The sequence below is a fragment of the Aphidius gifuensis genome, linkage group LG2, assembly GCF_014905175.1.
Source record: "Aphidius gifuensis isolate YNYX2018 linkage group LG2, ASM1490517v1, whole genome shotgun sequence".
NCBI lineage: Eukaryota > Metazoa > Arthropoda > Insecta > Hymenoptera > Braconidae > Aphidius > Aphidius gifuensis.
The window spans coordinates 4,728,966-5,017,323 of NC_057789.1; the positions used below are offsets into that span (position 1 = coordinate 4,728,966).

Consider the following 288,358-nt stretch of genomic DNA (forward strand, 5'->3'; position numbering starts at 1 on the left):
TGGTTGATAAAAATAAAAAATAAAAAAAATAATAAAAAAATTCCCATTGAATAAATATGGTATATTGGTTGGCCACTTGTTCCCCACTACATGTGACCATCTGAATTTGTGTCAAGTTCGGAAAGAGGATTAACGATTAGGATGGTGGCATTTAAGAATGGGACAATCGTGCCAAACGGGAAAGGCCAAGAAAAATGAGAATTGTATCTGAATCTGGCAATTGAAGAGGAGAAAAATAAATGTGATGATGCTGATGATGATGATAGTGGTGGTGGACAAGTACAATAGTAAAATAAAATACCTATAAATGAATGAACATACATGTTGAGATAAATATATGAAAAAATATTGGTGGTACCACTCTCAAGTGAAATGAGAAGATATTTCAAAGAGGGGAGAGTATCAAAAATAATAATGAGTTGACTGGATGGTGGATATCTTTAAGTATATATACACGTGGGGGATGTATACACTCGTACTAAAGTTGTTCATGAAGGATATTGTGTGTATTTGCCGGTAACACGAGGGAAGACCTATATAACTGTACCATCGTGTCTGGGTCAGGGGGCGGGACACCACGACGTTATAGTATACACTGTATATCGGACAGGTGTATTTCATTCCAACTCGACGAGTTACCGTGTGCACGCATCATCATCATTATCATCATCAACATCATCAACAATATATATTATCATCAAAATTCATCGCTAAATCTAAATACAATTCAGTCTTCACACTACTGTCTTTGGATTAGTTGTATTTACATCAACATTTATCAACAAATTAATTTATTTTTTAAACGTGTTTAGTTTATTAATATATTTTAATGAATTAATAATTTTTTTTTATATTTAAATTTTATTAATTGTTTAAATAAAATTGTGTGGAACAATAGTGTGCACGTGAATATTTTTTTTAGTGAAGTGATTTGCCAAGTTCTACACGAGTTTCTGATCTTTTTTTTCAAAAAGGTATTTAAAAATTTTTTTTTATATATAATTTAAGTATTTTAATACATCAAGTGTCGCATATATATTTTTTTTTAATGATAAATTATTTAGATATTAATTTATTTATATAGAAATAAAAAAACGAAATAAAATAAAATGTTGTTTATTTGTTTAATATATACTGCGAGTAAAAAGGATAATTGCAAAAAGAGAGTAAATGATGAATAATAATTACGCACGTGTCCGGTCTATTAGCACACGTACTACACGCTCGATTGGATCGTTAAAAGCTCATCCCTATATATATGCAAGTAATCATTATCGTCATAGTTATATATACAAGTGTATGTTTATGCATTATTATTAAATTCATACGAAGCTTCTGCATTTCTGATGATTTAATGTTCCACACATGTTATATACATACAGTCAAGTTTAATTAGCCACGTACCAACGATTAAGTTATATTCTCTTTGAGTCGTTGGAAGGCTCGTTATCGCCTCATCTCTCACGTCCACACATACTTCCTTCCATAACTCAAAAATCCTTCTTCCGTTTCATCAACATCATTCAAAATATACAACTCACTTGTTTTTTCATTTTTTTTTCCATTTCATTTTGTAAATCAAGCTTTAATTTTTTCTCCTCTCTGATTTTCATTAACCTCGATTTAAATAAAAAAGGGATCATTATTGCTAAGGAATATATTTATCTTTTTTTTTTTTTCATTTTATTTTTTTACTCTTCATGTCCACGAGAATATTTGGAAGCAAATAAAAAGAGTATATATTATATCTTTAAAAATTCAGCTTCCCCCCCAGGGACAAACATGACCATCGACCAATAAAAACCGTTATTTGTATTTGGCAGTTACCCAATTCCATTCCCGCGTGCTCATTTTTCTGTATTATGCATGTATACCCAGTCTATATGATGACCGGTAAATGTCAGACCAAGTAAAAACAAAAAATTCATAAATAACAAAAAGGAATAATCACTGGCATCAATACCCAATTCAGTATACGCGCATCATTTGTAAAAAAAAAAAACACAAATAAATAAATGAGAATTTATTAAAATTAATCGAATAAAAATCATAAATAAATAAATGAATTTTATAGCCATAGTTTTGTGCGACAAAAAAAAAAAACTATAAGGAAAGAGAAATAAAAAAAATATAAAAAGTTGTATATTCCTAAAATGAAATTCAATGTTAAGGAATTTATATTTGTGTGTGAGATGAGTATGTTATGCTTATCTGGCACTGCCCTCCAGTCATGCTTGATCAATCCGATGACCCGTTGCTTCCAGGACAGGTTCGCACCATTCGTGAGTTCGTCTTCTTTTAGCTCTTCACCGACTCACTTATGGTACTCTTTCGTATCCTCAAGTGTGTCTGCGTCGAGGTCCCGTAAACTAAACCCGACTTGACAACTTCTGTTATCCCAATAAAGTAATTTATCGCTCTTTTAAATTCTATTTTTTTAAATTTATTTTTATTTATTTTAACTTGGTGTTATATTTATCAATAATTATTTTATAAATTTATTTTTATTTTTTGGCTATACGCTAGGCGAATCGCGTGAAAATAAATTATCTAAAAGTAGGTTCGACGAGAGTAAAGTTTGTTACTTTGTAGGCCGCATATTGTGCACGTGTTTTACCCGCAAGGCACATATCGTATTTATCATATTAGCTATTTCATGTTTAGCTTTTTATTTTTATTTTATTTTATTTTCATAGACATATGTATGTTTATGCAAAAGTATTTATAATCGCAAGTCCTACTTTCTTCTATTTTTCATTGTCGTATTTTAAACGTACACATTTAATGTCTAAAATAAATTTGAAAAATAATAGAAAAAAAAAAACAATAATAATAGTAAGATAATTTAGCTATTTTTTTGTACAAGTAAACAAGTTGCATGACTGTTAAAAAAAAAAGTTATAATAATAATTACAATATACTTGATGAAAAAAAATCAAATAATAATAATTTTTTTTTCCACTTTTATATCTTTTCGATATGTTATTTTTTTTTTTTTTTATTTTCAATACCTCGTGACGAAAAATAACGGCAATGCGGAATTTGGGACAGGGCAGTTTGCGTATAGAAACGAAAATCATCAAAAAAAAAAAAAAAAATAGGGGTCAGCCGCGCCCCTTCAAAAGCTTTCTCCCCACTCGAATAATAACGTTTTTTTTTTTTTTCCTCTATTTTAAAATACTATATCGATTCCAGTTTGTGAAGCGTGATAAACACTGATCAAACAAGTCTACATATTTTGTCGTATCTCTGCTAATCGTTGACGAGTACCCCGAAGAAGAGTTTTATGTTTTCAAGACATTTATGGTATTATCAAGTTTAAATATATTCCATACACAACCCTGTTATTTTTCTGTTTACAATTATAAGCATTACACATTATTCTGCTTAAGAATAAAATTTATTTACACATTTTTTTTTATATTTATTTAATCCATTTAACTTCATCAAGCTCACTGATTAAATGATGCATTATTAATTTTTTTTTTTCGCCATTCTTCAATTTTAAGATGATTTTTTTACTGCTTCTCTGGGATTTTTTTTAACAACCGTTAATGATCATATAAAAGAATAAAAAAATTGACCTGAAATGTGTTTTTTTTTTAGCTTGTTTTCTTCATTGGTTATATGGGCCTTTCAGTTTACTTTACCCTGAGAATTAAGCAAATGAAAATAAAGAGAGAATGTTATATATAAAATATAAAGATAGTTGATTTTTGGGTGCACTGAGTTGTAAAACGATTATCGTAAACAACAATTCGCTAACGATCTTTTTGGGTGCATCATCATATAAGAAATGAAGGCGACGACGACAACGTGCACAGTACAAAATAACATCCAAAGAGTGCTTTTACGTACGCCCCATTATTTCGAATACCACGTTTATACCGCAGTATTATATTGCGGTCCAACTATATACATATATATATAAACACAAGTGTATGGTTTTAAAAAGATGTGGCGGCAATTTCAGCAATAGTGTACTTTAAAGCGGCAGCAGCAGCAAATACAAACCCCAGAAGGAACATAATTATATACAGTCTTGAATATCGCGACTTGTGGCCAATTTTACAATATACATTCAAAAGTGCCCAATCAAAATCAATCGACCCGGCAACGCCTTTTTACTTGGCGCTTAACTGAAAATCATGTTATAAACATTCCCACGTGATTACAATTGTTTCAACAACTTATAATAAACCAAACGAAAAAAAACATAAAAAAAAATCCACTTAACCAATAATTGTTTTTTTTTTTTTAACACACTAACTTTTATTATTATTATTATTATAAACATTGTACTTATAAACCAATGTATTTAAGTTTATATTTATTTTTATAATACATTATTATTTTTTTTTTTCTTTACAGTTTAATTGGAAGAATATTTTTTTCGACTTTTTGGTCACCGTGGATGTCAACACGGAATGCGGTTAAATAGTGTGATTCTAGTATGTCTCCTACTCGGAGGGGTAAGTTTATCAAGATAAATTAAAAATAAAATTTAACATTATATTTATATGAAAATGAATTAATGATACCGGATATCCGTATGCTAAAAAAGGTTCTTTAGAATTAAAAATATAATGATGATAAAATGGTAATAATGAAAAAAAGGAAAAAAAAAAAATGGAGATGTATATCGATGAGAGTTGTGTGTTAAGGGGAAAGGGGCTGCACATGACCAGACGTAATTACAGCATTGTAACCCAGATATTGCAAGCGGCAAAGACGAGCCCAATGCCGTTATACCCCGGTGCCAAGTTGACCCAGAGCTAAGGGCGACACAGCCACATGAAATCAACAAACATATACAATAACGACAAGAAGAATTGCCAATGCACCGGTTAGTTGTACCTTGAAATAGGTGCTTGTCTCTCCCACCTCTCCATTTCTTTTTTCATCACAAATATCAACTGCCAAGTTAAGTCCCTGAGATTATATTTCTGCCTACTGCTTGTTGCACTTCATATGGAGAAATGGATTGCAATAAGACTCAAGTTCCACGAGTGAGCAGGGGCAGGGAGAAAGAAATAAAAAAAAAAAAAAAAGAGATACTAACGTCTTCCAGGGATCCCACGGGCCATTTCCTGTCTACCACCCTGCTCCCTTCTCCTTTTGGCAACCCGCGCACGAACGTGAAGAATTTTTTTTTCTTTTTTTTTTGCAAAAAGAAAATAATAAAATAATAAAGAAAGGGGATAAAAAAAAAAATCTAAAGATTCTCTCTTTTATCATTTAAAATCAAGAATATAATACGGTGGTATTTAAATTTTTTTTTTTTATTTTTCTTTTTAAGGTGAGCTGAACCCCTCACCTTCCGTTCGACCTCGACCTTTTCTCGTATATGTACTCTTGTAAGAGAGGTCGTCACACTACTACTTGTCGACACCATACACATCAATTTTATAGTAAAATAACTCCCGTTTTTTATTGTTATCTTTCTCTTTGTTTTATATATATTTTTTTTTTTTGATAAATATATAAACCATAAACCATAAACACAATTGTTTTAAAATAATTATAAACATACAAGATTTATATGGTTTCTAGGACATTTGCGATAAGAATCAATTTCAAGTTTCAAATTAATGTTAGAATGCTTAGAAAAAAAAACAAAAAAAAAAAAAAAAGATGAATAATGATGATGATACTAATACCAAGTTTTAGAAAAATGTCTTTAGAGGTAAACCGTTCGATAGCCACTTAAAAATTCCGGTGTCATGTTGTACCCGTTTCCCATCATTAAGAAATCAGTTATTTTTACGAGGTCGTACCACGTGTCTTCACAGTTGGCCAACGCCTTTTACTTCACCCCCGTAGTGACAAAAAAGATTTGCAAAAAATTTTAAACACGCAAATAGATTAAATTATATTAATCAAAATGATTTTAAATAAATAAATTCAACAAAATACATGTTTGTTAGTTTATTGGAGTGTATAGTCATTTGAATTGAGATAGCAGTGTGTGTTTAGTCACGAGTCATTGGAAGTTGACCGATTGACCCGCAGGGCAAAGTCATGGTGAAGAAAAAAAATTAAAAAAAAAACACATAGACACACACAGTTTAGTCCGTTATGCCCGAGGGTCACCTGTGACGTAATCCGCATTCAGAAGACAACTTGTGATCTTATTCCAGAGGGGGCTATAACCCCCCTTTCATATACAACGCCGCTTTTTTTTTTTTCATCTTCGTTCTACTCATTTTTCTTTTATTTTTTTTTTCTTTATTTTATATTTTTATTTTCCTCACATCCCGTCAACCTTGATTCGACTTCTTTTGCCATATATCATCAGGTTCCTCGTCTTCATGGAATACCGGGAGACAGGTTTATTCCTCGTCTGGGTAATGCTGATGCGAGAATTCCATGTGACCTTAAAAGCATCTAGGGCCATCAACATTTAATTGCTCTTAAAAATTACAAGCAATTTATTACATTTTACTTAATTTTCTATTTAAACATTTATCATTATTTTATTTTTTTGTTTCCAGGTGACAAGAGCTGAAGAAGTTGAAGTTGTCGAGGCAATATCCGGTGAAGAAAATCGAAATGATAATACGGGAATGAATCGACAAGATACTGATTCAAATACAGTTGATCAATTGGCTTTAGAATCATTAAATGATAAAGAAAATACTGGTACATCATCATCATCATCAAATCAATATAAAAATGTTGGTTTACGTGGTCATCCATTGTCATTACCACCATCACGAGGTAATATTGGCTTATCACAACATCAATCAGTAGCTTATCATGGACCACCACCACCACTTCCTGGTAAACAACAACAGCAACAGCAGCAACAACAACAACAACAACAACAACAACAGCAACAGCAACAAACTGAAGCTATGGATAAAATGTACAATACAGCAAGTGGTTCTGGTGGTGAGCCTTGGCCAGCAACAACACCTGATATGCCAAAAATAGTATCACTTGATGTTAAATGTGAAAAAAATTTAATGAAAGTATTTTTAGGTTTTGATAAACCATTTTATGGTATTGTATTTAGTAAAGGACACTATAGTAATTTAAATTGTGTACATTTACCAGCTGGGCTAGGAAGATCATCAGTTAATTTTGAAATTGGTATACATACATGTGGTACTGTTGGTAATACAGAAAATGGTTTATATGGTTATGGTATTGAATCTGGTTCTGGTACATATTTTGAAAATATAATTGTTGTACAATATGATCCACAAGTACAAGAAGTTTGGGATCAAGCAAGAAAATTACGTTGTACATGGCATGATTTATATGAAAAATCAGTAACATTTAGACCATTTCCAGTTGATATGTTGGATGTTGTAAGAGCTGATTTTGCTGGTGATAATGTTGGTTGTTGGATGCAAATACAAGTTGGTAAAGGACCATGGGCATCTGAAGTATCTGGTTTAGTTAAAATTGGTCAAACAATGACAATGGTTTTGGCAATAAAAGATGATGATTCGAAATTTGATATGTTAGTTAGAAATTGTATGGCACATGATGGTAAACGTGCACCAATACAATTAGTTGATCAAAAAGGATGTATAACAAGACCAAAATTAATGTCTCGATTTACTAAAATTAAAAATTTCGGTGCAAGTGCATCAGTATTATCATATGCACATTTTCAAGCATTTAAATTTCCAGATTCAATGGAAGTGCATTTTCAATGTACAATACAAATATGTAGATATCATTGTCCTGATCAATGCTCAGAACCTGGATCACTAGATTCAGCACCAGGTTTACTTGAAAATCATCATCCAGATGTCGGCTATGGTATTCCACCACCATTACCACTTGAGGCATACCTCCAAGCAGCTGCTGGTAGACCACGTGATGAAAGAAGAAGAAAATCTCGAGAAATAAGTGATAAAAGTAAAAAACAAACATCACCTAAAAACATTGGTGTTAATCGTATAATAAGAGTTGTATCAACTGGTGATTTAACATTTGCAATTGATGAATCATCTGACAATACAACAGCATCAGATGAAACAATGATTTTTCCAGTACGTGATAATGCACCAGGATCAACAATGATATGTATGACAACACCTGGATTTGTTATAACATTAATTATTTTACTTGGAATATTATTAGCATCATGTATATTATCAGCATATTTATGGATTCGTTTACGTCCATTTGCAAAAAAAAAATGCATCGTTGCTGCTGCATACAGTGTTAACAAAAAACAAATGCAGCCAAAAACATGTTTTTATTCTTAGTTAATTCATCATCAAAATATTATATCAAATAATTTATTTGTTACCGAATTGACGTCACATTTATCTAAGTCTCATGGTAATGTCATGGTACAATCACTAAAATATTTATAACAATAATCATCATCACCATCATCATCATCGTCATAAAAGGAACAAATGTTTTAGCGATGTCATATTATGACAATTTTTTTTTTTTTCAATATGCATATATTTATAGTAAATAAATAAAATGAAATAAAAAAAAAAAAAAGAAAAAAGTTGTGTCACATATATGTATGACATTTCCATGGGACATAATAATTTTGTGTCGCTGGGAACTTTCGTTCTACCTCTTTTGTCGCAGACCGTGCTTGGCTCGTGAATGTCGTGATGTACGTGGCGCACTAGAGGCTATCAAGTACCGTGACAAAAGCACGATTCCATATACATATGCTGATATAAATACACATATTCCTACAAGTATATGTGATACTTTTTCAGGATGGATAAAAAATAAAAAAAAAAAAAAAACCATTACAATAAAATGAAAAAGTAATAAAAAAGGTATTTAGAAAAAGGAAAAAAAAAAACATAGCAGTATTTACAAATAAATATATAAAAGACAGCAACCTGCATTCACATATCATTGAAATTGCTAAATGCACCGCCACATGACCCCGAAGAAGAATTCACTGACCTTAGAATTGTGAGAGGGTCAGTGAGTCAATGCAATTGTATGGATTCGTGCTTTCTAGAATTGAAAAATAAAACAAATTATATTAATAACAATAATAACATTATAATATTAATAATAAAACAAAAAAATTAATAATAATAAATATGTGTATGTTGACCTTGTCATGTAGACGCAATCAATTTGTATATTAAGCTAAAATGCACACGATTATAATCGTATACGATTCGTCGACTGATTAGTCAAAATTTTCATATTTTATTTAATACGCAGGGTTATTTAATATGGTGTCTATTATAAATATAATAATAACTATATTTAAATTATTTAGACTGTCAAGGACAGTTAAAAACTGATAGATGTATGTAGAAAATAAATAAATAAATAATTCATTTTTGGAGATTATTTTTCTCCAATCTTAGCCTCTGTGTATCTGTAATTTTTAAAAATATAAATTTATAAAAAAAACGGGTGGATACACAAGTGCCTGGTAAATAAAACTAATTATATATATATATAAATACACATTTAAAACAAAAAAGGAAAAAAAAAAAAAAAACATGTACAAGTTATTATTGTAATTAAATGGTATAATCGTATTGAGAATAACAATAATTAAAAGAAAAAAAAAAAACAAATTTATTTAAGGTGATTGTTTCAAACTGTGGTGGAAAAAAAAAGAAAAAAAAAAATTCATACAGGTTGTTGGTGTTTTTTTTTTTGTGTTCGTGGTGAAAAATAGCTAGAAGGGTTGAAAGAGATGAAAAAAAAAAAAAAAATGTAATAAAATTCGTGGTAGGACCGCCTTGAATCACCTGGGGATAACATCTCACCTTTAAATCGTTTTGTCTGCCGAAAAAGCTGTGTGTGCCACTTTCACCATAACGTCAATTATCCTGTTCCATCAGGGTGCGGTGTACTACAATGAATGTGTACACCAAAAGGGACCGCCCATAAAGAATCCGATCAATAAAAAATAAAAAAATAATAAAATAACCACGTGCCCCTATACACTTTTCGTTTATAAGACCGAATAATTTCTCACAATTCACTTGTACACGCACTTTATGAAAATTTTTTTTTTTCATATGATCTCTTGGTATCAGTTAAATTTTAACCTTCATATATATATACAACACACAACTACACCTAATTTGTGTTATTAACATACAAATTGCGGGATGAACAGATAAATCGTTTAAAGCCTGTCGGCAAAATATACCGTTATTCGTATGTTGAAAAGTAAAATAAAAAAAAAACGAAAAAACAAATTGTGAGAGACGAAAAATGCTAAATTATTTTTAAATATATGCAAAGTTAATTTTTTTTTTTTTTTTGATAAAATATTTGACAAGATATACGTTAATATATTTTGTATATTAATCTGATCATACTCGATGTGGTAATAATAATAAATATTTGCTCAAATTCATTAATTAATTCATAGTCAGTTATTACATTTAACGATTTACCATTTATGAAATATTCTGATGAAACACTGTTATTATTTTTAAAATAATCTTCAGCTACTTTTGATGTATACGCCAACTATGTACAATTAATTATTTATCTTAAGATATATATATTTTTTTTTTTCATACATTGTATTTATTTTCATTTTTTATATTCATGTACTTTTTTTTTTTTTTTCGTTTTTTTAAATATAAATAAAGTGATTTTTGATAAAGGTATTTTTTTGCATTTATTATTAACAAATATGTATTTAATTTTATACTTAACATCTAATTATATTTATGTTTAAATGTAGAGGTGATGAAAAGATGAAAAAAAATAAAAATAAAACAACAAAATTGAGCATTAGATAATTTTTAAAAACTAAATACTTAGTGAGTCATTTAAAAATATATAACATAAACAAAATAAAGGATAAAAAATGAGAAAAAAAAAAATATATAAGAATGAAATAAAAATAAAATTAAAAAAGCACCGAGTTGACAACAAGTGTAGCTTAAAAATATTTAATAATATAAATTTAATGTAGAGTTATTGATGAATAATATTAATTAATAGACAAATAATTATCAATATAAATTAATAATAGAATATAAATAGAACCAATCTTACAAAAAACCATTTATATCATTTATACGGATTGCCTTTGTTATGCGGACTACAGATCGATGAATAACTTGTTGCTGAATATGATCGATCCATCAGAGTCGGAATACTGACTAAAAACTCAAAATTGTTTTAAGTAGAATAAAAAAAACCATCAAATAAAACGCTCATCCTATTATAATAGAAAAATTAATAAGTATAACTTAATAATTAATATGAGAATTATTTTCTATTGAGAAATAATAATTTCTAGACTCGATCTTCTTTTTCTTTTTTTTTTTTTTCTTTTCATTTTAACGCGCTTAGGATACTTTGTACAGTATTATTGCACATTGTCGCTCTCGACGGCATTGGTTTGCTTATTTATTTATTTTTTTTTATATATCGACAAAGCAGGCACTCCTCTCGTCTCACAGTCTCGAGGATGATGATGATGATGATGATGATGCTTCCAAGATATTTCATTGTAAAAGAAAATGAGAAAATGAAAAAAAAAAAAAAAAGAAAGAACATCCTCAAGACACGTACTAAGTTGATTTGTTTAAAAAAAAAAAAATTAATATTTCTTTCTTTTTTTTTTCTATTTTTGATTATGTATTTTTTTTTTTTTTTCTTTATAATTTGACCTCACTCAACCGGATTTCCGGTGACTTCTTGTTTTTGAATTCTCTGTTCATGCTGTTGTGCACGAGGAGTGCATCTGACACGTAATAATCCGTATGGTAGCCAGCCATTAGCAACAACAGCTTGATTCTTTTGATTTCCTGCTTGTTCACGTCGTACCTGTAGTCTGTGAAGCATTGCACCAGCAACTAATGCCGATAGTACTGCTGATAATGCAACAATAATAAAAAGTGCACTAAAACCTGGCATTGGTAAACATATACCATAAACAACTTCTTCTCTAATACGTCCTTGAAATACAGTTACAGCTTCAGCATGTGTATCAGGACTAAATGCAAGATCAGCTTCAGATATAACTTCATAAATACCACTAACACCAACATCAGCTGATCTTGCTTTACGATCAGATATTTTAACTGATCGTCGTCTACGTCGACTACCATTTGATGATACTGTGCTTACTGTCACATCATCTTCCTCTAAATTTCTTGGTCCATGAGGAAATTGTTCTTCACCCTCGTAACGTGTTACTCTTGGTGGATCTTGCTATAATTATTAAAAAAAAAAAATACATATTAATATACTTGTTCTATTATTAAAAACAAAATAATAGAAAAATAATTACCAAAAATGGATGTGTTATTTCTGGTTCATCTGGTCTTGCTTCATCAGGTATTTCAATAATTGGAGCTGGATTATGATTATTACTTGTTTGTGCTTGTGCTTTTGGTGATGATTTTTCAACACGTAAAAATTGTCCACCAATTGAGGCCATCTCATCACCATTTTGTATAATATCATCGTACAGTGATGTGTCATCTTCATGTACTGTTGTGGTTTGAGTTGTTTGTGGATAAAGTGGTCTTCCAGGATGATCATTGCGGTCTTGTATATAATGACCAGGTGCTGAATTTTGTTGACAGTGATCCAGGCAACCGTGTCTACATATTTCAACCTGCATAAAAAAAATATAATATTATTTAAATTTTCATTTAAATATTAATATATACTTTTTTTTATTTCATTTAAAATTACAAATAAAAAATACAAAAGAATATAAAAACTTTTTTTTTTTTTTTTTTTTTTGCATCTTTATATAAGATGGAATTTTTTGTTTTGCATAAACTAATAAACTTGACAATGACAATGATCAAAAAATTATCATACAATGACTATTGAAAACTACTGTATTTTTTTGTAATTTAAATAATTTTTTTTTTATATTATTTAAATAAATATTTGTCACGCACCTTGCATTTAATATGTACACTAAGTGCATCAGGAAATTTAAATGCATGAAAGAAAGCATAAGTGATGACTGTCGCACGATCATCAGAACCACGTGCTTTTAAAAATCGACTGATCATCTTTGGTCTCAGCACGCAACCAAGTTCATCACTTAATTGTATTGTATGTCCACCACCATCTGATGCAACGCATGATTTAACACGCATGTCAAATTCACCTTTGAATAACAATAATAAAATTAAATAAAGTATAACAAAAATATAATATATAAATAAATAATAAATTGGTACTTGTGAAAAATAATAATTTAAAAAAACAATTACCTCTGTAGTCGTTTATGGCAACGACCAATGTAAGCGTTGAGCCAAGTGGTACAATACCGGATACGGGTGGTGCCCAAGGCCCTTTACCATGCTGAATTTCCATCCAGCAGTCAACATTATCACCTGCAAAAGATGACATAAGTATAGAGAAATAAAAGAAGAAGAAGAAGAAAAAGCCATTAAAATAACTGAATAAATGAGATGAAAAAAAAATTAAAAAAGTTAAATCTTTTTTCTAATTTTTTTGTTTCTTTTTTTTTTTTTTTTTAATAAAAATCTCGCTGCTGTAAAAAGTAAAATTACATTTGAATATTGAGATGTACATCATGAGTTGAATGATAAGTGGAAAGTTGAAGGTGATGGTAAAGAATAAAAGACCATGGGACGTAACTGCGGTCAAGTCTTTGCAACTTTGAAATACAACCACAACAGCACGCGTATTCAAGTTCTCTTTTTTCTTTACCCCACCAGTATATACAATAAGCTCTTGATGTTTCTCTTCTTCATCATGGTCACTTTTTTTTATTTTTATCTTTATTCACCTGTTATTTACATCACCCACCGCCCATTTTCACAACATATTTATTTCTCTTATTCAACATCGTTTTACCTTTCATCCATAAACAGACCAGCGAATCATTCATGCATACAACAAATATATATACAAGCTGAAGCATACGTAATGCACAACAGAAGTGCATCATCAAATTGTCATGACACACTAGTAAAATTAATTGCAATCTTGTTTCACACAATCATCATCATTATCATTACATTATGGTACAATAAATATACAACCAACTTCAAACCATTATATAAAATGATGATGAGATAACAAAAAAAAGTAATAATATCTCATTTAAAAAATAGAAGAAAAATATATTTGAATACTCACCACGAAAGTCAAGTTGAATGACATCAAGATCAGCAATGACCATTGGTGGTTTTGATGCTGTTTTTTCATAATCATTGAACCATTCACATCTTAATCTTTTAGCTTCATCCCATACTTCAAGTAAATCTTTGTCATATTGTACAACAACTGTATTTTCATAAAATTGACCATGCATATCTGGTTTAGTACCACATCTAAAAATAATAATAAATAAATTATAAATAAATTTATACAATGATTAATTATCAAATAAATTTTTTATCAACCTTGCATAAGCTATTCGGAATGTAAAAAATGTTTGACCAGTTGATGGTGGTACATAAACACATCTTGGATCAGCATGTTGTCCTTTTGATGAAACAATACCTTCAAATGGTTGAGAAAAGGATAAATGTACATCCATGTGATCTTTACCACACATCACCTCCAGTGATTGAATTGCAGGCATGCCCTCTGGCCTCTCCAGTGGCCAGATGTCACCGCCGTTTACAACGTATCTCAAACTAACCACCTGTTTTAATAGAAAAAAAAAATAAATAATAAATAACATATCAATCATTGATGATTATATTTAAACGTTTGTCTTATTTATAACATCAACATATTTATCGTTTATATACTACTTAGAAGAAAATAAAGAAAAAAAAAAAATGTTATAATTGAAATAGCCATTTGCTGGTTGTAAATTATAGGCGCCAGTTTATTAACGCATGTTTAAGTCATGAAAACTCGTTGAGACTGTTGCGATAATAATCTATGCAAGTGTATAATACGTATATCCGTTGATCATGCTGATCTTGTGAGGTGTGAGTGTTGTGTACGAGTCCCGCCCCGGCGTCAACTTGTCTCGATTCTCGTGTCTCGTGCCACCACCACCACCACCATATACCTTCTCTTTCATTATTATTTATTATTTATTATTAACAAAAAAAAAAAATGTAATTAATTAAATTTATAATTATTGGTATATGATAACTGTTATATCAATTGTTAATTATTTTTATATTTATTGAAATTTTAAATAAAAAAAAAAAAGGAAATGTTAGTTTTGAGAAATTGTAAATCATAGAGAAAATATTGAATATATTTTTTGATGTTACTTTAAAGGTGTTGTTCTGTGGGTCACACTTGGATTTGTCTTATTCTTCGTATTATATATACAAAACATTTAAACGTGTGCAATTCAGTAACGGGAGAGACGTCTTTACCGCTGCATTAACGGTCGACGTTTTTCACACAAGTGAAAACAAGTTTGTTTGGTATATAATATATATAATACTAAAATAACAGACAGATATGTGATGTGAAAGAATGAGATGTATATGGTATTGAGGGATAAACAGAAGGAGAAGGGCTACAATCATTTTTTTTTTTTTTTTTAAATGACAACGTTTCATTAGAAATGATTACGGGTAGGTGGATGTGAACTTGCATTTCTTAGTTTTTTTTTCTAGATTCTATACAACGGTGACTTTTTCCGGCATATTACTCATATGTTTTAGTTTTTACTTATGAAATTCATTGTGGCTTTTTTTTAATATATATATTATGAATGATAAATTGCATCCGCCAACGCAATAAATTTTAAAATTATAAAGAATTTCAATAAAAAAAAAATAAAATAAACCGTGAGAATTTTTTATCCTTTTTTTTTTTGAATTTTTGCCAAAGGTATTTAGACAATTTGGAGATAAAAATGCCATTACACCTTAATATATAAAAAAATTTTTTAAAATCCCAACACTTGTTTAATTTATACAGTTTTTGATTATTTTTTTTTTTTTTTCGTCACACGTTTGATAATTATGTTTACGAAACACTTTGCATACTAACAAAATCATAAATAAAATCATAAAGTATTTATCTTTTAAATGGCGATCAAAGAATGTACACACGATTGAAAATAAATAAATTTAAAATTGTCATTTGATATGGATTTTAAATCTTTTATAAAAAAAATATTTGTTTTTTTTTTTTTTTTTATGGCCAACATAAGAGTTGCGTCGTTGTCACCACACAGCGTTAAATTATATATATAGGTACATATAAGCACGGGAAACGCCTGGAATTTATGGAATGAAAATACTGTCCTTCAAGACTGACAGAGTTGAAATTTTTTTTTTTAAAAAAACAACAGCCCTCAGGACAAAATGGCAAAATGTGTGTGCATTGGCGAGTGGATTAAATGTATGTCTCTTTGTCGGTTTGCCATGTGAAATCATGACAGATAAAAGATAAATACCAAAGGGAGAGAAAACTTATATATATAAAGATAAGAATATAACGGTATTTCGAGTAGACATTGTGGCAATATTATACATATATAAATTTATATTATTTTATTATTATTTTTATTATTATACCGCTTGCAAGATGTTCATATACCCCGTGGCGAGTTTCATTGTCGTTATATAAAATAGCCGCAGAATTTAATATTTCAATCAAATCATATTTTCTATATATTTCAAAGCTTTTTTTTAAATATACTTTACAGATACATTACTAGTACAAAATAAAATATATTTTCGTTGTAATTTAATTTTATAATTTTTACTCACCGTGTAGATGATTAAACGTAGTAACTTCCACACCCCTGGCATCCTGGTGGTCTCAGCCTCTTGCTGAAACGCGTTTACCTAAAATAATTATGAAAATTTTATTAAATTTTTTTTTTTTTTTTTTTTTTGTATTTTAGACGTGTATATAATAACGAGACTTTTAATGAGATTCGAAAATAGGGATAAACCGGATACACGTTTAAAGCCATCAGTGCGAGATATATATAGTTTATAACACAACAATATATACATTTACAAAATAATATAAATATATTATATATATAGCGGTTAAATTAATTGAGCATCAAGTTTGCGTTTATAGTTTCGCTCGATGTATTAAGAAGGTCTTTTGGATAATATTTCTATACTAATAAATTAATGCATTTGTATTATCTTTCAATGCTCATATTTTTATCATATACATCAAGTCTAGGTACAAGATATTTTCAAGGGTTTTAATTGTTAATTTTTTCATCGAAAAAAAAATAAAATAAAATTAAAAAAATTCATTTAAAGTAGGACGAGGAATTCAAGTTGTACAAAGTATATAAAATACGTATAATAAAATAGAAATTGAAGAAGAATAAATTGTTGATACTGCAGTTATATATATAAAAACAAAATACAAAATGAATCGGTCGTTTGCATGATGATGGAGGTAAAGAGCACGCGTAGATCGTCCAACCGAGATGGATTTATATGTTCAAAGAGTTTATTTTATATAAACAAGATTTGAAATAAAATAAAAGGAATAACTTATATCATCATTTTATGAGTAGAAAAAAAAGGAAATAAATTTTTTATTCTGTGTCTATTCCCCTCACAAAGACGCAAACGATCCTAATTGCCGTTTCATCTCATGACTCTGCATTTCATTGTTCGTTTAATACTGCTTCCGGGTTTCGATTCAATGAAAAATATATGTACTTATAATAACATAGAAGTATATTTTAAAATACATATCGTAAAAATACTTAAATTGATGCACAGACATATGTATAATAATGATAAATTGAGTTGAATAAAAAAAAAGAAAAAAATTTATAAAAATTTAATTGTATATTTGCGTGGATGTGTATTTGTGTGACACAGATTTTGGTTGTGCAAGAATGTCCGTTAAAAAAAATATTAAATTCATACGTGCTAACCAATTACACTAAAGATTTTATCGCGTGTATATATCGTTGTATACATTTTAATACAGGAAAGATGAAAATTCGCTGAGCCAAATCCAGTGCATCGATATCAAATGAAAGGGACCGCCGGATGTATGAGTTTATTTGTCGGCTCATATAATTATCATAATCTTACATTATATTAGTCTTGGAAAGAGAGTAATAATGCAACAGAAAGTAGAGTACATAAACCAGTTTTTAAACTAATAAATAAATAAATAAAACAAAAAAATTATATTTCATCTTGTTTAATTTTTAATTTTTTTGTTCATTTAAAATTATGAAATATCAAAGATATCATCATCATCATCTTCATCATATAGTATGTGAAAAAAATTATGCAAAATAATATATTCAATTTAAATTTTATAATCAGACAAAAGACGTGACATAAATTATGTCAAAAATTATAAGCGTATTATCATTTTACTACTTTATCAACTTCATCTTTATGTTCGTGTGACTAAAAGTATTAAAAATATATAAAATTTAAAACATATGTACGGATTAAAATAATAATTATATTATTGAGTAAAATAAAAATGAAAAAATTAAATAAATAAAAACCGGATTTATCGTAAATGCAAATTGATGGGGCGTTTATAGTAGCGATGGATTAAGCGTGTCGAGTGGCAATCGACTGCTTATCCTCAGGTGTAATAAATCGCTTTTCTCTCGCACATTATTGTACATGGTATACATACTTGAACGTGTTGTATATATATATCAGAGTGTATTAATGTCACACACGGAGAGACCATTGCATCGTGTGATGTGACTAATTAACGCGGATAATATGCAATACACAAACCAATTTAAAATACATTGAGCCAATATACTTGTCTGCAGCTTCATAAGTTTTGCTTACTTGGCATGTCTATGTGTGTGTATACATATGTGTAATATTAATGATGATTATCGAGGGAAAACACATGTCTAATAAAGTCTTGATACGTCTCAAAGTTGTCAGAGATCAAATTGATATTCGCACAACAATAATACTTAATTGCATAAATAATATTGACAATGACAGTTATCCAGTTAATTTTTTTTTATATAGAAATTTCTTGCCTGTTAATGATCAAATTAAACAAATAATTTCCTCTTATTTTAATATAATTTAAATAATTAAATTTTAAATTTAACATCAAATTAACAGATAAATTATATATACTTGTTTTATTTTTATTTATTTATTTTTTTTTGAATAAAATTACATAAGGAATTAATTTTTTTTTTATTATAAAAAAAAAAAAAGATGATTTTTGTTTGATATTTAATGACAATGAGAGCATTATTAATTATTATATATATGTTATTTTCATTGTTTTTATTTTTTGTATTATTAAAAATAATTAAAATTAATTTTTGTTATTTTTTTCTGTAAATTTAATATGACGTATTATATTTTTGAATCGTGGGAATTTGAGAAGCTTCGACATGTACACCCTCGGGGAATAGGCAATACAAAAGAATTGAAATATGTATATATATATTATATTTATCATATATTTCATATATAACAAGCGTGAAAGTTGCGTGAGATCAAGTATGAGTACATCCTTTACGTGAAACATCCGTCTGACCTACCCCGGGCACTTACTACTAATAATTCAACTGGCATATTTATTCAAAAAAAAATTTATTGATAAAGCATTTTAACCGAAAAAAAAAAATAAATAAAAAAACAAATTATTAATACATAAAAACTAAATTAATTAAAAATACAAATATCAATTAAAAAAAAATATTAATAAAAAACAAATTAATTGATATTCAATTCTTGTTTGAATTAATTTTGATTTCAATTATAATTAGGTATATTTAATTTGAATTATAATTTGATTAAAAAAAAAAAACTGTATTATAAATGAATAATAATAATAGAAAATAAAAAAAATATTAAATGAATTGTATATATATAACGTTATAAAATTCATAAAGTATTGATGTTGACATGTCTCGGTCAAGTGGGCACGATCATGGAATAATAAAATGTGTTTGTGTCATCGCAGGTGAGCCCCGTATAATCTAATGTGTTTTAAAGATACCTTGATCATTTGGAGTTGGCACAATACATTCCAAGAATATTTTTCTTCCCCGATTACCGTGAGGCAGATGAAGAAAATATAAAAAAATAATAATAATCAAAGAAAGATAAAGAAAGATAAAGACATGAATGCGACGTGCATGAAGCCACACGTTGCAATGTAATAATGTATGTTGGTTTGTACGAGAAGTAACATATACGAATCAACTTCTATATGCGCTTTAAACGTGCACATGATAACGGGGTTTTTCTCAGTTTCTTCGTGTGCCATAGATATCCCACGTTAATAATTTTTCCTCCCTGGTAAAATGAGCGGCACCATTTCAAGCTTTAATGTGACACCCGTCGAGTTAGTCTATTGAATTTTTTAAATCACCATGGGGGGGAATAAATAAAATGAGGAAAATTTGTCTTTGCCTGACCTACCATCTTATTATTTCTATATAACTTATACATAATTTTAAAAGTAATAAAAAAATAAATAAAATATATTTCTAGCATCTGCAATGTACTGGATATCATTGCGGAAATAATTCGCAATATTACGTGCTGAATAAACCACCAATGATATTCCTGATGCAAATATTTTAAAAAAAAAAAAACAAAAAAAGCCATCTCGCAAATAGACGCGAATAAATAAAAATTTCTTAAAACTGTCAGTTGCAATAGCCATTAATTATCTAACAAGCTGCTAACAGAGATGCTAAAAAAAAAAGAAGATTAAATTAAATATAAACTAATAAATCCATAAATGAATAATAAATAAAAATAAAAAAAATACTGACTGGATAATTAAGAGCAATCACGCAGCGTTACGATTTAATTTTCATATATATTTTTTGTTTATATTTAATTTTATATTGCGTTTTTATGGAAGTTAAAAAAAAAAATAGAAAAAAATTCCGAGACATTATATCTGTGTGATTATCGAAAGGGATGAGTTTCCTTTTTGTATTTTTTTTTTTTACCTCTATCATATCGTTAATTTTTCTTTTTAATATCACGCTTTTGTGTGTGTGTATATAAATTGTTTTTTTTTTTTTTTTGGTTTTTATTAAATTTTATATACTTGTCTGATGGTCGTGAATCGAGGTGGAAAGGCTTGGCCTTTAACGGCTGTCCATGTATCGTAATTACGACTGGCCATTCGTAGACCGTGACTCGTTATAACTATAGTTGCAAACACGATTTGCAGACGACATGCCGCACACGGCCCTGTTGAGGTCTTTTCCATTCATGATATTCTCTCGCGTGCTTTTATCTTTTACTATTTTTATTAACTTCCTTTCAATCATCATATGACTATGTAATATATTATTTTTACAATTTCATGCCTTTGCATTAAAGAACAAAAAAAAAAAAAAAATGTTTACCATACAGTAATATGTTTTTAGAATTTTCTATACTATTAAATTTGCGAAAAAAAAAAACACACGTACAGATAATAATGCAAATAAAATATATAATTCTATAAAAGGTAAATTTAAAATTTCCACGAAATGAAATAATAAAATAAACAAATAAATTGTTGGTATAATTGATAATATAATACCACTTTGATAAAATATTAGAGATAAAAAATAAAATAAAATTATTGTCATTAATAATATTAAATGATAGAGTAAATAAAATATATATTATTATTTGAGTAGCTAGATACACCATACAGTGAATATTGTTAATCGAAAGAGATATAATCAAATAGATGTTTATAATGTTTATATAAATATCATCATGTATCTAATGTTTATGGCGATATAAACACAGGGTATTAATGATATATGTGGTGTTTATAATTTATAAGTATAGCTGTGTATATAAACACACCTCTATAAAATAGTCAGTGTATTTTTATGTTCAAAGATATTGCTTGAAATATATACGATATAAACTTTAAGAAAATAGCAAAATCATGAGAATTAAATACGTAAAATATAGTGATTATAACGTTTTCATATTTTTTTTGTATAAAATATAATAAACAAAATGGTTATCACTAAAACCCACACAACTTTTAATAATATAACACACACCTCGACGAGTTGAGGGTATAATATTGTGATGGAAAAACGTTTTTATTTTATTTTATCCCTTGGAGGTAATAGATACCTGAAACGGTTAGTCGCACGACTACGTTTAGGCAAATATCCGGAAGCAAAAGCCAGAGGCTGATATGATGGCGTGTATACACGCAAACCACGCGATTTTAATTTTTTACTTTTTTTTATTTCTATACTATATTTAAAGCTATGTTTTCTCTATTAAATCATCTAAAATGTATAATCAATGTCATGTCTAAATTAAGATTTTTTCTAAAAAAATTATAAATTTATATTATTATTTATTATCAGTAAATATATTTTGATTAATGGCGATATGTTTATTAGAGATAAAATTTATTTTGTTGCAAAAAGTAAATGTATATATATTTTACATATTAATATTTATATACATTTACACCGGTTTTATTTTTTACTTAAAAACTTGAGATTTTATGAATTTTAAAAAAAAATAAAAAATATGATTTATTGAGATATACATATATATATAATTTTTATTTTGTAAAATTAATTTTACAACTGAAAAAATATAAAAAATCTAAATGAAAATAATAAAAAATAAATTGAGGCTGTTTGAAAAATTTATGTGTTAATAATATATGCATGTGATGTATCATGTAAATGATGAATATGTTTGTTAAAGTTGACAGTTAGTCAAACACGGTAAATTATTAAAAAAAGTAGTAGTAATAGATACAGGCGAGACAGAAGGTGAGGTCGAATACCTGAGGATCAAGTGGCCACTTTGGCACGTGCAAGTGTGTGTATGTTTGTGTGTAAATTTGCGTTTGTATTGCAAACGTAATCGTGTGGTATACCTAGTGAATATTTTATGAAAAAAAAAAAAAACGGAAATACAAGATATGACACCTGTTCAAGAAGCCGTTATTACTGGATATATTTTTGGGTGGGGTACCAATAACTTCTTTCATCTTTAGCCGGTATTCACAAGGAATTTTTAATTTTTTAAAAAAATTTTTATATTTTTATGACTACTCATTGGATGCAAATCAGAAAAAAAAAAAAATATCCAAATATCGTGTTGATCAGTTGATGTTTTTTTTTTTTTTTTATTCATATGATTCTCGGTGGTTTAATTGTGTTTTTAACCGTTATAAAAACGTAAAAGACGATGTGATTTATGGCATTTATATGATTTTTTTTTTATTAAAATTTCTAGATAAATGATTCGGAATTAATTAAGACTTCCATTTTTAATTTTCGATTTGGTTTTTCAAGTGCGTCAAGGTAGGTATAAATCTAGGTAAATTAATATATTCGGTTATTCAACTGTGAATTGAAATGAGAATGTTGGTTAATGAGTTTCTTAAATATTATTTTCCAATTTTATAAAACATTGTATATTATAAAAAGCGTATAAAAAAAATATATATACAATGCTATTGAATTTTACAGTTAAAAAATTAATTTAAAAAAATTTTACCGTCAAAACAAATATGATATAACACTTGTGTAATAATAATGATAAAAAAAAGGTGTAAAATTATGTTGGTTTATATTTGTACATTGGCAAGTTTAAGGGTTAAAAGAGTTGAGACTTAATTTGACTTGTTTTACTGCTTAATGAGGGTAATAAAGATGTATGAGAAGAGATTTCATGGTATAGCAATTGACACCCAGTGCCAGCTAATTGAGGGCTAAACGTGACTCTCATATGAGAATCATTGAGAATGCATTTAACGAAACAAAAAAAAAACCCTGGTAAATGTAAGGAAACAAGAAAAGGAGAAAAGTGGAAAAATAAAAAATAAAATGTAAGGAAAAAAAAAAAAAAAAAAAGAAGCAATATAAAGCTGAGACAAGACGGCCCAGACGAAGGAGAGTGACCGTTATCATGGTACTCTTGAACAATTCAGACGTCTCACGACTGTCCTACATTCACATTTCCTCGGAATTGGTCGATAAAAATGTATAAAATAAAATGCTAAAATCAAACATAAACATTCATTTTTTTTCCCCAACAAACATTATAAAATAAAAATGTATATATTTATTTTATTTTACGTTTGAGTTGTTTGCAAAAAAAAAAAAATCAATATAGAATATATTATTGAAAAAAAAAAAAAAGAGTAAAAATTTACAACAGTGGTGGTCGACTGACGAGTGAAAAGACAGACCCCTGGAATTCAGTGGCATTGATTTTATAACTGAGAATAAAAATGTGCGTGTTGGACTGATGTTGTGTATACAGTGTAATGGATAAGTCCCACAAAGTTAAAGATGTTGAACGATGTCGAACGAGAGATTCAAAAAGACGACCAGTTTAAAGTCAGGTCAACATGCCTCCACGTATTTATATATATATATGTAATAAGTGCATATGTATACACATGAGCAAGTTTAAAAAAACAATTTTAAAAGGTAAAAAAAAAAAAAAACACCACCATGATGATCAAAAGAAGAAGCGAAAAGTATAAGTAAGCAATGAATGAAGAGAGAATAAAAAGCAAATAAGTTGAGGGTATATAGAGTGAACGATGTATATCTACAATGTAAGAAAAAAAATAATAAAAAAGAGGTCTTGTAAGACGTAAAAGACGAGATATATGAAAAAAAAAAAAAAAAAAAATACATATACCGGAGGCACGAATGAAAAGCACGTGGAAGTTATAACACGCGTGCGAGAATGTTTAAAACGTGTGTAACATTGCGCGCGCACCACCAATTCTTTCGTGGTAAAAATGAAAAATTTTTTCATCAAAGAGGGTAAAAATCTTTCTTGCTTTTAGTCTTCGATCTTTCTCACCAAAGTTTCAAAGGTATGTGTGTGTGTTTGTTCGACGGAAATCTTCCCGACTGACCACATTCTCTCCCCACTTTTGTATCAATATAATTCTCTTGCCATCAAGTTCCCCCCTTTTACCCACCCCCTTATCCATAAGTTTGAAAGATGAATTTCATGTACCCTAAAAAAAAAATATATAAAAAACCTGTCGTTATGATCACGGTCACGATATAGTTGACAATAACGGCAAATATTCATAATGGAATGTCATAATTCAACTAAATAAAAACCATGACGATATGACGTTTGATACATTTGATGCAACGTGCTAAAAACAGCTGATCCGCATTATATAATATACATTTATAAAGAATCAATGAAATTAATGTTTATCAATTTAAAAAAATAATTTATGTCAATGTGTATGTAAATTAATGTCAGTTATTTTAATTGAAGTCAATTTTATGCTTGAATGAATATAAAAAAAAATTTAAATTACCTAATGAGCGAGGAATGATACCACCACGTGTTACCTGGAACTCAGAGGCCCCGTGTGCCGCATCCCGACCGCCAAATTTTTTCTTCCACCTCACGCTTCGTTTTTTTTTTATTTCTTTTTGTTAAATTTTTTAAATTTTCAATATTTTATTATTTACTTTTTTTTTTTTTTTTAAATTATTAATTTTTGAATTTTTATATATGTATTTCTTCAATTTATTTAAATAATTAAATTTGGTGTTTTTTTAAAATTTTTTCCCACTTGCCTCACTGTTTTTTTTTTTTTATTTTGCACAATTTTATTATTATTTGGTTTTTTTTTATTGTCTCAAATCCAATTAGTCTGATGTAAATAAATATTTTCACTACACATCACTTTTCAGAAAAATTGCCAAAAAGAAAAGTAAAAAATAAATAAAAAATATTATTGAATCAAATGTAAATTCATTATCTGTCTTTTAGTCACATGTCACAAGCCACACGTGGACCCAACTTTGTCACTTTAAAAAGTCTTTATTCCCACATTAAAAAAGAAGAAAAAATAAATAAATAAAAAAGAAATGAATAATTTGATAGTAAATGAAAATAAAAAATAATGCAATTTATATTGAATAAATGAATAAGTAAATAATGTTGATTTAATGTAGCAATTGTTAAAAGTAATAACATTCAGTCTGTTCTCAACGAAGATGTCGTACCGACTGATAACCCGTCTACTTACGATCTTTCTGAGCCCCTAACGTTCAAACAAGTCCTCCTCCACTTTCAGCATTGACTTCAGGCCGCCCTCTCCCATTTTACAGTGGTTGTTGCAGTATGTGTATATATACAAACTTAACGAAGCGACAGGTGCTTATCTGGTGGGGATAAATGAAGAAGACTCCGGTGGGTGAAGTTTTACTAGGCGTATGTGGACATGGATGATGAAGAGAACGCAGTGACGAGAAAAGAAGAGGGGAAAATAAAATAAAAAAAATAAATAATAATAAATAAATAAAAAAAAAAAAAGAATTGTTAAAAAGAAAGAGAGAAAAGAGTTGAAGAGTCTTGAAGACGCGTTGTACCAAGTGGACGGTGGGTATAGAGCAGCCAGATCCAGGCAAGACTTGCTTGCGTTACACGAGGGCAACGACACCGTATACTTTAGACCGAAAGAAACCATCCAATTGCGAAATATTTATCCCCAAAAAAATTTTTTTTTTAAATACATATATTCATTTTTTTTTTTCCCTAAAAAAATTGTCTAAAAAAAAAAAATTATAATGATTTTATAAATTTGTAATATAAAAAATTTTAAAAAAATTAAAAGAAATTATAAGTGACTGTGATTCCCTCTTATTTTATACATATATAGATAATAATATTATTTAATTTTTTTTTTTTTTTTCTATTTTACAAATAGCTTTTTTTTTTTGTTGTTGATGATTGCACTAAAAACTGGGTTTGATGGCATTGCTTGTGTACATAATAAAATAGGGATGATGACAAAAAAATAAATAAATAAAATGATGTTGATGTTGATGATGATGATGATGATGATAATGACGATAATGATGATGAATATAGAAGAATTGAGAGAGGCTGTTTATGACAGAGAAATGAAGATAGAAGAGTGATGCAAGTCAGGACCGGTCATTGCTGCTATGAGTTTGTTGAGTAGGATCTATACCTTTCAAGATCGAGAATATATAGGTATGTGATGTTGTATCCCTGACAACACGTATCTCCTTGTCTCCATATGATGCGCCACATACTGCCCTAAAAGGCGGTCCTTCCTTTCTCATCGAGAGTCAATGTTCGACACGTCACTTTTACGCGATTCTTATAAGACTTGGAAATTTTCCTCAAGCTAAATAATTGAAAAAAAATATAAAAATAATAATAAAAAACAATCCAATATAAAATAAATAAACAATAAAAAAAAAATTTAAAGATTGACCCAGACTTAATGACCTGCCTAGCTATCAATGATTAATATCAAAGTGAGAAAAGCCAGACATTTGTTTAAGTTGATGTTATGAATTTAAAAATAATATTAAACATTCATGTGTGCATCACATATCACAGATAGGAAATTTTTGCGGTCATTTCAAAAGTAAACTTCTAAAATGTTCTATATTCAAACTTGAAGAATTGGATATTATCATGCGATGTGTATAAATCTGCAGATTGTTGTTGTTGTTGTTTTATTTTTTATATTTGTCTATGGTATATATTTTCATGGCTGTAGTGTGTGTGTGCATTCAGTGAGAAAAAGATAATACATATATATATATACTTGTACAAGTGTATATATGTGACTTGAATTGGGTAATGAGTGCGTGAGTGGGCCGAGGAATGTCGCCAAAATTTTGATCCAATCGTCATTGCTATGCGCTCTTGTCGTTGACTTTACAATGTGATCACTTTCACGAATAATATTGAAACAAAATTATCATCAATTTATAAAAAATTAATAAATATATACTTGATGAAAAAAAAAAAAAAAAAGTTTTAATAAAAACATGAGGCAATATATATTTTGGTCAATTTTATCATAATGTGCACATAATTTAACAAACTTTTGACCTCAAAAATATGATATTTAAGGGGGGTAAAAATGGCAATCACGTAGTGAGTATGTAACATAACATGGGTCTATTAGGGTAGGGACACTTCTGAATTCCGGTCGACGATCTCGAGGCGTGCACCAGTCAGAAAGATCCACCTTCTGCCCTCCCACTTTATATATATAACTTTGCAGTTGCGCTTGTTTTGAACGCGCCACGATATGAATAATTACCAAGAGGACTTTTGTACATATCTATGTAGAGTATACCTTAAATTTACTGGTACACTACCTGCATATCGAATTGTAAATCAAAAAAAAAAGATTAATTATTTAATTTGAGCCTAAAGAATAAAGATATATAATTATAAATTCTTTTTTTTTTTTTTTTTATATTTTATGACGATGTTAATGATGCGATTATAATCATCATTATAATTTTTTTTTTATATTTATTATTGTTTTGTTTTATTTGTATATTTATTTGCTTTTATGGAACAATAACACCGACAATTTTCATGACAATGGAGGTGACGAAAAACGTGGATTATGGATGAAAGGTGAGAATATAAATATTTCTTTTTCTATAACGTTTCTATTAATTAAAAGTTCCGTTATTTACGAGGGATTGGTATATGATGGCATTCACATCAAACTAAACGTTTTGTTTTTACGATGTAACTTTGTGCGGTTTATATATATTTTTATGTTCGACATGCGTCAAGGTCAAATGTTATTACACGCATATATTCAACTAAAATTGTATATGATTTTTTTCCAAGTCGATAGATGTGATACATAGATATTTCATGGATTGATGTCGATATTTTACAAGAGACAAGCTGGATGATTTGATCGAACACTCATGTATTGACTGGTTTTTTTTATTATTTTTTTATTTTTATTCCTGAAGGGGCCATTCTCCCAACAAACGTTAGATTAAAATGGACACGATCGAACTCGGATCAATTAGCCCGTGGGCGTCAATTATAAGAAAAAAAAAAAAATAATCATCTGAGGTGTAAGTATAAACTCAATCGATTTTTATTCCCACGAAAAAATACGAACGATAATAATTAGATGATAAAAGAAATAATATTAATAATTTTTCTTGATTTTTTTTTTTCTCGTGTAGATACATGACGTGTTGACTGAAAAAAACAAAATAAAAAAATAAAAATGATTTATGTTTTTTTAAGGATAAGACTCTTTTGTTAGTATTATTATTATTTTTTATTATTTTGATTTCTTTTTTTTTTTTTTTAAGTCTGTAAGAGAAGTACCTAGTCACTTTATAAACTCGTTGACTCTTTGAGTTTCTTGGTGTATGATGGCATTATGTATATATACCTCAAACACTTAAATACATGATTCTTTTAAATTAACACTAGAAGCTACGAGCAGACAAATATGTTCTTCTGTCTCCATGTCTACTACGTTGAATGAATTTTAAATATACTAATGTCTATTTACACGTAGATTTATATGCAGATATTAAGTCAATTCGTGGGATTTTTTGTCTTTTTGGAAAATGGTTTTTTAAAAATTAAAAATAAAAAAAAACTGGGGACAGCTGTCAATATCATACAATCTAATGGCATTTGGCAAGCACTTATGTGGAACGAGACACGATATAATCGAGTGTGCTTTGATGAACTATATTTATGCGTCGGGGCATCACTGACAAGTGTCCAGGTAGTTTGACAAAAAATAAAAATATACATGAAAATAAAACCACGAAAAAAAAGAAAAAAAAAAAATCAATGCAATAGTCAAAAACTCAAGACCGGATGTGTTGTGGTTCAGTGCACTTTCATGTGAGCAAATTTACGTATATAAATAAAGATCAGTATTTTTTTTTCTTTAATTATTTTATAATATGACACATAGATTAACATCAAAAGACAGTTACCGGGCTCATCGCCAAAATTCTCATATATAATTCAATTAAAATTTGGAACGATTCCATTCTTATGATAATGATAATAATATCTTCCTGAAAACAATTATACATGCCTTTAATTTACTTGAAAATACCACTTGATTTTAATTTATAAATAATTTTTATAAATTAAATTGTGTGTACAAACCGCATACACCTGAAATAATTATAAAAATACTTTTTATAATATTGCTACTCAATTTTTTTCTTCATAAAAAAAAAACTAATAAAATAATGAAATGAGTCTTGTAATTCATTATCACAGTTAATGTGAAAAAAAAAAAAAATTTATATATATATAATATCCAGCAACGTTTAAAAACCATCTTAATCTATCTTGATCTCCGTGTTGAGATAGAAAAAGAGAATGAAATAAAAAGAAAAAGAAAAAAAAAAACAATGTAAAAAAGTCGAATGAAATTTCGACGAAAAGTAAACAAGTAATAAAATGGAAATAAAATAAAATAGAATAAAATAAAAAAATGAAAAAAAAGGAGTAAAATAAGAGAGAAAAGTACCGAGGTCATCCGAATGAAACGGGCACCCCGTTATGTCGAAATGAGAGATATAGAAGATATTTCTAAGACATATACGAGTGAGCATACCGCACATGAACGGAATCATCATCATCATCATCATCATCGTCTATTCGTCTTCGTGATGATGGTCATTCGCTGTTGGCAAAGCTACATCTCCGGCTAGTGCGGCTTATCGTTTGTACACTTGGATGATACTCTTTAGCGTCGCATTAGTATCTTCTTCTACTACTTTATAATAATACTTGTATTGCCTTTCAATACACATAACACTCTCTCAAGTACCACACTCATTCAAACACATATTTTAAATTTTTATTAGTCTATCATTCTGTAAATTATATCCATCATCAAGATAGAAAAAAAATATATATTAAATATCTATATAAAAAAAAAATTGTAAACAAACGGTCAAGAGAAATTCTCTAAAGTCTAAACGATAATTATAAACTAACATAAAACAAACTCGTTCAAGCAATAACCCATCTAACTAATTATTAATATATATATTTTCAATAATCATTAGAATGGAACGATACAAATATATATAAGATAATTTTTTAATTAAAAAATAATGATAATCAATTAAATATTCATAGATTAACATCAGAGTTGTATTTAATCTTATTTGTTTAGTGATCATTGAAAATGTAAATAAAATTAAAATATATATTTATTTATATATTAATTATAAATTAAAAATATTAATTGGATCTTGTTAGGAGAAATTTGTGATTAAACTACATATTTTTAATAAACTATTATGCATATTAAATATATAGGTAAATGATGATGTTGAGGCCCCACGAGTTTTATCCGCATGTTCGTGCTATTAATTAAGTTCAATGGATACCGCGATTTTAACGGTAAAAACGTGCCACTACTATTATACATGCATACCAATCTGAGAGTGAGGATGACTCTTTGAAACATTTGTTAAGATGAGAAGACTTGGAAAATATATGTGCGGTTGTCTATAAAGTAGTTCTGTAGACATATAGATATATAAAGTATACTGTATACATAAGGAATAGTCATGAGTTTAAAACTCATGGGTGCAATGTATCCAAGACGAATGCCAAGTATAATGGTGTTTTAAATGTCCCCTGGAGCTTGTCGAACTAACATACGTGACGAGACATGGACTGTCGCCATCAGACAATTTTATACTCAACTAACTTTTAATTTATTTATTTTTTTAAATTGTACTTGTCAATTTTTTTTTTCTAGTATTTACCTTCTTAACGTTGTAAGTATAAAATCATTTTTTTATTTATTTATTTTCAATTTAAAAAAGAAAATAATATAAATTAAAAATGCAATAACTTGTTGCATAGAAAAAAAAAAAAAAATGTTGAAAAATACAAAAAGAATTTTTTTTATTTTTAATTTTTTTATGGATGTACTGGACTTATATAGACGTGTCGAGATGTTAGAACAAAAATCCCTTGATTTTTCACACGCGTGAGGTTGATGCAGTGGCAAGAACTTGGAAATTAAAAACGTTTAACGACTGTGAGAACGCCTCAGCAATAGAATGTCGACCTGTGGATAGTAGTCTCGAGGATGCAACCACTATATACAATATAAATATATATATACATCTAACAGGTGAGGAAAAGAGACAAGAATGAAGAGGGTCAAAAGAAATCCATTTTACTCAAGAAGCAAGACAAGATATTCTGAAGCACACACATATATTCAGTGAGGCACATAGAGAAGACAAAATAACAAATGAGATGAGAAGAGATGAAATGAGACATGCATGTGTATGTATTTATACAATATTTATATACATATATATAGATTTACCTTTTTATAAACATGTGGTATGATAAAAAAGTAAAAAATTTGTTAATAAAAAGAACAGACTTGACTGCATAGCATTGTGCCAAGCATAGCTGGCACCAAAGATTTCTTGTGACCATGGTGGCTTCTTGGAGACCAAGTTATACTTGACTCTTCAAATTTCCCCTCAATTCCCTCATCCAACGTCGCGACGTCGCACCTGCCAACTAACTAGTCGAACCTGATTAAACTCTGCCCTATGTGTCACTATAAACTTGTATATACCATATAACCCTCCTCCCACTGGTTTTTATATATATATATTTTTTTTCATTTTTTTTTTAAACATTTATCTTTGTTTATCTCATTGCACCATAATCAAGTAAATACACATTACTCATTTATACTTCAACTTCTTACTTCATGTTGTCACCCGATGGCCTTCTGTCATTTCCTACTATTTTCCAATACGAGATATACAACTCTCCGTGTTAGCCAAGTACTCAAAAAACATTTCCAAATACATTTGACAATGTCGAGTGTGGTATAAAAACATTTTACAATAAAATAAAATTTTTAATAGAGCTATCTTTATATATCAACAATTTTATATTTATATATGCAATTTTGTTGATAAAAATATTTAAATTTCCACTGTAAATTCCTTCTTATATGATTATTTAATTTCACCGAAAATTTCTAAAGATAAAACTGTTTTTTTTTAATTATTATTTGTTGTGGAGTAATATTTTATGTTTAGTGATCTTGTTCATTGGATTTTTGTCAATATATAGAATTTTAAAATTTCGATGTGAATGCTTTGGAGGCGCCTCATTGCGTGGTACACATCAACTCAACAGCTGCTTGATTTTATTTTTTGCGTCAGATGGCGTGCCGGGTTATAAAACTTTTTAATATTTTCTTTATTTTTTATTCGAGTTAATTGGTATTTTATTTATTGTTATATCTATTTTATTATGAATTAAAAATATTAAAATAAATTATTCTATAATAAATTTTTATAAATGTAGGAAAATTTTTGAGAAATTTTTCTTTGGATCGAAAAATGTATGAGATTGCTCTGCTCTATCAGCTCTATCCATCTACCACTACTTTTATTTACAGGGAAAAATAAAAATATATTATCAACAATCACTCACACAAACACAGAAAAAAAAAAAACAAAATTTTCTACTTTTCAGTGTTTTCTTGACAGTCATCCTGTGCACATTGTATTTTTTCTATTAATTTGTAATCTATCATTGTAATTTTCTATTACGCAAGTGAATAACTGAGTGTTTTGTTTAATCAAAAGTTTCTTCTGTTTTATGGTTTAAATCGGTAAGTAATCCATCATCAGACTTAACAATTATTTATTTTTAAAAAAATCAATAGTCAAGTCGTGCAAAAAAATAGTATTTTATTGACTTGTAAATATTTATAAATATTTACATGGCTCATTATTTTATAAACGTTGAATTCTTACTTTTATGGAATTAAAATATACGGTAGCAACCATGTAAATTCATTAATATATTGATTAAGAATAAAAGTTTATTTCTGAAGTATGATAATTTTTATTTATTTATTGAGAGTCTTGATTTTCGTTTTTTTTTTTTTTTTTTTTTTTGACTTCATTGGTGCTGGACGCAGCCAGGGTTTTACGAAATCGTTTGTTTACTAATATCAGTTCTTCGCTGAGCCCAACTCCATGACAATGTTAAACCGATTATTCACTTGATCGATTCAAATAATCTATTTTTTATTTTATAAAAAAATTAATTCTTATAAACTTTTTATTTGGAAATTTAAAATAGAGATAATTTTCAAGGGCTGTTTCTTCATAATAATAGAAATTAAAATTATTCTATTTGAAATAAAAAAATTTCAATTAAAAAAAATTATTCTCTATCACTTATCAAAATTGATTCTTATAATATTCAATTAATAATTACAAAAATATAAATACTACTAAATAAAAATTGTATTTTACATAATTATTTTTATATTTCAGATTGATTTATAAATAGTCCAAACTCCAAACATGCCTAGAAAAAAGAAAACAAGCAATCTTATGAAAGTCCAGTCGATTAGTCCTGATAAATTGGCTAAATTTTTAGAATCAGAATTTCCAACACATAGTTTTGATGAACTCAAAACATTGGCAGACTTAAAATCATATGCCAAAAAAAATTGTTATTGGGCGGAAAGCTGTAAAAAATTATTTCCCAATTTAGTTGATGAACGATCACGTATGAAGTGGTCAAAAGAATTATATCGTTGTTTCAACGACAAAACAATTGAAATTGAAACAATTTTCAATTCAATAAGATCAACTGCTTTACAAGAAGTTTTATTTCCGGCCGAAGATAAATTACCTTGTTACGAATCTTTTTCCCGGGTAATAAAAACCTTCGACGTAAATAGCAATGACATTCAAACACTGGAACCAAAAAAATTTTTAAATGATAATATTCTTAATGCATTCATAGCTATACAAGTAGATACAGCAAGACAACAAGGATTGAAAATTATGGCTTTTGAGACTATATTAACATCTCAAATAATGGAAGGAAATATCTCAGACGGAAACATGAACTGGCTAGTAAAAAATTCTTTGTTACCTTTTGATATCTGGCTTTTTCCAATCAACTTCCATCGTATTCATTGGACATTGGCTATTATTGACATAAAACGAAATGTAATTATGTACTTGGACTCAACGCACCATGATGCTCCTAGCTTTGTAATAGATGGAATAATCTCACTTATTGAGATACACCACGAAATCAACAAGATAAAATGTAACATAGAAAAATGGAAAATTTACTCGTCATTAGATGTACCACGACAAGATGATGGGTGGAATTCTGGTGTACATGTTGCCATTTATACTTTTATGATTTGCAATCGTGTAAAATTACAGTATACAGTATCAGATCCAAGAAATAAATCTCCAAAGAAATATTCAAGTGATTGTGACAGAGCACGAATTGGAATATGTCAGATTATTATGAATGAAAATACAGGTTGTCTAGAAAATATTGAAAGAAACGAACTTCGTAAAACACATTTCGAAACATTGGAACAAAATAAAGAAATAATAAAAAAAGCACAGAAAAAAAGACAAGATTCCCAAAGCAACAGAAAAATCACGGTAAAAAAACTGCTAGAAAATTCAGGTAAAACGTTTGAATATTGCACAAATTTGTTTAACGAAGACTATGTGTTTGTTAGTCAATGAAATTAAAAAAAATCATTAAAAAAATAAACTTATATTTGAGTTGGAGAAAAAAAAGTACAAAAAAAAAAAATACTATGATAAAAGTTCAGACAAAAATATCAAAAACAAAAAAAAAAAAAAAATACATTCATTCATAAATATAGAAAGATTAAAATAAACTTAATTTTTATGAGTGTTTATTAGTAATTATAATTTGAAAATAAAATAATAATAAACTTGTTGTTTTTTGGATAAAAAAATAAAGTCAATCCTCATAAGTGTTCATTGATAATTATAATTTAAAGATAAAATAAAAAAATCTACTTGCATAAGACTTATGAAAAAAATTCTAAAGTAAAAAAAAAAAAAGATTATGATTAAATAAGTAAATTAAATAAAAGATAATAGTCATATAAAAAAAAGTGAAAAAAAAAAAAATTATATATGCATTTATTTATTTAAAAGACAATATTCTCAACCTAAACTTTTAATATTAAATAAATGAATAATTAAAGAAGGTCAAATCATAGTATAGCCAATTGATGAGGATGAATATGAGGTACTTATTTTAGTTTCTTATTTAATATAAATTTTGTAGCATGAGCAAAAGTTTAAATTATTATGATCTAGAATAATGTAAAATGCTCATTAATATATTTTATTAAAGCAAGAAGTTTGCCACATATCTAGTCAAAAGATACAAGTTTTTGCTTAGATCATAAACTTTATCCAACAATTGTTTTACAGCACCTTTTCTCAGCTTTCTCCTTTACCTATATTAATATCAGTAAAATTTTTAAAAGCTCAAAAATATTTATTATCATTTTTATATTTCATTTATTTTTTTTATATTCATAAAGTCATGAGATATTTTAGCCAACAACAATAATAATTTTAAAATATATTCATGGATAATGTTTATATAAATATTTGGTAAGAATTGAATTTAAATTTTAGCATATTCATGAAGCAATGAGTTCATCAGGAAATCTAAAATTGAACGTCAAAGTAGGAGTCACTTACTTAAATCTCAAACCCTTGTATATTGAAAATACTGGTGGAAATTGTGGCTGGTCGTTCACCAGTCAACTTGTATTCATTTTTTAAGTCAAAGTTTTCTTATTTTTTTTTTTTTTGCTACCATTTACCATTCGCACAATCCAAACTAGAGTACATGAATATCTGTATCCCTTAGCAATTTAAATTCGTCGAGGACACGAAGTGGTGCTTTGTATTATAAATGAGAGTCTATTACCAAGATGTGCTTTCCATCGTTCAATATATTTTTTATTCTCTTTATTTTTTTCTACTTTTCAGTATATTTATTTATTGTTATTATTTATTTATTCAAAATAATCAAGTGAATTTTATATTCAAATTTTTATTTATTTTATTTTTTTTTTCAACACGTGCTTTTAAATTGTTTTAAATAAATAAAATATAATTAACATTAAAATCAGTGGATATGCAAATAATGCCATTTTAAAAATTATTTTATCTTTTGTATTTATTCTTTATGAATAAATCAAAAAGTCTTTTGTTGGTTTAAAAAAATAAATTTCAAATAAAGCTATCAGTTGATAGAATAATTTACGATGGAACTGTAGAAAAAAAAAAAATTCTTCAAATTAAAAATAGCTTTATTTATAATACAGTAAATTCAGTGATCCAAGCTTTGGATTACTTGATGATTTTAATGTCAAAATAATTGTTGCATGTAAGATTAGATTAAAAAATTTAACTGTGTCAAAGTGGGATTGCCTTATTGAGGCATCAAAAGTTTCATGGGTTTCTATCACAATCTCCAGACACAAAATCACTGAGACATTTATCCTATTTGCCAAGGCACTACCATCATCAAGACCTCAACATAAAGTTGCAGCCTCTTGTAAACTATTTACCAAAGAGATCATCATATATAATGAGATCTATGAAGGATGATACTTGGTGGTGGTGGTGGTGATGATGTAACAAACTCGTAGGCTGTTTGTTCCCTTTGAAAATTGTTGGTGTCATTAGACTGATGATAATATACAAACTTTTAAATTACATTTTAAAATTATATTTAAATTAAATAGACATAAAAAATATACCAACTGTTGTTTAATTGACTATTATACTCATCCTCCAGTGGATCTCATATACATCTATTTAAATTTGCCTCGTTGCTATTCGTGATAATTACTTTGACATTTTATTGACACTTTATCACACAAGTTTGAGAAAGTTTCTTGTAAATTACGGTTTAGATATTGATCAGCTGGTGCCATGAGATGCTCTACTTAATTCTTGTGAAAAAATAAAATCAACTAAACTCGTCTTTTCCATCTGTTGTCTTTCAATTTTTCTTCCAGATGATTCAACATGTTGAAAATAATTTTCTCAATCATCTGAAATTATTTATTTAAAGTTTTTAATATTTTCCAATTCATTAAAATTATAATAATTATTTCTTTAAAAATAAATTGCTTGTTAAAATTTCAAGTATAATTTATAAATATTTGACTTTTAAAATGTAATAATTTCAAGTATTTTCTATATTTTATCAATCCTTTTAACTTAACAAATTATTAGTTTATTTATCAGTTGATATAGATATATATAAACTTTATACATTCATATATCTGTACGTTGGTTGAATAGAGTGAAATAAAGCACATTTTGTGGTCATTCATTTCAATGAAACTGTTCGACTAATGGCTTTTACCCTGGACCACATAATTTTCCATGTATCGTGTGTCATGTGCTGGAAAATTTTTGACTGTAGGCTCCAAGTTAATAAACACGTTCGAGTGGTTTTGAACTTACTGTCATAAATTTTACTATTTTTTAAATTTATTTCTCAGCTCATATTTTAAATTATTTTTTCGCTTTTTTCCATGGCAATTAATTATACAACAATTTTTTCAATAATAATTGCCTGAAAAAAAAATGTAATTTAGTTTATTAGTTTAATAGTTTATTTATTTTTATTTTTTTGAACGTAGAATAAATAAAAATATATTTTGTGTTAAATATTCACCTTGGTACGCGCAGGCGTTTGATCATCGTGGCGGCAAGAGAACAACCACCTTCTGGGTAGTGTCGCGCAAACCATCGTTGGATAAGCGTGTTCGAGTCCAACAACCCTTTTTATATTTTTAATGCCATTTAAATCGCGTGTTCTATCTGAAATCAATTTATTTTTTAATTGCAAAAATTAAATAAACAAAAAAAATATATAAAATAGTTGAAAAAATAATTGTGTGTTTGTTTTGTGAAAAAAAAAATAATTTAAAATAAATAATAACAATGAAAAATATTAATTCATATAAATATTTTAATAAATAATAAAATTTCAAATATATAAATACGTTAATACAGGTTAATTATTAATTAAAAATTTTTTATTTTGATAAAGTTAAAATACATATAGTTAAAACATATTTATTGACAAATGAAAATTAATAATTGTTTATACAGTTTGACATATTGCCATTTATTTATTTATCGTTTAATTATTAACACATATTTTATTTTGAATAAATTTTACAAAATTTCATATATTTTCAGTGCAATACAATTGTGAAATTGTAATTGAACCATATCATAATAAATTTGTCCTTGTGTTGATTAATCAACTGAATAATTTTCCACCAGTGATATTATTATTTTTATAAATTTATATTTATAATAAAAATCACAGTGTTTATTTATTTTTTATTTTTCAATATACACACCTGAATAATTGTTTTTTTATTTTTATTTATTTTTTATTTTTGCTACCACAAAGGTTTTCTATTTTATGTAAAACAAAAAATATTAAATATAAAAATTTAAAAGTGTTTTTAAATGAATGACCGTATAGTTCCGATTTATGTTTTATGATGTTGCATGGTGCTATGGTGATATCCGGATCAGTTATTAACTGAAGCATTGTTTTTATTAAAGTTGGCTGGAGGTTTTGATTGGTGGTATTGCGATAAGGGTGTTTAACCAGAATGAATTGGCACGAGGCATCATTCAAATCGTGGTTTCCGTTGACGTCAATTGAATCGGGTGGATCACTCGTGTCGGTCCACGAGGCATGAGGAAAGACAAATTTTTAACGTAATGGTGAGAGATTAATTGTATTTTAAATTTGCTAATTTTAATTCATTTTAATTTATTCATTAAATCATTATAATTCATATCAATTGATTGGTACATACATACACAATGCAGTTTTAAAATCGAAATAATAATTAATATATTAAAAGCGGATTTATTGATTGAAAATTGACATGTCAAACGTTTATTTGAAAAGTGATTGTAAGATATGGATTTTTAATTTAACACTTGCTTTTATTTTTATGAAAAATCTAATTTAAAAATTGACTCTTCATCTGTTACTTGAACATTTGAATTTTGTTGTTTTATTTAAATTAGATCTTCATATTTATTTATTTATTTATGAATAAATAAAATACCAGATTGAATAAAATTATTGCTTGGTAATTTGTCAAGTAATTCTTCGAGTGTTTACCTGTTTTTTTTTTTAAATTTTTATCAAGTATCAATGATCTTGAATGAAATATATTATTTGAAGAGACAAGTCAATTCATTAAAGTCAAATGAAATATACTTGTCGATTGTACAGAAGCTCTGTTGACCTAGGTCAACATTGTTCTTGCATAGATAACAATCAGCTGACCATTTTGATCTATTTCCTTTTCTCAATTTTGGTATAATCTCATTGTACATGATGATTTCCTTGCTGAATAGATCAGCAGCTATTGCAAAATTTAATTGAGCACCTCGAAGTGCTAGTCCTATTTGACAAAGAACATTAATATTTCTGACATTTCATGACGATTAATTGTAACAGTAAGATGATAATATAAACCCAAAAAACCACCCATCAATTTACGTAATACAAATTTCTAATTAATTTTTTTCTCCAATTTTTCATTCAACAATTTTTATATTTCAATATAATTATCAATTATATTTTTCTTTTTATTTTTCTTTCAGTCTCAATAATTTTTCCAAGATTTACGTTTTTTCAATTAGTAATATATGACCATGATTTATTATTGCCCAAATTTTTTTTTCACTTAGTTGATATTATCAAGTAAAAAAAAAAAAAAGGGTACATTTCATTTCTCATTTAAATCTTAATTTGCATTCTTCTACCCGTTATTCGTATATACATATAGAAGAAGAAAAGTAAAAAATGGCAAAAAATAAAAAGTAAAAAAAAAATGGAAAACTAAGATAAAAAGTCAAAAGACCATTTCTCTTAAATTATCTGCTTTGACCTCGACCTTGTGCGCGCTGGACTATTAGTGTTGCTTTTGAACATCAGTAGACTTGTGAAGAAAAAAAAATTATAATAACAATAATAACGTATGAGGTGGATAAAATAAATAAGCCAAAGGGAATAAAGATTAAAAAAAAAAAATAATAAAAAGTATCACGTAATGAATTTCAACTGGTAGCAGCATCAGTTTGAATATATTTTTTATCATCATAATTTTTTTTTTTTGGTTTTTTCATTTATTCTTATCACTCTAATATGGCTTTATATCTTTTTTGACATGTTAATGCTTTCGCATATAGTCTCAGTTTCATTTTCAAATATTTGAAATAATATTTATGACTAAATTTAATCTATACAAAATATTCCTATAGACACAATTAAATTAAAATTTTCACGTGAGTAGTTGATACCAGCTGGTGTTGATACAAATAAGAATTTAACTTAGCCAATAATGCCAATAATAAATACAATCTTTTAGTCTTATATAAAACACCAATTCAATTTGTATTATCCTCATTTTAACCTCTACAATATTTATCTTATACCCTATAAGACAATTTTTCTTTTCTTCTATTTTCTGATAAAACAAAAAAAAAAATATACTTTATGTTGTAAATTAAATTGAATTTTTCATTTAATGATTTATAATATTCAATATAAAATGTGAATGTAAAAAAAAGAGCAAACAAAAAAGCACATTTTACGATGCAAAAAAAAAAAGGATTTAGGATTAGAGGGAGAAAAATAAATTTTGCTTGCGAGAATACAGAAGGTCATCAGCTATTAATGGCACATGCGGCTTGAGCACAATCTACATAGCTGAGTGGGTTGAGTAGACTGGAGCCTCCAGCCAGATGTGCATGGATATAAACTGTCATCTTGTATTATCTAGACCTTATTTTGGCTATTCATATATATGCACATCTCTTAAACAATTCTACTTCAGTGATATCAGCTTGTGTCTAAGTAGTTTTTTTCATTTTTTTTTTTTACTTCATTTATTTATCAACAATTTTATTTTTTATTTTTTATTTTTTATTCTCAGTATCTTGGTAGGCTTTATTATTTTTATCTAAGAGGTCGAGGATATATTGATTATCGTAAGACAATTTATAGTATTTTATTTTTTCAATCTAAATTTGTCACAGTGTGTCACATTTACAAACTTATTTGCTCTGATTTCAAATATACTTATAGCTAAATTTCTAAATAAAGATATTTAATTTATTGAATTTAATATTTTTTGTAATTATTTTTTTAATTTTGCTATTGCTATTTTTTTTTAATAAAATTAAATTTACAAAATGTTTATGTTGACATTGATTGAAATAAAAGTGAGTTTGTTACTAGTATATAAAAAAAATTATATATAAAAAAATTGCATACGTTCTATGTGCCATGAAATATGTATGCCCAAGAACTCAAAAAAAATATGAACTAGTAAAAAAATAAATAAATAAAAAATATACATATAAAAACCATAAAAATCGATTCGTCAAAAAATCGTCGTTTGACATATAAAAATGAATACATATAAAAAGGTATGGAAAAAAAAATAAAAAATAAAATAAGTCACGTCTCCAGGGTAAAACGTCGAGACTTTTCGAAAGGTGACGATGAAGTAAAAAAAAAATATATATATAAAAACAACAATAGTGTGTGTTAAGTTATTTATTTGATTCGATGCCAAGGTTTTTTTTTTTTTTTTCAGAGGCAAATATGTATCTATATCAAAAGTACTTAAGTGCATAAATAAAACCTCTGGAAAAAAAAAGAAAAAAAACTAGAAAACAATATTCAATTTAATACGCATATCGGTGTATGAGTATTTTTATTATTTTTTTTTTTAATATTAATTTTTTACTCGAGTTTCGAAGAATATGAAAAATCAATATCTGGGTACACATACACTGGGAGGTTGGCCAGTTGTATTGTATATCGATATGTGCGTTATTAATGACATTAAAACCGCCCAGTGTTGTATTGTTGCCCGATGCACATGCACTCATTATTTTATTCCATAAAAAAAAGGTCAATCTTTCAATCTACCCCGAGAAACTCGTCTTTATCTCTTTAAATTTTTTCTATCCACACAATCACTTACAAGCTTATAATATTTTTTTATTTTAAATTAAAAAATTAAAAATAAATATAAATACTTTTACATAATAATATATGAAACTTTTGTATAAATAAAAAATACAAATACAATTGCAGATATAATTTAAAAACTTATTCATTTTTTCTCTATGAATTCCTAACTGTTGTAAAATTTAAAAAATAGTTTTAGAAATTATAATATTAATACATTGCTATTTTGTAATTTAATAATCATTAAAATGTCAACTTTAAATTGGCTATTATTTATGAGAATATAAAACTATAGACTCGAGCATTATGACAAACAGTAAAATTTTACAACTTTAAATCATATGAATGTGTGGGTTATTTTATGGAGTTAGAGAGAAAATAGAAAATTCTTGGGGTTATATCCATTTTCCTGATCTTCATGTACCGTAATTTTTGTTATCTGGCAATTTACTATTTTCATAGATGTAATTAATGTACATTTATATGTACATGTGATTAAGTATTAAAACTATCTACGTGTTTATGAATACTTTATTGAATATGTCTATGTTTCAATCATACATTGCCATAATTAAATTATTCAAATTGTTTAATAATAAGTTTTATCGTTAATTAAAATCGTTAATTTATTTCTCTTATATTTTATTTTATGTGTCGATGGTTAATTAAAATTCTCCAACAAAAAACACATCATTAAATATTTTTTTACATAATTTCTTTAAATAATTAAATAATTAAATAATTCTTTATTACGAATGAAGGTAACAAAAGTTTTTTAATAAAAAAAAACTTAATAATGTTATATTACTCTGTTGATGACCCTAGCTTTTGAAGGTTTTATTATTTTTTTTTTCTTCATCGTTGCAAAAATCATTTAGGTCAAGGGTTCAAAAAAAATAATTTACCGTTAAAAAAAGGTGAAATTTCAAGGACAAGTAGTTAGTTAATAGTGTCGAAACAAGTGGATGTGGTATATCGAATAGACAAAAGTGCACTCTCTTCTCTCTATGCACTCTTCTCTCTTGATTTTGAATTTTTTTGCATTAATGACTTTTTATCATGGTAGTACAGTTTATCTACCCATCATACTAATCTTTGATAGACTCGGTTGATTATGCAAATTATCATGAGTTGAAAGGCGTGGTCTGAAAAAATACTACGCAAACGAGAATTTTTTTTTTTTATCTATTTTTTTTTTTCTTCTGCGGAAAAGTGATTTCAACATTCATATATAGCTAGTCTTTTATTACTTTTCTTTTATTTTTTAATTTCTTTATTTTTTCCAAGAAAGTTTAATTGATTTGCTTTGCAACTTGTGTAAGTTCAAGTTTATATATTTTCTATTTCATTTTTCATTGATTTTCAAAGTGTAAAAAAAAAAAAAAAATTTTTTTTCTCCATTTATCATTTATATATAAAAAACATGAATAAAGAAATCAAATTTAATTATCAAAAGTCAAGTAAAATGTAATAAAAAAAAATGAACAAAAGTTAAAAGAAAAAAATATGATTAATCTATTTATTTATTATTTTTTTAATATTTATATATTTTCTCACTTGATTGATGAATTACACAAAATAAAGAAAAAAAATTTTTTAAAAATAGAAAAATATCTTTTATTCTAAGTATACATCTGACAGACTATTTTATTTATGGTTAGTTTGGCGACATAAACCAACACCCAAAGAGATAGTAAAAAGAAAAAAAAAATCACAAAAAAAAGAGACAGAATGACTGAAGCTGTTGGTATAAAAAATAAAACGAGAATTTCTTCAATTTTTTTTATTCATCATTCTTATTATGTTTTTTTTTTATTCCACATTTTCATCTTTTGTTTTGTAAAAAAAGAAAATCTTGTATCATACTTGCCGTCTTCTTATCTAAATTATTATTTTTATTGTTATTTAACTTTTCTATAAAACTATCTATAATTTTAAAAATACTGATGGCTGTACTGATGGAAGAGTAGATGAAAAAAAAATAAAAAAAAATTGTGTGAATGTACACAACGTATGACTGATAATGATTGAACAGTGACGTGGCGAACTTCATTGTGATCCACGGATATAATATAAAAAAAAAAAAAAACATAATATAATAATAATAACATGAATAGACAAAAAAAAGCTTCTTTGGATATTTTTCGTTTTGTACATTGAGAAGCAAAGCATATCTAGCGTTCATGATAAATCGTATGATTTTTTGTCTGCAAATGTATTTGGCGTTTTTTATTTTTTAATCCTTAATCTTCCCATTGCATTACTTTTCTTGCAAGTTTTATACAACCAACCACAAACATTAAAAAAAAAAAACAAAACAAACACAAATACATTGAAGTTGCATTGGTCTATCTGGTTATATAATAAAACCCTCCTTTTTTGGCAACTTGCCATCAAGATGCTACCATATATTTTTTAAAAAATGACAAAATATGTCATGTTATTTGATGTCTTTTTTACCTCGTTTGACCATATACGTGTTCGTACTACTGATTATGGATGAAAATATTTTAAGCTTGTCTTATTTATACATGTATATGTGAGATAAAAAATTATATTTCTCTATACTAGATACACAATTTTATAATAGCTACTTTATCTCATAATCAATTATCCATTTTAATTTTTTCTTTTTTGTTTTTGATACTTTAATTGTACACTTTACTACCTGGTTTAATTGAAATGTCGTTCAAAAATACAGTAGACTAAAAGTCTTTATTATTATTTTATTTTTTCTCATTTTCTTTTTTTATTTTTGTAACAAAAAAAATCTCTCTAACAAGATATCTTTAGTCTTACATATAAACTTTTTTTTTTTATTTATCTTCACTAATTGTTTTATTGTTTTTTTTACTTTTTTATTTCGTTACATTATTTTGCCCTTGGGATTTGTACAATTTTCAACAAATAACATATCACTGTATTTATTTATAAATCCAATGTCATTGTTATTAAATCAATTTATTATTTCATTTGAAAAAAAAAAAAAAAAATTATTTATGTTTATATATTGAAAGAATATAATTTAGATAAATTTTATTTTGTCAAGTTGGAATTTAAACTGTAAAATTTTTTTATACCAGTGAGTAAATAAATTTGTATTTGTTTTTGTTGGTGTGATTTGTTTATCGAAACGATATTGGTGAACAATATACTTGTAGAAAATTCGAAAATGGTTTGACTTGTGTGTTGCTATGTTTGTTTTGTGGGGAATGAGGTATATCTTTAAACTTGTAAGGACTTTGAAAAGAATATGACCGAGAAATGAGAATACTTAAATCTTGATTTTTCCACTTCGAAAATTCAAGCTTAGTTGAGGTTTCAAAATAGTTGAAGCACAAAGTAATGCTTATAGTCATGGTTATAGTTGTCCATGTTGGTTATTTTTTTTTTGTAGTGGTAAAGTAGAAAAGTAGTTGAAGTAGAAAAAAAAAAATTGTCGGAAGAGATTGTATAACCTGAGATAGAATGAAGATACGATGAAACAGCTTTTTGAAAATGTCATGTTCTCGTTACTGTAGCTGATGGATGAAATGACGGTTAAGCGGTATTGGAGTATGATGGCAAGAGTTTGACTCGAACGTTTCTCTTGGGGTATATTTTGAAAAAAAATAAAAAAAAAAAACTTTCTGTAAAAAGTCAGAATTTTATTATATACAGAAGATTGTATTGATATTGAAATGTCAATTTTAGATGAGTTTAAATTGTTATAAATGAGTCCAGAATACAGAAAAAAAATTTCAAATTGAATTTCAATACTTTATTTATTTTTCATTCAGTGTAATTTATATATTTTATTGTTTCTCTTTTGTTTACTTTTTTTTTTTTTTCATCCACATGAGATAGTTTATTTTATTTTTTTTAAATAAAATATTTTATTGAATTCATTGGAATTTAAATTATCTCGTTGAATATTTTACACTATATTATATTTAAATGTATTTTACAAAATTCAATGAATTTTTTATTATGTAAATTTTTCAAGAAAAAACAAAATATCAAAAAACAAAAAAATGATAAAAATATTGAAGTATTTTAAAAATGCTATTTTTTTTTTTATATAAAAATCCCTTTTCAAGAATTTTACAAAATTCCATATAGCTGTTTATTTATATTTAAAAACTTTTTTATTCTTTTGATAATACAACACCGAAAAATTACATTGAAATATTTTTAATACAAAAACAAAAATCTATTCAATATAATGATAAATATTCTTTACAACTTGTTTTGTTCATTTTCTTTGTATATAATTTTATTTATTTTATGATCATTGGCATTATTCACTCAGAGCTATTTGTTTTTGTTTGTCGTTCTTTATTCAAGAACATTAATTTTTTTTCCACTACTTATTTTTATCATTTGCCTCAATAGACAAAAGTACATGTATCAATATACAAAATAAGGCGAGTTTTGTTTTATTCATACTGGTATTTGCTTGTATTATATTTAACTACACTTAATAACAATATATAACATGAACAAATAATTTATCTATGCTTTATTCAATCACCAATTTTATTCGGGTTAATGGCCTTTGTATTGTAGCTGACAAGTAAATAGTTAAATTACACGAACCGTGGTCTGCCACTATCGTTAATATATGCAAGTTGGTGGTATACAACCACTGGAATTTTCGATCTCGTTGATGCTTGTCAGATCTATGACCTCAGTATATATTCAATGAATTTATATATTGCATTATGTAATTGATATGATTTTAGATAGATAACAAGTAGCCTGAAAAACCAGGATCATGCTTTAATTTAATAATAAACAATAATGATCATGTTTAAAAGTGTGCTAATTTTTTTTTTTATAAAATCATTTATATATTTTATCCATATACGTGTATTGAATTTTTTTTTTAGAAAATAAAATAAAAATCTTGTAAATATATAGAGTAGGAAAACACCCCATAGGGGTTGGATTTGTCTAGTGAAAAGTATTGAAAATGCTTTTTGGCTCTTGATATTCTGTTGGTATAGTAGTATATATAAAGTATTTACTGACCGCACATATTATACCCTCAGGGGTTTCAATGATAGATCTACATAACGAAATCGTTTCGAACGTGTGCTAACTACCATCACCATCTTGTCTTTTATTCCCTTTTTTTTTACACCATGATATATGTAGACTATTTATTATCGATTCAATATAAAATACTCCCTTTGGGAATATCATCATTATTATTAATAGAATTATTATTGTTAATGTCGTTTTTTTTTTCGTATTAATATTATTTTGCGAAGTTGAAAACTTTATGATGAGTAAATAGCTTGTAAAATGTAACAGTTTTTTTTTTTTCATAGGCAAAAGCATCTCACGTTAAAACCATTTTTTTTTCTTATAACTAATCCTTTATTCTTTTGCGTTTTTCTCTATCAAATAACCACTCACATTTTCATTCGCACCAAGTGGCGAATTCCGAGTAAGGATTGGAAAAACTAAAAGGAAAAAAAATAAAAAAATCTTTGGATGAAAAGGTAAAAGAACAAAAGATGAAAAAAAAAAAAAAAACATTAACGAAGATTTCATTTCAGCAAGAATGAAATTCTTTGAGAATATCATACACTTTTTATTTTTTTATTTTTTTTTTCGATATGTGTATATTTGAAAAATGGAAATTGACTCTGAACAGTGAACCTGCTTTTCTTATCTCTGAAAAAGAATTTAGTCTGTGATTTTTTTTTAATTTAAAGTTTATTTTTTTTTTTTTTTCTATTTACATAAATCAAAAGTACGTTCAAAGTATTAAGCTTGCTTAATTGAGAAACATTTTTAACATTTTTCACTAAAAATTATTTTTTAAGTAGCTGAAATTTGTGAAAATTTGTTTTTCGTATAATTTATGGTCTTAAAGTTTTTTCTATATATAACTTTGCTATACATTGAGAAAGAAAAAAAAAAAAGGAAAGAAAAATGATCGTAAAGGTTTTGATGGAAAAAAATGTTCCATATTCAGTTACATCAGATGATCATACCATTTTAAATTGAATATTTTTCCAGTATAAAAAGTTTTTGAATCTCACTGATACCCGATTCAGTGATAATATATGCTCTCAATTGTCGGCTGTTTTTTTTCGCATTCTATTATGCTCTTTATTGGAAACGAGAGAAGCAAAGCTAGAATAACCTACAAGCTGGACCATTCGGTCAACATGTATCTTGCTTAATTTAATGGATCACCCTTATCAATTGATAAATCGGTCTCCAGTCGCGTAGATTTGGCCATTTCCCATTTTTCTCTGATTTTTTTAGTCATTTTTTTTTTCATTCCATTATGCTGGTGCATTTGTCACTCTATCCAATTTTTTGCCTGTCACTTTTTCTTTTAAATAACCACAAAATGAGAAAATACAATTTATAAAAAATTCATACAAATTTATCAAGCTTTAAATTACGTAAATTTATCAATTACACTCAACGCATAAAATTATCCAAAACTATACAAGCAAAATCTTTTCGCAGCGAAAAAAAAAATTACTTGTTATTTCCATTGGTATATTTTTTTCGATATATTTTATTATTATAATTAAATAAAAATAAAAATTCTCCAGGGATATCAATCGTCTTGATCAGTATCCTTGGGAAATCAGGTGCTATAAAAAAAAGATAGAAAGTGTTATTTTGTTGGGGTTTCGATTGATGAGTAATCATAGTAGCCCATTCATGCTATCTTCATAAAAAGAAAAAGAAAAAGAAAAAATATTGTGTTTGCTCGAAGATTAGTAGAGTGAGTTGAAATGGTTATACACATTGAGGGATGAAAGGTCGGAGTAGAAAAAAAGAAAAAAAAAAGAAAAGCTGAGCCCAGTTGAATATTTTTCCCAGCGGGCCTTTCTTCTTTTACGTCAGAGCGATAATGGGCTTGAGATTGTTTCCTTTCATTCTTAGGGATATAATAATTTTTGTTGGAAAGACTGAAAGTAAAGTCATCGTTGTCTTTGTCATCGTAGTGGTAAATGAGAAAATGCTGCAGTATGCCAAGCTTCGCAGCATAGCTATATATATATAAAGCTATTATTCATGATATGACCGGTAATTTTAATCCAAAACTTTCATACTCTCTACATATATATGTATATAACTATAAAGGTAATAAAACGACAAGGGGATTTCATTCTTAAGGGATTATGAATACTTTATATAACAATGATTATTCATATTAAAAAAATTTTGTGACTTTTTTTTTAAAACCATTGTTGATTTTCATTTTGAAAATTATTATTATTATTTTTCTTTCGATGAAAAGAATATTAAATGATGAGTTTGCTTATCAGAATTATTAAACTTATGTTCCTTAAGAAAATGATAATTTTACAACGTTGCAAGAAAGATATTCTCGAGCTTTTCGTTATCGTAAGTCTTTGGGGTGTGCTGTAGGACAAAGTCCAATAATGTTCAAACTAAAATGAAGATTTTCAGTTGGGGCGTATTAATTAATTACACTAGAAAATAAAGACGATAAATATATATGTTAAATTAAGTTTGCTTCTTGATTTTGAGATGAATAAATTATGGTAAATTACGTAGCATTATTTTTAGCCTTGAAAAATTGGAATTAATTGGTAAATTTAGGTGATTATTATTTAAAAAAAAAAATACATTTAATATATTTTGATTTTATTAAATTTTAATTATACAAATGATGAGTGATTTCAATGGAAAACTTAATAATCTATATACTTTTTAAAGAAAAAAATTACTCAAATCCTCAGAGGACTGAGGAGGTTAGAAATATATAAAAAAAAAAAAAAAGCAAATGGTCGCTAGATAAAGTAAAGAATGCCGATCATTAAATTCTAAAGAAAGTTGGTAAACTTTTGGCTGCATCACTCCAATTCTGGATTTCTACTAACATTCGATTCTTGCTTTTTGTTCTGGTTTTCTAGTCTTTGATAAGTTATCCAAATAAAAAATCGAGTTTAACAGTAAATGCACAAAAGTTTACAAGAAGCTTTAGAGCTTTTATATACAAGTTAGTTTGGTTTGTCAAATATGTGTGTTACTTAATTTGTACATCTTTAATTGACAAATGGTTTTTGCGTTAAATCGAGGAGAATACCCTCGATTAAACTAAGAGAAGAATAAATAAAGGCATAAAAGTTTTTAGATGGCTGAAATAGATGGAAGTAGTTGAAGAATTTATTATTGCTTTGTTGAAGCGTATGTGTTTTGGTTTTGTTATATGTAGTAGTATATAAAATACAAGAGGTGAGAATACGTTTACAAACGTTTATAACTCAAATTCCGTTGGTTTCACTACGAAAAGCAGACTATGTAAGAGGTTGCTGTGCTGCTGTTGCTGCTGCTTTCTGCAACAATGAACTTGCACTTGGTAAAACATTTTCCCATCTAGCTCGTGGCATGTTGTATTATTCTCTTACACTTGGTAAAATATTAGAGCATTTTCATCAGACAGACTTTTAGATGAACATATCAACGGTTTGAATTTAAAAAAATAAAAAATAAATAATAATTACTTTCAATGTATTTTTAATATATTATTAAGCTGAAAGCTCATTATTGATTTTTTATTTTATCAAAAAATAGTAGGGTATTTTTTCAACAGTAATAATCAAGTAAAAATATCTTTTTCTTCTTTTTCTTATTATTATCATTATTATTATTATTATTTAATTGTAATATGATAAGTTGTTGCTCGATAATAATGGACAAATTTAATTCTATGCAAGCTACGTCAATTTTCAATTTCTCCATTGCGGTAGATGATTCGAAAGAAAATTGTGAACCGTTGCAAAAAGGCATTGAAAAAATAAAAAAAAAATAAAAGTGTATATTGAGTGCAAGAAGAAAGGATGAACACGCCAGAAGCATTGGCAAAGTTCCAGAAATTGTGTTGAGCGAAGCAAGCTAGATTTTAGATAAGGATATGTATACTGCAATTTCGCGGATTTTCACTGAGGTATAATCTGATCGATTCTTTATGAAACTTACAGCTTGAAATCGAAACCGATATTGAGTGCAATGTTCTTGGTTAAATAAGAAACTATTGTATCTATTTATCTTGTACAATTGACGTCAGCAATTTTTACATTTAATAGCTTTGAAATATTTAAGTTTTTATTTTTATCTTTTTAAAAGATTGTTCCCTTTTTTTTTCTCTTTTTTTTTTTGTGTTATTTTTACTAAATGTTTTCGGAAACAATGTGAGCTTAAAGTACGAACAAGACACCAAAGAGTAACTAAATTTTTTGTTTTCAATTTTTATTATTATCATTCTTTAGTATTTTGTTTTTTTTTTTTTTTTGTGCACGTGTTGAGTATGAACTATTTTCATTTACAACAAAAAAAAGATCAGGCATTGTTATAAAAGTGTTTTACGTCTTTCAGCTGCCTATATATATGAATGTTTCTTCTATTCTTTTCATATCTTTTCTTTGCTATTTTTTACCCTTTTTTTATATTTTTTCATAACTGAAGATGTGTATTTTGGTATTGTCGTACATGTATATACTAAAGTGCACTTTCCGCTTCAATTTTTTTCGTCATCATACGGGCCTGCAGGCCATACAAGTTTAAGGAAGTCTACATCAGAGTCCTTTTCACGTAATAGTTTAGCCATCACGAAAAAGTACTCCAATCGTTACAGCATCCGTTCACTCTTTTTTATTTTTTTATATAAAGTTATATTTTACTATTTTTATTTTTATTATTATTGTTGCCGGAATAAATACACCCTGCTGTGAATAATATCTGCAATGATTTTGCTGTATATATTGAGCAAGAAAATAAAAAAATAAAAAACAAAAAAAATATCGTAAAACAGCTTCATTGCTTGCATAGATGTTTATCTTTTTTAAAGATAAAGAGAAAAGTTCAACTGAGTTTGTTTGCCACACGCAATTCTCACATTTTTTATATACATAGAAAAAAATAAATGTAATATATAAGAGTGTGGCGTAAAAGTTTTGCGAAAAAGTTCAACGACAAAGAAATAAAGAAACAAATATATATAGACCAAGTATAAGGTGAAACTATGTACACCCTACTCGTCGTCGTCGTCGTTGTTGCTGAAATGAACGCGGAGAGATACCCTCGTTTTTTTCTTTATTGTTTTTTTTATTTTTTTTCTAATTCTTTACCCCGTTTTTCAGTGAGACTTGTCCCGAACACCCCCTCATTAAAGTTTTCTGTCGCTTTTATACTTTTGTAAATTCAACCTGAGCCTTCCTCCTGCTCTCTTTTTATTTTTTTTTCTTTCGTTATCCTTCATGAAGCTTTAACACTCCTTTTTCTTGCTATTCTTTGTTCAAGAAAGAAAGAATGAAACGAGCGGCGAACGATTCACCGGTTTGGCATCATGGAAAACTTGTGTTCCCTCAATTACTATTTCTTTTATTCTCTTGTGTTTTTTTTTTTCTCTTCTTTACACAAGACGATACAAATTACTTGCTAGATTTGTATAATGAGTCTAAAAAAACGAAAAAATAAAATGACTGAACAAATATAACACGATGTAATGAATAAAAGTAACTCTCAAGATCGTTCTCGAGTTTAATGAATCATAAATAATCAGTTAAATTTTATGACTCGTGACTCAATTTATTTTACATTTAAAAACAAACGAAATTTTATTTTTCTCAGTTCAATATCATATACATATACTATACCAAGCTATTCTTTAAACTTTTTTTTATCCTAATATAAAAAGGACAAGCATCATCGGTCTTCCGGACATTTGATTGGTCATTGTTTTTTTCTCACTTACTCTCATACGAATTTCTTTCTGTTTGCCTTTTTCTATTATTTTTTTATTTATTTCGTTAGCAACGAAAAAACAAAAAAAAAAGAGCGAGTAAACAAAATTTTTTTTGATATTTTTTTTTTTAAATTGACAAATTAAGCTAGCACAACTTTTACAATAATCATCGGATCTCGATGCAATTGGGCTTAAAATTTTGTGCGAATTATGTGTTTTTTATGTGTGAAGAAATAAATTTAAAAGAAAATTTTTTTTTTATTTTTTACATTTTTTTTAAAAATTCACATATTAAGCTAGCACAACTTTTTTAATAATCATCGGATCTCGATGCGATTGGGCTTAAAATTTTGGGCGAATTATGTGTTTTTTATGTGTGAAGAAATAAATCAAAAAGAAAATTTTTAAAATATTTTTTATCTTTTTTAAAAATTGACATATTATTAGCACAACTTTCTCAATAATCATCGGATCTCGATGCAATTGGGCTTAAAATTTTGTGCGAATTATGTGTTTTTTATGTGTGAAAAAATAAATTTGAAAGAAAATTTTTTTTTATTTTTTACATTTTTTTTAAAAATTGTTATATTAAGCTAGCACAACTTTTTTAATAATCATCGGATCTTGATGCAATTGGGCTTAAAATTTTGTGCGAATTATGTGTTTTTTATGTGTGAAGAAATAAATTTGAAAGAAAATTTTTTTTTTATTTTTTACATTTTTTTTTAAAATTCACATATTAAGCTAGCACAACTTTCTCAATAATCATCGGATCTCAATGCACTTGGGCTCATAATTTTGCGCGAATTATGTGTTTTTTATGTGTGAAGAAATAAATTTGAAAGAAAATTTTTTTTTTATTTTTTACATTTTTTTAAAAAATTTACATATTAAGCTAGCACAACTTTCTCAATAATCATCGGATCTCAACGCACTTGGGCTCATAATTTTGCGCGAATTATGTGTTTTTTATGTGTGAAGAAATAAATTTGAAAGAAAATTTTTTTTTATTTTTTACATTTTTTTTAAAAATTGGCGTATTAAGCTAGCACAACTTTTTTAATAATTATTAGATCTTGATGCAATTGGGCTTAAAATTTTGTGCAAATTATGTGTGATTTATGTGTAAATAAATAAATTAAAAAAATTTTTCGTCAATTTATTCATTCTTTTTTTTTTTTTTTTATGATAATACTTGTGTTTATAAAATCAATGAAAAATGAACCTTTTAGAAGGTAGCGCGCCAATGTGCTCGTTTACAAAAATAATTAGTTGAATTTTATATTTTGTAATTAAATTTATTTGATATACTCAATAAACTAACAGATTTAATTTTTTGGCTCTCAGTAATATATGGTCAGCCATTATTTGGAAAAAAAAAAAAAAAAAAAATTTCCTCAGATAATTAAATTTGAAATAAAATAATAAAATTATAAAGAATTATATTATGAAAAGTAAAAGATGGTGTATAACCTGTGGTTGGATTTATTTGACACTGAATAAATCACCTAAGTAGTTCAACAGTATATCCGGTCAGGCATAATCCAAAATTCAATGTTTTTTTTTTTTTTTCTTCAAAGAGTTATTATTAAAAAAAAAAATTAAAATAACAAAGCTTGATATCAAAGAAAGCAGATTGAATTAAAATAAGCCTGATATATCAGTGGCATTATTGGAAGAGGTGCCTCGAGAGATTTTACGATGTGCTTGGTTTATCAGTGCCTTGATTCAAAGTTATCTTCGTGTGAAGAACGAGCATGACGTGATCTTGTCATGTGTCGACAGGGGCTTTGAATCCTCAAGGTATTTTACGACCTCTAATATACTAGATATTACGTCAAGTATATAGATTCTACATACACACACACACCCTCCTTGATTCATTAAAGGAAAGTGCCGCGGACAGGCTTCCAATACTCTGCTTTCTATGCACACTGCAAACATGAACATGCACTTTACACACTCACTTTGCTATTAAAGGGTTTATACATGTAAAATATTCTATACATGTCTATATCTATTTTATGATAACGTGCTTTCTCTCCTCGACAAAATATTGTTGTGTCCAGTAATTTCAAGCCATAGTTATACCTTAATATACAGACAGCTTGTTAATTCATTTAAAACCATGAGCTTACCACCTGTCTATATTTTCATTTTCCATATATATCACAGTATGTCATCATAATAATTAAGTTTTTAGATAGAAATGCTTTTACAATGTTTAACGCACTAAGTGAATCACATTTACCTACCTAATTTTGAACTCTCAACCATTTTAACCACATTTACCACTCAGAAGATTCAGACACTTTGTGGCTTTTATAATTTTATTAACGTGAATAAAGTTGTAAATTTTGAATAACAATTATAACTTTATATAATTTATTGTACAATAATATTTATTATTATTTTTTATTATTATTTTTACGTGATTTTATTAGTTATTTAGATAATTACAAATTCTGCATGTTAAAAATTAATTTATTTAAATAGTTATTTTTATTTGACAAATGTTTAAATATTTTTTTCTTTTAAATTATTTTTTTGTTAGTTTAAATTAATTTTTTTAAATTAAATGTAAAAGTTTTTGAGGCCAGAGAAAATTATAAAACGGAAATTTCTAGTTAAAGACTTGTGTATATTGTTGAGTGGTGCTGAGAAATTTAAGTTTAAAACGGATGGAATTTTGGAGTTTTCAAGTATCAGAGGGGAAATAAAGGGAAATGGTATGTCGAATGACTGGTAACAAGCTGGAGGGTCATTATTCGATCACGATAGGCAAGCCTTTCTTTACTATTACCTTGAAACATTTTCACCTGAAGCCACGCAATATACGTTTAACGACTTGCTCGAACGAACCGATCCTTTTGAATTTACACTGAGGCTAACAACCCTTATATTAGTCTTTGTTAAATTTCCCATAAAATGTTGTTATAAAGTAGACTGCCCGTCAACACCAACATACTCAAAACCACCTGAACAATAAATTTCGTATTTTTAATATTTAGTTGTTTATCAAATTTTTCATAAATACACAATAATTCAGCTTATTTTTATTCAATTTTTTTTTTTTTTGAATTTTAAGCTGTGCTCGTTAAAAGAAAAAGATTATCAGTCAGATATAAATGCAGGCAACACATCAAACGTTGCTTTTATGATTGATCAGGACGTTACACAATTTTTTCATTCGGACAATTAAATCATATTAATGAGTCTGGACTAACTAGAATTAATGGGGCAGAGGTATTAAATTATATCTATACACAAAGGGAATATGATTCATGTGTGTTCCTTTTTTTTTTTTTTTTTTGGGTGATGAAGTGAATAAAAACAAAAACCACATGAGATTGAATACATTCATTTTATTTTGTTGAATGAAAGAAAAAAAAAAAGATGCTGCTGCACGATATTGTTATTACCTCCGGGTATGAAATGCGATCGAAAAATAACGAGGAGTCCGTGTCTCTTGATTGAATCAATCAATTTATAAATGTTGCCTCAATCTCTCGCTATTTGAAATTCAATTATTGGTCATCATCATGTTGATTTACTGATGAAAATTCTGATTGCGTTTTTTTTTTTTTACATATATATATATTTTTTTTTGCATAAAAATCTTTTTAAATTTAAAATTTCTCATAGAAAATATGAACAATGTTTTTGTATTATATACTTTATATTTGAATTCTCATTGTCTATTGATTCTATATATTTCTATGCTCGTTTGAATTCAATTTTCAAAGTTTATTCATATTTGAGTTTATTTGTTTTTGAGTCCCTCGTGGTATGAAACACATCTCAGACTATCTGCTCTCGGCACAAAAAAAAAAAAAAAAAAAAAGAAACTTGCGCATCTGCAATTTGTGCTTGGCTGCATCGTTTTGTGAATAAACGAAATGAGAAATCCCATGTTGTCATTTTTACTTTTTGTTTGCCAGAATAAGTTGTCTTATTATTTTTTTTTTTTTTTCAAATTTATAATAAATAACAAATTAAAAAACAAAAATCTAAATTTACGTTTGTGATAGCTTCAGTATAAGAATGGATTTGTTGTTTTTTCCAGTCAAGAAAACCGTCTGCTTTGCTTTCTGTTTTTTGTATTTTTTTTATTTTTCATTTCCACTTGAAGAAGAGCAAACACCAATTGACGTAAAACACAAAAGTTTTCTTAGCGAAAATGGAAATCTAGTGGTAATATAAGTTATATAACGAGACTTACATAACGATTTGAAAAATATTGAGAAAAAGAAGAAGACAAAAACAAAAGTTTTTATGATATCTGACTAATGTAGAATTATAGGGAAATTAAAAGGAAAAAGGGTCGATTCTCATTTCCCATTTATAATTCTTTTTCAACCTTATTATTATGATTATTATTATGAAAGCTGAGTGATGTTTAAAAGACCAACATTTTCTTTGATCAAATTTAAAGGAATGATAATCCTATCGTTTATTAGAGGTGAATTTATCTAAATCGTAGGTACAAACTAAATGTATAATAAAAAGATAAGAAATTATTTTATCTAAAAAAATAATTAAACTGGACTTTTATCTTTAACTGGACTTTTTTCTACTCTTATTATTATTTTTTTTTTCTTTAAAAAAGTATCAAGTTTATTCATTAGAAACACAAAAGTCACATTGAACATACAATTGTCTTTTGATGATTATTTAAAAAAAAAAAAATTATCTTTTATGTTTAAAACTATTAAACAGATTTTATCATAATTTTAATTACTCATATTATCAAGTCTATATTTAAATTCATTTTGTTTACTTGTCATATATTTTATGATCAATCATTTTGCACATACGCAAAGTTAATTTTAAATGTTTTCAACAAAGCTTGATATTTTTTTGAATGACTTTTATGGACATTAAAATTTTTAGCACATACTATCATAAAACTAGAATACGAAAAAAATAAAATAAAATATATATACATAAAAGTTTTTGAAATTGTCACGAACTACAAAAGTCTATTTTATCTATTTTATGATTTTTTTTTTATTTTTAGTTAAATTTTATATCATTCTATGTACTGAGTTTTGTAATAGTTTTATTTTTGAACTATTATTATTTATGAATATATTTTATTTTTTATAAAAAGCTGTAGTTTGTGTAAATTGGTGTACTTTAAAAGTATGTGGGTACATTGAAGCGTTGCGTTATATATATATAAAGATGCTCTTATCGGTTTTGTTGGGCTGTCATGATGGATTTCAATAGTCGTTTAAGTAATCGATTCAAACGGTGCATCACACACACACACACATTTCGACATTATAACTATAGTACACTTTTTATTTATTTATTTTTTCATTTTATTTTCACATCGTTTATAAACAGCCCTATTTTTCTACAGTAGTATGTAAAAGATGAATATCTTCATTTTGTTTCATGTCGACATTTTATCGGTTGTTAGGTAATAATAATGAAAAAAAAAAACTTTTAGTTAGCCTTAGTGAGGAAGAAAAAAAATTTAAAAAAAAAAAAATTGGATGCAAATTGGACACGCAAAGTGTGATTATAGGATTGGATTTATTAACCATCTATACAAGTTGCCTTGCGTGACTATTTTTTTATTGTATAAAGTAAAATTATGAGGGTTTTTATTTCTATGTATACATCAAATTTATTTCTGTCAATTTAATGAAATTTTTTCCCTTAAATTTTATTTCTATCGGTCATGTAATGTTATATTATTTTTCATATTAATTTGTAGTTTTTTTTTTTGTTCAACAAACAACTTGCCATGATCAACAAAGTTTGCAAGCAAATAAACCATTTGTAAATCCATATCCTTTTTATATTTTTTGAATAGAGAATTGCTGCTAAATCCAAGATTACAGAGTAACATATAACCTCTACTCGATTATCATTGAGAAATTTACGTTTTCATATTCAAAAACTTGGTATAACAGAGATAAATTCTGGCTAGCATTTTCATTGCCCCGGGATTCATGCTGTTCTAAAAGATATGTAGAAATACTTGATTATATAAAAACCCTGCAATAGCTCAAAACTTTGAATTTCAACTATTTTTTAAAAATATTTAAACCATCGAGAATGAATAATCACATGATCTATTGAGCCCATGGACACAAACTTCAAATATTTGTAAAAACAATGGATGAAAAAAAGAAAATCAATAGATAAAAAATAGCGATAAAAATAAATATTGAATATGTCAAATGTTACTGAACTTATATATGCCATGAAAGCGATTATAAATAATTGTTATTGATTTTAAACTCAATTGCAGCTAAATCAATATTCACGTAAACTGAATGATCATTTGATACAGCATTAAAGCATAATTTATGTGTTATTGATAAGACAAATTAGTGGAGTTTGTATGACTTTTGGTCTTTGATCATTCTGCAATTGTATTATTTGTACATATACACAAAATAATAGTGAATTTGTAGTGGCTAACCAGTACCACCACTTGGTGATCAAAGTTAATTCGATGCAGTTCCGTCCGACACGATAGCACATCGACTGGAACTGGATAGAGACTGAAGACCTCTCTCACTCCTATTTTACCCTCATATAAATATACACATAGTAGTTGTGTATATATTTGTTGCTATCATTTACTATATCTATTCTGTATACTATTGCACAAACGTAATTTTATATAGTCTTCCTACCAAAATAATGATTTCAATTTTATTTTAACTCTATGTGTCCGATTACGTGGCTTTATTAAGAAGAATATAATCACAAGCTCATCACCATCATCATTAAAATGAACAAAAGACTTTTAAACTCAACAGTATATTTTGTAATTAAAATTCAAACAAAAATGTAAAAATAATCACAAAGTTTTACACGGTAGATAAATTTACTCAACCTTGATCTTTGCCAAATTAACTTTAACACCGCAAATATTTTCTTTTCTTTTAAACAGAAAAAAAAAAAAAAAAATCAAACAATTGGATGAATAGAAAAACAAAATCATATGAATTGAAAAGAAAATAATAATAATAATAACATCAGTGTGTATATAAGAGTTGAAATAAAAATGTTTTTAGCTGTGAAAAAAAAGGGAAAAAAAAATTGTATATATATATGGAATTATTGAACGTGATGGATAGATAAAATGTGTGGGGTCGTTGCTTGCATAGCACCTATTGTTGGCTCGGTAGTGGTGACGCGAATACTAGTCATCTATGTAGTTGAACACGTGCACTTTTGACCCTGTACATTTTCTACATCTACCTGCTTTCCATCAACGCACAATGTTCCGGCCTACTTTCTACCAACTTCCGTCATACATATATTCATCATCATCTCTTTTATTTATTTTTTTTCTTTTTATTTGCTTTTTTTTGTTCATTACATTTTATTTTCACCACTATCACATTTTATTTTACTCATCCTTCGTCTATCAACAGTCCACCAACACAGTTATATTTGATACTTGAGTAACAGAGAACTAGTATAATCAACGGATATCTGTCAGGACTAAAGTGATTTCCGGTTGAAATCTACTAACCACTAGTGGTGATTCATGGCAGTCACACTTGTTCAGTTAAAATTGTACTTTTTTTAATTTATTTTTTCACTTTGATATCTAATGGAGAATGGGCTACCAATAAAAAAAAAAATAAAAAGTAAATTTTACACTGTTCAATGCACTACTAATCACTCAGATTGGAACAAATTTTCCGATGACAATTGATTTGATAATTTCATGTTCATTTTTATTTTTTTTTTTTAATAGAATTTTTGTTTTTTTGATTAGTAAAAAAATTTTTTTACGATATAAAATTTATATTCTATCGTTCCATATTGTTTTATAGTTTTTATACTTTTTATTTTAATAGTCCTGCAAAAATTGATGTCATTAAAAAATTTTTATACGATAGTAAATGATGATTTTAATCTGGAGCAGCTTTTTTTACTGTTAATATTATTATTTTTTATTCAATTCATAAAAAAGTTTTTATTATATTCACTAAGTACCAATGGGGTATTGAATTTAGATTTTAAATTTTCCAATATACATTGTTTATGTGATAAAATATATGTTCAATGTGTATTGGATGTTGTATCATTTTACCTTATTATTCAAAATGTGATAATGTTTTTTTGCGTTGATAAATGGCTTCAATATACAATTGATAAAATCATTAATAGCTTTGCTATCGTTAACAAAAATATAGCAGAAAAATTAATTAAAAAAAAAAATATACATCGGTCGTTAATAGCCAGGTGTTATTAAGTGCTTAATACTCTTTTTTTTTTTATTTTTTAATTATTCCAGTTTAAATATATTTTATACAAAATAAATAATACATATGAATTTGTTTTGATAAATTTGACTGCTTCAATTTACAGGCCATTTTTATCACGTCAATAAATAACTCAATTTTCTTATTCGCACGTTCAAGGAAGCGTCACAGACAAAATTTATATATAATATATATATACGCCTCTTGAGAGCACTATCATATCTTCCTGATGTGCCTCAGATTATTATTCCCAGGCTATTTACTATTGAAGAAATATATCTATATACATTCATATATAATATACATATACATAGAAATTTCATGATATATATCATGCAATCCCTAACCCAAGCAATTTCAGTTGTGTCGTATATCGTCTCTGGATTTGTGATCGTGAACGGTTCTTCATTTTGGCAGACAGTTGACTGTTCATCTTTCTCACATTTATTTTCTCGGTGTTTATTTTTTGATAAAGCACACGATGCCCCCCCACACGTATATGCTTGTTTTATATTATTTGTTTGGCTCTGTCGAACATGTCGACTGCCTTTTTTTTCTTTTCATTTTTAACACTTTATTATTTTTTCAGTTGATGCATCTAGCTTGGTTTATGTACCAAGCACAGAGAGACTGAATGAGAAAAATTCGATATACAAGTGAACATACAAAAAGACCTTTTAAAAAAATATATAGTAATAATAATAATAATGATAATGAAAAAAATAGTAATAATAACAAAAAAAAAAAAACAGCGGCAGTATAGACACCCCATTGATTGAATCGAAGTGCTGGAGAAATTTATTACCTCTGACTTTTTTTTTTAACTTTTTTTCTTTCAACTCCTGGACACGTTTTTCTTCACTTGGAAAAAATAATTTTTTTTTTTTTTTATTTCTATTTGTTTATTAGATATTGTTGAATTTTTTATTTTTGTATTTGAACAAACGTGACTTGTGATAATTGACGTGAATTTATGATTATTTATTATATTAATATATATTTTTATTTTTTGTTTTTATAGATGCAGAGGGCGGTGCTACTAATCTGCTGGCTGCCGTTCCTCAACCACTGCAACGCTGTTAATCCAGGTAAATATTTTGGGCTTATTTTAATGTTTTATTAAATTATTAAATTTCAACTAAATATTATGAGTATCGTGTATGAATTATATTTAAATGATAATATACAGTTTATTATTTTTTTAATCGGCTAAATTATTATTATTAATTTAATGAGAGTTGATATATGAAATATATATTTTTAATTAAATAATTACGTACTAGAAGTTGAAATAAACATTTTAAAAAATTCAATGAAATTAATTAAAAATTTTTCATCATGAATTTAAATGAAAAATACGATTCATCGAGTGAAACCTTAAACATTTAAATTTCCGATAATTGAAATAGAGTCAGAGTGACTTTAAGTTCTTCATCAAGTTGATGGAATTTCGCTATTATTTCGAATCAAATGTCTAAATGAGAGTATAGAAAATAAGGTTCAAAAACTGTTACTTGTTAGCGCGATTATTGTTATTTTTTTGAAAATTATTTCAGGCTTCACTTGGCAGTTAAAAATTAGAAATTATAAAACCGTAGTATTTTTTTTTTTTTAGAGATTAAAATATATATTTTCCATAATTGTTTTTTAAAAATTAAAAAAGTTTGAATAATAATAAAATGTGGTAAGCATTAGTAACTGCAAAATATCATTCGTATTATTGAGATTTCGATTTGATAAAAATTCTCCAAAGCTTCAGTGAATATTTTGAGGCCATTGAAAATCGTAAAATGTAATTCGATTCGTTGCCAACATAGTGGTTTAGTCTTGACCACTTTTAGACGCGATTTGATTGTTTCGACTCTGCCTTGTTACTTAAACCCCCTGCATATAAAGCTAACTTTTACCTTGAAAGTTTATCGTGGTTGACGGCACACCTTTATGTCGTTTTCACTATATTAACGCGTTGAACATTCAATACTTTGAACAACGGCAATAGACATTGTAATTTCAACAATATTGTATTAAAACTGTTAAACCAGAGTGTCTGATTTTGATGCTTTTGCCGCAGTGTACAGCGCTGAGTGTTATTTCTTCTTAAAAGTCATATGAAATTCCCAGTGGAGATTGACCTACGTGCTCAGACAAATTCAGCCACTAGCTACGTTCTCTCCCAACAACTCATTAAAACTTTAAGATGCCTACATATATATATACATGTTTATTTTATTTTTTTTCATTTTATATTTTCATCAAAGATTAAAAAACTCATAAATTTCAAAATTTACTATTATAAATTTTTATGAACAATATTTAATGTCTTTTTTACACTGATAATTATAGCAATGAAGATAACACATTTATTACTTGTCAAATGAATGAAAAATAGAAATAAATTTTCTTCTTTTTATCTTTTTTTTTAATAATCTTTTTAGTTTATCCAGAAGTAGATGAGCATTGTATAATAAACCCTCCAGATATTTGATAGCTTATTTATCATTTTATTTTTATTTCTTTTTGTTGCTTCAATCCACTACTTTTGATAATGGAATTTGACTTATGATACCTTGTATTCCCTCGGGGACTGTATGAATAAATGCTCAGATTTTTCATGATCGTTCCAGCACAATTGTTTTGCTGATTCAGTTAGCAAGACAAAAAAATTGATTCAAGCTTTTTTGTTTTTGAATATATATTAATCGTGATCATTTTTTTTTTGCTGTTCAGTTAAAAAATAGTTATAGTTTTGCTACTACCTGAGTGAGGTACATTCAACATATACTTGTTAAAGAGTGAGTGATTGTTAGTTGGTGGATTTATGGTATCGTCACGTGCGTCGTACTGTTGAGTTAGCTCAATGAGTGTACTTGAAGGGTGAGCCAGTCAGCAGGTGTATTAGTGTGCATTCAAGAGGGACTCATAATCACAAACAAAGTGAGAGAGAAACAAGAATGACATGTACGACCTGTGTCAAGTGTCCAAATGTTAGTTGTACAAGCTTTAGATGTTCCTATATATTTTATTTGCTTATTTGGCTATCCATCATTTTTAAAAATAAAAGAAAAAACAGATACAACCTTCAACAAATGTTTATATTTAAACTTTATATATATATTATTATAGTTTTCTGACCTTAAATTCACGAGTCAACCACCATTGAATTGAAAGTTCGTTAGTACGTTGTTCGTTACGTTTTACAAACCAAATTAGAGGAAATTGAATTGAAATCGGATTAACATCGCAGAGGAAAATCCTCTGGATTTATACTCGATGGCTGAAACAGTGCAGTAGTTGAAAAAGAAAAAAAATCACTAAAAAAAATATCGTGAAAGAGAAAAAAAAAAATTTATACAAAAATGCTGTTTGCGGTTAAAGTGAAACGAACCTGCAGATTTCTAGCTTTTTTTTTTTTTATTTCTCAGTGGTAGTAAAATCTTCAGAGTCCACTTTAACTTGGATTTTTTTGTACAATTATATAACCTACTTTCGTAAATTTTGCAAAAAATTTACTTTATTTTAAATAACTGGTTGAAATTGAAAAAAAAAAATTTATATAAATAATATATTATGTCTTTTCGTTACATAATTATTTATTTAGTTTGAATCGACAAGCTTTATAATTTTTTTGTAAATTAAAAAGCACGGGAAATTGACCAAATTATTTTTTATTATTTCAAGTATGTTCTGTTAAATTTTCATATTTGAATTTTACGTTTGATTGTAGCAATATGATATTTGATTAAAATGCAAAGAGCATCGAACAGAAATACCAGTCTAGATAATTTTTTTTTCAATATAAAATTATGTCATTTAATTTTTGATTCGTCCAACCATTTTTGTATTCTTTAATTAATTTAATTACAAGTATTAAAAATGAAATCCACGCTGAATATTTTTTTTTTTTCGTTTTAAAATATTTTTCAATATTCCATTTAATTTTTAATATGATATTCTTTAATTTAATATTTATAAATTGTTAGAACTTCGTAGATAATTTTCAAAGTACATTGATTATTTTTTTTTACGTGGAAAATAATAATTAATTTAATATGAAATAGTGTAATTCATGTATGTGTCACTATTTATATATATACACTCAAAAAGGAACATGGACATGTACATGAGTTTGAAGGTATTCGACGGACCTAGCTTACGAGTTGGTAGGAAACAACACTATAGCTCTCCAATGCACTTCGTGAATTTGCATTTTGCTTTTTCAAGCGCTTGGTACATTCATAAAATATTGCGGCGCATTGTTTTCCCAACGGTTTTTGGACTTTTGGTTTATTGTTTACTTTTTTTTTTTTTTTATTCTCTTTTTTTAATACTCTTTTTTTCTATATTTCCATGGCATTTTGTTTTTCTTTTTTTATATATTTTATTCGTATCTCAAAAAGCTCGCTCATCTTTTCATATCAGTATGTCCATATTTTCATTTTCATTCTGCTATTCGGAGATTTGCGTTTTAATTTTTTCAATATTTTTTCTCGTCTTGTGTAAAAATTATTCATTTATTTATTTTATTTAACATTAATACATATATATTTTTCTACTTTTAATTGATAATAATAATTACTAGGCGCAGTTTTTCAATGAAACTTTTGAAAAAATAAAAATTCGTATAATAAAAACAAAAAACACACGAGCAAGATGCCTTGTAATATTACTCAGAAGCCTATACACAATCGATTATTTCAAGTGATTCATGAAGAAAAGTTTTTAGCCAAAACTAAGCTCTTACCCTTTTTTCTTCATCCACCATTCCTCCATATACAAAAGCTAATATCAAGAAAAAGTTATATCGTCGTGTTATATATACCTCGAGTAAAATGCGAAATAAAAAAAGAAAAAAAAAAAAAAAAAAAACCACACAAAAGTACACCAGCTGTGTGATGTCCTGACCTTTGGTATATTAAAAAAAATCTCTTCGTCTTTAGACACAAAAACAAAAACTCTTTTACTATTTTAAAATACATTTTTTTTACTATTCCACATGATTAAATTTTTTATAAATTCAAGAATATAATTTAAACTGGTCTGAAGAAAAACCAAGTCTTTTTTTTTACTTCAATTGATGAAAAAAAAAAAAACAAATAACAATATTTATAATAAAAATTATTAAAATATACTAAGTAGTTATATCAACATAATAAAATTAAATCGAGCATGTATCTTTTCATAATACTATTACAAATTGCATGTTAATGTAATTTGAGTTGACATGTGTTCTACCCCGTTATATGTTGAGTTGAATATTGCAATGTTGAAATTTTAATTGAAATATTAATTAATTATCCATAACGAGTATGTAAATAATAATCATCAATTTATCACATGGGAATATAATATTATTGCTTACGTATTTGTCTACATCCAATACTACCGGGGATGCTTTTTGCTTCATATTCCACTATCTTCTCTGTCTCTCTTTCTCTTCGATCCTAGTCTATCACGACGACGACGACGACGGGGTCAGGTAACGATGCACGGACTAGCCAATACACGTCTGCACTTTGCATATTTATAACATACACATGCATACATAATGTCTGTGTTAAGTTGTGTTTTCAGCACAAATAAAAACAATATTTCATAAATACCAACTTCTCGACCAATCATACTATCTTGCTCCTTTTTTCCTCTGCAAATATCTAGGAGTCAAAGTAACGCCATTGATAATGTAATAGTGCTGCAGTAAATATATATTTTTTATATATGGAACCTTGTCTTGAGGGTAATTAAAATGTTTTACATGCTTCAACAACCATTTTCGTAATCATTGATTTTCCATTATTACTCGTTACAAATTTTTTTTCTACTCATTTCTATTTTCAAAGAATTATTCTTTTTTTTTAAAAATATATATGTGATAAAACATTAAGTCATTTCAATATTTTTTATTGATATGGGCTTGGTAATAAGTCATAATGTCACGGATTATTAATTGTTATTTTTATCATCGTTGATTAATTTTTTAAACGCCATATGTCAACTTGAATTATTATAGAGAATTTTTTTTTTCTTTCTTTTGGTGCTTTTGTAAGTTTTACTGGCAAGTTTTTTCATTTGAGGGCTTTTTATTTTTGACACGAATCGGAAAAATGATGGCTTCAAGTACTTGAGAATATTGAAAATCGACAAAGTTGAAAAATTGAAAGAAAAAAAAAATTATTTAGTTTTCTTTATGAACGTTTAAGACAAACAGTAATTTGAAATTGAATAAAATTATTTATAATAAAAAATCCACATGACGAAGGTGTGTTATTATTCTTGTGATATTAAATATTTCAGTAGTACAAGTCGATCAGTGTCAGCCACAAGTTATTTTATTTTCTTTTGTTTATAATTAAAAAAAAAACTACTTAATAACCAAAATAATAAATTATTTATTCGTAATTTTATTTGGTTAAAAAATGTTAAAATTTAATAGTGTATGATAATTACAAGAAATATATAAAAATAAAATTGATGTCAGAAAAGTTTTAAAGTAAACTAAAAATAAATAAATAAAAATCAACTGCAATGTTTGAGATGAAAAGTGTTGTTTGATCAAGAAAAGTGAAAAGCAGGAAAAAAAAATCTATTTTCATGAGAAAATGTGAAATTTTTTTATGTACATTGTGTATAAATGAATAGAGAAAATGTTTATTCAACAGGTTTAAAGGAGCCTTGAATGATGAAGTGATAAATTATAAATTTATGGATAAGTCACTGGACGATCTCCGAGAAATTTTTTTCTATTTTTTTTATTTAATTATAAATTTTTTATTCAGTTTTTGTCATTGAATTTTTTTTATTTTTTTTATTCTTGCTTCAGCTGTCACAAAGGCGAGAGTCGGCGCGTTGACGAAGTGTCCGGTTAATTACTCTTTTTTTTTTCTTCAGTTATAGTCGTTAAAAAAAAAAAAAAAAAAAATATGAGGACAAAAATAAAAATGACTTGTCACACTCTCTTTTTTTTCCTGTCTCTCGTTGATCATAACACCCGACTACTGCTAAAAAATTATTCATTTTTTTATTATTCAAAAAAAAAAAAATAATAAATCCACTCGGGATTTGGGAAAATAACTTGAAAAAATTGAATTTTTTTATCATGATAATGCGCGTTTTTCTTTAGATTTTTAAATTTTTTATTTTTTACTCTCTAGGGGTAACAATTGACGACACAGTCCAACAAATTTCTTTGCTATCGATATTCTATGGTGAATTTTTTTACTCATTTTTAGTGGTTTAAAATCGTTTATCCTGGTTGGAATTTACCGCCTTCTCATGCGGTTCGTTTGTTTAAATTTTCTACCGGAAATAACCATCGTATTTTTTCTCTTACTTTTATTTTTTCAGCTCTGGAATATAAAATAGGACAATTTATTCAAAGAAGATAAGTTGTATTTTCAATTTTTTATTTTTTACTCAACGTTATTTCATTGATAATTAAAAATTAAAATTATTTTAGGATCTTTGGATCTTGATTCAAAGCCATATTTATATTTATAGTTTTAATAAATGCATATATATTTTTTTTTTTACTTTGATACATGTTGGACTCTGCTTCCTCTTGTCTCTTTAGCCAGTTGGTTAATATATAAAAGTGGGTAGATTGGGCGGCTTTTAGCAGAAGCTTTTTTGTGTTCGACGAGCTATCGCGTGATCTCGGAGGAGTAAAATAAAGAATAAAGGGAATGATGAAAAAAAAAACAAAAATGTTGAGAGTAAAATATAAAAGTTTACAAGGAAAACGAGAACTTTTTAGATGTTGGCTTGCATCAGAGCCAATCAGGGTAAGATAAGATATTTCTCCTTTATTGGTGCCAGAGTTTTTTAACTGTACTATTTTTTGTTTTTCTCTTTTTTTTTTTATTTCTTTTATTTTTTGTTTCTTTTTTTTTTTTTTTTTCATTTTTTCTCATATATAAACAGCACATTTTTTTTTTTTTCTCAAATCATCAACAACTTTGCATTTTGCAAGTATTAAAAACTATACATTCTTGAAGAAGTAGAGTGCAGTCAAACTTTTTGACTTTTTATGCCTCTTTAGGTGTTTTCTTATGTACCAACTGTCACAATAATATTTCTACATACTTTAGTTTCAACAAATCCAATGGTTTTTTTTATTTATCTTTTTTTTTTCATTTCAAAACTTCAACTCAACATTCATATTCACTTGATAAAATGCGTAGCTTTCATAAAATATGTATGAACATTTATAAATAATCAAGATATATATTTTTTTATTTTTAAAATATTATTTTACTTTTTCTCGTCCAAGTTAAAGAGTATATGTGCGCGTGCCACTTTTCAGCCATTAGCTAGTGAAGTGTAGCTCCTTGAGATATAAATAGTCGAAAAGTGGTGCAAAAAGAGGACGAGAAGGGTGGTTAGATAGATACTACCAAGTCAGCCAAGAACGTGACCGAGCAACGATCTTCTTCTTGGATAGGGATGTTGCAGTAAAAAAAATAAAAAAAAATAAAACTCACCTAGATTTGTACAAGTCTTTGTGGAATGTGTCGTCTTGTATTTTGATAAGTACTTTTCACTCTTGAAGACACAACACTTGTATACATATATTGGCGTATGAAAAATTCACTACTCTTACTCTTATCATGCTTGTATTAAATTTCAATCTGCAATAAAAGTCAAAAAAAAAAAAACAAGACGGTCAGCAAATTTTGAATTTTATTATAACTATTAAAATGTAATAATGAAAAAAAAAAAAAAAAGGAAATAATATGATATTAAAGTGGTGAACCACTTTTATTGTATTCGAGACTTTTTTAATTAACCTGGCTTTTATTGAGCAAGTGGACAGTAAAATAGATAGAGTAGGAAAAAAAAAAAAAAGAATGGAATAAATGAAATACATGGAGCACACGTGAGGCAAGCCACTATGTTTCATTTGGTCGTTTTTAGTGAGTCTCATCCAGTCTGCTGGTACCATGGCCTCTATATCCCGGGCAAAACGAAACTTTGTTTCAGTCATTTTGTACATTTACTCTCTTCTCTCTTTAGCCCCTATACACCACTGCCAATTTGCTCGGTTGAAGCAGACGTGTGCCTCAAGTATCACTAAGTGTGTCCTCGTTGACTTTGCTGAAAATAAAAAAATAAAAAACTAAATTAAATTTAAAAAAAAAACAAAATAATTATAATAATATATAAATAAAATACTAAGGCTTCACATTTAGTCAAGCTAAACTAAAAAAAAATGAAATATATTTTTTAAAATTAATTACTCAAATAAATTATAATAGATTTTTTTTTTTTCATTTTCATATAATAAATTATTTTTCATTGAAATTTGATAATAATAATTATAATAAAATCAATGCAAAAAAAGTCATAAAATCGTCGTAAATTAACCGTAATAACTTGGACATTAAATTTATTTTTTTTTCCTTTTTTTTTCGTTATACCTCTGCAGTTTTTATAAATTTTTTTTTTCATTAAATTTTTTTACAATTACCATCTTTCTCTTAATAACTCTTTCGTTTTATTCAATTTAATTTTTTTTTCAAGTCGTACACTTGGCTTGGTCTGATTAATTATATTGGTGTTCTCATTAATTGTTTTTCTCTTGCTTTACCAATGGGCGGGCAACGAGTTGACGCTAATGGTCTAACAAAAAGCTATATACTTTTAATGTCAGTATTTAAAAAAAATGAGGATGAGCATATTTATGCAAAAACAAATAAATTTTTTAAATGAGTATTAGTTGTTGGACTAAAAAAAAAAAAAACATTTAATCTTTTGATCATCACCATCTGGCTAAAACCCTAATATTTTTAATTTTTTTAATATTAAAAAATCAAGTTTTATTACTAAATTGCAATGTATAAAAATAAGCATTATGGAAAATCAATAATCCAATTAAACAGGTCGTGAATTATATTGTTAAAATCGGTGTAGTTTATTATTCAAACCACGTAGAAATAATTGTAGAAATTTCTCAATAAGACAATTGATCAAAGGCACCAGATGTAACACATACATAATAATTTATAACAATTGAATTTCATTTTCATTATTAAAATTTAAATTATTATGTACAAACTGTTAATTAATGATTTGTTTCATTTTATTTATTTTTTTTTAGGCTGTTCCTGCGTTGTCTACAGTAGCTCATACAGTCCACAAGGAGGAAGCTTCATGTCACCTGATTTTCCGAAACGATATCCATTAAATATTGATTGCCTTCTTTATACATTCACCGGTCATCAAGATGAAATTGTCGAGCTCAAATTCGATCAATTCAATTTACATCGTGGTGGTACCGAGTGAGTTTTTTTTATAAACATTTTAAAAATATAAGTGCATGTTGCTCTATATGCAGAAAATATACATTTAATTACCTTAAAAGCATCGCCTCTGAGTTGCCTTTCATGTTTTACGTCACTACACGTTTACATTCAGGTTTTTAGACTTGAACAAAAATAAATAAAAATGAAAAAAGAAAGAAAATAAATATAACAAAAATAAAAACAAAAACTGACGGTGCTTTTTTAAATTTTACAGTCAACTGCCTTTTTTTCTATTTGTTTAATTTTTTTTTCTTTTATGAATGCTTTGTCGCGAGTGTTTTGACGACTTGTCGTCAAAGAATAATTAAATTCAGGGAATAAATTCTACACGTTTTTCATCAAGGTTTTTATTTCCACTAAATGAACAACGACGATTAAATTAATTACACTCAAATAAATTACACAATTTAAAAATAATATTCATAAAATACATAAATATCTAAAAGAGACAAACAAAAAACTAAATTAATTTACTAAAAAAATAATCTTGTTTTATTTTTTATTTTGTGATTTATATTTTTTTTTCAATTTTGGTAGTTATTGATCAGGTATATATAATATTGAACACAATGCCTAATAGCTTGTTAACCAAAGTGATATATTCAAAATAGAAACAGGGTAAAAAAAAAAAAAAAAAATGAACAAATAAATTGTGTCGAAAGCTTCGAAGTGTATTTATTGAAATGATGTCAAGTATTTTAGTACGCGGTAATTGTAGTCGATAATGGACTTGAACATGTATGTATGTAAAGAGCCGAAGGAAGTGTGTTATATTGGTCGGTGAAAATTGTTAAATGAGAAGGATGTACGAGGGAAATGTCAAATACCAATGTGACTTGGTATATTGGTCTAAAATGTGTGGCTGCTGCGCTTTCAAAATCAGTGTAGGAAAGCTTGTCGTGTGCAACGTCTACAGATCCATTAGGGTACCATATAGTTGAGCATTTGGTTGTTGTGTATTTGAGATATATGTTTATGATCAAGGTAGCTTGTAAATATATATATACATTACTATAACTCAAGAGAAAACTTCAAATGATTGCCATGTAGTGAAACAAGTACATTGTTATGTACTTCAATTCTCTCTTCAAGTTTTATCTTAACAATTTGCAGTTGTTCTTCAACAAAAAATATAATCATCAAATTTAATTAAATAATAAATGTTAATTTATTTTAAAATTACATTGTCCAATTTTTATTTATAATAGACAATAATGTGTCAAATTAAAATGTCTTTTCACGGTGTCTATTGAGGATTTAAATTAAAAGCAAAATATTATTCTCATGGTGTACAAGTACAACTAATGTCACTAGAGAATTTAATGTAGACTGGTTGGAGTCTATGAAACGATAAAGCGTCTCGAGGCTGATGTCGTAAACAACTTACCCACACTCTAGGACAACCACCAAGTGAACCTATCCTATCGTGGCCTGTAGACGTGAATATATATATGGTATCATCAGAGCATTCCAAAGTACAACCTTATTTGATTACATGATAGTATTTGAAAGAGAAAAAAAAAAAGAGAGAGAGTGAGTGGGTGAGCAACAACATCATTCTCACCACACAGACCAACAAGCATGTTAGTTTTGCTTCGATTGCTATTGAGAATAGTTATTCTGTCTCTATAAATATACATATATAGATATCTCGGTTGTTCAAGTCCAGTGTTAGAATACAATTATCAAGGTCTCCTTTTGGCACAAAACTGTGTGTTACAGTCAACAATTGTAAGACCAGCCCATTTCATGTATACCATCTATTCATTTCATCCAATTTAGCTTTTATTTTTTTTTTTTTTTACAATTAAACATTATTTATTTATAATTTTCACATCTTCTACTTGGTCTATCATCCTCCTTTGTATTCTTCATTTATCAATCTGTTACTAATTATCTATGTGACATTAATTTATCCAAAAATTTTGCTCATGTTTTTCTTATTAAAACATTCCTTGCCATAAATCTTTACTGATAATAATATGAGAATTCAAGGGAGAAGAATTAAGTGTTTTTTCATATATATACGTATATGGTTTTGAGCTAATCTAAACTAATGACTTGAGATGTTATCATTGATGTAACAAAGATACTCGTATATTTATTCAAATGAGCTAACTGAAATTCATAGACTATCATTATTATAAAACTTTGAATACTTTAAAGAGCATTTCAAATTAATGACATAAAACTAGATGTTAAAATTACATTTCATGCTTTTCTAAAATAATCGTTAAATCAGTTGGTATGATCTAGACAAAGTGACAAAGACAATATAACCTGTTACCTTTTATTTTATTTTATTTTAAATATTAAAGTTTTGTTATAGTATACAATTTATTGCTTTATTATGTAACTATTCTGATTTCATTCATGAATATGAAATATTGAAAGAGAAGCTTAGAAAACAATTTAGTAATAGAGTCATGGATGATAGGAGCTCAAGTATGTGACTATGAATATCGGATGGAATTGTCGTTTTACTGAAAGTTTATCACTGTTATCATATATTTCATTGGTTATTGTAGAACTCGTATATATAGCTATGTATCATTTTGCATGAGAATATTATGCCCGGATAAAGATTTACCCGAGGGAAATTTACTTGGTCAGCACTTTATTGATTTATTCAATTGTTAAATAGGCTTTAAAGACATTTTTTCTTTGTCATGCAATCAGTTACATGTTATTTTTTTTCATCCTATTTATTTTTCAATCTAATAATAAAAATTTTTTCATCCCTATGTAAGTTGTAACATCGATTTACTAAATTTAATTTTACAAATAAATCATTTAGTTATTTTTTTTATTTTCATGTTACATTGAGTAATATGAGAAGCTGGCAATGTGGTAAATTAATATTTTACCCGAGAGTTTTATAGTTTGTGATACTTTATGCTTGGCACGCATCTATTTAGTAAGATAGGCACAAAGGCAAGTTAAACATTTAATATAATGTGTGTTTGCGTAAAAAGGGATATGTGTGTGTGTGGGTGTTATTAATGCCGATGGCGAGAGTGTTTCAGAGAAAGGCCCTCAAGCCAGGATATTCCATTTACTAAGCTCCAATGTTCAAACCTGTGAACAACATATAAATCCCATCTGTTCACATTTAATATTAATGTCATATTTAATATCTGATATCAATACACGTTACGTAATAAATGATTCAATTAAAAACACTAAATAATGTAGTATATTGATTAAATCAATTTACGTTTGACCTTTATATAATTTTATTATTTTCATGATTTTTTGTTGAAAAAGTTAAAAGTTCATTTATCTCATTATTTGTAAAATATGTATATTTGAATAATTCAAGTTATAAATTTACAATTTGATATAGAGGTCATGGTAATTTGTAATGTGATAATGAAAGATTAAAATAAGCTTTTGAATGTGATTCAATTCATTAAATAACACAATGAGAGATAGTGATATTGTGCAATTGTATAGCCAAGCCATAGTTCCTTCAACAGAATTCTAGCCAGTTTATACAATGTCAAATAAGCCTATCCAGTTTTGTTGGGGGTGTGTATACTGTATATACAAGCAGAGCCTTGATATGTGTCCGCCCTAAACATCATATATACATACTATCATGGAAATGTAATACCCGCGTGTCTAAAGGAAGGTGACTGAGGGAACCAGACGAAAAGGGAAGTAGAGAAAAGCACTGTGACGCTATATACAGTTTGCACAACAACACTGTGTAAATATAAACATATATATATATTATACGCATGTCGATGTCATATGGATGTGTGTACTTGTATTCTTGCATATTGTATACATGCTAACGCGATTGTATGTACGGAGATACTCGGAGAATATAATGTTCATCGTATGTAGTGCCATCAGAACGTACGTGGTAATTGCCAAGATTAATTATTTGCAAGATGAAATTCCTCGACGTCGACCTGTGACAACTATGCATATCTACTCGGATATATTCACATCCCTTTTACCACTGAATTCTTTTCATACTGCAAATTAAAATTTAATATATACGGATTAGTCCATGAAATTAGTTATAAATTCAATTAGCTGAAAATATATATGGTAAACCTGTTGATAACATTGTTGGTTTTTTTTTTTAAATAGTATACGTTTTTATTTTTTTATTTGGAATTTTAAAATGTTTTATTGATCGTGAAAAAAAAAGATTATCCTCCCCTATTTCATTTATCATCTGTAAATTACAGAGATATTATAGAATAGATTTATATTGATTTTGAAAGTTATTTACTATTGGTGTAAAATTAATAATTTCTTGGGATTTAGAATGTAGTCTGAATATAAAAAAAAAAAAAAAAAAAAAAAAAATGAAAAAAGCTCTTGAGAGTTTAGAGAAACATGAGGAAATGAAAATAAAAAAAATAAAATAAAAAAATGAATAAATAGGGGAATGAAGGAAAAGAGGTCTGAGTTGGTGGTTGGGATCGTGGGTAAGATAGTGGTTTTGTGTGTTGGTGATGATAAAATAAAAAGCAAAAAAAAGAGCGGCGATTTCACTTTGATACGAGATTGAGATAACTTTGTATAGAACCCTCGGTTATTTTTGGAAGTGTCAACTTTTCAAGGAGAAAATTCTTTTTAATTTTTTTTTCCGTTTCTCTATTTTTTTTTTTATTTCTTGTCTTTTTTATTTTCGTTTTTTACCTTTCATATGATTATATTTTAACCGGACGAAGCTTGTAAAAAGTAGCTAGATTTATTTTTCTAAAAAAAAGAAAAAAAACTTGGTTCAATTTTCCATACGTCGAATAAGACCTGCTTTTTTTCTTCCCTTTTTCTATTGCATTATAAATCACTTTGTCATTTATTTAAAATACTCGTTGTATATTATAAAAAAGTATTATCATTATTATTATTTTTTAATATTTAAAAAAATTCTAAAACTAAAAAAATCATAATGCAGAATTTTTTATATAAAAAAATATACAATATGCACATTAAAATATCATTCGGTTATGTCACTTTTTCTTGTCACTACTGGTCCTCTTATAAATAAATAAATCTTGTTATGCTTCGTGAATGAAAAAACGTATATAAATAATAAGAAAAAAAAATGGGGCAAAGAAAAGTTAAAAGCTCCACTTAATCCTGGGGCTTGCAAAAATTGGATGATCCTGTTTTGTTGTAAAAAAAAAGTAAAGTTTTTTTTTTACTAAACGACAAAAGAAGTGAGTATGAAATGAAAAATAAAAAAAATGAAAATAAATAGAAGAACATAAACAAAAAGGTTGACTTAAAAGTGAGTGATACAAAAGACATACATATGTATGTATATAATAGAAAAAAAAAAAATCCCCTTGAAAGAATTTAACATGAAAAAGATCAACAATTAGACAAGTGTAAATATAAAAATCTATTCGTATTTATATTTTTTTTTTCAAAGTGACTGTCAATAACAAACGTAAATTTACTAAAAATAAAAAATAACAAATTTCAGTCTTCTCATTTTATAATTTTTCTTGTTTCTTTTTCACTTGTTTGTTGTTATTTTTTGTTTGTTTTATTATTCACCCATTCAGAGCCAAGTTGTTAAAAAACATTCAGCAGTATTGTTGCTGCCTCCTGGCGATAACATATGCCAATCGCCAGTGTACATTTTAATGTTAACCAATTGAGACAAAAACTTGCTGTTAAGCACAAAGCTTGTATTATCACAATGTTTGCAACAGATGTAAAAAAAATAACTCTGATACATACTTCCTGGCTTTTTGCCAAACAGTTTTTTTGTTTTTTTTGTTTTTTTCAACTTTATTTTTCATTTCTAGATATATCTAATATATGTTTATTTATTTATTAGAATCTGTTTGATATTTATTTTAGAAAAAAAAAACCAATCTTTTGTTTGCTCGGCTTACCGACAGTAATAAGCCTCTATTATATATTTACAGTATTTAAGATTGCTATTTGTTAAATCATTTTTAATTTTGTGGTGAAAAAAAAATCACATGAAATTAAACTAGCGTTTAGCTGTGTGGATTTTCAATGTTTTTTTTTTTTTAATTTTTTTTTCCACGTACCACACAAAATAAATTATTCAAAAGAATAGATATCGTGTTTGACGAAGCTTTTTTTTTCACAATTTTTTATTTGAATGATTTTCATTCTTCTGACTCTCTACTCTAATGCAAAGTAGTTTTTTTTTTTTTATTATTTTTATTTTTATTTGGTCAACTTGCTGGTTTTCCAAACCGTTCACAGCTAGTTCACAGCAGTCGGGACAATTTTTCACTTGGTCAAGTAAATACGCATCAAATTTACCAAAAAAATAAACAAAAAAAAATTTAAATCTCTTCAATTTATTATTGAACAAAAAAACTTTATATTCAAATGATATGTTTTTTATTAAAAATAATTACATGGGAATTTATTTCATCTCAAGCCAAGTAATAAAATTTATTCATCCACGAAATTAATATTTATTATCTCATTTCAATTATAAAGAGAAATTTTCCTTGTTACTGTGACATGAGTATATGTGTTTGTTTGTGAAATTCATGGCCTATATATTATAACGATAATAACCAGGACAAACTGGCGAGTAACATTGCCCAAAGCATGGAGAAAATAATCCTTCTGTCACTTTGACAGTGTGAGCGTCTTTTAATTATTTTGATGTTGAACTCAATTAACAAGGGTATCCTCAGAGACACTGCGTGTTATAAACTGCCACATACATACTTGTGTATAGGGTAAAATAGATATAGAGACACTCAAAAACTTTGATGAAATAACTCATATACTGAGTTGCATCAACTTGAGTGTTTACAAATTATTCATGTGTTGTATGTCTGATGAAAAAAGCCAATAAAAACTGATCAAAATTTTATCTATATATCTTTAAATTATTTAAAAACTTTATTTCAAAATTTTCATTTTTACCTTTCATCGTTTTTCTTTTTCTGTTTTTTATTTTTTAATATTTTTAATTTTCAATACTATTTCATTATTATAAAAATAATTTTTTCTTGATTTAATATTTTTATCTCAATCTTTGACCTAGTTATGATGAATATTCAAATAAATAATTTGGTTGTATAAATATATACGACGTATGACATGCTTTATTTCGATTTCATTTTTTCCGAGTTAACTATTATTTTTTTTTTCCTATTACTCTGACATTTTCACTATTTTTTCTCAGCCAAGCTTGCAACTGTATTTTTAATATATCTTAACATTTGTGACTGGCAAATATGTCTTCATTTTATTCGAGTCAAAAAAGCATTTCGCCAAAGTGCTTATTTATTATTTCTTGTAATTTAATATTTTTATAAATAAAATTTTATTACTTTCTTTTTTATCCTAGTGTATATCTTAATTAATTTTAAATCAAGAAAAATTCACTAAAAGATAAGATAAACATTTTTAAACAGTTTGTGGCGAAAAATTCCCAAGAGCTGTATTTTTTTTTGTAAAGAATTAAATTCGCCGAAAAGTATAGTAAATGAACGATATTTCGAGCATCATAATTAATTTTTTTATTAATTGATAAATTCAATTTTTCACGAATCGATGCTTGATTACTTTCAATTTATTTTAGTAACACTTTAATAACGACAAAGTCGTTTACCGTGTATTTTAAAAAATTTGGAATGAGTCAAGGTTTAAGGAAGATCACAGAAAATAATTGAGCTAGTACGAGCGAGCTAAAACTTTAGTCATAATTACAGCATGTTTTTTGTGTTGTAAAAATTTTCGACTACGTAAAAAAACGATAAAATTTTATTTCATCAATTGCATTAACCCACAAAATACCTCAGGGGTATCTACTTAATTTTTCGAAATTTATTTTCTCAACTGTTACATGATCGTGCAGCTGAAAATTCTCACGTTATACAGAAAACTTTTCACTGTTCTTTTTGCTTTTACTTTTGATATAGCAGTTTGATACCTGTTTAGAAAATTCAACCAGGTGAATCTCTTTCCGTCTGCTTCAGTAAGGGAAACTTTTACCCGTACTAAAGTTAATCTTAACCAATAAACGTGAAGATATTTTAAACATAAAGAAAGATCAATGATGTTAGTGCCAGGCACAAACCCCATCCTCTCTCATAATTTATCAAATTTTAAAACAGTTTTATCGGAAATGAACAAATAAAAAATAAGCCCTTCCTGGCATTTGATATTTGAATTAAATAAATTTGTTTAGAAATGATAAAAAATAAAAAAAAAACCCAGCTTATAGGTCAATGCTTTTTTTAAATTGACGTTTATCTGACAGTGTTTATTTTGAACAAAAAAATTTATAAAAAAAAAAAATTTTCAGTATACAATATTGGCCAATCATCTAGGATTTATGCATTTGATTATTCGTAGAGGCTTGTCAATTGAAAATACTGAGACTACTTGTATGTGGGTTTAATGTAAAAAAATAGCCAAAGGCGTATATATCATTTCACTACGCAAATTCGAGATCAAGACAAGGAGTTGAAAGCAAACACACACACCCTATCGAAATTTACATTTCCCAAGAAAAACAAGTAAACAATCAATTTCTTTTATATCTTTGAAATTTTTTGAATATCGTATGTGTGTTTGTTCAAATGATAATATTTGTCGGTTAGTTTTCAATTCAATCATCCAATTTGTAATATTATTTTTACACTGCGTTCGTTTTAAAAGAAGAAAACAATTTTCTTTCTTTATAAATCAGAACAGAAATTTATATTATCATACACACAGACAATTTTTCTGTTTTTTTTTTGTTTTTCAAATAATAGAATTTTTTTGCAATTCGTGAAATATATTTTCAAACTTATTTATAACTATACAACACCTGGAAAAAAATATACCCGTTACAAAAGTGAATGAGGAACTTTACGACAAGATTCAACTCTCTTGGGGTTACATTTTTTTTTGTTATTTTTTCTTCATTTTATTATTCTTATTTATTATTTTTCTTTATTACCATTATTTCCCTAAAACTTGTTTTATTTATTTATTATTATTTTTTTTTTTTACAAATAAAGTAGCCAGTAAATAATACGTTGAGTAGGGAAAAAACGATCTATGGGATCCTGTTGAGGCATTATTTACGCCTGGAGAAAAGTCCAATAAACACCACAGCAAGATGGGTTTAGTACGACGAAAAAAAAAAATTAAAAAAAAAAAAACTTATAATACTAAAGAAAAAAATACCCTGGAGATATTTACATCGAAAATAATAATAAAAAAAAAATAAAGACTGTAAGATTATATTATTTTAAAAATTTATCAAATTTCTTTTAAAAATTATACTATTAAATTTTAATTTTGATAAAAAAAAATATACAATTAATTTTAAAATAAATTTGAGTATTTTTACAATTTAAAAACAACATATAAAATCTTGTCCTTTGAAATAAAAAAACAGATAAACACAAAACAATCGTTAAAAATAAATAAGGACAAACAAAAAGCTTGAAAAAAAAAAAAAAAATAAAAAATAAAATGAACCGAAGTAAGCTCAAGACATTGAACAAATTGCTACGTCGAAGTGTCTCAACTGAAATCCTTGGATTTTTCGCTTCTATGTCTCACCTTATTTAACCATCACGATTGCAAAACCCCCAAGGGGATTTAGAATTCTCCAAGGTACTAAATGAAGAAAATAAAAAAAAATAAAAATTGTCTACGAAATTTAATTTTTACTTGCAAGACATATCAAATGATCATAGATCTTAACCATACCAGCGTTAAATTTAATTCAATGTTTAATTGGATTAAATATAATTCTTTGATAAATGTATATAGCTTGGTATAGTCACCAATGAATTTAGCATAAACTGTGTTTCCCTGAACATTGACCTTAATCACTTGAAATGATATTACCTTAAAATTGGTTAAGCATAAATGATGGATGTTTAAAGAAGTGGTTTATCAAGATTTTAGAGTGACTTTTCTTTACTCAAGTATATATAATTTTATTTGTATATATAGTCATGATAAAATACAAGTAAACAAGTAAAATCTTGGTAAAGCTCAGATGAAATAAAATGAGTATGACACGTGCCGTGATAATCGTAGTGGTAAAAGTAACACAGTGCAAGTTAATCCTTTAACCATTTTATCTTTTACTCAGCTCTTTCTCATATATCTCTTTCTTTTCATCTAATCTCATATTATTTTATGTCTTTTTTCTTTTTTTCTACATACAAACAGAGAACCACCAAAATACGTTATCCTGGATTTATCATCATGTCTCTCGTACGTACATTCATCTTTGAAATACTCTTCCGGTGTGACATCATATTTTTTACTAGTCATGAAACTTGGATCCTCCTTGTCTTTTATAGACACACACTGAGATATGTATATAAAAAGATTATTTTTAAAAAATTTATCTTTATTTTTTTACGTGACATTCACAGAGCTTTATCATTTTTATTTTTTTGGCAAATTCATGATGATGATCGTGATGGTACATGTTTAAATTTGCCAAAATATTCTGTCATGAAGTACTGAATAGAAAAAAAAAAAAAAAAAAGTTGACTTTCACTATGTATATGTGTGTTGACAAATGCAAAATAGTCTGGAATTTTTAGTACTTGAAATGTTGAAAAAAGAATATTTTATTTTGATGTTGTTTTTTTTTTTATTATTAAAGAATGTTTATTTTTTTTTTTAAATTTTTATATAAAAAATTTCAACTCTTTGAAAAATGGTCAGTTTGTGTATAGTGTATACAAACAATATTGAGTGTCATTTTTTAGGTCACTAAACATCATGTTTATATTTATGAGATGTGAGTAAAATTTATAGACAATTGTCAGTTAAGTCACGAGTAAAATTGAGTACTTTTATATACTGTGTATCTTTGGAGCAGACAATTTCATTAGTTTTGTGTACAAAAATAAAAGTAAAATGTATCATTTGTGTTAAAAAGTATCATGTATATGTACTACTGTTAAAATAAGTTGGACTTATTGGTCGTAAGCCACTGGGGAAATACATTGAAACAAGCACACTCATCTGTATAGCAATGTTTAGAATCATACATATATATTGAAAATACTGTAACAAAAGAGCAAAGTAGCATGAGTATAGTATAGTATATATAAATGGAAATATGGATGCGTGTTAGATAGACCAACCACCTGCAACCATATCCATCCGGTCTTTGGTTTACCTCTTGTATCCACATTCATCTATTGAATATATCCATGAATTCATGGTGGACTTGTTCAGTAAATCCTATATATTGGAAGTTTTTGCTGAGTCCTCATGGGTATTGAGGCATGACCCGATTGATCGTTATAACATTTGACCTTTAGTTTTATTTTTTTTTCATTTTTTGCTCATATGTATGTTGGTGACCTCGTAATGTAAATTTTTATTTGCCTATTTTTTTTTTTTTTTTATTAATTTTTAAACTATTTTTTCATTTCGCTGAATTTATTTATAAATTTTGTGTAAACAACTGCTGTTTTTTGCTGATGGATTATTTATTTTATTTTATTTTTTTTTTGGGGTTGAGGGTGGACTTGAAAAGAATGTCGAAAAATTTTATGGTGATCAATGTTACTTGTTTTACAGGCGTTGAAAAACGTATGGCACGACAATTTCTGTCACGACCCAGTGACTCTCATACAAACTGAACATTCAATGTTGAAAAGTTTTTTTTTTGCTTGTATTTTTTAAATGTTACAATTTTGTTGTTGTTGTTGTTTTATTTTTTTTGTATTTGAAAATTAACACTTTTTTTTTACACGTACACGTTTGACATGGTTTACGAAATTTATGTTTGACCTTTGCTTAATTTTACACGTTTTAAAATTAATTTAAAAATAATGAAATTTATGCAGGATAATTATAATTATTGTGGATTTTAATTTGCAATCTTTGATCTTTTATAAATACTTGAAAAATATACAGTATATTTTTATGAAATATTTATGAGTATGTTTATTTCAAGATACATGGTTTTAATTTTAAAACTTTTTATATTTTCTTGTGGTTTTTTTTTTTTTTTTTTCAGTTAGAAAAATACTTTTTGCTTTTTTTACAGAATAACAAAATGATTTTTAGTATAAAAGTAGAAAAGCAAGCAGCAGCTGAATATGTGAATATGTACTTTAATACATGGTTTGCAGTTTTCATTCTTTCAAACTCAAACACCTGCACATATGCAAATAACGGATGCAACAAGACCGTACGTTTTCTTATTAAAAAAAAAGCTTCAATGGAAATATTATTTACGTGTATTTTTTTTTTTTTTATTTCAGTTAACAAAATAAAAATATGTAAATGCAAAATTTACGATAAAAATCATGTGAATAAAATAGTGTTGCATAACCAACATAAAATTATAAAACAAAAAAGTGCATTTGGTTTTTTGAATAAATAATTTATGTTTTTATGGCTTAAGCAAACAACGATAATATCAGTTATCATTTACGTGGACTTTAATAGTTTATATCGCATATGGCGTTTAATAATATACCAGCTTAAAACTATCCCTTGAACTTAATAATAGATTCAAGCAGTAGTGAGCCAACTTTAACGATCAAGGCTGCTCAAATGCAAAAATAATATGCTGATATAACTAGTTGACTGAGAAATAAAGAGAAAAAAAAATTATATTTATTTTTCTTCAGTTTTATCGAGAGACATCGATCTATCTCGTTCAACTTACCAACAAGTCCAAGACTATTTCAAATAGAAAAAAAAAAATAAAATAAAAAAAACAATTTTAGTAAAGTTGAAAATATATATTAAAGTAGATCGAAGATGCGATCAATACGATAGGGCTTTCAAGTATTTCTAGAATATTTTTTTCTCTTCTTGTTTTAGTTTATTTTTTCTTTTTAAATTGCAGTCTTGTTCACGAGTATCATTTCTTTGTCTATGTATAGACAACTTTAGCTAAGAGTACTTATTATCGATGTGATGCCTCCCAACAATTCGATTTGGTTTCGCAGGCATTTCCTATAAAATAGCACTTTGATCCTTCAATGACGTTTACCTTGTCTAATAAAATGAAAGAGAAGTCTATTATCTCGAGATGGCAGAGCAATCAAATCAAAGTAAAAACGTTTAATAGATAAAATTGTTAAAGTCAAAATGATAGGTTATCAGTTTTATTTTTCTGATTTTTATCTTCTTGGCAAGTAATCAGAGACAGGAAGAAAAAAAAAATAGAAAAATCATGAAATATTTTTTTTCTTCTTGATTAATCAAAATAAAAATATATAAAAAAATATTTTTTAACTCAAGTTGATTACTATTTCTCATTCAAATATCATTCAATCAAAATTTGCTTTACATTTTTTTCATTTTCCATTTCAATGTATTTCAATTTTTTTTTTTTCTTATTTATTGTTGATACTTTTACCTGCGATTTTTTTTTTATTTTTAATTTTCAAAGTTGTTAAAAGCTCAAGATAAAAGTACATTGAAAATTGGCGCCATTACTGTCCTTGCTAACTTTTTACCTTTTAGAATTTTTTTTTTTCTTTGCTTTTAACTTTTCTCTACAAAAAAAAAAAAACTATTCTTATTTATTTTCACTAAATAATTATTATTTATTTTTATTAATTTAATTTTTGCTGTTTAAAAAGAAAAAGCATCTATTTACGAATTTCATTTATGATAAAGCCTTACACACACCCACGTGCAATATATTTTTATTTCATGTTTTTGTAAGAAACACTACTAGAGATTCTGATGAAAAGCATCTCAACATTTCTCGACTATTGAAACCCGTGAAGTAAGGTTAAGCTTTATGCCACATTGTGAACATTATTTACTCAACTAAATTTCTATTTAAATTAATTTTAAGATATATATTAAACATTTGATGTTTCATTTTGACTACTATGTTAAACACACTTAGTTGTCATTATCATACTTTGCGAGTATGTTCAGTCTATCTTATTTCTTTTATAGTTTATCTTTGATCACATTTAATTTCCATCACTACCATAACATAAATAACATACAATTACGTAAAAATATTTAAGCCTAATGATGAGTTTAATTGTGCAATTTATTTTATTTATTTGATTATATAAATTCATCACTAATTCATTCAAAATATAAATCTCTTTCAAATAAATATTTGCATTCTTGCAGCTATATTTTTACAATTCTATTTTCATTATTTTTTCAAATGACAATGATGATGTATGAAATTCTAATTAAAAAGTACATTTATGTGTTGTTTATTCTCGGTACATATATAGTAAGACAAATTGGTTGTTGATGAATAGCTTATCGGCTTGACATTCTGTCTAGCTTGGCTATGACCCGGGGGCTTTTTAGCTTTATCCCTCTCGAATATTTTATCAAGCTAGCATCTCTTTCTGGAATCCGGAAACTAAATGTATATCACCATCACTTATCCCCCCAAGCAACTGTAATTAATGTGATTGTACAGATAAGAGAGATTCACGCGAATAGCATACAAGTGCGGTCCACATCCGGCTTCAACTTCATATACTCTCTTCATGCATAAACTTTTTTATTTTTTCATTTGATGCATTTTTTCTTCCTCTTGCTCTTCATCCACGCTCCTAATGATCTCGTTACGTGGACTATTTATCAACTTGTTCTTTCACATTCAAATTGTTTCTCTACTTAATTAAAATACCACCACAAAAGAATAAGAAATAAAAAATATTCTTTATTATTTTTTTTTTTATATAAATACTTGGATGAAATGAATTATTACTTTTTTATCAGTTTAAAATTATATTGGTGTTTGTATATTCTGAAAAATACTTTAAATGATAGTATGGTAAAGAAAGAGAATAGGATTGAGTCACTTCAAGGCTCTTTGAGATTTTCTTTGACTTTGAGAAGTTGATACCTCATATACCTTTTTCATTTTACTTATTTTTATTCATCTCTTTTGCTCTTCTTCACTTTTTCATTTTATTCACTTTTTTTTCTTCATTCAAACCAACTTCTTTTACTGTCTCTATCTTATATCTTTCAGTGCCTATTTTTTACTTACTGAGTGAAGCTCAATATAGACTTTCAATATCTAACCGCAAGCTATAGAAAAGTTTGTTTGAAATCAAAGAGGTTTCGAAGACGATAGAAAAAGCCCTATCTTTGATTTTTTTAAAAATATTATTTATTAAGAAATAGTTCAAGTAGATATTGAACATTACGTATTTATTTATATTTTATGTTTTGTTGATATTTACTTTAAACTGTTTTATTTTATTAGTTCAGTTGATCAATGTCATTTAATTGAATAATATTTTCATTTAATTTTCAATATTGTAAAAGTCATTTGAAAATTATTTATCATAAAGTAATGTAATTTTTACTGCATCAAAACTATGAAATATGATACAAAAATATATATACTATTTTTTCTTTTTTCCTGTTACTTTTTAAATGATAAATTGATAACCGAAAAAACTAGACATCACAGCACAAACAGTGTATCGTTTTTAGCCACATTTCTAAGCTCAATGTGATCATAGAAAATACTGAACAAATTTTTTGTCAACCAACGAAAATTTATTGTTGTTAGAGACAATCCAGACAAGATTCAGTTTTTTGAAATTAACAATAAAAGCAACCACTCATCAGTCTTACTCCGATGCTTTTTTTTTTTTTTTGTATTAATCCTTTTTTACAATACAGACACAATTACTCAGCAGATAGATGTAACAAAAAAACAAAATTGATTTGATCGAGAAAATAAATGAATAAACTAAAAAAAAAAAACGATATTCATTTTTTATTTGAATTTTTTTTCTATTTAAAATTAAAGTCATTTTCAAAAAATTATTTTTTTATTTCAATTTAACAGATAAATTGAAAAGATATAATAAAGTTGATGATTTTAATATTAAATATTCTCAATCCTTAGTAAGATTCATTTTCATGCTGTCAAGTTTTCAAACTAATATTAAACCACCAAGATGTAAAAGATAAAACATGCAAATGACATATCAAGATAAAATGTATAAAGATTTCAATTTTAATGTGTATCCGTCTAAATATTTAATCTTTCATATATGTATTTCTTCAAAGGTTATATTTGTATGAAAACAGACTATCGTAGTTTCTTAAGATGTAGCTGTTTTCATATTTTGATTAACACATGATTTATGTTCACTCAACTTACAAAAACTTTATTCAACCCTGATGATGTAGATGTGTAAATTATAAGCAGATGTTGTTAATGCGTGTGATCATCTACCATGTTTTCTAACTTACAGCAAACTTTTGTAATCGACTGAATGCCGTGTGATATTGGATAAATGCCAAAAAACATGTCATGACTCAGTAAAACCCCCCCAAAAAAAGTGTGAGAAACACATACCTTATTCTTTTTATTTTTAAATATTAAAAAAGTTGGAAAATTTTTTTAAATTTATAAAAGTTAAGCAATTTCTTTACCTCGTAGTAAAAATCTCGCAATAAGTCGTATATTTTATGTGTAATTTTACATTTTCAATGATTATATATAGATACCTTATAGATCTTTCAATTTGCTGAAACCATAAAATTTACTTGAGCATGAATATTAAAAGAATATCGATTTTTAAATATTTTACTATTCATGACATTATTTTAATTAACTAATGGATTTATTGAAAATGCATGTTACTAGCTTGATTGATTAATTTTTTATTTAAAAATTTTATGAATATAGATAAAATTTATATAGCTAAAATCACAATGTCGTTATCTATGTTTACTGAGATTTGATGAATTTGTCAAAGGGATTATGTGGTGTTACAATCAATCAACGAGGTGATTATGTTGAATAATTTGTGTACTTGTCAAAGTAAGACTCACCTGATGCAGATCTCTGTAGCAGACATTAAGGATCAATTAGTGATTGTAGGTTGGATAGCTATTAATCATCTGTATAGTTGGTGACACATATAGCACGTGTCAACTCATCACTTGATCTTCCTATTTATTGGCTGCAATTAAAAAAAAAAAACAAAATATATATTAACAATTAATTAATGCCCATCAATTTATTAATTTTATGATTTAAATTAATTCCACAATAATTGGCATTTAAACAATTATTTAATTATTTTTCAGATAAAAAAAAAATTATATTTTAATAGTTTTTGATTAGTTTTATTTTTCAATAAAATGGCTAATACGTTTAAGCTCATTTTAGGGTAGAAAAAGATATTGGCTCTCATTCATTATGTGTCACAAAATTGAAGAAAGAAATCTGACAGAAATTGGATACATGCAAAAAATAAAATAATAAAAATCAATCCAAGTGTGTATGTATGTGTGTGGAGGGTATTTGAGGGAGAAAAAGAAAAACGAGATAAAGTATAGTGCCAGGAAATCCGCGAAATGGAATTCGGTTCGTGCTCCTCAGGTCATTCATCTTGCCACTGCAGTCTGGCCAATTGTGTACTACTTTGGCTCTCTCCCCTACTATGACATTCAATAACGAATAAAAAAAAGAAAAAATAATAATAATATACCAAAAATTCAATTATACTTTTTGAAGGATTTAAAATTAATACTAGAGATAGATTTTTATATATATTTTTTTCAAATATTATTATTAAAAATTGACAGTTAATTTAAAAAAAAAAAAAAATTAATATAAATTGAGTTTTTATCTTGAAGAATAATATATTTAATTTATTTCAATAATCATCATTGAGTGGGGGTATGAATTGTCGTTTTCCATTTTCATTGTATCTGCGTGGTAAATTACTTATATGTGTGTTAACAAGCTGGCATGTCCCAATTGTGAATAGCCAGGACAGCCAATCTCTTTTTCATTGTTCATTAATTCAGTGGTGACGCAACGGGAATATATTCATGCAAATTACCTTTCACACCTGTTTATATATGAAATACATGAAATGCCAACGTCCAAATTTACCTTTTTTTTTTTATTTTATTTTTATTTTTTTCAACCGTTGTATATTAAAACAGCCTCATATTTAATAATCCAATCTATTATATAATTTTATGTATACGTAATTTTAATTATTATTGAAATTAAAATGTCAGTATATTTAATTTATTCATTTATTAATATATCAAATAACAAATAATTATTATTATTTTATTTTTTTTTCAGCTGTTCAAAAGGTGATTATTTAAAAGTATTTCTTCATCTTGAGAGTATTGGCGTTTCTGAGTATACACCTTGGTCTGGTTTACTCTGTGGAAGTTTACGGGACATACCTCAGGTTTTGTACAGTTCAAGATCAACCCTTGTGCTTGAGTTTCACAGTGGTGAGGAACAAACCAACAACTCAACTGGCTTCACTGGTACTTTTCGTTACATCGACAGACGTAAGTACTTTTCATGTACCTTATTATACTTTTTTTTTTTTCAACTTGAATTTACGAAAACATGTAGCTAAAGAAAATTTTTTACTAGTTTTTTCTCTGGTCTTTGTTGGTTTTTTTTTTTCTTTTTTTTTTTTAAGAAAGTATATATGAAAAATGATGAGTAAGCAAGTGTGCAAAAATTTTTATTTCTTATACGTTATTTTAAAAACTTTCAATGTTTTTATTTCCACTGATATTATTATTATTACTAAAATCTTGTATTTTTGATAAAAGTGGTAGAAAAACAAGTAGCACATAAGCCAGATCAGAAGTGACTGGATATTTAACAAATGTCATTTCAAATTGTGAATATATATATGTATGATATTTTTTTTAATGCACATATATATTTTTTATTTTGAAATGAAATAAAAGAGGTATGAAAAATATTGTCAGCTATATTTGACAAACAATTTTCAGTTGAGATTTTATAAAATTCGTATATGTGACAAAAAAAAGGGGAAAATAAAAAATGTTAGTAAAAATAAGTCGTGAGAGGTTGAATTTCATATTGCTATATTTTTTATATTTTTTTTTCGCTATCGTGATTCGAGTGGTTGCTCGGCAATTGGTGGTATTCGATTGGAAAATATTTGATGATTATATATATCCGGTCGGTTGTGGAAATAACAAGAAAAAAAAAATGTAGATAAAATGTTGACTATATAGAGAAATATAAATTTATAAAATATATTCAATGTGTATAGCTTACAAAAATTTGCTGATATCATATAACAATTTAAATAACATAAAAATTTTATCAACAAAATTTTCTTGGTATTTATTTAAATATAACATTGATTTTTCTTTAAAAATATCCTCTATTTTTATTGATCTATATATGTTTGAATAAAATTTATTTTTAGTTTCTATTTGAATCTATTTTTTACCGAAAAATAAATTCATCTACACTTGGTCTAACTTTAGAAAAATTGTGGTAAACTTTTTTAACCCTTTAAATATATTTTCAAGTCTCTTTACAGTGAAATAATGAAGGTCATAAACTAAATGTATAGTTGTTTTCAGTCTCGTAAAAATTTCTATACATAAATGCTATGACAAGATAAAAAAAAAAAAGAACAAAAGAAATAAAAATTTAAAAAATAAAACAGCATTTTTCACTATTTGAAATGCGTGAATGGAAGCACTCGCCTGTAAAGCTGTCCTCCTTAAGAGGATATTAGTTCAAGAGAGGAGCAGTCGCCTTGTGTGCCCTAACACGGAAGTCTTTTTCTAACGGCGTCGTTGTGGTGTCTGCCCTCGAGGTTTGTTGCGATTCAATGCTTGTGGCATCCTCCACTTTCTACTCCGATTCATTTTACTTCGTTGATCTCCCGGAAAGCTTTACCATCGACAAAAAATACACCAAGGTATTTTTTTTCTTTCATTCCATTTATATTTATTTATTTTTTTTTTTATTTTCAATTTCATATATTTGTGATATTTTTTGTTCAATATGTCTTCAAAAAAAAAGACAGGATGTGAGTATAGGATTCAGTGGACAGAAGTCATTCAAAAGTCATTCACAACAAATTGCTCTACAATGTGGACATTTTTATTTTTCCTAAAAGGGTTTGCGGGCTTTTTTTTTTTTTTTACAATCGACTGTCCACTCTAGTTTTTATTTTTGTCATTCTTCGTCAATTCAACTACTACTCACTATTATTGCCCACAAAATAAAGTCACATTTATTCGTTACAATAAATACAGAAAAACTTTACTATTTATTTATTTATTTTAGTTCAAATTTACTATGGTCTGTTCGTTTGTGTTTTGCAAGTTATTTCGAGAGGTGGACAATGGACATACATTATGATGATCCTGCCTCGGGCTTATTCCAGTTGAGAACGTACTTTCCAAATTATTACCAATACTGTTACTAGCTCATTTTTTTTTCTTGAATCTTTATTTATTTCATCGTTCCCTGATAGATGTTTCATTTTGTCACACACATAACTGATGATTTATATATTTTTTTTCTATATAAATTTTATAGTTTAATTTGTTGGAGTACTAACGTGAGACATTGTTTTTTCTTAGACCTTCTTATTTTCATACAACCAAAAAAAAAAAATATATATATATATAAAAACAGTCAAATATTTATGCGACAGCCTAACGACTATGGTAAAACGCCTTCCCGTCTTCTACAAGTGACAGCAATACCTGCGTGAAATATATACCACCTATATTATGCGGTTATGTGGTCTCATACCACAAAAATAAAAAATTAAAAAAATTAAAAAAGTGTCGTCACTTTTATACGTTCTAGTAACAATAATTTAAAAATTTTCCTGGACATAAATGCATGAAAATGAAAAAGTTTGATAAACATTTTATATTATATATAATAAAAAAAGAAAAGTTTTTTAAATTCCACTGTACATGTATACCAACGTAGCTACGTATTTATGTTTCGTTGGTTAGGATGTATATTGCTTTTCCGTATGTAGTATTCCCCCGTGACAATTTCGAGCCGTTAATACCCAGGGACATCGTTCTGGATATAATCGAATTCAGAAAGTAATTTGTCAGAGCCCAAGTAAATTTTCACAACAAATTTTATTCCATTACTCTCTCCCTCTCTCTCTCTCTCCATCTTTATTTCTCTCCTCATCCTTGATTCATTAAGATTATGAATTTAAGTATTAGTAAAAAGTTAAATATACAATTTTAATTGACACCAGTTAAATTTTATTTACTTCGATATATGCTGAAATAGTGGGTGAAATATATTATTTTTTTTTTGTTATTTCAAATCATCATGATTATCATGATTACTACGAGAGGGCATAAAAATAACATGAATAAAGGGAAAAATCCCTGGGGTTTTTATGCCATGCCATCACCCTATTTTTATTATACACGTCGACAATGTACCACATCATAAAGTCTTCTAGAGTTTCAGAACACCGACGAGACTAATGAGAAAAAAAAAGTGACAGCATTCATTTAGCCTAAATTGTTTTTTTTTATTTTTGATTATTTTTAATGACTTTAATTATTTTTTAATTATATATTTATAAACTCTTCGGTAATATAGTGCAGATAATTATAAAGTTTTTCCATCAATTTAATTCAATCAATTTTAAATGATCTTTTCCTGATCATGATTACCAATTATCATTAGCCACAATTTAATTTAACAGTTTATTTTCTGTTATTATACTTGAATAAGTTATAAAAAAAGTAAATTTAAATTTTATGATAAAACAATCAATTTTGATTGATTGAATTTTTATTTTTTTTTGTATTTTAACTTGAAATTATTTTATAAATATAAATTTTAATAAAGTTTTGCAATAATAATTATTAACAATTTACAGAAATATAAATATATTTTTATTTAAAAGTTAAGTTAATTTTTATTTCTATTTTTTATCACGAATGAGGTCAGAAAAGTATTTTCAGTATTTGAGATATTTAACTTGAGTTTAACTATTTTTGCATAATTTAATTTTAAAATAACTTATACATTTATAGAATTATTCATTTAGATATTTATTTTTAATTTTTCGCTTTACGAAAACCAAAATATTTCAGTAAAATTATTTCAATTCATTAATTATCTATTTCTAAGGTATTAATATTTTTGTATGCTAATTAATATTTCAATCATAGTATGATTCGTTAAAATTTCAAAGGTAAAATGATGTATCAGTACAAGCAATATTACTTTTGAAAGTAAAGGTTAAGACAGACTGTGGGTAAGAGTTAAACTAAAGAGGGTTTCTATCATCCATAATTAATATAAAATGAACATGAACCTTCAGGCATGTACAATCTATTTTCTCTGAATTCTGTTATTCTGTTATTCTGTTGACAGACAAACATAGTGAGTTTAAAATTAATTTAGTAGTACTGGACTTGAACATCCTGTCCAATAACGAGTCAAGTAGGCAAGTGATAGAAAGTGGAAATTGAATAAATTAGTATGAGTGATTAAAGCAAGACTTTGATGGGTAGTCAAGCGATAATCATTTGAAAATCATTATTAAAATTAAGCATTTACAACAATTTAAATAGTTCAAAACTTTTCATCTTAAAATACATACAAATATCAAGTATTTATATTTATTTACATCAAGTTTTATTTGACTTTTAAATTATAAATTTAACAAGTAATTTGAGCTATCATCCTGCTTAATTTTTATTATCATAATTTATTTTTAATTTAATTATTTACATCAAGTTGACAGTTTGAAATTTCATTTTATTCATATATATTTTTAGTCTTTGTACAGTGTACGAGCCAAGGACTATATGTATATTGATACAGATTAAATCCAGCTGTGAATTGATATTAAAATCAATCTATTCAACGTCATTGTTATGGTTATATTTTTTTTTTTCCAATGTGAAAACATTTACCAAAAATTTATTTGGTATATTTATCATATGATAGGTAGCATCAACAACACATGTTTGCTGTGCCAACATTTACGATTATATAGACTAATAACATTTTTAAAACTGACTGTAAATTATACACATTGGTATTTATTTATTTTTATGTAGTATTTTTTTTTTTTTTTTTTTTTTTACGTTGTATCAAGTATTGAGTATCGAGTACCGATCGACAGCTGACTATGCTCTCTATTTTTCGAGTCATAAAAATTTACTAGACATTATTTTACCCGTTTACGACTGCACACGTGGTGCATACTTTGGGAAACTACTCTTTCCTCCTATTATATTCCGACAGATTTTAAATTTTTTTAGTATTTTTTATTTTTTTATTTTTTTCTATGATATTTTTCACTGCCAATGGTATGCAATATGAATACAAAAAACACATGCTTGTACAATTTTTATACTCAACTTAAATAATATTATTATATTTTTTATTTAATCTTTTTTTTTTTTTTTTTCTATTTAAACTAGAATCACAGTTTTTTATTTATTTTTTTTTATGTAAATCGGGATAGCAAATAAGAACATCGATAAGATCAGAACATGAAAAGAATTAGTAATGGGGCTTGGGTCTATGATGCTGGTCAGGGCATAGAAAAAAATACAAAAAAAAAAAAGAAAAAAAATCAAGCTGTGTGATAAAGAAAAATACGATGAAAAAAAAAATAAACGAAAAAACAAGAGTTAGATATTTGCGCAGTAGTAACAGCTGGTAGCGGTCAGACATGGTTTGAATTTTTTGAAGCCGTTTAATATCACCAATTCTTTATTTTAAATTTATACGGTATTTATTATTGTTGACAGTAAATAATAATAAGACTTTGATGTAGTTAAAGTAAATAACAACAAAACTTTAAATTATTACAAATATTTATAAGTTAAATTAAAATTATTTAAATTTTTTTTTATTTTAAATAATTATTTAAAATATTATTATTAGAAATAAGGTTAAGTAACTATATGATCTGAGTATCTTCAAAGGAAATTATGAAATCGCTTAATCGTAAATTTACTTAGTTTCTTCTTTGAAATTTAAATTTTCCCCAGATCGTAATTCGACTTGAAGTATTTGAGTTCAAACAGTCAGCTTTGATCAATAACATTTTAGTTGTATTTTTATACTTTCATAAAAAGATAATAATATTGCAGGTATTTATAAATATTATGTTTATTTGTGTATACAATTTTTTTTTTTTTAATGTTGAGCTTTTGACCCTTAATTTATATACAATATACAATACAATTAATTATAATTTTAGTGAAATAATAAAATTGAATATATTAATAGAATTTAAGCCACAGTGTTTGGGATTTATTTAAAGTGTTATTCCTATTATTTCAAGTTACAACCTATCCTCCACATCCTTTGATAGCCCTGTATCAAACATAAGGCCTTACAACCCTTGTGAAATTATCGTGGTATATTTGGATACGTGGTGCGATACAGATAGGATTTCGTGTCCGCGGATAACTCTCGTGTTGCCTATGTTTTTTTTTTTATTATCCTCTTTATTTGTCTTTATTTATATTTATTTATTTACTTAATTTTTTTTTGTCATTATTATTATTATTTTGTAAATTCACTGTACGAGTTTTCATTGAGCCAAAAAATTCATATCACGTTTCAACATGGCTTTATCAAATTAATCCTAATGAGCTAATTTCAAAATAATACACTGAGTGATAAATAAAACTAAAAATTAAAAAAATATAATGAGCATATATTATAGTTGTTTGATATTATTATTTTTCTTGTTTACAATAACAATTTCAAAGTTTGCTCTATTAATATTTTACGTAATATTCATCTCAATATTTAACGTAAATAACGATGTAATTATACGCGCTTTGTTTCGAAACATAAACTGATTATTCTGCAACTCGTTATTTATATTTTGCATACATTATTCTTCAATACATTTTAAACTATACAGATGAAAGTTCAAAAAAAAAATCACTCAAAGTTTAATCATTAGTTAATTTAACGATGAAATAATAATTTTATTCTTTCAATTAAAAAAATACTTGTAATTCATTGTGAGTATATTTTTACATATTTTTTTTTCCCTTATCTAAAATTATCCAGAATCACAAATGGATTATTTCTTTTGAATGTATTTGTATAACCCTCAATTCAAATCTCATCGTGCCAAAATGTTGATACGTGTCATGACCCTAAATATACAATACAAATATATAAAAAAAAAATATATATATATATCAAGATTGACAGTGAATATCCCCATACAATTTATTTTCCTTTTTATTATATAGGCTATATAAAATTGATCCACAATCCTCCAAATTGATTCACATATTTATATTGATTATTTAATTAAAAAATTTAGATAAAAAAAAATTAACTAAAGCATCTCATAATGCCATAAAAAATTAAGTACATTTTTAAATCAATCCACTAAAAAATATTGCTAATAAAAAAAAAAAAAAAAGAGTAATGCAAATAAAATTTGCATACTAGTATAGATAATTAAAAAAAAAAATAAAAGAACATTGTTAAAATGAATTAAAATAAATTTTCCTACAAAAACAAACACCTTAGACTTTATTGCTAGAAATAAAAGATACAACACTGTATAATTATAACATGTATATCTATATTCTTAGACAAAAAAAAAAAAAACGAAAAAAAAAAATAGGAAGCAATCTTCATAGACTACACCTTTCATCCAGCACCTTTGTAAAAATCCTTTCTTTATAAAATTAACCTCATTGTACGCGAATTACAGCTAATCTTGTGCCATAAAAGCATGACTAGTGTGTAAGCAAGTTACGTGTGTTTTAATGTTAATCTATGTAATACCAAATGTAATTATGCAAATGAGATTTTGTGATTAGTGTGCTGTTGGCCCATAGTCTCAACTCACTTTATGTCTGACTACTCGTTTATCGTTCTACTTGCTAACATTTTGCACCTATACGTTTTTATATATTTTATTTTTGTTATTTTTATCACCGACTCGATATATATTATTTTGTTTTGTTTGTTTATCAGCTCTTTCGCTGCTCTTTTTTTTTTTTTTTTCCTGTTTTCTTTTTTGTTCATCTACTAGCGCACATTTTCAAGAGTTACTTCTACTTGTTCTACATATATATTGTTATAAATTGCCAACGTTTTTGTTTTCACGAATCCCAAGGAATATATATTATTATTTTATCGTTCAATAAAATCTGTATGTATATGTGCTACACCTATGAACTCTATGAACTATGAATTGTACTGGTCGTTTTAAAGTAAAATTGAACTTTTTTTATTTTATTATTTTGTTCAATGATATATAAAAATCGTAAAAATTTTGTTAGAATGTTGTATTGAAAAATTTATTTACTACAAAAAGAAAAAAAAAAAACAATTCATGATAACAACTAATTTCTAGTTTGATATAAATTGTTTTAGGGTAGATATTAACCCACTTTGAAATTTTATTTTTCTTCATTTTTATTGTTTCAAATAATAGAAAATTTGAAAACCACAATTTCAGTTTTTTATTGTGATTGATGATAATGATTTGACAATAAATATCAAAATTGATAAATGTATTAAAACTTTAAAAATATTTTGACAGATATTTTTATTTATTTCGAGAGTACTAAAAATAAATGTCGTTGTATTTAACTATTGATGTTCGAGGGATAATATACAAAATAATATTGAGATATAATTAATGTTTAATAAGAATTAAAATGATATGTCAATACAAAAATAGAATACAATTGTTTTAGCATTTGGACTATTATCAATAATGTTCATCATGCCAATTAACTTAATTTGTCCATCAGAGACATGAATATGTCAATAATAAAACCACGATTATTGAATTGATGTGTGATATTGAATTTTCCATGCTCCAATCAATAGAGAATATATCAAATCAAATCGTTAAATTTTAAATATAATTTTTTTATGAATATTTTACATATACCTTATTTTATTTTTGAAGTATATATATTTTTTATTTCATCTGTATTTTTTTTTTCTCATTGTTTTTATTTTACTTGTTTTTTTATTCTCTTAAATTTATCTTACAAATTGTTCTCACTTCTGAGAACAAATTTTTTTTTGTCTGCACGGTAAAGATGGAAAGGAAGAGAGTTTTTTTGTTTTTTTTTTTTTTCACTAAAAAAAAATAAATGATAATAGTGAAAATGGTAGAATAAAAATAAGAAAAATATTTCACAAGAGATGGTAGAGTCCAAGTTCTTTGGTAGAGTGTGTGTAATACGTGTATAAAAAAAAAAAAAGGAAAAGGAAGAAGAAAAAGATAGATAAAAATAAGGAGGAAATATAAGTTGAATAGAAAAAGATGGTAAAGTAAAGTGACTACGTGTTCTGAGTACTAACTTCATTAAAATCTATTTGACCCTCCGCAAGCATGTTACACGAAATTTAACAATTTTCTCATCTACAATATATCGGTAGTTCGTTAATGCTGGTATTTTAATTTGTAATTGACATACCACAAACAGATTAACAATAAAAAAAAAAAAATTAAAAATAATGTCAGGAAATATTGTGCATTCCAAATTAGTATTTTCAATAATAAAAAATAAAAAAAAGTTATTGTAAAATAAATTCTTTTCTAGTTGATGGAAAATTTACGAATTATATTTCTTTTTTTTTTATTATTTTAAAATTCCATTAAATAAAAAATACAACTGGCTTTTATGTATCGGTATTTTATCTTGGATAAGTCATTTCAAATTGTAGCTAAATCCACCGATAGACCATTGCTTCAAACTTATTTCTAACTATAACACTATCAAAATTTATATATGATTTTCCTCCAACTTTTCTTTCATCGATCTTACACTTTATTTACCGAGGATTCATTCATTCTTTTTCATTTTTCTTCATCTAGAAAAGAGAAACGAATTTCCACGGGTCAAAGCACATTGACGTACATAAAATTTGGCTATGATATATGCTTTTATTCATCTGTAATATTGTATGTATATATATTCGTGTAAATGTGTTTGTGTAAAAAAGCAGTAAAATATTTTTTTGGTTGATTGTTATACCATATATATTATTTTTTATAAATCACAACTTTGAAAGTGATTGATATCCAGGCAATTTTAAAATAACCTTATATTCAACCACAATTTCAAGATTTTATTTTCGATATGAAAAATATATATTTATATTGTATACTGTGACTTGTATTAAATTTTTTTTTTGATTTATTTTTTCTACTACGAGAATGATGGGCATGCCTTCGGCGCGCACAAGTTTCCGTCTTTTGTAATTATATTTTACAAACAAAACGTCATACAAACGTACATGTGCGTGCACAACTAAGAGAATAAATTAACAAAATTATTCAGCAAATGAAGAAACATTATTAAATATTTTTTTAATACATAATTATTTTTGAAAATCAAATTTCACATTTCAATGATTAGCTAACAATTAATTATCTATTTTATTCCTTTTTTTTTATTTTTATTTAGATAATAAAAAGCATCAAAAATAGTTTGATTACTTTGTTTATAAAATTATTTTTTTTTTTTCATAATCAAATAGATTAATGAGTCTCTAAAGTGAGACAGTCTTACAAATGTTCCCATAGGAACATTTTTCGTACTGGCTCAACGAATAAAAATGCTTTATTTATTTATTTTTATCTTTCAGCTATGTCACATGCTTTTTTCCTGTACTTTTTTTTTCTCAATTCAAGTTGATGCTAGGTATGGATCTCGTCCAGGAAATTAAATTATTCTTTTTACTCTCGATTTGTCCACTCATTTTTTTTTTTTTTTGCTCTTCATCCGCTTCATGTGTCCTTCACGGTTTAAATTTGTTTCAAATTTTTTTCCAATTCATACATATTCCAGTCGAGCTTATTTGTCATTCAACATATTAATTTTCAAAGTATATCTCCAATTTTAAAAAATATTTTTCATGTTTTATTTTTAGAGAAAAAAAAAAATAATTTATTTGAAGTTTTTTTTCTAATAGCAAAACAAATATTAGTTCATTCGTCATAAAATTTCAATGGGATTATTGATTTGACATTTATGCATATATGTATATTCCCTGTTTGTCTTTAGACATTTCCTTGAATACAAATTTAATTACAACAAATTTGAATAATTATATTCATAGCGGAAAATAAACAAACAAATTGAAAATCCTTCTTGTTATTTTGTCGACGAAATAAATATTTCAATTTATTTAAAAAAAAAATTAAATAATACCATTAACTTAATTATAATTTTAAAATTTTTTATAATATACTTTTGATAATACTACGGAAATATTAATTAATCATTTTATAATTAATTGAGTCTTTGAAGTTCGAATAAATGAAAAGTTTCAACTTGATAATCTATTTATTAGAAATTAATAATTAAAAAAAAAAAACAAAAAATAAGTACTTTTTTAAAATCTTTATAATTATTATAAAATATAGAAGCTTAAAAATTTCATAAAAGCTTTGTATAAATAATTAGATTAATAATTAAGGTTAGTAAAAAAAAAAAAATATTATAAGATGTGGGTTAAATAGTTTGGATATAATGCGATATTCATTTATGTATATAAATATTTATGTAAGAAGCTTTTTCTATATTACCTTGACAGTTAACCAATCCTACTCAATTCTCAAATCGTCAGCTTATTCATAAGTTCATGGAACAAGGTTTTCAAACGGTCATGAATGAGCCGCTTAGTGGTACTCTTCAATAAGTAACTCTCAACTTGCTTATCTGCTTATCCGTTAATATAAATACTGATATCAATATAAAATTTATCATCATCAATAGTGATAATTTATCTTTCGACATTAATCATTAATCATCACTACACCAATAAAAAAATTAGATAAATAAAAATAAACCATGCTATTTCAATTTGCTCATTTTAGTAAATTCAATTTTAATTTATTTTCATAATTTAATTCAATCAGCTTATGGCGGTATTATATGACAAAATAATTTAAATAAAAATTAAACATTACAGTAGTATGATTTTATTTTTTTATTTTTTTAATTATTTATTTTCGTTAATAAATGTATAAAATTTTGATTATCTTTATGAAACTATCATTTGTTTATAAACCTTTAAATTATTCAAACGACAATTGGCGCATTGACGAAAACTCGATTATCCCCTCTGGTCGTTACCAAACTACCATTTTCTACGTGCTCGAGATATTTATAGACAGTAAATTCTATTTCCGTGTTATTCTACGTGATAATTATATCATCAATCGTTATCCATATATACAGGAAAATATAATATTAATTATTTCAAAAACATATATTATATGTACAAATGCTATTTGTCAATTTGTGGTAAAGAAAATAATTTATTTTTATTATAAAATAACTTTTTTAATATTAAAATTATATTTCATAAATACATTCATAAAAATAATAATAATAATTTTTTTTAATGTTTTTAACAACATAATAAAGTTAAAAACTTTATTTTTGTTCAAAGAAAAAAATTTTTATTTTACCATTCAAGTCGAAAACAGATTATGCTATTATCATTAGTTTATCAAAATGAAAATTTTTTTTTCATGTCAGTTGAATATTAATAAAAATATATTTATAAAATAAAAGGAGAAAAAAATTCTTCGTCTCGTTGCTGACTAACATTTGTGAGTTTTTTAAAATTAAATTAACAGGAATAATAAAATTTTGACAAAATAATATTACGAAGAAAGTATGGAAAAAAAAAATTAATTTTAAACTGTTTATGAAAACTGAAGGGTCACCCATAAAAACTTGTTAGGTTTTTAAATTGTTGAGTAAAAATACAAGAATTGATTTTATGCTGTTTTCATATTTTTTATGCTGATAAAAGTTGCAAAGAAAATAAACCATTCAACTTTTAATATTTTTTTTTCCTTTTTTAAAACTAACAATGTACAAAAAATACTTGAATTTCATTTAAAATATTGTTAAAAGCATTACAAGATTTTTGTGAGTAGACAGAAAATACAGAAATTTCAAAAACATAAAATTAATTAACTTATTCAACTTGTTAAATGCAATTGCTTTATGTCTTTATTTTATGATTATTTCTATTTTTCATATTATAATTAAAAAAAAGAACCTTTATTATTTTTTGTAAAAAAGAAACTTTTAAAAATAACTTTAAATTGCTTATTAAAAATTAAATTGCTTATTTTGTAATTGGTCAGTGTACGAAGAAATAAAATTTTCTTGTTCGATTAATTCTATTGTGTTATATTAAGTTGACTCGGCTATTAAATACTAACAATCACACAGAGCTTGCAAAGTTCACTATACAATAAAAAAAAAAATTCAAATTTCCATCACAATTTCACCTTGGTATTTATACAATTTTAAATATATTTTTTTTTGCTGCAATTGACTTTCAAAACTTCAATTTCACGACTAACCTTTCGTGATGATTTTTTTTTTATTCCTCATGTTCTGACTTTGACAACTTTGACAACATACATTAGCTAATATTTTTTTCCACCTTTTATTTTTTGTAATTAACTGTATATTTTCATAAAAAAAAAAATTAATCAATTGAATCAATAATAATATCCTTACTATTTCGGTGAATAATAATTGACAATTAAAACAAAAATTTGTATATAAATAAATTTTTCTTACTAAATTATTCATAAAACATATTTGATGAGAACATATAAATCATCATATAAAAATATTATGATCAATGTTTAAATTATTTAAGCTCGTTTGATATATGGCAGGGAGGTTTTTTTTTTCTTTTTATCTTTTATCTTGAGTGTCGTTGAATTTGTCATTTTGTGGAAAGCCATATATATTTAGTTTTAGATTCAGCCAGAGGCAAACCACAATGGGATTACGATGGAGGTCGAAGACGAGAAAAGACATACTCATATGTGTTAAGCTATATAAATTTTGCACGTTTAATACTACATATACATTTGTATAAATTTATATATGTAAAATGTATATGCATGTGAGAGTTATACAGTTGTGATATATACAATGTTAAAAACGAGAATTGGGTTGAAATAGTTTCTTCGTTTGAGTGGTGAGAAAATGCAAGGATTGACTGTGGTGCATGCTAAAGCAACTGGCTGTGATTCAATTGACAGTACTGAACGGGTGCATCAGAATAAAAATAGTATAAAAATAAATGTCAGTGTGAAAGCCAGAAGAAACTAAATTGAATGTTCTCTCCCATTGGGAATATTTCGATGAAAAGTTTTTACCGCTTGGACGATGATTCGACTTTCACCAAAGTCTCAATATTTTTTTTTTTTTTTTCTCCTCTTCTTTACTTCTTTTTTTTTATGCAAAAAAAAGAGAAAAAAAAATTGCACGCTTCAATAGAATTTTAAATTTTCGAAAAGTGATTTTAATATTAAATTATATATTTCTTTTTTTCGTTAAATTATTATTAATTATTTATATGCATTTAAATTTTTTATATTGTCATGTATTATATATTTATTTTAATAAATTAAAACAAACAACGAATGAGTCATAAATCATAAAACTTGAGTTAAATTACATTCTCTCCATTTTAATCATACTTTTCATATAAAATAAAGGGTAAACAAGATAGAGTGTTTATATGTGTAAATGTATGAGTATATACATTTAAGTTATTAAAATGGGATAGGACAAACACGTCACCTTCATTCAAGATAAAATGTTGAAGAATTTCACAACAGTTTATACAACAATTCACATAGAAAGCTAACTGACGGTATTTTCAACTAATTTTCTTATTCTGGTCACGCAACCTGCCACCGCAAGCTACCTCGACCTTTTGGCATCTCAGTCCTCTAAGCTTTTTTCATTTTTCATTTAATACTATATAAAAGAATGAAAAAAAAATATATATCAAATAAAAAAACATACTGAACAATGTTGAAATCGGGTTTGGTTTAATTTTTTTTTATTTTTTTTTTTTTGTTTTCCTCGCCTCTATGATTTTTTATTTATATTTTTTTTGATATTACAATTTCCTGATTTTGCGGTTATTTTATTTTATATCATTTTACCCACTATGATAAAGCTATATATATTTTTTTTTCTTATATTATTATTTTTTTTGAAAGCTGACATTAGGTTGTCGAGTGGGCGAAAGGTAAACGCACAGTGGTCGTTCGAAGAAAATCGTCTAAGACACTGAGAATAAAACATAATGGTGCTTGGAAAAGATAGCTGTATTTTATATATATAAATGTATATACATATATGTTGAGCTTACGAGGACTCCTGTGGCCATATAAGGGCACCAGGGATTTCCCAGAAAATGACACTGCTCAGAAGTGGGGTGAATACTTTTTAACTAGCCGCGTTTGTCTCGTTTCTTGTTATACTTATATGTATATTTTTTTTTATTTTCTATTTTCTTATCTTATCTTTTATTCTACATTTATATGTATATATTAAAAGCCCGAGGTTATGACATGAGACTTTATTCTCATTTTGATAAAAGAAAAAAAAAAAAAGAATCAAATCTTTTTAAAGCTATATTAAATATTCAACAATAAACTATCATCAAAAGAAAATAAATTGAATGTTTTTTTATTGTTAAATAATATTAATATTTAAGAAAAAAAAATAGAATTAATAATTATTATTTATTTAAATCTAATTTCCAAGACACTTGTTGGACAAAATTTGAGGTAAAAAAAAAAAAAATCAGACGTTCGACAAAATAAATAAGATACTTGGTAATTTTTTAAAACAATTGATGTCATTTGTAAAAAAATAAATAAAGCTTTAAAGTCTTTTAATGGATCAACATTTTTTTGAAATTGTTTTCATTTTATTTTATTTTTTGTATTGGGATAAAAAGGCCAACAAACACGTATAAAAAATCAAAGAAAAACGTACGTGACTAAATGATTTAGTGTGGATATTCTCGTGTCCAGTGGTTGGTTGTTGGTTGAGGTTAAAATTGAAAAAGGTATTAAACGGAAGTTGATCTGGTGACTGACCACGCATACATATTCACCTTAGGATTTATATATTATTGGTAAATAAAATTTTGTATGTATATATGTACAAAATTTTTATCAAACCCAAGCCACAATTTTCAAATGTAAATTATATATATTTATTTTTTTATGTTGCCAATGTTTCGTGTACTATTCAAATTGTTGGTTTATATATATCACAAAAATATTTATATATTTATTATCTACGTATATATTCCAATAGGATATGACTCGTTTCCTGCAGTATGTTATTCACAATAGATGTCATAAAAAAAACGAGACACAAGTGGCAAATATATATTCTCTTTACAATTTTTCATAGTGACATTTACTATATGTGATATCCAACAGTATCAGTACTCATGGTTGAATTTTTATACTGAAAGTCATGTATGGCATGATCCAACCAAGACTCAAGTATATTCTTGAATGTATCCCCTAGGATACTATGATATCTTGTATACTGGAAAATATTTTCTCATTGTAAAAAAACCACGTCTTATGTATATATATTCTAAAAATTTTATATAATTTTATTTTGCAACATGAAGAATCTGTATTCTCATGTTATACAGTTGATAAAATAAAAAATAAAAAAATATTTTGTGAATAACTCAGTGCATGTATGCTCCACCAAATTTGAACTTGGTGAATTTTTTTTTTTTTTGTTTATAAAGTACAAAAATAAAATATTTAAATATTTAAATATAATTGAATAATTAAAATTGATTATGACTTGCTTTAGTCATGACTCATAATTTATTTGATGTTTTAATTTATGAGTCATAAATTATAACATCACTTATGAGTTATATTGAATCATAAAATTTAATTGAATAATTATTTTTGTCTATCCAATTTATTTTTCTATCTTTACATTTAAAATTTTAATTTTTTTATAAATATTTATGAAAACTATAGACAATCAATTGGTAAATGGAAAAAAATATATTGAAAATGATTGTCATTTATTTTTTTTTGTATTTTTTAAATAGTTTTGCTAAATTCCATCTGTCGAATTAGAGTAAAAGGTTCAGTGCAGATTTTTTTTCTTCATGTGTAATATATGTATATGCTATGTGTGAAATTCCCGGGAAAATAAATATATTGTTGACATTTTTGTGCATTTTTTTTTGTATTTTACATATAGCAAAATGTTTAAATGAAATTTGACTTGAAAACATTAATTCTACAATGCAATATTATTCTTTTTTTTAATCTAAAAATAACTTTTATCTATATTTTATGTATTTTTTTTTTTTTTTTTGGTGATGTAAATTGTTGACATTTAATGTATGTTTTTTTGGTGTTGTTATTTGTTTTCAGGACTATTTACTACGAATGGCCAACTGGTGCCTGGAACAATGTGTGACCACCAGTTCGTCAGTTCCCAGTCGACACCGCAACATGGACGTTTCTATTCACCACGTTATCCATCATCATATCCAAAAAATATCCGGTGTTCATACCACTTCCGGGCAAGGTAAATATTTTAAATAAAAATTAAATTCATTTTATATATGTATTACAAAAAAATAAATATTTCAACTGTAACAACAAAAGACTACAAAAAATTAAAATAACTTTTTAATGTCAATTTGAAATACCAACAACAAAATAAGTTGTCATTCAAATTATTCCTACAGTACACAAAGTACATCTTCAAGAAAAAAGAAAAAAAGAAAATAAATTGTTTTGCGACAATTTAAAATGTTCATTATTTTTTTATTTTCTGCTTTGCCTCACTCTTATCCAATGCAAAAGTTTAATTACAAAAAAATTTAATTCCATCTTGTATTCTTTTTTTTTTTTGTAGTTTTATTTTTTTAAATTTTTTTATGATTATATCAGATAGTCCTCGGTCATATACTTGCGTGGAATGTAGCTACTCGAGTTGGTTTCTTGTTAATTATTTGTTGCAGTTATTAAATGCTCTCAGAGTCCCAGTAAAAGCAACAGCAGTCACAGATTAGTAGAATTAAAATTGAAAAAAAAAGAAAAAAAGAAAAAAAAAATTATATATATATCCAGCATGAGTTTTAGCAAGCCAGTGGTATGTTTTTTTTATGTTAAAAAAAAATCTTGGTATATGTTAACATTTACATGTATAAACGAGGCTTGGGGCAACACACTATGCTATATAAACAGGTCACAATATTTCTATATAGTTGAAACGGTAATATATATTCGGTCCTTCAGCCTCGGTAAAAGTTTTCATCCCCAACTTTGACTGTAAAGTGCTACAAGCTGAATTTCAGCTTTACATGACGCTCATATTACCACCATTTCATTTAAACTATATCATATTTCCACGTTGAAGATTATATTTCTATCTCATATTTTTTTTTATTTTACGTGTCACCAATTTACATGTCTTTAAAATAAGTCTTATTTTATTTTTATTTTTTGCAGACTTAAGGAACGTATTCGAATTCTGTTTGAAGAGATAACGCTACAAAAAGGTGACTTGAGGTAAGTTTTTAAAAAATTCAATTATACTATATTTTATCAATTTTTTTTTTTTTTTTATTTTTAAAATCATGTGAAAATTATTTAACATCAGTGTCACTTTCAGAGAGCTTTTTTTTTTATCACATAAAAGGTGCATCTAAAAGCTCTTTGACATATTCATGTATTGATATTATATACAAAATATAACAACGTAAAATTCAATATCACTAAGAAAATATTTAACGCACTTTATTTAACGAATGACAATGATTCACATGGCTAACTTAACGCCTATTACCTCAAGAAATTCAATCCCTATGTATTTTAGAATTTAATCTATTTACTATTATATGTTCCTTTTTTTTTTATTCTGTTTTAATGGAACAATCTTTATACATGTTTGTGGATAGACAGAAAAAAAAAAATAAATAAATATACATAAAGAAAAAAAAAAAAAAAATAGTAATAATAAAATAACATCTCAATGGTATAGGATGTTACAAATCCTTTGTACTCAAACTCCGCGAATCGTTACTAGCTTGTCTGTGAAAGACGACCGTTGTCAGGTTGTTAAACTACCTTTGATGATCGTTTTTCTTTTCAGTAAAAAAAAAAAATTTTTTAAAAAAATAAAATAACATCAAAGGAAATTCAATGCCGAGAAAATATTTAAACTATTGCGAATATTGTCGATACTGTAAGTAAGATTGTTGATATTATTTTTAAATTTTTTATTATCGGTTTATTACCTTCATCAGTGATTTAATGTTTTTATTTATCAATATATACATAGTAAACTGAATAAAAGAGAATAAAAAAAATAAAAAAATGGCAACAGAATATTTTTTATTTTATTCAATTTAGAGCTTTTCAGAATGCACAACTCGATATCATGACAAGACCATATCAATAGCTAAGAAACTTGAGTTGGCTCCAGACTATCATAATACCTATGGTGCTAGAGGGTTTAAACGAAACTTTCAATTCACTTAGAGGTTATGAGAAACGAAGGGTTCTGTTGTATTTCCACTGCTTTTCAGTATGATCCTTTAGAAGTTCAAAATGTTAACTCTATTGGAGAAACTCAAATCCATGATTTTACTGTAAAGTATCATAGTTGTGACAATGCTATTCAAGTTCTTAGTATGGACTTTCCTCTTTCTCTCTTTGTCATTTTACTTCTTTTATTCTCTTGGTTTAATAATAATTCAATCTTTCCTTTATATGAGGAAATGAACATTTTGAATTTCTTCTTCTCAAATATTTCTTAAGTTGTTTGACATAAAATATTTTCATCATCAAGCAAATCTCAAACACTTGCTTGTATATTGTTTTTTCGCATGATAATTAAACAAATGAAATTAGTAGAATTTAGTTTTGTATATTAACTCAACCCAATTCATTTATTTTTATTTTATTATATAAAAATTTAACGATCGAAAGTTGGAAAAAAATAATATCAAATAAGTTTGAAATTTAAGAGTATCGAAAAAAAAAAAAAATAAATAAACAATATTTAATAGAAATAAATGCTTCTCTTTTTATTTGGGACATGAACAAACCATTAAAAAATCATAGACACTTTTGGTTGCAATTCGCTCCAAGAGTTAAAGATCAAAAAGTAAAGAAAAAAAAAAATTGTATGCGGCTTTTGGCTTTTCCTTGACGAAAAAAAAAAAATTCACGAGTTTTATTCTGGTTTTTCAAGTAAAGTCGGTTTTTTATTTTGCTTCGTTGAATCCTGCTTGAATCGACACTTTAAAAGTCTCTGATTTTTTTTTTCTTATTTTTCTCTCATTTACTAAAGTATCATATTATATAAATTAAAAGTTTATCAGTTATAAACATTAAAGTTTTTTAATTTTAATAATAATATTGTATTTTTTTTTTTTTTATTTTCAATTTGAGGTATTAAAACTGGAGAAAAAAAAAACAATCATTACAATTAATTAGTTTTTTGAATATAAATGTAATTGTTTTCATGGTTAATATTTGGCTGATATTATGAAGAGAAATCTTGAGAAGCAAGTGTTTGCCAAGCACTAACAAAACCAATATCACGTCGCTAAAGGCAAACCAGAGGTTAGAATATGCACATAGTGTTTGCATTATAATTATCTTGATACATTTAAGATATTCAACAGAATAGGTCTAGACACTAGCAGAATTCATAGACCGTATATGTGATTGTTTCTTTAAACTCACAAACTTCTAACTATCATAGACGGAAGTTGTATTTCAGATATAACTAGACAAGTCATGTAAAGTGACATTAAACTATACAGTCACTTTTATTTTATAAAATTCCTCATATCCCTTTCAATTGTCAGTCTCATTTAAAACAATATAAACTTTAAAATTCATTTCAAGCTAAACAAACATAATATTAAAATTCATTTGTGTCTCTGCAAATGGGCTTTCGTGACTGATGGATATTACATCGTATTAAAAATAAAATAACTCAAAAAATATATACTATCGACATTGTAATATCTATACAAATGCTAGGGGCAAATCTATCGCACAATTTTCAAAGGGTATCACACACACAAATGCCTGATGCACAAATAAAACTGTTGATCACATCCAATATTAAATATCAACTAGATATCCAATTGATCTACTCAAATCATTATTTATATCTTCTATCCATTATAAACCTGAATCAAAGCCAAATTTTTTAACTATTTGAAATAAAAAAAAATAATAATAAAACAATACGGAGAGACTTTTTTCATTTGAATTTATTGATTCAATTGTTTGTAAAAGGTACGAGAATCAATGGTAGTTTTCAAACGTTTTACTTGTGCATGACTAAACAAAATATTGAGTAGAATGAGAGAATAAAATGAAGGATTAAAGAGTGGATAAAAAATAGTCTCGATTGGATTGAATAGTAATTTGATAAATAGAATTTATTAAATAATAAAATTTATATTAAAAAATAAAATAAAAAAGTGCAAAATAGTCTTTTTATATCCGGATTAGTGCTTTGACACGTGAAGAAAAAGAAAAAAAGAAAAAAAAAAGTAAAATTATATAGTATGAGTCTTAATTCGAGGTGGATAGCACAAGATCGAAGGTCATGACCTGCTGGAATGAAATTAAGAAAGCTCAATACGGAATTAGAACGAGGGTTGGAGGATTTATCAAGGATTAACTCAGCCACGTAGCTTTTGCTATTCGCGATCTCTGTATACGTATACATATCTACTTAAACCTTTACATTTATATACGATATTTATTCTCAATTCTCTATGTTCACTCGCCACTATTTTAAACATACATATATAATTAAACATTGATCTGCACATATTTACAAAAAGTACATGTAAAATATTGTGTAGATAAATGAAAATAAACCAACTAACATTTGAACAATTTTTTAAAAATATTTTTAATAGATAAGAGAATGGAATATGTATTATTTCTACTTATTTGTATGAGTAGGAGTTAATGTGTTTATAAAACAGGAGAATCATTATGAGAATCATTTGTATAGCGATTGCGCATTAACAAATTTGAAAGTCATGTATATATTATCAGGATTAGACAAACCAATAAGCATTGTTTTCAATTTATATTTTATAATAGTTTATTAAAGTCACATCTTTAAATTGTGAGGAGAAAATAATTTCCATGTATTTTTTATTTTTGTAGAATTTTATTTGGGTACTGATATACATTATGTATAATTTATGTTATATTGAAACATTGAAAATAAACATCATACAATGTGTAATGATAGAGAGAGGGAGAGATAATTGATGTAAAGCTCATTACTAGACCAATGTATGCATGAAAGCTCATTTGTGAAATGCTACTACGAGTTATTTTCTCTATGTTTGCCATAATACTCTAGTACTGACTTTTACTAATGATATTATTTCAATTTTTAGATTGTTAATATGATAGGATAATATGAGGTTTGTTGTAATGAAAAATGCAAATTTAAAATGTATTCAAATTATAATAAAATATTAAACTCGATGATATTCTCAAAAGAAATTTTCAATGTTTATTTTAAATTTATTTAAGATATAATTAAATGAAAAATTAAGTTTTTCTTTCCATCGGTACAATGAAATTATAAAAGTAACATTTGCAAATACCTAAGGGCTTAATGAAGTCTTTTATAATCTCTAACTATTTTTATTTTCTTTTTAATAATGTCATTTTTCTTGTTTTTTTTTTTTTTGTTTTGTGCTTATAAATCAAAAATTAAATTTAAATGAAAATTTACAATTAAATTTTATATAATTCTTTTGAAAATTCAAGATTTAATCTTGATGATTATTATTAATTTTAATGATTTAAATTATAAATAATTATTGAAACAAAATTAAATTTTATTCATGCTGATACTTGTTTACCGATACATTTATTATCGGTATTAAACGTTTATTACTATTCGTAAAACAAGTAATTAAACATTTTACGGGAATACCAGTGAATTTAATAAGTTAGTACTCAGAATTTTGAATTGATATTTGAATTTTTAATTTACAATAAACAGATAATTGATATTTTCGTTGATTTTATTTCAATTAAATATATTATTTATACAAAATGGAATAAAAAATGAATTTTTTTTTACACAAACACAAATTCTATTATATTTATTGCACTGAATTTTCGACATATAAACAAATATGTGACTTGTTGGTTATAAAACTACCCGAATAAAAGTATGTTTGACTTGATGCTTTGAAATTTTTTCAATTGAATTTTTTATATATAAATTTGTATAGTTCGACGAGTACAAATAAATCATTCAATAGAATATTTGATTACATAAAGTATTCACAAATTATTCTTCCACTTTTATAAACTTTCAAGTCTTTCAAGACTCTTTGAAATAATCATTGATTTAGTCTTTTAAATTCTTCATGAAATTATAATTTCATAATGTTCAGGTATTTTAAAAAAATTCCATTCAACTAAATTTTATCGATTAAATCATCTGTTGCAAAATTAAATTATCAATTATTTAAGCAACAAGTAATTTTCATCAAGTTTAAGGAAACAAAATCATTCTGGTTTTCGAAGAGCATGTTTGTCTATTAAATATTTTTTTTCTAAAGTATAACGAGTACCTCTTTTAATTATCAAATTGTCTACGTGCAACAGGCTCTGGAACAACGAATTTCACTTTTACTTGAACTTAATTTCCACAAAGTTTTATGGTTTCTTGTGTCTTTGTCTATAAATATTAACTTCAACGTATATACAAATAAAAGTGCATGGGCCATCTATATTTCATGGGTTATTTACGTGGTCATGGATACCCTTGTCGGTGTTATATATATATGTTTCGTATATTTGATCAACACTACTTTACTCTAAGATCTACACAAGGTAGATTTGTGTTTAGTTGCAGACAGTTGTACCTTGTAAATAAAATGGACAAAACGGAATCAGCAAACTTGCAATATTGTCTTACCACAAGAGTTTTAGCACCTGTGTGGTAACACGATAAATATATATTATAGTTAGTATATAGTATATACATATACACACCAACACAAAGGGTTGATATGCTTTTTAGTTTATCTTTCAAAGTTTACCAATCAAGAAAATAGAGCATGTGCTTTTTATGATACAACTTTTATGTAATATTGTTTATGCTTCCACTGATTCTCGTAAACTACCATTTTATTTTACTAAACAAATAATGAAATTGTTTTACAAACCAATTTTTTATTAAATCATAAAACTATTTATAAAGCACATTATGGATTAGAGTTTTATTTATTTTATTTTCTATCCAACAAAATAAATAAAATGTGTTAATATAAATGAAAATAAAATTGAGGAAAAAAAAATTATAAAATAAAATTATAAGGTAGGAGAAAAATCATAGAACTTTTCTATTATTTGACGAAAATTTTATAAATGAAATTGTGTTTTTTTGAATTTACAAGTAATGTAATTATTAAGTCACATAAACTATTAAAATGTTACGTTGCTAGTAAAAGAATTTTAAAGCTTTTTTCATCTTTTAAAAACCCATCACCTTACTCGACTATTTCTTGGACTTTAACGCCCTAAAGTACAAAACTTTCTATTCTTATTCTTACATCAAGATTTTGTCTTCGGAAGCATTTCATCGTTGCTTTCAAGAGTTTGAGTAATTAAGTTTTCCTCTTGAGCATCATTGTATTTATCCAGTTTATCTTTTATCCTTTTCATGCTTCTATATGAATTTCATTTGTAGAACAAGAAAAGATATATATCTAAATTCACTAACTCGACCGTGCTAGGATTTTACTCAGTACTTTGTTCAACTGTATCCGGCTTTAATGTCCTTAAACCCTTTATAAAGATGGCAAAAGAACTTTTGTGTGTCAGATTTGTGAGATTATTTCTACAGCTTAAATACTGATTTTTTTTTTTTTTAATTTTCTCAGTGTTTTTTTTTTTTTTTGCCTTGTATGACAATGATTAAATTTTTAATTTCTTTTCTTTTTACAATAACTATATTCAGTATAAAATTATCACAATTATTATCTTTTTCAATTGAAATTAAATATGATTTTTCAGTAGCAAATCAATTGCAATATATTGCTCAAGCGTAATCGACCATGCGTCAAAAAGTTTTTATCGTATTTTTTTAACCTAATTCAGACATTTGTTACGAAGAATAATGTCGTTAAGACTATGCATCGTAAGTTAGTCTATATATTTTTTTTTTTTTTACCTTTCTGTACATGCTCGATTAAACACAGTAGTTCATCATCGTATATAAAACGAATAATCAACTTATTGACGTTACTACTAAAACCACAATTTTTACTTTTCGTCTTCAAGTTTACTTTATAAATTTTTGTTATACTTTTTTCTTCTATCTCACTGCAGTGTCATTCAGCAGTTAAAAAATCTTTTATTTTATTCAAATTCATTTTCTTTTTACATTTTCAAGTGCATTAAAAAAATTTCTTTAGTTAAAAATTCTACTGTGCAATTCTTTTCTTTATTATTCACACCTCCTCAACCTTATAAACTGGTTAACTTGAAAATTTTGTTATGACATTTAAAGTTTTATTATGAAATATGCTAGTCTATACATAAAAACTTTTTGTTGATCATATAATAAGTAGATGAATTTCAAAAACGATATCTTTTATGAAACGATAAAAAAAATATATCATTGAAAATATAAGTACAATCTTTTGATATATCAAAGATCAATGGATTAAATAAAGCTCAAAATATGAAGGAAACTTTGGGAGGAATATGGTTCACTATTTTTTTTTTCATTTTTAATAAAATGTAAAGTAAATAAAAGCACAGAATTGTAAATAAATTTACGTTGCAGTTGCTTGAACAGAGCGGATTTAATCAGGATACATGATGGAGCATCCACTACAGAACCTACAATAGCTGTTTTATGCAACCATGGAACGGAAGTAGAAGTACTCAGCACTGGATCAGACCTTTACATTGAGTTTGTTGCAAATTCAGAGTGGCCTGGACAAGGCTTCAAAGCTATATTTCAATTTCAAGTGTTAGATGATTTACCACATTCAGGTATGTTTTACAAATTGAATTTACTTCATTTTTTATTTATTTTTCAGTAAATTATACTGAGTTCTCTTCACAAAAGTTTGTTCTATACCCCTTAACATCTCTTCACCTTTAAAACTCAGTTTTATCGTCAAGGTCACTCTGTTTTATCAACATTTGATATCAAGCTCGATAGTCAAGGTATCTTTTGAAAGCTTGATAATACCATATAGAGCTTTTACAAAGTGTTATCTAAGTTATCGACCTTGGAGCTTGCTTGTTTTTTTTTTCTAATCATTTTATGGTACAAGCTAGAGCAACTATCGGTATAACAGTTTTAAAACATGCACCCGTTGTGAGTAAACAGTAACATTTTAGCTCCAGCTGAATTTATAAAATTTCTTTATCAATTTACAATAATACAAATAATTACAGTCGTTTACAAAGAAATTTTCTATTCGTTTAAACTTTAATTTGTTTTTTACAATTTAAATAATTTTTGTAAGAAAAGATTAATAACAGAGTGTAAATTAGACTGTTTATATTTAAATAATTCATACATCGGTATAATTAATAAGTATTAAAAAATAAAAATTAATGTTACTTGATATATTGTCTTTGGATATTCATAGTGTAATAAATCATATAAGGAGGTAACAACACCCTTTGTACCAAAGGGAACTAGATTGGCCTCTCTATGCACGAACGTCCCCATTGTAATTAACGGCACTGTATATTCTGTGCTATAATTACAATAATGTGTTGCAGAACTAGACAAGGGTGTCCCAGGGGTCGTTACGGGAAACCCAAGGTACTCGGTCATCGGTCCGGCTGTCAGCGCAACGAGTAAGTACCCACAATTACATGGTTGCCTTAATCAAATGATTTCCTATAAATGCACAAATTTCTCACAAATACGATGCGTATGTATATCATGTGACAATGATAAAATGCGTATGATTCAATATATTTTTTCAGCTCGTATATAAATGTATAACATCAATGATTGTTAGAAAGCCGTCATCAATGAATCAATTATACTGACACGTATTTTTATTATTAGCAAGTTTCTAATCTATATGTACTTGATTCAATTAATAATTAAATTTGAATAATTTAATTAAAGTTCAAGTGCATAATGCATGACGATATATAATCTTCAAAATACTTGACTTGTACATGCGGCATATATTTTATACATATATATATTTAAATTTTGAGAAAATGGATTGTAGTATTGAGAAACGTAGAGAATATTCATAGAAGGGTTTACCTATGTAGCACCATCCTTCAAATTGACGATGCGAAACCGCGGTAGAATAGGAACTACCCAACATCTCAGCTAATCCCCTCTTCGTATATAGTCTATTTATTGTCTCACAAATAGAAAGAGAAATACAGAATTGAACATAGGGCTTAATCTCAATTTGTATCCTACTGTCGACTAGGGATGTATTTATTCATGCAAATCTATCTTCTGTACTATACTAAATATAGCAACACGGATATTAAAGCAACTACAACAATAATAACAATAACAAAAACGACAACACTAACAACAATAATAACAATAGTTTTAACATCAACATAAACAACATTGAAAGCTCTGGATAACTGAGAATTAAGAGTGTGTGTGTTATAATATTGAGCAATGATGTTTTTCAAGTCAAACAGTTTATTTCTAAGATGAGTAAACGATGATGGAAGTAAATGATGGTCCGGATATTTTCTATGCAATAGGATGAGATTCAATTTTCTTGTATTTGGGTGGGTGTTAACATTGTGTGTACTATATAGTAAACATGACAAAGAGCTTGTCGTAATATTCAGCTTTGACTATAAAACCAAGGTATTGCGTTAACAAGATATTCTATACAGATCTTACGATGTCTTGTCTCTATTCTCGAGAGACCATATCCAATAACCAGATGATTCACTCAAGCATAAACATGCAGAATTTCATCACGTAGCACATTGTAAAGATTTTGGTTAAAGTGACTTGTCCAACACCTGTGAAATTTTACATTATTTTGATTCATGTATATACACACCTTGCAAACTCATACGATCTTGTCAACTCAACTCATGTTAGAGTTTATGTTTGTAAAAAATATTTATCTATTTTTTTATTTTTTTTTCTCCGAAAATATTAGAGATATTTTTGTTGAGTCAAATTTTCTTAAAGTGACATTATTTTATGAAATTTCTTTTTGAAAATTTAAACTTATTTTCATGGCAATTTATTTTAATAGTGTTGACAAAAAAAAAAAAAGAAAAATGAGTTATAAAGTTTTTAATAAATTTTCTAGTTATTCAAAATATTTTATTTGATAAAAGAAAAAAGTTAATTTATAACTCAGTGATTTAAGAATTAAAAAAAAAAAAAAAATTAATATATTTTCATTGTGTTATATTTCTATTATACTGGTAACATTGTGATACACTGTAATATTTGCCTCGGGGAGATGAGTGAGTACAACTTGCTATAGCCAATGGCACACCGCAATGTCGTGCACAATGAGGTTTGATAATAACAATTCTTGCTTCAAACCTGATACCATTAAAGTCTGTTTAAATTGAATTCATTTTTTTTTTTTTTTCTTTTCTCATGTCAAAATGTCAATTATTCATTTTGACATAAATTAAAATTTATACACAATAAATTATATTATTTAAATTAGAATAATTACTGTCAATACATTTTGAATATTTCATGATGAAAAAGTAGAGTAGGAAAATTTTATTGTTGTGCAGATGATAGGTTTTCACTGGGTCATTAGCAAGATGTTGGTTTATGTATATATGAAAAGCTTCATTTACATCAGCTAACGTTTCGTGCATGATTTGATTTTATACCGCAGTGAAAGCCAAACGAGCAGTATGATAGGATATGTGTTACTTTCTTTCAATGGTTTTCCCATTTTTTTTTTTTAATAACCTATCCATTACAAACTCGTATTCATGCTTTTTTGATATGAGTATATTTTTTTTTTACAGTTTTTTATTCTCTCAATACAAAAAATTATTTCAAAGCAATGCGTATCCACTGCAAGTTTATTTTATATTTTTATTATTTTTATATGATTATTTTTTATTTGTTAAAATATATGGTATTTTATATTTGTGTGAGAGTCAGTTGACTCAGGTTATTTTGAAGTCTCGTTGAGATATATATATTGCTAGTGAGATCAAGTGGTATCACGTTAAATCCACTGGCAAAATATAGCAAGATGTGACACAGTGGAAACGGGGATTGCAGAAAATAAAAAAAATGAATAAATAAAAAAAATATGATTTTTATTTTTTTATGGATCATGGGAAAATCTAATAGAGCACGAAGCGTAGATGAAATATTGGCTTAGATTTTAAATGTGCATGTCCAATGGTAGACGATGATTTCTATCTTGAAATTCTTGGACTACGATAAATTTTTCGAAATAAAAAAATTGCTAATAATGTCTTCTGAATAGAAGAGACGTAGTAAGTTCCAATTACCTTTATATTATTTTCTTATTTATTTTTTTTCTACGTTCAATTTACGTCAGCATCGATGTATTGCAGAGGTTTGAATTCAAGAAGATACAGATAAAAATAGCTGGTAGAGAAAAATAAAATCAAGCTTAAAAAAATATAAAAAATTACGACATTAAATTGATGCTCAAGGAAAATTAGGAAATTTGATATTTCAAAAATGTTTTATATAATTAATTAACTCAAATTATTAGTAAATAGTATCGAAAATAATATTTGAAATCATGCTCGATGTTAAATGTTTGGCCTCACTGTGTAAATTCTATGATGAGCATACAGAATGATCAAAGTCATGTGTTTACAGTGAATTTAATGTCAAATGGTGTTCTCTATATGAAAATGTTTGACAACGTTTAATTTAGTCGTTGCTTTTACATAATCTGAGGATACCTAACCCATGCATTGACGTGCACTGAATTTCCCTGAAGTTTATCTCTTTAATGCTTCTTGCAATATATTACCATAAAAGACTAATAAATCTACTTGTTTCAATACTAAAACTTTAAAGTACAAATAATCAAAAATCATCAAAACTTTGAAATAAAATTATTTACATCTCAAATTATCTAGAATTTTATATTACAATATTTAATTTTCAATTTATCTAAAAGCTCATGAGAAATAATTACATATTTTTTATTATTATTTTTATGTAATAAATAATGAAAAAATAAAATTAAACATTAAGGGCTCTTTGATGAACACAAACGCAAGTTTCATGACTTTTTTTTTTATTTAAATTATTTTAAGAATGTTTATTAAAAAATGTATAACATGAAAGTAAAAGCTTTTGATTATTTTGTAAAAATAATCAAAAAAAAAAAAAAAAATGGATATTAATAATAAATTTGAGTTAAATTTTGACGTCAAAATTAAAATATGATTATCTGCTACATTTACGGATTATATTTAATTATTACACTAATTTAATCATGCATTGATATTGTTTTTAAAATAAATCTGGCAGCTTGAATATAATTTAAATTTCATTATTTAAAAATTCACATTAGTTATTCATGTAATTTTCAATAAACTTTTATGTATATGATTATAACTCAAGACATTTTGATTATTTATTTTTTCAATTTTTAATTCAAATCAGACTCAGCAGTTTTTACATAATTACTTTAATTTATTCTCGAGTTACAAGGTGTTATATTCGAGATTATTTTTTTTTTCATATATAAAATTCAATTTGTCATCGTACATTCATCCAATTGGAGCGTGGACATCAAGTGTTTCGACACTGTGAGTTACAGAAAATGAAAGTAGATTAAGTGAGCTTTTCGAATAAACGACAAAGAGGCACTTAAAAGTCCAGCCCTTTTTTTTCTATCCCATTTTCTTATTGAAGAAAAAACAATTCAGTTTACAGTAATAATCTTTATTGTATGATTTTATTTCTCGTCAAATATATAAATCATAAAAAAAAAAGTGAAAATTACACAAATAAAATTATTTATTTGTTTGTTTTTTTTATACGAAAAAATAAAGTTGAATTTCTTTTTTTTTTTTTATTATTTTGGTAGTAAAAAAAGTGAGAGCTATTGAGAAAATGTATTAAATTTGTCATGTAAGCGTTGAAGAAGATTTAACGAAAACTCGAGACGATTTCTATTGGGTTTTTTCCGTCGTAACTGTTCAGCTTGAAATTTTATCTATTGGTGGTATAGCAAGAGTAGACATTCATAGTTAAAATATAGTAACATACTGCCAGCCACGTAATGACGTGAGACATTAAAGTTGCATTACGCTCTGGCGTTCATATTTCACGTGATTGCCCAAGAGAAAAACCACAAATACACAGGCAGAAATAAATGTGGTTCCGGCAGTTGTCAGATTATTGTACATCGATATGATCAAAGTTAAAGTTCAGGAAAAAAATTATATAAAATAAAAAAATACAGAAAAATATACCGGTTCATATATACAAACAAATAAAAAAAAAACAAAAAAAAAAAAATAATTCAGCTTTTATATAAAAAATTCCATTTATGCTTCATAATTTTTCATTTTTTTTTTTTGGACATGAGTTCATCGTATATTTTGCAGCAGGCAAGTTAACAAATTTATAAATATTTATCTTGTTTTTTATTTATTTTTTTTTTCACAGTGTTAATAAAACAGCCTGTCATTTAGTTGAATTTTAAATATTTTTGTCATCTACGCATAGAAAAAATTAGAATATCTTTTTTATTTATTAATTAATTTTTTTTTTCCATCAAAAATAAAATTGCATTGCTTGTCCAACTCTGTGCTATGTACATTACCTTATCCATTCAAAATCTCATTCCACCTCGGTATTTTCAACACAACTACAAACGTTTGTATTTTCGAGTTATGACTGTATACGCTCTGTTCGACCGAGTATTGCGCAACGAAGCTTAATTTTATTTATTTATCTATCTTTTTTTTTTTTCTTTTTAATTTTATGGTTTTACTTTTTTGTTTTTACTTTGGTATACCGGTGAAAAGTTACAACCAGTATGAAACGACAAAACGGAAACGGAAGCTATCGTCGTAACATTATTCTTTTAACGTCGTATTTTTCTTATTTCTTCTATACCTGCAATTATCATTAGTTTAAAATACCATTTGCTGCGACAACGTCTTCAATGAATATAAGCGAATTTTCGTTTTTATGAAAAAAAAACTGTAAAACTTTTCAAAAAGGAAAACCAAGTTTAAAAAAAAAACTGCTGCTGCTCATTTATATGAAACTTGGTAAAAATAAGTATCCATATTTTTATATACTTTTTTATATATTAATATTTTTTATTTTCCTGTTCTGCATTTTTTTTTCTATTTTTAATATTTTTCAACATAATTTTTTTTTCCATTATGTATGCCTAGAGGTGAGTGGCAGCTCGTGGTTCAAATCGTAGAAAGTGTTTACATGCAGGCATACGAGTTTATGTGCTTTATATAAAAAAAAAAAAAAATAGTTGGTTGGTTGGTAACCTGGCAAATGGAAATAAAAGTACCTCGTTGCTTGGCAATATCGCTCTCTCAAACCGTCGAAAATTTCTCATATCCAATTCAAGATATTACTGTATAAATTATTATTCGACATACAAATGCCATACAAACAAAATGTCATTTCAAAGTCTTGTCAGAAAATTAATTACATCAAATATAAATATTAATTAATAGAAATTCAAAACAAAGCAATACGTAGAAATTATAAAGCAAACAAATAATTTGATTTTGACAACAATTTAAAAAATATATAAATTTATAATTTTCAAAATTTTTAAGCTCTAGGAAAACTGGTAAAATTGATTGACATGTTGATAAACTTTTCAAGTATTACCTAAACTTTTTGTTTGTTTGATTAAATATCGCATTTTCAAGTGTGGTTCGTAAATTGAAAGTGTTTATGATTAAGTTCATTTGTTTAGTTAAAATTAATTTTGTTAAATCGTAAATCCTATATGATATTGAGGGTTTAGGATTTTGTCCTGCCAATTACAATGTTAAAGTAAACTTTCAATATACACTGGTCTTTTAGTTTTACTTTTCTCATTTAATTTTAAATTGTTTTGGGTCAGTATTATTAGCCACGACTATATATCTATATACATTTGTGTAATTTGATATACAAATGTATATATATAGATACAGTGTTTGTATATTATTTCTTTGTATATATAAGGGTAAATATAAGAGTAGTTATATATATGTTAAAGACGAGTACATTCGCGAAATCTGTATACAAGTGAATATCGTATACAGCTTCCATTTTCTCGTCTGCCATGCCACAACTTCAGGTCAGTCGACCACAAAATGTATCAGGAGCATGGTCCGTATACCTCTCCTCTTCTCTTCTCATTCTCCTCCTCCCCCCTCACCCCCTGGGTTAAATTAGATTTTATCGGATTGTTGCCTGGGGCATTCACTGACCGGGATTAAACAGTAACAGTATAGATAGACGAAAAGCTCACCTCTTTTGGTCTAAAATGTTGGATTCAGCCTTTGGCTATCTGATAAAGATACGACGTTATTTGTGTTCTTCTTTATAGAAATTTTATTTTTTTATTTTATTTTTTACCCTTCTTTATTTCATTCCATTTATTTACTTATTTATTGTATTATTTTATTTTATTTTATTTTATACAAAATGAATATACTATTATTTCAAGCCGTGATGAATTAATGATAATAGTTTTTTTTTTTTTTTTAAATAGAGATTGTGAGAACATAAATATTCGTGAAAATATACATTATTGTTCGAATGGAATCTCTTTTTAGTATTATTCATAAAACTAGTATTCGCTTGGTGAAAAATATTCATCCAGCTAGCCGTGAGCATTCGAATTAATGCCTCCGCGTTGGAACATAAAATCGACGAACCGTGAGATGTATATATATGTATATATTTTTCTCTTGATTTTTCTTTAAATTTTAAAAATAAATAGATAAAACAAAAAAGGCGTGCATTAGTCGTTGATTTTTTTTTACTTGTTTATTTTTATATTTGTATATTTTATTGTGACTTTTATTTTAAATACTTGATAAACTGTTGAAATAAAATAATAAAATTGTAAAAACAAGATTTTAAAGTCAAAAGTGCTGAGAGTCTTGGACTTGTTTTTACTTGCTTTATGTTGAATATATATATATACATACAAAGTTATCTTGTGCCTTTGCTTTTGTCGCTGAATGGAGTTAAAGTTAGCCTAAGCTAAATTACTCCTAATGCATCTTGGATCGTTGAAAGCCGATAAAATTATGAAGTTTTCACAGGTCATGAGAAAACTTGGCCGGTTTAAATGAAAACTTGAGTAAGATAGTCAAGTGGCAAAGAGAGTTGTGTGAAGGACCCACCATCACGCTGAACAATGATAAAACTCATATAAAAAATTTAAAAAAAAAAAAATACATAAAAAATGAAAATAAAAAAAATAAAAAAAATACTTAAATTTTTGTGAGTGGAAACACTGAAAGACAATGGCAAGATGATTTTCTCTATATATTAAAGTAAGACTTATAAATTTCAATGAGAGCCAAGCTTGGTGACAACTGGGGTGAAGTCAACGTTTATGAAACGAGCACTGAATGTGTTAAAAGAAGAAAAATGAACGAGTAAGACAAAAAAACCAAAAATAAAAAAATAGTGAACAAAGATAGATAAATAGAGTGAGATCGGAAGAACAGAAATGAAATCATGGAAATAGAAGCCAGAGGGATTCGTTCGGAGCCAAAACTCTCGATGAAGAGTGGAATCAAATGCATAAAGAATAAAAATAAAGAAAAAAAAAATAATAATAATAAATCTGCAACATACAGTGGATGCACATTCAAGAGTCTTGCATGTTGAAAATTCAGAGGGTGGATATGAAAATTGTATATGTGAACGGTGAATGAAAAAAATAAAAATAAAAATAAACTTGACAACTCTCTGAGATCTAGGATATTTACATAAATGGTAAAGCATTTTTGAAGTGCATTATGGCTCGTGAAGCAGTATGACATGTCGACCAAGGGTAAATTATGACTCCTCATTTACTTTGTCATTTAAACTTTTTCTCTATTTACATTGTCTTTTATATAAAAATACATTTTTTTTTTGTTTGTTTTATTTTTCATATATTATCATCAACTTATTTTTATTTTATTTTATTATTTCAACTCAACTGTGCACAAGCAGAAACACTTGAAGTATATATATCGTTAACTTTTCATTTTATAATTTAATCACGGTCTGTTATAATTTACATATAAATATACAAAAAAATCAACTAAAATTTATTATTTTCATTATTTGTCGTTAGTTTTTATACCGATAAATTGAATGAAAATTGGTGCTTTTGATAGAAGCTAGTCTAAACATCTCCTGGGAATACAAGTCTTGTGGTATTTTGTTTTTTTTTATCTTCTAATTTTTTTTTTTTGTATTATGTACTTTTATTTATTTTTCTTGCAATAAAGAAAAAAAAAAAAAAACCATGTCCCAGACACGAGACAAGTATAACTTTAGATAGACATTTGTCTCACTTCTTGTTTTATCCTCTTTAACAGCTTTTACAAAAAGATAAAGCGATGAAAAAAAAAAAGGTCCGATAACGAAAAAAAAAAAAAAAAAAACAACTTACATTCATTGTTTTATCATCTTTTGACAACAATAGACCGATCTATTTTAAGTAAATGAAGTTGACTGATAAATAAATTCTCGAAATAATGTTTTTAACAAATATGAAATTTATCAAACTTTGTAATACTACTGTTGAAATAATAATAATAAATAGAATGTAAAAATAATTTAATAATTTGTATATTTGAGTTTAAATATATATAAAAGAGATAGAATTGTTTTGATATAAGCCTATGTTGTTTTACACGAGCTTATATATCAGCCCTTCTTTCTTTTGACTATCCTCAAACTTAATTTCCTCTCGTATTTTGCTTGAATAATTCGCGTGTATACATGTACACGTAACTAGGCAGGCAAGGTTGTTGGGTGTATATATATGCCGTCTGACTTGTTAGGAGCGTTACTACTTGCTTCGTTGCACTCAACAATATTATTTATAGTACCGATGAATAATATTCATTAAATACTAGCCACAATATTTCAACATCTTCAAACGTGAATTTAACAATTGTATATGCTAACTATATACTTATATAATTAATAGGAAACAATGAAATAATAAAAGATTTAATAATGATAATAAATTAATAACACTGGAAGCATAGAAATAAAAAAGAAATAAAAAAAAGTTGGTTATGAGCGTGAGTAAAAATAGTGAGTCTTTCGTCTCCTGATGTGGGAAAAATAAAATGACAGACAGCCGGTGAGGGTTGGCTTGCAGATATGAAAAAAATAGCCACAAAAAATTAAACGAAATGAATTTAGTAAAAAAAAAAAAAAGGAAAAATATTATAGATCAAAAAAAAAAAAATATAAAAAAAAAAAACGTACGCGGCAAGAAACCATGATTGGTCATGATGGTTTTTCTACTTTTCATTTTTTTATTTTACTACTATACTATTTCTTGAGTCGTCGGCATCGTCTTCTTCTTGCCGGAACAAACAGAATAAAAGCTCTTCTTTGTCCACCATAACCCGATCTCTTTTATATAGCTGCAAAAATATTCTCACAGCATAAAGAATAAAACGGATGTAAAAATTGCAATTGGAATGGGTGATAGAGAAATAAAGTGAGGGCTGCATAAACCAAATAAATGATTATGTAGTCAAAAAAAAAAAAAAAAAAAAAAAGATAGAGAAATATACGCAAACGAATGATATACTCAAAATGAAAAAAATAATAAACTTTAAGAATAAATGAGATTGTAAGTAAAATGAGTAAGAGAGAAAATGAGCGTGGGTAAAGCTAACGATTGCCACTGCTAAAACGATGAACTAAAAAGTCGTAAAAATAATGATAATAATAATAATAATAAAGTAGAAAAAAATAAAATAAAATAGAAAAAACAAAAGAGGTTAAAATAATGGTTTTAAACGAATTTAAGTCTTGCTATCATATACCACCTGGCTTCGGGCATCAAAATCCATATTACGCTATATTTGCAGGGGGGGTGTACAGAGAGACTGAGACTAAGGCAATCAAGAGAAACGTCTGGTACTGTTTACTATCTTGGCTATTACCATGTTAGAGTGTCCTGTAGCTGAATGTTTGAGTGGACATAACCCACGTATTACTGTCCTTTGTCTCATCTTTCTCTCTCTCTCTCTGTATGTTTCTCGCGCAGCCTATATTATCCCTTTCACAAATGTATATATATACTTTTTACACCCAGTTTGTCCCGCAAGCACAACCCACACCTTCGACCATCATAACCCTCCTTTTCTCTTGTCAATTTATCCCCCTTCCATCCCCAACAATTTCCGTATAAACTGTAGGGTAAGTCCTTCTCGAGTATCAATAATGCCTGTGCCACCACGATAATCCATATCAGCTAGGTTACTCTGTTTTCCATGGGCGAGATGAGATTGTACAATATCGTTTTTTTTTTCTTTTTTATTTTTTATTCTCTGTGCACAATACACTCGTTTTTTTTTTTTTTGTACTTTTATATTTTGATCATGTATATATGTTGACTATTAATTTTTTTTTATATTTTTTATCTTCTATATATATTACTGTCATTTTTTCAATTACTTTTTCTATTTATTTTCACAGTTATTTACCAACTTGTATTTATGTAAAATTATATATAGACTATACAAGATGATGATTGTCTCAAATTTATAAAAAAAAACAAAAGAATAAAAATAATATCCGTTTTACCGTAGTTTTTGTATGTTTTTTGTTGCTTGTACAATTTTAGTTTACTCACTGAAATTGTTTATTTCATTTAGTTTTGGCTTTCCGGTGGTTATGCTTGACTCGAACAAAAATAAATTTTTAAAAAGATAAATTAAAAAGGTTGTCATAAAGTAAAGACTCTTTATTCACTGTATATTTTTGTATAATTAATTTAAATATATCTAATGAATTTTTGGTTGTTATTTTTACATTTACATTGATATGGATTTTATGAATATGAAGCAAGTACAACTAATCAGGCTTCAATTAATTGACAAGAGATTATTTTTATATCTCAATATGATATTGATGTATCAGTGAAGCCGAATGTTCAAATTAACATTATTAAATTTTCCGAAAACTGATATTTTAAAAATAATTACATATTTAATAATAAAATCACACAAATGATATTTATACTGTACTATTTTTAGCTATAATAATTATCGTTTCCTCGATTGAAATAATTGAATATGTTTGCTCTATTTTCTACTCGGGTTATACACATTAATTATCTGTTCTTTGTATTGTTCCAATTATACCACAAAGTTTAGCAACAAACCAATGGATACCCTATCATATTACTAAATAATTTAATATTGCTCTGAGACTGAATTATAATACATAATCATTTAATTTACTTCTTTAATAATTATTTGATCGAAAATTTTGTTTGAACAAAAAAAAATAAACTTGTAATTAATAAAACTAAAAAAATAATTAAAAAAAAACGTTATTGAAATTTTGTGTTATTGACTTTTGAGTGAAATATTGTGAAAAAAAAAAAAATGATTTAAAAATAAAAAGAGTATAGCATAGGAAAGAGTAGTACTAAGTACACAAAGGTTCTGGCTGTATTGTCTCATTACAGCATAAAAGTACCACATGATGCAAAAACGAAAGTATAAAATTTCGAGCAATCACGATTTATGAGCAATTCGAGTGTTTAAAAAAAAAAAAAAAACTAAATTTATCGAAGCTAAAGTTAAGGTTCATTTCGTGGTAGAACACCAGGTGCGATTCACTCTACAAGTCATCAGACTCATTGAATATTAATACTAAAATTGACTCTCTATTTCTCTCCATCTCTCGATACCTTAGTGGTTTTATCGTAAAAAAAAAAAAGTAATAAAAAATTAATCGATAAATAAATAATGAAACATTTAGTAAATTTTTGTGTCAAAAAAATATGTGTGACTTATTCATGATAACACCTGAAATTCCATTTTCACCCCTCATCAAATTTCTTATCAAAGAAAATTGCAAAGTTGAAATTATTTTAAAGTACTTTGTAAATTTTGGAATATATATTTTTAAAATGTCTTTTGAAGCATCTTGTATCGTATTCGTCAATACATCTCAATTGAAAAGCGTAAACTTTCAAACAACTTTATAGGGTTCGTTGAACTCAAATGAGTTTATCCCTAAAATTTAATTAAACCATTCAGATGGGCTATTTTAAGTGAATTCTCAATCATCAATATATTTTCCAATTTAAAAATAATATTAAAAACATTTTTGCATCAATAATAATTACAATTATTTAATTTAATTTATCCTAAAAACATTGATTTTAAAAAATTTTCAAGTTTCGTAAACAATTATAAATTTCACATATATTTATAATAAACTTTTACGGTCTATCAAAATGTACATTAAATAGGTACTTTATCTCAGTAACGTCAATATATTTTTCGAATAACTGTCAAAAAAGTTTTACAATAAATTGATTGATTTATTAGCGATCAAAGTACTTAAGACATTGTGATGGATATTATTGAATGAGCTTTCTTTCATAAATGAGGGGACAAAAATAATTTCTTTATTATTAGCTCATCAATATCGTGGTTAGACGCGCGGCAAAATTGCAAAAAATAATTTTCACAATACAATATAATTTTTTCATCAATAAAATACGACAATTGAATTTTGATTTATTATATTTAATAGATGTTGTACATAAATTATTGAATTATTAATATCCTATTTTTGTCAATTAACAAGTTAATTCATGTTGTTGAATTAAATTAGTCGATTAAATTGATGTGATAATGTTGAAAGACTTGAACTATCTATGTATGTATATAGATATCAATTAAGTATTTGTTTGATAAATCAATTTGCGGATCATTAACTCTAAGGACAATTGAAACATTGAATTATTGTGGTTTTAGATGGCACCAAAGTGTATCCTAAAGATATAAAAATATATGAGAATGAGGGTGATTGTGATAGTGGTACTTGTGTGCTGCTGATATTTGTGGGGAGAGATGTTTCATATATATATAGAGAAAGTTCGTGTGTTATGTAGAAAACTGGTGGACGCAAGAGGTCGTGTTATTTGAGTAGCTCGTTGGGCTGATGCCTGGCGCAGTCTGGTTTTGCGCGTTGAGGTTTAGAGATTCGCGGGCCGCATGTTCACATTTATCCCGCATTCTATTTTTCGCTGCTCAGTTACAGTCGGGACATGAAACGTGAACTTCAGTGTTACATTATCGTTAACCAGGAGCAACTTAAATTACTCGTCAGATATGCTAATCAACATGTCACAGTGACATAGTGACTGCAAAATTTAATTAAAACATTAAATTTCATAATTGAATTTCATTCATTTATTGTTTATTATTTTCTTTTTTTTTTTTCTCTTGTATTATATTGAAATCTATTGAAATTTAAAAATTTTTAATCAGTGAATTTTATGTTATTAATACTACAAAGAATAATTGACATATTATTAAGTATAAATTTTGAAAATTAATTTCTGATGGCGAAAAGTTATTATTACTGCTCGTATGATGGATAAATATAATTAAAACTAAAATTAATTTGAAATTTAAAATTGAAATGTATTGACTGAAAAATTTTTAAATGAAAAATTTATTAAAAATAATTATTAATAAATTTTTGAAATGTAATTTAAAATAGACACAAAAATTGCAAAATATTTCAATACATTTTGAATTGAACAAAACGATAGAAATTATTGTCAATTTTTTTTCATTTATTTAGATACTTGACCATCATCAAAGTGGATTTAAAAAAAAAAAGGATAATATAAAAAATTGTAAAAAATGTTTCAGTGGTTTTTGTGTAAAACGTAGAATTTTAAAAAATAAATTAATCATTAAAAATGGTTTGATCTGGTATTGAATAATTGACGAAATGAAAAAATAATTGCATTACGATATTCCAATCAGTTGATAATTTGTCTCATTAAAAATAATTTATAAAAAAAAAAACTGTGGAGTATTGAATATTTTTATGAAAAATAAAAAAATTTTGTCGTGATTTAAAAAAATAAAATAAAAAAAAAATTGGATGAACTTTTACTGCAAGTAACACGAGGGATAATTAAGATGTGGTTGAAGACAGTGTGGTTGGTCGTGTGTATCTCGTGCCTGACATTTGGTGCACTACGACCAAAGGAGCTTGGTGAAGGAAGAGGTAAAACTCATTTGTAATTATTACGAAAGAAAAGTTGGTTGTTAGTTTTGACCGCAATCCACCTTGATAAATATGCATACCATACCAAGATTGTCTTGAAATATTTTTAATTTAAAAAATTTATTTTTCCCTTTTATTTGATTATTTAAAAAAATATATATTAATTTTAAATTAAATGAAAACAAATTAACTATTCTTCTTTGCTTCTTAAGGATATATGCAAAAAATTCACGTCTTGATAATTCAAAAGAAGCAGCAAAATATATTTTTTAAAAGTTAAGAATACGAAATAACTTGGTTATATTTCTTTCATAATTTAAAAACTTTTAATATAAACTATAACAATTTTTCAAAACTCGTGTATATATCTATATAGCAAAACTTTATGCCATCAATTAATTTTTTACCAATTGATAGACAAAAAAATCGTGTAACACTATATAATAACAAGATTTAAAAAAGAGCTTATTAATGAGAAAAACGTAAATTTTTTTTTATCGATAAAGAATTTTTTTTTTAAATATATTCAAATATATTCTTTGGATTAATTTATTATTAAACACACGTGTCACTAACGCACCGCTTAATCAACCGATAATTGTATAATTTTTGGGTATAATATATCTATTGATTATGTTGATTTATTCACGTAAACTATTGTTATTATTTTTGAAATAATAAATTAAAACGTGACATAAAAAGAAGCAAAAAAAACAGAGATGGTAATTTTATGAAATTTAATATAACGTTTTTATATTTCTCGTGTTTACATTGTTAAAATTAAAAAAATTGAATAAATAAAAATTAATTTTTAAAATAGAATTAATTCAATTGAACATAATTCTTCTCTCGTGTTGAATTATTTTTTTATTTGTTACAATTTATTATAGAGAAACATTGAATAGAATAAAATTCATCGAATAGAAAGGGTGGAAATGAAGACAGTTCATTGGAAAAATGTCATTGTTTAATAGTTACATTGTTGTCAAATAAAAAAAAAAAAAAACAATTTCAATAAAAATACACAATAAATAATCAAAAAAAAAAAAAAATAATTAATTTACTTGAAAATTAATACATCTCAGAAAATATAATTAATATAACTATTTATTTTTTAATTCAAGTAAATTAAATTAAATTTTATTATCATTTAAATATTAAAAATATTCTATGAAAAATAGTTTCGTTGTTAAAAGTTTGGCTTTTATAATTCTGATGAATAAGGTCACAAAATTCAATCAAAGAATGTAAATTACATGAACAATAGACTTGACCAAAAATTTTGAACTTTCAAGTGGATTAACAATTGATATATTATGTCCATAAACTTTGATATTTCATTAGCATCATAATGAGAAATAAATCAGTCAATAATTTAACAGATTTACAATTTAATTATAAACATAAACATTAATATATTTTTTTGAATAATATATTATAGTTGACATGAAAAATTTAATACTATTTTTCTAATATATTATTAAACAAAATTAATATTAAAAAAAATTTATTTATTGATTATTATTACCTATTTTTATGAATAAAATTTACCATAATTTTGTCAGAGAATTTACATGTACAAGATCAACAACTGGTTAGATGAATGGTCACGAACCCATTAAAATTTTGAAAGCTCACCAATTAGGGTCTTTATAAATGATAATCTTTTTCATTTTATCACTCAAATATAAAATAATAAATCAACTGATATATATATTTTTTTTTTACAACAACTGCTGTTTGCAACGATCCACATTGCAAAGAAATATAATTTTTTTTTTTTTTCACCTCACGAGCGTCATAATGAGAGAAAATATAAATTCTGCATTGCAAAATTGTATATCTAAATTGTTGCTATACAAACTTTGTTTGATATTTTCTTTGTTAAATTTTTTTCAAAATAATTTTTTTCTATCTACAACCATCCGGTTGAACAGTCGACGTATCTAGCGGACTTTTTTCTCTAACGTGTTTTTCCGTTATTTTTTTCTTTTTGTATTGTATTATTATTTTTTATCTTTTTTATTCAATTCCCTTTTCGTCGTCACTTCAGCAAGTAAACACATATATGTGTATGTGTGTGTAAGAAGAATAGATAAAAAAAAAATCAACTGGCAAACGTATAGGTATTCGCGAGAAGTCATTAGTCGCAGTGTGAACCTGCACATAGCGAATTCTAGATCGAGCATTTTATACAACCAAACGATGAGGGTAAGAGGGTGTTGGAGCCATCAGTTGGTATGCTAGTGCGAAAATGCCAGGGGGATTGTACGATGCAAGAAACTTTGGTTGTATAATCTTTTGCTCTATTTGTACATTGCTGACGGCATAATTTCTGTCACTTTCAATTCCCATATCATTTGCAATATTCAGCAAATTATATACGTAAACACTTGTGTATGTATACACTCTGTGTTACACGATGTGTTTTTTTTTTGATATTATAAATATTAAAAAAAACTGTTTTCAAACAAATTTTCCATAGCTTGTATTTATGCAAAGATTAAAAAAACTATTATTAATTATTAAATGCAAACTTACTAACGTGAGTAAAAAAATTGTATACTTTTGATATTAATTTTGGAATAAATCATTTTCATTTTTGTTGTCTTACTTGGAGCTTGTATTTTGTTTATTAAAATACAAGAAAAAAAATATACAATTTTTTTAAATTAACTAATTCTTTAATTTTGAATCGAAAAAATTTAGAGCTTTGCATTTATTTGAAAAAAAAAAAATATAGTTATTGTATGAATAGACTATACATATTGATCGTTGGCAAAACGACTTCAACGTTATGAAATCGAAAATATATATAGCCGATATAAAAAAAAAAAAAAAACAAAGGATCAAAGTTATCCTTTTAATTTATAAACGCAACTCGGGTCAAATATCATCATATCTTTTTCATTTAATATATAAACTTGGCGACAAATACGTGGCTCGACTTGATAATAATAAAATTTTCTCACGTCCCTGAGGTATTTCTCTTTTAATTAATTTTCATCTCATTTTGTCATGACATATTATGACCAAATAAACAGTAAATGCAATTAATATTATTTTATTATTTTTAAAATAAAACAATAAATCATTAAATTAAATTAAATTTATCCATCAATTAAAATATTTAAAAAAATTATAAAATTATATATAATTTATATTTTTTTTTTTTAAAAAAAAAGAAATACTGTCACGGTTGAATAAAAAAAAAAAAATAAATAAAATGTAGGGTGTTTACGGGCCAGATGCTTATCAGTGTTATTCACACATGGTGTTTGTGAAGCTTTCAGCCTCTTCCAAGTTATGCCAGTAAGGTGTATGAATATAATGAGGATACCTCTTTCCTACATTCACTCATTCTCTTATAAAATACATATAATCATGAAGGAATAGAAGCATGGACAACAGAGTATCTACAATGTACGTTGTATATATATAAACACAAAATACACAGTGAGATAGTCAAATGGTCCTTGGACAAGTTGAGCCAGTTAGTACCAGCTTGCATTCATTCTCTTACGTTATATACATATATATATTATCACAGTATGTTTGTATATGCTGAAGAGGTTAAGGGGTGTATGTTGGTGTGCATAAGTACAACTTGAACAACTGAATACTTGGATATTATTCAAGCTCGTATATGATTATTTGAATTCACATATTCTCAAATAACTCATATATACACTCTTATGATAAAATACATATGTATAATTGTAATATTCAATAGGCTACATACATGATATCATTTAACAATTCATTCGCGTCTATACTATCAAGAGTTCCCTGGTTAAGCAAATGTGATTCTATACACCACGAATGATCACACTTGCTTTCTCTTGCTTACTCTTCCTCTCTCTCCCTCTACATCAATGAATGTATGTATACAAAACCTCCAATAAATTTTCATCTCATCCACAACATTCCATTCTATCTTTGTGTATGATTTTTTTTTTTTTATTTTTCATTTTATCATTTAACAATAATGCTACTAGCTTATCTTTGATAAATGTCATTTTTATATATATTAACATGAAAAAAAAAAATCATGAAGTTTTGGTAAAAATATTTAAATACAATTAATATACGGATTGTTAAGTTGAAAATGAATGTCTATCCAACAAGTATGAAAAAGAAAAAAATAAATTTAGTTTATACATTAAAGGATATCTGTGAAATTTAGAAAATCAGCAGGCAAAATAACCTTGGTAGTTGAAATATAAAAATTATAAAACAATAATTGTCTTCCACATTTAAAAATAAACTTTTTCGTCCAATTTATTTTGCATTGGATCAGGTAAAATGTCAACTTTATTGTGCTCTATAAATAATAATAATTGACCTTGAAAAATAAAATTAAAAATTAATAATAACCAGAATAAAATAACTTTATTTTTTTCTTTAAGATGAATTATTAAAATTTATCACACAAAATAGAATTGACATTTTACCTGACCCAATGAAAAATAAATCAGTTGAAAAATTATATTTATAAACTCAAGAATTTGTACATTTATGCATGACATGTCATCTCATTAAATAATTTAATACACTATGAGTATTAAATTAAAGTTTGAAATATATAATGCATAATAATCATCAACAATATTGCAAATACTATTTGCATTAAAATGATGAGACAATGTTAAGTTTACTAATATTGAAATTGTAGGAAGACAAATGAAATAGGAGGGTGTGTTAAGTCATATTGTTCTCAGTCAAATAAGCAAACGTTACGTTAACATTTACAAATCTACTGTCAGAGATTTCATGGGTCAATGAGCACAATTTCATGTGCAGCATTTGTGTTGTCAGTGACGTGTATATATGTTGTTTGTAGATTAGAGGAGAAAGACAAGGGGTATATTCGAAGGTTGTAATCTGGCAAGTAACGATGTACCTGGGCGGGCAACTAATGACGAGTAGTCTTAATCAACCTGGGATGCTAGCTCATACTAGTATTTAGATTTACACAAGCATATATATTCATCCATATAAATCAAAATATAAATTTACAAGAATGTATAAAATTTAATTGAGTTTTCATTAAATTATATATAAACTTTAAAATATTATTATTATTATTGTATTTTAATATAATCAAAAAGTTATTTTAAATTAAATTAAATTTTCTTCAAGTTTTATTATTTGAATTTAATTATATACAGATTAATTATGTTTATAAAATTTAAATTACTAGTTTATATTTATTTATTATGAAAAATAATATACGTTTTTTAATAATAAAATTATAAAAATATTTAGTGTAGTGGTGTCATCTGGCTAAAGATCGAAATGAGAAGAAGAAAAAGAAGGAAAAAAAAAAAAAAAGTGTGTACCATTGAATATATTTCAGGGTATTGGATATAATGGAGAACAAGATAAGCTCATGTGTGTGTGTGGGGGGGGGGGGTGATGGGTTGATGGGTTGGGGAAAGTGCTTTCTACTATCCCTTGAAATTCCATACGATAAAAGAAGGTATGAGAAAGGCATGACATACGCGATACTACCAAGAGAATTGGCAATATTAGGACTGCTCCATTTTACCTCGTTATTGCGCCCCAATGGAATTCGATGGTATAAAAAAGAGAATATAACGTAGAATGTGAAATAGGTATTTTATTTTGAATAATTATTATTATGATGTTCATCACCTGATACTAACAACATATATATATTGTCATTCTTTTTTTTTTTTTCATCTCATTATTTATTTGTCGCATTCTTTAGTTTTTCTTATTTTTCTTTATATTGAAATTTATTATGTACTCATAAATTTAAATCATAAATAATGTAGATGTATTTTCGAGCAAGGAGACTCGACATATTGGTTTTATAAGATATTTTAAAATGAATAATTTGTATCATTGTTATCCGTCGGAATTGTTGAAATAATAAGTAAAGTTTTTAAACAAAAATATTAAATAAAGCTTTTTTAAAGATAGTGCATTTTTTTATTGATAAGATTTCTTAAAAATGTAACTCACCATGTGTTGCTCCAGGTGAAATACTCAGCAAGGCCATGTACATTTAATCCAACTAGTCTCAATAAATTAATTCATTTATTTTTCAACAGATTCACGACAATAGCACTACATACTTTTTTAAAAATCACTGTGTCATTTTATTAAACACTTGAATATTTACTATTTGTATTTAATAAATCGAAATAATTTTGAAAAATTAAAATGAAATGGTTTGAAATATTGCACAACTAGTACCTCTTGTCTCTTGGCATTTTGATGCTCCATTTCTTTCCACTCTATATCTGTAAAAAATAAAAAAATAATTATCATAAATCTGTCATAATCTGTTTATAAGATTTAAATTGTATAGCTATAGCTATGTATATTTTTGTTTGAAAAAATAAAATATAAAAAAAACATCAAGCGATGATAAGAGGCAATCACTTAGTGAGTATGAAGCTATTAGATGAATTCACATTTTCTTGATGACGGCTTTGAGTATAATCTCGGATATATTTATCTTGAAATATTTTTTTTTTTATATACTTTTCATAAATATCGTGAGCAAGATTGAAACTTTTTTATTTGACTGTTATTTCAAAGAAATAAGTAATCATTATTATTAACAACTAAAACTATTGAAATATATTTTTCTCTTTTTTTAAATAAAAACATCTTGATTAAAACAAAAAAAAATATGAATTTTTATTATTTTTATGCACTCGAATGATTAAAAATTTTTTTTCATATAAATTGCAATATTTTTTTATATTGTTATTTTTAGTTTTTAAAAAACATTTCATCACATTTATAAATAATCAATTCACTTGACAGTATAAATAAAAATAAAGGGGACAGTTGATTTTAACGAGTTTGTCAAAATCTGTTGGCTCAAACGCAGCATGATTTCAAAAATCCACTATATGCTATAGCAGATTAAAAACAAGAATAAAAAGTATTTAAAAAAAAAAACAAATTCACATATGAATATAAAAATGAAAAAAACAAAAAACGTTGGTGCAAAAACTATCGATTATTTTTTCAAGCTCATGTACAACAGAACAACGTTCAAACGGCCCCGACACTTTTAACTGATAGCTTTAATTACATATACACTGTGACATTTTCAAACTAAGAGGTTAATTTAGTCGTCTGGTAAAGTTTTGTGAACCATATAATAACCTATTTACACAAACCTTTTATCACAAAAGTGATATATATATATAACACGTTATTATATCACAATTATTTTTATTGTTTTTGTCATATAAAATTTAATACAAACAAGCATGTTACATGAAGCTTTATATATTAATTATTTATTGATCATTTCAACTTGTTAACGAGCTATAATATTCTGCACCTCTAATAACTTGTGGGAAAAAATTAAAAAAATTAAAAAATTATCAAAAGTAATTTTTTCACAGTAAGTTTACGACAAAATCGTTTGTCAAACCAAGCATTACAAGGCAATCTAAAAAGTTTCCACAACAATCGTGATATATAAACTTGACTCAACTTTTAATTGAAAAATTTTTTTCCTCGTTATTTAATTTTTTTCTTCTTATTTCTATTTTGCATTCACAATCATAAAATAAATAATTAATGTATTAATATTTCATTATTATTAATGAACTCATGAGATTTTATTTAAAAGTCAGCTGGTTTTTTATTTTCTTTATGCCAATTTTATCTTATAATCTCTGAGGACAGATCAGATGAAACTGTATTAAAGAAATTGAAGAGAAAGAAAAAAAATAAACTCGTTATTAGATACTCTCTTGTAATGGAGTTTGGTCCATCGGGAAAGTAATAGAATTCCCAACAAGTTATAGGAAAAAAAGTACGTCACAATGTATATACATGCGCTTTTACGAAACGATTCATCAAGCTGGAAGAACAAGCGCTGATTACGGCCGCAATATAACACCCCGTAATTATTCCGTTGGAAGAAATAGTTGAGTGGGTGTGGTTCTCAGTCTCTCGGTTCCAAATATATGCAAAATACCAGAATGAAGCTGGTAAAAAAAAAAAAAAAAAGAAATAATAAAAGAAATAAGAAAGGAAAATGAAAAAAAAAATATATATATTTATATTTCTTTTTATGAAGAACAAAAACTTTGCTTCCAGTGTGAACGATAGAGAGGAAAATAAAATTATTTTAAAAATACATAAAAGATGATAAAAAAAAAAAAAATTAAAATGAGAAAGTATTAATTGGTTTCCAAGAAGAGCTACATAAATTATTAAATAATTAAAAATTCTATGATTTAAGTTAGTCTCAGCAATCATCATCTTACTTGTATTAATATTATTTTTATATAGAGCTATCAGTGATAATATATATCATCTGAAAATTACGATAATAATACGATGAAAATATAATAACCAGTTGATAACTCGTGAAAAAGTACAGACCGAGAAAGAGATATTCGTTGAATGAGAAATGATAAGTTTTGCAAGTTTTTATTATTAATCGACGATGGAAAAGGATTTTCAGAAGATCGAAAAAGTAGATAGAATTTATTGTGTATGTGAATACACACCGACACACAGCGGAAAATATCAAAAGAAAAATAAAGTGAAGGAAAAAAAAAAAACATAGTGTTCATCCTTTAAACTATATTCACATTTTTATATATATACTAAATTGCAAAGAAATATACTGCGAAAAAAAAACATAAAGATGATTTTGAAAAAGAAAAAATTTATGCAGCTGTTGTCGTTTTAGTAGATACTTGATCTCAAGACAAATAAAAGTTTGAGAAAAAAAAAAAAAAATAAATATATATACGTGATGCTTTAGCAGTTTTTGTCATTTGCATAAAATACATTTCACTTGGATTCAGCATAATACGTGTTGTTCCTATTGTCTCTTCAAATTTTTATTTTTATTTATTATTTTTTTGTCTTATTCACTTTTGTTTCATTCGAATTTTTCCTCGTTGGAATATCGACGAGAGAACTTCCATTAGTACTGGATAAAATTGTAAAGACCATGGCAGCTCGTGACATTTTTATCAGCAATTCAGTGACGCGAATCAACAACGAGGGAAAAACTCTACTGGGATAAGAATAAACAAAAAATAAACAAAGTAACAAGTTAAAAAAAAATACATTTGTGCGAAATGAAAGGAAAAAAAAATATTAAAAAAATCCATCGACTAACATGATCGGTTTTGGTCACCTTTACATATACAATAAAAAAATCAAACAGATGACGCTTCGATAACCTTTTTACATCCTCTATTTTTTTTTATATTTCATCAAATTTTATTTCATCGAAAATACATATATATATTTTTATTTAACCAAATCCAGTATGACAGCCAGCTACAGTAGAATAGTACCGATAATGTAGCAACTTGAATCCCACGTTTTCACCCTAGGGCTATCGTAACACAGTCATATATACTGGCGCCTCGTAAACCCGTTTTCAACCGCATCCTCTGAGATTCAATGACCTCTGGACGAGGCATCTATAACCACATTTACCACTGTATCCTCAATAAAACTGACCTCTTCCTTCATGCATATATCATACCTGTCAAATTGAGTTAAATAACTTACAAACGTGCATATATATATATTGATAAACTAAACAACAAAAGCTTAACGTTATTTTATCAATATATATGCGTGATACAATCTATGATACTTGACATAATTATGTTTAAGTGAAAACTTTTCATTACCACATAATTAAGTATAAACTTTTCATTATCAAAATAATAATTATTATTATTATAAAATAAAGCACAAAGTTTGTCCAGGAAACGCATCAATTATGTACAAAACAAGTATAATTTTTAGACTGTGGTTTTTTTGAAAATTTACATCTCTCTGTTTTGTATAGTAACAATTTTCACGATTCATTCACACTTCCTTGAATTTCTGCATCTCTGATTCAAGAAGTAAATTTCATTGTACATGTTGGTTTGTGTATATATTTTACAAGTGTATTTGATTATAATACGCATGCGCTTGTTCTTGCACACTGTATACTGTCGTAATATATCTTAGCTCAAGATTAGATAAAAAATACGGTGAACGGAAGGAAGAGGAGGTGACTGTTGTAGATGGAACGGATGAAAAAAAATAAAAAAAAATAAAAAAAAAAAAAGAGGTAAGTAGAATCTTGAAGATTTTCAGTAAGATGAAAGTCAAAAGGAATAAGGGTGGCCGAATTACATGCCCGAGAGACAACAATGCTATGGTACACGAATTCTCAAGGAAGTGCTTCTTTTTTTTTTTTTTTACTTCTCTTTGCATTTGTACAAGCGTTTTACTTTTTTGGATGGCCTGTCTCGTAAAATGACTGTTAGAGCTTATATTTCATTGTTATTTCAGTTTTTTTTTTACATATGTATATGTTTTATTTCATACTTTTCTTTGTGATGAAAAGTCAAAAGATATATCTATATCCTTATTTCATCACTAGAATTATGTCGTTGATGTCTCGATTTTCAGCTTAATCGAGATTCATGATCGAATGATTTTATGTACAATATTGTTAGTAAGACACTGAATTCTTGTTACTTTGTATTTTTCTTTCTTTACTTTATTAGCTTTGTTTTATATCATGTACTATTTCTTAAGTCAATGCTTGTTAACTGGCATTATTAAATGTTATTATTAATTGATTACTTGTATTAGATTATTATGCTTCATATTTATTATCTATTAATTATTATGACTGATTAGTATTATTAGCATTATATTTGATTGATTATTGTATTTATTAAATTATTTTATTGTTTATTAAATTATTGTATTATGATTTTAATTTGATTTATATGATTATTATTATTGATTTAATTGATTATTATTGTTTATTAAATTGATTATTATTATTGATTTAATGATATTATTAATTGATTATTCATAATGACTAGAGGATATTAATGTAGATTGAAAAATTAATTGATAGATTAAATGATTATTCAATTAATTGATTATTCATGCATATCTCATTATCATTATTCTGATTATTATTCTTATTTATAATTTCATTTTGTTACTATTTATTATCCTTTATCCTGGGATTATACTTTAATACGTTGACGATGTAATAGCTGGTTTGTCTTACATAAATAAAATATATACTTCATGTACTAATGCAATTTAAGAGGAAAGAAACTTAATAATTTTGAACCTCATTATTTTTTCATCCAAGCTTCAATGAGATCCCCAGATGCCTCACTTCTTTCCGTCTTCTGTATTTTTTAGATGTAACCTACTCTTTTATTTTTACTGTTGTGTATATATATATACACCGAATGTAGTACGTGATATCGTAAAAATTGCACTCAATTTTATGGCAATATTCTCTCGTGATATTCAGCTGTGCTTCTATCTTTTTATCAATATATTAAATGGTTAATAATTTACTGTATAGTCTTTGTTTAAGTATAATAAAATAATATTATTTTGACGATGAAAAAAAAAGAAAAAGATATTTGTTTTGATGAGTTTTGTTGAATTTTTTCAGGTAATCATTCATAGTTTTATCGTTGAGAAATATTTAATGAAATATTAAAGATGATGTTATAATATTATTTAAATGTATTCAGAGTAGAATCTTTGCCAGTTGAATGTCACAGATATTTTGTAAAACCATTTTAAATGAAAGTTAAATATATATTGTAAAGTTAAACTTCAATTTATGATCTTACAAATCAACATTTTTTTTTTTTCTTAAACTATACAATGGATAAAATTTTGGAAATTATATGAATCAAAAAGACCGTTAATGTTTAATATATTAGAACGATCTTTAAAGTTTTGGTGAGCATGAAAATTTTATAGTATAAAAATTGTAAAAATACAAAGAAAGTTTTGAAACTTTAAGCTCCGATCGAAATGATCTCTTGTTCAAAAGTTTACTGAGACAAAAAAAAAAAAAGCTATATAAATGTTAAGATATTAAATTTGAAAAAAAAAAAAATATACATCAGTATTTATTTAATAAAAAATAAAAAAAAAAAAAAAGATTCAAAGAAATTTTATGAAAAACTGTAAATAACCATTTACCATAAAATTTTCAAACATATCATTCCTTTCGAATAAACAACCTCTCAGGATTACAATTGTATCCGATATAAATGTAAAGAAAGTAAAACAAATATAAAAAAAGAACAAGTTTTTTTTTTGTTTCAAGTTGGATTGGATATTTTATATTTTTAAACTCTGTATCTTTGATATATATAAATATATTTTTATCTGGTTTATCTTTCAAACACTTTGGCAGCCAAGATCAACTTTGTAAACGTATGTCTACACTAGATTTTCTCATTTCACTTAAACTAGAAAGAGAAATGATTTGGAATGTTGGATTATTGAAGATCGCGAGACTATACCACTGGGGATTACAATTCCCAAAGTTATTTTTTATAGTGTTTTCTTACTCAGCAATTTGATATATACATCTGTATATGATGAGAATCGAGGGTTGTACGGATCACTTGAGATTTATCAAAACCACCAATGATGCATGTTTTTTTTTTTTGTCTTTATTTATTTTCAAATATATCAATTCTCTACAATCTTGTTGATTCAGCATTTTCATTATAATATATCAAAGATCAAGTGAACATGAATGATTTATTAAAACAATTAAAAAATTTATAATAATAAAAAAAATTGCGTCAATGTCACTGCAATGCTGAGAATTCTTTGTGTAGAATTGTGCATAAATTGTGCGAGTGTGTTTATTAAAACTTTATAAAATTGATTTTGCATTATTTTTTTTTTTTTTCGTTTTGGTAATACTTGAATTTATCACAAATATCCAACTGGTGCAATTTATTTTGCATGTGATGGAAAGAGAAAGAGAGAGGAAAAAAAAAGAGATAACATCGAGAGGCTTTAAAAAAACGGTAACAAATTTAACAGAAGAGAAAACGTTGTAACTCGCATCTGAAAAACGACACCTACCATGATGCAAATCGTTCGATCGTGCATGTTAACCGAGGGAAGAACTTTTGCAATTTACGATCATGCCAGGGCCCTTTTCGTGCTTCGAATATCATTTAGATTTCCGGCAAAATTCTACATAACTGGACATTGGTTTGGAAATAAGATATATATCTGATAGCAAAATATGGCTCACCAAACGGATTTCCCTATTTCAAACAGTTCATGTACAATTGATTTATTATACTTTTGAATTATTTTTTTATTTATTTTCTTTTTTTTATTTCTTTTTTAAATTTGATTGATTTGTAAATTTTTTAAATAATTTTAAATCCTACATCGTAATATTTATTTATATATATATATGTTTTTTTTTTACTCTACAAATTAATTTAATTAACATTGCAATAAAAGTACAGATAATATTTAATTTATATTTTCTATTTTATCAACTGATTAAATTAAATAAATAACAACTCTCGGATTCGAGAAAAACAAATGTTGACCCAATGTGACAAAGTGAAAAGTTTATTTTATAAAATCCAACAGAATATTATGTCAAAACCAGAAACCAATGATTGAAAATTTTAAAATTAAATTTAGTAATAATTCAGTAGTTGATTAACAAAAAAAACTATATGATCCATATGATTAACGAATTTCAGTTAAGCACATGTATTTATAAATTTATAGACAAAACTTGTGTATATTTTATGGTTGTGTATTTAAATATGCAATTAATATATTCAATATATTAAAGCCTCCATAAAATTGAATATGCATATGGCTTAATGAAACATAAATATTAATAAAATCAGCAAAACTTTTTGTTGGAGATTAATATATAAACGAAGGGAATTATAAGGGAAAGAAAAAAAAATCATTTATTCTATTGAAGGACTTAATTTGAGAGTATGATTTGTGATAAAATAAAATACATCATCATTCAAGTGTCAGAAAAAATAAAACAATATTTATAATAGAAGCTACTGATATTATGGGAGGGGTAATAAAGACACTTGGGAATTGAGTGTTGAAGTTGACGCTTGGGAAACTTGAAACATGCAGAAATACAGTTTTAGACTGTCGACGTTGGTATATCTTTCTGTCTCGGGCTTATAACTATATATGTGAAAAATAAAATAGAAAAATTCAAGAGAGAATCAGCAGGGATATTTAAAAAAAAAAAATAGTTGAAAAATACAGAGGGGTGTATCAAGGGATGTTTGAAAACAGTCGAGATTTTTATGACGCAGTGAGCTACATCCTGCAGAGCTTACAAGCTTTGACTTCCAAGCTTTTATGCATTTTTCATATATATATTTTTTTTTTATTTTTTATTATTTGTCTCTTTTCTATACTTGTCTTTATTTTATATATATATGATTTTCAATTTTTTTTACTGTTAAAACAGTGAAGCGTAAAACACACGCAAAGTCTCTTTTTTTTTTATAAAATTTTAACCCCAATTCATTATTCTCAAAATAATAAAAATAATTAAAAAATATAAAATATATATGTTATTTATTAAAAAATTAAATATTTTAAAAAATAAAATTTTAAATATTCAATATAAATTTATGAAATATATGATATCAAATATTTAAAGAATTTTTTTAAAAATGAAAATTACCATAAAATCGATTTTCCATTACAAAATGCAAATTACAAAATAATTAATAATGATGAGTTATTAAAAATTTTATAAAATTAAAATTATAAATTGATGAATGATATTATTAATTTAAGAAAAATGAGGTAACTTGTTACTGCAGGGTACATGTATATTTTCAATAATGAAAATATTAATAATTACTCAACAATGTCGTTGGTTGGCAATATATATTGTCAAGAGAATAAATGACGTAATATTGTAGTTGGATAAAGTACAGATGTTGTTGCCTGAGGGGATGGTGAATGTATATATATATATATATATAGGCATAGTTGATGTCTATATAGAGTGTCGTCAGTGGCATAACTATAATGCAATGTGACTGGACGACGTGCAGAGTAACCCAACATACATTGCTACCTTGCTGGTCTTACCTCTCGAGGGAAATAAACAGGCCGGCTTTGCTGACAAACCTCCAGCGTAATAATATACAACATATAGGTTATGTATACCCGAAGAAGCCGTTCGAGAGAATAACAATGGAAAAAAAACACCTGGCCTCTCTCTACCTTGCAATGTTATTTGACATAACTGTGAAATTTCAAACCTAAAGTCCTTGTGATTCAATATGTTTGGAGGGTGTATGTGTGTTTATTTATTTATTTATTTATTTGTTTATTTGCTTATTTACTTGCTTGTTTGCTCGCTTGTTTACTTCAAGGTTTGTGTTAATTTATAATTATCAAAAGAAAATTCAAAGTCTTTGAGTTAAAAATAATAATAATATTTTTTTGTTTATATTATCAAGAGTTTATTAATTATTTTTTTTATTTAAAATTTTTATATTATTCATAAATTAAAATTAAATCTTTTCAATATATAAAAAAATTTTGGTCTTTGTTGTGAACAATTTATTGCTTGACAAATTACTGAGTTAAATATATTATTGTGGTAAAAAATACAGAGGTTTGATTTTTTTATTGTTGCTATGTACCATTGGGGAATATTGATTATCATGGTTTTAAACGAAGCACTACATCAAGGCAAAAGAATAAAATAGCAAAAAAATAATAAAAAAAATAACATGGGGGTTTGTAAAAAGGGAAGTGAAAGACGAGAGGTGGAAACGAGTCTTGTTCAAAGGGAAACAATTAGGGATTTCAACTAGGCGCAAAATTCTGACCGGAGGGTATACACAGAGAGAATGAAAAATTGTTTAATGGTATATATATATAATAAAAGAAAAAAATATAGAAACCATTCGACAACGGTTAATTATCGTTTCTCGAAATTGTTTTGCTCTTGTATATATATTGTATTCGCTATGTATATAACTACAGGTATATAGATTTTTTCTTTACAATGACTGTGATTTTTCCGGTTGTTAGTTTTTTTTTATTATATATTTTTTCTAGCCTAGTCATTAGATTATACAGCTGATAGTTACCCACAATTATCAAACTAAAAAAAAAAAAAACAATTAGCATTATACCCGAGTTGAAATTAAGATCAAAATTCGCTTATCGATTTTAGTTTAACGTTGAAAATCGAACTCTAAACAAGGTCAAAATTATATGATTTTTATCGAGCTTCAAGTTGAAAATTCAAAATCATATCGACTTTGATATTTTATTTTATACCTTATTCACTTGGGTGTGGTATTATGTATTGTTAGAAAAAAAAACAAAAAAAGTTCAGAGTATAAAATCGTTATCGCAATCAGTAGACATGTCTGACAATTCTCACATACATATATTTTCATCTCATCAATCAAATCTCAATCCAATCTGACGGAAATGCTTGGACGTCAAAACGTCGCAGGACATATCACCGGAATACTGCAGTTTCTACATTTATATTTGAAAATTCACTGACAGAAATTCATCCATACAAATAGACATGTTTTTGTCATGTTACAACAATACTCATAAATCGATGGACAACTTTATTTATATACAGTGTGAGAATACAAGCTTAAGCGTGATCTGCACGTTGTCCGCGTGAAAATATCTAGTGTATTGTAGCCATGTTATATATATATGTACAGACAGAAACTAGTGGAATAAATAATTCAGAAACTACCAGGCTAAATTCCAAAGCATGTATACACGTAAATCCAATAAATTTACAACTGCTACACCACAGAGAGGCTCAAATAAAATCCTTATACATTTTATTTAACAAAAGAGAACACAACTCAATTGCACGCTCATCTTAAATTTCAAATTCCATCAATTTTATTTGTTTCCATTTATTTAAATATAATGAGAATAATATAAGCATTAGTATTATATTGAAAATTTTAAAATATAAAATTATATTTAAATTTTATTATAACTGTTTATTATTTATCAACTGACATCAATGTATCAGTCCCATTGGAATTACTGTCACAATTCATCACTATGATGTTTTGCATTTCTCGAGATTGATTATGCCCATTGGGTCGTGGTTATATATGTTAGTAATTCCACTATATATATTATATATTCATTCATAAATATTTTTTTTCTTTTATTATTTCAAATGAAAAATTCACTCTATTCTCAACACAAAGATATTTATCAAGTTGAAGTTTGAATAAATATTTAAGTTGTAAAAAAGTAGAATATTATTAAAAAATAAACAGTACATTGTACTGATGATAATAATAAAAATAATAAAAAATAAAAAACACTACTCGAAAGAGTATTTTTAAAATATAAAAATTCAAGGTAATATTTTGTAATACTAATTCATAGTAAGAATAAATACATTTAAGGAGCTTATGAGAACATGCAAGAAGAGAGAGAGATTTTCTTTTGATAAGAAAACCCCCTTGAGGTCTTGAGGATCGTCTCTAAGTAAATCAGATAGTATGTGTATGTACACACTAACATTTTCTATATGACTAGTATGTTCTCTTTGTGTGTGTATATGATATACGAGTTGAGGAATATTTTACATAAACGCAGAGGTGTTAAATTTTCTGTCCGCATCAAGTATAATCCATTAACGAAATTAGTGTACTTTTACTTCTTCACACTTGTGATTGATTATTTAAATTTAATTATCCAAATCATCTTCATGAACACTTATAAATGTATAAATTATACATTGAATATATTTATTGTAATAAGTCATTTGATAATTTATCAAGCAATATAGAAAAAAAATATTTATATATTTATATTTTTTTCTAATAAATGTAACAATTAATTTAACAATAATGCTACTTTATTTTATTGATGATTAATTTGAAATGAGAAATTGTTTCTAGCTGAATTGAGCGGTTTTCAAGATATTCAAGCGAATAAATTACAACAGCTGTTGCTTTTGTGGCAAAATTAAACACAAATTAACTGTTGTTGTTTAATTAAATGATAATATTGCTTGAGAAACTTTATTATAAATTGAATAAACTTAAAAATAATTAAGGTCAAGATTAAAATAAAATATATGATAAATTATTAATTTATTTTTAAAAAGGAAATTAGATTTTTAATTTTAGTATATATAAAGGTTGAAGGCTATATGTACACTTGAAAAGATCAAACGCTTTTGACGTCAGCTAGGTGTTTGATTGTATTTTTTTTTTAAATTCTTATTTTTTGCATGAAGTAATAGTTAATAATGCAAGAAAAGCAAGGTATAAAGTAGAAAAGGTTGGTTTGAAAAAAAAAAATATATATAAATACATAAACCAAGAGGACCTGAAGTAAAGTGCCATGTTGTAACTCACATTGGTCATGGGCCGGCAACGAAAACCACGGGCCTCCAGTGGAGTAAATTTTTCATCCGACTTCGTGTACACCAAGCATTTTCTTTTTTTTTTTTTTTATTTTTCCTCTGTCTCTTATGTTGGAAGAAATATAGGACACAGAGGTAGAAAATGGTGCATAAAACAACAAATAAAAAAAATAAATAAAAATAAATATACAAAAAAAAAAAGATGGAAATGGAAAATGCATGCTATAGTAAAAAAATTCCCAGCTGCCACTGGATTATCCTACTTTGCGCACACACATATGAAAATAAAAAAAAAAAAAATAGATTTATTGAAACAAAGAAAACTTATTGTCTTAACAATAAATAGAAAATTATTTGGAAGGAAAATTTTTTAATATTACAACAAAAAGGCGATGTAAAATAAAGACTCGAGTTTTCGACTGCACAAAATCTTCTCGAAAACACCAATAATGATGATCATCTGGTCGTGGATCAATGTGGAAGTCTGTGTGTCACTCTGCTACAACTGTGAATCGTCATTCGTATGTCACTCTGTCACAATCGTGAATCGTCATTCGTATGGCACTCTGTCACAATCGTAGATCGTCATAAAAAGTCATCAACGGCAGTCTACTACCACATGTTCATCTCATCAATTTATAATAATATTCTGCTTACATATATAATTATATATACATATTATTAAGTAACTTGTAATTGTAATAACTTATATAATGTAGCCCAAAAAGATGAAATGTCAAGGGCGTAAACTTAATAAATAAATAAATAAATAAATAATATTATCTAAATTTTTTAAAATAAAATCATCTTTTCTAGACTCCAGTTGAGAATAATTAATTTCAAAAATTAAACAATTTGTTTTGTACAAAGAAGAAGCATACTAATTGTCGAATAAATTAACAAAAATATTTTTTTTTTGTTTTTGTTTTTTTTTTTTAAACGAAAAAAAATATAATTAACGCTTTAATTGTTTAGCTGTTTTATATACGAGCACATTGGAAAATTTTTTTTTTCAAATTTATATTTCCCCACATAAAAATCACATAATTCGCACAAAATTTTACGCCCAATTGTATCAAGATCTAATAATTATTAAAAAAGTTGTGCTAGCTTAATACGTCAATTTTTTAAAAAAATGTAAAAAATAAAAAAAAAATTTTCTTTCAAATTTATTCCTTCACACATAAAAAACACATAATTCGCACAAAATTTTAAGCCCAATTGCATCAAGATCTAATAATTATTAAAAAAGTTGTGCTAGCTTAATACGCCAATTTATGAGCCCAAATGTAAAAAATAAAAAAAAAATTTTCTTTTAAATTTATTTCTTCACACATAAAAAACACATAATTCGCCCAAAATTATGAGCCCAAATGCATTGAGATCCGATGATTATTGAGAAAGTTGTGCAAGCTTAATACGCCAATTTTTAAAAAAAATGTAAAAAATAAAAAAAAAATTTTCTTTTTGATTTATTTCTTCACACATAAAAAACACATAATTCGCCCAAAATTTTAAGCCCAATCGTATCGAGATCCGATGATTATTAAAAAAGTTGTGCTAGCTTAATATTTGAATTTTAAAAAAAAATGTAAAAAATAAAAAAAAAATTTTCTTTCAAATTTATTTCTTCACACATAAAAAACACATAATTCGCACAAAATTTTAAGCCCAATTGCATCGAGATCCGATGATTATTAAAAAAGTTGTGCTAGCTTAATATTTGAATTTTTTAAAAAAATGTAAAAAATTTTTTAAAAAAATGTAAAAAATAAAAAAAAAATTTTCTTTCAAATTTATTTCTTCACACATAAAAAACACATAATTCGCTCAAAATTTTAAGCCCAATTGCATCGAGATCCGATGATTATTAAAAAAGTTGTGCTAGCTTAATATTTGAATTTTAAAAAAAAATGTAAAAAATAAAAAAAAAATTTTCTTTCAAATTTATTTCTTCACACATAAAAAACACATAATTCGCACAAAATTTTTAACCCGATTGAATCAAGATCCGATGATTATTAAAAAAGTTGTGCTAGCTTAATATGTCAATTTTTTAAAAAAATGTAAAAAATAAAAAAAAATTTTTTTTTTCAAATTTATTTCTTCACACATAAAAAACACATAATTCGCACAAAATTTTAAGCCCAAGTGCATTGAGATCCGATGATTATTAGGAAAGTTGTGCTAGCTTAATATGTGAATTTTTAAAGAAAATGTAACAAATAAAAAAAAATTTTTTATCACATTTATTCTTTCACACATAAAAAACACATAATTCGCGCAAAATTTTGAGCCCAAGTCCATTGAGATCCGATGATTATTGAGAAAGTTGTGCTAGCTTAATTTGTCAATTTAAAAAAAAAATATCAAAAAAAATTTTGTTTACTCGCTCTTTTTTTTTTGTTTTTTCGTTGCTAACGAAATAAATAAAAAAATAATAGAAAAAGGCAAACAGAAAGAAATTCGTATGAGAGTAAGTGAGAAAAAAACAATGACCAATCAAATGTCCGGAAGACCGATGATGTTTGTCCTTTTTATATTAGGATTCTATTTATCATAAGATAAACTTAATTTCATGATTAATTATAAAATAAAAAAAAACTTGTTAATTAAACTTGATAAAATTTAAATAATATTTTAAAATTCAAATTGAATTTAAATTCAGTATGGACTATAAATAAACATCGAAAGTGGTCATTCATTATTTTCATTAAAACCATCTGGAATGATTGGTATTGTTATATTCAATGGCCAAAATTTGAATTTGTATATTCAGAAAATACAGAGAGTGTATTAGCATGGTTTGATGTTTTCTCTTGTAATTAGTTTGCATAAAAATTCAATTTTAATGTCATCCCTACAGCAATGTGACCTTACAAATTAACAAGTAAAAAATCATATTACAATGTTTGGTTATAATTTTAAACAAAGAAAATGTTCAATTATATTTATGTCAATTTTCTAAAGTATAATTAAACTTCATTGTTAATTAAAAATATTATTATTTATTTTTCAATTTTACTTGAATAAATTGAAATGATATAATTAAAATTACAAGATACTTGAAGGGAAAATATTAAAATATATTTTATAATAAACAATGAGTTAATTGTTTTATTTTTTGAATATGAAAATTTTAAAACTCATAAACATGAACAATGTGTTTTTCAAAAGTTCAAAGACATCAAGATATATTTATTTGTATCAACGTCCTTAACCATTTTCCTACAAGGAAACTCTGTACTTAAAAATAAACTTGATGTGTATTCACAGTTTCGTTATACCTATTCCAGTATTATCCACACAAAAATACAATAGAACAAACTTTATAAACACTCTACAATAATAACAATAATATAAAAAAATAAATAACAGTAATAATAATAATAAAAATAATATTATAACTGGAATATTTTTTAAAAAATGTCTATTTCTATCTGCAATTTCAAGCTTTTGTTTAAACAAACAATAAACTTTTATAAAATTATATTTGTTTGTTATTCAAAAAAAAATTCACGTTGATTTTTATATTTAAAAAATTCATTTCACATTGATTTTAATAAATACAGAATATATTTGAATTTAAAAACGTATATGAATTTATCCTAGAATAAATCAAATTATGTTTTTTTTTTTTTCTTCAATGTCAAAATAACATGTTTTAAATTTTATATTTAATAATGAATTTAAAAAAAAAAAATATTTGAATTATAAATCATCAAGGAAGCAAAACTGTAATAATGAATAAAAACATAGAGTAAAAAAAATAATTAATATTTTTAAATTGCATTATCTTTAATATAAATTTTAAAAAATATGTACGAAAAATATAAATCTAACAAGTTTAATTGAATTCAGAATATATAAAGTTGTGTCAACATGGGAATTAGAATGATAATGATCCTTTTCTATTCGTGAAACTGAATCGTTCTCCATAGGGATTTAAATACTTTTTTTATTAGTGACTTAATTTTACTGACGGTTTCAAGAGTTAAATTACATTAAATACGATGAGAGGTTAGGCAAGTGTATAAGGTCTATAGGCAGCTTGTGGGTCTCGTGGGTATTAAACCGCGATATGAGTTTATGATGATACCCATTGTATACATCAAGGTATAATTTCTGCTTGTAGTGGTATTTCACGAATTATATATGTGTATATAAAATACACTTGTTCTACAGAGAAAAAAAAATAGAATTTTATACAAAGTGTTTTTGGTGTTTGGTATATACATTTAGTATATAGAGAGATAGAAAAATAAAGGTAAAATAAAAAAATGTATGTGTGAGAGAGTAAAGAAGAGTGAAGGCGATTTAGGGAGAATTGAAAATTTTACGTTTATGTATACAAGAGTACACTGACAACTGACACATTCAAACCTTCATGGCAAAGAGGAATTCTATAATGCATGAGATGCAGACGCGACCCTTTTTTCGTATGTATGATTGGCCATTTGCTTAGCAAGCAAGCATTTTCTACAATATCACATTTTGTATGAAGTAACTTTACTGCATGCCTCATTGAGTACTTTTTTTTTTTTTTATTATTCTATTTATTTATTTATTTTTATTTTTTTTCTTAGGCTACGAAAATGTTCGTGAAATAATAATTTCGCTCAATTTATGACGTAAATATATTTGTTTTTTGTTTTTTTTTTTTCAACCGTAATCTACTTTGCTTGTATCACTTGTTGTTTTTACATTTTTTATATATTTTTTTTTTCACCTTTCTCATCTGAAACTGAAGTCAAATATTTTACAAGCTTTATACAGAAATTTTTATCATTTTTTAAATGATCCCAGATGTACGAGACTTTTTATTTTTTTCATTTTTTTTTTTTCTTTTAATGGCACATGATGCGGTAAAAGAGCATCAAGGGATGGACTGGAAGGAAAATGTTAATCGTAAAAATAAACGGGGGTATATGGAGTTTTGCCAAAAAGATACTTGAAAATATACATATTTTTTGGTATACCTTTGGTAAACTAAACTTCAGTGAACGCATATTTTAAATATTCGATAATTCATCGAAAAAAAAAATCATTATTATTTTTTTTTAATATGTAATATACTTTTTGAATTTATTTTATACTTTTATATTTTAATATCAAATTATTTTCTGCATAGTTTTATACATGATCAGCGCCGAACAAAAAAGCATTTTTTTATTTAAAAAAAAAATGAAATTTAAAATATATTTTTTCAATGTAACGTGTGGATTAATTCATGTCAATGATTCCACGTAATATCTATTGAAAAAATTTTTTAAAAATATCAAAAGCATGGATGAGAAAAAAATAAAATTTCTCAATAAATGTCTGACTATATTAAATTTATACTACTGAACAGACAAATGTATATAAAATAAATATTATGATTTAAATAAAAACATGGTAATTAAAAAAAACTTAATTTAACTTTTGATTTTAATATGATGAATATTAAATTTTATATATATTATTAAAAAATAAAAAAAATTGTTTAGACAGGTATCAACAAAATGTCATGAAGCTTTATTTAACAAGTTAAATGTTGACAAAGACACGTTGTTGTTACGCACTGAATATATATTATCATATAAAGATACTTTGTCAAGATAAATTTTCGCATGAAAATAATAAGTTATTAATAAAATCCAGGAAGTATAATATAAACAAAGATTGTTTGAAAGTTTATGTACATATATATTTATGTGCTAAGCTTAGGGGTATGGGCTGTTGATGATATCCATAAAGGCTGCACACCAAGGCTAAATATATTAAGAGCTTTAATTAATTCTGTCACATACATGCATATACACTATATACTTTAGTTTTGTACGGATTCACGTGTTTCACCCGAAGGTACACGGTAATTGTAATTATCTCCAAGTAAAAATTACTTTCATTAAATTTTATTTATTATTTTTTATTTTCTATATATTTCATTAGCTATTAAATTAATTTTTGTAACGTTTTTTTTTTCTTTAAAACTCATTTTTATTATGGTTTTTATTTTTTCATTTTTTGCTTGTGATATTTTTTAAAAAATAATAATAATAAAATAGTGTCAATTTAGGGAAAATTTCGTTTTTTAATTATAGAATAATAATGAGATTTTTTTTTTAAAAAGAATTTTTGTTTTTTATTATAAAATAGTATATTTGGATAGGATATTAAATGAAATATTTAAATAAAGCTTTACTCATGCTTTCGTTATGTTATGCTAGCTACTCTTTGTATCTCACAGTTTGGCAAGCCAATAAATTTATCCAATTTGTATGTACTCGTATCGGGCTCGTCAAAAGCGAATAGGATGTTTAGAGAATAGGAAAATGAGGGTGGTCAACTAGGCAACATCAACCTCTTTCCACAATATATATCCTTCCTCTACATATCTCTATAATTCTTCAATGTTTCTCGTATATACGTATATAGATGAGATCAACTTGTACGCTTGCTAATTATTTTCATGTACGGTTCGACAAACTGGTCTGACGGTAATTGATATTTCAATGATAGAATACGTATATATACAAATGTAGAAATGTTTGAAAAACGAATAAATAATATACGTATGAATATTAAATGTTAAATGTTTATAAAATAATATTAAAATATTAAATTTAATGATGAAAATAAATATCAAAATTGATAAATAATTATTGAACGTATATTTTGATTAAAAAATTAAAAATTTATTTACTTTCATTTGATGATTCGTTGTTACATATTTGCATTTTAATTGTGAAATATTATTTCATCGATTAATCAGTGTCGTTTAAAAAATCATATCAAGCTTTTACGTGCTATAACTCTCAACGAAGAAAATTAATAATGCAATTTAGCATTGTGGTCACGAGCTTTTTTTTTTTTTGTTTTTATCTTTCATTATTTTTTTTTTGCTTCATTATAGTATTATAACGAGATTGCTAGGAAAATTATTTAACGAACTCTACCTGCTGGGTATAAAAAAAAAAAAAAAACAAATCTTCAAAAATAAATAAAATTTTACCGTAAAATAATCTTTATAATTTTTTTTTTTTAACTTGTTTTTCTATAGCTCACATAACCTGAGCCGGTTTACCACACAAAAAAAAAAAAAAAAAAGTAAAATGAATCTCACTTAATCCTGTTTTATAATCTTGCAGTTTTAGTTTTATTATTACTTTTTAATTTTATTTTTTTTCTTGAAGCTCATGAGACAGTCAAATGGAAATTTGTTTCTTTATATAATTTAAGGTTGCTTATAAATAATTAAATCGTCACTCAATTTTTTTTTTTTTTGGCTCATTTTTCAAATGAAATAAATATCTATACTCTCAATTTTTTTCAATTTTTTCTGACGTCGTTTTTTTGAGATAATTAATGCCAAAGTTGACAACTTTTATATAGGACTATAAGTTGATATACCGTACATTTTATTTTTAACGTATTTTAAAAAATTTAAATTATATCAAATTAGTGCTCGAGAAAATGATAAAAAAAAAATAATTTTAAATATTGAATATTTAAATTATTTTGTCTTGCAACGAAGGACATGAGAATTATCAACACTGCTCTCTTCTCCTTGTTTACTTTTCACTTGCGAGCGGGATGTTCACCAACGTGACATACAAATGATCATTGTAGTAGTGGTAGTATATAAAAAATCAGTTGATTTCCATTTTGCTTGCTGGAATATGTTGGTGTATCTGTTTACACACACTACGATTTTAAGGCAAAGCGTAACAAAATTTTAAAGAGTAAAATAAACGTAGTGGTATACGAGTCCTCCAAGCCTAAATAATAGTACGACTATGTCCCTTGTAAGCAACCTTAATGTGTTTCTTTTCAATAAAAAAAAATTCAAAAGATTAAAAATAAAATTGCTATATATTTTGTCTTGAAATAGTAAATATATATTTGTCAGAAAATGAAAATATAAAAATAAAAAATAGATAGTTATTATTTTGTAGAAAAAAAAAAAAAAAAGTCTGATTAAACTGCGATCTGTCGGCTCGAAACGATTGAAATATCGTTGTTCGTTGGAAAAATGATGGGGGTTTTTTTTTTTATTTATTTTTTTTCGGTACACTAAAGTATCCAGTATTTTCACTGAGAAGAAACCTATCTAAGGGTCAAGTCTGTTTGAAAGATTGTTAAGAGAAAAAGAAGCTAGAGTGAGAGAAAAAAATAAAGAATTATTGGAAGACGATCGAAGACTACCTATATGTATATGGCTTAAATTTTCTTCTACAAAAATAAAGAAAATAACGAAAAAAAAAAAAATCACAAGGTGAACTATTTGAAACCTCATTACCTTCTTATTATATACCAAATGGACCTTATACCTTCGGCACCATCATCAAACTAAATACGATTTAGTGAAATTCACTCTCTGTCTATACAGAAACTAAAACGTCTCCTTAACCATACACTACATTCTACGGGACAAAACTTATATATATATATATTTCAACTTCAAAGGACTACTTCTACTTGGCCAAGTACAAGTAGAACATAACTTTGACTCAAGTTTAAGTTTCTCAATGATTAATATAAAGGCACTATCATTATTTCCCGTTTCCATCAAGACAATGAAACTATTATCTTGCACTTAACATTGAATAGTAAATTTAATTTATATTTTTAAATTTGTTTAAAATATATTTGTTATATAAATTGTTAAATTGTTTTTTTAATTTTGTTTTATTTTAATACTTAATTTTTATTATATATAAAACTTTGACTTTGAAGATTTAATAAAAACTAAAATAATATCTGGAAAAACTTTTCAAATATAGAATAGCATTTTTTTTTTTTTGAGTTTGTTTTGTTTGTTGAAATATATTTTCAACGATTTTATTTTATTTTATTTGAATTTTATTGTTTTTCCTTTTTTTTTTTATTCTATAGAATAACAATTATAGTAAATCAAAAAATTACAAACATAACTGTAATCGTTAGGGTAATTGGAAAGTATAAAAATATTGTATTTTACTAGTTAATGATTGATAAATCCCATTATTTTTTTGACTGCTATTTTTTATTAATATTTTGTTATGTTATAACAAATATTATCGTTATTTTTATTTTTATTTAAAATCACGTAACAATATTTATATTTTTATCACGTGTCAATTGAAGTATAAAACGAGACCTTGTTAATTTTAAATTGTTCACAGCATAAAATTCTAATAATGAAAAATGAATTGTTTTACATCACTGGGTCCAATTATTTAATTCATAGCAATGTGAATTTCAGTGCATTCGCCATAAATTTAAACGAATGATTGTTTAATGTGATAGAAAAAAAAATTAATAAAATAAATTAAAAAGAATATTTTAAATAAATGAAAAACAAAAAAATAAATAAATACACATGCCCTTTTTTTTTTATTTGCATAAATGAGTAAATATTATTTATTGATTTTTTTTTTTAATTTTCAAGGAACATTGTCTATCGATAAAAATTTTAATTCTCAATGTAAACGTAGTGTAAATAAATGGAGAAAAAATTATTTTTCATTGATGGGTATTTGAGCTGCTATAACAATATAATTTTTTTTATTTTTTTCACTAGAATTTATTTAAATACACGAATTAGGTTCATGTTGCTGGAGGGCTTGTTTCCACAAAACATGACAATATTTATTCCAATATATAGTTTGTCGATTTTCTCTATAACCAATGTACGAAAATTAATGAATGAACATTTTCAAATTGATCGCAATCCACTCATGTAAATTTTACTTCTCGGTTTACTAATTACATTTTTATATTTTTTATTTCGACATAATATTCCCTTTTTTTAAAAAAAATCTACACCGTGTACATAACTGTTTTAATTATATAATGCAACACAATTATTTTTAATTAATTTTATTTTTTTTTTTTTTATATTTTTCATATTGTTAATATTTATTTTTTTTTATTTATCTCGAAAAGTTTAATAATAAACACTTGGTCGAAACAAACAATATAAATTATTATTTTAATATTAAAAATAATTTTCATTGTATAATTTCAAATTGTATTATTATATATGAATTAAAATTTAATTAATTAAAATATATAAAAATAGTATTTTATTTTTTTTTATATAAAAAAAAAGTTTCATAATATAAAAAGCTTTAGTTTAACAATCTCGTTACGCATTTTACATCCATGCTCTGGGGAGATTATGAATATATCATGTACAGGCTTGTTGATGCAATATATATTTATGCTTTTATCACTGTAACTCAGGGGTTATCCTTAAAATACCATAGAATGCTTCCAACTTTAAAATAAACTCGACTATTGTATTTTTGTAAATTATATTTAAATATTTGTTTTTTTTTTTTTGACATAACGATTTGAAAATTCATAAACTTCAACCGGGAAAAGAAAAGAAAAAATAGATAATTAATTGACCGGAAAATATATAAGTATCTATAAGGCATGTTGAAAATTAAATTTTTTAAATTTCCTTGAATTTTTAAAAACTGACAGAACTACCAGGTTTTTTTTCATTTCATTTTTTTTTGTACTTGGAAAAAAATGGAAACACAAGATATGAACAAATAAAATGAAATATTAATGAGGTATGAGAGACCATACAAAGTCAGTAGAGCAAAAAAAAAAAAAAAGAAGGACATTGCATGACAATGAGCCCTTGCCCTCTGGTGGGTTGAATTTCAACGGTAAATAAAAGAGACACTTTTCCTCAGGCTTGAGAATAACGTGCAACACTGGCATATTCTCATAAAATTGAGCTGAATAGCACGCACATAAAGTTTATAAAGAGATAAGGGATAGGTAGAAATAAAAAAAAAACATAAAAGGAAAAAAATTATGAAAAAAAAAAAATGGAAAAACACGGTTAAATAACAACGCAAGAAAAGTAAAAGAAAAAAAAAAATAGAAAGCTTGGTTGCATTAACAAACTTCCTACTCAACCTTAATGAACTCGTTAATTTAAATCAAACTGGAATGATCTACTATGCTGATGTCAAATACTTTAATTTTCTCATTTTTTTTTTTATATTTTATTTCTCAACTGGAGCTTGAATGAATGAGTAGATGAGAAAAAAAAAAAAAAAAAAAAGAAATATTCATTAGAATTGAAAATGATGAAAATCAGTGGTGTTAAAAGGACAGAAAGAGAAAGAGAGAGAATAAAAATAAAAGATGCGGTCACCTATAACTAGGTCGAATCAGGAAGGGTGAATCCCACAAATAGACAAAAGTTTCATTGAAAGAGGTCACGCCCTGAGGGTTAAAAAGGGCACGCGACTAAACGACAAATTCAACGATACAGTATGACACTATTGGAGTGGGAAATGAAGCATTTATAAAACATGCTATTGAAAAGTTTTTTGATTAAAATGTTGCAACTGAATGCCAACGAAAAAGACAATTTGTGATAACAAATTGATTGAAGTAACAAAAATAAATAAATCAATCTAAAATTAAAATGAATTTTATATACAATATTTAAAAAGTATTTGTATATTTATTTATTGTCATTATTTTTCTATTAAAATTATTATTTTGATGAACAACAAATTAACTTCATGGATCCATGAATTACTAATTTAAATATTTAAAATAATTTATTATTTTTTTTGTTTATTATAGATTGTTATTTCATTTAAATTCACTATGATGGTTTTACATATTTTTTTTCCTTTTTTTTCATAAAAATATGTTAAAATCAATCAGCTTTATAGTTGTTGAAAGCTCAACATGTTTTTTTTTTTTTATTTTTATTTTTAATATGAATTTGACAAGTCTTTTGTGAAACATTGTAAAATGTAAATAAAAATTTTGTTCAATATGGAACATGTTATAAATCTCAATTGAACCGTGATGAAAATGAAAACTTTATGGTTATGATATCATATCCCGAAGGGTTAACATAAAAACAACTGAGTTTGGCATCGAAAACTTTAGGCATAAGAGCTTTTTTTTTATTCGATTTTTCGTTATATATATTTTGAGAAATCATACTATGAGATAAGCTAAAAAGACAGTTGGTAAAAATATTTTTCAATGAGAAAAAGAGAAAAAATAAAAAAAAAGTAATGAAAATAAGTCAGCAAAGTGAATCGGCCGATCGGCTCGTCGCATGCAATATTTATAAGGAGTGTGACTTGAAGAAAGTTCATTTCAAAACCAAGTATATATATACGCTATTCAAGAATCAATAAATGAAAATCCCTCTGGGCGATGGAACAATTCACTTGGATCTCATTTAAAACGACAGCAATAACCTGAACCAGCGAATGAAAAAGATGCTTGAAATGCAAAAATATAAAAGGCAAAAAAAAACAAATTACCCATAATTTTTATAAATATTCATTTGATGAATATTCCATCAAAGAAAATCAAAGATATTTCATGTAAATTTTATTATGAGAAAAAATAAATAAATAAATTACTTTTATATACCTATATATTGAATTGACATTATTTTTCAACAAAAAAAAAAAGGAAATTATTATTTATAAAAATCATAAATCTCTGAAGCATAAAAAATTTAATTAAATAAAATTTTAAAATTATGAAATATTTATTTATTATACCAATTTATATGTACACCAAAGAAAACAAGAGGAACATATAGTAACCAAGTTTATTTTCAGCTTTATATACTAGATATATAGTATATATTAAATTTAAAATTTTTACCACGTATATGTGAGATAGTACATGCAACGTGTGTTGTAGAATGTGGTCGCGTTAAAATTTAAACTCAGCAAGACCCGGAAAGCAAATGTAATCCCTTACGTGCCCTTAACCTCATCCCTCTTCATAACCCCTTCACCCAAAAAAAATATAAATAAATAAATAATCAACATAAAAAATAAATTTTTAAAAAGTGGATGGTTTTTTTTTTTCATATCTTTTTTTCTTTTTATTTTTTTCTAGTTAAATATATAAATAAATTGACGTTTTTTTTTTAATTCTTTTAAAATTTTATCTACTTGTATTGTGTATATAAATTATTAGCAATTTTAGAAACAATGTCTACCAAATGTACACAGTTTTATATTTAATATTAAATAAAATAAGCATGTATGCAGAACGATGTCTTGCGTATATTAAGCTCAAAATCTACAAGATATTTTGCAGCATATATAAAAGATAATATAAATTTTTATTAACACAAGATCTTTGTACTTCTGTTGGCAATCTATTAACAGTGTACAAATACCCGTACAAGTATTTTATCTACTTAAAACAGTTCAAGCATATAATAATAATAATTATATTAATTATATATCCTTTACACATTAGCTTAAAATTACATAACCACAAGATATCAAATATGCCTTTTGTTGAAAATATTGTCAAGTACTTACTGGATAAGAAGGAGTAAGAAAAATGATCAACCAGTATATTCATAAAAGCACACACACTTTGAAGGATAAATTACAAATTTTAGAACACAAAGGATTCGTTTGTCAAGTAATGCATGTATAGAGCCAAGAAATGATTCAAATATAATCTAAGCATTGATATTACAAAGTGAATTAATTAGTTACAATAGTCATCAAATTATTAATTCTATTAGTTAGGCCCGTATAACATTGTTCTGCATTAAATACCCACATTATTTCCTTTGATTTTAAATTCACTGTTAAAATTTTGTCTAGTGGTTTATAACAGGTATAAAATCATTGAGACATTAGATACAAATTAAGAATATTCACATGTAAATGTGGTGCATACAGACAAAAGACTGAAAAAATAAAAAAATAGAAAAAAAAAAGATTTCATGTCGGTAGGGTGATTTGTCTGTATATCTATAAAAAAAATAGGTGAAGGATAAAAAATATAAAAAATAATGAATAAATAAATAAATAAATCTTGGTAACTATAAATAAAAATAAATAAAAAAGTAGCTAGGGAAAAAAAAATAATACGATATACTTGTATTGCAGCAAGTGAGCCTAGGCTTGTGTGTGAAGTAGAGTGTTAAAGGGTGCTGAAGCAAGATAGAATTGTGTGAGTTGAAGGAGTAACCCTGGGTTGCTGTCTTGGCAACCAGCCATCTTTTCCTATTTCTCATGTGTTTGACAAAATTTGTCCTTCTTGGCTTTGGCTACGTATAAATTTAACATAGATATATAGACACACACATACTTGCAAGCAGACATCAGACATCAGACTACGTATGTTTGGTTTCGTTGATGCTTTAGCCCCCCACATGAAACGAAATGTTTGACATGATTCCTCTTTCATTTTATCCTTTTTTTCATATATGTATGTTTCATTTTATATGTGTATATGTCGGTTTTTCTCCTGACAACTGTATATATGTATATATGAAAATGCTTTTGAAATGTTTATGATAAATGCACTTGGAAAAAATTTAAAAGCACTCTCACAAAATGTTCTTGAATATTTGTCAAAAAGAATATACTGAATTTTTTATTCTCACGAGATACTTAAAAATCAACAATTATCAGATAATAATTGGCACAATTTTATTTAAATACCTGATTTTTATTTTAGTCTATATTTCAAATTTTTACAATTTATCCAAGGTTAAAATTATGAAAATTGAAAAGATCATGAAAGTGGAAAAAACGAATAGGATGTAAAATGATATTTGAAGCTCTTGAATGCATTTAATGCGATATGACATTGGTGGAGTTAAATAAAGAAGAAAAAAAAATTGAGGTAAAAAGGAAAAAAAAAATATGGCGAGACAATTTATCGTTAGCCTCGAAGTCGCGACATTTTTCGCGTACCAAACGACTTCGTTTCTGAATGACTCGTATATATATAAAGTAATATAGAACGAGGAAAAAGAAGACAAGGATCTTTTACAAGACCCATGTATACTAGATACTCTGTTTCTTTTCGTTGTGAACACACTTGGTGTAGAGATCGATTTCAACGATTTACGATGTTTTTCTATTGCCTCCGACTTGGCAGAAACTTACTTTTAAAAATAGCCAACTGACGCCGGCGTATTATCCAAAAATTTATCATTTTATATATAGTCAATCCATATAATTCGATCTAGGATATCCGATATGAACTTAAATTTTATATCTCGTTGTGACAGTAATAATTGAATTTATTAAAAAAAAAAAAAAACAATAATAAAAATTTTATAAATCCATATAATCCATCAATCCTTTGATTTTTCTACGTAAACAATAAATAACTTTTAATAATAATAAAAAAGAAAAAAAAACAACTTCCGATTAGTATTATATCCATACTTAAATTTCCAATAATAAAAAACTCAATTTTTGCAATAAATAAAGTTCATAAATTTTTGAAATTATTATCAGTTATAATCACATGATAATAAATTTTATATCAGATTTTTTTTTTTTCATTGCCAATTGATGATTAATAATTAAGGTATAAAAATATTTGTTAGAAAAATTTTCAATTTAGTGTGCGGGATGTTTGGGAGAGAACATTGAGAGAGGCGTGGTTGATAATACGCTTGAGTTGGTATAGAATTGTGGTACGAAGCAAATCGCTTTTCCATTCTACAAATCTACAATATATGTATATAAAGAAAGAGAGAAAAGAAGAGAGACAATTGTACTATCAAAAAGCGGAAATTGGGAACAGATGAACGGTTAGAAACAATAAAACCAATGTATCCTCTGTACCAATTTAGAATGGGACATTCTCGAGTGTCATGGATGTATTTTCTTCATCAGAATATATTTTAGTCAGTCAGTTTCGACAACACGTGCTTTATCAATGCTATCATTATTTATAATTTATCAATATCTATTTATTCCTTCTTCAATAACTTGGACCGGAACTCTGCTATATACAAAAACCGCAAAGAAGTTGATTACTCCAGTATTTCAATAGAATAGTGATATAGAAATATCAGCATATATTGAAGGATAGCAAGAATAGTGATGCATACATGAAGAGTTTGTTGGTGAGCTATTGAAGCAAGGCAGTCTTTATATATAAATGGGATTCGCATCGTTTACCATTGACACCCAGACTAAGGACAGGTGCTTGCCTTGTAGTTTGATAATATTCTCACTCCTTATTTCTCTACTACTACTACTACAACAACTACCACCTAACATCTTGATATGGTGAGATGCCAGCGGCATGCTTGTGGCAAAGTTTAGCCGTCGATTAGAATCGCGTGCACAAACTGAGTACCTATATATAGTTGATCATGTAGGTTAGAGAACCTTGAGAGATCCTAGTAATTCAACTCTGGGAATTGAATTTTCAACTTGACTTGAAGCTTATCTACTACGTAGTTTACTTATATCTATATATATGTTGGTGTACATGGATGGATGGATATATATGTGAATACGTCAAAAAGAAAAATATCAAATAACATCATAGTTATATATAGATTTAAAATTGACCAGTCAGTCAGTTACATGTTATTTTATTTATTTTGAATATCAATTTTCCAATTGGTTTTTATTTTTATATTTAATAACTCAAGGAATAACTGTATGAAGATGAACTTGAAACTAATATTGAAATGGATAAACTTGTATACTATACGAAGGATTTGGCAAAAGCTGAGATTATTGATTTCAATGGTCAGCAAATGGTATACACGTTCATTCCATTACTTTTTAAAATTCAATTTTGTGGCACTTTGGGTAAATTGAAATTCATAAAAATATTTATTTTTATCCAATTTTACTTACTCATATGTTTCGTAAATCATTATAATTAAAAAGATTTTTGAAAAAAAATTATTTCTGGTTTATAATCATTAATCATTATAAAATGTTTGTATTAATAATTTTTTTTTTTTTTTTGATTTACTTGGAAATATAAATTTAAAAATAAAAAAATTTCACAGAAAAATATAAAAAATATAAAATTTAAAAGTTTATTTAAATTAAAAATTAAACTTACCCTTACTGCAGCAGTTGATGATGAAAATTTTAAATTCGCGTCAATGACTTGAGATCCATGAAATCTGCAACAATTATAAAAACGATAAAAATTATATAATTTAAATAAAAAATATGCATTTTAAATTAAAATAAATATTTTTCCAATAAATAAATACTATTGATCTTTTCGACTTTCAAGTGCGCACTGTCTAGATTCTTAAATTATTAGTACTATCGAATTACCACTAAATCATTTGACTTTTAAATTAATCATTTCTTGATTTTATCGACGTCAACTCAAGCTTATTTCAGCCCAATATTTCAAGTCTCATTTGAGCTCAATTTTCAACGTCATTTCAAGCTTCAAGTTACGAACCTGTCAATGGATTTAATATCAAATCGACTTTAAATTTTTAGCTCGATTTGTTTAGTTGAAAATTCATAAAACAATACATTGTCATAATCATTATGATAACAATAGAAATTTTTTTATTACTATTATAATAAGTTGTATATTATTAGACATGTTGAAGATGTGACAAACAAGATATACAATGAGGTTTAGATGTATATAAATATAAATATATATGTATGAAGAATAGGACAAAATTGTAGACAGTTGTTCGTGGTAGACACCTTTGGGAACATACCACAAAAGGCTGTCACGCGCAACAAGAATTGTTATATACAAAGGATCCAGTCATGGAGAATACACTTTGTATATTTTGAAATGATATGTTGGCGATTCACACTTCTCTGTATCCGTTGGGACATACACCCAATGTGCATTGGTTTCATATCTCCCACGTTGACTATGTATTTTAACTGATGTGGAAAAACATAAGTTTGGTAAAATGACAAATATTTTGTTATAATATATTTATCAACAATACTATTTTTATACAAAATAAAAAAATGAAATTCTCCTGTATTTAATGATAAAATACAATCAATGTAAAATGTAAAATTATTTTTGAATAATAATTGTCAAAAGAGTTTATAATAATAAATGCAATCATCAGTTATGAACTGAACTTGAAAGAATTTTTATTCATTTTTTTTTTTTTCAACAATAAAAATTGAGTGGACACCAGGGAATTTTTCGCTTTAGAAAGTAAAGCATCTACAAAAGCCCAGTAAATTTATTCCAATATATATATGTTGAGTTAACAAGCTTTACTTGTAACATTTCTGAAACTCAAAGCATCCACTTGATGGGCACAAAAGAGAAACGAAATTTTTCTATAAAAACAAAACGAAGGTTAAAAAAGAGTAATATGTTGTTAAAAAAAATTATTTAAAAAATAAATATTGTATATAAAATATAATATTGGATGACTTTTGAAATAATAAATGTTTAAATGAGATTGTCTCTTTAAAGTTTTAGCATTTAGCATATAACTCCATTATGACAGTTAGTAAAACATTTTAACATGTAAATAAAATAATCTAACACACATCAAGAAAGTTATTTTAAAATTATTTTTAGTAAAATTTGCTAGTTATATATTTTACTTTTAGCTTAATATAATTTTGCATCATCAAGAATACAAAGTTCACTAATGAAAAGCATAACTAAATGTTGCTAAGGAAATAAAAAAAAAAAAAAAATAATCAAAAATATAACAAAAGAAAATTAATGACAACAGGATGTGAATGAAATGCAGCAAAAATATATATCTGAGCAATATATCTAACACATTTACAGTATATATATTGTGAAACGAAAAGGTTGGCAAAATTGTGAAATATTTGTCAACGTAACAGGGTAAAAGAACAAAAAACAAATAGAAGCAACAAAAAATTTCAACAAAAATCGTTGATCGTTACATGATGGAAAGTTTCTCATAAATTTTTTAGTTATCTTTTCATTTTTTTTTGCTTGTTGTTCTAATCAATGTTATTAGCTATTGAATGGAAAAACATGCTGAAAGGACATCACAATAACAATAAGTAAAATAGTATCAAATAAATTTTTTTTTTCTTCTGTCAGTATATATCAACACAATTTTTTTTTTATTCCTTATTTGATGTTTGTCCTTTTCTCTATTATTTACTTTTTTCCACTGTTATTTCATTTTTTTTTTTTCCACAATGTTGCACAATCATTTTTGTTCATCTCATTTTTGACGTGACAAAATCGTTTACCACATCGTCAAGAAATATTGTATAAATGTGCGCAGCTACTGTTGGCTATTGCGCATAATATACAGACATAATTTTTGATTTAACGCTAGCCAAGTGTTATCGTTGTCATTGTCAAACCGTCGTTATGTTATTTTTCATCTTTGTATATGCTATTTCACATATGACCTCGATCGTTTCACACACCAAAATGCCACTATGTCTGAATCATATATAGACATCAACGACTTTTGTGAATTTCAAGATATATATTTTTTCTTTGCCAATTTTGAATTAAAAAAAATTCAAATGGTACAAAACTTTACACTTAAATATTATTTTTATGTATCAAATAAAGGCAAAGTTTTTGAAATGATTATATAAATTGCAATAATTAAATAATGAAATATTGTTTGATATAAAAAATAAATGAAAAATTAATATTATTATTCAAGCTATGAGATAACAAGAAGGGTGATTTAAAAAAATTAGTTTTGATAGTTGGTTGATCAAGTGGAATATCAATGAGCCTTGTTTAATCGAGTTTGTTTAATTTCATTACTCAATGTTTGATTTGAACATCGTCAACTCTTCAATCGTTAGCATGAGCCTCATTAACTTTCAATGTTACTTTGATGCGTCAAAAATCTAACAAACTTTTTATATTAAAATATTTCATTCAATTTTCCCATATACATAAACATAGTAGCAGCATAAAAAATATCACTCTACATGAGAGTACATACAGAAATTCGACAGTAAAAAAAAAAAAGAACTTATCTTCTGTCCTCGCACTTTGCCACTTAATAAACCACTACTGTTTTTTTTTTTTTTTTTGTTGTTTTTTTTTGCTCATATTTTTGTTTTGAAGCACTCTCACCAACTCGGTGAAAGTTCATCAGCTAATGGAAACTCGTTTGACTATGCAAAATTAATATTAATCAAAGTGTTTTCTCGGTGATTCACAAACACATTCATCACATGACCTCAAAGATGAAAAATTTAAAATTAAAATTAACACCTTTTAATAAAGAGCTTTTGCTTGAGTTGGCAGTTTGAAGGTAGCTCAAAACTCAAGTGTTAAATAAATATTTATATACATTATTAAAAATTGGAAAAAATAATAAAATAAATTAATAAATTTATGAACGAGCAAAGACAAACGATAAAATGTAAAATCAGAATTTAAAAAAGAAAAAAACTAAAATAAGGAAAAAAGTTGTTAAAAGAAATGGTTCGTAAATGAGTTCGTCTTCCGCAAGTCAAAATTAGTTACCGCTGCAGACCATTTTGCATCTGCGTTAAGTTTTTTTTTTTTTATTATTTTTTATTTTTTTTCTACCGTCTTTGGTGCAGCCCTCGTTTCCGTCGGGGCTTTTTGTCTTTTTTCTCTCAATCTTTTATTCCATTTTATTCACCCATCCTTTAACATCCGGCATTTACTCTCACTCCTTATTACTCTGTACTCTTGTGAATTCACTATATCCAATGACATTTCTCTTATAGCTTGCCACTTACACATGCCAATGAGATTCAATGATTTAGCTATTTCAAAGAACAAAATTTTTTTAGAAAATACCCATTTCCTCTGGTGACTGATCAATCAGTCTATCTCAACTACTGTCAACTCCAAAAATAATAAAATAAAAAAAAAATCTCATTATAAATCTAAATTGATTTCTTTCTATTATTTCTCAATTTATTTTTTTGCAAATTAGCAAATTAGTCTGCATAAAAAAAAAAACCCAAGTATATTTTAATAAAATTATTTCAAAAAATCTCATATAATTTAAATAAAAATTAAAAATCAAAAATTATTATTAAATGTAAATATTTTTATTATAGATATTTAATAAGCCGTATATAAAATACAGATTGTCTATTTACGTTAATCAGATTATATATTATTTATTTTTCTTTCATTTTAAATTATTTGTATAAGAAGATTGAATTAGGATGAGAGAAAAAGGGGGAGAAAGATAAATAGAGTATGAGAAATCTTTTTTTTTTTTTTTCAAAAGCACGTAAATGAGAAAATTCGTCTGATACTAACTTGATCGAAACTGCCGACTTAGTTGGTGTGATGTTATATATATATAACCTATAGAAAGCTTTTGAAAATGGAGCATTAATCCTTCGGTCAGGGGTTTCTCGAGACTGAAATAGTGTTGGTGGTGGTGGTGGTAATGCTATGAAGAGTCGAGTCCTAAGGGGAACTATATGCTCTACTTGCACTTGCCTTCATTTATTTATTTTTTTTTTACTCTTCTATCTATCTCTCTCTCTCTCTCTCTCTAAATATCTGTCTTTTTCTTTGCTTACTTCCAAGGATCTTTCGTCGCCAATGGCGTATTATGTAGCTTCGATGTCGCCTATATTCTGCCAACCCTTGAATTCAATATATATGTACCAACCAAACTAAACGTTATCGCAAAACAGCGTTGGCAATTTCAAAATTGATAAATACATATATTTATACACAAATGTAAACTTGTGCAATATATACAAAATACATGCATGTGATTACGTTTGTCGCAAATGCATTCAAACATAAAAAAATAAATGAATAAATAATACAAAATAAAAATAAAATAAAGAAATTTATATAAAGACAAGCAAGCTTTGCACATATTATAATATCTATAAATTTTTTTACCAAATTGAAAAACAAAATATAAATCAAAAAATTGAATTTATAATTTATCTTGTTCATGCGTTTGAATGATCAAAAATATAATTTTATTATTGTAAAACTGAATTTTGTATATTGAAATGAAGAAAATTTTCAGTGTAATAAATTTGTCTCAAGAAAAAAAAAATATTTAAATGATAAATTTTTGAAAAATATTATTGATAAATTATTAGATATATCAATTTCATGACAAAATGTCGACAGATATGCTTTTATCTAAATGTGACAGTATAATTTGATACATTTGTGTGTTTGTATTGCTGAGTCACTTGATATCAGTAGAGTGTGTAACCCACCACTTTAATTAGTGCATATCCCAACATCATATCTCTTTCTCCCTCGCTCTCTCTCGATTCAACGACGAAAATTTTCATCGTTCATATACAATTAAATAATATCATCAGATAAATACCAACGGTGTAGATATACTATTATTAAAATCAATTGTTGGATAAAACCACACAAAATCCCACCAATTCATTTACTAATTCCATTCATTTAAATGAATATATTTTAAATGAGTATGATCATCATCAAAAGGACGTGACCTGAATCGACAATATGATGATAGTCTTTTTCTCTTTTTTTTTTTTTATGATTTTTTTATTTTTTTTTTCTCAAATTTTGTTACGAGTTTTAAAAGAAAATTAAACAACGAAAAGCAAGCTTGAGAGAAAATAAAAATAATTGAATATAACGTAATGAAGAGATGAAAAATAATAGCAATGGTTACTTTTTTATTTGTTTTTTATTTTTTCGTTTTTTATCTTGGACTATTGATAAAAATCAATCGTGATAAGTGATTCTCTGTCCTTGGAGTCAGCTTCTCGTTTTCATGGTATATGTTTCATGCTTTTACCAACTTGGTACTTGCTAAGAATTTTAAGATGCCAGTCTCATGAATGCAAATTAAATTTTACTACAAAACCGTTCTTCTTATTATTCTTCTTCTTCTTCTTCTTTTCATCATTTTAAACGTCAACCAGGTGTACATATTTTCACCAACAACTTTTGCATATTTATTTATTTTATATGTATTAAAATTAAATTTAATATTCACCAATGACAATGACAATCAAGCTTTTCTGTATCTCAATTGTCGTATTGTTCATCTTTCACACCACATGATATTTCATAAAATGACTTAATAATATTCCAGTAACTTTATAATTGCAATCGTAACTTTAAAAAAATTTAAATTAATTATTATTTTAATGCATAATCATAATAATATTTTTTTTTTGCATAATTTAAAATTACACATATTGGTTTGTGTATTTTTTTTTTATTTTTTATTTTAACTGTAAACGTGTTCTTTAGTAATAGTTTAAAATTAATTTTCATATTTTAAAGCAAACTTTACATTAGCAACAATTATTATTATCTGAGATAATAGATCATGAGTGAGTAAATTAAAGTGATAAAAATTTTATTCATGTTTTCGTTTAACATAAAATCACAAGTGAATATATAAATTATATTAAAACACTACAAAAGAAAATTTTAAAAAAATTAAAACTAATTTTGTGTAAGCTCATGTTTTGCTGTATTATTTTTTAATTTATTTATTTTTTTTGTCTTTACTATAAATGTGTATGTTATCGATCTATACAACTGTCGGTCGGTGAGAATATGCAAAATCCATTTGCTAAGCTCCATTAGCAAAGTTGAACCACGCCCTTAGATTTTCAAGTACCAAATATACCTGCATTGCTTAAAGCTTCTCCTTCAGCTAGCTTATCTCTTATTCACGCTTACAAGCTCTCTTTATCTTACATCTTCTCAATTTTTTTATTCTCTTATATTTTTTTTCTTTGTTTCTTATAATTTTAACTTTTGTATTGTTTTATTTATGCTTTGTAAATATATATAGAATAATCAAGTTACTGGTGATTTATAACTACTTGTGTCAATATTTTTTTTTTCATCTTCATTGTGTATGGATAAAAAAATAGAAAAAAATAAATATGTCGAGTGAAAAACAAGAAATAGTGAATTCCTTGTTGCAATATAATAATTCAAAAAGTTTTATATATAGTCGCGACCATATAAATATACATGCGTATACTTACAATATAAATCGTAAAATCATATATGTATTTCAGTGAAATATGTTCAGGTCAATATCAAGTCAGACATGATTTTAAAACTGATGAAAATATACAACTATGTGCATTCAATTTTTATGATTTTTATTTTATGTATTTTCATCATCATTACGATTGTTTTTTTTTTTTTTCAAAAGAAAATTTTTGACTTTCAACAAAGTGTTTCTTTTTTTACTTGACTATTTTTTTTTAAACCAAAAAATTTTGTCGTCAATGTAGAACCGTCTATACATTCATGCAATATTCATGGAGTTTCGATTCACGTGTCGCTCTATATTTGAGCTATCTGTATTTTTTTTTTTTTTACCTCTAGTTTTGTGCTGAATTTTTTTTTTTCTCTTGCTATTTTATATATAACGGGAAAAACCGAAATTTTGACTTTAGCAAGTGAGCAACGTCTGTACCAATTGAATAGCTGTACTGTTGTGATATTTTATAACAAGCTCGTATAACTTATGTTGATATCGATTCATGCATTGAACCAACATGCACGATACGATTGTTATCATATGTCATATATGTATTACGTTATATTCACAAAATCAAGTCTCTTATTTCCACGAATATTTTTTTTCATTTTTATTCTATATGTTCCCATTACTCATGTACCACATAAATTTTTCAAAATCAAAAGCTACATTTTTTATTTAACATACTTTAGTGTAAAGCTCAAAAATATCTGTGTATAATTTTACACGAACAATTGTAATTTATTTTCCATTATGAGAACCGATATTGAATTTCATTATTATATTTTTGTTGGTCTGATATAATATAATTTTTTTTTTTTTTAAACAATATGAATAATTAAAATTGGAAAATGTATATAGAGATTATAAAATTATTTCCATTATTCATAATTTCAATTATCTTTGTTTTAAAATTTTCCATTATTGGAAAAACCCATGTTCGTTTAAAAAGTTTTTTTTTTTTGAGATAAATATATGTATATTATGTTGCACAATATTAATAAAACAATGACTATCAATTTGTATGATTTTAGCTTCTTCTTGTGACATGGTTTTTCACAGTGACACGACTAAAACGGGAATAGTCACGTCCCCAGGTTACCCAAGTCCTTATCAACCTCGGGCAACATGCAGATATGAATTTCAAGGAAGAGGAAAAGAACGTGTACAGATTAGTTTTCAAGATTTTAACCTATATCATTCGTCTGATGATACTAAAGGGTAAGTTAATAATAATACTTGATACAAAAAATTTTCAAACGAAAACAATAATTAATAAATAACTTATACAAATTATTTTCTTAATAATTTAAAACTTTTATGATTTTTTTTTCTAAATTAAGGGATAAATAAATCAGTATTCATTGGGTATTTTTTTTTTTCTTTGTTGAGAGTTATAAAAAGCTTTGTGAAGATTAACTCCAAGTAAAAAAAAAGAAACGAAAAAATAAAAAAACAAAACGAATAAAAATGTATTTGGTGAGAAGATTGAATGAAAATAAGAAAAAAAAATTAAACTTTAGATGCATAAAGTAAAATTGTAAGACAATCAAAAATTTTTTACAAGAAAAACTGAGTCAGCTAAAAATTTTTTAGATTCAAACTATAGACCAAGTGAATTTACCTCATCTTTATTTTACAACAGAATTTTTATAACAAAAAATTGCAAACCTTTATGATCAAAGACTAACCAACAAAACTATTGTATTGTCAAGTATCCAACATTGCAATCTTATTTAGTTTCAACAAAGAGAAGATTTTTTTTCTTTATATATATATATATATTTTCTATTTTATTTATTATTTTTCTTTCTCAAAGCCTGCACAGTTTACAAACGTGCTACAAAAGAAAATTGAATAGAGATCAATTCATGGCTTGAATTTATCTATTGAAAAATACATAAAGAATAAAGTTTAATCCTTTATTACCATTTATACTCATCATAGCTAATGAAAGTTTTTTTTTTTTTATAGCTAGACTACTTTATATCTAATCAATCAATTCTCAATATTTTTTTTTTTTTCAACAGATAAATATTTGAACTTTTAATTTATTAAGTAACGTATTTTTTATTTCTATATATTTATTTATTATTTTTATATATTTGCAATTTGATATAAGTTGTTTTTCTTTAATTTATAGATGTGATGGGATGGATTCCCTGGTGGCTTATGTACCAATCGACGGCAAGATGGAACAAATTGATGCATTCTGTGGCACAGCACCACCCAGACCAATCATGAGCAACGGGCCCAAGTTACAACTTGAATTCCGTGGGGTATTGTCATCTAGACAAGCCAAGGGATTCAAGGCCATCTACTCATTCATCGAGAGTAAGTATAAAACATGATATTCATTCGATTGGAAAAAAAATAAATAAATAATAGAAATATATTGCCTATCAAGAAATAAATTTAAAAAAAAATATTTTAAAATATCAAGCAAGCTACATCAGTAAAATACCAATTGACAATCAACAAAAATAACTTTGTTTTTTTTTCTTTAAAAAATCTGATCAAACTGTTGAAACAATTTTTCGAATCTTACTTTGTTGTTCACACTTTCAGATCATTTCATATAGTATATATACTTTGACAGTCTTTTCAACAGTAAAACAAAGTTTTTGGATATTTTTCTTGAAACTTTAAAAGCACTGTTTTTTATTTTTTTTTTATTCTTCAATTTTTCAACTTATAAAATATATTTTTTTATTTTTCTGTTTTGCTTATCCATTTATTTTGATGACATTTAAAGTGAACGACATTTTTCAAAGTTTCTCAATAAGCATCATCTACATGCATGAAGGATTTGACACACACACACACATAAAAAAAATAAAAAAAAATACTTTACACATTTGCTGAGCCTAGCATAACATCCGAATGACGGATTTACGAGACAGAGAGAGAATGCAGGGTCATGATGTTGGAAAACAACGTGTTGTACTGTTATATGAATTTTCAAAAGTTAAAAACTATTTACGAAACTACCCTTATGCACTTTCGTTCTACTTTGACTATTTTCTCATGAGTATATATATTTTATCTGCCTATCTACAACGTCTTTCATGAAGACAGGGATTGAAATTTTGTGCATGCTTCCGTGTATACATACATACGCATCACCAATGTGCCTTAGTCCTAGAAAACTTAGTTCTCTCTCTATATATACATATATATATTTCATGATAGTACTTTAATATAACTCAACATTTGCTCCCAATGTCTTACAAGCATCTCACAAAATTTTCCCTTTTTACTCGTCAAACTCTCTCTCAGCTTGTCTAGTAAACTTTTAAAATGATATTTTTAAATTCCAAATGAACAGTCACTACCAAAAATAAATAAATAAACATACAAACAAGATTTATAAAACAAAAAAATAAATATATATATTAAATAAGCTATTTTTAAATTTTAAAAAATAATATATTAAAAAATTCAGCGAAAATAACATGATGATAGTAAAAAAATATTTTTTTTTTGATATATTTGTCGATTTTACAGAGCTTTTGTTAAGGCTTTACTTTGTGTTGGAAAGATTTTTATCACTTGGCTATATATGAGTAGACCCATGTGTGTTGACATTTTTAGATAGCAAAAAAATAAATAAAAAAAAAAGGTGATAAATTGTCCATAATACTTGAAAGTATGCGAAACGACTGTCCACAACATTCAAAAAACTCTGATGCATGAAAAAGTATTTTCGGTATAAAAATCATAATAATAATAGAAAAGAAAAGAAGGGAAAAAATGAAAATAAAAAAAAAAAAACGTCGCCAAGTTAAGCTGTGGTTGAAAATGGCAAGGGTAGACATAAATTGTCGACTCTCAGTTGTAGAAAAAATAAAAAAAAAATAAAAAAAATAATATATATAGATGTATTAATGTTTGAGAGACATTCTTCAAAAAATGCTAGAGCACAAGACGATGTCGACGACAAGTATATAGGATGCACTAGGTATTATAAAAGTTTTTTTGGATAAAAAACTTTATCAATTTTACGAATTCGCCACGTGTACTGAGCCAAGATAAAGGGGTTCACGGGATGCAGTGAGTTTTGGCTTAAGAAACAGTTGGCTAAAATAAAAAAAAATTATAAAAAAAAAAAGGAAAACTGTTTACACACTTTCTTGCCACGTTTTTAACTTCTTGTGTTGGACTGACTTCCTGCTTCAATTACTTGCTAGTTTTACCAAGAGTGGTGATATGAAAGATGCGCTCGGATATATTTTCTATTTCTTTCTTATATATTTTTTATGTTTTTAACAAGCTGGCTGAGGTAGAAATAAAAAAAAAATATCAAAAACTTTACAAGCCAGAGGGTGAAGATAGAATTTAAAAAAAAAATTGTTGGATGATAGAAATGGCCTTTCATTAAAAACTGGGTCTTGTTTGCCCTCAACTTGGAAGTTTTTTCGATTAAAATCTTTCTTCAATGTGAAATGAATTTAATATTAACCTCTCCAACTTGACTTTTTTATTTATTTATTTTTAATATATATATTATTACTTTTTTTTATATTTTTTTTTTTAATTATGTTATTTTGAAATTAAAATATGAGAAAAATATAGAGAAAAGTTACTTAAAAAATAAAAAAAAATCATAATTATTACAAAATTTAATATATTTTTATTTTATTATAATGAAAAAAAATTAATAATATATACTGAACAAATTTGAATAACAAATAAAATCCAATAATTAGCAAAATGAAAAACTTGATTATTTGAAAATTCAATGGAGCACTGTTTAATTTATTTATTTTTTAATTAATTAGCAATTATTATCACCCAACAAAGCGTCAGAATTTCGTCAAATAAACCACAATGAGATTTTTTTTTTTTTTTGAAAAACAATTCGACAAATTGTACAATGCAATGCAAAAAAAAAAAAAAAATACTTTAAAAAACAATGTCAGTATAAACGGCTATTTATTTTTTTTATTACCTACTTTTAATACAATTTTTTCTACTGTAGTTGTCGCTATTTTCAAACACACACACACCAAGTAATACTTGATTTATTTGCGATTTGATATTGGCCCCAGTGGATGTGATGTTTGAGATTGTTTTTTTTATTTATAATATTTTTTTTTTTAGCTAGTATTACCTACACCTACTGATCACCCAGGCCATTGCCAACAAAACATCAATGACCACGATTGCAACACACAAACTCGAACCCCAATATAGTTAATCCTTCCAACTGCAGTTGCCCCAAAAATTTTTCTCTTTTATCCACCTGTTCGAGTGTCTTTTTCTCTCATCTATTTATTTATTTATTTTTACCAGGTTTTTTTAGGATGTTTGATTTTGCACATACCCCTATGGGATATGTATGTATTTTCGTGTGTAATTGTACAGCTGACCTTTTTAGTCTTGTATTTTTTCTATTTATTTATTTTGTTTATTTTTTTTTTCATACAACTAGCCTCACCGTATTATTGGAACACTGTGATTGCAACTTGTGTCGTATTGACAATTTTCAAGTAAACAAAATAAATAAATATAAAAGTTCAATAAACTATTTTCATCGATTTTATATGTTACCAATTGTTTATTATTGTTATAAACAAATGCATCAGTAGAAATCCAAAAGAAAAATTTATTTAATTTCTTCTATTCAATGGATATCTCAGAAATAGGGTGCAACGAATATTCATTGTAAAAAAAAAATATTGAAAATAAAAAGACCAGTGGTAAATTATGAATTTGAAAATTTTCAAAAGTTTAAACAATTTTTTTTACCCACCCATCTAATAAGAAAGAATCAAATGTTCACAAAGTCATCGATTAGTTTTTTTTTTTATGAGATTATCCCATCGTTGTCCGTTGAGACATTAAATACCATAATATTTTATCAATATATAGATATTGATATAAGACATCTAACATCTAGCGATTAATATTTTATCGAAAATATAAGTTGCATGAATTTAATGTATAAAATTCAAAGACCAAAAATAAAATAATAATATTAAAAAAATAAAAAGAAGTGATAGGGTAGTGCTATGGAAGCAATTTTGCAATGCTGACAAAAGAGTAAGTACAGAAATGGAAGGCATAAATGAAAATACATCTCTCACAGCCATTAGCCACTTGAAAATGGTCGTATCGTAAAATTTGAATCCAGTTTCTTTTCACTAAAATCCATAAAATGTTCAGAAATAATGGCTTTAAAAAAAATCACAAACCAACATTACTTGATGCCTACGATAAACGATGCAAATCAATGCCTTGACAAAAATAAAAAATAAATAAAAAAATAAAAAAAGTATATTCAAATAAATAAATAAAAAGTCATTATAACTTGAGAGTTTTAAAAAAATTAAAAAACAAAAAAAAGCAGCTGTATTATTCATGAAGAATAATACTAATTAAAGTAAAAGGTAGAAAAAGAAAAAAAAATTAAATTAAAAAAACACAATTGGATATGTTTGAACTTGCATATATATATTAAAAAAAAAACACACACAATTGTTGTTAAACTTGGAATTGTGAAATGGAATTAAATTGGCATGTATACTTGAAATAATTATAAATTCCATAAAAAGGTTAAGCTAAAAACTGGTTGTTTTAGTTAAATCTAAATATATTATGTATTTTGTTTGGCATATAAATATTTTCGCAATGCATATGGGTACCATCAAACTACATTTGCATTATACAAGTTTGATGTAATCGTTGTGAATATCAGTCCTAAGCACATGATTTCCCAAACGTAATCGAAGGATTATTTGTTCAATAATAATTATTCCGTAATATGTCCACTAACAATAGGATGATTATACTGACATATATATATTCAGTCTTTAAATACATATTGTCAATGTATTGAATAAATTTATCTTTGCTATTTGTGTTAACAAGCAATGCTAAATAAACCCTCTTGAATATTAATATCAACAAATATTTTAAGCCAATGCTTGTTGCTAACTCATTCACCTAAATCGTCAATCACTTTTTTTATTTCTTTTCATTTCTCGTTTTTTATTTCGATAAAAAATTTAATTAGTGTTACAATTCATGACATATGAAATAGCTGGGTGTGTCATTAGTCATTTGCCATTAGACATGTAATTCAAATCAACCATATACAATCTGTCAAATTCATTTTTAATATTTCATTTATATATTTGTTTTATTGAAATGCCACATGTTGATGTAATAATAAATTTAATAATTTTCTCTCCAAATTATATGCTGCAAAATTTAAACTAAAATTTTTAATTATCAGTAAATTATAAATTAATTTTAAATCATTCAACGACTAAATTTATACATGATGTTGAAAATTCAATTTAATCTATTGGGTTTATTTAATAATAAATTTTATGTCAATAGTGAAATTTATTTATTTTCACTATCAAAATAAAAAGTGTGATATCATAGCCTTTCATCGTTTCAAAAAATCACAAATTCAAGAGATTTATTACTTTTTTATTTTACCCTTGTTTTTGCCTTTTTTTTTTTTTTTTTTTGTACGCGTTTTGTATATTTTCGTTAGGAGAAAATAAAAAAAAAAAAAATGTATATCTTTGTTTTACTATAGCTGGATAGATATACTGAGCATTGCAATTTATTTGTTTTATATTTTTTTTTTTTTCGTGATTAGTTTTAGCAACAGCATTCAATTTGAATTCTCTAGTATCATCAAGAATTTACACAGTAGTTTGAAAATTGGTGTGGTACATATCAGAGTGTGGGTATATATAGACTTGAAATTTGTCTAGAATAATGAAAGATGGGTTTAGACATTCCAAGTAACTAAACCAAGCTCAACAAACCAAGCTAGACAAACAGACAGAGTTAAGAGCTATTGTTGGTCATTGTTTAACTGAGTTTTCTTTAGTAATACTCGCATCGCCAATGAAACTCAACTGGATTTTCAAACTTGCAGCATGGTCATTGTAAATTTTACTTGCTGTACGTTAACGTTTATATACACACTGTATATAAAAAAATGTGATTCTACGATAGAGCATAGACAAAAATCAAAATTAAATATATATATGGACTATCGAGTTCAAGTAAATTTAGTCTGATATACTTTAACAGTGATAAAAACAGAAAAAAAAAAAAACTAACACTGAAAAAAGATAGAGAATAAATTTATAGAGTCGTTCACTGGAAATTGCCTTTATAGCACTGTAAAAATTCTACTTTTATTCGTAAACTTAATTGAAGAGTTTTAATCCTCTTAGCAAAGAGTTTTCACCCCACCTTCACCTGCTATACGTTTTTTCTTTTGACATTTTCTTAAAGATTTGTTTTGCTTTTTTTTTTTCTTATTCTTACGTTAGTAAAGTATTACTTTATTACTCGAACTTATGGCTGCATTTGGGATTTTTTTTTTACACAGTAGTTTGCAAAAAATAGGCTGAAACTTGTAATAAAGTTTGGGAATATGTTCGAAAGTGATTAATATATATATATTTTTTTTTTAATTTAAATTTGTAAAAGGTGATAAATTTGATGGCTAAAAACTATGATTTAAAAAAGTTGAGAAAACGAAAATAAAATCAAGCTATAACAATAAAAAAAAAAATCTATAAATACAAATGTTTTTTTACAATCAATTTGTAACAGTCATTTTGTTTTTTTCACGTAATTTTAAACTTCAAGTACTTAAACCATTAAACTTTTTTAATTTACATAATTTCAAGTTGATATCAAGCTTTTACGATATTTCAAATCACAAAGTCAGATCAAAGTGATTTTCAATTGCAAAAGTGTCGCAAAAAAATAGTTGGATATGTGCCTTTAAAAAACTTTTCATGTTCCATTTATTTTCTTTATTTTTTTCTAGACTTATTTAATTTTTCTTATTTATCTAGGTATATATATATTATAAAAATTGCATTGAATGAAATTCAACACTTTCAGACGTTTCCACATTTATCGTGAAATTCCGTTATCGAAAGCCCAAGCGATTTCCGGAAAAAATTGCTGTGCAAAGCCCCCCTAGATTTTCTCTCAACTTCCTTCATTTTCCGTTCTTTTTTTTTATATATTATTTTTTATTCCTTTTTTTTTCTTATGCATTTTTTTTTTTTTTATTTTTCTCACTCTTGTTATTCTTCAACGATACGGACTTTTTCAATGGCCGATTTCACAAAAATACATCGCAAGTTATTGGATTTTACAGACATAATTTTTCAGCATTTGTGGTTTTTCCATGACCTAGTTACTTGTGTTTTGAAATTCAATTTTAATTTCATATAAAATATCACAATTTTTAATAACCACACTACTATCAAATCGACCCAGAAATAACCATTAATTAAAATAAAATTTATATCATTTTAGGCCATCACTTTTTGAATATTCAATATTCAAAATATTATATTCATATTCAAAGGAATCCAAAAATTCTCTATTATTATTCAAGTGGAAAAAATAAAAAATAAATATAACAATGAATTTAAAATAATCTCCCGTCATTAATAACAAGCTCATTCATGAAAAATATGATAAATAATAAATCAAATATAAAATGACAAAAATTCCCAGATATTTTTGTATTATATACAAATTTATAAAAAAAAAAAAAATGATATTTATAATGTTTTTATAAAACAATCATGTGAAACAACATTAATAATTTTCATGTTAAAACTTTAACTAGATTTTGGAATAACAACGGGACACCAGGATCCGGATTTCCCGTGTGCATTTGTTTACAACAGCAATGAGACACGTAATGGTACATTTGCATCACCAAACTATCCTGGACCTTATCCACGTGACGCTGAGTGTCATTATTTTTTCAATGGTCAACCAAGTGAACGTATACGTATACATTTTCACTATTTTGATGTCGAGGGAGTACTACCGTAAGTTAAAACAAGATGTTAATTAAAAGTTTAATTTTTTTTCAATTTTTACTTTATTTTTAACTTGATAATAATAATATAAATAATAATAATAATAGAAAAATTTTTTAAATTAAATTTAATAAAGTTACATCTCATTAGAGTTTAAATAATAATTAGCTTTTGTATGAGTAGCTTATATACAGTATAGCTAGTGTATATTCATTAAAATACTTTTCCAACATCATCATAGAATGAATAATTTTTTTTATCAATATCTCTTCTCATTAATAAATTAAATTTTAAAATTTTCCAAGAATTAATTAAGCATACTATTTGACAATTAACAATTTCTAATTAACAAGAATATATTATCATTTATTTATGCTAATAAAGTTAGGCAATTATGTATCTTGCATGTTGATAAATATATTTTGTAAAATTAAATCAATACTTTGAACAAAGTTTGACAATAGTTTATTCAGTTGATTTATTTATATATATATAAACAATAAAATTTATTGCAGCATTAAATTCTAAAATGCTTTAGTATTATTTCTTTGTGTATGCTGAATGAATATGTACACATGTGTTCACATGTGTGTGTGTACATTGAATTGGCCAATTGAATATAAAGACAAATTCAATTTTTGTCAACTCTAAAAGCTTCGTGAAGAAGTAAAATGAACAAAATATATAGATGTATATTTTAACTGGCTTTGTAAATGACGATGAAAAGATTATTTATGAGAGTGACATAAAAAAAATAATATAAATATATAAAAAAAAATTTATTTAAAAAAATTTATTTTAGTTGAAACGTTGCTTGTGTGTGGGAAGAGTAAAATAAAATTGTCACTTTCACGATTGAGTCAAAGGGATGTGAAAAAAATAAAAAACATTTTTTTAGTTGGCGTATTTGAAAATGATTAAAAGATTTTTTTTATTTATTTTTTTTTTTTTGAAACTAATGAAAAGCTTGGTTGAGTTTTAAAATTAAACTGTTGACATAAAATAAAATGAATATACAAAATAAAATTGAAAAAAAGCAAAGAGGTTTTTTAGAGTACACATAATTTTAAGAGGTAATGGAAGACTAGCCAAAGGCTCTATGAAGCTGAACAAATTTCGTCCAGTATTTTGTCAATAGTTGAAATAAAAAGGAATAAAAAAAAAAATCAAATAAATAAATCACTGAAAGACGCTATTGAGTAGTACTCGTTGACCTAAGTGGCAATTCGTATGATTGATTCCTTCGGGCTTATTTTCTCTCTCACTATTTCAATTCAACATTACTACATAACCAGTCAATATTTATAGACTTTCCTGTTTACCTCACTATTGAATTACTGTCAGAATTTATCAATTTTTTAACACCAAGAAAATAATATTTATAAATATATCAGCTATTTTATGATTAATACTTTAAAAACATCAACAACCAATCCGCTGACTCAGTTTGTGTTCAACCACTTGGAACTTTGACGATAATGGAAAATATTATTTTTTTTTATTTTCTTCTTTCATTTACTTTTAATTTGATTTGTCATATTATTTTTATTATTATTATTTTATAAATTAATTTTGCGTTTAAAAATAAATAAAAATAAAAAGATGAAAATATTTTGGCAAATAAAATAGTCAATGATTGATAAAGTTTTTTTCTTTTTTGTAAATTTTCAATTTATATAAATTTATTTGAAACAGTGAGAATGTAAAAAAAGTTGAACATAAAATGCATGTCCAGAAAATTGAATTTACTGTTTCAATGTACAGATTAACCCTGATACGTGAATTTTACAAAATTTAAAAATTAATTTTGTCATGTGTGAAAGCTACAAATGTACTAATTTAATTTTTTTCTTTTACCACTTTAAATTATTTACAAAGAAAAAAAAAAAAAAAAAGTAATTTTGCATCATCATTATGATTATTTGGAAAATTATGGCAAGATGAAAATGCGATTTTAGAATGTTAAGGAAACCTCAAAAGTTAAAGTTCATTTTACTTGTGTTCATTTCAAAGATATCTTGGTCTTACTTCTCCCGAGATAAGACTCAGCCAAAAATAAAAAATAAAAAAACGGAATAAAAGCCTAGGGTAATATCTTGAGATTTGCAAGTGAGTGGATTCCATCAGTGATACCATATTAAATGTTTTAATATGATAAAAAAAAAAACTAACTCATCTCACAAAACTTTTGTGATAAAAATACCCGAAATTATATAAATTAAATTTATGTTTCTTTCTTTTTGTTTAAAAATTAATATAAAATTGTTGATATTTGTTACAGATGTGAAGCTGTATCAGCAAGTGACTATGTTGAATTTTCAAATTATTTAACACGTGATAGAAAACACTCACGTCATTGTGGACAACTCAAAGAATTTGATGTTGATAGCGATAGAAAATTCTTTCGTGTTACATTCAAAAGTAATGATAGACTTGATGGTACAGGTTTTAATGCAAGCTATGTATTTTTTGATGAAGAAGATAATTATACGATAAAAACACCAACAAGTACAGCTACAATTAAATACGGTATGAATATTATTATTTTTTTTTTTTGTGTATATTATTAACTATGTATATACACTTGTTTCTTTTCAATATTTCAACCTGTAATATTTTTCAAGTACAGTACTCATCTATTCATTCATCATTCCGCGTTATTATACTCATCATTTTCAAGCTCTAAAATATTATTATTAATATTTTTAAATAGACACTCACACACACTTGTAAATTTTTTAAATTAAAAAAAAAACCAGGCGAATAATTCAAAAGACTTGAACATTTGACAAACAAATACAAAATAATTTGGCCATCTTAAAATTTGAATATAATAAATTTTAACAATTGATCGACTCACCCTAACTGCACTTGACGATGGAAATTCTATAGATTGATAACGTCGGAAATTCATGTCAACTGAAACAATAATTAAAAAAAGAAAAATTATATAATTTTTTTAAATAAAAAATACAGTTTTATCAATTGATTTTAACTATTAAATAATTTTATTTTTATATTTTTTTGTTTTTTATTTTTTAGTATCAATTTTACCTAACAAGCACTTGTTTGTATTTTTTTATTTTTAAATAAATAAACATTGAAAAAAAAAAAACAATAATCTTTTCGAAGCAATCGTAAAAAAAAAAAAAAAAATTTCACTCACAAAACTACAATTCAACATTGAAAATCAAATTGTGTGAAATCCTTGCACAACAATGAACATGTCACACTAAAGAAGCTTACGCTTTTTCATTGAATGACAAACTTGTACAACTGCATTCGAAGCTTTTGAGAGTATTCATGACCCTGTCTGAATAGCTGTCCCAAGTCTTACGAAAAAAATATAAAAAATACGAAATAAATTTTTTTTTCAAAGTAAAAAATCTATTGGAAGATTTTGAAGATATATCTCAAACTATTTTTGCTGAATTGAATGAAAATAAATAATAATAAAAAATAAAAAAAAACTTTTATAATGTGTGAAAATTTTGTAGATATTATTCAAACGTGTCATTTGTCATTTCCAAATAAATAAATAAATAAAACTATCTATATAAAGTTCTATTGTAAAAAAGAAAAAAAAAAAAAAAAAGTATCAAAACTGATTCAAAGCTCATTTTAAACTTTTTCTCTTATTTTCTATATCAATATTAATTTTTTTTTCGTCGATTTTTATTTTATTATGAGTGAAAAAATGTCAATATGCGGGCCGGCGACCGGATATCGGAATTCTACTGTTCAAAACTTTACATTTATATCTTTTCATTGTTGTAAATTCAATTGAAATTCAATAGACTTTTGATTCTACCTTAAATACATCCTAATGTACTCGAGACTTGTAATCATACAGAAAAAAATAAATGACTAAAGACAAAAATTAATTGATTTAAAAACAAAAAAACAAATCTAAAATTCAATAAATTGTATATTTTATAAACGACAACGACGACAAATTAGAGGGATATTTTTTCTTTTGATCGAAATAACATGTTTAAATGTTCTGTAATATTTGAGGAATAAAATATATAAAAGGGATATTGATTTAGCTGGAAGGCATTGGTTTTGTGCAAAGCGATAAATGGTGAATACTGTGGGAGGATGTACAACATATCAATTGAGATCGATTGGTATGACTAAGGGATGGTGATTCAGTTTGAGAAAGCAACGATTGTTGTAAAACGAGAATGAGAATATGTACAGCAAAAAGATCAACAGGTTGATCTAATCTTGATGTACCGCATAAGGAACAAGTAACCCTTCATATTGTCTCCAACAATTATCTAACTTTTTTATTATTCAATCATTCATTATGATTAATAAATTTAATAATCTATTTATATTATATTCCCGTTGAACTAAAATTATCCAAGCATTATTAAATATATCCCAGATAATTCTATGTAATATTTTTTATCATAAATAATTTTTTAAAATTCATTTATCAAGTCTTTTAAATATTAATCAACTATTTTATTATTAATATAAATATTTAATTAAAATTTTAAAATAATCCGTATATAAATTATTGTAATACTTAATTTTTTATTTTTGTTATTATTATAGTTTAATGATAATAAAATATCAATAAAGCAGTGATGCAAAATTCAGAAATACAAATAATTTGTTAACATAAATTTATGGTTACAAATGATGCTGGGATATATATTAAACTAATAATATTTGATTGTGTGTTTAAGTCACGTGTTTTATAATAATTATCATTATGAAAATCGTTATTGTTATTATTATTAAACAGTTTGCATAAATACAATTGATGATTTAAACGTAAATTTACCACACTTTCTATCACCTGACTCAAATACACAATTCTATTTACCAACTTGAACATTTCAGCTGTATTTACAAATCTAGCTAAATATAAATGATTGTATGACGAGATCCAAGAGATAAAATCATAGTGAAGGACAAAAATAAATTCAAGAGAGATAGATATGTATATATATAAATTCAAAGTGTGGAAAAGGGGAACGAATTAGTAGAGATTCAATGAAGCGAGAATGCACATCAGTTAGGTCGTTATTTACCCATGAGATTCGCAGTTTGCATTAACGAGTATCCAGGGAAATGCTATACGGATCGTGACTTAATCTATGCTGTACCTCATTTGCCAACATCCCAACCAGATGTTCGACTTTTACACGTATTTTTACTTTTTTCAACTATCATTATATTCCATGTGATAATATTTTTTACAGACTCAATTTGCTCCACTTTTTTTTCTAGCCATTATTCACTCACAATTAAACTGATTTAAATAACATTTAAAAAAATTAAATTGATTTTAAATGTATTGTATTTTATAAATAAAAAATTTAATGTTATTTTCATGTTTTTTTTGTTTTTATATTTTTTTAGATTCAACGGTAGTGGTAATGGTAGCCATGTTTTTGATCGTCATCCAGTCAATCTGATACAACTGATTCAATTATTTCAACGAATTTCACAAAACAAAAATAATATATTATAAACAATAAGAATCGTGAAAGATAATATGAAAAATAAATGGTAAATAAAAAGCACATGGAATAGATGCAGGTGGTATTTGATAGCAATTGAAAAAGAAAAAATTATAAGTGGACCACATGATCGTCATTTAAAAACAACAATTTAAGTGGAATATACTTTTGTGATGTTATTGAATTTCAAAAATTCACAATATAAAATAATAAAAATACCAAAACATCGTTTAAAAAAAAAAAAAAACAGCGACAATCTAGAAACTTCTTCTAAAAGCTCTTTTTTTTTGTTTGAAAAAAAATTAAACTTGAAACTTAAATTTATTTATATATAACTTTATCAGTGCACTATATAAAATAATAAATAAATAAAATTAATATTTAAAAAATGGAAATAAACAAAGCAATGATAAGTAAAAAAATAATAATTTTGTTTTTTGCAAATATAAAAAAATTAAAATTCAGATGTCTGGCATCTGAGAGGTCTGTGAACTTGGCCCCCCAAGTTTAAATAAAAAATTTCGATTATTTATTTAAACAAATTCATAAAACCACTATTGAAATAAATATTACTACAATCAATAGTAGCTACTTTCAAAGAAGATATAATTAAATCCGACACATAATTAAGAAATAAAAAAAAAAAAAATCATCTACCACCTTAATTTTTCGACTACTATTAATCCAAAGCAGCCCATATAATAATTAAAATATCTCGGACAAAAAAATATGAGTTTATAATTATTTTGAAAATTTTGTTTTTTTTTTAAATTATTTTTTTAAACAAATTTATGAAACTACTATTAAAAAAAAAAATTACTACAATCAATAGTAGCTAGTTTTAGAAGAAAAGTTATCAATTCCGACACATTATAAATAAAAAAAAAAATAAAAATTTTTTATTTAAACTTGGGGGGGGCCAAGTTCACAGACCTGCATCTGAGGCCTATGCATAAATTGCTATAAATTTTTAATGGAAAATTTTACTTTTGAATAAATAATTGTTTAAAAAATAAATAATAATAACGAAAAAAAAATATAAAAAAACTCGGCCTGAAGCATTTTGAATAAAAGAAGTAAAAAAAAAACCAATAAATAAATAAAAGAAAAATACAAAATTCAAGAGAAACTTTGTATTCCACGCGTGGCAATAATCCGTGTACAAATTGCTTGGAGTACTGCCAGAAGGCACTGTTTTATTTATTTTTCTTCGTGTTGTTCTTTTATTCTCAAGTGGTGGTCGTCGTCGAGATTTGACACGATGAAATCGATAGTCTCGGATTAAAAAATTTCCCAAATAAATGAAAAAAAAAAAAAAAAAACAAATGTGACACGATAATTTTATATTATTTTTGATTAATAAATTCAAAAATAATATTCCAATGTAAATTTATACTAATTAAAATATTTACTTTATGATCTATATTGACTAACTTGTCTATAACTTTTGTAACATCAAGAAAGTGAGCACCAAACCAAGAAAAACTGTGAATTTTTTTTTTTTTTTTTAAATATTGATATAAGCAAATTATAAATAAAAATTAATAATAATTTTAAAAAAATGTATAGATACTATACGAAATAAAAAAATAGCTAGCAATACTATAAATGTACGTTAGACAATTGTGAATATTTTCTAATAGATTTATAAATACGTTGACTACACGATACTGATCTCCAAGTTGTTCAAAAAACAAGAACAATTAATTGATGATTAAAAATTATAAATAATTATGAAAAGATGAATATTTAATTTATAAAAATAAAAATACTATGAATGCAAGAATTGACCATGTGTCAATTAAAATTGATTTAATGTTAATAGACTTTCAAAATTGATGAAAACAAAAAAAATAAATAAAAATAATAAAATGTTGATTCATTGGTATGCATGGGTTTATAGTATGACGTGGTATAAAAATAAAATAATTATTATTTCAATGATATGATGTTACGATTGAAAGATATAAAAAAAAAAAATTGATAACACTATTTATTAAGGTTGTATACTTAAATTGGCACATCGATAAAAATGGAAAAATGAAAATTAAATTATTCCAAACGTAAAACAATCACTCTGTAAATAATGTATCCATTAAAATTCATAACTGTATTGATTAAATCTTAAACTGTCGATATTTTTTTTTTAATTTTTAATTTTGTGAAAAATGTAAAAGTGTATTTATCATTGTTATTATGTATTTATTTGTTTTATAATTTTATCTATCGTTATGTTTATTTAATTTTTAATATTTTTTATTTCCATCATTCGACAGGGAATTGTTTCATTGAGCTATGAAAATAATAAAATTCAATGAGAATAAAAAAATCATTAAATAAAACAAACAGTAATAATTTCTTGTTTTTTTTTTATGTATAAATTAATGTTCTGTGTACCTCTTTTTAACATTGTGATTTTAAAAGTTATTCTAGTTCATTTAAATGAAGATAATTGTCGGGTAAATACTAGTCTATTCAGAAGTCGAGAATAGTAAAAATAAAACACTTTATATATTTTTTTTTTAAAGACTACATCTTGAGTTGTTGAAGAAAAGTGTAAAAAAAAAACTAGTAAAACTCAAGCACTTGCTAACTTTCAAGCCTTTGCTTTTTTCAAATGCCTGATTAGTTAAACTTTCATCTTTTTTCTTGTCTCAAAACCAAGTTGTATTTAAAAAAAAAAAAAAAATTTCAACATTTCTTTTATCAAAGAATAAAAGAATTACAATTCAAGACAAAATGCAAACTTGTTCATGTAGTTCATAATATGTATCTATTTATTTTATTTTTTTTTAACCAAAAGATTTTTCACAGTGAAGAAAGCAAGATGACGGAAAAAAAAATACATATAAAATGAAAAAGTTGGAGATAGAAACAAAGAGGGATGAATCCTGCCCGCAGGTTCAGGTAAATTTTCTGTGCCAAGATAATTTAAAGCCTTTTATTCTTTTTATTTCGGTGATTATTATTATTTATTTATTTTTACATTTATTTTCATTCACTTTTTAGATGATGAAGAATAAAATAAAATAGAGAATATATGTTTTAAAACTTTGAGATGAAAAAAAATGAAAAAAAACAAGGAAAAGAACTCAAGCCCGCATTTTTAAAGATGTAGAGAGTTTTGTGTTCTCGAAGGCAGACAACTCTTCTCATAAAAGAGTAAAATATGTAGTAAAAAAGACAAAAAAAAAATAAATAAGTAAAATAAAAAAATGACACGGTGAGTAGACACATCATTGCAAAAAAAAAAAATTTTAGAAATAAAAAAAGTTACGAGCTGGATCATCTACTTGTCTAATACCCTTGCAAACTTTTTTTGAATTTTTTTTTTTTATTAAATTTAATTTTATTCCTTTGACAGGAAAATAAAATTAAATATATTTATTCTTTTAATTATTTTCTTTTTTTTTTTAAATCGTATTACCGTTGCTTCTCGTTTACACTGAATTCACAACTCTTTCAGCCAATTTATCCACAGCATAAATAAATATTTCATCATGGTTGAATTGAGCTGATTCTGTTCATTTAAATATAATGTTATTATACGTTACATCCAACGAATAATATTGTAAACTTCAATTGCAAAGAAAATAATTTTCATATAAAAACAAAAATATTAAAAAAAAAAAATTTCTATATTATTAAAATTTAGAATTCATCACTGTGAATTTAATCTAAATCAACTTGTATTTAAAATTTATTTTATTTCAGTGAAAATATTTTTATTTTGTGAAAATAAAATAATAAAAAAATTGCAATAATATAGTTTTACGATTGAATGATTTTTTGTTGTATATTTTTTTCTATCTCTCATTTATTTGCTTATTTTTATTAAAATATTTTTTAGTTTTTTCGTATTGCTCATTCTCGTGTACCGATGGAAATTTATGCCACGCTTGAGTCATTTTAAATTCATGAAAAATGGAAAAAAAAAATATAGGAAAAAAAAGTGTCTACGATAGTTGCATAGATGAGAAGAGAAAAGAGGAAAAGTGGAAAAGTGGGTGTTGACCATTCTCGTAAAAATATTCAAGTTACTCAGTATGAGCTCATTGTTGCCTTACTTAAATTATTTTCATTTTTTAAAAAATAAAAAATTTCATTTTTTACGCAAACTTCGTTATTACCTTCATATGAATAATTTTATTTCAGTCTTTTTAGTTTTTTTTTTCTTTATCATAAAGCCAAACGAGAAAAATAGTATTTTATTTAAAAAAAAAAAAATAATAATAAAACGTCATTTATTTGAATTTTTATTTTTTGAAACGAATAAAATAAAAATAAAAATGTAAAAAAAAAAATATAGATATGATTGATGAATTGTGAATTTGATTCTCTGTGTGATAAAACACAAAGTTGTATTTTATTTTGACTTTTTTTTTCAATGTAACTTGGATGTGAAAAAAATAAAAAAAAATATTGTGATTGGCAGGTGTCAATAAATCAATTGTTAATTAACGGAATGTCCTGGATGTGAAATGTCTGTCTACATTATTTTGTGTTCAACAATCTCGTATGTTATTTTTTTTTTTTTTTCCATCATAAAGCCCGCGCGCAACGACAGAGAGAGAGAGCGACCGTCAAGTAGCGTACTCTTGCGTTTTTTTCGAACGAGAGAGACTTGGAGAGAATCTTGGCGCCATTAAATGTACAGAAAAATATTCTCGATGATGCATCCCTAAATTTTTCCATAAAATAATACTCATTGACATACGAATTAATCTTGCTTTTTATTATTTTAATTATCTTCACTTGATTGAATAATAAAAAACAAGAAAAAAAAAAAAATTGAAAAATGCTCCAAGATGCTTGTCTCAATTTTTTACTCAAAAATAATCAAAATAAATCCCATCATTATATCAATCAATCATTCCTCGTATTATCTACAATTATGCTCACTTTTTTTTAACAATAAATAAATAATAAAACAAATCAAAATGGCTCGACAAAAAAAAAAAAAAAAAAATGCCGAAAAATTCACACTGAATCCCTTAATTTTGCCATCAAATAAATCCCATCAATATATATAAATCAATATTTCCTCTTATTAATTTACTTGACATTACATAGTTAAATAATAATTAAAAAAAAAACAAAAAATAAAATCACAAGAAACAAAATAAAAAAAAATTATTTTACCTTAAAAAATCGGGATAATCGGGCAAAAAATAATAAAAAATATCTTGGTTGATCTACTCGGACAGCATCAATTTTTTTCTTCATGTTAAAATGCACACAAAAGGATTAAAATAATACAAAAAATAATAATTATAAAATACCGGGAGCTAAAGAAAATTTAATTTATTATTCACACTTTTTCAACACACACATTAGAAAAGAGTTGAGACAATAATGCGTCATAATAAAAAAGTAAAAAACTGCCGATCGGCTGAAAAGTGGCGCACTCTAGTGTATCAAAATAAAATTACATTTCTCCCTTCTCTCTCCTCTCTCGACCACCAATCATATACCAGCCAAATGGTCTAGTAATAAAGAGGAGCGAGAAAAAAAAAAAAAAAAAAACCCCCCACGTAATGAGCAGCAAGCCGATGATGTACGAATAAAACACGAAAATTCACGAAAATCGAGAGACATGCTCTCATCCCTTTTATTTCACCAACAATTCTCGTTGGATTTTCTTCGTTAGTTTTATAACATCAAGCAAAGTACTCTTTTATTTTTAATTCTATGCTTATATTACATAAAGTTTAATTAAAAAAAAATTTTTAGGTTTTTTTTATATCAACGAAAATTGCGCAAGCGTGTGCCGTGTGTGTCCTGCTGACTGACTAATCGTGGTGGGAGGTAAAAGCTGTGATCAGCTGGTGGAACACGAAAATGTTCATCCTTCAACGCTCATTATTGTAAGTAATTATTTATTTATTATTAAATAAACAATATAATAATTTTATTTTATTTTTATCAATTACATATATTTCTATTATTTTTTTCATGTATTTATTGATATTTGTTATAATTTTTTTGGATGAATTAAAGTCACACGAGAGGGTGTAGGTTTTTTTTTTTTTTTTATTGATTTATCACGTCCTTGTATTTGGAGCAACTCACCGGTTTGACAATAAGATTATTTTATTTATTATTTATCGGGTTATATTGCAATTGAGAGATGAAGAAATTTTTAAAATTATTATTAAAATTTGTCGTTCATGTTGGCGCAATGCAGAAGCTGAAAATAGATAATGAAATTTTGTTGGATGTTGAGGGAGAAACTAGACGATCGATACGATGCTACAGAGACTAAGAAAAGGACGAGCACATCGTCGTCAGGAAAATTGAAAAAAATTAAATTTTTAACAATTAATTTTGTTAGTTTATTTCAAGTTTTATTTTATTTTTTTTGTAATTGTTAGATAGCAAATAGACAAGTAAATATATATTTTTTTTTTTTTAATTTGTTACCTGTGATAATGCTTATCTTAGTGAGCAAATTGACCGTGACCTTGGCACATTACCGGAGACCTACTATTTTTTATCAGGCATTTTTTTTTTTCTATAAATTCGTTTAGCTTATTTATTGAGTATTTTTAACATATTTTTTTTGTCAAGTTAAAATTAGCATTAGTTTAGAATTTTTTTTTATTCCTTATTTTATTTATTTTTTTTTTTTTATGTTACATAACAGTGCTGGTATTATTTCGAGTAAAATGTTTATGAAAATAAGCTAAAAATCAATAGTCAAGTTTAAAAGACATGTGGTTAAAAAAATAAAATTTCAGGAAATATAATAACTTGATTTTTTTATTTTTATCTTTAATAAAAATATTTTAATCGTGTCAATGGTTATTTTCAAGGCTTTTTATCTTGCCAAGAATAATCATTTATTTTAATAAAACAAAAAAAATTTAATTTGTCTTTCCAACGTATTGTTTTTAAAAAAAATAAAAAATATGATATTTTTTTTAATTTTTTGGATGCTAATCAATAATTCATAAGCAAGAAAATTTTATTTAGATTAAGCCGGTTTATTCAAGACTTAATCATACTCTCAGCTTCTAAAAATTTTTGTTAAAATTGCTTTTACAGCACATCAAGTTGAATAAAATTATTAATTTATTTGATGGCTTTTTTTTTTTTAAATAACTTTGAAAATTATTTGAAGTAACTTTCAATTTATTATTCTTATAATTTGAGATTAAAAAATAAATGATAAATAATTTAAATATTTTTTTATAAATCTGTTTAATAAATTTATAAATCATTATCATCATCATCATGGTGTTGTATTTGTTGGGTTGATAATGAGGATCATATTCATCGCCTTGGCATTACAAATAGGAAACACTGGTCATATTCACACATGTGACGACTGACGAGTTATCAGTTAGCTTTAAATTCAAAATTAAAATTGATAAATAAAAAAAAAAAAACCCACACACAGCATCGAGATAACAAAGCACATTTTCAAATTAAAAAATTAATTAATTCTACGTCTTTGTTTAGTTACTGCATGATAAGCTTAAATAAAAAAACAGCTCCAAGGTGTAACAATATCCCAATTTAATGTCGTTTATTTTTAGTATTTTAAAAAAAGATTCCCTCGGGTATACTCATTATATAGTATTTTTTTTTGTACACTTGAATTAATGTCCCTGGACTAAATAAATATTACAATAAATTTATAAACAAAAAAAAAATATTAATTTATTTATTTCGTCAATTGGATATAGCTTGTCTAGCTCGAGTTTTTTATTTTAAATATCCATACAAACCAGGAAGTACATTGAAAAATAAAAAATAATTAATAAAAAAATTAAACTCGAGTAATTGTGTTTGTTGGGTTGATTAAATAATTAATACTGTCAATTTAAATACAATTAATGTATCAACAAGTTAGTTTTGGCAGACAAGTCATTAGATAAATTCTTTGAATGCCAGTTGTTTTATTGTTGGTCCAATCAATCTATTAATTAACATTCGACAATGATGTTTCGTATCGCCAACACCTGTCGTAAAATTTATCTAAATAATTATTTTTCCAAATCATTCATAAGAAATAATTCAAGGTCTTGTGTTATTTAATTATTATTATATTTTTATTGTGAAAAAAATAAGCTGTTATTTTATTTTAATGCTTTTTGTTTTGTTTTTTATGTACAATAATTTTTTTATTATAAAAACAATAACGTAATGTGTGTTACGTTAACACTGTGTGAGTGAAATTATTAAGTGAAAAAAAATAAATTAAGTTGATTAACTTGTTAAAGCGAGTCAACATAATGAGATAATGTGTTGAATTCTATGAAATTACTTTATACTAATTTTCACAGTCTAATTATTATATAATTTAATGAAAATTAAAAAAAATGTTTTAGATCATCTAAAAATGGTGGATGGAAAAGAGCTCTGTCACCATCATCAAGTGTCAAAGCATCAGTACAAGATGTACAACAAAGGGATATTTACGAAATATCTGGTGACGTTGTACCCATCAATATGGTCAAGGGTATTGGACACTTACGAGATCCACGTCTCAACAAGGTAATCCATCAATCAAACAATCTTATGTATATCTAATCAAGACAATGATCCTTGATATTGAATTGTCAGTTATCCCTTTGATGAAAATCAATTTGTAATTACAACAATTCAACATATCTCTTTCTCTCTCTCTATCTTGTACATGCGACGGTAATTGATATAATTAATTTTAAACTATTTCATTAAATTATATGTTTATAGGGTTTGGCATTTACACTGAAGGAGAGAATTTCACTTGGTATACATGGTCTTCAACCACCACGTTTTAAAACACAGGAGGAACAATTGGCCCTTTGCAAAGCATCAGTCATGAAGTACACGGAGGATCTCAATCGTTATCTCTACTTAGTAGAACTTCAGGTTTAAAAAAAAAACAACAAATAGTTTAATTTATTTTTTATATTGGGCAAATATGGGTTGGGTACTAACTGAAAAATCGTTTTAACGATTAGGAGAGGAACGAACGTTTGTTCTTCCGGCTCTTGAGTGAGAACATCGAGCAGATGATGCCAATTATCTACACACCAACAGTTGGACTTGCCTGTCAAAAATTTGGAGTTATTTATCGACGTCCAAGAGGTCTTTTTATCACGTGCTACGATAAAGGTCACATCTACGAAATCCTAAACAACTGGTAATAAAATTTTCTTATTCTTTTTTATTATTTTAATCACATTGAATTATATTTTGTTGTGTGTATTTATATTACAGGCCTGAACAATCTGTTCGTGCAATTTGTGTGACTGACGGTGAACGTATTCTTGGTCTTGGTGATTTGGGTGCTTGTGGTATGGGTATACCAGTTGGTAAATTAGCTTTGTACACTGCATTGGCAGGTATAAAGCCACATCAGTGTCTTCCAATTACAATTGATGTTGGTACAAATAATGAACAACTACGTGATGATCCACATTATATTGGCCTTAGTAAACCACGTAGTCAAGGTGCTGATTATGATGAATTAATTGATGAATTTATGGCTGCTTGTGTTAGAAAATATGGACAAAATGTTTTAATTCAGGCATGTTTAATTGTATATTTATAAATATAAAAATTAATATATTATAATTTTAATATTATTATTATTATTTTATTTTAGTTTGAAGATTTTGGAAATCATAATGCCTTTAGATTTTTGGATAAATACAGAGACAAGTATTGTACATTTAATGATGATATTCAAGGTACAGCTGCTGTTGCTGTTGCTGGTATTATGGCATCAAAAAGAATAACAAAAAGAAAAATGTCTGATAATAAATTTGTCTTCCTTGGTGCTGGTGAAGTAAGTCATTATCAATTTTAATTATTTTTAAATAATTTATAAATAATTAAATATTAAATTTATGATAGGCTGCAATTGGAATTGCTGATTTGTGTGTAAAAGCTATGGAAGCTGATGGTTGCACTGAACAAGAAGCCAGAAATAATATTTGGATGATGGACATTGATGGTCTTCTTACAAAATCAAGAAAAGTTGGCAATTTAGATGGTCATAAAGTTTGGTATGCCAAGGACTACAAAGACATGAAAACTCTCATTGAAGTTGTGAAAGACATTAAACCAACAGTTCTCATTGGTGAGTTTATTATTTTTATTTTATTTTTTGTTACATAAAAATTTAATAACCATAATTTTAAAATATAAAACTCCAAGACTTTTTTAATGATCTTTTGCTGGTTTTTTATTTTGCATTTAACATTAATTAGTTTTAAATGAAAAAAAAAAAAAAAAGGTAAATAAATGTTAAATATATTTTTTATTTACAGGTGCTTCAGCAGCTGCTGGTGCATTTACCCCAGAGGTCTTGCAAGAAATGGGAAAAAATAATGAACGACCTTTGATATTTGCTTTGAGTAATCCTACAAGTAAAGCTGAGTGTACAGCACAACAAGCTTATGATTATACAGAGGTAATGAATAATAAATATATGAATAAACCAACACTAGTTGTTTGAGAAAAATTTAAATAATAATATTCATGCTATTTGTTTTTATTTATTTTTTTTATAATTAGGGAAGATGTATATTCTCATCAGGCTCACCTTTTGGTGAAGTTGTTCACAATGGAAAAACCTATAAACCTGGACAGGGTAATAATGCTTACATCTTTCCTGGTATTGCACTTGGTGTTATTGCAACTGGTGTTCATCATATTACTGAAGAACTATTTCTTATTTCTGCACAAACTGTTGCTGATCATGTTGAGGAAGAGGATCTACAACGTGGTAGTCTTTATCCACCACTTGGAAGTATTAAAGAATGCTCAATTGATATTGCTGTTAAAATTGCTGACTATGCTTATGGTCAATGTAAGTTGATAATTATTTTTTAGCACAATAAGCTGTAATTTAACTAATGAATATTTTTCAGGTGGATTGGCTAGTGAATATCCAGAACCAAAAGATAAACGTGAATTTATTATGAGCAAAATGTACAATGCAAATTATGATAGTCCACTACCAAATATCTATGAATGGCCACATGAATTTTCATCACCACGACCACTTCCAGAGCAGTAAGTCAATAAAATGACACAAAAAATTGCACAATAAATAATTATCTAATACGCTTCACAAATTAACAATTTTTTTTTTTTTTTATTTGCTTGAATGAAATATAGAATTTTTTTTTTAAATTAGCAAAAAATACAATTGTTTTTTTTTTTTATTTTTATTTGATAGAACTGTGTTTGTATGATTTTATGTTATTTTTTATTTTTTATTTGTTTTTTTTTTTTTATTTTATTTCCTTAGAAGCTTACTAATAAATTGCTGACTTAATTTTTTCAATATACTAACAAAAATAAACAGAATAATTAATTAACAATTTAAAAAAACAAAACTAAATAAAACAACTTCCTTCTTAATCGTTACTTTAAATTTTTCAATTTTTCAGACACATAGAAATTCGTCATGAGTTAAAAAAATTGTAACAACATTCAACAACTGGATAGCTTTGAATGTAATGTATCATTAAGTTAGTCAACTATCGAGAGAGACATTTAACAATAAAAAAATTATCATTTTCGATTAATGAAAACATTAATTAACTTTAAACAGAATAAATAAAAGAGAAATACTTTTTTTTTTTTTTTCATATATTTCATATATTTCATTTATTATCTGACTGATATACAAACAGAATTATTTATTGTTATAATATAATTAATTTATTTTATTCTAAGTATTTTGTCAATAATTTAATAGACAAACGAGTGTTAATACAAATTGACTGACATTAATTATGGTTTATCTATCTTTAAAATTAACTTTAAAAAAAGTTGAATTTAAAACAGAAAAAAAAAACATTTAAACATGCCCATGATTATGTGAAATAACAGAATGGCTTCTTTTTTTTTTTTTTGAATCTATTTTCTTTTTCATGCTCTATCTGCCTCTGTAAAATAAAAAAAAGTCTAGATATGCTTGATTGAATGAAAATTTTAATTTAATTATTCATAGATGTTGGATATAATTTCAAAAAAATATAAAATTGGAACTAACAATAATTCTTAATCCAACAGATTATGATCCCAGAATTCTAGACACAGCAGAGTCAAGATCTTGCTTGAGAAAAAATAAGATCATTATAAGGCCTCGCTCAAGTGTCCATCATTTTTTTTTTTTTCTATAATAAATATAAATAATGTGTGTAGGTCAAAAATTAATTACAAAAAAAAACTCAATGTATTAACTTTATTTAATTCAACGATTTTTTATTTATTTAAATTGTACTTATTTATTAATTAATTTAAATTTGACATAATTCATCAATCAATTATCTGTTACTATCAAAAACAAAATACGTTTTATAGATATTTAAAAAAGAAAATTGTTGCAACAATAAACTTACTTGCCTTCAATTATTATACAAATGATTCAACATAAAAGCTGATACTTTATGTAAAGAAAAAAATTTATCATGCTCATTTAAATAAAATTTATCTTACCAGTTACCTTGAGAATATAAAGATAAAATATTTTGATGATTTTTTTACATCAAATGTTTATCTACGTGAATTAAAATTGATGTTATTTATAAATCAATATTGAACTGATTGTTATTATTAACTTTTACAACAATTATAAATGATACACTATTTTTTGTTTTTCTTTTTCAATATCTAATTGTTGAATATTTGATAATGAATTTATGTCAGACATTTGTCATCAGTATTTTACGTTAAATGTAAAATTAAAAATATTACTTTAAATCAACATGAATTATATTGATTCAAAAAAAAAACCTGCCATTTATGTTGATTGAAAGTATTAAATACAAATTTAAAATGTAATTTAATAATTTGCCGACAAACTCTTGTGTCTGTATTTAAAAAAAAAAAAGCTGAATGAAAATATACATGTGTTCAAATCTTGAATTAATTTAATTTTATTTAAACAACAAAAATATACCTTTAAAAAATAAAAAACAATTTTCATAAACAAATTTTTTATTCATAAAATGGTAAATTGCTATTTACATTGTTGCTGACATTTAATTCAAGGCCATTTTTTTTTTTTTTTCTGTTTCCTGAGGAATTAAATTAATTAAATTAATTTTTCCAAAGCCAAAAAATCCTTTTTAAAAATATGTCGAGTTATTGAACTTTTCTTTAGAATAATCTTTTAGCATAATTGTTAATTTTAAATCATTTTTAGTCACTGTCATCAGAATCATTCATTGGATCATAATCAGGATCATCATCTTCATTAATATCAAGATCTCCAAGATTTTGAAAAAGACTTTCATCAACTTTGACTGGTGCATCACCTGAAAAAATAAATAATAATTAATTTAAATGAAAAGAGTCAAGTAAATTGTATGAAAATAATTGTAAAACAAATGTACCTTCATCCAAAAATTTAAGATCAGATTGATCTAATGATTTATCAGTCATAAAAAGTTCTTTCCCTGTTAATTTTTTACCCTGCAATGCAGCAAGTTCTTCTCGTCTTCTTGTATGACCCATTTCTTCATCAAATTTTTCTTTCCAAGTCATGAAAGTTTCTACATTAACTCTGGTACCTTCAAAACGTTGCTGAGAGAAAAAAAATTAGTTAAACAACAATTAATACATTGCTCTTATTTATTTTGTTGTCATTTAAACTTACTCTTTCTGCTTCTTCATCAGCAATTAATTTTTTAGTACGTATGTCTTCTCTGTTAAATTTAATTTTATCCCATTGTACATTTAGCCATTCTTGTGCAGCACTTACTAGTGTAAAAACCATAGCCATACCTAAATTTTCTTCCATTTGTTCAGCCAAATGTTGATTAAGTTTTTCAATATCACCATCTTCAAAATTTTCAGCATCTTCAATTTTAACAATAAGTGGTTCTTCAGGATATTTTTCAGTATATGTAAAATCTAAATTACAAGCAAGACCATTGTCAGTGTCTGGCTCATATTCTTCGGATTTTATTGGTAAAACAAAATGATAATAAGGCTGTTTTTCTAATACTAAAAATAAAAAATAACAATATTATATTATTAATAAAATTCATGACTTAAAACAACATGTGATTTAAATTGTATCATTCAGAGGTTATAAAAACTTTTTGACAAGTAGTTTTAAAAAATACTTACTTTCCAATTCTCCACAATAAATTGAATCCAATGCTTCAATTTCATCATGTTGTTCAACTTTATGATCCATTATTAATTATATAATTTTTTTTATACAGATATTATAACTTGTTAAGTGATAAATAAATAAAATATATATTTTTATATAAACAAGATTCTATGAGAGACAATATGTTTTTTTTGTCTTTCTTTTTTATCTCTCTCTCTCTCACGCCGGTAACGTCACTCGATGTTATGACTTTTTAAATATCTGTAAATATCTCTCGATCTATATAAATATTGTCTTCATCTAAAGAAAATATTAATTAATTAAACCTATCTTATTTCTTATTGATAAATTTAATTATTAAAAATAAAACAATCGTGTACTTATTTTAAAATTTATACATCATAGAAAAAAAATAAAATATAGATCAATTTTATTTTTTCAATGAAAATTAAAAGAGCTATAAATATTTTTCTAAAATGTTAATTAAAGAAGATTAATGAGATATTTATTCAAGAGGATTTTTCAAATATTATATTATTGTTTATTAAATTATTAATAATTAAGAACTTTTATTAGTAAAAAAAATAACCGTAAGAGTTCGCAGTGTAATTCCAAAAGTCATAATCAATACATCCTGGCCCAGGGCAAATAAATGTGGCGCGTTTTAACCGGGGAAAACGACGACAACAACGCATACAAGTACACACAAATATATACCCAGGATATTCCCTCGTGCAGATCAACCACTGACACCACCCACTCGCTCTCTCGCTCTCTCTTTCTCATAACATTTTGTGTGTGTTATTATGCGACTGCGATGTTTGCCTCATATACATGTGTTAAACAGTATTTCTGTATAAAAAAATTGTAATTGTAGTTGTGAATAGTAGTCGACAGATTCTGCCAAGCTCGAGAGTCGAGAGCTTGCAGTGCTAAAATCAACTGCGCTGGAAGTTCATCTCTATGAGCTTTTATTTTGTATTTATAAAATTATAAAAATTCAAGTTAATCAAGTATCAAGTCAGTGTAATCATTTTTTTTTTGTGCGACAATATTTCATGTGAAATTATAATATTGTTTTTAACGAATTAGAAAAACAAATATATTTATCAATAGCTAGACAAAATGTTTAAGATATTGGTAAATAATTAAATCAACGATTTTTAACAAAACAATCATATTTTTTAATTTTTATTGCTCAAAAAAAAAAACATTAAAATCGTTCAAACAATTGTTAAAGATATTTTAATTATTCGATTTTTGAAAATTAAAAACTCAATTGTTCGATTGTGACATATAAATATCAATAATATAGTAGTTAAGTGTTGAAGTTTTTTTTTTAAAATTTGTTTTCATGAAAAACATGATGGCTTTTATATGAAAACTAAAAAAAAAAAGAGAATAAGTGTTTTTTAAAAATGACATGTCAATTTGATTGACAATAGTTTGAATGTTTAGTGTTAAAAATTTGACATTATATTTAAAATATCATTTATGATATTTATTGTGTGTTAATAAATATGCATTTGCATTTTGAAACAACCAGCAATGCTAAATGTGACTCGAATATATTGTCTCTCAGTTGGATGGGCAAAGTGCCTGATGAATTGCCCGAGGTAATTAAATCATAATTTTATATAATGAAATAACTAAATAATTTTACACTAATATTTAGTCATTAACAAAAATAACATTTGCATAATTCTACTAATTAAAATTTATTCATTTACAAAAAATTCAAAAATTACTCCAATAACAATAATTAATTGATAATTTTCTTTTTCTATTATCTAATTTGACCTAAATTTAAAAAATATAATAATCTAAATTTTCTGTATAAAATTTTATTTTTAAAAATAATTATTAATGCAATAATTAACATTTAAAAAATTATATTGGAGTAATTAGAGAATTTTATTATATTTATTATAGCAAAAACATTTCTAGAGAGTAAAATTTAGAAAAAAAATATTGTAAATAATCGAAAACAACAAAAGGGTATTTTAAAATATTTTAAATATCTTTTAAATATTTTTATCAGAATATAAAAAATGATAAAAATAATAAAACTAGGAAATGACGTGATAATACTAGAAGACTGATAAGAACAGAGAAAAATAGAAAGCTACAGAAATCAACTAGAATTTTCCTTTCTGATAACAGTACCACCACCCCCTTTCTCGCTCACCACCCATAAAAATAAAAAATCCAACACTATCTCCAGTTGATGACAATTGTTTTATTTTATTCAAAATTATTGTAAATGTATATTTTGAATATTTCACATTACAAGTTGTCAGCAATAACTATTTTTGTACATTGCATTTTCTTGGCATTTCTTAAACTTGACCACAAATTATGCAACAAAATAACTACCAAGACATTGACATCATTTTTTTTTTTTTTCTATTAATAAAGGTCATTATCAAGGGTAATTAATACAGTGAAAAAAAAAATATAGGACAAACTTGAATAAAATTATTTACATTTAAATATTGCAGAGACTAATTTGTAAATTTTGATCATTAATTTAATTTTTCAAGTAAAAATGTTATTTAAAAAAAAAAAAAAACACAAATTGAGTAATAAAAAATATTTTAAAAAATTTTTTTGGTTTTTTACATCATAAAAAATAAAATTGTATGTTAAAAATAAAAATGAATACCAAAAAATTATTTGATTTTATCACAAGAATGTCAATAGTCCAAGGGAGAAAAATAATCGAATAACCACACCCATTTGACATTCCATTTGACTTTCAGTGTCAGAGCAACAAAATTCGATTATGAAAATTTCATTATTTCCTGTCGTTAAATGCTTTTCAACTATGGGTCTTCAGTAGTCATATCCTCATGACTTATTAGTCTTTAAAAAAAAATAAAATCTATATTTAAATTATCATCATTAAAATATTTAGTATATGTAATTGTTTATCTAATAAAATAAATACATATATTGTTAATTTGCATTTTGAAGATGTATAGAAATTAAATGAGGGGATGAACCAGTTGGACCATTATCGAGCTTCACTCGAAACGAAATTCACCCTTCATTCAATGATACATCCCTCAACTCAGTCAACTGCACATATACCAAAATTATATGCATATTTGTATGTGTCACAGCAATGTTGCTAATCAGCTGAGATTTACCACATTTGTAACACTCAATACTGTACTTTTTTTAAAGCCATATTTTACAAAACTCACACACGTGACTCAATGATTTTTATTTTAATTAATTTTACCTTTTTATTTTTATTAGGCAAACAATTATCAATTATTCTCTTATAATTTTTTTTTTAATATAACAAACAATCTTTTTGTTTGATTAAAAAGCCCGAAGCTTTTTATTAAAAATAAAAAAAAAAGTAAATGAATGGTTTGTCTCATCAAACAATTTCAAATATAAAATAATAAAAATGTCTTGAGTTTTGATAAATATATATATTATTTTTAAATAATAATAAAAAAGGTTTAGTATTTTTGGTGTATATAAGGGTGATCAAATACTGAAAAATATATTTTTGTGGAAAGTGCCTGGAGTAGTATATAGTAGTCACGAAACAACCCCAATTTAACTACACTACTTCAATGAAACTTCCAAGCACAATGTGTATGTTTTTCCAACCATCATCATAATCATATATATATATTTTTTTTTCTTTCTTTTAAAACACTTTGTTCATTGTATAAAACAAGTACAATATGTATTTATATATATACATTGTTTGTTCATATCCTTTTTCATTGAAATATTTCTTACAGTAAAAGAAGCACTATCATCATCAACCCTCTCTCTTATTCTCTTGCTCGCTATCTTTTTTATTTTTATTTTCCCCTGTATGTACATATAAATTTCCGAGTTATTTCATAATTATATGCTGATGGGACATACATAGAAGGGTAGATATTTCTTCATAAATATATATACTTGAAAGACTTCACTGATGGTCCCCATCATTGAGAATGTCCTCAGGCATGATACTTGAAAATTGGAAAAGTAGCAGTTTCATTTCCTACTTTTAGACATTATTGAATAATTTATACGATGCCAATTACTTCGAGCAAATTATTATACATTTTTTATATTTAATTATAAATATTAAATGCTTATAAATTCAAAATGAATATATTATTCTTTTATTTAAAATACAATTTATAAACAAATAAATTATATAATAAAATAATATGAATTTTTTTTCTTTTGAATTTAAAATTATAATGAATAAACTTTATTTTTAATTTGAAAGAAAATACTTGTATTATTTCATTAAAAATAAACATTATAATTTTATTTATTTTTTTCTTTATAAATTTATTCATATTTTATATCTTTAAAGATGTTTGTCCTAGTTTTTAATTATCATATTATTTATTTATTCAAATATATATATTTATAGAAGAAAAAACTGTTTATTATTTATTATTATTTTTTTTTTTTTTTCAAGTGGTTACTTAACATGTCAATGTTTATTATCAACCAATGATAAAATTGAAGTTTTGCTTTATTCAGCATTTTATGTGCTTCATTTTATTGAATAATAAATAAACTTGAATATTTTTTTTAAATTTATGTGATGAAATATGTATGCATATATATTTTTTTTCAAATAGTTTTTAATTTTTTTTAAACATTAAATAATGCTCGGACCATGCTGAAATTTTTTTGAGAATAATTGAAACCTTTCTCTATTTGCTTGATTTTTTTTTTAAATATCTACCTATCCGTTTTTGCAGGAGAATTTTCTATTTAAACAATCATGTAATTAACAAAATATTCGAGGTAATATATCTTTATAATTTGAATGACAGACATCAAGTAGTTTCGATGTCTTTTTTTTTGTTTTTTTTTTTCATCATGCATTGTTGCTGATGTCAGACTATATATCCAAAGTCTATTGTTCATACAGGGCTTGTCTCAGTTTTGTTGAGTGGATGGTACCTCTTGAGTGTGTTGAAAACGGAAGTATAGTCTTCTTCTAAAAGCTACCTTGAACAGGCCTTACAATTCAAAAGTACTTGTATCTTTGCTTTTCTATTTCTACGTCTTTTCACCATCATCAATTCACCCTATGTACATTTTTTTATTTTTTTATTTTTTATCTGTTAAACATTTATACCCTAACAACTGATGATGTCCTCTTCAGCCTTTCATATTTCAGGGTGTTTTTTTTTCTTCTTTTCTTTTCTTCCATGATAAAAATATCGATAGATAATAACAATGTTTAAAGCATTCATGGGGATTTTGTTATACAACGTTTGATCCGAAATCCAAAGACTGACAGTGACTGTAAGACGATTTACTTTTAAAAAATTTTTCTTATTAAAGCTTAAAGCTTTTCTTTTTCAACACAATTGAAAACTTATTATTATTTTATTTTTATATATAAAAAACTTATGATTAGGGGAGAAAAAAAAAATGTTAAACATGATTTGTTGTTGATATTATTCCATGTAGATGAAATATAATTTTATCGTTTTTTTTTTTTTTCCCTTTTTCAATATGTGTTTGTGTGATAATAAAAATTTGTTGTATTTCAAGGTACCATATGATCATAAAAAACATAAAAATATTTTATCATTATAACTCAAATATTTTATTGCTTCATAACGTTGATTAGTCTGTTGACTTGGTTTGATTAAATATATACAGAACGTGTCTATTTTCTCATCCATATTCAATATTTTTTTTATTTTTCATTCGATTTTTTTTCATCTTTTACAATCTGCCAAACTGACTTGTGTTACTTTCCAAGATTAAGAAAAGAAACAAAAAAAAAACAAAGATAAAAAAAAAGTTGAAACAATAATAGAAGAAAAAGGGGTAAAAAAAATGGAGAAAATGTCAGACAACATTAGTGTAAATTAAATTTGTCTATATTGGTTAAAAGCTTCTTGGGGTAAAAAAAAAATTAAATTAAAATAAAAAACTATTGATATTATCATATTAATAGAAACAAAAGGAAATGAGTTTGATAATGTTAGTAAGAATGGTCGTATAAATCAAAATTTATAAAATAAAAACATGATTTTTTTTTTTCGTGTTAGCTCGCATTTTACCATTGTTAAATGTTGTTAGAGAAACTCGATATTCAACAGCATGAAATTGCCAAACAATTTTAGGTCGCCCGAGCCATTAGAGAGCCATTTAATACATACATAGTGATGGTCAAAACCCACCTCGTGCTTTTAGTATATCACAAGGGAATTCTTTTGATATAAAAAAGACAAAAAAAAAAAAAACAATATATAATGAAAAATTTCCAGACAGTTTAATTTTTTTTTTTTCTGGCACAATAAATATTTTTTTATTATCTTCTTCTTGAAGGAAAAAAAAAAAATACTTGTGACGACACACAATGCAGATTAATTAATTTTTTCTATCACAGCAATAAAAGCAAAAAAGAAAATGAATAAAATTCTGATATTACCACAAATCAATGAGGGTATAATTAACTCCGCAACCAAAAACAGACGAAAAAATAACGATGAAAAAAAATTTTAAAAATGTAACAGTACTAGAGAAAAAGCCCAACGAGACAGAAGAGCTATTAATTGTTTGTGAATTTAGGCTGAAAGACCAGAGAAGCATGATCGTATTGGAATTAGAAATAACAAAAATTAAATATTATTTTTTTTTTTTTAAAAGTGTTATAAATCAAGTTAACTAAAATCTAACTTTATGGAAAAAGATAAGGGTAGTTTTTTTCTATGTTTTTTTCTACCCCTAATTACATAGCAGCTTTTTTATTTTTTTATTTTTTTTACCAAGCTTATGATAAACGTTGTTAAAAATTTTTAATTAATATATTCTTGATAAAACTAATAGAAAAAAGATAAAAATTTAATCAATCAAATTATTTATATAATAAATTTTTAAAAAATCTAATTACTTTCTTTTATCTAAAATACATTTTGAAACATAAAAAAAATTAATGTTAATGTTCTTTTCGTTACTTAAAAAAATTAGGGAGTGAAAAGATTAATGTTTTTCATGATGTATACTAAATATAAAATGATAAAATAATATATATAAATATAAAATTCACTCGTGGTGTAAATATGGGCGTTAAATTACGATCAATAACAGCAATGTTGTGAAATGAAAAGTTATATACTCAATCTGATAATCAAGAGAGGGACTAAAGAACAAACGTAAAAGCTTTACCCTAGCTTAGGAATATTTTTTTCTTAGCTATCCAATACAACACCTCCATAAACCTATACCAAAAATTAATTCAACAAACAATTTATCTGGATCATATAAACTGGATCATTCAATACAAATAACAAATAAAAAAAAAAAAATTCAAGCAATTAAATATAAAGAGGGCAAGAATATTGAGTATATAAAAAAAAAAAAAAAAATGGAGAGAAAAGTCACAGCAAGTTTTACTTCTAGACTATATATATTTTCCATGAACTTGGTTTTTTTTTCCTGGTTCTTTTGTATTCAGGCTAAATGCTTTTATGATTTTTTTTTTTATTATTCTGACAATATCAAGCATCACATACTTTAAAAGTTTAATCAACAATAGCCATTGACGTATATATATACTCCTTTGGTTTCCGTTGAATTTTGAGCTTGCAGACAGTATTCAATGTACCCTGACTAAGTATTTGTGTTATTGTTCTGAGTACGAGGAGTATGAGGAGTTAACCATTGACAAACGTATACAAGATAGGTCTTTCAGATAAAATTCAAGGAAATCTATATGCTCCCTTTGGACCATGACAAAAAATATTATATAAAAAAATCATAATTAAAAAGTATAAAAATAAGTTTATTATTAAATATATTTTCTAAATTTTTTTTAAGTTAGATAAAGTCTGAAGGAGATAAAGATTGTGTGCAATAATTAATTTATTTCTTTTTTTAAAGATTTAATTTGTATCATATACAAATGTTGAGATGAAAAAATAAAATAAAATAAAAAAAGATATAAATTAGACTAGCAGAATCAAAGAATAACGAGTATTTTATAATTTATAATTTGTGAATTATTCCTTTCTATTTGACAGGACGAAGGATGGAAGTTGAATCGCACAAATTATTATCAGGAAGGGTGGTTGGCAACTGGAAATGCCCGGGGTCTTGTTGGGGTGACCTTTACTTCATCCCATTGCAGGACCAGAGCAACTGAGGCACCACTAAGAGCCAACTACAATTTACGAGGACATCAGAGTCAGGTGAGATTTATTTTAAGTCAATGTTTAACATTGAAATAATGCTGATAATGCTATTCAATTCTAAAAAAAATTCTATCACTACCATAAATTTATTAAATTTACATTCAAATCATGATTTGAAAAATTTCATCTAATAAAAATAAACAAGTATTTATTTATATTTGAAATAAAAATATATACACAACAATAAATTCTAATTTAGCAAAATTGAAAAATAAAAATGTAACATGATTTATCATAACTTTTTTATATTTTCTTTTTCAACAATTTTATAACTTGAAAAAATTAATTAAATGAAAAAAAAAGTTGAATATATAGTACTCACTCGAGGCTCATGGAAAGCCAGACTAGTCAGCTAGATTTCATTTCAATTTTATGCAAATATATATATATTTTTTTTTTATCAGAAATACTATATTAAAGTGAATTCAATGAATAGAAATTCCAAGGTAGTGAAATTGATGGAAATTGATTTTTTATATTTTTTTTTTCGATGTACAGTTTGAAGATTGAAAGACATCTACAGATACAGCAAGCAAAAAAATATCTTGAAAAATATATTATATCTAAAAAGTAGTTGTTAATTTCCGGTAAAAAAATTAATCTTTTAAAAATTAATATTTATTATTATTTGTTTTAATTTATTTGAATTAAATTAACTGATCAATTTATTCTTAACTTGATTCTAATAATTTCAAAGCGGAAGTTTAATACAATCAATGTTAAAGTTACGCCCATATATAAACTCCATCCTTTTTTGTTATCTCATCCGTTGAATATCGAGATTTATCAAGAATTTACACAACTTTGTATTTTTTTTTATCCACAACCCTCATTTTCGACGTGAGTTTTTGTTGGATTCTATTATATACATAAAACCCAACAAATTGTACGCCTCTGGCACACGACGATGAAAGGGTCGAGAGAATTTTGAAAAGCTCTAGGCATACAGGTGCATCGATTTTCCCTTTTTTTTTATACTTTGTATATATTTTTTTTATTTATTCTTTCTCATATGCTTTTTTTCCCTCATTTCATTTATTTTTATTTTTATATTATTTCTGTTTTACGTACCCGAAGGATCGATTTATCCGTACGGCTTTTGAGACTCGTCAATTAGAGTGAGGTAAACCACACTTCAAGCTATACATAGCAAAAAAAAAAAAATGTAAAAATACTGCAGCATGCAAGTATACATATAGGAAAAATGAAAATTATGAAAAAAACTTTTTAAAAATTTATTTAAGCGTAAACACGCGTCGTTCAATAATTAACTCGTATAACAAGTCAGTCATGTAAAACAAAATCATTGTACTAAAATTGTACTAAATCAACAAAGTCTCATTTATTTCAATTGTTAAAAAAAATTTACGTCATCATCATCATTATCAGCCTACCGTCATATAATCAAAAAAAGGGTTGAAAATAATAAAAAAAGGAAAACACTTTTGAATACATAAAATTCTACTTTCTTGCACATTCTCATTATTTTTTTCATTATCATTTATTATTATTTTTATTATTTTTTACTTTTAGTATATATATATTACTAATGAGTTCACGTGTTGTTAATTTTCGACGTCTGGTTAATATTTTTTTAATGAAAAAAATATATATATTTATCTCGTGAATACATGAGGAATTTTTCAACTTGAAATTATGTATTTGACCTTTTATTTTTGCCAATTATTATTATTTCATGACTGTTGAAATTTATTTTATTACACAGACAAAATAATATTTATAATAAAATTAACCATGAATTTACCAAGAGCCAACCCTGACCTCCTGGCGATCTCTGGGGTAATATTAAATTCTGGCGCACGAGTCTTAAATCACCACAGGTCGTCGAAAAAATAAATAATAATAATAAATTCTTTTGAAATGTGAAGAAATATATATAAATTCTGAGTGAGAGTGAAAAATTTAATCAGACGTTATCATCTATTACTGAAAAAAAACTTTAAAGTGAAAAATATATAGAAAAAAATTTACAAAACCAACAAGTAGTATCAAAAAAAGCTCTGGGCTTTTTGTTTTCCAATTATATCATCTGTAAAAATGGCTGTTTTTTTTTTGGTCGACCAAAATTATGTGCTTTTTATGTGTTTTTATAATTCAATATAATTAAAAATTCAACATTTATTTTATTAGAATAGGATAAAACTACTTGATAAGTATAGAATTTTTCGAAATAATAATATAATGATATTAATGTATTTAGAAAAAAAAAAAATTATTCAAATAAAAAGTAATTAAAATAAAAAAAAAATTTTAATGTAGAATTAAAACACATAAAAAGCACATAATTTTGGTCAAAAGTTCATTGGAATAAGTTGATTATTAAAAAAGTTGTGTTAACTTAATATTAAGCTGGCACAACATTATTCAAAAAAAAATTATTTAAATTAAAAGTGATTGGAATAAAAAATTAATTCAAACGTAGAATGAAAACACATAAAAAGCACATAATTTTGGTCAAGAGTTCATTGGAATAAGTTAATTATTAAAAAAGTTGTGTTAACTTAATATTAAGGCAGCACAACATTATTCAAAAAAAAATATATAAAAGCACAAAAATCGAAAGTTCCACACAAAAATATAACACGAAAAAAGCATAAAATTTTTGTTCTAACTATATTAGTTTGTGCCCATTGTGGTGTGCTAACTTTTTAGAGGTAATTTTTTTTTTTTCGTTAAATGATGGTCGTATCAAAATGTCACTGTCTAACTTTACAGTCCATGAACGACAATAACCTATGTGAAGTTGATGCATGTATTCGCCTGAAAAGATACAAAATTTTTGTCCACACCTAGACGAAAAAAAAAAACAAAAAAAATGAAAGGAAAAGTCAAATACTTTTAACCCTTTCAAATATTTATCTGAGTATACTTTCCATCTCATTTTGCCTGTACTCAAACAATGTAACATGTTGAAAAAATTTGTTGAACAATTTTTCTCATGAATCTTCATGGTGTTTGAAAATATGCCTGACTACATGTTCCATCACACTTATCACGTACAACCAAGAACATATTTATTTATTTTTTTTTATGTTTTTGTTCTCATCTTCAAGCCCTGACACGTGAAAAAAAAAAAAAAAAAAATCAACAAGGGTAAAAACCTCGAAGGGGAACTTTGCCTCACCATCAGCTAAAACTTTTGAGACATACAAGAGAAAAATTCCCTTGGTTAATCTAAAAAGCTTTGTAAAAAATATAAAGCTAATTTTTTTTTTCTTTGGTACCAGTGTAGAGAATAATATTATTATTTTGTGATTTATATTTACCTTTTATTTTTGGGTGACTGTGAAGGGATGAGTCTTCATGGTATAATCTTATGTAATTGGTGTCAATGTGAAGGTTGTGATTGAACAAAAATGACACTGAAAATTTTAATATAATTTCATCCTAAACTTGAGAGTTGAGTTACTCACAAACTTGGAATATAGCCAAAAAAAAAAAAAAAATTAAACAAAAAAATTTGTCATCTCACCGATTTAATATTTTAAAATATTTTTTCAAGTGCTTGATTGAAATTTATCTGGTTTAATAAAAGTAGAACAAATTGCATGAAATTTTTTTGCTTCCAGAAAGGTCAATAATTTTATTTTTTTCATGCTCCTAAAATTGGCCAATCAAATTATGTTATACAATAGATATTGCAAGCTCAATCCCCTTCTCAAATCGGTCTGACAATGACGTATTATTTCTACTTATTTTACTACTAGCTGATTGATTTATTTCGTCTAGTTTATATAAAAAATTAATTCTTCAAATTGATAAATAAAAATAATCATTTTTATTGTCCAAATAATACACTGGATAATTTAAAAAAATAATTGACAGCTACATTCATTTAAAATAATTTTTTTCTCAAAGAATATTAAAATAAAAAAATGAAAAAATAAAAAAAAATTGTATGGCAGCAGACAAAACACCTCATTTCTATTCATAGCTGTACAAAGTACTTGAAAAATAATTTTTTAAACTTTTATTATAGCTTTAGCATATACATATGATTTTTTTAATTAAAATAATTTCTTTTATATTTGTAATTTAACTTGTTTAAAATTGATTATATTTTCTATTTTTTTAAATGATATTTAGTCATATTATAAACATGTCAGTTGGTAAATAAAATTAATAGGCAATAAAATCATGACATTGACACAATATACAGTGTCTGGGATTAAGTTGACTCTTAGATATCAATAACTAAGGATTAAAATCCCAGCAGATTTACTAATACTCAACGTCTACTTCTATATCTTCATTTTATTGCGTCAAATTCTCACGAAAAATACTTTTTTTTATATATATATTTTATTTTCTTTCGACAGGGTAAATGTTACAAAAGCAAAATCACATTTTACCCTCACAAACCACCCCAAGATTCAACTCTTCTTTCTTTATCCAGGATTTTCAACGTTTTCCTCGACTTTCCCCTTGCAATGAAAACAGAAATGTCCAAATCTCTAACCACCATAAAAATATATCCAAAAAAAAAAAAACTTTGTAAATAGAAAAATAAAAATCTTTTCAGTAAAATAAATAATACGAAAAAAAATTAATAATAAAATACGACGAATATAAAAAAGCTTAAAGCTTATATATCCAACATCTGTTGAAATTACATGTATATATTATCGTTTAATTTAAATATCATAAATTTAAAAGTACTTTTTATAAACTTGATCAAAGTATATAAAGTGCATCCCTGATCTCCCAGTGTCATAAATGAATTTTTTTAATTTATTTTTATTATTTATTTTTATAGTATAAACTTGTGCACATCAATATTTTTATTAACCAATAATATTTTCAACAAAAGCTCAAGCGATTTTCACTGTATAAGCTAACGATTGAATACCTCAGTTTTTATCAATAGGTTCAATAGGTTGTCAGTTATTCCCAGAGGTGTATTTTAGCCTTTTTTTTTTTTATTTTTTTCTTTAGATTAGCTATTCAACCCCAATATACAATTGAGTTTAGATGGGCGTAAAATTTATTTGATATATAAAATGATCCAATTTAACAAATATTTATCTATTTTATCATTTTATATGATCAACATTAAAGTGTATTTTGCATTTAAATAAATATTATTATTTGAAAAATTTAAGTCAAAAAAAAGTCATGATAATACACGTAATATATAATTTTAAAAAGTAAAAATGGGTGTATGTATAAGGGTGTCGTGGATATAGAGCTACAGAGAAGTTATCGATCTGGCACACGCAATGCTGTTTTATAGGAGGGTTCTCAACTAGCTGGACTGTGGTTCTTACACCCTCTAGTTTTGTATTTATCAACCCCCAGTGTCATTTTTCTTATGCAGTATATATATACGCACATTTACAGCTATCACATACACTCAGACATCTTGACTTAAAAATATGCACAACCATTTTCCAAGACACTGAACTCAAAAGTCGTCGGATAAATTTTATTATATGCAGACAAAGTTAATCTGCTGACAAAAAGAAAATAAAATAAATAAATAGAGCTTTCAAAGAAAGACTAGAAGAAAAGCTAAAATAATTGTTGAGAAAAAAAAATAACACGACAAGTTTCTAATGAAATACAATATTGTATTTGATTGATTTTTTTTTTTCTATTTAAAGATTCGATGAAATATAGTCAAACTGTTTGTATTATACTCAAGCCCTTGACAAATCAAATCAATATATTACTATTATATAAATTCAACTTGTTTGTTTGTCTATAAAATTATTAATTACTATCAATAAAAATTCAATGACAATTTTTATTTTATATTTGTCATCAACTTTCTATTATATAATTAAATTTTTATTTTTCTCCACTAAATTAAATTAATTTTTACGACTTTGTTTGCTCATTTTTAAGGCCAACTTGCTTCAAGCTGTTTTTTTTTAAAAAAAAGATTTAGAAAATTTAAATATTAATAAAATTTCTTTTGCACCAGTTAATTCACAGACAACAATCATTAAAATCAAGGAAAAAATAATTAAAAAAATATTGTTCACCTCGACCCTATATATAAACGACATTAGAGAAAAAAAAAAAAAAATCTATAAATAGATTTGTACTCGATCAATATAACTACTGAACCTTAAGAAAAATGATTACTTTCATGGTTTCACATCAATTGTCTGGGCTGATGACAGGACAATGACCCATCTTGAGTTGATCAATTTGTCTTAAAACTTTATCATCCGAAACTTTGACAAATTTATTTCTAATTTATTTTGATGACAGTGTTGAAAAAAAAAAATAACAACTAAGCTGTGCTTTCAAGTTGTGACTTTTATTTTTATCTTTTTTTTTAGTGTATCTAGGTTGATCCTTAGTTGATTAGAGAGAGATTTAGATAAACATAATACTCAATGTAATCGTTTTAATCTTCGCATGTAATTTTCTATGATATATTAGAAAAGTTTATGTACAAAGTTTGTACATGTTGTTGGTAGGTGAGGTTTGTCGAGAGTGTCAATTTTTTTTTTTTTTGTTTAAGGATCACATTATATACAAACTTCACCTTTTAGCTTAGATGTATTGTGGCTGCATTTATGTATACATGACTCTTTGATTTAGGTGAACATAAAACCACTGGAGTTTATAAATCCAAGTAGAACATGTCAGTGGATAACAGAGTGGTCACGTGAACCAACTTACTTAATTTATTTTTATATAAAATTTACTTTTTACATGAAAATATATATATTAACAATTTATTTTTTTTTATTATTATTTATACCTTGTTTTTTTTTTATTTATTTAAATGAAAATTTATCTAGATATTTGTGGGTGATATTATGAAGGATTATTCATTGGCATTACTGATCGATCCAATGAAATATAAACTCCCAGTGACTTTGCATATCGAGGTCGCAATATAGATGAAAATAGAATACCTACTTTTGACATGCAATATCTGTCAAAACTTTTCAAAATCAAATTTTTTTTTCTTTTTAATAATAAAACTTTAATTTTAACGAGTTTATTGTAATTTGTTTTAAATTTTTTCAATTAATTTTTTACAATAAATGGTCACTATTAAAAATCAATCGTTTTTATTTTTTTTTGTTAATAAATAACTTTTTTTTTTAATCAATTTATTTTTGTATTTTTTAAATTTGTATATAACAATTTTTTTTTGTATATTTTCAGGTCGTTCTTGTCAAATGGAATGAGCCATATCAAAAATTGGCCTCATGTGACAGGTCGGGAGTAATATTCGTGTGGATCAAATATGAAGGAAGGTGGAGCATTGAATTAATAAACGATCGTAATATACCAGTCACGCACTTTTCTTGGTCTCATGATGGACGTATGGCATTGATATGTTATCGGGTAAATTTTCAAGATTTTTTTTCCTTTATTTCTTTTCATAATGTCAACACATTTGTTTACTTTTTTTTAAATTGTTAAATGACTTTGACCTGACTAACAGAAAAATAATGATTATATCAATATTATAACACTTGTGTTTGAGGTACAACCGATGGAACGGGCATATTTTTCTAATTTTTAATTTATTTATTTATAACAACAAACGCAAAATCCCCTTCAATGTTATCCGTATTTTAAATTTTTAACCGAAACGTTTTTTGTTAAATGGTGCCACTAAATCTGACCATGAATAGCCCCTTGCTTGTGTTATCAAAAGTAAATTCAAAGTTTTCTAATTTATTTATTTTTTAATTTAAATAAATAAATTTAAATAATTTAATATTTATCATTTAAATTAATGTAGTATAATAATAAGTTTGAATGCAAATCCTTGGCAGTGTTCATTGCCAAAAGTATTTTTTTATTTAGCAATTTTTTTTTAGTGTTGAGTTCTTTACACATAAATCCAGAAAAATAAATATTTTATTACTACTTTGACAGTCTTTATTTCACTATATTTATTATTGATTTTTTTTATTCAAAGGATGGGTTTGTTCTTGTGGGAAGTGTTGGTGGACAAAGATACTGGTCATCAATGTTGAATGATCAAGCAAAGATAACTTGCGGAATATGGACACCAGATGATCAACAGGTATTTTCAATAATTTTTTTTACACAACACCATTATTTTTATAAATTAACTATTTTTTTATCACATCATCAATTAAAGTAATCAATTATTTTTAATTCTCTTGATCAATTAAAATAATCTGATGATTTTCTGAGAATTCAAGTAGCAAAATTTTATCTCCCTTTAATTGTCTGTCTAATTAATAAATAATAAAAATAAAAAAATTATTATACAGGTTTATTTTGGTACGACAACTGGTCAATTAATTGTCATGGATGTTCATGGTGCTATGGTCTCAGAGGTACAGTTATCTGCTGGTGTCACGTCAATGGCTTGGAGTGCCGAAAAATTTAAGATGGAAGAGGGTGATGATGATGTCTCGACCGATCAAACTCACCAAGGTAAAAGTTTATACATTATTTTTATTATCACGTTAATAATATATGAGCTATCCTTCTGTTGACCAGACAGAATAAATAAATAAAACAATAAACTTTGATAAATTAAATTTTAAAAAGAGTGCTAAATATTTTGTGGTGATATTTTATTTTTAAATTTAAAACAAATAATAATGCTGAGGTCATTGGTTAAATGTCAGCATAATACAATCGATTTATAATTTAATAAAAATATGAATATTTTATCGGTGCTTTAAAAAACTGATTTTATATTGATAAAAAATTTGATAATAGAATATCTCATCAAAAGCTCAGTAATCATTAACGATAAAAAATTCAAAAGAAAAATAAAATAAAGCTGCTTAATTGTTTTTTAATTGAGTAATTGAATTATTAAATTTAATAGATGAACAAAATTATATTTTGGCTGTGTGTTTGACAAATGGCCATATTGTCATGCTAAGGTCATACGATGATATTTCACCAATAACAATTAAGACTGGTCTAAGAGCACCGTTATATGCTGAATGGAGTAATTCAAGAAAATTACTTGCAATTGCCGGAAGCAAAGAAATCAATAGCACCAATGGAAATACTTGTGAATATAAAAATCGTATTAAATTTTATTCAGATACTGGAACACTTATTTACAGAACTGAACTTCCATATACTCAGGTAATTTCATTTTTCTTTTTAATTATAAATTTTTTTATAATTTGTTTCTTTTTTTTTATTCAATATCTCAAGTTTTTAATGACATTTAAAATTTGACCTAATTAAATGACATAAAGCAATATTGATAGATATTTTTAAACTTTTTAAATAATTCATAAAATCATTATTAATATTTTTTTATATTTTATATAAATATATTGGGAAAAAAAAAATAAATTCATTTATCATTTTCATAGTCCATTAATCTTTATCAACTGGAGGATTTTTTTGTTCTTTTTTTTTGTATTTAATGAAGCTCAAATGATGAAAAAATAGAATATAATATTTCGAGTAAAAAACAAGACAAATTACTAAAATTTAACTAGATCATTTTTTTTATCATTCAATTTGCATAGAATATATAAATTATTAATGTAGATAAAAGTAAAAAAAAATTGAACAATTGATTTTTGGTTTATTTCAGTGTCGTATTTCGGCATTAACGTGGGGTCACAATGACAGACGTTTGTTTATTGCAACTGGGGCTCGTGTTCATGCTGCCTGGGTCTCCAGGTGAGGACTATTGAATTTTAATTATTATACAAAACTTTTATCATTTCAAAAGTAATTTTAAAAATAAATAAATAAACTTTTTAAACTAAAAACTTTGTGGTTTTTTTTTGTTTAGACGAATTGGATCATTGCAGCTGTTATCAAGGCTGTCAGTACGTTCTTCTTTAACTCATGAATCTGGTGTTGAACAACTTCCCCTGCCACCAAGGCTAAAATCTCTAGTTGGAGCACTTTTTGCCAATACAATAAAGTAAGGTCAAATTAATTTAAGAATTTTTGTAATTCAATTTATTTTTATACGAAATTTTTGTCTTTTATTTATTTTTTCTTATTGAAAATGAAAAATCTTAGCAATTCAAGTATTAAATTTTATTAATATCATCTCAAAGTAAAAAAGTTAAAATATAAAAGAAAAAAAAAATTTAATAATATGTTTTTTAACACGTAATCTTTTATATCTATAAAAAAAAAATAGGTCGTGCGTGCCTGAGCCAACAGATTTAAGAAAGTTTGTGTCGAGGCCACCACCAGGAGGTGGTAGACTATATTGTACAATGTTAAGACATGCTGGTGAACCAGCACCATGTTATACTTTGTATCTTGAATATCTTGGTGGCTTGGTGCCACTTTTAAAAGGTCGTAGAACAAGTAAAATACGTCCTGAATTTGTAATATTTGATCCACAAGCACAAGATATTAATTTGGCTAATGATTCAATATCACAATATTTATCATTCAATGATACATCACGTTCAGATACACGTAAATATCATTCGGAGCCACAAGTTTATAAATACAGTGATGGCTCTGATACAGATAAAGATACAACTGATTTAGCTGATTCACCAAAACATCGAAGAAGACATCGTAAAAGACGTGGTGAAAAAACATCAGATGATAATGATTTAACATATGTTGATACACTACCAGAACATGCAAAATTAGTTGAAGTTACTTCAAATATATGGGGAACAAAATTTAAAATTCATGGTTTAACTGATTCAGTACCAGCAAATTTAGGCCAAGTTACTTATAGAACGTCATTGTTACATTTACAACCAAGACAAATGACACTTGTCATGACAGAATTACGAGATGATCTTCCAGCAGGTATATATATAAAAATAATCAATCAATAAATAATTGATGATTGATAATAATGATTTTATTTGTATTTATATTTAACAGGTCCAGATCCTAGTTTCAATCCAAATTTATTTTCTGAAGATGAAGAAGAAATATTTCAAGAGCCCCAGGGAGCATCAAGATCAACTCAAGATGTACAACCACCACCAATAGCACCAATGACACCTCGTAATGCTCGTCTAAATACAAATAGACCAAAATCACAAATATCAAATCAATTTATTGGTAATGAAAATTCAATAGCAACGGCAGTTGTACATACTGATAATTATGAAGAAGATTTTCCATATGTTGATCGTCAGGGTATTATTGATTTTTGTGAAAGTATACGTGCAACATCAAGTACAACATACAGATCACAAAGACACAATGCACCACGTTGTTGTGATGTGCCAGCATTACAATCACCTAAAAATGCTGTTGCACCAACTCAAACACTTATTGCAACATCAAATCAAACAAATGATTATTCAACTAATATACAAAGAGTTAAAACAGCACTTGCTGATCAACAAACAATACGTAAAGAATTTGAAAATAATAAAATTAATAATAATGATGATAAAATTAATAATATACCATCATGTCAAACAAATATTATACAAACATCAATGCAAAATGGACAAAATTCAATTATAACAAATAATCATAATAATAGTAATAATAATAATAATAATAGTAATAATAATAGTAACAATACACAATCACAACAAGTTTATATTAATAATAATAATTCAACTGGTGTACAAAATAGTAATACAAATTATATTAATACAAAAAATAATAATAAAACAAGTTGTTATGGAACAAATTTAACATCATTAAATTTAACGAAAAATTTTCATACAACAACAAATGAATCAAATTCACCAACATCATCATCATCGTCATCATATCCAAATACAAATTTTGTAACATCATGTGGTAATTCACAATGTTCACATAAAAGAAAAGAAAAAGAGGGTAAAACAACTGGTTGTTGTGGTAAATCAAGTGGTAATCATACTAATCAAGTTGGTGTATCACCATGTAAAAATGAAGAACTTAGATTTATTGATGAAGAATTTATTAAAAATGATATTGAATTTAATGGACAAATATGTAGTGTACATAGAACACCAACTGTTGCTAGTATTGGACCATTATATTCATCACTTGATCCAATGGTACGTAGTTGTAGTGTTGGATATTTAGATTTAGTTGATGCTCAAATGGTACCATGTGATGTTGCATTAAAAATGTTAAGAAAAGAAGCACCAAATAAACGTCTTGTTCTTGTATCAAGAAAAACTAAAAAAAGAAAAAAAAATAAACAACAACATGATCATCAACAACAACAAGAACAACAACATCAACAACAACATAAACAAAATCCACATGATAATGATTTACAAGATAATTCAAAGCCAAAATTACGTACATGTGGTAAATCAAAAAGTTTAGATTCAAGTGATATGTTTCCAAGTTGTGAAAATATTGTATTAAAGCCAAAATTATCTGAACATATTGAAGAAGCAAGTGGATGTACAAATGATATATGTGAAAATTTTTCATTATTAAATAATAATGATAATAAAAATGTAACATTAAATATAATACGTGATGAATTAGAAGAAATAAATAATAATAATTCAAATAAATTACGTATTGATGATAATTCTTGTGAGGCAAAATCAAGTGGTTCATTGTCATCATCATTAGATGGTCTTGCAGCAAGATTACGTGATTTTGATGATTGTCATAGTTTACCACCACCATCACCAAGACCAAGTGGTACTAGATTACCAAGAAGTAGTCCAGCAAGTTCACCAAGTAGTCCAGCACCATCAAAAAAAGGTAAAAGACCAGCATCAGCATCACCAATTAGAAGAAGGCTATTGTCAAGTCCATTATTAAGTAGACGTACACGTAAAAGTCGAGGTGAAAGTTCAGATGATGAAATACAAGCTCAAGATGAATCATCAAAAAGTTATAGAAATTTGGAAACATTCCAAAAAGCTCAACTTCGTCAAAAGGTAAGAATAGATATATTTCTTTTTTATTTATTTATTTTTTCTTTCACTGGATATTATTATTTTTGTGCTATTATATGGCCTTGATAAAAATAAGTAGAACAATTTTTTATAATAGTATACTTTAATAATAATAATTATTATGACTATTATTTTATTGTTTAGCTATTTTTGGATGTGGCTATAGAATATAATAGTACTTGCCAGAGATGCCTCTATTTATTTGAATGTTTTTTTTTTCATTTTTCAAGCTCAAACAAAAAGCTGGAGGATTGACGGGAAATAAAGCTGAAGAGCTTGTTATGCACAACAAAGCACCAATGTGGAATGAATCAAGTCAAGTATATCAACTTGATTTTGGTGGTCGTGTTACTCAAGAGAGTGCTAAAAATTTTCAAATTGAATATCGTGGTAAACAGGTGGGTTATTTTTGTTATTTTAGGTTTTTTTTGTTTATAAAAAACTTTGTATAAATTGATTTTCTAAATTAAATATATATTTTTTCGTCGTTTCTCCGAATCAACTTGGGTAAGGGAACGTTCGGAAATATTTCTCCGCGAAAAAAAACACACGCGGAGAAACATGTGAAAAAAATAATTTTACCGCGGAGAAATTCTTCTTAAATCAACGACGAGGAGAAAATTTTTCCACTCATTTCTCCGCATGGATCAATTGGGGAGAAATTCGGAGTAATCGCGGAGAAATTCAGAAAAATTGTGAGAAATATTTTCACCAGGGATATGATTGAACATGATCAAAAAAAAAAAAAAAAAATTAACGTTGAGTCTTGCAGTTGGAACATTTATTTTGTGAATTATTAACACAATAACCACATATACGGCATGTTGGTACATCTTGAACGGTGCAAAACCCACCCGAGAAATGGTTTGTACTACTTAAATTGTTATACCTGCAACAGCATTGTCATTCACTCCTCCACCACCATCATCTTCACCATGTTGTCTTGGTATTGGTGCTGGTATGTATCCATCGATTCGAGGGATGATCTGGTCAAGTAGGTCACCAATAATATCATCAGCATTACGATAAACAGCAACAGCAACTGCTGGTGCTGGTACAGCAAAAATAATAGCTCGATCATATATTGGATTTGCTGGAAATTCTCCAGCATTTCCATCACCAATCATTTCATAAACGTCATGTGGAACAACATGTGGAACAACATGTGGAACAACATGTGGTTCTGGCACCGCCCACAGAACAGCTGAATCTGCTTGCATTATTTCATTTTCCACCGGAAAAAAAATATGTCCATGTTCTTGAATTATTTGATCAACGAATGCATTAAGATGAGCATTTAGAGTTTGAACGTTGCATCGATAACACCTGTTCTGTGGTATATCACCACAGGTGTGACATACTTCATCATACCTTAATGGTTGCTTGCAATGTAGACAGTATACTCCATGTGGAGCACCACAGGCGAAGCAATTGATTTGAACATGCTCTGCCATCTTGCTGAAATTATATAGGCATCACAGTTAATAGCTAGATAACCCCATAAATGATAAAAATAATGATGGTGGTCCTGATAGTATTATGATGCTTTGAGTATACATTGATCACAGTTCTTGGTGTACCATTTGCTCAGTGGTGGTGTATACTCAAAGCATGATAATACTATCAGGACCACCATCATTCGTTATATTTTTATTAGAGTTGTTTTTAAATTTCTTATTTTTATTTTTTAATTGTTATTTGAAATCAGAATTATTTTATGACAACCCTGGTGAAAATATTTCTCCGTATTTTTCCGAATTTCTCCGTGATTACTCCAAATTTCTCCGCGATTACTTTGAATTTCTCCCAAATTGACCCATGCGGAGACATGAGTGGAATAATTTTCTCCTCGTCGTTGATTTCGGAAGAATTTCTCCGCGGTAAAATTATTTTTTTCACATGTTTCTCCGCGTATTTTTATCGCGGAGAAATATTTCCGAACGTTTCTCCACCCAAGTCGATTCGGAGAAAATTCGTAAAAAATTTTGTATAAATTGATTTTCTAAATTAAATATATATTTTTGGAATTCAGGTCATGCAGTTTGGAAGAATCGATGGAAATGCATATACTCTGGACTTTCAGTATCCTTTCAGTGCCCTTCAAGCATTTGCCGTTGCCCTAGCAAACGTCACGCAACGGCTCAAGTAACCATCAATCCTCTCGAGTACCGCATTTACGATACGTACGAAATTCGTTATCAATCAATGACGTTTTCGTCCAATTCAATTTAATTAAAATTTTAATAATTATTTTTATTATCTCCCTTGCTTTTTTATTAAACCAATACATCATTGTCAAAACAAAAATTAAATACTTTTAATTTATGTTACAGATCCGTTAGAAATCTTGAATATGAATATTCGTGATTGAAAAGAAAAAAAAAAACAAAAAAACGTACTTAATCTAGACAAAAAAAAAATGGGATGTTATAACACCAACAACATCCTCATCCTCATCATCATCATCAACAGCAACAACAACATCAATTCATAATCGAATTGGATATTGTGGTTCTCGAGAGAAATAAAAATTCTTTGATCGTGTTACCGTCCAATTATTATGTTGATTTTTCAATTTTCACCTTTGCGATACTAGTCAACTTTTACTTAAAATAATTATTTATTTATTAATATAATTCTTCTGTTTTTGTATTATATATATAAAAAAAAAGCATTTTTTTTTTCTTTTTGTATAGTTTATTTAACAACGTTGAAAGAAAATGAGTGACTGAAAAAAAAAAAAGCTGTTAAATGTTATACTAGTCATTTTAATTTATTTATGTATATTATCAAAATTTATTCTAGTCAAAGTTTACTTTGCTGGTTATGCATGGGGAATTTTTTTATAAATAGATAATTTTAATAAAAAAAAATTAATATTTGTCTCGCTCTTGTTCGATCAATATGAAGCGTTATTAGTTAATCAACTCGGCCTGTTTGTAAAACGAATTTTAGAAATTAAAATACCATTTTATATAGCAAGCACGTAAATAAATAATTACACAGCTTTTAGCTGTTATCCAACGACAAGTGTTTAAATTTGAAAAGTGCAATGTAAACAATAAATTCAAAACATGAAAATATATACATTTGAAAGTTTTTGTGCCATGAAATATTTGTTATTGGAGCGTTAGATTACAATCATTATATACACAAATGATTTAGCAATTCTAAAATGCAAATATATTTTAATTTTATCACAGCTGTAATCGAATTTGAAAAAAAACAAAAAATATAAAGCTCCAAATCAACGAATTGTTGGATACTATTAAAAAGAAAAAAAGTAATTAATTATAATCAATCGAAAATAACGAAATTAATGTTGATAATTCTGTGCGTTATATACAATTAATATTAAAAAAAAAAAAAAACGTTTATAGATAGATAAAAAAAATCCTTAATTATTGAGAATATAAAATTTAAAAAATTCTCTATTGCCTATATGATTTATTATGTAAATTATATGATTCCTGTTTGATGTTGTTTTGACGTGACCAAAAAATATAATAAAATTATAATTAAATCATGGTCTATTTCAACAATCAATTAATTATTTTTTTGTTCGATCTAAAAATGAATAATAATTTGTATCGTTGTTATCCGTCGAAATTGTTCAAATAAAAAAAAAAAAAATTATGTGCAATTTAATTATGCTTCAGGTGACATCAGTATTAGGAATTTATTCAAAACCTGTTTATTCACTGATTAAAATAAAAATGTTTTCATAAAAAAAAAAAATTAAATAAAAGTTATTTCGTCAATACTTATTGAATTTTTCAAAAAGATTTTATTGGAAAAAAAAAAAATACTTTTAATGCTTGTTAATTGTTGTGGTTTTATAAAAAAAAATATATATATATTTTTTAAATATTTTTCCAGTTGTTTTACAAATATATTACAATTATTTTTTTATTTTCTGCACAAATTAAATTCAAAAAAATTCCGCGACTTTTCATCGGTAAGCTAATATTCTATTTTATCGACTGTCGCGATTCGCACCATGTGTGTTTGGTATGACGAAAAAAAAATATAAGAAAAATAAAACAAGTCAAGACAAGTTTTATTTGGCACGATTACCCGTGTGAAAATCACGGGTATAGTTAATTAATTAAAATTTAAAAAAGTATTGTTTACAAATTTAATAACAAATGAATAAAAAATTCAATAGTCAAAGTATTAACAACGTGGATTATTTAACAAGGTAAGAAAATAAAAAAATGATTATTTATAACCTCAAAATTACCTTACATAATTATCACTTACCAACAAAAACAATAATAATTATTTATTTATTTTTATTTACAATAAATAAACAACCTGTTAATATAATTATTTTTTAATTTTAGAGTAATTCAAAAATGGAGTACAATGACAATGGAGATGGTAATTGTGATCCAGATTTAGAAGCTCGTCTCTATGCTGAAATATATTATTCCAATGAGACATATCCTGATGACAATACGACCAATATAAATACACCAAGTTCATCAAATGCAACAGTTGGACAATCAACACCTCGTAGTTTAAATAATGACAAATCTAATAGTGAAAAAAATGCGTGTAATTGGAGTTTTGACACGAGGCCAGGACAAGAAAATGTTTGTTCAACAACATATTCTGTTAATAATAAAAATCCAATGGGAATGGAGTGTCAATCACCATCAATTGAACCTTACTCACGAGCAACTGGTATGTTTCGTAAGCCTTATCGTCCAACAAAAAATTCATTTCAATCACCACATAAACAAGATCATCTAAAATCATCAAATGAATCACCAAGATATTCACGTCGTAATGATGAACAATATAGAAATGACAATAGAACAACAAGATCTGGTCAAAGATTTCAAAATACACCTAGTAATGAATCATATTTACAATTAGAAGCACCAAGAAGATCAAAACGTTTGAGATGTCAAGATGAACAATTTCAAAGATTAAAAGAAATAAATAAAATTAAAAGAAAAAAACAAAAAGAAAGAAATATGAAAATTAGAAAACAAGGACAGCACTCTAATATTAATGATCCTGGTAGTCATTTTGTTGAAGATATGAGTGATGGTGAACTTGGTGATGTATCATTTTTAGCACTTGCTGAATCAATTGATCAAACAGTTGAAAATAATACACCAGATACTGTAAATAATAAATCAAGATTTGATAAACAAACTAGTTGTTCAACTCCTAAAGCTAGTAGTGATAAAAGTGCTGGTAAAAAACAAAATAATTCAGTTGTACAAGATAATTCAATAATTGAATCTGAAAATACAAGCCTTAATAATTCAGTTATTGATGCTTCTTTATCCAAGTATAATGTATTGGATAAAAATAAAAAAATACAAGAACAAAGTGATGATTTAAATAAAAATCAAAGTAATAATAATAATGGTAATGAATCTGATTCTGATGGTTCAATATGGGAAGTACCAGTGCCTCCAAAACCAGCTCCACCACTTATTGATTTACCTGATTCTGATGATGAGTTAAACAACACCAATAATAATAATAGCACTAGCAGTAGTAGTAGCAGTAGTAGTGATGAAGATGAAGAAGCAGAAGAACAACAGTCATTGTCTCAAGCCATAGATGAATCACTTGACAATACAAATTTAACACAAGAACATGATGATGATGATGAGCTTATAGATGGAAATGAAAATTCACAAGATGAACCAGAAATGTCAAGTAATATTATTTTAAATTGTACAACAGTTCAAAGGGGAGCATCAAGTCTTGATGAAATTAAACGAATGAGAGAATTAACTGTTACAAATTGTACACAAGATGATGAAGACAGTATGACAGAGAGTGAGGCAATGAATTGGCTCAGTATTGAAGATCAAATGGCTAATGATGAAGAAGTTAGAAAAAAAAATAAATCACATGGCGATGATACAGAATCATGGCAAAATTTTGATGATTCAATTAATATTAGTAATTCAAATGATCAAAATATTTCTAGTGGTGATGATTGTACTATTAATGATAATAATAATCCAACAACAAGTCAAGATAATATTAATCAAGAAAATTTAGTAATTAATAATTCAAGTGTTACTGAAAATATTGATTCACGTAATTTAAATGAAGAAATGGGTCCACCAAAAACAACAGAAATGTTGAAAAAAAGAAAACGTAATCATAATTTATCAAATGAATCTGATAATAATTCTAGTAAATCATCAAGTCCTCAAAAACGTCAAAAACAAAATAAAAAATCAACAGCAAGTATGTCATTTGATGAATATATTTTTCAACCATTACCTCCAGATTTAGTATCTTATTATAATGATGATCGAAGTGGATTCATGAATCTTGAAGTATCAGAAATACAATGTCGAATGACAAGTAAGTTGATTTGTTAGTTTTTGAATTAAATTCAAAACAGTCAAGTGTATTTATTTACATTTTTGATTATTCTAGGAAATCCAAATCTATGGGCAATACTTGATGCAGATATGATTTCTTCAAGACGTAGATTTTCACGAGTAACATGTTCAATTTGTCAAAAAGAAGGACACAAAAAAGATCACTGTCCATCAAAACCAAATGTCATGTCTTGTAGAATGTGTGGTCAAGTTGGACACAAAGAATCAACTTGTCCTCATACAATGTGTCTAACTGTAAGTAAAAAAAATATTTTAAAATATATGTACACTTAATTAATTGGCAATAACTTTAATTATTTGTTATTATTTTATTAACAGTGTGGAAAAAAATATCAATCATATAGAAAAACTTGTGAAGTATGCAAACTTTTACGATGTACTACATGCAGAGGTATTGGCCATGATAAAACTCAATGTCCTGATCTCTGGAGGAAATATCACATGACGGTAAATATACATATATATTTAAGAAAAAAAAAAAACCATAATTTCTTTATTTAATAATTTGCTCATCCATTAAAAAAATATTATTTTATTAAAATTAAAATTACTTGGCTTATTTAAAATTTTATCAAATCAATTAAAAATTTTTATTATTTCTTGACAAATTAAATTATAAATTACTGGGTTTAATTAAGTTCAGAAGATAATAAATAATAAAAACAAAATAAAGATCAAAATGTTAGATAAATTGATCTCACCCGTTCGTGTCTAAATGACAATTGGAAGATCATTAAAAATGATCTTCTTTGCACAATTTGTGTGTTTACAGACGACGGGTGGGAGTGTCAATGTGCCAGAAAATTCATCAAGTGTGATGAAGCCAAAGTATCTGTTGAGCTGCAGCATCTGTAGACGAAAAGGACACGATGGATCATCTTGTCATAAACGAAACAATCTCAAGCATTTTATAACACCAGCATTTGTTACAAATTATCATTGTGATGCATTAGTTGAAACAGTTACACTTAGTGACAGTGATGATAATGATGAGTATGAAAAAAATACACCAGAAATTATGATTATATCTGATACATCAGATAGTGATAGTAGTGATGATGGAGATGACGATGACGATGATGATGATGATGATGATGATGATGAAGATGATTATAATTTATCATCAAGTGCTAATTCTCAACAGAATAACTGGGATATTGATGATGATGAAATTGTTGAGGTACCTGTTGTTAAAAAAATACATCCAGTATTTGCTGTTAGTGATAGTGATGATGATTCTGATTCACCCAATGTAATTGATGAAAAAGAAAAAGAAGCAGAGGAAGAAGAAAAAGAATCAGAGGAAGAAGAAGAAGAAGAAGAAAAAAGGGATGGAAAAGATAATTGCAATAATTCACTAGAGGCTCAACAAAGTTTGAATACAATTAATCAAACCAATGAATGTACTGATGTTGTTGAAAGTTTGAGTAATAATCATGAAAACATTCCAAATAATAATGATGGTGATTTTAATATTAATATTGATAATATTCAAGAAAGTAATGATGATACTTTGAGCAGTATTGATAATAGATTAAATTTATTTGGTGATTATAATTTAATTAATGACAATGAGGAAGAAAATGACTTGACACCACCAGAAAAAAAATCTGAAAGTTGTGATGATAAAGTTGTTGATGAGGTGACTCAAAGTATTAACGAGACAGTTGGTATTAGTAAAACTGAAAAAACTGTTGAAGAATTAAATGACGTTGATAAAAAAGATTTGGAAATTGATGAATTAAAAGCCGATCAAGAAGATGAAAAACGAATTTTATCAACTGAAGAAACGTCTGATCATGAAAGTAAGATGAATATTGATAATGAAATATTAACTAATAAAGATGAAAAAATAACAGCACCATTACCTGATTCTTTAAATGAATTAAATGACAATGAAAAACCAAGTCGTGACTGTGACCTCGATGGTATTGATGATACAGTTGAATCTGTGTTAGAAAAAAATTGCTTAACAAAACAAACAGAAGTAAATTTAATATTTCATGACACTCCTGAAATTGAGAGTAGCACTAGTACAGCATTAAAAATTGATACAAATATTATTGCCAAAGAGACAGTTAACCTTGATGGTGATGTAGAATTAAAAAACAATTTTGAAAAGTCTCAATGTGAGAGTAATGAATTACTGGAAAATGTTGATCAATCACCAGCACTTGATTCAGACAATTTTAAATCACAGCAAAATGATACAATTTGTTCAATAAACAGCAATGAATTGACGTCCAATTCTACACCAGATTAATTAAACTAAATTATCAAGAAATAATTTAAATAAAATCATTAATCTGTTTATAATTATTTGTACTACATTATGTGAATATATAAATAAAAAAGAAAAAATAATAATAATTAAATTTACACAGTTGCTTGTTTTTATTTGATAAAATTTTGAAAAAGCCATTTTAATTTTTTAGATATTATTTAAGGAATTAATTAACTCATAATTTAAAAATAAATTTTAATAAATATTTTTTTTCTAGACATCAGGAACAACGCCCTGTATTCCAACTGGTAGAAGAGGTGAATTAAAATCATCATCAAAATTATCTTGTTGTAATTGTACAAGATCAGGACATGATTATTCAACTTGTACAAGATATCGTTGGTCTCAACATTTTGTAACACCAAGTTATGTAACAAGCTATGATAATGGACCACACTATGAAAAGGATATAACAGCTAGTAAAAATTTACAATTAAATAATCAGCAGCGAGAAGAAAATGTAACATCACCAAAGACTAAACTGTCTGATAAACGAATATCAAAACAATTACAAGATATTCTTAATCAGCGAAAAGAAGCAGTCAAATCAAATCAACCAGTAGTATCTTTAAATGAAGCTGTTGCCAATATGGATCCAGAAGTACTTAAAACATTTCGTTCAATGATGGAAACTTTACCATTTCAAGCACCAATTGAACAACGAATTCAACAAGCAAATCAATCTGTTCAACAAGATCCAATTATATTTAAATTTGAAACACCTGGCATACCATCAGGTACATTAAACTGGCAAAGCTTAATTATAATTCCAAAAGATGAAGGACTAAACTATCCATTTGATAGCAAAACACAACCAGGAGTTCCAAAATTTCTAAAAACTCATTTATCTACAAATTCCATTCAATTGCGAGTGTTTGTTGAACAAGTATCAATGCAAGAACAAGATTTTAAAATAATTATTGAAACAACTGATCCACAATTATTTATACCATTAAAACTTTTGTTGAATCAATGGATGAGTTCCAACAAGGAAGATCGTATAACTATAGAACAGGCAACACCATTGCCAACTAAACAAAGTAGTCTTGTTGATGCAATCAATGACAAAGTAACAAAATTTGCTGCATTAACAATGCTAAGAGCTTATGGTTGTGTATATGAAGTAAAAAAATATAACAAATATTTATTGATGTCTAATAAAAAAGATGATGTTAAATCAAGTGAAGAAATACGTAAAATAATGAGAATAAAAAAAGAAAGTATTGTTGCCAGTCTTTATAATTATGATTTAATAACAAATGGCAAAAAAACATTAATTGAATTTATCAATTTACATGAAAGAATTAAAAAAATTGGTAAAAGATCCACTGTGCCTCCAGAACTTTATTTAAGTATGTTGTGCTTTAATTTTGAATTATTTACTGGACATTTAAGAAGTAACATTACAGATGTTGTTTATAAATGGAAAGATGCAGCAAATAAAAAAGATAGTAAAAATCAATTAAATAATATAACTGCTTTTATACCAAAAACAAAAGTTGCTAGATCATTACAAAATTCATACAGATCAATATGTGAAGTTGCAAAAATAAATATTGGTACTAGAGTTAAAGAAAATTTTAAAAAAATAGCTATTGATGATACAACACAAAAAGTAATTGAATTTTTTAAACAACAAAAATTAAATGACAATGATAAATCAAGTGAAAATTCAAAAAGCTTTAATTCACCTGACAGGTCAGTGATAGAAGAGAGAAGAAAGAGAAGAAAACTTAGAAAGAAAAACAAAAAACTTGCAAAGAAAAAATCTACTGAAATTGAAACAATTGAAATTGATGACGATGATGATGATGATGATGATAATGATGTTGTTGATGTTGATGATGATGTAGATGTTGATGTTGATGACAATGATAAACAAGCTGATGTCTCAAATTCATCAGTGATTGAAACAATTAATAACTCAGGAAATACTGATCAACAAATTAACGCTGTGAATTCATTATCAAATGAAAAATTACCTGAGGCAATTCAAGAAGCAACAGCTACTTCCTCAAAATCTCCAAAAACTCCAAAAAAAACATTACGTAAAAAAAAAGATCCTAGTACACCAGATCAGCCAAAAGAATCACAAGCACCATCAACTCCCAATCAAAATCTTCAAAAACACAATGAAATTCCTACTCGTCTACTTGATTTACCAGAAGATTTACCTGCCAAACATGACAGAAGACAAATGTCAGCACCATTGATTATAAAATTAGCTCTTGCAGGTACTGAATACGTACGTCGTCATAATTTAAATGCCCTAGAAGAGCAAGCTACTAAAGTATCACAAAGTGCATCACTATTAACTGCCAAAACAGATGATATTAAAAAATTATGGTTAAACATTATTAAAGCTAGAAAACAACGTTTGTGTGAAGAACAATCATCCAGCACAAATGTGACTAATCAACTATAAAACTTTGAATAAATTTTTAAATAAAAAAAAAAAATTGTTATTACATTATTTCTGTGTATATATAAAAAATTTTATATATCAATTTATTATTATTAATTTTTTTTTCATATGACAATAAACATTTTCTTACTGCCAAAATGTAAAAAAAAAAAAAAAAATTGTTTCTATTATTATTTACACACACGTAAATTAATATAACGTAGACTAAGTTAAAAATTATAATTTATAAAATGAAAGAATTTATAGTTTTATAATGATTTATAGATTAATTTTTTTTAATAGGTGGTGGTGGACCATTCATAGGAGGTCTCATTGGTCCCATTGGACCCATAGGTCCCATCATTTGTCCCATTGGACCCATCATTTGACCCATCATTGGTGGTCTCATACTCATTTGATTCATCATTCCTGGTGGTGGTCCCATCATCATTGGATTACCAGGACCCATTGGACCACCAGGATGCATACCAGGTGGTGGCATCATACCCATTGGTCCTTGTGGTGGACCACCAGGTCTTGGTCCTAGATTTGGTGGTGGTGGTATTGCAACACCTTTATTTGCAGCAAATGGATTTGTTGCTATTTTACCAGCTTTAAATGCAGCTGTTGTTGCGTCAATTAAATGTTGTGCCTGTTCTTCCATCCATTTTTGATAAAAATATTTTACATTGTCCTTGTGTTTTCTTCCTTGACAATGAGTTTTACGTACACTTGGAGAATCATGTGTCAAATACGTATCACAATAGTCACAATAATATTTCGGCATTTTAATTTATTTTTTTTTCCTATTTTTAAATATTAATAAAAAAAAAAACAAGTTTTGTTATAAATTATGGCTTTATGCTTTTTAGGTTAGGTTTTATATTTATATATTTTTTTAGTTGTTTAAATATTGTTTAATAATTATTATTGTACTTACAGAAGTGGTGAATTGTTATCTGAGTTTGTCGGCTTTATTTATCAATAGTTGTTTAAAATCTCATTGTATTCCAATTTATAAAAACATTGAAAACATTAATAAATAATGTTATTATTTGACGTGTGTTTTGTTTAATTGTGTGTGAGGGTTTTTTTTATTATTATAATTATTAAATGTATCTGTCGGTGAAATTATCGACTGGCAAATGGCAATGGTTATTGTTTCGACAGCTTGGTAGCGCAGTGATCGTTTTCTAATTTAACGAAAGCCTGCTTGAGAGAGATAGATAGAGATAGAGAGAGAGAGATAGATCGTTTGTAAATAATAATAATAAACTATTTCAAAAATATAATATTAAAAAGATAATTGAAAATAATTTAATATAAAGAAAAAAAATTGAACTATATAAATTCTTCTGTGGTGTAAAAGTGGTGACATATTATTTTATTTTTTCATAATGTATCATCAGAAGATTTGATGCGAGTCAAAAAATCAAGTGTTAATAAGTGTTATTAAGTAATTCCAACGAGCTGTATGATGAAAAAAAATTTTTTTTATTTGAAACAACATTTATACAAATCAATCAATTTACGAAAATTCAATTTTACAATACATTTTTTTTTAATATAACATTTACAGTGAAAAAGAAAATTATAAATTTTTTTTTTATTCACATCTTGCTGTTGGTCGCAAAAATTTTCTCCAATTTGAAGTATCCCATTTGACCTTGCAGGATAATCCCTCACAGCAATATGGAGGGAAACCGGTACACTGATAATGACAATTCAAAAAATTTTTAATATAATTGTGAATAATTTTAGAAATAATATAAAAAATTATAGTGAATATTTACTCACGCCCATGCTTTTTCCTAGACATTTTGCCGAACGTTGTGGTTCTGGTTTAGGTACACATTTTCCATTATATAAGTTTGTTCCTACTGAAGCTAATGCACTTGGAAGTGGTAGAACACATGTAAACTTTTCACAGCAAGGAGAAAAAGTTGGATGACACTAAGACCAATTATAATAATAATTTTTAAATTAATATAATTTTTACTTTGATAAAATTTTTAAAAATATATTTTAAATACCTGGTTTCCTTCTTCAGCACACTCGGATTTAACGAGAGCAGGCACAATTAACAGTGCAATGCTTAAAATAGCATATAGTCTTGCCATCGTAGATAGATAAAATTTACTTGAAAATATTCAAGTGATTGTAAGATATACCTGATACAATATTTTTTTGTACAACTATATATATATATGCAGCCGCCTTTGATTATATATAGGTCGAAATGAATATAATTCATCAGCTGGTATTTACTTTATTTTATTTTTTATTCATAAATTTCGACACATTACAATAGTTCTTTAAATTGACAAGTGTTCTTTATCCTTGAATATACATATAGATAAAAAATTAATATAGAAAAAAAAAAATATGTTGAAATTTCGAATGAAAAAAGAAATAAAATTGGTTTTAAATTCTGGGCAAATAAAATGATGGTCGTTAATTATGTTTGTCACTTGAATAATTAATTTACACAATATTTATTTGTGATATTTCAGACAGTTGTTTTTTTTTTTTTTTTTTGATTGTATTATTATCTTGTTTCCAAATTTACACGTTTTTGATGGATTAAATTTTATTATTTTATTTGAATAGTAACTATGACGTAGATACTTGCCTGGTGTGTTTGATTAACAATAAATTATTTAAATTTATTGACAAGGCTATTCGGCCAACTGAGCATCTAGTGATTTTTATATTTCAATATGTGTTTTTTGAGTTTTTTAAGCACTCAGTAGGCTGAATGGCTTCGTGTGAATTTATATTTTGTATAAGCATTGTAGATATTTTTAAAGTTTATCAGACAGCAATTAAATTATTATTTTAAATTTTAAAAAATGAAAGACAAAAAATATATATCTCACAGGTGTACTTTATTTTTTCAAAAATTATACATCAAAATTTCTTAGAGTTTTATTTCACATAGCAGAAAAAAAAAAAAATTAAGAATTTTTAAATTCGATGATTTTAATTAACTCACAATCAGACAAAAAAAAAAATATTTAACTTGAGTTTTCATTAAAAATTTCATCATTTCAATTCAATCTTCGATTACGTTTAGTTTATTTATCATAATCTCTTTTTTTTAAATTATTATTATTTGTCATCTGTTATACGCAACAAAAGCACACAGAAAAAAAATTGTTCTTTAAATTAATATTTGTGTTGTCGTCGAAAACACAAATTAATTTATATATATAGGCATCTTCGATAATACACATTTAAACTCAAATTTTATTTATATTTAAACTCAAATATAATTACTTAAAATTTATATATTAGTTACTTAAAAAAATTAATTATCGACTCGCATTTGATGGTATATTTTTTTAGTTTAATTTTTTCATAATATAAATAAAATGCCTTTTATACAAGTAGCCCTGTTTTATGCCAACTTTTTTTTCTATAATATACAAATGTATATTCATGTGGGCAAAAATTAATTCATAATAATAAACTAAATAATTTATTATTATAATTTTCATAAATGAGGCTTTTATATATATTTAATATCATTCAATTAATTTTCTTATTCAGTAGACATTTAAACTTTATAAATTTTTCTTTTCATTGTTATTTTATCTCCTTGGATTTTCTGTTTTGTTAGTTTTTTTATTTGTTAAATTTCAGTTTGTCGATGTACAAAAATGTTAAAAGCATGAGTATTAAATTCACACAACATGATCACAATTTTTTAAAAATCTAAATAGTCGATTTAGTTATTAATTTTGTTAATTTTTTTGGTATGAAATTGATAAAAATTTAATGAAAACCGAATTGACAATTTGCAGTTTATTGAAATTTATTTATTCAAGATATTTTTTTGTTGTTTTATTAAATTCTAATAACTTAGATTAACTTATAAATTATAAATATCATTCATACGGTGCAATTGAAAATGTGGACACATGACTATTTGGAACATTGTTTGGTTAAATGAGCTATTAATGACTCAATCGTGTTATTAATTATCTGATATACAATCACAAAACTTATCATAAACATAATTTGTTTTATTTTAATTTTATTGATCATTACTGGACATGACAGAATAACGATTTATAATATGATATTTAAATTTTTATATTTTTCATTTTCTTTGAACTTTTATTATTAATAAAAAAGTGAGAATTCTAATAAATTATTACCGTCCATTGTTGTATTTTTATTTATGATAATCGTCAAAGTTTTTACAAATTTTATTTGATTTACTATTAATTTACGAATTACTCTGAATTTAAATTATTATTATTTTTTTTCTTTTACATATAGATATCAAAGTACTGCAAAGCAGACAATTATTTTTTATTAATTTATTTAAATGAAGAAAAATTATTTAACAAAAAAAAAAAAACGAAAACGATAAAGTATCAAATTATTTTATTATTATTTCTCTTGTGTATATGAATATTTTAATGAGTAAATTTTATTGTTATCTACGTAAAGAGAGAAAAGAGTAAGCTTTAATATATTTCATTAAATTTTTTTTTGTTTTTTCCTTTTAGCATCATTAGAAAAAATTTCCGTTGATTTAATTTTGTAAGATAAAATGAGTTTTATATATTCATTTCTTTGACGATGATTAAATTGTTTTTTTTTTTTCTTTACGTTGACTCATTAACACTTTGAAGAATTATTTCTATTTTATAATTTGTTTTTTATAAAACGAAAGATATCGTACATTAAGACACATATATCTATACAGCGATAGAACTCTACTATTTTTTTTTTTAAATATTTATTTTCGTTTATCTATAGATTTTGAACAAACAGTGTTATTTAAAGTTTATGTATATATATTTAATAATAATATCAGTAATATTATCAATTTCAACAAATATTTACGGTTAGATTTTTTTAAATTTTTATTTTTTATATCTGTTTATTAATTTTTAAAAATTTATTATTTATTTTTTTTTAATTTTCATTACTCTGCAGGCTTTATTCATTTATTTATTTTATTTCATGACTGTTTATTATTTTTGTCAATTGCCTAGCTTATCTCAGTCGTACTTTCCTCAATATATCTCTTTATTAATTTATTTAAATGTTATTTATATATAATTTATTTATCTCTATCATTACACAAGTATCGAATGATATCAATACGTAATTATCATTTAGCTTTGCTGTGAAAAATCACGTAATTTTTTTTTTTCATTATTTCGTCCCTTCAAGCTTCAATAATATTATAAATATTTTTTAAAAATTTAATTATAGAATATTTTTGGTATTCTTTATACGACTTTTATTAATTTATTTAAATTAATATTTTATTTAAATTATTATGGCATGTAAATTAATGAAAAATAATTATATTTATCCTGTTTTATTTTATTTTTTTTAAAATCAATTATTATCATTACAATTAATCAAGATTATATATAAATTAAATATTTTCAAATATAATAATACAAGTATCGAATTATATAAATGAAAAAAATATTAATATTTATCTTGACTAAGCTGAAATAAATTATCAGCTGTTAATCTGTTTTACAATTTGTCGTATTTAATTTACGATGTTTTTATTGATAATTATGATAAATTCAATTTTATATATTTATATAAACTTGGAATCATTCATGACACTTATTAATTAATTTTTTATATCATTTTTTAGAATTCATTCAAATCTGTTGAACACTTAAAAACACTTTTTTAATTTTTTTTATTCAAGCTTTTTTAATGAGTATTTTTTATTTTAATTTAAAATGAGAATTATTAGTCAACAGATTTGACATTTTTAAATTAAGAAAAAATAAAATTATTATTATTCATTTTATTTATTTTATGAAATGAAAAAATTAATTTAATTGGTACGGTCAACGATTTAATTCGTAATATTTTACCTCTTAATTTTTAATTACTTATTTTTTTTTATTTTCGTTATTTCTCTTTTGTTTCATTTTAAAATAAATAATAGGCTAAAAATTTTATTTATTATTAAAAAAAAAAAATATGCAATCCAATATTTAAAAGAATTTATTTTTTTCTCAGATATTAGAAAGTGTTTTTATATCTATGACTACAGTTGATATAATATTAGTCACGAATTATTTAACTTTTAATTATTGATTTGATAATCAATTTGTAAAATTTTATATTGGATGCATATTTAATTATTTCAATTGCCTTTTGAGCCTTAATAAATTAATTTTAGAGAAGAGATCTTTACAAAAGCCATTTGGCAATTAAAATCATAACAAAATGCGGTGTAAATGATGCAATTGAAGAAGCCGCATCATCAACATCAGCTGTTACTGTGACATCACTTTCAGTTAGAAAAGCATCATCAATTACGTGAATAATACCATTGGTACATGCAACATCAGGACGGAATACTCGAATCCATCTGTTTTGCCATTCAATCTGATAACCTGTGAACAAATAAAAAATAAAATAAATATACAGTATATATTTTATTTTTATTACAGAAAATAAAAACATATGCCCGTTCCATCGGCTGTACCTCGAAATTAATTAATAAGTAAAAAGTCAAATCTACGAATTTTAATAGAGTCAAAATTTGCCTGGCCATAAGCTTTAAATATTTAAAAAAAAAAAAAACAATTTATCCATGATATTGTGATTGAATTTTTAATCCCATAACAGCAGTTGAGTATATTGAAATTGCCAAAAAAGACCAATCATAAAAATAAATATAAATGGGCAAATAAAATATTTAAAAAAATACAAACAAAACCAACAGATTGAGAGTATGAATATTGATATTTATAAACAAATAATAACAATAATAATAATGAAAAAAAAGGGAAAATATTTGCGGACAATATTGGAAGTATTGCATTGATTGAAACCGATGTGGTTTCTTTTTTTTTTTTCAATAGAAACTCGTTGATAGAAACTAAAATAAAACTTTTATTTTTAGTTGATGATTATTGTTATTGTTCTTATTTTCATTATTTTTTATTTGTTGAGTACATCGGGTTGACTGTATAAGAGGAAAAACCGCAATGTCCACTTGTTTAATCTAACACACAGCAATTAGTGTACCAAGGGTTTGCAGTGGTAGTGAGTAATCAAGGAATTTACATTTAAATAACGCTCAAAAAGTGCATAATAAATTGTTCCTGCAATGTCAGTTAAATTGCAGTCTTGAAATTTTTTACTTTTATATTTATTTATTTAATTTTTGTCGGTTGATTGTTAAAAATAAAACTGATGATGAGTTGAAAATTTAAATTATAAATTTTTGCATAAATAAGTTTGTTTAAAAAGTAAAAATACAACAAAAGTATTTAAAAAAAAATAAATATACAAACATAAATAAAACTAAAGATATATATTTGAAAAAAAATAAATAAAATTTATGATGACTATTTTCGTATTTTACTCGTCTTCGATATTAACCGATCAAGATATAGCGACAAAAATAGCAAACGAAACCGCTTTTCAGTGTCTTCCGGTTAGGATTTATAGCAGTGAGGGATAAAATTTCAACGTTGACATTGCAAGTTCCAAAAGAAGTAGAAAAAAATAATAGAAAAAAAAAAAATGAAATGGATTCAGTGATGCAAGAAAAGCATCGAAATAACAAAAGATTTATAGATGAGCTGTTTGCCATAGCGATGACCATTTTAAAATATTATATCGATCTATTCACAGTAATATAAATGTAAACTTTATAGTTCCAATAGTTTGATAGCTCTATATGTACGAAATAAAAAAAAATATATATTTATACGATTTTGCAAAGGTGAAAGAAACAGGAAAACGTCTGTCTCTCGAGATTTTAAACAGTTGATAAATTTCTTTTTAAATTTTTAGAAATATAATAATGTCTGACTGCATATTGATTGTATCACTTGAATATATTTAATGTCAAACTTGACAGGCTTTTAAAGCTTATTATTTTTATCTACATGTTAAGCAGTCAATTAAAAATTTAGTTAAATGACAAAATTAATTGTAATAATTAATTTGATAATTAATTATTCAGTACGTATTGAATTTTGATAATACATCTGATTATCCACAGATATTAATAAAATTTATACAATAAGAACTTTAATAAATCATTTAAATCATGAATATATTATCTATTTTATTTTATATTATTCCATAGATAAGATAGAAATTGAAATAAAAAAAAAAAATAGTTAAAAATCGATACGTTGAGAGTATAATAAAAAAGAAATGAAAATTTACACGAAGAATAATATTTGCCAGATCGTTGGTTTTTATTATATTATGTAGAGAAAAAGTCATGTAGAATAATGTCTTGAAATTTAAAAATAATATGAAACTTACTGCCATCGTGTTCTCTGACACGAATCTTCAGTGAGTCTCTGAGAGTTCGTAATGTTGTTGGTTCACTTGAAGATAATCTTTTTAAATCTGCCATTGAAAATCCTTTTTCTCCAACAGCAACGTGTCTTTCCAAAATTTGTTTTGTCTAGTATATTAAAAAAAATATATATAAATTATTATTAATAATAACAAATTTTTTTTTTTTTAATTAAAAACTTACGTGATAACTAAATTGTGGCATAAATATTTTTTTATATGTTGATGCCATATTCATTCTGGTATTATCCCAAGCTGAATCACGTGGTACGAAAAATGTGTATCGTTGATTTGGTTTATTCAGCATTTTGTTAAAATCACTTCGCATTCCAAGAGTATATGTTGAACTGCAAAAAAAAAAAAAAATAATAATAATAGTATAATATTTAAAAAAATAAACCCATCAATTTTATTGATAATTAAAATAGATTCAGGTGAGATAAAAATAAAATAAGTTATATGTATGACAAAGTAAAGTATTGGATTTTGATAAATAGAATTTTTTTCCAACAAGTTCATGTGCAAATATTTTTTTTATTTTATATTTTTTTGTTTGCTTTTTTGATATTTATTCCCTTAGAAACCACTGGGATTATCACCACGAGTGATAAATGTTGACTTTTTTTTTTTTGAATTTTTTCTCTTTTTCACAGAGAGAATCAACGAAAACAAATATATATTCATGGTTTTTTTTTGTTTTTAATTCGTTTCAGGTTTCAGCCAAAGCACTCACATGTACATATATTCACCAATATTGCAATATTGTTTTAATTTTTCATAAAGACTAGTGAATACAATTGTCATCACTGGTAAATTCAGTTTAAAAAATATTTTTTGATCTACCCAATGAAAACACAGATGTTTTTTTAATTTCATATTAATAAATTTATAATATTTTCGAAGCATTTGGTGCATTAATTTTTTTGTTTAAAATACATGAACTCAGTAAAAGTAAATAACGGATTTATAAATATAAAAAAAAAAAAAAAAAAAACGGATTGAATATTGACATTTTATTCATTTTAAATTTAAAACATTTTGTAATTTCTGTAAATAGAAATTTTTCATATTAAATAACTCTAAATTTTAATGTGACTAATTAAACAAAAATATAATATTGAAAAAAAATATATATTTATATATATTATCAGGCAAATATAGAAAAGCTTTAACTATTTTTTAAAAAATTTTCGTCGTGGGTCAAGCATTATTTATTGCTAAAAAATATAAAACCTATTTTTAAGTTTTATCTATTTTTTTAAAAATTTCCCTCGATCTTGTATACTCAAAAAGTAGAACACCCGTTGTAAAATAAAAAAATAAAAATAAATAAATAAATGACTCAGTTTAAGATTGAGTAAAAAGCATTAAGCCGTTGGTAATTGCACGTGCAACGACTGAGTTAAAGTTGCCAGAGAGAAAGTAGTGGCCCAAGGAGTCCACATTGGACGTGCTCCGGAAAATTGCCAATTTGCATTTGGTATTCTTCTTTTTAGAATCTATATAGCAATTCACTATTCTTCATTATTATTTTTTTTATATTTTTATTATTACTATTTTACAAAAAAAAAAAATTGTAATCGTGAATTTTTACAAGTTGAAAGTTACATTGAATATTTTTTTATGGTCCGTTAAATTATACTGTACAATGTATAATCTATATCTATAATTTAACTTTTAAGATTATCTTTTTATTATACCAATTTTTTTTGAGTAAGATTTTAGTGAACTTTTCTCTATACTTGAAAGTTGAAAAATAAAAACCAACAACGAGTAGAGCCCTCCATTCTCTTAAAAATAAAATTCGAGAAAAAATTTTAAAAATTAAAAGTTGAATATCATTATTTATTAGGTAGTTGAAAGAATGAAGTTATTTATTTTTTTTTTTTTTTGGTTGATATAGCCACAGGGCTTGTAAGTTAAATTGGATGGGAAGACACAATATCGTGGAAGAGCAATGTTGTTAATGGCTTTACACTATCTATTCAAGTCTTTATACGCCCTGAAATAAATGCAAAGAGGGGTCTTTATCAAACTGTGTAATTTCCTTTTTGTTATTAATATAAATTGAAGTATTTTTAATTTAATTTATAGTTTTTATTATTATAAACTAAATAATAAAATAATTAAATATTTGACAACGTTATATTTGAGTTGTTAAATAACTTCTATTTTATTTTACGACAATGATGCCTCAGGCATGATCGTTTTTTTTTTGTTTTGCATGATTCTTCTTCTCCAGACATTTTTTCGATAAAAAAGTTTTTTTTTTTTACAGAAATATTTATACGAAAGATTTCCAAGTTATTCTAGAAATTTTTCTCCGTAATTTTTCGAAATTTTCTTCGCAAAAGAAAAAAGTCTCGCAATTTTTTTTCTGTAAAGTTTTAAAAACTTTACGGAGAATTTTTTTCATCAAGGGTATAAGTAAACACACATTGTATTGTTTTTATAAATTAATTAAATTTTCACAATAAGGTTATTAAAATATCTACATAAATAATTTAACTAATGAAACGATTTTATGAAGCTTTACAAGCTTTCTTTTGAATATAATGAATAATTTATTATTATTAATTATATATTGAATTATTAGTTTGATCGCCTTTTCTAGAAGGACATTTTAAATTGACAATACTAATGCAATCCGATTACACTATTGAAAATTTAATAGATTCAGCTTTTAAATTAATTTTATTTTTTATATTTTTGCATTTGATTGAAAACTTTATGTATAAAAATTTTTTAAAAACTTACTTAAGCATTGGATCAGTTCGCATTTTATCAAGTACAGTTGTGTATGGAATTCCAAGTACTCGATCAATAATGTGAATGATTCCATTTGTTGCAGCAATATTTGCTGTAATAACTGTTGCATTAACACCACCACCCTCAACTGTAACTGTTTGACTGCCATTTGATCCTTCAATTACATTGAAATATAAATTTTTCCAAGCTGCTGCTGTTGGTACCTAAAAATAACAAATTAATTAATAACTTTTTTCAAATAATGTTAAACGAACAAAAAAAAAATCAATCAACATGTCATGCATAAACAGGCGATAAAAAATAAATTGAAATAATATTTTTATATATTATTATTTCCATGAATTTGTTTGACATAAATAAATTAAAAATGTGTGAAAAAAATTGCACTATAATTTGGACAAAAGGCAAAAAAAATTATATAGTAGACCAGTTAAGCTCTGGTGGACATTGGTCAAAAGAATTTATATCCACGTTTGGAAAAGATTGAAATTTTTCTATTTGCTACACTTTCAATAGATGAAGATAAACGCCATTGGCCTGGAAATTCCAATGAGACTGATGAATATATATTCTTTAAACAATGAACAAATGCTCTATTTAGTAATTTTTTTTTTTTCCTCATATACTTATTCATTTTGCCCACAATACTGAGAATATTTAAATGAAAAATAAATTTTAATTGAAATAGTAATTTTGAAAATTTTCTATATAGTTTCGAGACAATATAAAATATTGACAGTGATACCAATCGACTTCTGTAAACACATAGATATCTTGTATATGTATATTGCAATTTGGAAAATGATGTAGCTATTTATAGAACAAATTTATTATCAAATTTCCATACACACTAAAATTGTGTTTTCATGTGTAAATTAATTTATGAATGAATTATCATAAAAGTTGTTATACACTGTCATTCGTATAAATACCACACTGATATTTTAATTACAAAAATTGTTACGTTAAATAAACAAACTAGATTAATCGTATGGCAATATGTACTTTGTCAATTTCTATTTTCACACTGGCAATCAATATTATTTTAATAACTCAATGTTAATATTTAATTTTGTATATATCTCATTTAATATTCTGATGGTATATTACATATTTATTAACCAACATTACAATAATTTAATATTAAAATATATTTTATTATCATATTATACATTTATAGTAATGCGTTTGATTAAATTACCTAATAAAATCAAATTATAATCTTATTAAAGTTTTAATACTTTATGTTCGTTTGTTTTTTTTTTGTTTATAAAATATAAAATTTCTAGCAATTTACTGTATTATTTTTTAGGCAGTTGGCAAAATGACACATGTATTTAAATAAGTTGAATTATTAGCAAATACAAAACATGATTGAAATATTTGTATTTAAAAATTCACGTGGATGTATATTTGAATCGTAAATTTGATAGCAATACAGAGTATAGATAACTAAAGAGAAGCATACAACAATTGGTGTGTTTGAATAAATATCATCAGGTTTATTTTCATAAAATATAACAAAACTGCAACTGTAGTTGTTGAATTTATTATTTTTATCAGTCAAAATTTTTTGCCACTGGGGTGTATTGTATATATTTATTATTGTATATCCTTTCAAATGAATGTTTGAATATTTTACGATAATACTTTGTTATTTTAATTGCCTCATAATTCATAAGTCAATGAATATTAATCAACATATTTTTATAATAAAGTTATTTTAATTATCGCGTGCATTTATATTATTTTTTTTAAATAAATACCAGAGAATAGAAATGAATTTTTTTTTTTAAATAAAAAAGTAAATAAATTTATTTAAAAGGTTTTTTTTTTTGTTTTGTTATAAAATTGTGTCTCGTTTTCTAACTCGCCACAACGCATTTGAGATAAATTTCTACGATGCTTCTCGATAGTTTTGTATAAATAGATATAAATGTATATTTTCTACCCTTTTTCCAAGCCAACTCACTTAGTCTAACCCTCTATTCTATTTTTTCCCTTTACTTTAGCATCCTCTAGTGAAAAACTTTTTACTAAGAGATGTAAAAGATGCGAGAATATTTATCCAACCACGATACAGGAAAATGCCTCACCACACGAAATTGAATTGCTTAAGCTTTTTTATTATCATTTTTCTATCAACTTTCTATGTATGCGCTTCGTGCCGTTTAAACAATATAAAAACTTTAAACTTCAAAAGGAAAAAACAAAAATAATTTAAAAAAAAAATTAAATTAATAAACAATATAAAACAAATAAAATTCTTTTAAATTTTGATTTTTTTTGAATTTAAATTACCCCATATTGTGAGACTTTTCCAGTTGACACCATCTTTGAAAAAAAATATATTTTTTTTTCATTACTATAATTGTTTATTTTCAATACAAATATGCTTTGTTTATTTTTATTATTTTTCTCTTTTTTTACTGTTTGTTTTTTAAATAATTTGATGAATGAAAAATTTTTGTTAATTATTATAATTATAGTAATATATTACTAACCTGATTGACACTCTTTTGCCGTATTTTATCGAGTGGAAGTTTTTCTTTAACGTAGTGAAGATTTAAAATTTCCTTGAAGCGTTTTCGATCTTGAAGAATATGTTTGACACCCTCTTCTTCCCAGGCTGCATTACTTGGAGCAAATAAAGTTATATCTTGAAGTCGTGTTATTGTGTCCATGAAATTATCACCATAGTCAGCTATTGCCTGGTAGAATTTATATACTGGGCCATCTTCTTTTTCCTAAATATTACAGATATAAAAAAAATTTATTACATTTGTATTTTTCATTTATAAATTATTTATTTCATCCAGTTTGAATTATTAAACTGATGGCGTTGAGGGAAAAAAATACTACTGTATATCAACGAAAAAAAAAATATATATTTTGATGAAATAAATTTTTTTAAATATATTTATCAAGTCAAATAATCTATTAAAATATATTTATCAATACGTGATTAAATATCAAATATTTCAAATGATGAAACAAAACAAAATGATGCTCTTTGTTCGATAAAATGAACACTGAAATCGAGAAATATTTTTATCCATTTGTTCTCACTATGTTTACTTCTGATTTCTAATGAAAAAAAAAAAAATAAACAGTTGAAAAAACAAAAAAAAAAAAAACCAATAGTAAACAAAGACAAAAATATTTTTCGCTTTTATTTTAAATGATTACTTCCCCGATCTGAGTAATATTTTTTTTTTTTTATTATTTCAAACAAACGTGGCTCCACTCTGTTACACATTAATCTCTTTTCGCGGATGCACCACGAAAAGAGAGTTAAAGAGGACAGACTGCAAGAAGAAAAAAAATAAAAATGGCAAAAGGCAAGGGGCTAGAGAATTAAGCTAGATCTGTAACCAAAAAATAAAATAAAAAATTTCAGACAATACAAAAATAGAAATGAATGGAAAAAAAAAAAAAATACTTTACAGTAGTACAAATGAGAGTCGAGTCAGACAGAGTTAGTAAAACATGAGGTAAAAATCTTGGATTAAAATAGTAAAAAATTACTTTACTAATTACTATAAATTTTTTTTCATCCATGTTATATATTTTTTTTCGTTGATTATGTTTATGGAACTAATTTTTTTTTTCTTTTCTAAAAGATTATTATTTTTACCTTTACCATTATTTTTGTTATTATTTTTATTACTTACGATGCCCTATATGACATGCAGAGTCCAATGAAGACATGCAAAAGCACACCACATAAATAAAATATACAACAAATAATTAAAATTAATAAACACACACAGTGAACAAAAGAAAGTTGACATATTTTTTAATAATATAGTAAAACAGTATGTGTAAAATAACGAGATTGTTTTGTTGTAAATATTGTTTTTAGTTTGAGGGCATAGTGGCTAGTCAGTAAATGTCTTATGTAAAGTTTTGGTCAAACAAATACAGTGTGTACATGTCAATTTAAAGTTTCTTGGACCATCAACAACTTTGAAACAATATATACAAACTGAGTTAAACAAAAAACTAATTAAATTATCATTAATTTATACTTGTTATATAAATTAACATAAATTATTTCTTTTTAATTCTGATAATTTATTTAACGTGTATTAATTTGTTTCATTGTCTTTTGAATTTATCGAACCGTATAAATTACTATAAAAAAAAAAATACTTCCTGACATTTAACAGCTTAATTTGATTTTTATTATTTAAAGTCAAATAAAAAAAAAACACTAATAAACTATTTATTGAGTAATTGAATGAAGCAAGTAATAATTTAATATATAATTAAATTTTTAATCGAAAGTTTTCTTCACTTAATATATACAGTATGGCAATAAAAAATTTTGAAATGCGAGAAAAAAAAAAGAAAAAGATTTGATTACTTTCGTTTCTTTATTCCCGTGGCTTTTTCTTCTCGAGTTAATTTTTTTTTTCTCTATAGTATAATCCAGAATTAACGTAGCACTCACGTTGGTTCACCAACCCCATTTGGTCTTCTCGTGGTTATTTAATGTCAGCTTGGTCATTAAACCAAGTATTAACACTCTTGTTATTTCTACTTGTAGTATATACATATTATTTTTTTTTTTTTTTCTATTTTATTGATCATATAATAAAATAAAATTTGACTTTGATGTTACTTTGACATTACTCTTAATTAAAAATCTTTAATGACAATGAAAAAAATAGAAAAATTTAACGTACATTAATTACTGTTTGAACGCTTGATTAAAAAATTTTTATAACATTTTTTTTTTCATGAGAAATTTATAAATAATTTGTAGTAAATTTTTTTGGCTTTAATTTAAAATTCATTGATATTAGTTTTATGAAAAAAATTTTTTTGCAATGATAATTAATGCAGGGTTTAATATTTTTTAATAAAATTTATATTCAATAAATTATGTATGTAATATAATTATTGAACTTTTAGATAAATAAAATTTTTATTTTTATTTTTCCGTTACGATTTAATAGAGGTTTTTAATTACGATTTTTAATGTAGATGGAGTATTAAATCCCAACTTTGTTAATTATTTTTTCCGCAAATATTTTTGTTTTTTTTATTCAACAATGAAAATTTGATTTGCATTACATGTTTAGTTGTTAGTATATTATATAAAATTTAAGCTTTTAATTAAAAATGATGTTTTATTTTTTGTTGATATTGTATATATTTTTTATCTTGTAATTGGATTTACGTATTGAATGTTTTGTTATTCATTTACTTGCTTGCCGAAACAAATTCATGATATCCATCAATTAAACATTTATTAAAATCCACAATTTTTTTTTTTAGTGTACAAAAACCTGTCCATTCGGCAAATTCATTTTTCTATATAGCTTTCATAAAACATTCTGTTATTTTAGCAGATTTAACCGAGAATTAATTTTTGTTGATCTCACGGTTTATTGAACGGTATTGCATTGTGAAACCCGATGAATAAATTTACTTTGGAACAACCCTCGTATATTTTTTAAAAATTTTTTTATGATTTTACCTTCGGCAACGCGATATCAATGAATATTAAATATTTTTATTCGCTTTTTTTTGTCGCAAAAGTAAAATAAAAAAAAACCAGAATATCGAAAAAACAAAATAGAAAAGCTTGAATGTCAAGAGAATTTTTTGGTGAAATTGTAGACAAATAAAAGTTTGTTTCCAGTAAAAAATAAATAGAATATATATTTGTAAATTTACGAGTGTTGTTTTCGTTTAAATAGCGTTATGTGAGTCATGGCTCATGGTGAAATTTTCTTTTTCAACATCGTTAACTTTTTCAATGACGAGTCAATTTTTTTTTCTTTTCTATAGTATAATCCACAAGTTATATTTACAGGGGATTTAAAGTTATTTTTATATCCTCAGCTATTTTTCATTTTTCAACTTTTATAACTCTTGTAAAAATTAAAAAACACAAAATATCATGAAATTATATTTCTCAGTATTCTTAAAATTTTTTAAGTATACGCCTCGTTATATTACATGCAAACTGTCACGAATATCATAGAATAAAAATTTATTATCATGCCAGATAAAAACATAAAAAAAAAAATAATATAATAATAGTTTTAAATACGTGTGTTATCAAGTTTGTGTGTAGGTGCATCAGCACTGTAGTTGCGCTTGAGTGTCAAATTGGTAAGTATAAAGCGTTATAATAAAAAAAAAAAAATACTATAAAAAAAATGTCAGGTAAAAAATGGCAACAGAAAAATGCACCAATGTGTGCGTGAAATTGCGCGTTAAAAAACCATAAAAAAAATACTCGTTTCAAAATAGTTAAATTGGAGAAACTAGGTTTGGACATAGCGCTTGAAAAAATATTGTGTACATTGTACCAAAAATTGCCAGCATTGTGTATTATAAAAAAAAAAAAAAAAACATACATATTTTTTTGTAATGATTTTCATATGAAACGATTGTATAAAATTCAAAAGAAAAATTGGCGATAAAATTTGAATAATGAAATTTGTAAAAATACTTTTTTTTGTGTCAATTTTAAAATTGATAATAAATGATTTGTTGAAATTTGAGAATTAGGTAATTGTGGTTTATTTTTACAAGTAAAATTATGATGGTGTATAAAGTATTTGTAAATGAAAAAAAAAATGATAAAATAGAAAAAAAAACGTGCAAAACATGCGAGTATACATGATTTAAAATGTGTATTGACGATTTTTTGTTGTAAAAACAAAAAAAAACCATTAATTCATTTTAAATTATTCAAAACACACACACAGTAGATTAAAAAATGAAAAAAATTATGTACGATTAGAGTAAAAAATTGTGCAGGTATATTATGTACTTGAATTTTTTTAAATATATTAAAAAAAGTAAAGGTTTTTTATGTAAAATAAATATTTGGCTAGCAAACTGCCATTGTCAACAAAAAATATAATTAGTTGAAAATGGCAATTTACTATGTATACAAAATAAAAAAAAAAGGTTTAATGAAAATTAGAAATTTGAAAGAAAATGTTAATGATCTAACTATAATTTAAAAAATAAAATTTCCTAATGATAATGAGGGCGTGATGAATTACCTTGAAGGACTGCATAGAGTAACCAGAAACCAGGGAGTTGTTCCATAACATAAGAAGCGAACAGAAAACAGAAAAATTGTGACGTTGTATTAGGTTGTATTCTTTGTAAATGTGATAAATTGAGTTTGTTGATTTTTTTTTTGTTCGTTTTTATATTCTAAATAAATTTTTTCTTCCTATATATTATTGATTTCAAGAAGAGTATGTTTGTTCTTATTTTCATTTTGAATTAAATTTATTTCTAAAGTCTTAAAAAAATATATATATTTTTTTTATCTAAAGCCAACTTATAAAATATCATTTTTTCTTTACTTTTAGTTGTTTTTTTATTTCTATCTTGAACTAAAATGCCAGGGGTTATTTTTAACATCACCATGAAATTTTTTGTTATTTATTTTTTTTCAAATGAAAACACGAAAAAGGTAACTCTTTAATTTATCTACACAAAAAGTCTTTCTTGTATATTTAAAAGTTTGAAAAAAAAAAAATAATAATAATAAAAAAAATACTGTAATTTTAGTTTTTAATTTTTTTTGTAAATATATTTTTTTAGTTTTTATCATTTACGTATTCATTGTTGCGATTACGCTGGACGCTAGGTTTATTATCTTACTGAAAATTACGTATTCAACTATAATACATATAAAACAAATTCAAGTTGTTCATACACCCCTTATATCTAACACAGTGACTCATGGCGTTAATATAAATTCATGAAACTTGCTCCAGGGTTATTCTCAGTAGATTTAAAACTTTCTTTTAATATATTTTTTTTATTTTCTCGTGTTTTCTATATTTTATTTTATTTTTATTATTCATTTTTTTTATTGCGTGTATACGTTTTGATGTAGTTTGTCTTTACTTATATTTTTTTTTATATTTAAATTTCATATATTTTATGTTTTGCAGATGAGAAAAAATTTTACTTGAATTTTTAAAAAAACTACATAGCAATGTTTAAGTTTTTCCCTTCCTTATATTTTTTTATTACTCGATTAATTTTTTATAAAATAAATAAAAAGTTATCGAGTGATAAATTAAACAAAATAATAATTATCAAATAATTTTGGCTACATTGCTGGCAGAGTAATGAAAAAATGATATTACTTGTGATATTATTTCAATTGAAAAATATAAAAATACGAAATTTATAATAAACAGATTAAAATCACAAATTGTTTGTTAACCGTTTTTCAAATGTTTATATCCGGAGCATTATTTTCACCTTTAGTCGATAATCACAACGTAAAATATATACTTTCTATCGTTGAATATTTATGAAGCTAGACCATAGCGTTTTGTCCAACCATATATGATGATATATTTACAAAAATACAAACATGTACTACTTTAAAATTTTACACGCAAACTCGATTAATTTGATCAACTGACCGTAAACAAATTACACAATAAATTACATATATAAGCTTTATTTATTATTTGACAAAAAAAAAGAGAAAAAGAAAAAAAAATGAGTAAAATATTGAGCAACTCAGTTAAATATTCCATTAATCAAATTTTTTTTATAAAAATCCTTTTAAAATATACTCATTCGAATCTAAAATTTAATTAATATTAAATTTTTAAATAATTAATTTCTTTTATTTTGAATTTTTTATAAACAAAACTATTTGTAAAGTTTTTTTTTTTTTAAATTGAATTTATCAGTTAAATTAACAGGCATAAATATTAAATTCAATTAAACTATTTTTGAAATTAATAACTATTATATTTGTAAATAGTGGTAAAAAATTTAAAGTCAAATATTTAATTAAATTTAATTAAATGAATTTTTAAAAATTTAAGTAATTCTATTTCGGAGCAATATAAAATTTTATCAATTTATTATTCATGGATTGATAAGTGAATATGAAATTTATAATTACATCAATAGATAAAGTGAAAAAGTTTTTAAATAGCATGGATAACTTGTAAGTCAAATGGGAATTGGTAAAGATGTTTAAACTTTAGTTACGTACGTCCAAGTGAGGTATATACTCAATAGAGTTTAGTGAGAATAGTTAAAAGCCTTGGGGTATACATCAGTTGTACATGAACGAGCCCCATAGGTGCTTTCGTCCTTGTCTATTTTTTCTCGACCCATTTTTCTAAAGGATTTCATTTTTGTTTGTTTCTAGAAAAAAAAAAACCCTACTTCCTGTCTCGCTCTCTTTGATTTTTTTTTTTTTTTACTTTGTTTTATCTTCCTTCCGCACGTAAAATGATTATTTGATTGCCTTGGGGCACATAAACACTTTTTGACAACATTTTATTCTCATTTCAAACAACTCAACTTGTAACTCAAATGTCTTGTATGCCGACATACTCAAAAGTCTGCCAACAATGAGCCAGACAAAAAAAATACCCATTACAAAAATTATATATTAAAATAACAACTACATGGTACTTCAGACACGATTTAAACTTTGCAGAAAAAAATACTATTTTTCTTTTTAAATATTACATGAAAAATTAATTTTTATTTTCAATTTAAACTGGAAATGAAATTATGAAATATCCTGACTGATGAAGTATTGAAATTATTATTATTTTTTATTTTTTTCTTGTTGAATAATTGTGTTTGTTTTCCTGTGAAGAAAATGTTTTAATGAATAAAATAAAAATATGAAAATTAAATGCATATTAAATTAATGAATAAATATTCAATTGTGTTAAAATTAGCTTTTGAAAATTAATTATGTTGAGTGTTGACGAAGATGTATAAATGTACACAGCTGGAGAGATAATTTTTTTTTGTTTTTTATCTTTTTAAAAATTGAGAGTAAAAATATAAGTGAATAAAATAATATACACTTAATTGTGTTTATAGAACACAATTGTGATTGTGATTATTTAATAGCAACGATTTTTACGTGGATAAAGATAATAATATAGAGAATCACTTTACGAACATGAAACAGACATTAGTATCTGTGACAGTGATATATTAATTAAGAAATAATGCAAGCCATGGTGCAATTGTGCCAGCAAGATATCAATATACATTTTTTTTTTCTTTCTTCTTTGTTTTTTTAATTTGTTTATCTTCTCTTTACTATAAAATTTTTCCATTTGACCCTTAAGAAAGAACCTTTTCCTTCCTTTATTATTTTTTCTTTTGGTATTTATTTTTATGATTTTTTTTTTTTTGTTATTTAATTCTTGATCCTCTCTTCAAGCATTATGTGATTTTTTTTTTCATTTTATATCAGATTAGAAAGACACCTGTAATTAAGCTGTTAGTTGAGATAACCATGCTAATAATAGGCTCAAAGAAATTGAGATTAATTAAAAAAAACTATCCCAGAAGTTAATTTTTAATTCTTTTTTTTTTTAAATATAGTTTTATATAATCAAAGTAAAATAATTGGTTCATTCTTTGAGCAAGTTATCATTTGGAAAATCTCATTGTTTACTCAAACATTGCTTGAGTTTGAATAAAACGTTTATTTTTATTTTTTTTTGGTTTTTTATACTGGATCAAAAGCTTTTCTTTTTCTTTACAAACATACATACATTTATTTTTTCAAGAGACGAATGAAATTACATGCTAAAGATAGAATAAAATTAGATTAGTGAAAAATAAAGTATGTGCAATATTGCGTTGTGTATTAAAGTTTTTGATCCAGCATAATATAGGTGATTAAGGTGCTGACAGAAGGCATTTTGCGTGCTACAAATTCGTTCATCATTGCTGACTATATGCACAAATATTATTATAAAAAATTTATATCAATTTTCTTTATAAATCGAACAAGTAAGAAATTCTTTCAATAAGAAACTATTTGATATATATACGAAGCTCAATTGAATATTATTCATAGCTTCATAGATGATTTAAAAATTTGACAAATCAATTCTTCATGAATACAAGTATGTTTTATGATCAAAGAAAATCTTCGAGTAATTTTTTTTTCACTTTTTTTATTCTATGCTATAAAAGAAAAAAGTCTCAAATATTATTCTTCTTTGATGAAAAAAATTAACAAAATAGAAACATAATTTATCATGAGAAAAAAAAAAGTAAAAAGCGTAATTAAAAATCAAATTAACTTTGCATAATTGAAAGTTAATTTGAATTAGTATTCATCAAAGTAAGTTGCGAAATGGTATGGGGGACAATGAGAATCAGAAGGGGATGTAAAATTTACGTGTCATCCATTTGCCACAACGTGATGTACGTAATTGGGTGTGAGGCTGTCAAAAGGGAAATGACATTGTTTTGACGTGATCGTGTAGAGAAACATTATTACAATTTATCTATCTTTTTTTACAGGCAATTTGATATTACGATATTATTATGTGGTTGTCATTGGCAACCCTAAAAAAATAAATGAAATTGTTTTCATGAAAAATTACTTTAAGGTGTGGCTTTTAGCTAAATTCTATTGCACTTGGATGGTTAATGTAACCATTGAGTAAAGGGCCACAATTAGTGGTCGACTCTATTAGCAATATATGTAACTATCAAGCAATGAGAGTGTCTTTAACTTTAGACATAGAGAGTGACTTGTATGTCAAAGTTGGCAATATATTATTACCACAAATTTTCAACTTGAATGGTTCAATGATACTCTCCAATATCAACTTGTTTTAACAATGACATTATTTAATTTGTTTAATTAACAAAAACATTTCAAATTAATTAATTTGTATTACACTTGTATGTATGAATTAATTTGATTTGTCAAATTTTAAATCTTGATTGAGCTAATGTTAGTTATCATATAGTTGATGTACTTTTTGATAATTTTTTTTTTGTAATTTTGACATGAACCTGTTGATAAAATGACAATAAACATGATAATACTGACCATGAGAAATTGCTGTACTGTCGTGTCAACTACCATCAAGGGTCGTTGAATCAAATGAACAACTCCATTCTTAACTGGTATGTTTGCTTTAACTATTTCAGATAGTACAACACCAGTTGGATGTGCTGCATCACCAATAAGTGTATTTGACTTGACATACACTGAAAAAATTAATTATATTAATAATATACATTTTTTATTTATTTAAATAAATATAAAACTTACTTCGTTTGCTGTTTGGATCAATCAAAAAACTAATGGTTACTTTGAAATTATCAGTATTTGCAAGTGTCTCATAGGGCCTGTCATTTGGTGTTGGTGCAGTAAAAAGTACATGATTTGGAACAACATGTCCATCAATAACTTGACGATCAACTTTATTTGGTCTAAATGGTGACTGAAAAATAAAAAAATAAATAAATCATCATATTCTTTTCTTTTTTGAATTTTTTATCAGATTTTTATATATTTGAAAAATTTATGCTAATAATACTGTTCAATTTCACTTGAAAATCGATAAAACAATTTTGCAAAGTGCAAATGTGCAGCCACAATGGAATAGTCAATGATACTCGAATGCATTTACATATATATATATATTGATTTGATTTTTCACTGCTTATTGTTATGTTCAAATTTTCTTATCTTTTTTTGACACCTATTTTACAATGTCTTTTTTTTTTTCTCTTATTATTCTGATTTTATTAGAAATCAAATTTTATTTTTACTTTTATTTTTATTATTACTTTTATCTTTATAAATTTACATTTAAATTTTTTTCTATTTTTTCTTTTATATTTACATTTTTGTTTTATAATAAATTTAAATATTTAAAATTGAATAATATTTTTAAATATTTCATTAAACATATATTATCAATGACAATAATTTTATTATCAGTTTTAAGATTATTTAAAAAAAAATAATTAACTGTGATAGTACATGGTAATCTACTTTAAGCATATAATGCTTTGTGGTTAGATAGCTGTGGCTCGTACGCAAATATTGAATTAAGCAAGGTGCATTAATTACGCTTCTCCTGTTTTCTTCCTTATCCCTTCCCCCTTTGCATTACCTTTGTGTCCATTAAAACAACCAGTATTATGCAACTTCCTGTTTAGATATTTACCAAACAACATTGATTAAATTGCTTTCAACCCTTTTGTCTATATAAAACATTGGTTTAATTCAATGGCAATGAAAATAAATAAATAATTTTTAGTATTTCCAGTGATTCAATCATTTGCTTTTCGATTCATTATACGATTATCCATGAATTAATAATTTTACATTTACTCTTGCCTCTTTATCTATTTATTTTTTCCAATAAGTTTTAAAATTTAATTTTTATTTATTTTTTTAAAATTGTTTCCTCCCAATTTAATAAAAATTTTTAATTAATAATTAATTGTTTTTACCAGTCAAATTTGACAGTTTATTTGATAATTTATTATTATACAAAGAATGAATTTATTTTTATTATTTTAACAATTTTTTTTATTAAGAACTTTTGACATTTTGACGTGGTTAAATCGAAATCAATGATTCGACTGGCTTGTAGATTTTTCTGCATGCCATTTTGTATTTTATAAATTATAAGTATCGTCGAATGAATAGGTGAGCAGAGGCATACTGTGAAAAAAAATAAAAAATAAAAGGTCGATAAAATGGCAGTTGATGTATTCGAAGGTATGGAATTTTTACGTTTGCATGATTGTAAAAAAAAAAAAAAAAAAAAAATACCTAGGTGCAGAGAAATGTGTTGCAGTTGTGGAGGCACGATTCACGTTTACGAAATGTCGAGAGTCAAGTGACTTTGATGCCTTTATCGTTCAATATTTCACATCACGTATTTGCGTCAAGGCAAAATTCACGAGGCTTCATCGATGCATATATATACCATGTTACAAAGACTCAAATTTTAGTAAAAATAAAATATATACTTTGATTTGTGTCTAAAAATTTTGTTCGCAATTTTAATTTTAAAAATTTATTGATTTTAAATTTACATTTTTTTTATGCATGCATTTATTTATATTCAAATTAAATATTTTTTTTTACCTTGAATCCTTCTTCATCGGGTATAAAGAAAGTATAGCCTCCATCTTGTTTGAAAATATCTTCTTTGTTGTTATTCAAAACACACTGACGGAATGTACTAGAGCAAAAAAATAAACACAAAGAAAAAATTAGTTAAAAATTTATTATAATTTGATAAATGAAAAAATAGAAAAAGCTTATAATAACTGTTTTTTTTTTTTTAAATGTATTTATCATGTTTATTTATTTATTTTTAAAATTGTTTTTCTTGTCGTAAATTGTCTAAATGTGTATACAGTCACTTCAACCTACACACTGACATTCTCAAGTTACAATAAAAATGTATATATATTGTTGAGCCAGGCATTTTTCTCGAGGTACAAAATTGCCTTTGCATAGACATCTAAAAGCGCGAGAGCTTTTCGTAATTTTCTTCGAACTCAGCTGGGGTTTCTTTATTTTTTATTTTTTTTTTTATGTACTTCCACTTTCCCACCCTTTATTTATTTTTTTTTTTAACCCCCTGTGTATTTATGAAAACGGAAAACAAGCAGCATCGTTTATCCCGGTATAGTAAAATTTTATTCATTTATTTTTCATTGTTTTCATTTTTATCTGATATTCTTAACACTTATTTATTTATTTAATATTTTTAACAAGTCAAAAATGTACAGCTTTATACATGATTTATTAAAGTATGTTAATTTTTTTTTACAAGTTGATAAATTTCATTACATTTTGATGAGACAAACAAATAATAAAAAAATATTTTTTATTTATTATTGTTAAAAATTAATTTTTATATTTAGAAAATTTTTTAAAATAATATTATAGACATAAATTACTTACCGAATTCTATGCTTTCCAAGTTTAAGACTGTCACTTTGATTTAAAAATTGAAATGCATTTGGATTGTAAATTGGTGACTCGCGTGAGATAGATTGAATAGGTTCAAGAACGTCTGAGATTTTATGGAGTACCTGAAAATAAAAAAAAAAAATAATTCAGTAAAATAAGCACAAAGTATATTCTTGATTTAATATTCTATCATTGTCAAGTATAAATAAGATTGATTAAAATTGACATCGTTAAAAAAAAGACTGTATAGTTTACATATCATTTATTTTAATATTCTTGGCGTATTTTTGCTTAGTAAAAGTACAATAACTGCATGTATATACGCACTTATATATACAGAAAGATGAGCAATGAAGCACATGCACACAACTTGTTTCAAGGGAACAGGCGTGTCCCATTTATTCACACCGTATAGGGTTGAAAAGAAGGTAAAATAGAGAATAAAATGAAAAAAAAACTTTTATAAAATATAAAACGACGAGAAAAAAAATGACTAAGGCCAACGAACTTCAACAAACGTGGCTGACCAAGCAACGACTCATACTACTTTTTTTAATTTTATTTATTTATTTTTTCAAAGTAAAAATCACGTTATTTTTTTATTATTTTTTCATCATCCCTTTCTTTGTCATCAACAAAGAACATAAAATCTTTGTTGTCGCGTCAACCCTTGTAATCTTTTGACATTTGTAAAAATTTAGATGTTAAAAAATTGCACAAATGAAAATTAGTATGAATAAATGAAAAAAAATGAAGGTAAATAAGAAAATTCATGGGAATATATTTTTTAAAATTTGTAGCTATTTTATTATTTTTTAAATCTGTGTATATTCAAGATTTTTGAGAGGATAAAAAAAAGGGATAAAGATAATTCACCCTATTTATTTTCATCCCTTGTGATTTAAACGAAATCATATGTGCCACATGAAAATACTGTTAAATTCACTCAACTTTATTTATCACATATTATTTTCTCAAGTATAAATTGATGCATCAAAAATTTTAATGAAACTTTTATCAATATATATATTGCGCACGATCAAAACTAAAGTTTACAATATCAAGTATCATGCACTCAAAACTTTCTGCATGATTTTTTTTTTATTTTTCTTTTGATAAGTTTGAAAACAACTGATGAATTCTGGTAGCTTTGATTCAAGCATTTTCATTGGTTAAACAATACAAACTTTTTTGTACGTAAATTTGATATTTTTTAATTTTTTTATTGCCAAAATAACAGTTTTCATTAATTTTGTTTCGTTTTTTTTTGTGGTGTATTGGATATTTAAACACAAAGGTTTGTAAATTAAAAAGAGTAATAGCAACAATAATACCCAGATAAAAAAAAATTGAGTAAAAAATTTAACAAAAAAAAAAAAAAATATGGTAGGTATTTGTTTTCAAGGCACGAAACGGTTAAATTTTCCGTCCTGTAAAATCCTAAACGGCTGTCGTCGACAGAGTACAGCTATAAGAATTGGATAAAATAAAGTAAAATAAATAAATAAATACATTAAATAAAAATAAGATAAATATCAAGAAAAAAAAAAAAAAATAGAAAGAAAAATATATATCGCAGTAGGGAAATAACGTTTTGGTATTTTTTCAATTAGAGACTGCCTGGGGGTATAACGATCCTGACCTCGATGGTTATTACCCCAAGAGCAACCAGCTTTTAAAAAGAAAAAAAATTTATATATAAAAAATAGAAAATAACCATTGGCCTTGTCTTTCTCAACCTCAAATAATATTACGTATATATATTTGTCTTATCTTTTAATTTAAAGTTAATATCTTTGGTGTAGTCTTGTAAAGTGAAACCAGACTATTTATACATGTACATATAATATAGAACAAGTAAAGTAAATCCCCAAAGTCAAGCCTCAACGGTTTTTATTCACTTGAGTCATTCAACTAGTCATAAAAAAATCCTCCAATAAATAGAAATAAAAAAATAAATTTAATAAAATATCCCTGGTAAAGCTAATATTCCGTTAAATTCAATTTGTCCAATATTTCATCGACAAATTGAAATAAGAACTTTTTTTTTTTTTTTAAATAAAAAAACAAGAGAAAAAAAAAGAAAATTCACGCTGAATTTATTTCTGAATAAGAATATACCTATTCAAGTAATCCATGGTATTTTTTCATTCAAAAATTGAAGGGTTCAAATGACCAATTTTTTTCATATTGAAAAACCAATGGTACGCCAATATTCCCATAAGCCAAGCTTGAGAACATTAATCTTTGAAATCGGTACAAGCTTTTCTATTCACCTGCCAAGACGCAGAAAGAAAAAAGACAGAAAATATATAGAGATTATTATAAAGTGAAAATAAAAGAGATATATGGATATAAAAAAAAAAAAAAAATTAATAATGATAAAAGGTAAAAGTAAATGAACGCAAAAAGAAAAAAAAAAAAAAACAATTGGCATTAGTGTGCGCGAGACGATAGCTCTCATATTCTCAACTGAAAAACAGACAAAGAGTTATTTTTAAATTCTTGGCACAGTTAGTTTTTTTCCTTTTTTATTCATCTCTTTCATTGTCATCAGTCCACCATCATAAACTCAATGAAAGAATAAAAAAAAAATTGAAATAATAACAATAAAAAAATTTGAAAAATATTAATTTATCAATGCAGTAAATTGAAAAATATAATACCGATGATATTATTATTATTTGTTGAGAATTAATAAAATTTAGATCTAACTAATGATTGAATTTAATATTATTCAATATTCTTTAAAAGAGGGTAGTTTATTTCACGAGATTGTTGGCGTCGCGACGATCTGGCGCCAAAGATATTTTACCCCTTGGTGTTCATCTGATTTTTTTGTGAAACAATCTTTGTTTTTTTTTCCTTTGCCTTACTCTATTTATTTGAAAATTTGCAATTCATAAATAAAAAGTGTAAAAGAAAAAAATTAATTAAGAAAAAACTTGAAATGTTCGTCATTTTAGTTCGATTCATCATCATTAAGCTTAAAGCCAAGCATAAAGTTTATGTAGCAAGTAAAACCGGAAGTTCTGTTGAACGTTTATTCACTTACTATGGCATTTACACTCTCAACAGTAGAAAATACATACTACACTGAAAATTACATATACAATTGTAAAATATATATGTACATGAATGAATTTATATATAAAGGGGAAGTTATACACTACCCTGTCTTAGTATATATATGTACTCAGTCAACTGCCGTTGGCTGTCGCTCGATAATTTCATTTTCTCAACATTTTCTATATAGCTTAATATTATATCTTGCATTACTCGCTATACTTTTATATCTCTCGACATTTATTATCCATAAATGCTTGAAAATTACTAGTCGTATCATAAGTCAATTTTTTTATATGAATAAGTAATGCGCACAAGTCAATCTGACCAACTGTAGAATAAAACGTAATGAATATCCTGAGCATTATTACGAAAAAAAAAAATTACATTTAAAAAAATAATAATAATAAAAATGATTAATAGTACAATCGATTGTGCTTTTGTAAAAATTAAAAAAATAAAAAAAAAAGTATAAAGGGATTTTTCGATTTAAAAACGAAATAATAAAAAAAAAAATTGAGTTTTCCAATCTTGTTTGAAAATAGCTTTTAGTAGTATAGTAAAAGAAGAAAGAGGTGTAAAGTGGGTGACAAAAGATTACTCGATTATCGAATGTGTATAAATGGTATAGTGTATAGGGATCGATTTATAAAGTGCGGATACCAGTGAGGGTTAAAAGATAGCAAAAAAATAAAATAGGAATAGAAGAGAATAAAAAAAAAATGAAAGACGACACATGAAGACGGTTATGTATTATATTCTGTATTTATACAAGAGATGGTCTAGAGGGTGGTCCGAGATTCTAGTAAAATCATCCAACAAAGATAAGGCTTTTTGGGGATCAATGGATTTATGATATACAGGTCATGCTGATGTGTTTTCATTTTTTTTTATTTTCTTATTGACCCTAATTTTTTTTTATCTGTTATATTTTGTTTCTTGTTAATTTTTATTAATTGATTTAATTATGTTTTGTCGAAATGATAATAATAATTAAAATGGCATTATTAATTTAATATTTTTTTATTTAATTTTATTTATTTTGTTTTTTTTTTTTATTACAACACAGTGAAAAATAACAAGTATTTTATTATCCCTTTTTTTCATTTTAAGAAAACAAAGATAAAATTTTTATCCTCAAGTTAAAATAGACAGCTAAAAAATGTAAGGGTACAAAACGAGTTGAAAAATGTTGACGATGTTTTGGGGTTTTTGTTTTTTCTCAACGACGAATTTTTAATTCTGAATAATACTTTTTTTTTATGTAATATCTCGTTACAATGTCTGATGTCGGTAAACCCCAAACAAATCTCAACAAAATAAAAAAATGAAATAATAAAAATGTCAAGAATAAAAAATGCAAAAAAAAAAAAAAATAACTGTTACTAAGGGGAGAATTTCTTTCTTTTATTTTTACGCCTCGAGGGTTTTCCAAAAGTCTATATCTCATTTTTTTTTATTTTTTACTCAACAGCCTCAAATGATGCTAAGAAAAGTTTTCAACATTTTTTTATATGAATAATTAAAATAAATTTAATTGATGCTTACAGATTTTTTTTTTTTTTTCCTTTACCATAATTAAAGGAAAAAAAATATATATATTTTTTTTAAAATAAAGTATAAAAGTAATTTATAAAAAATAATATTCTTTGATTTTTTAAAAACCAGATTGAGTAAGTGCAGGTTTTTCAATAATGACTGAAGTAATTAATATTTGAAAAATTATATTAACATAAATTTAAGTGATGACTCAAAACACCTCATGATTATTCACTACTTCTTAATCAAAATTTCATATTGAAATTTATCAAAAGCATTATTTACTTTGTATATACTTTATATATACATAATTAATTCACATAAATAAAATTGAAAATGTATATTTATAAATTAATCATTATTCATTAGTTGTATTTTAATTGAAAAATCAGTTAAAATATTTATACGAATAATTCAAAATTTTATTTTTCAATTTATTTAATGTTAATAAATTTATGTTTAAATACATACAAATGAAGGCGAGTGAGTTATGTTAGTTCTGAACAAGTCTACGTGTGTAACAGAGTTAAATTTGTCTATTTAGTCTTCTTGCTCAACAGTTGAAAATTTATAATTGCACTTTGCTAATCGGATTTTCATGATTGTCGTTGAGCACTAAGTATGCAACTAAATTTACTAAAGCAATGCTAATTTTTTTACTTATTATTATTTTAATAAAATAAAAAACTATATCGCAAACTTTGTGTTTAAAATTTTTGATTAAAAATTTTTTTTCTCTATAACATATAAACTTTGAGATTTACTTTTTTTTCTTTTTAATTATTAAGTATATAATTTTTTTAAATTAACAGTGTTATGGTGATTAAAGGGGGATTAATTGAGCTTTATAAGTTTTGAAATTTATCGACAAAGTAATGCTTTTGATCGGATCAAATCGAAACGTGTAAGTCATTAAAGCGAAGGTCATTAAAGTCACATTAAATCATTCATAATTTTTTTAAGTCAAATTTTTCGATATTATAAATTATAATGAATTAGTTGTGTTTTATATTTATTTTTTTTTAATTTAACGTACCTGTGTTTTAACATCTCCAGATGGTAATTTTATCGTTGACTTAAAGTTACTACCCTCTAAGATTTTGGCGTTGTTTATATAAATTTCATCATGTGGATATGCTCGTTTTCTCGTTACCCAAAGTGGTGGATTTCCATCAAGTTCAGATGAAATTGAATCACCCATTTCATCAAGAGTTTTTGGTAAATTAGCTGTAACATAAAATAAATAAAAAACACAATTATTATTATTGTTATTTTTTTAATTAATTTTTTTTTAAATAAGAAAAGTGTATGCCTTAAAAATAAGAGTCATAAATCAATTGAAAAAAAAGGAATAATACAACTTTTTTTTTTTTGGACTTTTATCGATTATGTCAACTAAAAATAACGTTATTAAAAGATTCAAGAAAAGTTTGCGGTGATGGTACGATATCAGGGGTGAAAATGCCCTCTGGCAAAAAGAAATTTTTTTTTTTTTTTTATATTTTCTATATACAGTAGTTTTTTTTATACAAGATAAAAGTAACTTCGATTACGCCCACAAAAAAACAGAATAAAAAAAATACAAGTGACATCAGCAACACAAGCTGCAATTTTAGTTTTTTTTTTAAAAAAACTTGTATATAAGATCGCGCCGGAAACGAAGAAAAAAAAAATAATAATAAAATTGTATCATCCCCTTTAACTTCTTGGCTTGATCTTAAGAATGAGATTGCCATGTTGCTCACATACACCTTCATTTTCTTGATGTCAAAATGGTGCGATGGCACTCAAGACTTTACCTCGTTTACAATCGTCCATGTAATCAGCAACAACGACTTTCTATACGAGTAGAACACGGATGATCGCATCGGAAAACCAGAGTTTTCATTGCTCTTTTGCGATTCTTAAACTTTTTTTTTATTATTTATTTTATTTTTTATATTTTTCTTCATCTTCACAAGCAAGATAATTTGCTACAATTGTCTCACTCAATGTACATTATTTCACGCCACTTTTAACATGACATTTCCAATTGCAATTATATTGTTTTTTTTTTATTTTATTTTTCTTCTTATTGTGACATCTATACACTAATAAAAGGGTAATTTTTTTTCATTGCTAGTCTTTTTATTTTTCTGTAATTTTATATTTTTTTTTTTTGTCAATATAATTTATATACACTGAGAAAAAAAAATAACAATTTTTACAACTAAAATCAAATAAAAATTACTGTGCTGCGTAGTAAAGGCCGGGTATTTTGTAAGTTTAACATATATTACAATGGGAACAATAATTTTTACCCTTCGTGCCATTTAATTTTGTATTTCGGCTGGACAAAAATTACCATGCCAAGCACAGTAATTTTAACTATACATACACTAAAAAAAAAAATATAGTGTCGATAGTAAAAGTTTGATGTATTACCAACAATTTTTATTATTTGAATTAATAAAAATTCCAAATATATTATCTTTTTTTAAATATTGCTTAAAAAATAAATGAAAGGGAAATTAAATAACGATACTCAAAATAAAATTTTTATTTAATGTATTTTTTTTTATATCCAATTTTTAACAATAAATTCTGTATTTGGTGTTTGTGTTATATATGTTAACTTATAATTATATATTTTATTCAAATCTAAATTTTTCACGACAAATTTTTTTATTAACTTCATAATGCTCGGTGTGTTCATTTAAAAATACAGCTAATAATTTTTGTTATAAAAATAATATTGTGTGGATGTTTTCCATTAAAATATTGTTTATAATATAAAATTGAGACCATCCTCACTGCTATCATCACGATAAACAAATGAAAACTGCACACAAATTATGTTCACACTTCCTTTCACTAGTGATATCTATAAATAATTATGAGTAAAAGTACTCAAATTAAGTCGTAGATTTTTTCTTAGATAACTGCACTTTTTATTCACTTGAATTAATTATCAATATTATATATATAATTACGGAGGCCGTTAGACCGTTGGACGTACAAATACCTAAATGTGCGTCTCCACAATAACTCAAAAATAACAAAAGCTTCCTGACACGATAATTATCGAACAGCGCCGAAGATTACCGAGGGTTTGAATTTTACCATGCTGCAGAGTAACAACGAGTGTTCAGCACAATAAAAATTATCCAAAGCTCAGTATTTTATTTTGATTCTTAAACTGTAATAATTGTATTAAGCTTATCAATATTTGTTATACCAATAAATACTACCCTGGCATATCCCAATTTTTACTGTGCTGCAAAGTAATTTATATAATCTAAACAATAATTTTTATATATCAGAACATGAAAAAACCCCAAAATCGAGTTTTACCCGACGATTACCCTGCTAGCATAGTAAAAATTGTTATTTTTTTTTCTCAGTGTATAATATAGCTTTTCCAGTGGAAAATATATACAAAGTAAAATGTAATAAATATAAAAAAAAAAAAAAGAAATATGCCTTTCAATATGCCATGTTACTTGTCTTTAAATTTTTTTTTTTTTTTAAATTTAACAATACATCATGGAATAATGGATGAATTAATCTTTTGGCCAGTCGACCAGGCGATTATCGATGCAGGCCTCATAAATACTGAGGAAAATGTTCTTGTCAATTCCTGCTGTTTTCAATACCTTCACCTCTTTTTTTTTTATTTTAAACTATAACGTAATTCTTTCTCTTTCTTTCTCTGCAATTTAAAGCTTTAAATTTTACAAAAAAATTTAATTTAAAATTTTACGATATCGATTTGCATTATTTTAATCTTCTTACATGGAAAATTTTTATTTTCATAAATTCTTTTTACTAGTTGTTTTTTCATTTAGTTTTCAATAAAAAAAATAAGGATACTTGTTTTAAATAAATATTTTTTTAATGGTCAGAAATGAGATGGAGATCGAGAAAATTTTTACAGTATAAAAAAAGCCACAAAAAAAATGTATCCGATTATTCTCAAGTTTCTCGTTTTATTATAACTGAATCTCATTTCTCTTTTAGAATATTTGAAGAATACTTTTTCAATTCAACTGAAAGTTAAAGCACCCGCATGTTTCTCGTATTTCATTCTCCAATATCAAAGCTTTGATATATTTTTTATTTGCATATACTAACTATACATCATCAGATTTGAAAAATAAAAATAAAAAAACAATAAATATATTTTTTATACAATCAATATACAACAGTTTGGAAAATTCAAATGTCACAAATATTATACATAAAAATAAAAATTAAAAACAATAATAAATATTACTAGTATAAAATAATATTCAAATTTTTTTAAAACTATTTTATTTTGAAATTATAAAAAAATAATAATTAATTTAATTAATATTGTTTGTATAAATTTTATTGAAAAATAAAAAAATATTTATAAATCAATTATCGGATAAGTTTGCAGATTGAATTTCAAATTTAATTTATAATACAGAATACAAATCTATTCATCAAAGATTCAACTGACGAACAACAGCATCTGGTTTTATTATCCATTATATAATTCTCTTTTACAGTTTCAGCATCTTGCCACTTAAAAACATTCTCATTCCCACGGTTCTATCTGTATATATAAAGTATAATTATTTTATCCAACCAATTGTTTTCTCGTTGATTCAAAGAATTTGGAATTCAAATGATTAAACAAAAATTCCGTGAGACAAGACAAATGAATAAAAAACGAGAATGATTTAGAATATTTGAATAAACATTATGGTCAATATCCACTACCATTACTATTTTTTATTATAATTTTTAAAAAATTCTTAAAATTTAAATAATGATAAAAAAAATAAAATTCGTATATTTAAATTACAAATTCAGCTCGTTTTTTAATATTGAAATAAAAAATAAATGTAAATAAAAAATAAAAGCATTATTGAATAAATTATAATTTAATAAATATTGAAAATATTAATTTGTCTATTTTTTTTTTTTTTTTTGCAGTTATAATGGCAATGGCAGATGTTAAAATTATTACGAGTACGAGTATTATATTTGAGAACATGTCGTGAGCAGCTGCAAAGTTAGTTTTGAATAAGACAAAGTTTACGAAATATACACACTGGAGCATGGTGGCAGCAGTGTCCACAAACAGCTGTTTGTCACAAACACACAAAATTATTATTTTTTTTTTTTTATATATAAATGGGATACTTGTAAACATGTGTGAGTAAAAAGTTTACATGTATGAGTTTGTTTCGGTTAAAAAGTGAACGCAAACAGCAAGTATATTTTGTTTCCACAAGTAATTTAATAGAATTTAATTCTAATTTTGATTTATTTAAATTTATAGAAAAATAATTAGTTGTCTTAATTATTTCACATACGTACTAAATAATGGATAACGTCTTTGTGTCAAAAGTAAGTAAACAAACTAATTTGACAACTTGTTGCATTTTTAAACATAACCTAAATTCATTTGTTATTTATTTATTTATTTATCAAAAAAATTTAATATTTATTATTGTTTTTATTTTTTGTTGTTGTTAAAATTTATTTTTATTAATTTTAATTTATTCAAAAATTAATTTTCTTTTTTACTAAAATTTATTCATTTGAATAATAAATTTTACCTTTTGTTTACATTTTTAAATTTACGTCAAGTTTATTATTTTTTTTTATTTTATGAAAAATTAATTAATTTTTTTATTAAATATTCAGTATATTATTTTTTTTTTGTTATTTTTTTGTTAAATATATAATATTATTATGTGTACTTGCTTTTTATTTTGTTGGATAATTTAGTAAAAATAAGTATACTTTAAAAAAAAATATTATTTTTATTTTTTTGTTTTTTAAATATTATCGCAGGGTTGTATATCTTGTCCCGGAAAATATAAAATTGGACGTGGAAAAAAGAAAAATGTTGATGCATCCCCTGATGAACCCTGGTATCATGCTTCTAAACAAGCCTGGCTCACTATTAAAAATGCAGCTGAGGTAAATTTATTTTTCATATTTTTTATATTATTTATAACTGTATATAGATTATTTTAATATTATTATTGTTGTTATTTTATTCAAGGAAATTAATAATGACATGTTTAAACAAATATTGTGTGATTTACATGGTTACGTTAAAAATATTAAAGAGGATGTATCAGATAATTATTTGAAAGAAATACAAACAGCTATTTTGTTGACTGGTATTAATCTTCCTGATCATGAAGTATTATTCAGTAAATTAACTGATAAATTTACCAGTATTACTAATCACATTGCTCTTGTACAGTCAAGAGACTCAACAAATATGAAAAGTTTAATTGAAGAAACAATATATCAATTACTTAATAGCCCAAATGATAATTGTGAAATTGAATTTAAAAAAAATCAATGTAATTTTCGAGTACTTGAAGCTTGGTACAAAGAATATTGTGAAAAAAATACTCCACTTGTTATAATTATTCCTGATTTTGAAAGTTTTAATTCATCTGTTTTACGTGATTTTATTTTAATACTCAGGTAAATAAACAATTAAAAAAAATTATTTTAATAAATGTTAATTTAATTAATCATTATTATAATTTTTTTTCTCAACTAGTTCTTATTCAAGAAGCGTAAAATTCATTCTTCTATTTGGAGTCGCAACAACTCTTCATGTTGTTCACAGATCTCTGTCTTATGATGTCACATCTAAATTACGAGTTCAAGTAAGTTGAAAAATAAAAAAAAAAATAAATTCATTAAATTAAAAGGAAGAAAAAAAAAAAACAATTCATTTAAAAAATTTACATAAAAATATCTACACATGGTCTATGAAAAATAAAAATAAAACAAATTGTAAATTTACGTACACGTTTCCATTTACTTCTATTGTCACTGGAATGGCAAACAAAACGTTCTAGCGCAGTGGATGGAAAACGAAATGCGAGAAACAATATGAATTGCTAATTTTACGTGAGGGTAGTTTAAAAGTAAAAGCATTGGCTTGGACTGTGTGGCAGATTACCTTCTTAATTGGTTTATTTAAATTTAGAAAAAACTCATACACACGCTTTTTCTATGCAATATCATGTTTTATTATTTTTGTTGTAAATTTTTTTTCTCTTTTTTTTATATAACATGCATATTTTTTTAACTTGACAGGTATTTCATACACCAACACAAATAACAAGTTTGTCAGACATACTTGAAGGTACTGTTTTGTCAGGTAAAACTCCATTCATGTTGACAGGACGTGCATTTCAATTGCTAACAGATATATTTTTATTTTATGATTTTTCTGTTTATGCATTTCTACAGGGTTACAAGGTAAATAATTATATTTTCAAAATAATATCAACCTATTTTATAACATCAATTTAACGTAAATGTATTTTGTTTTTTCTATAGCTCTGTATGATTCAACATTTTTATGGAAATAATTTTTCAACACTTTGTTGTGATTATAAAGATATTGATAAACGATTTGATCAATTGAGTTTAAATGATATTAATGATTTAAAAAAATTACCAACAATTATGAAATATTTTGATAATTTAAATGAAAATATTGATGATATTAATTTGGCTGAATTTAAAAAAATAATTGTAAAACTTTTAAAAAAATTTCAACATGCAATGGATGGTTTTTTTACTGTATTAAAGTGTCTTCATTCGTTGACTTTTTCTCTGCCTGGTTCACCACTGGGAAAGCAGGTACTTAACTAAGTTGATTTGCACAAGAAAATTTTACTTGTTAAAACAAAAATCTGAAAAGAACTCTGAAAGCTGTACAAGAATATTTATACTCATTAGCATTCAGTTCGTTAAGAGCTTTTGTATTTTTATATTCATTTTTTTTCATATTTTTTTTATTAATTAATAAAATGTTGTTTAATTTACTCTAGCTTCGTGAAGTATATGCCAAAGCTGTTACCTGCGATATTGTTGATATGAAAGAGTACAAAGATTGTATACAATTGTTAAATTATTCATCGAAAGAAGAACTCTTAACAAAACTTGATAAAATTATAAAAATACTTGAAACAGATAATAAATCAAATTTAAAAGATTTTGAAGTTAATTTAAAAAAGCATTATAATATTATTAAAAATGCAAGTCTTGAAGTATCTAACACAGTGGCAGAAACTGTTAGTGTTGATGATAAGCTAAGTAGACAACAATTGAAAGAGGTCAGTTGATTATTTATACTTGAATAAAAAATCATCATGAATATAATATGTATTTTTTTTGTTACAGAAATTATTAAAAATGTCACAGCAACAAGCACGCTCACCTTTCAAGCAAGCTCAAATAGATCTTTTTGATTATCTCAACAATAGTATATTTGCTGTTCATCTTGTAAATCCAAATCGTTTACCAGCAAGTGAAATATTTTGTTTCAGTGATGCATATATAGCAAAGCATCATCTTCGAGGTTCAGTGAGAGCAGCTATACATACTGGTCTCAATAATCCACAAACATATATCAACGTAAGTGAAAAACTAAAATTTATTTTTTATTTTTCCATTGCAAAAAAAAATATATATATTTATAATCTATACGAATGGAATTGAGTGATATTCTACTTTCAAACCAAGTCATTGAATTGCAAATTTTCTCATACCTAAAAATTCAAGTTGTTTAAAATGTATATTGCATTGGGTTTCGAATAGTGTGGCTGTTGCAAATTGGAGAACGACGAGGTGATTCAACCAACTCTACCTGACCTTAGTATTATTTACAAGATACACTTGGAGTCGAGGAAACTGATCAATATGTACGACTGGCTACAGGTAAAACATGATACTACATTTATTTTTTACACTATTATTTTATTTACAACTTTTATACGTTAATTTGACTATCGTGAAACACGTAATTATATATTTTTTTATTACTTAACTATAATAGAGTAATTTTTTTATTTTTATTTATTAAAAAAAGAATTTTATATGCCACAGTGTGGTTTAAATCATGCTATTCATAATTCATGCATGACCACTTGCTACTTTTAACCGCAGCAATCATTACGATACATTCATGCAAACTATGTTAAACTAATTTCAACCCTCTGCTACTTGTTTTGATCGTATTTTTCATTGCGGTAGTCATCTCTATGAAAAACCCTTGGAAAGTTATCTCTAAATCGTTCTCGTTGAGCAAAGTACGATACTTAAAATTAAATGTATGCACTCGTTAAATTTTATCAAACCAACTACGTGTTTTATTATTATTATTTTTTATTATATTAATATTTTTTATTGTTTTTTTTTTTTTTCAGGCATTTCTCACTGTTATCAGTCCAAATGATCAAACTGATGAGCAACGTGAAATTGATCCAAATATTCAGTATCCTTTTCTATTAAAAAACTTGAAATATATACATTTTTTTTTTTTTAAATTGAGAAAGTTTTTAAGAATAATATTCTATATAATTCCTTAACTTGATTTTTTTTTTTTTCTATTTTTAGAGCTCGTTTTACTCGTGCTATTGCAGAGCTCCAATTTCTTGGATTTATCAAGTCTTCACGTAGAAAGACTGATCACGTTAAACGTCTAACATAATTAGTTTTTAAAATTATATCAATTCAATTATCATTATACATTTGAATAACAATAAATTTTTTTATTTTCATATAACAAAAAAAAACAAAAAATGATAGTTAATTATTTAATAGTATTAAGTGTTTTTAATATTCGAGAATTTATATGTCAAGTAATGAAAAGATGTATCAGGTTAATCAAATTATCAACAACTAAAGTGAATATTAAAATGAACAGGTATATAATCTGTGTTTCAACAAACGAGTATCAAATTAATGATAAGAGTCTACACGAGTTTAAACTTGAATATTTTGATATTTTATTATTATTATGGGTATTTAATGAGATATTCTAGAAATTGAGGAAGTTCTTCTTAAGTTTTATTAACTCGAAATATTATTCTCACTTCTATTTTAATAATAATAATCAATTGAGATATTAATTTACTAAAATATACTTGTGATTTTAGTATATATAAAATTATAGAAAATTAATTAGACATTTTTAAAATTTAGTTAATAGAATTTTTCTAAATTTCTTTTTGACTTGTATTATTATTTTTATATATCATAATATATTATTCACACTTTTTATTTCGTTTTTTAACTTTACTTTCTCTGATGCACAGAAATAAAAAGGGGAAAAAAAATCAGGCGTCACCAATAGAATGGTAAAGTCAAAGAAAAAAAAAAAAAAAGAAGAAGGGTTAAAAAAATCATAGATAAAAATATAAAAAGAAAAATATTACTATGAAAAGAGAAACGGAAAATACGCCACGCGAACCAACGAATAATTTAACGCCTGCGGCGCATATTGATGACTGGCCGATGAAAATCTCCATAAGGCATAGACTGAATACCAACTTTAGCCTTCCGCCAATGCCTCGCTGAGTAATTCAAGCTCTTTTTTTTAAATATTCTCATATTATTATTGCTATGCGCTTCTTTTTTTTTTCTTTGAATTTTCAATAACAATATATATTTTTTCTTTCAGTTAAAAATTTTAATGCTCGTTTCAGATAAAATATGGAAATTTAAAAATATATAAATAACCTTTTAATGAATAATTTGGATACCCAATATAGAAAATAGACTTCAAAAAGGTTAATGATTAAAAAAAAAAAAAAAAAAAATTGACTTTGTAATTGGTTAGACATGCTAATGGAAGGTTAATTATTTAACTAAATAAATTTCGTTAAAGCGATGCAACCTAAAATCCTCAAAACCTCGAATCTCTTTTCTCTCTTGAAAAATCAATTGATAAAAATTTTACAAGCGTATTTTATATCGAATATATTTATTTTTGTGATTCAACGAAATTTTATTTTATTGTTATTTTATTATTAAAATTTAAACGATAATTTTATATATTACTATAAAATATTACAGCATAAAATCATTGACATTTTCCATAAATACATGTTAATTCGTGTGTCGAATTTTGAATGCATTCATGCATTTTGTTAAAGCTAAAACTGAGTGATATCATATCCACAACGAGTTTACCAATTATATTTCCGTGTAATTACTGAATATATACATCCGTTTGAATGTATTCGTTGACTAATTTAAATGTAACTCGAATTTGGAGGAATGAGAATATTTTGATGTTAAAACATTGCCTGAGCGAGAAAGAATGTTTACGAGCTAGACTGATGAATAAAATGAAATTGTTGGTTTTTGGTATATATAATTAATGTGAATACTAAGTGCTGTGTTTAATATTAATGAGTAATAACAAATGATTCATTGATAATACGCTTTTATTTTTGTTTTTATCAAAATATAAATTAATAAAATTTTGATGAAAATAAAAATTAACAAATCGTTTATTTTTTAATTATAAAAAAGTTCATTAATATATTTTATTTTGGTCATAATATTATCATCAAGTTAATTAAAAATATGAGTTATTTATAAATTACAAAAAAAAAAAAATGATGATCATAACAAGTAATGATAAAATAAATTTATTTAAAAAAAATTTTTTTCAGTCAAGTTAGTGAATATATTAAAATTTTGTTGTCAAACTATATCGAAAGATTAGCTATCATGAATAAATTCTCTAGCAAAGTTAGATTAGAAGGGTCCAGCTGGATGACGTCTAGAGATAGACAAGAATTTTCCAGCAAAAAGGTTCAAAGACTAAACGGGTTAAATCCCGTATCATCAGCTAAACTACCTTGAAGACTATATCACTGTTTCCAGGATAAATCGTACAATGTGTAAAACTATTATCCACTCTTATACTATACGTTGAAAAGATTTAAAAGTTGAAGTGAGATTCCAAGTAGATTGACCTGTTAATACACTTGTTAAAATTTTTCTTCAAGATTTATTCATAAATATATATTTCCATCAAGTTTATCATTATTCAACTGATTTAAAACTTTGTTATTTAACAATGAAACTTGCATAAATTTGTATGCTACTACAAGTGTATTTTATGAATATATATGTTGGATTATTTTAATCATGTGTTTCGAGAATAGATAAATTAAATTGAATTTTATTCAAAATTATTTTGCAAAGTGATTTGATAATTGGCATCGTCATGAATATCTCTGGGGATATTTTGGTATAACATGAAGCCTCTCAGGGATCTTCTTTTCCCAGGTGGAGTTTCAACCTGATTGTTAGACGAGATCCAAGAGAATCAGATGAGAAAGAGAGAATCTGCAATGGTGACATTTCCCACGGGGTATATACTGAGGATCCTTTCTTGCCTTGTCGCCTTATTTCATTTCCTTCGGTTTTACCATGTCGTTTTTTCTATTTCTATTTATATAATTCATTTTATTTCAATTTCGTCAGCTGAGACAAGAAGTACATCTCTTTTATTTATTTTTTTTTCATCACTTGAAATTTTCACAACCCGAAAATCAATCTCAGTCCAATAACGGACAGTCTGACACCATTTGGCACTTGAATTTCGCATTGTCATGAGATGTAGACAGAAAATTTACTGACCGTTATAAACAGATGAATTGAAATTGAAAAAATATGATTTTATTTTTGTATAAAAAATTCTTGGTAAATATTTTAAAATTCAATATTCAAAAAATTTTAAATTTTGAAATTGCATTTTTATTTTTGCTATGTTTTTTATTAAATATGATAAAATATTTTTAAGTATGTATGAATACTTGAAGAAAAAAAAAATGAATATAAGAGTCAAGTGAAGTAACAAAAGTAAATTTAATTTTGTGAGATAGTATGGTATAAGGATAAGAGGATCTTGAGTCGGTCAAAAAAGAATCTGAGTGTCTGGTCATTGCAAAATTTTGATGAATGGAGGTGAAAGATAAGGACTTTTGACCGCACCCATTATTGTCCTTGACATGAACCGTTGACTCTAAAACGTTTTCTTATCATAATATAAAAAGATTGCGACATTTAAAGCCCCACTTGACAGTAAGAATAATTGAAAGCTTTAAAATTTATCTTTAAATGAATCTTAGTAAATTGATTTTTTTTTATTTTCTATTATGAGATTAAACTGTATATGGTAAATGATATTTTTTTTTTTTGCTTATTTAGAAATTTATAAGAGATCCAAAATGATAAACTTAATTTTTCCCTCAAAATGTTTTTTTTTTTTCGTTTTAATTTTTTTTTTTTTTCCAAATAACGATACTTAAGCTATGAAATTATGAAAGTTTTCAGACTAATTGTTAAACTTTTATACGCGAGATACAAAATTGCTTTGTCAGTGGAAAAAGTAGTGAGTGCAGATGATGGCTGAAAGTGGAGGAATCAAGTGCCTTGAAAGATGGAAGGATGATGATTCAACTTAACGATATCATACAAATATAATAAAAACAATTATTCTTTGTATTATTTTTAAATTTATAAATTATTTAGATATTTAATTAATGAAAAAATAATTCAAATACATTAACTATATTTTTTTTAAATAAATAAATTATATTTTATTTTATAAAAACATTCGTCTAAATATATTTTTTGTTTTTTAAATTAAATTTATTATTTATTTAATATCAATAAAAAAAATTCATTATTCAGTTTGACATTTAATAGAAGTTTCTCAGTTTACTTAGGTGTTTTTCTAAAATCATTTGCGTCATTGTGTTTAAATCATAATTATAATTTTTCAATAGATACTGTTGTATATAAATGAAAATGGAAATTTTTTTCAATAACACTGTGACGAGTTTTATAAGTGAGATTAACAGCTCTAATAATAGTTTTAATAATAAATAAAATGGTAAAATTTTATTCTATTGCAATTATTGCCATTAGCTGTATTTCAATTGTGGAATTATCTCCGGAACCGGGTTTTTTTAGCAATATAGCAAAGCAATTTGAGGATGTAAGAAATGATGGAAAACAATGGATACACGGTCTTGGTATTTTTCCAGGTAAATAAAATTTAATTTTTACTATTATATTGTTTTTATTAGATAAAATGATTCGAACGTTTTTCAATTTAATTTTTTTTCCAGGTACTAAATGGTGTGGTCCAGGAAATATTGCTAAAAATTTCGATGATCTTGGAAAAAATGAGGAAGTTGATAAATGCTGCCGATCACATGATCACTGTCCTCATCGAGTTTTGAGTGGAGAAACAAAATATAATTTTACTAATGATATGAGATTTACAGTGTAATAATAATAATAGTATTTAATAATGAATGATTTTATAATTAAGTTAAATTGCTATGCTCGATATTAATGTTATTTTGATATTTTATTTCTAGCTCTGATTGCGAATGTGAAAAAAAATTAAAAACATGCTTAAATAGCTTCAATGAGACTACGTTATCCAGTATCAATTTAATAAAAGTAATTTATTTTGCTGTCAAAACACAGTGTTTTACTTTGGTAAATGGTGAAGCAGTATTAATGGATTCTTCAAAATACCAGGAATAAATATTTTTTGGAATTGCTTAAAATACAATATAAATGCTACTAATTAAATAGTTAAATTTTTCGCAATGGATTTAATTACAATGGAGTAAAATATATAAATTTTAGAAAATATAAAAGAAAAGAATTTTTCAGTTTAATATATACCAACTTCAAGATGTGCTTGTTCTGGCAGTACATAGCTATGAAATTTTTATATTTGTAACATCAAACAATGATTTATCCATGTGTAAATTTCATTAGATAATATTCAGAATTAAATTTAAATATTTTGAAATCAAGAGTTAATAATAATCTTCAGTTGAATCAAAAAAATAAATAAATAAATAAAATCAATTAAACTGAGTAATAAAACTAAAAATTATTCTTCTTTTTTATTTTTCTTTGAAATATTTAATCTTGTTGTTTGTTGGAAAAAAAAAATGTTTAGAAATTGGGTCAGTTTATTTTGATGGTAATTTATATAAATTTTAAGAAAGTAGATTTTAAATTGTTTAATTTATTGTATTCGATAATTTATGGTGTCTTTAAATATATTTAAATTAAAAATCAAATTGAATTTTATTAAAGATAATTTACTTGGCTATAAAATAATGATATTTTCAAAATACATCCCTTAAAATATTATGTTCATCCCTCAAATTATGTTTTAATGATACTTTAAGTACTCATGTCGTTTTGAATACGTTTTATATACGTTTTATATACGTATGAAAAATATCTAATGACTCAAATAACTACAAAAAAATAAAATAAAAAAAAAAAAACTCATAAGTCAAAATCATAATTAGAAAATTATTTTCATTAAATTTATATTCCTTTTCTTATACAAATTTTTAAAATTCAGAAAAATATAATTAAAATATTTTGGCACGTGTTTTTTTTTTTTTTTTCGTTCGACCGCATGGCATCCACGTATCATTTCCTTTTTCGCCTGGACGTGAGCCATGCGGCGGAAAACGTTTTTCGAAAGTTTTTCCTGGCATTAGCCAATGGCTGATCTGCAGAGGGCGAAACTAAATAGTAAATTATAGAAAAAGCGACCTCTAGGACTTCTAGTTTTTTCTAGGATTGTCTAGGATATATAAAGGGCCTCCTAAACGATTTTGAGTCAGTTCGTCTTTGGTTTCGTCGGGTTAATATCACTTAACAATTTTCCGTTCCTTAAATTTGTGGTTAGAAATATTTCAAGTTACCTCGTGGTTGCTCGGTGTTAAAAAAAAGTGCAAGTTTAAAATAGTAAAATAGTTTCTTAGATTTTCGTCAGTTCGTTTTAGTTTTCGCGGAGTGAACATCGTATCGAATTTTTTCATCTGTTAAATTTGGTTAGAAATATTAAAAACGACCGCGTGTAGATTGACTCGTGGTTAGAAAAAAAAAAAAAGTGATGAGTGATAAAGTGTATATAAGTGTAAAAAGTGCCAGTTGCTGATTTGGGATTAATTGGATTATTGGAGAATACCGTGCCGTTGCTGTTTTAGGATTATTGGAGACTTCTTTGACAATTTCTTCATGGCTTCGCTGAGATGATGTGATGGAATTTATGTGGATTATTGGAGAATACCTGGACGACTTCTTCATGGCTGTTTGCTGGCATAAAGTAAGTTCCTCTAGATCATGATTGACTAGTTGTAATTTTTAACCTATCCCGGAAAAGTGCTTTAATATCCTTGAAGTTACAAAAAATTGTTGCTATATTTTTTGAAGCTTCTTGTCGTTCCAAATTATTATTTTATGTATAGATTTATTTTGACTGATTATTACAATAATTATATATTCAATTTTAATGTCAAATTAAATATAGTCGTAGTGTAAAAGTCAAAATAAATCGACCTTGTCTATCTCAAACAGAGTAGACGAGGGTGATTAGGAATTATTATCTATCGTGAAAATTTATAATAGATAAATTTTCACCCTATTTTCCATTCGCGATGTATTTTTTTTATTTGATATTGAATGCACGTTTCCAAAAACAATAATGAAATTTTCAAGTATGTTCCAGGTTTTATTCTGTTTCAGGTTTTTTATGATTTCAGGTTTTTCAGGAGTTTAAGTTTTTCACAATATTAATATTATGATTTTTTTTGTTTCAGGATTTTTATGATTTCAGGATTTTAATAACTTAATATTATGTTTTTTTTTGTTTCAGGATTTTTATGATTTCAGGTTTATCAGGATTTTAATAACTTAATATTATGGTTTTTTTTGTTTCAGGATTTTTATGATTTCAGGTTTTTCAGGATGTTAATATTATGATTTTTTTTGTTTCAGGATTTTTGTAATTTCAGGTTTTTAATATAATGATTTTAATATTTTCAGGATTTTAATATTTTATATAATGAAATAGTGAAGTGTGAAATAATGATAGTAAGTGATAGTGGCATAGTGATTAAGGCCTAGAAATGTCCTATCACAATTAGTGATAGTGGCATAGTGAATTGAGCCTGTAGAAATGTCCTATCACAGCGAATAATAAAAAATATACCTGCTGCTATGAGCGCGGGTATAATTACGTATATATATTTATTTTTTTTTACATGCGCGTGCGTTAATAATTGCTGCTATAAGCGCAATCCGAAAAATCCGATCGATATAATTCTAGCTGCAGCTAGAAAACCTGCGAAAAGTGGATTAGGTCTACTGGAGAAACCACTTCATAAAAAAAACGAGTCAAAGTCTTACCTCCTGGGTGACGTGGAAAAGACACCCTTAAAATTTACCTATTATTATTAATTTATTATTTTTCAGCTTCTACAAATTAATCAACATCTAAATATTGTTAACTTGAATAAAAAAAAAAATTTAATAAAATAATTCCTAACTTTATATAAATATAAGATAACAACCGAAATAAATTATTTTAATATATATTTATTAACAATAAAAATATTTTTTTTTTTTGTATCCTCAGTTGTATTATTCCTTCCAAGCTTCAATTTGATTCCAATACCAACATCCTATCTACATTATTTCAGAAAATATGAACATTTTTAAAAATTTTTTTAAATAGTAAAAAGTAAAAACAATTTATCATAGTTCAAGCTTTCAATAAATTAATTAACGTAAATAATAAAAATACAAAAATAAATTGTATTAAAAATAAAACAAGTTGTAAAAATTATCAAAAAAATTATTAAATCTTATTCGAAGAATTATTATTATCTTTATCGTCGTATTGTGATTTTTCAAGTAGTAAAATAATAAATATTGCATTTTATCTGGCTGTAAAAATTTATTTATCTTTTATTTATTTTTTAAGAATTTCAATGTCGTTGGAAACATCATAATTATTACTTGACTCATATACAAAATCAAACTTGTAAATTAAAATTAAAAGCATTCAAGTGACAAGACTGTAATTTCATTATTTGCATCAATAAATTCTGGTACTAATAAAATATAAATTAATTTAAAAAATGAAAAATTTTCATTTCGCTGTGATGATTGTCTTGTCAAGTTGTATTTCAATTGTAAAATTAACTCGACCAGTTGACCTTCTTAAAAAAGCAAAAAATGAAAAAGAAAAATGGATGAAAGGTCTTGGTATTTTTCCAGGTAAATGAAATTTAATTTTGTCTGTCATTAAATAATTTCACTGTTATTGTTTTTTTATTTTGTCATTAAAGGTACTAAATGGTGTGGTCCAGGAAATATTGCTAAGAGTTATGATGATCTTGGCAAAGATGAGGCAGTTGATAAATGCTGCCGAGCACATGATCACTGTCCTCATCACATCGCAAGTGGAAAAAGAAAATATAATTTTCATAATCAAATGAAATTTACAGTGTAAAAATAATTGTATTTAAAAAAAAATGATTATATAATTTTTTATAATCAACTTGAAATAATATTTTAATTTTAGCTCTGACTGTGAATGTGATAGCGATTTCAAAAAATGCTTAGACAAATCAAATGGCAATTTGATAAAAACAATTTATTTTACTTTCAAAACAGAGTGTATCATTGTAAAAAATGATACTGCAATATTAATTAAATTATCTGATTACAAGGAAGATACAAAAACTGGTGAAGATAATAAAAATTTGCCTCTTTCTCCAACAAATGCATAACGAAATTAATTAAATAATATTGATGACAAATTTATTTTTAATAAAATTTATAAATAAAGAAAAAAATAAAAATATAAATATTTTTTAGAATTGCATACGTACATTGTAATTTTATAAACCGTAAAATAAAAATGTTTTTGCTTATCCAGCTGTAAAAGTTTATTCGTTTATTTTATTTATTTTATTTTTATTTTAATAAAATTTTAACGTCAATGTCAGTCAGTATATAAAATTGACATTCCATGTAGTTTATTTCGCGAGTTACAGTAGTTATTTATTTATTTTTTTCAAGCAATAAAAACTATTTGAATATTATTTAAATATTACACGATGAAATATTCGAGTTTATCAATATTAGTTATTTTTTTGATTAATGGTGTTCAATCACAAAGTCTCATTGTACCAGGTAATAATTGATAAAATTATTTCAAAGTTTATGATATAAATAGCAAAAATATTTTTGTTAAAAAATAATTTAATAATAAATTAATAAAATATTCAATCGAAGGTACCAAGTGGTGTGGCATTGGCAATATCGCTAAAAACTACGACGACCTTGGTGAAAATGAAGCAGTTGATAGATGCTGCCGAGAACATGATAGATGTCCTTATTACATTTTACCTAATAAATTTGATTATGGGTTTCATAACAACTTCAAGTATTCAATGTAAAAAAAAATATTTTCTACATTAACCCAAATTATTTGTAATTTTTTATTAATATTTTTTTTGTTTATAGTTTTCACTGCAAATGCGAAAGAAATTTTCAAAAATGTTTAGACAAAACTGACGACAAATCAGTAGCAGGATTTTACTTTATTCTTCAAACAAAATGTTTTGTTTTAAAAAATGGTATTGCAAGAATAAAAAAAATTGCTGATTACAAGAAATAAATTTTGTAAAAGTAATAAAAAAATAAAAAAATAAATTTATCTTTCAAAACAAAGTAAAGTTGTTTATAAAAAATTATGTGCTAGTAATTAAGATTGATAAAAAATATTAAGTATGTAGTTTAATCTTTTTTTTTTATTTTTTGGCATTGAAAATTTTGAATACCGGTGTCAGCAATGTGTTTAATGAAATGAGTTTAACTGTTTGATGTACAAATTTATGTGTTGAGTAATTGTAATATGTTAACAATTCAGTAAAATATGCAAAACAATATGAAAAAAAAAATTGCACATACAAATAAGGTGCAGTTTGAATTGGTTTTTCAAAGTTCACTTGTTCAATATCCTGTCACAATTTACAGTGTCAGCCACAAAACAAAATTTATTATTGTTCGAATTACTAAATAACTTTTCATAGACGACAATTGATTTTAAACAATTGTTTCCATTGTGATTTTTTTTTTTTTTAATCATGAAAAAAGTATTTTTTGTCTTGTTAATTAGTTGTACTTTTGGTATAAATTCGAGTTTAACATTTCCAGGTGAGTGAATGATTATTTTGAGTAATCAATCACGAGATTTATTATGGGGAGTAAATTAATATTTTGTATAAAAGGTACTAAATGGTGTGGACCAGGTAACATTTCTAAAAATTACGAAGATCTAGGAATTTTACGTGAATTAGATATTTGCTGTCGTCAACATGACGGTTGTCCAAATTATATTTTACCTGGCACAAAATCATATGGATATTATAATGAATGGTTGCATACAACAATGTAAAATTACTTTATAAATAATTTTCATATATTATTTAAATTATCTAAACGATGTAATTTTATTTTATTTATTTCAGCTCAGAATGTAGCTGTGATGAAGAATTTAAAAAATGCCTAAAAACTGCTAATCAATTTGGATTTAAATGGTTAATTAATCGGATGACAGAAATGATTTATTCTTTTTGGGTAACTAAATGTCTTTCTTTAAAAGATGGATTAAAAAAAAATTAAATTTTTTTTTTTTTAACTGGAAAATCAAAAATATTTTAATTAGACAAACACACAAACTAGTAAATTCCAATAATGCTTAAACACATGAAATTAGATAACAGCCTATAGTTATGGTTTGTTTGCGTGACCAGAGTAAATACCGATTGTCCTTTGTGTCGATTGATATTTGATATACTAAATTCCTAGCATCTATCAGTCTGATAAATAAATTATTTAATACGATACTAAAAACAATTAAAGCATTCAAATATTTTTTTTTGTTATAATTATAACTTACACATGTGGTAGAGTACGAGGTCACCATGTTCGTCATTGGAGTCAGTTTCTTGAAAGGCACGATTCGTTGGGGCAAATACTGTCACATGCCTGTACATTAAAGTACTATTTGCCACCTGGCTAGCCTCCAGCAGATGGTAAAACTATAAGCAAAAAAAAAAAAACGAAACGTTAGACTTTATATTTTTCAGTTTAAAAATTATTGAAATTAAATAACATTAAATTACTGATATCATTTATAAATACACTGTTAATAAATATTATATGTATTAATTTTTATTTCAACTGAATAAAATTACAATTTTTATTTCAACAAAATCCAACAAAAATAAATAAAAAATTTGTATAATTCGTTGATATATATTGAGGTCAGCCTTGTAGGCTATGGAAATGAAAAAAAAAAAAAAAAAGGACCAAGAGGGTAAAGAAAAGGAGGACGAACACGTTTAATGCATCGGATGAAAAAGCAAACGAGAATAAATAGGCCACCATATAAAAACGAGTGAAAAAAAAAACCTGACAACGGTAAAATGGGGCTGTTTGAAGAGAGGGATGAGAATGAGGATGAAAAAGAGTGGCGGTCGTAGAGTGAAGAGAAGCAATGGGGTAAAAGTTTCAAGAATTTATTTTCTCACCCGTTGAGGGTGAGAGATGTGTTCAAAAACGAACAATGAAAAAAAAAGAAGCAAGCTTTAAAAAGTAAGAATGTAATTTGTGAAAGGTATAGCTGAATAGTTAAAATTTATAAAATTGAATATTAATTATTTTTAAATTGCACAAAGTAATTATTTTTATTATTTATATAATTGATTGAATTTTATAATATTTAAAAAGCATAAAAAAATTAGGCCATATGTAAAATTATTAATTATTCAATGTGTCATATTTTATGTTGGACTAATGGCATTTGTAAAATTGCTTATTTTTTATTATGGCATTTTTTTTTTATGAGCAATAAATGTGCACGTGTCATGTTCACGTGTTTATAACTGATACTTTGAGCATATATATAGGTTTATTATACGGTGTGTATTTTTACAAGTCTATCTCAAGCCAAGGGATAAGAAAAAATAAAATAGAACTGATTGAAAAAATTGGATGGGTTACTATGTTGGATTTACAGCGAAGCAAACTGTGAATCAATCTATTTTTCCCGGTGGATTTCATTGAACACCTCAAGTAGATCGTAAAAACTCTCTTGTGACTATTTTTTATTTTAACTCTTTTCTTATTTTACACACACACCTAAATATATATAGTTTTTTTATTCTGTTTTTTTTTTCATTTTAGTTTTACTTGGGATTTTTTATTTTGGTTGCTAAGATACCAATTGAGGCGACAAAAACAGACCCTATTGTTTTCTATCACGTACCTCTACCGTCTCTTAAAAGATAGCCGTAAAAAACCAGAAATATTTCAACAAAACACACTGAGAATTTAAAAAACACAATAAAATTTTATTATTAATTTATTTATTATTTTCATGATAAATATATATTATTGTTTTTTTTAAAAAAAAGCAATCAATTCATTTTTTTTTCCCTCCAATACATGGTTCTAATACTGCAGAACAAAATATTTTATTTTTAAATATTTGTATTCTAAATTTCGCCGTGAAAATATTAAAGTTTTTTGCTTGACAGTAAGTTAAACCCATCAGATGAATCTGCACATTTTTGAAAAATTAAAAAAAAGTATAAAAGGTAAAAATAGTATCGGTATAACTATATATGAAAGAAAAATAAAATAAAACTGATGACAGGAAAATATTGAAATTTAAACCACGTATTCAATATAGAGACTTTAACACAGTGTAGTTTGACAGTTTTCGACAGACGACAACCTCAACAAATACACCTTTCGAGGACTTATATGTATTTTTTTGACCCCGTTATATTCCACCCCCTCAAGTCTTTTATTTGTACTCATCCTTACTTAGTGTCCCCTAGCTTGTACCCTTCTCCCTTTTTTTTTTTTTTTTCTTTTTTTTTCTCCAACAATATCTCTCAATCTATGTGGATGACACGTCGAGCTATCAATTTACAATAGAGTAGCTCAATAAAACCTATATTCAATAACAACGCATCCAATAATGCAGTTGAAGTGAGACGAAAAAAAATAAATATAAAATAAATTGAGGGTGTGCAGACGGCTGTAAATGTGACAACAATCTATAACTCCCTTTTTCTATATATAATGTTTATATATATTTGCTAGATAAAAGTATCATGCTGAGCAACTTTTCATTGCAAGAGACGTGCTCTACTTGAAAATAAAACGACTTTCAACCTTCACCCTTATTTATATTTAATTACATATACTTTATTTATTTTTTTTTTTAACTTTATATAATTTTATATACATATATATTTATTTTTTTTGCGATGATGGTCGTTATTTTTTAGATGTAGCTTGATAATAAATTTTTTTTTTACATCAGAGACGAGTTTAATATTAATTACTCGAGCTCACGGAATGTTACTATTATTCAAACGTGAAAATATCATTGGATATCCAACTGAGAAAAATGAAGAGATAAGAAGCTGTTAAGAAGTTTACTCATTTATTATTTTTTTTTATTTTATACTGATAATATGTTATTAATTTTAAAAAACAACTTTTTTTTTTCATTAAAAAAAAATTAATTTTATATCTCATTAAGCTTTTTTTATTTCGTTTAAATATTTCAATTATTATTATATTATGACATTCACGATAATCACCCTTTTGAATTGAAATATGAAAAAAAAAAATTTTGGTATTTATGCGATATTTAATTATCGAGAAATTTCAATGTGTTTATTACTCATACAAATTGAGTAAATGAAGGAAGTTGATATATATTTTGCGGGGTTGAAAATCGCCTCGGGTAAAATATGTTTAAAAATATTGGGGATGTACAGACAAAAGAGGCGGGGGGAGGGAAGGTTTGATTATATTTTTGATATATATAAAACATGGAATTATTTAGTGCTTTATTTATTTCATGTCTGACAGAGAATGAGTGAAATATTCGAACGTGTTGGATTAGAGATTTTTCCAAGGGGATGATGACAGAGTATTTGGGTATGAGGTAAATAACTACGTGGTGGATCTTAGTAATTGCAAAAGATGTATAAATGTGGATTTAAAAAGTCGTATAAAATTATTCACAGCTTTCTTGTGCACTGTTGAAATAAAACAAGATATATACATACAAA

At 25.7% G+C, this 288,358-nt stretch overlaps 11 protein-coding genes and 1 long non-coding RNA gene across 24 annotated transcripts in view; 6 read left to right on the forward strand and 6 right to left on the reverse strand.

Moving 5' to 3' along the window:
• The first annotated feature begins 473 nt into the window (after positions 1 to 473).
• On the forward strand, positions 474 to 9,435 carry LOC122848541. 4 transcript variants are annotated; one of them, XM_044146681.1, is made up of 3 exons: positions 474 to 974; positions 4,372 to 4,472; positions 6,495 to 9,435. In XM_044146681.1, exons 2-3 carry the CDS (start codon positions 4,428 to 4,430, stop codon positions 8,226 to 8,228), a joined length of 1,779 nt encoding a protein of 592 aa, XP_044002616.1. In that variant the 5' UTR covers positions 474 to 974; positions 4,372 to 4,427; the 3' UTR covers positions 8,229 to 9,435. The 4 variants fall into 4 exon arrangements, with proteins under 4 accessions (XP_044002616.1, XP_044002617.1, XP_044002619.1 ...); XM_044146682.1 differs by lacking the exon at positions 474 to 974 and adding an exon at positions 2,309 to 2,406; XM_044146684.1 differs by lacking the exon at positions 474 to 974 and adding an exon at positions 3,288 to 3,306.
• Positions 9,436 to 11,015: 1,580 nt separating this feature from the next.
• LOC122848543 lies at positions 11,016 to 25,324 on the reverse strand. The gene is made up of 8 exons (XM_044146685.1): positions 25,159 to 25,324; positions 16,629 to 16,706; positions 14,337 to 14,581; positions 14,071 to 14,264; positions 13,176 to 13,298; positions 12,855 to 13,069; positions 12,230 to 12,559; positions 11,016 to 12,150 (listed from the first exon to the last, which is right to left on the reverse strand). Exons 2-8 carry the CDS (start codon positions 16,668 to 16,670, stop codon positions 11,608 to 11,610), a joined length of 1,692 nt encoding a protein of 563 aa, XP_044002620.1. The 5' UTR covers positions 16,671 to 16,706; positions 25,159 to 25,324; the 3' UTR covers positions 11,016 to 11,607.
• A 12,917-nt stretch (positions 25,325 to 38,241) lies between these two features.
• On the forward strand, positions 38,242 to 189,627 carry LOC122848544 (suppressor of lurcher protein 1). The gene is made up of 13 exons (XM_044146686.1): positions 38,242 to 39,289; positions 62,563 to 62,629; positions 71,635 to 71,815; positions 89,874 to 90,091; positions 106,819 to 106,975; positions 107,905 to 107,964; positions 115,262 to 115,473; positions 116,218 to 116,295; positions 173,676 to 173,862; positions 174,785 to 174,975; positions 182,273 to 182,480; positions 184,753 to 185,000; positions 187,851 to 189,627. The coding sequence occupies exons 1-13, from the start codon at positions 39,287 to 39,289 to the stop codon at positions 187,904 to 187,906; spliced, it is 1,866 nt and encodes a 621-aa protein (XP_044002621.1). The 5' UTR covers positions 38,242 to 39,286; the 3' UTR covers positions 187,907 to 189,627.
• Positions 70,433 to 137,034, reverse strand: LOC122848545. Its single transcript, XR_006373463.1, has 3 exons — positions 136,691 to 137,034; positions 88,601 to 88,731; positions 70,433 to 70,631 (listed from the first exon to the last, which is right to left on the reverse strand). It is a non-coding gene; the product is annotated as an uncharacterized LOC122848545 (long non-coding RNA).
• Positions 189,628 to 193,521: 3,894 nt separating the features above from the next.
• LOC122848546 (NADP-dependent malic enzyme) lies at positions 193,522 to 200,890 on the forward strand. Of its 4 annotated transcripts, none has more exons than XM_044146691.1 (12): positions 193,522 to 193,620; positions 193,685 to 193,818; positions 196,288 to 196,453; positions 196,655 to 196,813; positions 196,906 to 197,087; positions 197,165 to 197,474; positions 197,553 to 197,735; positions 197,804 to 198,029; positions 198,220 to 198,362; positions 198,467 to 198,761; positions 198,823 to 198,967; positions 199,976 to 200,823. In XM_044146691.1, exons 2-12 carry the CDS (start codon positions 193,793 to 193,795, stop codon positions 199,980 to 199,982), a joined length of 1,842 nt encoding a protein of 613 aa, XP_044002626.1. In that variant the 5' UTR covers positions 193,522 to 193,620; positions 193,685 to 193,792; the 3' UTR covers positions 199,983 to 200,823. The 4 variants fall into 4 exon arrangements, with proteins under 4 accessions (XP_044002626.1, XP_044002625.1, XP_044002624.1 ...); XM_044146690.1 differs by having other exon boundaries at positions 199,348 to 199,995; XM_044146689.1 differs by lacking the exons at positions 193,522 to 193,620; positions 193,685 to 193,818 and adding an exon at positions 195,881 to 195,978 and having other exon boundaries at positions 199,976 to 200,890.
• A 39-nt stretch (positions 200,891 to 200,929) lies between these two features.
• Positions 200,930 to 202,199, reverse strand: LOC122848548 (RWD domain-containing protein 1). Its single transcript, XM_044146692.1, has 4 exons — positions 202,040 to 202,199; positions 201,564 to 201,913; positions 201,301 to 201,490; positions 200,930 to 201,222 (listed from the first exon to the last, which is right to left on the reverse strand). The coding sequence occupies exons 1-4, from the start codon at positions 202,107 to 202,109 to the stop codon at positions 201,107 to 201,109; spliced, it is 726 nt and encodes a 241-aa protein (XP_044002627.1). The 5' UTR covers positions 202,110 to 202,199; the 3' UTR covers positions 200,930 to 201,106.
• Positions 202,200 to 202,919: 720 nt separating this feature from the next.
• On the forward strand, positions 202,920 to 225,401 carry LOC122848549 (tubby-related protein 4). Of its 2 annotated transcripts, XM_044146693.1 has the most exons (13): positions 202,920 to 203,644; positions 210,053 to 210,220; positions 217,376 to 217,558; positions 218,142 to 218,249; positions 218,464 to 218,629; positions 219,033 to 219,301; positions 219,765 to 219,853; positions 219,969 to 220,103; positions 220,329 to 220,963; positions 221,042 to 223,014; positions 223,263 to 223,430; positions 225,065 to 225,215; positions 225,366 to 225,401. In XM_044146693.1, exons 1-12 carry the CDS (start codon positions 203,549 to 203,551, stop codon positions 225,179 to 225,181), a joined length of 4,107 nt encoding a protein of 1,368 aa, XP_044002628.1. In that variant the 5' UTR covers positions 202,920 to 203,548; the 3' UTR covers positions 225,182 to 225,215; positions 225,366 to 225,401. The 2 variants fall into 2 exon arrangements, with proteins under 2 accessions (XP_044002628.1, XP_044002629.1); XM_044146694.1 differs by having other exon boundaries at positions 225,065 to 225,401.
• A 1,666-nt stretch (positions 225,402 to 227,067) lies between these two features.
• On the forward strand, positions 227,068 to 234,204 carry LOC122849405 (kinesin-related protein 4). The gene is made up of 6 exons (XM_044148101.1): positions 227,068 to 227,233; positions 227,379 to 229,380; positions 229,456 to 229,655; positions 229,740 to 229,868; positions 230,194 to 231,681; positions 231,923 to 234,204. Exons 2-6 carry the CDS (start codon positions 227,391 to 227,393, stop codon positions 234,128 to 234,130), a joined length of 6,015 nt encoding a protein of 2,004 aa, XP_044004036.1. The 5' UTR covers positions 227,068 to 227,233; positions 227,379 to 227,390; the 3' UTR covers positions 234,131 to 234,204.
• LOC122848550 (U1 small nuclear ribonucleoprotein C) lies at positions 234,174 to 235,189 on the reverse strand. Its single transcript, XM_044146695.1, has 2 exons — positions 235,050 to 235,189; positions 234,174 to 234,915 (listed from the first exon to the last, which is right to left on the reverse strand). The coding sequence occupies exon 2, from the start codon at positions 234,894 to 234,896 to the stop codon at positions 234,396 to 234,398; it is 501 nt and encodes a 166-aa protein (XP_044002630.1). The 5' UTR covers positions 234,897 to 234,915; positions 235,050 to 235,189; the 3' UTR covers positions 234,174 to 234,395.
• Positions 235,190 to 235,715: 526 nt separating this feature from the next.
• Positions 235,716 to 236,229, reverse strand: LOC122849406. Its single transcript, XM_044148103.1, has 3 exons — positions 236,143 to 236,229; positions 235,907 to 236,062; positions 235,716 to 235,820 (listed from the first exon to the last, which is right to left on the reverse strand). The coding sequence occupies exons 1-3, from the start codon at positions 236,227 to 236,229 to the stop codon at positions 235,716 to 235,718; spliced, it is 348 nt and encodes a 115-aa protein (XP_044004038.1).
• Positions 236,230 to 237,739: 1,510 nt separating this feature from the next.
• Positions 237,740 to 288,358, reverse strand: part of LOC122848551 (fasciclin-1) — a 149,507-nt gene continuing 98,888 nt past the window's right edge. For 2 of the 6 annotated variants that reach the window (XM_044146702.1, XM_044146696.1), the window contains exons 2-15: positions 285,160 to 285,301; positions 265,591 to 265,781; positions 259,941 to 260,071; positions 259,113 to 259,209; positions 257,277 to 257,448; positions 257,052 to 257,212; positions 252,238 to 252,246; positions 248,878 to 248,883; positions 247,708 to 247,950; positions 247,505 to 247,537; positions 245,192 to 245,406; positions 242,619 to 242,781; positions 242,399 to 242,543; positions 237,740 to 240,504 (exon numbers count right to left, since the gene is read on the reverse strand). In XM_044146702.1, coding sequence (XP_044002637.1) covers positions 240,299 to 240,504; positions 242,399 to 242,543; positions 242,619 to 242,781; positions 245,192 to 245,406; positions 247,505 to 247,537; positions 247,708 to 247,950; positions 248,878 to 248,883; positions 252,238 to 252,246; positions 257,052 to 257,212; positions 257,277 to 257,448; positions 259,113 to 259,209; positions 259,941 to 260,071; positions 265,591 to 265,781; positions 285,160 to 285,301 — 1,914 coding nt within the window. In that variant the 3' untranslated portion in view covers positions 237,740 to 240,298. The remainder of the gene's footprint in view (positions 240,505 to 242,398; positions 242,544 to 242,618; positions 242,782 to 245,191; positions 245,407 to 247,504; positions 247,538 to 247,707; positions 247,951 to 248,877; positions 248,884 to 252,237; positions 252,247 to 257,051; positions 257,213 to 257,276; positions 257,449 to 259,112; positions 259,210 to 259,940; positions 260,072 to 265,590; positions 265,782 to 285,159; positions 285,302 to 288,358) is intronic. The other 4 variants (XM_044146698.1, XM_044146700.1, XM_044146699.1 and 1 more) reach the window with 4 other exon arrangements.
• LOC122848552 (origin recognition complex subunit 3) lies at positions 269,753 to 274,342 on the forward strand. Its single transcript, XM_044146703.1, has 11 exons — positions 269,753 to 269,915; positions 270,366 to 270,494; positions 270,580 to 271,016; positions 271,096 to 271,204; positions 271,641 to 271,805; positions 271,887 to 272,192; positions 272,384 to 272,668; positions 272,736 to 272,969; positions 273,153 to 273,272; positions 273,761 to 273,828; positions 273,951 to 274,342. Exons 1-11 carry the CDS (start codon positions 269,892 to 269,894, stop codon positions 274,042 to 274,044), a joined length of 1,971 nt encoding a protein of 656 aa, XP_044002638.1. The 5' UTR covers positions 269,753 to 269,891; the 3' UTR covers positions 274,045 to 274,342.

Coding starts and splice junctions, on each gene's coding strand:
- LOC122849406 (XM_044148103.1), bottom strand. CDS start 236,229: ATGGCAAGACTATATGCTATTTTAAGCATTGCACTGTTAATTGTGCCT. Junction 236,063..236,142: donor GTGCTGAAGAAGGAAACCAG/GTATTTAAAATA, acceptor AATTGGTCTTAG/TGTCATCCAACTTTTTCTCC. Junction 235,821..235,906: donor GTCTAGGAAAAAGCATGGGC/GTGAGTAAATAT, acceptor TGTCATTATCAG/TGTACCGGTTTCCCTCCATA.
- LOC122848552 (XM_044146703.1), top strand. CDS start 269,892: ATGGATAACGTCTTTGTGTCAAAA. Junction 269,916..270,365: donor ATAACGTCTTTGTGTCAAAA/GTAAGTAAACAA, acceptor ATATTATCGCAG/GGTTGTATATCTTGTCCCGG. Junction 272,193..272,383: donor GTTCACCACTGGGAAAGCAG/GTACTTAACTAA, acceptor AATTTACTCTAG/CTTCGTGAAGTATATGCCAA.
- LOC122848541 (XM_044146681.1), top strand. CDS start 4,428: ATGCGGTTAAATAGTGTGATTCTAGTATGTCTCCTACTCGGAGGG. Junction 4,473..6,494: donor TATGTCTCCTACTCGGAGGG/GTAAGTTTATCA, acceptor TTTTGTTTCCAG/GTGACAAGAGCTGAAGAAGT.
- LOC122848544 (XM_044146686.1), top strand. Junction 71,816..89,873: donor TTACATCGTGGTGGTACCGA/GTGAGTTTTTTT, acceptor TTTTTTTTTCAG/CTGTTCAAAAGGTGATTATT. Junction 107,965..115,261: donor CTACAAAAAGGTGACTTGAG/GTAAGTTTTTAA, acceptor TTTACGTTGCAG/TTGCTTGAACAGAGCGGATT.
- LOC122848543 (XM_044146685.1), bottom strand. CDS start 16,670: ATGCCAGGGGTGTGGAAGTTACTACGTTTAATCATCTACACG. Junction 12,560..12,854: donor GTGTACATATTAAATGCAAG/GTGCGTGACAAA, acceptor TTTTTTATGCAG/GTTGAAATATGTAGACACGG. Junction 12,151..12,229: donor AAATAACACATCCATTTTTG/GTAATTATTTTT, acceptor TAATAATTATAG/CAAGATCCACCAAGAGTAAC.
- LOC122848549 (XM_044146694.1), top strand. CDS start 203,549: ATGCATTTGCATTTTGAAACAACCAGCAATGCTAAATGTGACTCGAAT. Junction 218,250..218,463: donor GGACACCAGATGATCAACAG/GTATTTTCAATA, acceptor ATTATTATACAG/GTTTATTTTGGTACGACAAC. Junction 219,302..219,764: donor CTGAACTTCCATATACTCAG/GTAATTTCATTT, acceptor GGTTTATTTCAG/TGTCGTATTTCGGCATTAAC.
- LOC122848548 (XM_044146692.1), bottom strand. CDS start 202,109: ATGGATCATAAAGTTGAACAACATGATGAAATTGAAGCATTGGATTCA. Junction 201,914..202,039: donor TTATTGTGGAGAATTGGAAA/GTAAGTATTTTT, acceptor TTTTATTTTTAG/TATTAGAAAAACAGCCTTAT. Junction 201,223..201,300: donor TCTTAAATTTTTGGATGAAG/GTACATTTGTTT, acceptor TTATTTTTTCAG/GTGATGCACCAGTCAAAGTT.
- LOC122848550 (XM_044146695.1), bottom strand. CDS start 234,896: ATGCCGAAATATTATTGTGACTATTGTGATACGTATTTGACACATGAT.
- LOC122849405 (XM_044148101.1), top strand. CDS start 227,391: ATGGAGTACAATGACAATGGAGATGGTAATTGTGATCCAGATTTAGAA. Junction 229,381..229,455: donor AATACAATGTCGAATGACAA/GTAAGTTGATTT, acceptor TGATTATTCTAG/GAAATCCAAATCTATGGGCA. Junction 231,682..231,922: donor CGTCCAATTCTACACCAGAT/TAATTAAACTAA, acceptor TTTTTTTTCTAG/ACATCAGGAACAACGCCCTG.
- LOC122848546 (XM_044146687.1), top strand. CDS start 195,896: ATGATGTTTCGTATCGCCAACACCTGTCGTAAAATTTATCTAAATAAT. Junction 196,814..196,905: donor TCTACTTAGTAGAACTTCAG/GTTTAAAAAAAA, acceptor TTTAACGATTAG/GAGAGGAACGAACGTTTGTT. Junction 197,475..197,552: donor GACAAAATGTTTTAATTCAG/GCATGTTTAATT, acceptor ATTTTATTTTAG/TTTGAAGATTTTGGAAATCA.